Below are 250,356 nucleotides of genomic sequence, written 5' to 3' on the forward strand. Positions count from 1 at the left end.
ATCTCCAGGGGAACTGATTTAGGTCATCTAGAAGTCGGCTGTAATTCTGCAACATCTCCAGGCACCCGCTGGAGGTTGGCGACCCAACCCTTATGAGTCTTTTGGTTTTGTTCCTAATCCTGAAGGCAGTGCCTGTGACTTGTTTTCGGTAACTGGCAATGCTCTGTTAACTGTCCTGCCAGCCAGATCAGTCCAAGGACCCAGATATTGTTGTTGTTTCACTTCTATTCCACCTTGTCTTAAACTAGCCAACCATAAACACCGTTTGAACACAATGGGATGATGCTTTTAGGACTGGGACCCTTCCCACACCCAGAGTTTGGCCCGGCCCGGCACAGTTCCAGTCATGGGTCCAGTTCCCACTTCTACATGATGTCAGCACCCAACTGATGGCCTGCATCATACCAGGCCTGGGACCACCCTTGACCAACGCTGATGTCATCTGGAAGTGGAAATTAACCCCACAACCAGACGAACGCCGTGCTGGGCTCAATTCCGGGTGTAGAAAAGGTCTGGGCTGCATTTCTTTTTCAAAGCCACCTGAGCTAGTGGTTTTGGGCACATCTTTGGATCAAGTAAATGCATGCAGATAGATTCAGGTGGGCATGCAGTTGGCTCTTTTTTTTCAGCTCTGAGCCTACTGAAACGTCCTCAGTTCAAGTGAACGTACAAAGCAAGCTGGCCAACACAAAGTCATGCCATTGGTCCATTTAGCTCCACAATGACAGGCTCTCCAGTGCTGGGGCAAAGAAAGGACTTTGGTAACATCTGCTAACCGAAATCCCTTAACTGGTGATCCTGGTGAATGGACTTGGGACCTCCTGCACGCAAAGTGGGTACCGTACCACTGAACCCTGGCCTCTCCTGAAGGACATAAAGACAAAGATTTCCATCTACTCTTTCCATTTCATTTGGAATTGTATGCATTTCTGTCTTGTTCCCCTCTTCACAGGGCAGTGCCCTTTACAGGGATTTATAATAGTCGTGTTTTGACACAAAGATTAGTTTTAACAATTAGGGACTTGGCAGAGCAAAGAGGCTGTTATTCTAGTGTCACTCAAGGATCTCCCTCATCATTTTAATGGATTATTGTTTTAGCAAAAGACAGCAGTGGAAAAAAAACGAGAGACAGTTTATTGCAGCCACTGTGTAACCATAAGCACTTGGTCCCATTGTTGTAATCCTTTTAATGATTAAATGCAGAGCTGCAAAAGGGGTCAGTAATGCCTGATGGCCATTTTAGCCGCTTTGCATCCTGTCCCACGGTTTCCGTACTCCAAATGCTAGGATGGGGTTGGAGGGGGGACACGAATAAAAGAACACAATGCAACATGTTCCACTCCCACACATGCCCATATCTGCTGCCCTGTGCTGCCTTCAAAAGCCTCCTTGACTACCCAATTCACATTTCTGGAAACTGAAGGCAGGAAGGATTGAAATTCAGATTGTAAGAGGGTGGGCAGAAGGGATTGTATCAGTGCTTCGAACTTGTGGCCCTTTCTTGCATGCCCAGGGAAATGCTGATTGCCATTTGGGGATCAGAAGGCGAATTTCTTCCAGGCCAGGCTGGCCAGGGATTCTGGTTTTTTGGAGGGGAGGGCATCTGAGCATGAAACTGGGGTCGTTGTGGTGGGCAGGTAGTTGTGAACTTCTTGCATTCTGCAATGGGTTGGACTAGATGACCCTGGAGGCCCCTTCCAACACTGATGCTATGATTCTTTCCCATCACCCAAATGATAATGAGCAATAAAGTTTATATTAATATTGGTGTACCTAGCATTACGTCTGATGGCACGCTTGGCCAGGCCAGCCAAACCAACACTCATGTTGGATCCAGCCCATGTAGCAAATGAGTTACATGAGCTCTAGAGCATCCAAAGAAGGTGACTGAAGGGAGGAATGGGAAGCCACGGAGTTCCCCACCTTCCTTCAAATTCTCTTATGGACAGGAGGGGGGAATCTTCCAACACCCGTATCAGTTCAGGAATGGTCAGCCCACAACTTCAGAGATTATCGCCAGGTCACATTTACACCCAAATTTGGGATTTTATGCTGATCTAAACCCAAGAGAGAGAAAGAGAGCAGTTTCCATGGTGTGTTTCATTTTTGTTTTTCATTCCAGTGGAAACAGCTTTCCTCTTTAAACAAACATCTCTCTCTCTCTCCCTAACCCACAGTACAGAAATCCGGCATATCTTAGTGCTGGGTTCACAAGAGGGAGATAGGAGTGGAAAACCACAGGCAAACAAGACGGTCATTTTGGGTTTGGGGTTGAGGCTACAAGTTGGATGGGCCTCCTGAACTTTGCAACCGAGTATCTGTGGGCAAGGCAGGACCGAGAGAGAGCAGGAAAATGGCTTTCATGCGATGGGCCGCCGCTTGGCTGCCTGTGTCTGCTGCGAGGGCTTGGCACTGCACAAAGGAGGAGCACGAAGGCAGCTTTTAAAAAATATATCATCCGGTGTACGTTGGCAGCTGGACCTTCCAAGCCATCCAAGTCGATGCTGGTGGAACAGGATTTCAAGGGGCGGCAGCAAAGCAATGAGTGATCTAAAAAGTACATCCCGACTTCATGTGGTCCTAGAACAGCACACTGGCCTCCTTCTGCACGCACAGGCCTCCTCTCTGTAAGAACTCCTGGGGTGCGCCTCTTGAGCTGGTTCATGTAGCCACTCACTGTGGGCCAGATCTCTTGAGTTAACTCTGTTTATGGGTACCAGGGCTGGTGTTAGGAGTTAGCATGGTTGGGCAGTTTCTGGGGTTCATGGGAAACTTAGCATTAGGATTGCCAGGTCACTTCTGGCAACTGATGGGGGACAAGAAGGTAGGGTCAGGGACCACAGTGAGCTGCAATGCCATAGAGCAGGGGTGGACAAACGGTGGCCCTCCGGGGTCCATGAACTACAATTCCCACAAGCTCCCTTCAGAGGCTCCTGGGAATTGTCCATGGACGGCTGGAGGGCCACTAATTATTTGCCCACCTCTGCCGTAGAGCAACCTTTCTGAACTTTTTTACCGTTGAGAAATTCCTGAAACATTCTTCAGGCTTTGAGAAACCCCAGAAGTGGTGCGATTGTGCTGAATATGGTTGGGAAAGTAAATGTGCACATGCCCACCTAGGGCTCCTCCCCTTCCAACCCCATCCAGGCCCATCATTGGCTGTTTTGGGAATGGGGAGGGGGTTTGACATGGTCATATATGGTCATATCACCCAATAGACTAACGCGTTTAAAATATATATTTTAAAATCTATTAACTCCCACCCATTTGGGAAACCCTTCCAGGTCCATCAAGAAACCCCAGGGTTTCACAAACCTCTGGTTGAGAAAGTCTGCCATACAGTCTACCCTCCAAATGTATATCTGCCTGTCAAATGATGCATGCCCATCATTCAGCGTAATTTGTAAACCCATCTATTTTTAGAAAGGTACCATGGGATAGAATCCCACCAAGCTGAAGAGCATGAAAGCAAAATCATCAGTATATCAGTATATGTCAAAAAACCATGCATCTGTAATATTTCAGGTTTCCAAATTCTAGGCGAATCAAATCCCAGACTGGGCTGATCATAGGGTTGCCAACTTCCAGATGGAGTCTGGAGTGCTCATGGAATTACAATTGACCTCTAGACTACAGATATCACTTTCCCAGGAGGAAATGGTAACTTCAGGAGCCAGGCTATATGTAGCATCACCTCCCCACTGATCTCCCTCTGCCCCACAATCTCCACATAGGGTTGCGAGTTCTCCCCCGGCCATCAGTGGGGCATGGAGCATAGGGTTGGAAAGTTCTTGGAGGTTTGGGGATGAAATCAGGTGAGGACCAAGGAGAAGGTACTAATTTATCTTCAGGGCTGAGCTGTGAAAAACAGGCCATGATCCTGTATTATTGTTGCAGTGCTAACTGGCCAGCCCCTGTGATGTTGCTAACAAACCTTCCCTCTATTCCCTGAGCAATTTGGCACTTTAAGGGGAAAGTTGCATTTTTAACAGTGGTGCCTTGGCTCAGGGTTGGAGCCCCTGCATTGCATGCAGGAAGTCCCAGGTTTAACTCTTGGCATCTGGATTTTCCTTTGTCTGGGGCTTTGGGCAGCCACTGCCAACCGGGGGTGCAACTGCTAAGCTAGAGGAGGGAGCTCTGTGCGTTGTGTGTGTGATGAATCACGCAATGCTTATAAAAAGTGGGTGGCACTAAGAGGTAAGCAAGACTCACAACAAATCTTTGTCCCGTTCATTAAAATGCCAGCTTGTTGTTCCACTTATAAAGATGGAGGACGCGGGTCTCATCCCATGGCTGAGATATGAAGGTGTGTGAGTCTCCTTTTGTGAAATATTGTTTTCTCCCCCTCGGTGGCTTGCCCAAAGGTATTTTGTTCCACTTATGCTTTCAAACTGTTTGTTTTGTAAGCACCCACATGACATTGTTCCCTAATCATTCACTTTCCAGGTTTTCCCTTGCTTTGTTCTGATGTTTTCCACGCCTGGTTTGATACAATCTCTTAGGAAAGAATGTAGTCCACATGCGATTGCATGCTGGTGGAGGGGGGTCCCACCCACCCACCTACATCAGCACAATCTTTTTTCCCTATCAGCCTTTCAGGGTTACAATTTTCTCTGCAATGTGCTTGTTGACTTTTCTAGGGCTTTTTAAATGATTGCTCCTGTGCTATAGTACAACAGTACTGTGAAGATCTATTGTAATGATCTACCAGTTCCTCCGAATGCAATCTTCCTCTTTTAATTAAAAAGTAATCTTTTCCTTGTTGAGATGCTAGGAGGAAAGTGCAATCAATTATTGTCCAGAACCTCTGGAAAGAAATGGGAGAGAAGAAGGTGCGAGGTGGCTGGAGGGGGTGGGTGGGAATTCATTACACAACCAGATACACTGCAGAGCGGAGGCAGCTTTTGTGAGACTGTTTTCTCTGTGCCATTTCCTGGGTACAGGAAATGGCAACAGTGTGAAATATATGAATTTATTGCACCCGGGGTTAAAGTTACAAAATCTTGCTGGATCCGCTCTTTTCGCATTGGGCGGGCCAAGATGGCAGAAACGCAGACAGAGCAGGTGTACCAGAAGCAGCCCACCATCTTCCAGAACAAGGAGCGGGACCTCTTGGGTGAGACTGGTCAGGAGAAGCTGTCCTGCTACTACAAGAACTTCGGCCTAGGCTTCAAGACCCCCAAGGAGGCTATTGAAGGTACTTACATTGACAATAAATGCCCCTTTACTGGTAAAGTGTCTCTTCGGGGCTGTATTTTGTCAGGGGTGGTCACCAAGATGGAGATGCAGCTCACCATCATCATCTGGAGGGACTACCTGCACTACATCTGCACGTACAACAACATGCCACAAGAACATGTCAGTGCATCTGCCCCCCTGCTTGAGGGACGTTCAGATCGGGGATATCATGACCCTGGGTGAGTGCCGTCTGCCCAGTAAGATGGTCCATTTCAATGTCCTCAAGGTAACCAAGGCTGCTGGTACCAAGAAGCAGTTCCAGAGGTTCTGAAATCTTGTCTGTTGGGATGTGCAAATAAACTTTTTGTAAAGTGCCCCCCCCCCCCAAAAGAAGCACCACAAAATCTTGCTGGATCCAAATGTTGCTGGATCAGCATCATTCAGAGAAAACATTTTAAGGGTTTGTTGGCACCAGAGAGCCAGCTGCTATCCTGCAATTCATTTATGAAGGATACTAATGGCCATCCACACTCCATGCAGTAAAACACAGAACTGCCCTTCTCTTTCACTTTCTGAGGGTTATATAAATGCTAGGGCTTGTTGGTTGGGTAGTACCTTTATTGGCTAAATGTAAATATATATATCATTTCCCTTGGAAGCACATAGTGCTTTTTTCATAGTGTCCTTGATTTCCTATGGTCCCCAGTTCAGAGAAAATGCTATCCAAACAAATTACAAAGATGATCTGACTCCCATAGTAAAAAGAGAAAGAAATTTTACTTACAAAAACACACAAACAGAAGCACATTTTACATGACATATTCATGTATGTACATTTAACTTTGAAGAGGCTGACTTTATACAGTTTCAAGCCCAAGAAAGAGAAGGTCCTATAGAAGGGCCAAAGAGGCTCAGCATTATCCAATGAGAGGCTGGGGTCAGCTGCCAAGTGTACCTGAGTGAGAGAATTCTCTTAGTCCTTGTCCTTCCAGATCCTCTTGCATGCAGACTTGCAGTATCCAGCAGCCTTGGGGTGGCATGAGTTTTGCCACACAACTTGGCAATGGTCCTTTTGTTTGGATTTGGAAACAATAAGCACGCCAGTGGATAGAAAACATTGCTATCTTTTATTGAGCAGAATTAGCAGGTAGTTGTAATTCACACAATAATACAGATCTTACAATATAGCATTCATAAATACCAAGCAAGAATATCTCTCAACAGCTACCAGGAGCCCCAGGACAATAGCAGAGATAGGGATCCCAGCCAAAAGGTGAGCAGTGCCAGGCCCAGGCTGCACTGAAGCTCCTTATGCTAAGCCAGTACTTTACTTTTTATGCCTGAGCTTAAATGGTAAACAAGGTTGGTGGATTACACCTGACTCTCAACTCCTCATTCCAGGGATGCATAGTACCTGGGCCATGTTTCATTGATAGAAATAAGAGCAGGTAAATCCTATCCAGCTCAGGACCAATCCTTCCCAGTTATAAGGAATTTGGGAAAACATGTTTTTGAGAGCGATGCTACTTATTGTTGTGATTCAGCAAAAGGAACAAAACAGCATCCATTTCTAAAGGCAAGGAAAGGAATACATATATAGGACGTGAGGAAAGACAAGGCCAGTCACTAAACTCCTTGTTGCAATATCTTGCACATCATTGTCCATACAGCATGAGACTAGATGACTGTTTCAGCTCTGTAGGTTTGTTGTCCTACTGCATGCCAGACTGAGTGGAATTCCAACAAACAGCAAAGCTGGGTAGCAGATGGAAGACTCAACCTGGCAGGGTTTTTTTCTCAGTCCTGTCTGTGTTTACTTGACCTAAAAGTGGAAACTCAGCTCATATTTTGGACTCAAGACATACCTTTGACTCTGGGCATTCAGACTTCCAACTCAGAGATTCTAGAATTAGAGCTAGTCTAAATTATTACGGTGCCAAGAATCGACATACGGTGCCAAGAATCTACCTTTCTTCTAATTTTACATGGGCACAATTCTCATGCACAAGCCTGGGGAACTGAAGCTATGTAAAAAGTGTGCTCTTCCATAATTCCGAATCTGATTTATTTCAGTAGGTAGCATGTGCCATCTGGGCGTAACCACAATGTCAACATGTCCGTTTTAATCATGGTTTCCCTCAAAGAATCCTGGGAATTGTACACTTATAAGGGCATGTCAAAGAAGACAGTCTCTCATAACTGTTTGATTATTCTATTTATTTATTTATTTAGATTTTTATACCACCTTTCCTTATGGCTCCGGGTGGTTTACATAGAACATTTTGGAACATTTACAAAGAACGGTATCTATATCAATAGAACAATATAGCAATATAGCAACAATAACATACCAACTAGAACAGTATTTCAACAACAATAACTTTGACACTCCCTTGGTAGGTTCGACCTCTCAGTCGGGGGGTGGGACCTGTAGATGTTATGGGTCAGTCGGCCTGAAGCAAATGCCTGGTGGAAGAGCTCCCTTTTGCAGGCCCTGTGGAATTGTGGAAGTTCCGGCAGGGCCCTGATTTCTGCAGGGAGCTTGTTCCACCAGTTGGGGGCCAGGACTGAAAAGGCCCTCTTCTTATTATAATCGCCTTCCATTTCTTCTCCCCACAACAGACAACCTGTGAGGCTAAGTGCCCTGATATTACTGCTCGGTCAGAACAGTTCTATCAGGACTGTGACTGGCCCAAGATTCCCCAGCTGGCTGCATGTGGGGGAGTTGGGAATCCAACCCAGCTTGCCAGATTAGAAGTCAGCACTCCGAACCACTGCTCCAAGCCGGCTCGCAATCCCTCTATACCAGCCTTTTTCAACCCTTTGACTGTGGGGAAGTCCCTGAAATATTTTTCAGGCTTCAAGGAACCAGGCCGGATGTAAGTTGGCCATGCCTCCCTGCCATGCCTGAGGACTGGTGGGAGGGGCAGTTTGAGGCAGGAGAAGGTGTCCAGGCTCCATTCCCCCTCCCAGGCATCGTAACTACATGAGAATGCCATACTCGGGTCAATGGAAGTGGCCACTTCCTGCTTTCGTGGCAATGCTGGAAATAGCTTGTGGCTGAGTCCATTAAGGCAGGGGTAGTCAACCTGTGGTCCTCCAGATGTTCATGGACTACAATTCCCATGAGCCCCTGCCAGCATTTGCTGGCAGGGGCTCATGGGAATTGTAGTCCATGAACATCTGGAGGACCACAGGTTGACTACCCCTGCATTAAGGCACGATAGAAGGGAAAGGCTGAGGAGCCCCAGAGACCAGAGGGGTTTGCAAAAAGATGGTTAGACATACAGAATGCTTCTGATGCTTCTGCAGGGAGTTCTCTGGCTTTGGCTTCATAGAAATACCTCTTGGGACAAAGGGACATTGCTCTGGACAATGTCCACTTCCTGCCTTGGCAACTGCAGCTATTCCTCCCCAACAGAAACGTCTGTTGCCCTTATCTGATTGTTCCACAATGGCTGCTCCTCTCCCGCTGAGTCCATTTTGAGTCCAGTTAGAGATTCTGTTGGTGTAAGTGATCAGCTGCTTGAGAGAAGGCAGCAGACACCAGCATTCATGAAGGGGAGGGGAGAGACTGCAGTGAACTGAGAAATGGCAAATCAGCATGCCTGGGGCCTAGAAATCCTCACGAGTTATTGTCTGCAAGTGTCCTGGGGGAGGGGGTCGTTGTGAAATATTTTGGTGCCTCAGGTGGAATATACAAATGGTGCCACCACTCCTGCTATCATACAGAAGCCCCACTGCCATGTCCAGCCCAGTGGTTCTCAACCTTCCTAATGCCGCAACCCTTTAATACACTTCCTTGTGTTTTGGTGACCCCAACCATAAAATGATGCAAGGGTTCCTTCACAGAAATTAAACTGAAACTGACCAATGGTGTGAAGATACATTGTTCATGATTGTATATAAATTGTGTTTTTCCCAGGGTTTCTCAGTTCAGTTCTGCCTCTTGTCCTGCCGAGCTGTGCTGGCACCTGGAGCGCCTGGTGGGAGACTGTGCTGGAGGCACTGCTGGAGCAGCTGGCGGCCGAGCGTGGGCGCCTGCAGGAGGAGCGGCAACAGTGGCAGCGCCCCCCACCCAGCCAAGCTGCTCGCCCTGCCATGATCCCTATGAAAGGGCCGTTCGAATCCTAAAGGGGTCCCGACCCCCAGGTTAAGAACCACTGGTCTAGCTTGTTTTCCTTTGGGGGCCCAAGCAAGGTGAATCACAAGAAGAATAACATATAATAAAAATTCCTTAAAATATTTTAAAATCCCCTTGAAAGAAGAAATGGTATTAGTCCACCAGTTCAAAGGGACGATGGGCAGGAACAGACTTCAGCTTTCTTCACAAGGCTTGTAAATATGGTCTCTCTATTGGGGGGGGGGGGAGAATTCCCTAGGGGTACTGGGGCTCTCCTGGAATTACAGCTCATCTCCTGGTTACAAAGATCAATCCCCCCATAACAAATGGATACTCTAGAGGGTGGAATTCTATGGTCTTGTGTCCCACTGAGGTCTCTGTCCTCTCCAGGCTATACCCCCAAATCTCCAGAAATTTTCCAGCCTGGAGCAGGCAATTTTACCCCCTGCCTGCCACCATAGAATTCCTTAAATTGGGTGACACAGCTGAGAAAGTCCTTGTCACCCTGACCTTAGTGAGAAGCAGACCATGAATGAAGCAGAGGAAAACATGGAATCTAATGCTCCCACTAGAAGGCCTCCCCTATTGATCTCAAGGCTTGACAAAATCATCTTTCTGAAATGCAACTGAAAATGTATAATAAATAACCACTGGGACAACTAAATCCTAAGTAACAAAAGATGAGACAATTGCCTATAGTTGTTTGCAAAAGAGTAGCCAATAATCCTCATTCAAACTCTTGAGAGTCTGTCTGTGTCCACAGCTCCAAGGTTAGGAACACAGAGTTATCCCAGGACGTGTGTCCTGCCTTGGGCGTTCTGTGTCCAACTGGAGCACACTAACTTTTCGGTAAAGGAGCTAATTAAATGCTTGCTTCTATGAACACAGTAAACCAGACATCAGAATGCGGGTGCTATTTCATTGTGTTCCATGTGTTTATCTAATAAATAAGTAAATAATAATAATAATAATAATAATAATAAATGTTTTCAGTGTATTGCATTTCAATCTTTATTGTTTCCTGTGCGTTGCCTTAGGTGCTCTTTTAAATAGAAAGATGGAAAAATTATTTATATTCCCATGGGGAGGGGACTGGGCTGGAGCCCTTCCGGAATGACAGCTGATCTCCAGCTCCCCCGGGGTTCAGCGGCACCTCGCATTTCCCACGAACTCTCAGTGGTTGGAGAGGCTGGGCAAAGTAATTCAGCCCCTAAACCGAGCAGTGTCGATCTGCTGGATGACTTAAAACGTGCTACAAAGTGATCTGAAAACGTGCTGGGGAGTGATCTTCGTTTCACGACTCCGCCTTAACGTCGAGTTAGTCGGCTCTGCAAAACCAGCCTCCCCTCCAGCGTCGCCAGGACTACAATCCCCATCAGGCCGAGGGCCAGGAGACCGCCCGCAGCCGCGGAGAGGCGTTGCCAGCTAATTGAATCCTGCCAATCCCGGAGGAGCAAGGGTGTTCGGAGGGAGGCCGGCCTTCTGGTTGGTTGCTGCGGCGAACGGGGGCGTCTCCCTGGGGCGCGAGGGCTGGGAGCTGGCCGGGAGGCGCGGGCGGTTTGGTCAGAGCAGTTTCGGGAGTTGGGTGGAGCGGGTCCGGATCGGGGCCCCGTAGGCTCAGCGGGGCAGGATCCATGGATGGAGGTGCGTACGTCGATCCGGATTAACAGCGAAATAAATTGCTATTCTCGATTGGAGGGGGCAAAGGGAAGGAGTAGATGAATTACCAAACGGGACCGGGAAGAGTCTTGTCTTGAGGGTCAGCTGGGTGAGAGCCAGCCTGGTGTAGTGGTTAAGAGCGGCCGGCTCTAATCTGGAGAACCGGGTTTGAGTCCCCTCTCCTCCTCCGCGTACGGCCGGCTGGGTGACCTTGGGCTGGTCACAGTTCTCTCCGAGCTCTCTCAGCCTCACCTATCTCACAGGGTGTCTGTTGTGGGGAGAGGGAAGGGAAAAGTACTTGTAGGCCTTTTTGAAATTCCTGAGACCTGCTGGGTGATCTTGGGCCTGTCACAGTTCTAGCAGAGCTCTCTCAGCCCCACCTACCTCACAGGATGTCTGTTGTGGGGAGAGGGAAGGGAAAGGTACTTGTAAGCTGCTTAGAGATGCCTGAGACCTGCTGAGTGATCTTGGGCCAGTCACAGTTCTAGCAGAGCTCTCTCAGCCCCACCTACCTCACAGGGTGTCTATTGTGGGGAGAGGGAAGGGAAAGGTACTTGTAAGCCACTTTGAGACTCCTTTGGGTAATGAAAAGCGGGGTATAAAACAGCAGTTCTTCTTCGATCCAAATTATATGTAAGGAGCTCTTTGTTTGAGTTCAGAACTGTGGTGCCAAAGGGTATTGTGGTGGGAGCAGTTCCAGATTTGCCCCCGTTTGCAACCTGATGTGAAGCGGTGTATGATGAATCGATGTTTTTATGCCATCTTCTCTATTAGATCACTGGCTTCCAGACTTGTGTTTCAGAGCTGGTGAGTCTGTGTGGGGTGTGTCTGTGTGTGCTTCTCAAATGTGGATTAAAGGGGATTTAGCAGAAAAAATTCTCCCAAGTAAGGAAGAAAGTTCACCACAGAATTCTCCTGCCCAGCCAGACTCTCTGCTTGCCAAAAGTTGGATAATATCTGCCTCCCAGTGCATTTTACACACGTTCTTTCTACATTTCTTGGGGACATCTGAAGTGTTGAATGCTGTGGTGGCTGTCGAACTAGGATGTGACTGGACTCACAGTGACTGATACTGATAGCAGGGAGTTGGGGAAAGAGAGAACACCGGCATTGGGTCTTCCGGAGGCATAGCCCTGTGGTCTTGGTGTCTCTGGAAATCACGGTTTGCTGATTTTCTTGTGCTCAACTTGGGTTTAAAGCAGGGGTAGTCAAACTGCGGCCCTCCAGATGTCCGTGGGCTACAATTCCCAGGAGCCCCTGCCAGCGAATGCTGGCAGGGGCTCCTGGGAATTGTAGTCCACGGACATCTGGAGGGCCGCAGTTTGACTACCCCTGCTTTAAAGACTCCAGGTTCCTGCCAGTCTGGGGTGGCTTTCTAGTGGTGCCTTGGCCCGGAAGAGAAGTGAAGAGCAAACTATTATATTGTGTTTTTGTATGAACCCTTTTTCTAGGGACATGGGGCAGCATAAGTGGGGGGTTGTCCCATTCTATCCTAATGTGAGGATGTGGTTGGGCTCTGTAGGAAGATCAAATGGGATCTTGCTGCGAGGGAGGCTCAGTGAAAGCCAACTAACAGTTGTGGTTGAACTGGCATTTAAAGCTTGCCTCTCTGATCTGAATCAAACATTCCGTCCATCACCACGCACTAGCCCTCGGATAGGTGTTTAATTCTTTCCCATATGAATTGGGATGCGTGTATGTGGGTCGGCAGTACCGTCTGTCAGCATCCTGGTGCTGATCTCTTCCAGCTGAGACTGTAGCCTGGTGCTATTACTCAGGACCTCGCTTCCTGAACCTAGTCAGGTTTCATTTTTGATTCGGTGTTTTTGGTTGCCCCATGTGGGGCAGGGGACGTATCTCCCTGGCATGCCTTTCTGATGCGTTGCAGTCTGCGCACGTCTGAGGCGGTTGGATGTTTCCTTCCTGTTGTTTTGAGAAACGGCATCGAACGCTCGCTGTCTGACGAAACATTTAAAAACATGTCTGGATGTGGAATCCTGCTAGGGCCAGGATTGCGTGTGTTTGGGTTGCTTCGGCATAGCAGATTGGAGTTTCCTGGAAGTGGGCTTGGGAGCCGTATCATGCAACGAACTTGGCCCAGACTCTCGCTGGCGTTTGGAAAGGCTCCGTGTTCCAGCTCCAGAGTTAACAGCCAGGGAAGCAGCTGCGGGGATCTCGTTCACTTTTCAGCACGTCTTTAATGAGCCCCGGGAGAAGATCTCCTGATTTCCCCCCTGACCTGCCTGCACTCTGTTCTTTTTCAGAATTTCTCTGGTGAGCCTGCTGTCCTGCCGCTGAACTAGCCGCTCGCTTGGAGCTTGCGCACATCTGCAAGCGTCTTTCCGAGCAGAACGGGGAAAGCCAGAAGGATGTCTGACGAGAGGCTATTGAGCATGGATGAGGGAGCGCTGCGGAAGCTGGTGAGTTTCTCCTGAGATACCGTCCTGTGGAATTACGAGGGTGTTCAATGCAGAGAAATGTGCCACTCCTGGCTATTGCTGACTCTGCCTGGCTCGGGATCCCTGCTGCCCAGGCTGCCTTGGCTGGTTCTTTTATATCTCAGCTCTTTGCTGCTGGAAGTTTTGAAAGCAAGAACCCCTAAAAGTTGCGTTGGATAAGGGATAGGGTGCGTTGCCTCTGGCTTGGAATAGGAAAAGCTCCCAAGCCTTAAGGGGCCTGCAGAGCCCCTTCCCTACATGTTCAGCTTGGATTTGCTTCTGTTTCTGCCTTCCAGTATTCAGGCCAGTGATTAGAAAGACACTAGAAAGATTGACAAGCACATAGAGGTTGTTTTTTTCTTTTTTAAAGCTTTCTTAAAATGTATATTTTCCAGCAAAGTTATTCATTTACATTAAACCTATTAGATACCATTTAAACATCTCAGAAGGGACACACAATTCTTCTTCCCGCTCCAGCTATTTGCCGGTATGTTCCGCTTGTCTATAATGTCCATCTGTCTGCGAAGGCAGGCTCTTGCTTCATGGGCCCCTGGAAAACGTCCCTTAGGTTGGCTTTAACTCCATTGGGTCATCTGCTGGCCAAGAAGAGCATCACTGAGCCTCCTCCTCCTCCCTGGTAGATGCAGAAGTGCAAAGGTGCTCTGCTTGCTTGCAGCAGTTAGAACTGCTGAACGGAGTGTCATTCCACAGGCAGCCACAGAAGTGGGTCTACTAAGGGCGACACCACACTGCAAGTGCATAGCAGCCCCCCTCCTGTAACATCCTAGGAACTTCAGTTTCTAAAAAAGAAATCTCAAGTAGAAATCCTTAGCTGTCCTTGCAAAACAGATCATCCTAAGGAGAGGGGATGGCCGCTGAGCCAGTATTTAGAATCATTCCACATATTATGCAGAATCAGGGGGTACAGTAAGGTGGTAAAATCTGGGTCCACCCTGTTTCATCCCAGCTGCAGTGGGTCATTTTTAAAAATGAATTTGTCTACAGATTTTTCTCCCGGCTCACCCTCCATGTGGCTCATGGCAATGTACGAGATTCTCCTTGCCCCGTTTTGTCCTCACAGCAACCCTGTGAGGTGGGTTATGCTGACAGTAATGATCAGTCCAAGTGGTGACAAAAAAACAACAAACATAACCCAACCAGTAGTTAGGGCCGAAAAATGTTAGGTGTCCACAAGATATAAATATTAACATTTATTGTGCACAACTCATAAAGACAAAAAGTTAAAAACATAGACACAGTCCACAGGGTAATAATTGAAATCACAGAATGTGTACCGTACACTGTTAGGGTGCATATTTTGTGATTTCAATCATTTGCCTATGGGCTGTGTCTATGTTGTTGACTTTATAAGTGGTGCACAATAAATGTTAATATAATTTGAATATTTATATTTAGTGGACACTTAACCTTTTGAGTACCTGAGTACGAACTGGAGCTCTGATCTCTCAGTTGCCAGGCTAATGTTTTAGCTACTATACAACCTGGCTTATCTGTGTGATGTGGGGGGAGACCCTCCATGTATTTAGAAAATAAGCACCTCAGGGGAGAAAAGAGATTTTGCATAGCTCCTTGCCTGATGTACTGCTTTATTGCACACAGGGGCATTTCTTATTCTACCATCTATCATAATATGTACAGTGGCTTCATACAACATAGGAGATTTTGGGTTAAGTCTGAGAGCATGCATCTGTGCCTTGCGTCCTGCTGTGAAAGTTTGTCTTATATTTTGGTGACTCGGTTTGGTTTTGCAGACAAGCCAGGGGTACATTACTCCCCTGCTGTTTCCAAACAAAGACACCAATTTTTAAGCAAGACTTGGAATCAGGTCCCTGCTTTGGGTGAATGTGGGTGTCTTGCAGTGGGCATTGCAGACGTTCTCGTGGCATTTTCCTGCTGCAACCTCTGTGTCTGTTTGCTTCCTCTCTAGGGCTGTTTAGGGCTGAGTCAGAATCTATTCTTCGTGCTGAGTGGAAGCCTTGGTTATGTGCATCAGCAGTCCCTGCATATGGAGAGGCCTCTCTGTATTCTGTGCATGCATCAAATTTTAAAATAAGCATTAATGTACACAAACAGAATGAATTATGCTAGCTGAGCCTGTTGGGCCTAAACCTGCACTATTCTACCTCCACGTATCTGGTTTTCTACTACCCTCCTCTTTTTCTTGACTTTTCACTATCAGAATTTAGATTGCAGGCACCAGAATCACAGAATCATAGAGTTGGAAGGGGCCATACAGGCCATCTAGTCCAACCCCCTGCTCAACGCAGGATCAGCCCTAAGTATCCTAAAGCATCCAAGAAAAGTGTTTATCCAACCTTTGCTTGAACACTGCCAGTGAGGGGGAGCTCACCACCTCCTTAGGCAGCCTATTCCATTGCTGAACTACCCTGCTTGAGCTACAGTGTCTGCTTGCGCTACAGTGTAAAATGCTGTGTTCACATATATTTATGCTGTAAAAATGGTAATAAACAGCATGTTCGAAAATGTATTTGGAATAATTTCTGCAAAGCATTTCGGAGGAACGGGGGCAGAGAAGAACTTTGAGATGCCTTTAAACTTTTCTTTGGGAGGAACAGAAGCCCAGCACAGGACAGAATTTCAGAGCACCAAGTTCCATGAACTTGGGCTTCCCACTTTTGTCCTGACCATAATTTTGGTGAGTTATTTGTCTCTTGTGGTGTTGGCCAGGGACTTCTAGAACGGACTTAGGTTGTGTGCATCTGACTGTTGTGGAAGAGTAGTACCTGCCTATTGCCAGGCCATGAGCAAGTAGTGCTGTAGAAACAGGATTGGGGCCTCAATTTCAGGACCTTGCAGATTGTATAACTGCATCTTGCTGCCTCCTGGACTTTTTAGGAGCACGGCTGCATTTACCCTCAGTCTGTAGGAAAACAGCTTGCTCTTTCCTGTTAATCTTGTGGATTTACTTTGTGTTTCTTGGAAGTCTCTGCACTAACAAGTCCACTAAAACTTGGCCGGTTGCAGTCTTCAAATCTTGGGAGAGTCTGCTGTTTTCCATTTGGTTGCATTCCTCAGTGTCCGCGGAGCCGATGAAACACTGGTACTTTGAAAATGAGCTGAAAGGAAGACCGGCTCACCTGCTTCTGGGCACCAGAGCTCTTGGCCGTTGAGAATGAGCCGGGGCATTGCACAAGAACTCTTTGTGTGGCTTCCCAGATTTCTTTTTTTGTGTGTGACGGCTTGGAGAAGTGAAGAATGCCAAAATCCGTTTGTGGTTGCCTTGCCCTGCCTGAAAGAGAAGTGCATCATTCAAACCTGGGGACGATGGCTAAAACAGCTGGTGCCCCTCCAGCGGAGCTCCAGACCTTCCTGTCCTCCCTTGATGAAAATGCACAGAGATTGAAAAAGGCTGAGGATGAGCATGCTGAAGGGTAGAGTAACTGCATGGCCACTAATTGTGTGGCACGCGGGAAAGGTCAATTGCAGAGTTAGTCCAGTGGGGAGATGTGAAGTCCCTGGTGCAAATTTGCTGTGACACTTCCACACAGTCACTTGTTTTGATCTATAGCAACAGAATTACAAAAGAGTCCAGCCCCCACCCCAAAACTAACTTTAAGAAAGGCGTAAGGAATAAATTTTGTTCGTCTTCTGATTTCAATCTTATCAGAGTCCAGGAGCACCTTTAAGACCAACAAAGATTTATTCAGGGCATGAGCTTTCGAGTGCAAGCACTCTTCCTCAGACTATGAACTCCTTACATCAGGGTAGTCAACCTGTGGTCCTCTAGATGTCCATGGACTACAATTCCTATGAGCCCCTGCCAGTATTTTCTGGCAGGGGTTTATGGGAATTGTAGTCCATGAACATCTGGAGGACCACAGATTGACTACCTCTGCTTACATGACAGGGAATATATAGCAAAAATCAATTATGTTACATCAGTAGACTGTGTCACGCAACCAAATACAGCCAATGATAATTCTTTGTCAAAACAGCCAATGAATCCCCTGGAATTCAGTTGTAGTTTACAAAAACACAAGGAGAAACTAAACTGCTTGTGTCAGTGATCAAAAGCTATCACACCATATGCTGTTTGCCCCATCGATCTTGTTATTTCAATCTTGTTATTGTCAGGAACTCACTAAATAGCCTTAGGCCAAACATTTCTCTCTCATCCTCCACCTACAATACAGACAGAAGAATGTTGGCTCTCTTGATTGCTATAACAAAGTGCTTTGAGCTCTCTCTGTCTTATTAGCTGGGTCTTATTAGGCACCTTATTGCTGGGCTCAGTTGTACACTAGCAGGATATCCCCAAGGCAAGTGCTTCCTTGGTGTATGCTGTAAATCAGGGGTAGTCAACCTGCGGTCCTCCAGATGTCCATTGACTACAATTCCCATGAGCCCCTGCCAGCGTTTGCTGGCAGGGGCTCATGGGAATTGTAGTCCATGGACATCTGGAGGACCACAGGTTGACTACCCCTACTGTATATGACCCTCTGGGTATTTCCCCATTCTTTAAAAGAAGCCCACAGAAGTTAGTAGCCTGGAAAAGAATCTCAGTAGACCAGAAACATATTCTCACTCCCCGCAGGTGCCTCTATCTAACTCTCCACACAACTGGCTGTAAGGCAGTGTAATGTCTGAGTGTGCATTTTGAAATTTTGCTGTGTCATGAATTCACACCATGACCCTAGGTGTTCTCTCTCGGCCTTTAGCATCCTGTCTTGAATACTGGCCTGCCTTATAGGGCTGTTTGAAAGGATTACTAAAAGCTGAATTTACACTTTGGAATCGTGGAGTTGGAAGGGATCTCCCGGGTCATCTAGTCCAACCCCCCTGCACTATGCGGGACACTCACAACCCTGTTGCTCATCCATTGTCACCTGCCACCCCCTTGAACCATCACAGAATTGCCCTGCACAATGCAGGAACTCATAACTACCTGCACACCCCAATTTCATGCCTCAGTGATCCCCCACCAAAAATCACTAGAATCCAGCCTGGCCTGGAGGGAATTCACCTACTATTCCACAGTGGCGATCAGCATGCAAGGAAGGGCCACAAGAGACAAACCTTGTGAGGCCATGAAGACTTTTACGCCGATTGGCTTTGGAAGAGGCTATTTGAAAGGTTTTTTAAATGTTTAGAATGCCATCCTAAGTGCTACGTGCCTGTGTCAGCAGCAGTCTTCTACCCTCTCCTCCATCCCATCCCCCCTCCCTTGCCGAGATCCTTGGTTGCCTGAGGCAGGTGGTGGATGAAATTTACATAGTACCTGTAATCTTCAAAGTGTTCCTCTTATCTGTAGTTCCTCTGTTTGTTTGCTCCAGACTCCCTGCATTTTGTCCTTCCAATGCTTAAAGCAGGAGTAGTCAACCTGTGGTCCTCCAGATGTCCATGGACTCCAATTCCCATGAGACCCTGCCAGCAAATGCTGGCAGGGGCTCATGGGAATTGGAGTCCATGGACAACTGAAGGACCACAGGTTGCCTACCCCTGCTGTAGAGGACTGAGTCCCTATTAGGTAGACCGGTGACAGATACGTGGCAGAATGCTTAGTTCGTGTTTATCCTTCCAGCCTGGTTCCAGGGCACCTTTAAAAGCTTGTCCCACTAGGCTTCATGTCCCAGGGATTCGCTTGACTCCAGCAGAGTGCCCCCTGTGATCCTGCCCTGTGCTAATTCGGCTGTCTGTTCCCATCAGTCATTGTGTAAACGATATACTGTCTGTTGTCTGCGTGGACGGCATAGCTAGTTGTGCAAAGCAAGCCATGCGACCGTGAAACAACCAGACAGTGTTGTGTAATCCAAGTGGTGTTTTGAATGCAGGTGACATGAAGATTTGCTAGATCCGTGTGATCCACGCTGTTTCCAGACTGCCATGGGGGTTGGGGGTTCCATGGAAGAACCAGGCAGCCTAATTGGGGGGGGGCACAGATCTGACAGGCTCTTTCTTTTGATGATTCTTGTGGTGAAGGAGGGTAGGGGTAGCCCTTCAGTTCCTGACTCTTGGGCAGCTGTTCAGTTTTGTCCTGCTAAGGCACGCCAGTCTTTCTTTTGTCATCTTAGTAACATTGTTTGAAAAAGAATCAGTATTTCCTATTATTCAGGTGTGTGTGGAACTGAGGTTGAGGGCCAGTGATTCCTTTGGTTCTCTAAACTGAATCCAGGGCTCTCAGAGCCCACGTTCTATTGACTGTTTTCTCTAACTCTGCAAACCCTGAGATCCACCAACCCGTTTGCAGCCTCTAGTACATGTGGATGTTAAACCTGGGCTCACACCGTTTCCAATTTTTTGCTTTTTCCTTGGGGGGGTCGAGCCAACCAGCAGACTGCATGCAGAGGGCTGTGTTCATTGTGGCCCCTTGCAAGTCGCACAGGCTCAACAGACAGGTGCTGCTCTTGCCATGGTGCTGCACCTGCTTGGCTGCGCAATGCCGTTGTGCAGGGTGGGGGTGGATGTGGTTGGTGCAAGCTGGACAGAGGCCAACCCAGTTGCCACCTGCTACAGCGCCTTTCCTGGGAAACACACACACACACACACATGTGTGTGTGCGCACGCTATCAATCAGCATATTTGCAAAAGAAGACAATGGGCCCTAAAACTGGCTGGCTGCAGTGGAAATTTCCTCCCTCCGGCCTTGAAGCTGGCAGCTTAGTTAGCCACAAGACTGCTTAGTGCTTATCAGGTGCTCCTCTCTCTCCCCACGTCTCTGCTCTGCTTCATGGGATCATCTGAGGGCACAGGATGCCCCAGCCGTGCTGTAGCCGAGCAGATCTGGGTCTGGACAGTGCCTGGACGGAAGACTGCTTGGGGATCTCTCAGGTATGCAAACAGAGCCCCATGGCGGAAGAAAGGACGGCTAGAAGTCAATAACAGTCCGTTGCCTGTAACACTGCTGTCGTTCAGCGCACAGAGTCGGAGCTCTCTGGGACAGTGTTTGTGGTTTCAGCCTCAGGAGCTGGTGCCTTACAGCGGCTAAGAGACCAGGGCTGCAATCCTGCATGCAGTTCCTCATGAACGAGTCACGTCGAATATAGTGGGAAGTGTTTTGGAATAATTGTGCATAGGGTTGGCGGGGCATCGGAGCTGGAATGTAGTGTGCCGTTAGTCAGAATGGCTCATAAGAACAGCCATGCCATTCCAGACCAGTCGTCCATCTAGTCCAGAGATGGCCAAACTGTGGCCCTCCAGATGTCAATGGACTACAGTTCCCATGAGCCCCTGACACCATGCTGGAGGGGCTCATGGGAATTATAGTCCATGGACATCTGGAGAGCCACAATTTGGCCACCCCTGTCCAACAGATGCCACAGGAAAGCCTGTATTTATATCCTTTTGAGTACCATGCTGTTCTGCACCCTGGACAGTTCTGGCTCGCTCCAGTAAGACCTGGCAAGTGGGGAGGGCTGTTTTTAGCCTGTGAACTGGCAACTCCACGCTGTGCTTTGGGCAGGGTTAGTCAACCTGTGGTCCTCCAGATGTCCACGGACTACAATTCCCATGAGCCCCTGCCAGCAAACACTGGCAGGGGCTCATGGGGATTGTAGTCCGTGGACATCTGGAGGACCACAGGTTGACTACCCCTGCTCTAGGGGAGTATGCCCGAAAGTTCTCTTTGGGAAGCCTTTGGTTTTCTCCAGCTGAGTAGGCCAAGGGGGAAATGGGATGTGTGTATTCAGCTGGATGCCTTATGGCTGATTAATAGGAAGCTATAGCATCGTTCTTGACAAAACCTCCCCCGCTGTCCCAGACAAGCGTTGCTGGGTGTGAATTTTCTAGCAGGCTCCAACCTAAGAGAGGGTGAGGACAGCCCACCGTTAATGGCTCCCAGCTGGCTTTGCAGGGTTAAACAGTGAGCAGCAGAGGGGTTACGCTAGTGTGCCCTGGAAGGCTGAGTCGGCTAGGAAAGAATGTGCAGTCCTCTGTGACCTGAGAAGTCGGCTCCTGGAAGGAGTGGCTTGGAGTCTGCGTGTGTGTCTGAGGTCTGAGGTCTGGCTGGAACAGTTGCGTTTCTCCCTCTCCTACGGTTCCCCTCCTGCTTCAATAAAATGCCCCAAACACCTGTGGCTTTTGAGTCCCATCCTTGAGAGTTTTCAGCGGTTCCAAATAAGAGAATCGGTAATGGTGGGGTTCGCCTGCCATTCCACTGTTTCCCCCTCCGCTTCCAGATGGATGTTGGGTGACAGGGCCTGTTCTCTTGGGGCGACGGTGAGGCCTCCAAACACTTCCCAGAATTCCCTGCAGCACTCCGCGTTTCAGTGACAGAAGAGCCAAAATGGAAAGCCTCTCCCTGAATCTTGAGAAGTGGGGAACTGCTAAGTTATAGGGAGTCTTTTGTGGTTGCAGAAGTGGCCAAACCATAGCTCTCCAGATGTCCACGGAACCATCAGAGTTTGCAGTGGCAATGAAAAAAAAAATTCTAGAATTGTTTTGGCTTTGGTTAATTGTTTCTGCTTTCACTTGAGCCTCGATCATCCATCATAAGTCTGCATCTAGCCTGGACGGTGCAGCGTCTGCAAATGCTGAGATTCTACATGGGGAGGCTGCTGTGTCTGCCGAACTCTCACGCACTAAAATGACTGAGGGCAAGTTCCCATCTCTTATGATCTGCCTCACAGGGTTGTTGTGAGAGATAAAAAATGAAAATTAAAAGACTCACCTGGTGGTCTCTGGGGAGAAAGGACTGCCTTCGTGTGACCAGAAAGAAAAGTCTTATAAAGGCTTGGTCATGTGTATTGTGGTCAGACGAGCCAGTAAAAGACAAACAAATGCTTGTTAGCTAACCAGCTTGTAGTTTTATAGCATTTTCGAGTGTTTAAAGCACTTCTCAGACATTACTTTGCCGGAATCTCCACAAACAGGTCCATGCCCAGACTTTGGTTTCAGGTGACTATTACTATCCTCATATTTAAGATGGGGGTATATATTTTTATTTATCTTATTTTATTTATTTAAATTTACATGCCGCCCCTCCTGGCAAGCTGGCCTGGGACAGTGGACAGCATAATAAGAATGACATAGGATTGACACTTCAACACAGTTATAATATTAATTAAAATTAAAACCAATTTAAACCGTTTTTAAAGATTCCGTTGGCAGAAATAGTATGTGTTTAGGGTGACTTGCTTTTAGCAGCATCTAAATGCACACCAAAGCAGCATCTAAATGCACACCATGGCTCAATGTGTTTCGGCTCTTAGCTGCTCTGCTTAACCGGCTATTTTGCGAAGAGCACACCCTTGGGCTCCGCTGAGCATCTCCCCCCTGTTTTCCTTCCCCTGTCCCAGAATCAGAAAGGGTGCTTCTCCTGCCCACTTGGCACCAAGGCTAGTCGTGAAGGCGGGATGCTGGATGCTCCCTTTGCTCTTTGCAGACTTGCATAGCCTGGACGTTTGGCAGCAGTGACTCTCGCCCTGCTCCAACTAAGAGGGGATTAGCCCAAATAAGGAGAAATGTTTATCTTCTTAGCTCCCCCCTTTCCCTTCAGCCAGGTTTCCCTTTGCTTAACTTCCTTTTCTTACCATCCTCTGCCTGTATTCCTCTGTCTCATTAACACACCCACCCCTTGCAGCAACAAGACTTTTCTCCTTTCCTCTGACTTCTCTCTTTTGCCAGTGCATTCCTGAGGGCTGGGTATGGAGGGAGTTTAATGGGGGGGGGAGAGGAATGCAGAGGCTTCCCCCTTAGGATCCAGCAGAAGGATGGGCTTAGCTGTTTTCCGGCTCCATCTATGTCCCTTGAGGTTCACCTGGCTAGATGGGGGAGGACGGGGGGGGGGGGACCACACTGGCTCCCACACAGTTTTGGTTTTCTTTCTGCTGGCACCGGCCGGGTGCTGCTGGACTCATGCCACCTTTCCTGGGATTGGCTGGTTTGAATTCCTCTGCCTGCAGTTCACCTTTGAATAGCGTCTGGCTGGTTATTGCGGTTGATTCAGACCCTGGACTGTCAGCGGGGAAGGAGGGGTGATGTGGGGCCTTCTCCGAAAGCAGCTCTCTGCAGAGGGTGTGGAGGCAATGGTGGTGGGGTGGTGATTTATGGGAAATGGAGGAGAATCAAAAGGGACCATCCCTGTCAAACTGTCTTGCTGAATCACGTTTGGAAGAACTTCTTCACACGCACAAGTGAGACCTACTACCGTAATATGCGGCTGCGTGTGTGGCTTTAAAATGGGATTAGACCAGGGGTAGTCAAACTGCGGCCCTCCAGATGTCCATGGACTACAATTCCCAGGAGCCCCTGCCAGCATTCGCTGGCAGGGGCTCCTGGGAATTGTAGTCCATGGACATCTGGAGGGCCGCAGTTTGACTACCCCTGGATTAGACAAACAGATGAGGCAAAATATACCTGCTGGTGGCTTCTTAGCCCTGGGAGTAAAATGTAACTTCCCCATCCAGGGCAACAACAGCAGAGGAAAGCCATGAATATCATGCTCTGTTTAGGAGCTTGGCAGAGGTGTTGGCTGGACTACATGGGCTACTCATTGAGGGCAACTTTGGAAATCTGAGATTAGGGAAGTGGGTGTGACCACAAAATGGCTGTGCTGGTGTACAGTATTCAATCACAACATTTTGGGAGGTTTGCAGGTTAAGCATCTACTTCTGATGAAGGCAGCTGTTTCTGGATGGGCTCCTCCCTGCAGGACCCAAAGCAGATGCCTCCTGGGCTCTTCTGAAGCTCCTCCGCTTTTTTCCACTGAAGTAGAAGAAAGCCAAGGTTCCCCCTTTTGCTTTGGGGAAGAAGCAAGTAGGCAGGCTAGAAAGCCACAGGTAGATGTGATGGTGCCCACATCATCTGATGCTCCTTGAGTGGACATCTGGAGGACCACAGGTTGACTTCCCCTGCATTAGAGCATTGGCATAAATGCTCCCCCCCAAAGCCCACATGAATGAGCCCCAGCCAAGGTTTAGCAGGTAGTTGGGGGAGATGAGCAAGTGGGACATTTCTCCTTTCCTTTTTTCATTGTGTGTGGTAGTGTGGTTCTGCTCTCCCCCCCCCCAGTCATTTGTTGGCACCTCCCCAAAATCCAGGAGATGTTGTTTGGCTGCAAGCTTTGCCGTGTTCCTTGGGGCAGCCCTTCCCAAACCCAGGGAGGGTGTGTAGGGAGGAAAGGCCGATACTTTTGAGTTTCTCCCAAATGAAACTGTGAAGAAGCTGAGAAAACTGGCTTGCAGAACTTGCCTTCTTCCTGGGTGGTGGTTGGAGAAAGCATGACTGTGGGAAAAGTGTGGGAATAGGGGCAAGCAAAGGCCGCCTCGAGCTGTTTTGCAGCCCTAAGCAAAAATTAATTCTGGCCCCCCATCTTGTATAAAGCCACAGGGGTGTGCACGCTTGCATGATGTCCTCAACAGAGGCTGTTCTGGTTGCTGTTTACTCTCACCTCTCCATTGCATGCAAGTGAGTGGAGAGAAGGGAAGGAATTTTTGATCCATTCATTTGTCTGGAAGGAATGGAGTTACTCATGTGTGACAGCCCCAATGCTCTTGAAATCTGTGTCAGGGAGAGAAGAGTTATTTAGTCTATAACCTGAAATCTCTGGGATTTTGGTACCCTAAGCTTGGGTTTGACAAATCCCAGATGCTGAGTAGCCATGGTGCCTAGAAATTTCATTGTGGCACCTAGTATTTCCGCAGTGAATTTATTGCAGTGCCTCTTGGTGATCCTCCGTAGACATACCATGCTTTTACCACCAGAATATGTTTTGTTGTATGATGTAGCAACTGCGTGTGCAGGAAATTCTTGTCATGATTTGTTTATATTCTAACTTTGGTGGCGGCACATGAATTAATTTCTGAACCAGTTTGTTTCTGTAATGGCTCCAGTAGTCAGTTAAATGGGGCTTTGAAAATCAGTCAAGAAATGATGAGAAACTGGGGTTTAGGTTAGGGTCAGGGGCTAGCTTTTTGCCGTCGAGATGACAACTAGAGCCTCTTGCATATACAGTTATGTACCACAACACCTTTATCAGAAGTTAGTGTGAAGCGGTTAGGATGAGGTTTTGTGGTGGCAATAATTACCACCACGTGATCATCACACTACGAAACTCTGAAGGCAGAGAAATGAGTCTGGCTTCTCAACTTTTGGGCTGGCTCTGAAAACCAGAGAAAATTGGTCAAGGCCTGCTCTAATTAACTGCATTAAGCTGGGCTGGTCCTGGGCGTTTGAATCTGTGCACAAGTTGGCCCAGAGAAGATCTGAAGGCGGCAATATCACAGGACGAAAGTAGCCTACCCTTTGCCTTGCCATGGGGGAATCTTTCTGTGACCTCTCCTCTTTAGGCTGGATTAAGGGTAGGGAAAGGGAGTTCAGTGCCTGGGCTGGGCTGAGATAGATGTGTGCGTGACACCATCCTGAACAGGGGTAATCAAACTGCGGCTCTCCAGATGTCCATGGACTACAATTCCCAGAAGCCCCTGCCAGCATTTGCTGGCAGGGGCTCCTGGGAATTGTAGTCCATGGACATCTGGAGGGCTGCAGTTTGACTACCCCTGATCCAGAAGAAAATAAAGTGGGACCCAAACTGAATTGCTGTTTTCTTTGTGTGGGATGCTGCAAGGATAAAATGGGAATCATGTCCCTTTTATCCTCAAGCCGGAGCTCCTTGAATGAAAGGGTGGAATGTAGACAGGATCATCCCTAAACGGGTGGTGTTGGGCCATTCATTCTCAGAGTGCCCTTTGCCCAAAGATGTTAGCTGAGTAGGCACATGGAGGTCCCTCTTATCACGCAGGATGCTTCAGTTGAGCCTTAAAGGCATAGCCCCTTCTCCCAGTTTTCCGAGTTTGTTTCTCAGCCTGGCCAGGGGGGGTCTTGCGAAATGCCCTGGTGATCTGCCGCTTGCCCTGCCCCCATCCGCCTGAGCCTGCCCTGTCCCTTTCCCCCAGGCCGGGCAGACTCTTGCAACCGTTAATTTCCTGCCCGGTGGGCGAGCGTGAGCAGGGTTTTGGCACATCCTGTTCTCCCCGGGGTGTGGGGCAGCCTGGGACATCCAGTTCTGTCTGCGCTGCTGTTGGGAACGTCTTGTGGCTTCCAGCACATCTGGCTCCCCTCCGCCGCCGGCCGCAGAGCCCGGCTGGCCTGTTTGTTTTCGCAGCCCCAGGTCCCTCGCTCGTTCTCACTCCTCGGGGTTGCTGACGTGGGCTAAGCGGGATGAACTCTCCCTCTTCCTTTCCGCTCTCCTCCACCCCCCCCTCCAAGTGGCGATTGCTCCCCTGCAGAGAGGCGTCTTTCCAGGCATTTCATATCCTGTCAGTCTGCATTAGACCCTGGAAGCTGAGACAGTCTGGACCGTCTGTTTTCCTTCCCAAGCCTTCTTTCTGCCGGTTCCTTAGCACAGTTAAGCCTTCTGGCCAGATGCCCGTTTTTCCCTACATGAACCGGGTTCTTTTGGTGCTAGGGAAGAGGATGGGGAGGGAGGGGGCGGTGCGTTTGTAGCGTTTCATCCCTACATAGTACCTGGAGGGGATTTGGGCTGCAGGTGGTAGCACCCTGCTGAGCAGCGTTGAGAAGGGCTAGTCTCTATTGGTTGCATTTTTAATTTTGTCTTTCTCCCCATTCAGACATTCAGGGGGGATCAGCAGCGTTGAAAACTGCGTATTGACAGATCACTCACGTTTAAAGCAATAAAACATAGTGAACCACCAAATCTAACCACATAGGCCAGGGGTAGTCAAATTGCGGCCCTCCAGATGTCCATGGACTACAATTCCCAGGAGCCCCCTGCCAGCATTCGCTGGCACGGGCTTCTGGGAATTGTGGTCCATGGACATCTGGAGGGCCGCAGTTTGACTACCCCTGACATAGACACTAGGAGGTCAGACCTTTGAGAAACAGCTCACCTATAACCATTCTGGGAAGTCAGTACAGTGGAGGGCTCCCTTAATGGCCTCTGGCAGATCACTTTACCACACAGCTGTGGACAAGCACCTGCTGGGAGCCCATGCCTGTGGGCCTTACTGTGGTTTACTCACTCCCCTAGACCGAGCAGCAGTTGTATTCAGGCGAGTGCCTGAGCAGCAAGCAACGTGCTGAGAGTTCTTCTCGGCGAGGAAAGAGGTGTGTGTGTCAATCTCTGGCATTTTTAAAAAGGCCGTATGAAGCCAGGTTGCATATTCCAACCTTATTTGTTGCTCTCCTGGCACCTGCACCTGCCGTTGAATCCTCTGGGATGTAGTATTCTAGATTCTGGTGTAGATCTTGGGTTTTGCTTTCCCTATGTGTTCTAGGCCATGGGAATCAGTGCCTGTGAAGAATGGGGCAGGTGACCAGAGCAGGCGATGAAAACATAACGAACCCTGCTCATCCAAAGTATCTACTTCAGTGGTCCCAACATTTGATGGAATTCTGACATACCCTGGAAGGCTCAGCCACAAAATGGCTGCCATAAAATGGCTGCCGCGAGAGGCAGGGCCAGTGTCATGCCATCTCCCGTTTTCCCTGGGAGCTCAGTTCTACAATGTAATTCCCTCCTCATCCCCCCCTTTGATCCTATTTTCTGTCTCCAGGCATCCCTTTGAAGCTTCCAGCCAGCTAGTGTTATGCTTATCTATAACCTTTGAGAGTGTGAAGGCTCACATCTCCCAGCAACCTCGGCAGCTGTGTGAGAACCTGGGAACTAGACAACTAGTAGTCTCTGGGTTTTCATGCCTTTAGAGATCAAAGGGGCAACTTGTAAGAACCAGTTGTCCTGTGTTTAGTTAGGGGTGGGACCCATGTCTATATAACCCCGTTACCTCATTGTTCCTTGTCTTTGCTAATTCCTCTGTTCTGTGTACCTCCTGAAGATGCTTGCTCTGCTGTCATTCCCAATAAAGACTGTACTGCTTTCGGTCTAAATGGAGTCAACGTGGTTCTGTCTTAAAAAGGGAATTTTCTGCAGGCTGCTTCCCTAGGATTCTGACAGCCAGCCACAACATATCTGCTGCAGCTCACCTGAAGTCGCTTGTGCTGCACTCGCAGCTGCTGCCAGAGCAACTAAAAAAAAATTTGTACAGCTACTCAAGTCTTCAATGGCCAAAGCTCCACCTCATCCTGCCAGCATTTTAAATACTTGGTGGGCACCAGGGACAGTGTGATTGGGGACCCCTGGTCTACCTGATGTCAAGAACCACTGATTTTGTCACTAATTATTTTATTTCTTGCAGGATGCCTTTTATCTGTTTTATGCCATATGCTCTTTGATCATGTCTTTTACCTGTAGTCTTTTGTTATGCTGGGTTAGGTGTTAGAGTTCTTCAAGCTAGTGAATAGTTTAAGGGAGTTTGTGAAATGTGTTGTTCACCTTTCCTTTCCATTGTTTGCCTTTCATTTCTGCCACCAGGCCTTTTTTCCATTTTCCTGGAGGAATGTTATACTTCTTTCCCCAGGCTTGGACCTTTTCACGCTCAAACTTATACCAAGGGGAGTTGGCAGGCAGGCAGGGTTCTAAGTGATCCTGTCGCCATCTTTCCTCAGTTTTTGGCAAAGTTTTGTAGGATCTGCTTGTAATTTCCAACAAAGTGATCTTTGCACCAGGTGGAGGTCTCCTATTGTGGCAACTGGCTAGAAACCTCACACCTAATTTACTATTTTCATAATGAAGTCCAAGTGTTTTCATTTTAAAAGTAACCACAGAAAATTCAAATCAAGCAGCCACAAGCTTCACTTTAAGCCTCTTTCTCAACTTTTTTAACATTGAGAAACCCCTGAAACATTCTTCAGCCTGTCAGAAATCCCAGAAGTGCTGTGATCATGAAGAATATGGCTGGGAAGCACCGCTGTGTACATGCCCTTCCGGGGCCCCTCCCCTTCCCACTACCGCTAGGTCCATCAGTGGCCATTTTGGGAGGGGGGACAGATTAATGTGACCATATATGGTCATATCTCCCGTAAATGTTTAGCAAATTTCATAGAATCATAGAATTGGAAGGGATCTCCAGGGTCACCTGGTCCACAGTGCAGGAATTCACAACTACCTGCCCACCCACTGTGACCCCAATGTCATGCCCAAGTGATCCCTCCTCCAAAAATCTCCAGAATCCAGCTGGGCCTGGAGGAAATTCACCTACCATCCCACAATGGTGATCAGCAATTCCCCGGCTATGTAAGGAAGGACCACAAGAGACAAACAGTGGCACATCCCTTCCAGCTCACTCACTCACAATTAAAAATAACAATAATAATTAACTCCTATCAATTGTGGAAACCCTTCCAGGGACATCAAGGAATCCCAGGGTTTCACAAAACCCTGGTTGAGAAAGCCTACTCTAGAAACTACGTTCTGTTCTGTCACACAAAGTTGTTCTTCTGGCACTCCTCCCTTCCCCTTCCCCTACTTAAAAGTACAGCTTTAAAGTCCCCATGGATTTCCAGACTATGGTTCCTCTGTTGTTGAAAAGGAAAAGGAATAAAAAAGGGCTCTTGGTCACCTCCCCCTTGCAAGATATTGTCAGGCATAAGGGACGTGTCTTCTGGTGGCATATCCAGGATGTTGGGAGAGGCATGCTTTTGCCTCTGCTGATGTGGCTTCTCGCCATGTAGTCTCTAAACCCAGCTGCTCTCGCGGATGCAACCCGCAGCGTGCCTGGAAAACCCTTCCTGCCAAAGGGGGCAGGAAATACAGCTGACCACACTGAATGTTGGGAAGTGTGACCCCCCCTCCCACACCCTCATCCAGGAAGTGGTGCCCCGCCCAGCTGCTGTGAAGAATTCTTGCTCACAGTTTGCTTATTACAGGTGACTTTGCAGCTGCCTGTTGGTAGAGAAAGGTTCCATTTTTGCTAGCCTTTGTGGAAGGTTTGCAAGACTGTGTTGTTTCCCTGTGGCCTCAAGGGTTGAGGGCATTGCAGTTTGGCTGCAGTGCATTGTGGCTGCATTGTCACTGTAGTTGGTTTTTAACGCTAGCTGTTTGCAATTTTAATGATTTTTTTTGTTGGTTGTTGTCTAGCCAGAATTGTTTGGAATGGTGGTGATTAAAAGTGTTACCAATGAATGAACAAACCAGACCTCTGCAAAGCTGTCTCACTGCAGGGAAAGGGCTCATGCTTTGGTTTGGGTGGGCAGTGTCCTGTTTCTGGCTCTCAGGATCCACTGGGCCATCTGTGCTGCTCCAACACCTGGGCTTCATTGCAGCTGTTTAAGAGGCCGATCTGCACAGGAAGCCCCTCCCATTGGCATCCTGCCTCAGCCATGTCCCAGCTAGGTGGCCTCAGGAAAGATATTATAGCCTCTCTGCTTCAATATCCAGCCCTCCACCCCCATCGTTTGTAAGGCTGACTTCCTTTCTTGCAGAAATTGCTGATGCAATATATGTGAATCTCTGAAATGCTGCTGAAGACATTATTATATCAGTACGCTGTAGTGCAGGGGTAGTCAAACTGCGGCCCTCCAGATGTCCATGGACTACAATTCCCAGGAGCCCTTGCCAGCATTCGCCGGCGAATGCTGGCAAGGGCTCCTGGGAATTGTAGTCCATGGACATCTGGAGGGCCGCAGTTTGACTACCCCTGCTGTAGTGGCTGGGGGACCCAACTTCAAATCCCTACTCTTGCGTGGACACCTGCTGGGTAACTTTGGGTCAGTTACTCAGACTAGCGCAGGGATGGCCAAACTGTGGCTCTTCAGATGTCCATGAACTACAGTTATCAGGGTTAGCAGGGTCTTGTGGTCATTGTAGTCCATGGACATCTGGAGTGTCACACTTTGGCCACCCCTGGCCTAACCTGCCTCACAAAGGAAGGGTAAAACGAGAAGATGAGGCTAGAATCTGATTTGATGTTTCACCAGTGAGAAAAGCAGGGTCTGTATGTGCCATCAAGGTGCAGCAGACATACTGTGACCCTAGCAAGGGGCGTTCAAGGCAAGTGAGAAGCAGAGGCGGTTTGCCATTGGCCTACCCATGCAGAGCCTTCCTTAGTGGTCTCCCATGCAAATACTGACCCTGCCGAGGTTCCAAGATCTGATGGGATTGGGCTATGCTGTGCTACTTTCCCTCGCAAAGACTGGGCACAGAGTTATGAATCAATAATGGGGAGTAATATGCTCCTGCCGCTGGATGCATGGCTTGAGGAGATTTGCAGAGCAATCTAAGGAGAATTGCATGTTTCTAAATCAATGGATTTGGAAGGGCATAATTCTGCTTGGGACTGCACTATTTCCAAGTGAGTCAGGCCACAACCTGCAGAGCAAGCACAACATCCATGCATTACTCCTGGGCAAGTCACCATCCCAGAACTAAAGTGCCTGCCACAAATCCTATCTTCTCCTATGCTGCACTTTTCCGGCCCCAGTACTTCCCACTCTAGAATGGAAATTGCTGGCCTGGGACAAACGGTAGCCCCATTCCTGGTTCCTCAAAGTTGGTGGACTCAGATTTTCTTTAATGAAGGGGTGTTGTGATGGAACAGGTCCCGGCAGCTGTGCCACCTCTGGGAAAAGAGGAATGTGTGCCACACCCTGGCATGGGCTTTTGATTCTATTCTGGCAATTGTTGCCTGCTGCCAGGACTTGCTCCCATAGTGCTGTGTGGCCTCTTGAGCTTTAAATAAACATAAAAAAAATCAAAACCCTGGCCATGGGCAGTGATAAATAATGCATCTAGAGAAGCTGACCTCCTGTGACGTCTGCACATTATGCATATTGGGTAGATTTACATGCGGCCCGTTATACATCATTAATTCTGCAATAAACTGAGCTCTGTCTAATGTAGCATTGCTGACAGTTGTTGGCTGCACAAGAGCTGTGCCTCTTTCAAGCACATGTATGAGGAAGATTTATAATGGAGTTGTAATGCTGAAGATGAGTGGTAGTATCGGAAAATGGCCTGCCTCTGGATTTTTATGGTTGCTTTCCTCAGGGACACTGTAACATGCACAAAAAATTGCATCTCAAAATGCACAAATTGCTCTTAAGTTCATGTCATTTGGTGTGCTTGGTATTATGTACGCACATTTTACTTTAAAGCTAGCCAATTCACATCTGTAACCGCTCCGCAGAGTGGTATAAATAAAACAGTAAGGGGTGGAGGGATGGGAGCTGTCTGGGATGGGGGGGCAACGATTGGCCCCTGGCCCCGGTCTGACAAGCGGAGGGCCCAATCAGGAGGCGCTTACAGGGTGGCCTTGCCAGTGCCTTCCCCAGTCATTACTGTTTTACCCCCCAGCAGCAAGTTGGGTACTTATTTCACCGACTTCGGAAAGATGGAAAGCTGAGTCAACCTTGAGCCGGCTGCTGGGATTGAACTCCCAGCCTCATGGACATAGCTTCAGGTAGCAGGTAGCAAATCTGTGGGTCTCCTCTTCGGGCATCTGAAGAACGTCCAAGACACAGATGAGCCTAGAAAGCCACCAGGGTTTGGTATAGGGCTGGTGGCTGCATCAATAAATGCCTGGGCATTGTGGCCAGTCATGATTTCTGGAGCCCTGGCTACATGGAACCTCTTTGTATGAAGGCTGCTCTCCTATCAGTTGGCGCCTGTTTGCTTTTCCTCCATGAATTTGTCCAGTCCTTGAGTGATGCCATCTAAACTGGCCACATCTTTTTGCAGTGGAACCCATGCGTTAAATATAAGGCGGTGCTTATTCTTCCCAGCTTACAATCAGGAGGGGACAGGAGAGTGCCTCTCTTCCTCTCTGCTCCCTAAGAGTGGTGTGTGGCTCTCGATTCCCATTGTTCACCCCAGTTGATACCATAAACACCAGGGCCCTCCCTGCTGCCAGGCGTGTGTCATGGAGTTTGCTGTATTGGCAGTTGGGGGGGGGGTGTTCCAGGGCGTGCTCGGGCATGGTGGCAGTCGCGTGTGTGAGTCATTGGGCAGTCTGCCACCATGAGAGGGGGTGAGTGGGTCAGGGGACAGTGGAACACTCTGTGTGCCAGGACACTACATCCATTGTGTAGCCAACTTGGAATTTTGGGGTGGTCAGAAGAGGTGGGCTGGAGTGCAACTCCCTGGGGTGGAGTCGACGTCGGTAACGCGTGTTATCTGGCTCATCACGGCTCCCCTCTGCTTCGTCTTCCTCACAGCTGGAGGCCACACTGGATCTGGCAGAACGGCGGCAGATTCGCTCCGCCATCCGGGAGTTACGGCGGCAGGAGCTGGAGCGCGATGAAGAGGCGCTGGCATCCAAGCGTTTCCGGACAGAGCGGCAGGAGAACAAGGAGAACTGGCTGAGGTAAACACGTGAGTGCTCTAGTGCAGGGGTAGTCAACCTGTGGTCCTCCAGATGTTCATGGACCACAATTCCCATGAGCCCCTGCCAGCAAATGCTGGCAGGGGCTCATGGGAATTGTAGTCCACGAACATTTGGAGGACCACAGGTTGACTATCCCTGCTTTAGTGAATGTCTGGGGTTGAGGGTAAGGCTGGGAAGATTATGCTCTTGGCTGGTTTGGTAATTCCTCCTCCCTCAGCTTCTTTGGTTATAAAAGTTTCTGCGGAAAAGAAATGAAGTAGGATTTTGAGGGTGAGTTGCTGGCTGGGTGTTTTTCTGACCTGGAACACCAAGCCAGCATGTGACCTTTCTAGCCAAATTCAGGACCCTTCTCCACCCCACCCACCCCACCCCACCCCACCCCACCCCACTCCTGCGCATTGGCTCAGTAGTAAGGCCAGGAGAGCTTGTTGAGTAGTGAACGGCTTGTTTGGCTTACTGAGCTTAACAGAGGAACACAGGATGCTGCTTCTGGGGCATCACCTTGGATTTTGTATCTGCAGACAATTTTGTCCCCAGGGCCTCAACCGGCCAGAGTTCCTCCCCGCCCCAGTTTGCGAGCTTGCTTGCCCCTTCTTTACGCACTGCAGATGGTCTGGAGGCAGTTGGCCAACTCTGCATGTTTCTTGTCTCCTGGCCCTTGTTTCCCACAGGTCCCGGCAACTGGAGGAGGAGCAGCGGCGGCAGAAATCTCTGGATGTCCTCTCTGGGAAACTGGAGGCCATCCAAGATGTGGAGGAGCTGACAGCTTTGGTGAGTGGCCGATAGCGTTGGGGTTTGGGGTAGAGCATGTCTTGCACCAGTTGCTTGAAGCCTGCTGAAGCCAGCACAGCAGAGCGGCCAAGAGGCAGAGCTGTGGGGAGGTCCCTTATATGAATTTTCCCTGTTATGAAATTACCGGGTCAGCTTAAGGATGCTCTTGGCCTCGGGTCTGTTGCCTTAATCTATAATACTTGGAATTTAGGTAGCATGCTGGAAGCATCCCAAGTAGTTTGTGTACAGATCACCAATAACGCTTTTGATCTGCTCTGCAGGCTTGGTTTAGAGGTTGCAAAAAGCTCATGTTCATGAGCACTCTGTGAGTATTCGGGAACTGTGAAAAATGCTGAATGCTAATCCTTTCAACTCCCTTTCATTGAACATGGTGGGCTTTTTCTCTCCTTTCCACAGAGCATAATTTTCCATAGTCTTTCAGATTGGAACTTGTGTTTGGGGTTCTGTACAGCAGGGGTAGTCAACCTGTGGTCCTCCAGATATCCATGGACTACAATTCCCATGAACCCCTGCCAGTGTTTGCCAGCATTTGCTGGCAGGGGCTCATGGGAATTGTAGTCCATGGACATGTGGAGGGCCACAGGCTGACTGCCCCTGCTGTACACTATGTAAGGAGGCGTTCCTTCCTCTCTATCCCATTGTTGAGCTGTCCCTTGCCTGCTTTGCACCTCCATTTGCTTTGCAAGGAAAACCACAGGAGCCATTTCTGGAGGCAAACTGAGTGGACAAATGAATACAAAATTGTCCTTTCTATGGCTGTGTGTGTAAAGCGTTCAGAAGCTCTTTCGAGGGGCCGTTTTGTGAATTTTTGCAATAAGGCCCCACCCCACCCACTGAAGGGCAGTCTGTTCTTAGGATTTTAATTGATATTTTGCTTTTAGCATGCTCCAAACTAAAAGTAAAGCTGACAACTACCTACACAAACTGAAAAAAAGTTATTTAATTAAGAGAGTACGAATGTCACCATGAAACCTGGCAATCCAGACAAACAGAGAAATGTTTAATAAAATTAGCTCACCGGAGGGGGGGGGGGATGATCCCTGTGTTTTTCATTGAGTAAGAGTTACCTTATCCATCCTCAGTACAAAGATACAATTTAGCTGTAAGCTGGTATTGTTACCCCTTGTAGCAAATCAAGGGACCAAGGCTGAGGGAGGTTCCTTGTCTAAGACTGCCTTGTGAGTTCCGTGTCCGAAGGAAGATTTGAACCAAGGACACCTTGAATGTTACTAATTTTGACTTTTGGGTTTGTTGTTTGCGTGTTGCATCCTTGAAACAATTAAAATGCAAAAATGCTTTATACATATTGTGAATATGTACTCTAATCTCTGGGCTATGCTTGAGTCTGAATCTGAGTGTGGACTCTTGTTTTTTGAAGTCCTTTTTGTAAGAATGCATTTTTTTTCCAATAAAGCCAAACACCTCAGCTAAGCCAGGGTAGCAATGCAAAACCAGCATTGAGCTCCCTCAACAGAGACCTGCATTGGCATTTGGCCACAGAGGCTCCTGATCTTTTCTCTTTCAGCTGCGAGGAGCGAGTGAATACGAGGAGCGCAAACTGATCCGTGCTGCTATCCGCAAACTGCGTGCTGAAGAAATTGAAGGTAAAGCTCCAAGGGAAGGCCTTCACACTCAGGGGCAGGGGGTGTCCTTGAGGGTGTTTTCTTGGAATCAACACACACACACACACACACACACACACACACACACACACAGAAGCAGAGAATTCGTTAGATCCATCTTGGCTCTGGTGCTTGTGAGCTTGGGCCATCCCCCTGATGTCCAGTCTTTTTCCTCTCCCCAGCTGCAGCCTTAGCTGGGAAGGTTTTCTATAGCCGGAAGGAGAAGAAAGAGTCGCTGGAATCCAAGGAGCGGGAGGGAAACTCGGCAGATGGTGGCATCTCTGAGGTAAGCAGGAGAGACTGAGTCTCATCTCCCTAAGTGTGGGTGACAGAACAAGATGAACCGTAGTTTGGCTCTCACCAGCGTTGCTTCATCAGCTTGGGGTGTAAGCGGCTCTCTTCAAGATACCCCCGTTTAGTTGGGGGCTTCTAGAAGGCTCCTGATGTGCTGGTAAGCCCAGGGGGCAATCCCTGGGAACGATGCTGCCAGTTTATGTCTTGATCAAATCAGTGTTTGTCTTCCAAAGTGCTTTGCCAGGCCCCGGGGCCCCTCATTATGTCAGGCTGGGTGTTGTTTCTGTGATTTCTGCTCTTGGGCATGGCCAAGGAAGAGAAAAGGGCTCCTCTTCTGTAGTCGAGCACTTGCAAGACACCCTTCCCTCAGCTCCAGTGATATAATCCCTCTGGAATCCCATGCAAGTGATGCTGGCACTGACTGTGGTTAGTTAGGCCAGGATGCAAAGAGTGCCAACTTGGTGTAGTGGTTAGGAGTGCGGACTTCTAATCTGGCGGGCCGGGTTTGATTCCTTGCTCCTCCTCCACATGCAGCCAGCTGGGTGACCTTGGGCTCGCCACAGCACTGATAAAGCTGTTCCGACCAAGCAGTAATATCAGGGCTCTCTCAGCCTCACCTCCTTCACAGTATGTCTGTTGTGGGGAGAGGAAAGGGAAGGCGATTGTAAGCCGCTTTGAGACTCCTTCAGGTAGAGAAAAGCGGCATATTGGAACCAACTCTTCTTCTGCTGCTGCTTTGACACTTGGCTTCCCCTCTGCACAAAAGACACCCTCAGCTTCGAGAGTAAAAGCACTGCTCAGAGCTTCCACTAGGTCGCAGTCTCCACCAAGGAAGAGCGAGCCAGTCCCTTCTGCAGCCTGCCCTTGCTTCTCAGGCAGCTCTCGCAACACATCCCCTTGGAAATGTGGCCTGTCATTTTCAAAATTCCCGCCTTCACTTGAACGGCCGCACCTGTGTCCCCACAGAAGGGGCTCCTAGCACAGTGGCTCAGCAGCAGAGCCTTCACTTTGCCTTCGTAGGGCCCCAGATTCAACCCCCTGCAGGGGGTCACAGATTTCAGGTCACGGATGTTAGGGGTGGTCTTCCTTCTCCCTGAATTCCTGAGCAATGGCTACCAGTCTGTAGAGACAGTGCTAAACTAGGTGGACCGGCAGTCTAGTTTAGCATAATGCAGCTTTATATTTTCAAATGCGTGCTTTTGAATTTCATTTTAGGCAAAACATTCATGGCATTCCCAGTTCCAAACAGCCCAGCTTGGCAATTTTTTAAAAAACAAAGGCTAAAGTTGTGGTTTAAAGCGCCGTTCTCCGCCCGAGAGAGGCACACCTGGCCTCGACCAGCACAGAGGGAATCATCCGGATTGCGCTGCGGTCCAAAAGGGTGTGGCTGAGGCCTAGGCAGGCTCCCCCAGTGAAAGCATGGCACAGGTATCTTTTCCCTGTGCATCTCCATCACACACACACACACACACACACACACAATCACAACACACTTAGAAGCAGCTGGTCCTTGGGAAGAAGAAAGGGACCCATGCTTGTGGTTGCCTAGCAACTTAGTCAACCTGGAAGCGGTTTGGGGGTTGCATCTTGTTGCCTAGCAACTGCTCCCACATCGCATAGAGACCTACAAAGGGTCTTTCGGTGTATTTACTGGGTGTGAAGTTATGAGACAGACCCTCCTTTCAAGGGGCTCTGAGTGGTCCTGATGGCAGAGAGCGGGACGGGAGGAGTGTGGCCGGATGGATTTGGCAGTGTGAGGAGAAAGCCTTTCCGATGTGCGATGCTGCCCTCAGCTGGCCGCCTTGAGACGGGCCTTTGTCTCCGTTGATACAGGATGCGACACCCTTGTCAAATGGAATTTTGTGTGTGTGTGTGTGGTAATGTGAGATGCCCCTTGGTGCCGGCTGACAGAACTTGCTGCGTTTTTGAAGGGTTCTTTCAATTAGGGCTCATCTAACATCTTTCATAATCCCCAAAGAATAAAAATCCTGCCCTTTTACATACGTCTTTGAAAAACTTCTTCATCTCCACTCTCAGGTAGGGAAAGGAGAGTCGTATGCCCTCCGCGATCCGGGCGGATCAGCTTTTTGTGCGTCGGCTCCTCACAAAGCCCGGCACTTTGGGCTTGGAAAAGTTGCTTGCCCCAATCTCGAGGCTGACTGGCTGACTCCTCGGCTGCCTTTTTCCCCGCCAGGTGCAGGAGTTAGCAGAGCGGGAGCTGATCAAGGCCCAGATCCGAGAGCTGAGGAGCGAGCAGCACCGAGAGGCGAAGCCAACGGACGTTCCTGGTGAGTCCATGCAAATGCTCATTTCCGTAGATTTTTGCTCCCACGCCCCTGCCTTGTTCCGGTTGGGAAGTGGCACCTGAGGGGAGGGGGCGGGAGACACCTCAGCGGCATTGGGGGAGGGCTGACCAACTGTTGGTGTGTGTATGCGCGCACAAAGGGGTGTTCAAGGTACATGGCTTTATTGTGAAGAGACTGGGTTTTCTGCATAGGAGGCCGCTGACAAGACAGATGGTCTGAAGAAGGATTTGGGATCTTTCTCTAGAATTGTAATGATGTGATCCCTACTTAGCATTTTAGTCAATGCTTATATTATTTCAGTCATCTTTGTGCCAACACTGAAAACTAGGGTGGCACCGTTACTCCGTGCCGCATATTACGGAGCTGAGTGACTCGGCCCGCTGGCAGAAGCCAATTTGGCACCAAGCGTTTTCCCAACTCTGCCACTTTGCAGGCTTAGTCGCGACCTGTCCTGTTCTTCTCGTGCAGAGATCTCCTCTGGGACCCTTCTGCTCCTGGACCCCGTTCCCAACCAGCCTTCTCCGCCGCCATCGTCCTTCTCCTTCTCGGAGTCAGAGTCAGGCCCCGAGTTGAGCGCTGAGGGCCCTGAGCCCAATTCCCATGACGGCAGTCCTGACACCGGATCCCAACCCCCTTCCAAGGAGGAGAGCCCTCTTGGTACCTCGGAAGGAGAGGACAGAGAAGCGCCCAAGTCACCGGCTGGAGAATCCACCCGTGATACCATGCAAGAACAGTCAGATATGTCGAGCACTGGAAAAGACGCCCACCTGCCCAAAGAGACCCTCCTGAGTAACGAGAACGCAAGCACTGAGGTACAGGGCACCGTTCTCCCCACAGGTCCAAGGAAGGAAGCCCGTGTTGCGTCCTCTTCAGCAGAGCCACAACGGATGGGATGCCTCGGGCGAGATGGGGTGGGGGTGCGGGGGAGGAAAGCTCTCAATGGGAGCCTTAAGGCAGTCTCTGTTTTCAGTGGCCAACCTTGTTTGCGTCCTTTTGGTATGGAATAATGTTAATTTTACTGTTTCATCTTAAACCGAGTTAAGCCCTTGTTAGGCCGAAGAGTGTAGCTCTGCTTGGCATGGCACTGTGAACTGAGTTGCATTAAGAACGAACGCTGGTCAGGGTGGCATGGAAGGACAGTAGCTGAGAAAGAGCTTATGAATACTGTTAGCATCCCGGTTTATCTCTTTATTTCTTAACATGCTATGCTATTTTATTTATTTATATCTTTTGCCTTCCAAAGAGCAACTTATATAAGCCATCCTGCCCTGGAATGTTCAGGGACCAAGTCCCTTTTGATCTCACTTACGTAAGCTGCTTCTTAACAGTGAGGGGCTTTTTAGGGACCTGAGACAAAGAGGTGAGGTTTTTATAAAGATGGAGAGAGGTGTCTTTACCAGTAGCCTCACCAAGTCGAATATAAATGGAAAAAGCAAGTCAGTTTTTATCCAGGTATTTTAACCACTGATAGTCAGTGTAATTGTTATGCTATTGGTCTTGGAAATGAGTCTGAAGAATGGCTTGGTTGGGCATAAATCAATAGCATATTGACATTTTCTCTGCAGTTCTGTTATTTTGATTCAATGTATTGTACAACAATTGTATTTATAAAATTTCGCCAAGGGAATCACTGAGAAAGACGGTGTGTCAAAAAGCATTTGGCCTTTTATGATTTACGACAGGAATATTCTGCAGATTACAGATGTGTTTTTTAATTTAGTAAAGGGTATTTAGATTGATTTAGAGTAGTGACTTCTATTCAGAGTGGTGGATTTTATTTATATCTTTGCTCCTCAATCTTTTTCTGGCATGGTTTGGTTTGTGTGTTGGTAGCAGGATTACTCCTCCACACCCTTTGTATATATTGTGAAGTTTTTTTTTTTAAATTAGCTTGTGTACATTGATTGGTTAAATGTTCATCTTTTATTTTAAAAAATAGCAAAGCTTCTCTGTAATCGAAGAAGAGGGAGGATGGGGTTGGTAATTGCACGGGTATTAACCACTCAGTACCTTCCACAGCTTGAATTTTTGCTGGTTGAAACTAAACCATGCTGCAGGCTTGCTGAGCAATTTCCCCAAGAGTATTCATTGGATGTAGTAAAGATGCTTTCAAAGTGGCCTCACTGCATTGAAAGTATCACCTCTGTCCTCAGGGATGCAGGTGGCTGGCATTTTCAAAACCTTTAGGGTGGGGGCCATAAATGACATTGTGTGATGCACGATGTCAGACCTGTCTGAAAACCTGGCTTACATCGTATGTTGGGAGAAAATCCGGCTGTTCCTGCATCTTAAGTGATTATCCCACATCCAAGTTTGTGGTCAGGCATAAACCTACATGTCGTGCAATGCCATCCCTGGCCCTTTCTCCCACCAGTCAGGTAAGAATGGCAGGAGGGTTGGCTTAACAGCAGGAGCCCCCCTGCCGTATAAGTGGGTATTTGGCAACCCTTGTCATTATCATAACCATGTCATAGCGCTGACTGTGGTTCAGAAGCGAGTCTCCCTATGCAGACAGTGAAAATGATGTGATGCAGTCTTAGAAGAGAAACTTAAGTTATTCTTGCCATCTTCTGGCTGGGTGAGGGACTCCATTCCCATTGTGCTCCCTCTCTTCTTTTCATAGGACGTTCTCCAGGCCCCGGAGCAGGAGGCGAGCGCAGCCCACAAAGTGGCGGATGGTAAGCATGAACGCCAAGCCGGCTTCTTCCCCTGAAAACAATCTTAGTGGTCTTTTCCAGAAAAGCCAGTAATGCTAGGAAAAGCAGAAGGCAGCAGGAAAAGTGGAAGACCTATCATGAGAAGGACGGGCTCAGGAAAGGAAGCCAGGACCCTCAGTTTGTAAGACCTGAGCCAGGCTGATAACAACAGTTCATTTTGAGGGTCATTCATTCACAGGGTCATCAGAAGTCAGGAGCAACTTGAAGGCAGTTACACAAACCCATTAAGGGCGAGGTGGAGTGCGTGTGGCCAATATTTCTGCTTTAGTTTTGAGGCTATGTGAGGCAACCAGGCCTTTTTGGGGTGCTGCCTTGGGATGCTGGAAGAAGAAGAAGAGCTGTTTTTTATACCTCGCTTTTCACTTCCTGAAGGAGTCCCAAAGCAACTTGTAAACACTGTTCCTTTCCTCTCCCCACAAAAGATACGCTGTGAGGTCGGCGGGGCTGAGAGAGCGCTAACAGAACTGCTCTGAAAGAGCAGGACACCCAGTTGGCCACATGTGGAAGAGCGGGGAATCACACGCAGTTCTCCAGATTAGTGGCTGCCGCTCTTTAATCACTACACCCCGCTGGCTCTCAACAGCACATCTTTTTTGCTTTGTCTTTTCAAGATGCCGAAGCTAGCAAAGCTTTCTCAGAGGAAGGAAGAGGCAGTGGGAGTGGCAGGGAAAGGGCGACTGCATTCTCTTTGGCACCTTCTAAGGTTTTGATTTCCCCTTTCCCTGCCACCTCCCAGAGGGCCTTTTAAAAATTGTGCATCCAGACAATTTAAGATGTGCTGTTTCCAAAGAACATTTGTGCAGTTCAAAAACTCTTCTGCGTTTGCCGTGTCCAATTACCAGTCCTGAGGATTTTTCTCCCACTCTCTGTTGGCTTCTAAAGGTCATGGACTATAGCTTGAGCAGCAAAGCACATATGCACGCAAACAAGGAAAATGCAGATAATGCTTAGGCAGCGTGTGCTGTGTGTGTGTATTATGATTGCATGCTATCGTGCTGTTCCAAGTTTTCCTTTTAAAACAAAGCCCTGCGGTGCTTAATGGAGGAGGCATGCTAGGGCTGCGGTATCCCTGGGAATTTATGTCTGGTGCTTCTGGGAGTGTCTGACTGATTTTAGGAGTCATCACCCCAAGAAGCTCCTGTTGGGTGTGGTTTCATAGTGACAAGGAACACTCTGCACCAGTGGTTTTCAGCCTTGGGGTCCCGATCCCATTTGGGGTCCCCTGGCCCCTTCCCGTGGGGCTGCCATGTTGGTGATTGCTGCAGTGGTGGAAGCCCACAGTGGTAGCAGGCGGCAGCGAGCAGAGGTGTGCGGAGGCATGTGGTGGCGGTGGCCGGCGGGTGGAGGCGGCAGAGCCATGGCACTGGCTGCCTCCAAATTGTTGTGTGCCTGCGTGCACACACACAGACGCTTGCGCCCGCTGCCCCCGCAGCAGTTGGGGTCGCGGCGTGAGGGCGGTTGACAACCGCTGCTCTGCACTGTGCTCCAACCCGTGCTTCTTTCAAATATACCTTCTGGAGCTGAGCTCCACTGTTCAGATTGGTTTTCAAGTTATGTTCTACAAAGCCCTGCTTCACAGGAAGCCCTCCTTTCTCCAGAGGAAAAATTGGGTCTATAAAGGCTAAAAGCCTGGATTCCCTGACCAGGCTAAAGTGGGGGTCTGTGGACCCCCGGGGATCCGCAGGAAGTCCACAGGGGGTCCAGGGCCTTTCTTCTTCTGCCTAAACGGACTCTGCCATAAGCTAGGGAACTGTCTGCCTCTGCCTGAAGGGCTCAGTGGGTAGGCTCTGGGTGTAAAAATCAAAAGCGTGGTTTGGGCGATCTGGCCTGTCTTCTCAGCTCCTGCCCTTCTTTCTGGCCTACATGAGGTGGAGCCACCCTAGTAGTAGTAAAGGCGGGAAGGGAACGAAAGGTGAAGGGTATGGGTGGTAATGCCACTTCTGGTGACGTGTCACTTCCGGGAGCGTGGCAGGGAGGTATGGCCAGCTGACATCACTTCCGGGGGTCCTCTAAGCCTGAAAATATATTTCAGGGGCTCCTCCACAGTCAAAAGGTTGAAAAAGGCTGGTCTAAGCTATACAAATCGAGCAGACGTGCATGCACCTTGCAGCTTCTTGTCTAGCACATCATTAATTCTGGTTCTGTTGACCCTCCAGCCCTCTTTCCCCTCCCTTTCCATGCAGTCTTAATCTGCCGTCCCTCTCATAGAATCATAGAATAATAGAGTTGGAAGGGACCTCCTGGGTTATCTAGTCCAACCCCCTGCACTATGCAGGACACTTACAACTCTATCGCTCATCCACTGTAACCTGCCACCCCGTTAAGCCTTCACAGAATCAACCTCTCCGTCAGCCTCTGGGTTCTGAGATTTCATCAGGCACCCCACAACTGATACAGGCTGGAAGCACACTCTTAAAAAAAAAAAAAAAAGTGAAATGGAAGCTGAGATTTCCAGGAACCCAGGCATCCAGGACCCAATCTGGTGTTTTTGCTGTGCTCCCACAGAGATGTCGCCTTCTGCTTCCCATCGAGGCAATCAGTTTTTACAGGGAGCCATTGCTGTGCAAAATTCACTTCCCCGCTGTTCTTCTGTGTTCCCCGTGGAATCTGGATCTCTTAGTTCTTAGTCTGACTCTCTTACTGATGCACTACACTAGTGGGTAACGTGAAAGCAACAGGCAGAATAGAAGGAGAGGCTGTGCTGGTAGGCTGAATCTGCAGCTGGTTTGTTGTGTTTGTGTGTGTGTGTGTGTGGGGGGGAGGGTCTGTCCCATAGCAGAAGCTCTGTCCCAGGCATGCAATGTCAGGGCTGCAGGGTCTGAAGGGAACCACTCACGAGCTGAACTTTCCCCCCCCCTCCCCGCCAGAAGTTGTTGCAGGAGTGATTGTCACTGGGGCCACCAATGCTCCCCTGCCTCTCCCAGGCTTGAGCTCAGCTGCATGTGTTTTTCTAAGTCCTCGAAGGATGGCACTTCCAGGAAAAACCAGTGCCTCTGCTGGTGTGGGGAGAAAGGTCAGAGGAGCACAGAGGCAGTCCTGAGCACAGAGGGCGGGATCGAGGGCTCTGCTGTGGTGAGGCGGAAGTGCTCGAGGGTCTTGCATTTGGTGCTGAGCGGGGCTGCTCCTACCCCCCACCCCACCCCCTGTACTGTGGGGCTGGCCTCTTTCCTGCATTCCCCCTTCCCTCTGCACCAGTGGGTGTGGGTGTGGGGGCCGTGCCATATGTAAGACTTTCTGGGAGGCTGCTGCTTGCAGGGCCATGAAAGGGAATCTCTGCTACTCAGAGTTGGACCTTTTACATTCTTTAGCCCAATAAGGTCAGGAACAGTTTCTCGCTCCTTCCTTGGCCGGCCCCTTCCCTCCCCTCTCCTTTGCACTCCTGATGGGATGCTCGGCTGGCAGCTCAGCGTTGCTCTCCCCTGCCCGGCTGAGATGTCTCCTGGGCACCACTTGGAAACTCTGTCCCTTCTCTATCCCCCCCCCCCTTTGCTATTACATTTCCCATTTCCCTGAGTGACACTTTCCCCATTCCTGGGAAGCAGCTATATGGGATTTGGCAGTGAAAGTCACAGGAAATGTGTCATTTATCATTGTACGCCTCACATGTCTCAGCTAGAGTGGCTCTAGTAATTAGGTGATTTCTCCCCACCCACTGCGGTCCCAAATAGTGACTTTGGGGCATTAGGAGATTTTGCAGGGGAGCATTCTTAGATGCCAGTGCCTTCCAGGCAGCTGGGGAATTCTTGATCTTTTGCACTGCACCTTTAACAGCTGTCAAGGGAGCAAGGATGGTCCCATATCCCTGGCACCATTCCAGTCTGGCTGTGGGATGAACAGCTGGGAGACTCCTTTGCAGGTGGAAGAGTGTTCATCAGGGAGGGGGCTTGGCTTGGAATTTCCTCTCCCTCCCCAGCCAAATCTCAATGCCTTTCCAGGGGCCTCTGGGTCAATTAAAGTTGGCCTGATATTTTTCTCCTCCAGGTTGCATTTGCTTGTGGCTTGATTTACTTGCCAGAGATATTTTGTTTTTGTTTTGTGATGCAATGGCAAGGTGCCATCTGAGTTGTGAGTTGCATATGTTTGCATGGGAGGCCTGTTGCCCTTGTGCCTTTGGAGTTGGAGCCGATGTTGCGCTAGATCTGCTTTTCTCAACATTTTTAACCATTGAGAACTCCTTGAAACATTCTTCAGGATTCCAGAAACTCCAGACATGGCCCAATTGTGCAGAACATGGTTGGGAAGCAACCATCATTGGCCATTTTGGGAGGGGGTGGGTGGGTTGGCATGTCCATATATGGTCATAAAAGGTACAAACATGAGGGTAGCCACTAGCACAGAAGGCTTTAAAGAAAACGGTATGAATTCACAAAGGCTAGGAGTACTGTGGCTATTGGCCTGGATAAGTAAATGAACCTCCATGTACAGAGGCAGTATATCTTTCATCAAGAGTTGTTAGGTACAAACACCTTCATGATCATGGGGCTGGCCAGTTCATAGCTCCTCACTTCTCTCCTGCAAGACAATGGGGCAGGAAGACAATTTGCTGTTGCAAAGTAGGGGGCAGGCAGGAAGAGCAATACCTCTTCTTGTGCCATTTACTTTCCCTGTGGAACTGCCTCCAGCCGAGGCTTCTAAATGCAGGCTTATTGCCCTTCCAACATTCTTCTGTTTCCTGGCAATTTAGCCTGGGCTCTTCCTCTCCTTTCTGGAGCCATGTGCCTGCAAGGGGTTCCTGGCTTTGACCAGGGGCAGACCCTCTCTCCACCTTCCCTCTTGGAAACAATGGCAAAGCCAACCAATGGCCTTGGAAGGAGATGGGAGGAATGACCTAGTGGGGAAGGGAATCTTTTTCTGGCTGGGCACACAGTGGACTCTCTGAGGGCTTGGCTGTGGTGACCAACAGGGGAAGGAAGGAGGTATTGGGATGGCAAGGCTCAAGAATAGGCAGGGGACCCTGGAATGCCATGGCACAGCCACTGAAAATGCAAGCTGGGAAGTCCAAGTTTCAGGTGTTTCTTTGGTCACGAACTCTCAGTTCTGTCTCTCAGTGAGGGGCTCTTAACATTGGCCCACCTCATAGGACTGTGAATAATTTTTTTTGGTCTGTTTTATGAGAGTTTTGGCCTGTTTCCTCTGAGAGGGGCCCGCAGGGCCTGCTCTCTTCTTTTAACTTTGCAAGAAACCTTTGAGGTGGGTTGAGCTAAGAGAAAGCGTGGCTGCCCAAAGTCACCTAGTGAGCTCCGTTGTTGACCCGGGACTTGAACCTGTCCATCCTCAGTCCATAGCCTGACATTCTAACCACCGTACCACACTGATGCTAAGGTCATAGGAGTCAGCCCGGTGTTGTGGTTGACAGAAGCGGTTACTAAGCTGGCAAGAGATTCCCCGCTCCTCCCCATGCAGCCAGCTGGGTGACCTTGGGCTCATCACAGTCCTGTTAGAGCTGTGCTTGAAGAGTAGTTCTGTTGGAGCTCTCTTGGCTTCACCTGCCTTACGGGCTGTCTGTTGTGGAGAGAGGAAGGCGATTGGAAGCCGCTTTGAGATGCCTTCGGGCAGTGAAAAGCAAGGTATAAAAACCAACTCTTCTTCTGTGTGTGCAAAATGCTATGAATGATCCCAAAGTGCCCTGTGGATGTGGTGTATCATTCCTGGAATTACAAGGATGGAGGCCTTAGGCTTTGGAGGGTCTTGCAGTAGTTGGGTGAGGGGCTGTGGAGAATCCCAGAATGTCCTGCCAGCCGCTGCAGCTGTGGCTGTGTCAGGACTGAATGCAAGGCTGTGCAAGGCAGGCCTCAGAGGCTGGGGAGAATGCAGTAGGAGAAGCTGCTGGAGGGTGTGTGGTGGGGGGCTGTGTCCTCATCTCCTTGCAGCAGCCAGAGGCTTTTAAAGTGCAGACATGCCAGTGAGAGCCTGGCAGAGAGGCTGAAGCAGGAAGGCCTGGGTTCAAAGCCTCCGCTGCTGCAAACACAAGATCCCTGCCACAATAAGCATGTCATTCTTTAAGGCACCGGAGGGACTCCTCTCTCTTTTTTTACTGCCATAGGTTAATGTGCATCCCCCTCTTGTCTCTGCCAAGCTGCTGTCCCAGGAACTTAGCCTTAGTCTCCGGTCTGCAATGCAGGGAGGAGTATAGCACGGTCTGCTTTGCATGGCTCTCTTGGGAAGGCTTGATCCAGGGGCTAGCGACAGTTCCTGTGCACAGGCTAAGGAGGACTGCTTCTGCCAGGACTTTCGTGGAATGGGCTACTTGAGGAAGGTGTCCAATTTTGCAGAGTTTTGCATTATTTTTTGGGGGGGAGGGGGATGATATTTGCAAATGGGGATCAGTTTTTCCAACGGGGTTAGCAGCTTTTCCTCTTTTACATTTGTATTTTTATTCAAAATAAGCTTTTAGCTGTTTTTAACGGTGTAAGCTGCTATTAAGGCCTACAGGCTGGGAGAAAAGCCGAATCTAAATATATTTCAAATGAGTATGAATGTGAAGTGTGCTGCTCCAAACCACTGTACCAATGCTGCCTGTTAGTATCTTTGCTAAGGACCAAGGCATTGTGGGGTGTTCTGACCCATGGAGTAAGGATTGGGGGCTCACCCCTGGGCCAGATGGTTTGAAGGGGCTAGGAGTTTGGGAATCCCTGTATCTGACGTGGCTTCATTTTCGCTTTCCCTTTGTCCTTGGCATTCTCCACCCACCCATCCTTTCCTGACTCCTTGCCTGACAGCTCCATCGCATGACAGCCCTGACCTCGGCTGCAGCACCGCACAGACCACCCCGCAGCCAATCCCAGGTAACGTCCTGGCCTCTTTGGAATGCTCCATCCATGCTCTTGTCCTGTCCCGTTTCTTGCTTTGTTCCCTCGCCAGGCAAGAACGCATATGGTGCCAGGAGTGGTACTATGTAAGCGTCATGACCATAGATAGGTTTTGCCCAGGGCCTCTAGCCCAGGCCTGAGCTTGTCCGTCTGGCTGAACTGAGTCAGGGACATGGGTGTGCCACTTGGGGGGGATGTGATAGACAGAATACGAGCCCCAGGAAGGGAGAGGATTTGGGGTGTGCTGTTGCAGCACGTGCCCACCACTATCTAACATACGCCGGGCTATGTCTGCTTTTGTGCAAGAGGGAAGACAGCGGGTTCCCCTAGTGACGGTGGGTGGCCATGGGAGGGGAGGTCTTAGAGTCCATTTAGAGGCCTGGGAAATTGTTAATGGGGTGAGGCCTTCCTTTCCAGATGTGGGTGTTCTTTTTCTTCCTGGGGCAATTCAGCAGAGGAGGGAAGAGTTCTCCCTCCAATGGGAGTTATCAGAGTAGGGCTTTTTAAAAGGGGGGGTTTGTTTTGATTGAGGGGAGGCCGCTGGATCTCTGTAATGGCAGGGGAAGCATAAGCATTTTCTTCTTCTGCGGGGCCCACACTTTCTAGCAAGACGCTTGGCAGCGTTCCCGGCTTGTGATATAACTGGTCTCCGTTCGCAAGCCAACAAACACATCTCTCCCCCCCCCCCCCATTCCTGTACAGATCCCCGACGGGAGCAGCAGCCCTTCCAGCGGTCTGGCTCCGTGTGGGAACGTGCTCGCAAGTTCAGCTCTGAGCCCCCCAGTAAAGCAGGCTCTTCTCCAGCCCCCCAGAAGAGCTCTCGAGTCCTGCAGCAGCAGATCCTGCACCCGCAGCGTGTGTCAGACTTACCTGGGGGAGTCCGAAGCGGCGGCACTGGCAGCGCAGTCCGGGATGGCACCTGGCAACCGAGGGAGTCCGGTACTGGACCAGAGCCGGCGGCCAAGCCCACCTTCTCTCCAGCAAAATCTGGGACAGCCAGGCCTTCTGCTCAGGTTCCAGCCAGCCCTAAAGAAGTGGACGGCCTCAAGGGGAGGAGCTACAGCAACCAATGGCAGGGCAGCAAGCTGACACCTGCCCGGCAGGCTGTTGAAAATGCCAGGGGGAGGTCTGCCGGCTCAGAGGAGCCCCGTGCCCAGCCGAGCACCTCCTCCTCTTCCTGCAACTCCCTGCCTTCCCGAGCGCACAACCCCGGCGAGGAGGACGCAATGAAAACCCTTCTGACCATCGAGATCAAGGACGGCCGCAACCAGCCCCTCCAAAGCCATGTGGTGGGCACGCCGGGTAACCAGCGAGCGGGTGAGTGGGGGACGTGCTAGTGGGCAACCTGCTTGGGATGAACTTGCCTTGGCAGCGGGAACCCTCGGCATGGTGTGAAGGGATGGCGGATGCTTGGAAGCCCCCTCTTCTGTCTCTCTCATGGGTCCTTGGGCTTCTTCTCTGGTTCAAGGAGACAAATAGTGGTTGCTTTTTTTTCGTTTGGACTTTGGGGAAGGAGGAGGGAGAATTCCAAGATGAGGGGCCAAGAAACCCCTATAGCTAAACGAGAAGCTAAAAGGATTTTGATAGCATGGATGTTGTTTCCTGGGGGAAGGGGAAATGGGAAATGGGTGGCTTATTGAGGATTTCATCCTTTTCGGTGGGTCTAGGGCTGTATGCCTGTGAGGCAGTTTCCCCACATCCCTTCATCTCTAGACCTCATGCAGCTAGGGCAGTTCTGCTTGCAACTGAGCAGGAAAATAGCATGCCAACGGCAGCCAATCAGAATCCCATCAACACTTGAGGAACCGCGTGAATTTGGAGACATTTTGAGGGTAATTTAAATGAATTTTATTGAAGGAGAGGAAAACATCTGGGTTGGGAGAGAGCATTATGGATCTCTCTACCTGTTGGGCAGCATCCTGCCGCTGCCCTCCTAAGGCTGTGTGTACAAGCCAGCACAACTGGGCTTTGTTTTGGGCAGACTCTGCTGTGCTTGCATGGCGTGCCTTTGGACTATGGTCCTTCCCTAGCTGCCCCTGCCCTTCCATCAACAAAGGCGTTTGTCCCTCTCCCCTAAAAGTGACTTTGGGGAGGGGAGTCGTTTTGCTTTCTCCGGCAGCTGTGGGGAGGAAAGCGTTTCCAGGGAGGTTGGAGGGGTCCAGGGGGGTGTCAGGATTGGCATTGGCAGCCAGTGACTGCCTACGGTTCCAGAATTTGGTAGCTCCCCTATTTCTGGGAGGATAAACTGCTATCACGGCTGTATGGGCTGTGATTTATCCTCTTAAGGACGGAGCGGAAAGTTCTGTTAGTGTGTGCCACTGGGACGAACCAGTTTTCTTTGGGGCAGGGCAGATTCCCCTGGGGATGGGTGGTTCTTAGAAACCCCCTCTTAGACAGCTGTGGGAGGGGGTCTTCCACCATCCCAGGTGATATTGGTTGGACCACAGCCGGTAGGTGTGATGCAGAGGGTTTGGTGCATGTGTTTCGGGAGGAGGGGGTCGTCTTGGATGCCGTGCTTGCTGTGCTCGGCTGCTTGTGCGGGCTGATGCTAAGGCTTGTGCTAGGAGGAGGGGGCTGAGTCGGTGGGTTGTGGTGTTGGAGTGCTCTGCCAGGAGGGCTCCAGACCTTTAAGGTTTTAAAGCCTGACTAACTTTTTAGTCCACCGTGGTTCAGACTGGGGGATGTATTGCCTGGCGGTCTGCGAAGAGCAGAAATGCTGTCCAGGTGACCAGGCTTTTGGAAGGGCCCTGAGTCTGTTCAACAGAGCGAGAGGGAAAGAGAGAATGCGAAGGCAGCTGTGTTTTTGTGGACCAGAGTTAGCTGTATGTAGGGTTGCCAACAAGCCTGGAGAAAAATGTTGCTTCCCTTTAATAGAGATTTAATGTTTGACAATTGGCAGCTGAAGGTTATCGTGGTGTTGAGGTAAATGACATCCCAGTTCGCCTCTATTCAAGGAATGGGATATTTTCCTTGAGGCCATCTGCAGCCCTGTACCTACAGATGAACAATCCCGTTTGTACAAAAATGTTCCCATTTGCATCTTTTATAGATCCAGTAGGGTGCCGTCCTGAGATGGCTTGACTTGTTGCATGTAGTTCTTTTATTTTTGAGTAATGATTTGTTTTATTTTAATATAGAACAGGTTTTATTTTAATACAGAACAGCTAGAAAAAGATTGCAAGATGTCTGTACTTTGTTGTTTTTCTCATAACGTTTTTCTAAGCTGTTCTGTCCTATAGTTAAAAAAAAATAATCATTAAGCATGTAGTTCTCTGAAGCTTGCTGATGTTTACCCTTAAAAAAAACCCGTCTCTGCTGCTCCTCTTACTATCTTTGCCAGTCATTCTTGTATCATATGGTTTAAAATGTTATTCCAGGCATTTATTCTTTCTGTGGTCTAACGGTGTTTTTCAGCCATGTCTTCTGTTTTTCAAAGTGGCCTTGCCTTTGAACTGAAAGGCGGGATATAAATTCACAAGCAGGGAATCCTTGCCTGACACCTCTTCGTAAGTCTCCCGGCCACCTGCTCCCACACTCACCCCTTTCCCCCTTCCTGCAGAGATAACCGTGGGGTTGAGAGGCGCCCCCATCCGCATCGGCAGCACCAGCCACGTCGGCGGCACCAGCCATGCCAGCAGCCACCAAAAGGTGAGTGCCCTCCTTCCCCTTTCTTCCCATTTCCTCCTCCAGAACCACCTGCTTGAGAAGGGAAACTGGGAGAGATCCAGCTTCCAGAGCTGGATTTGGGGGTGGGGGTGGAGGACAAGCGCTCTCTGGGCTGGAGAACTGAGTGCCGGTGAAGAATTCCCCCCCTGTTCCTGATCCTGCCAGAAAGGGACTGAAAACTTGGCTCATTTGTCACTCCCTAAAGCTGGATCCTTGAATTCTTCCCCCCCCCCCTTCCAAGCTGATGGAAGGAGAAGGGGGGGGGGTTGTAGGGTTGTCAGGGAGCACCACAAAACAAAACAAACAGATGTAATAAGTTCCTCATGATGCAGGCACAGCTCCGGTCAACCAAAAAGGAATGGGATATCTGTGATTTTCGTCAGCACATCTCAGTGGATAAACCCTCAGATCTCTGTGTCTTAGGAATTCTGCCCTGTTCCCTTTCAGCTCCAGGTGCAAGGAAGTGTTAGAGATGACCCCAGCCTCTTCCCCTAACTCGGGTAATCAAACTGCGACCCTCCAGATGTCCATGGACATTTGCTGGCAGGAGCTCATGGGACGTAGTCCATGGACATCTGGAGGGCTGCAGTTTGACTACCCCTGCCCTAACTGGTCCCCATCTTTCTGTCTGGGGACAGAAAGCATCTGGGACAGGCTGCTTTAGAGCCAAGTGCCCAATATTATGGAATATGAGGGAGGGTGGTAGACATAGACAGCAGGGGACCCCACCAGGCCCAGGATAATTCTCTGTAAACACTTTGCAGATGTATGCAGCCAGCAGGATTCCTGGCCCAGAGAGCCTCAGAATTACTGTACATACAGGCTGTGTTCTTATCATAACAGTTTCCTTGTGCAAAACTTCACCCTGTTCCATAGGAATGAATGTCAGCTGCTTCCTTATTGGGGGGGGGGATGTTTCTGGAAGAGAGGGAAACTCCTTGGCATGCCTTTAGCTCTAGAAGTCCCCCCCCCACACCATTTGCAACATGACATGCTGCAGCTGTTGACAAACCAAAAATGGACCAGCAAGCAGGTTCTCCGCCATGCTATACCACTTGCATCCAGACTGTTGTGATGTTGTCGGCAACAGCCCCCAGAAAGATTACTGATAATGAAGCAGGAACAATAAGGAGTGAAAGGCCAGCAAAAAATGCACTAGTTTCTACAGGCTGAGATAACGCAGTTTCTACTAGGCAAAGACTCCTAGGAAAAGGATACAAGACTCTCCTTGTGTCCCCCCCCCTCCCGCATGGATGGGTCCCCAGGTGCGTGAACCCCCATGTGACAGAGGGAAGGTTGCTGCGCAGGCCCCAAACCGATGGCTCCCTGCCTCTCCAGGATTGCATCCTTTGGGCTCGTCCTGCAGTCAGAAGCTGGTGGAGGGCTTGCCCATCCATTTAAGGAGATGCCTGCCTGCCAGGCATGCAGCATCCTCCAGGGATTGCAAATGTGGAACACCCCCCCCCACCCCGGCCCCCCCTGCTGCTTGGTGAGTCGGGCACCACCAGGCCTGCCTTGTGCCTCCTGTGGCTCTCTCTGTCCCCCTCGAAGGCATTTCTCCGTGCTTCTCCTTCCAACGCTTTCCCCCAGCTGGCCGACCGACAGCTTGAGGTGATGCTGAGATGTTTGAGACAAAACAGCTCATCACAGTTTATCTTAAGGGGCCTCTGTGAAACTTCTGCCGGTCCGTCCTGTCCTCGGGCATTGAGGCTGGTGTGGAATGGAGACACATCGCAGCCCTTGGCAGGAGGCCAGGGACCCGGGGTGGGGAGAGGATTCCCGGTACGTTTGGCCAGAGGATGTTCATGGCAAGGGCTCCTTAATGAGGGGAGGTACTGCCGGGGTGTGTGTCTGCCCATTGTGTTACATGGCATTGCCCTGCCGCTTTCCCCCTGCCCTTCCTGGTTCTGCTTGCCAAGCCCCTACCCAGTGCAGAGAAAACAGCAAAACTACTGCCCGGGCTAATTAGGCTAATGCCTTGTCCAGTATCCCTGCCGTGGGCGGTGCCAGCCTGTCGATTCTCATTAAGGCATTAGCCAGGGCTCAGAAGGTCAGGTGGGCTGCAGGAGGATCGCCGCTGCCCAGCGGGGAAGCATCAGAGTGCACCAATTGGGTCTCGGGACAACACCACTGACCCGGTCAGGTGAGGGCACGGCAGGAGAGCCAGCGCTTGGGAGGGTGCTATGGCAGCGATGCTCGGGGTCCAGGTAGGGTGGAGAGAGTGGAGATCTGGCTGTAGCCGGAGGAGCAGAGGGTGCTCAAGGGCCAGGGGGAGTTGGGCAACAAAGCCAAGAGGGGACAGCAGTGGAGGGACGTGCAGCCTGGCCGTGGAACTTGATCTCTCTGAGCTGTGCATTATTCAGGAAGCTGCAGGGAAAGCTGCTTTCTCAGCGGGAGCCTGGTCTGGGAAGAGCTCCTCAGGTGAGTGGAGGGGAGGGAGGGGGTGCCAGGCACTGTCTGCTTCCCACCTCTTCTTTTAGGGCTGGGGGAAAAATCTCTGGAGGCCAGAGCAGAATACTGGGGCTGTAGATTCCCCGCTCCTCCACATGCAGCCAGCTGGATGACCTTGGGCTCGCCACAGCACTGAGAAAGCTGTTCTGACAGAGAAGTGATATCAGGGCTCTCTCAGCCTCACCTCCCTCACAGGGTGTCTGTTGTGGGGAGAGAAAAGGGAAGGCGAATGTAAGCTGTTTTGGGTTTCCTTCAAGTAGAGCAACTCTTCTTCTTCTGTTTATTTCTCCCACTTCCGTCGTGAAGCAGTTGACAAAGTACACAAATGCAAGGAGAGGAAAGGGAAGGCAATTGTAATCCGCTTTGAGACTCTTTCGGGTACAGCTGTCCTGACCGAGCAGTGATATCAGGGCTCTCTCAGCCTCACCTCCCTCACAGGGTGTCTGTTGTGGGGAGAGGAAAGGAAAGGCAATCGTAAGCCGCTTAGAGACTCCTTCGGGTAGAGAAAAGCGGCTTATAAGAACCAACCCTTCTTCTTCATCAACCACTTGTGCAAAGTGATCCGGGCAGTATCTTTGTGCGGAGGAGGAGGAGGAGGGTGCAAGATGGAGTCTCTCTTATCCTCTGTAGCCCTTAAGAAATTTAAGGGTTCCCTTGCAAAATGATAACTTTCCCCTAAGAATGAAGTGAAGAGGAACTAAAGAGCCTGTTGATGTGGGTGAAGGAGGAGAGTGCAAAAGTTGACTTGAAACTCAACATCAAGAAAATTAAGATCATGGCATCCGGCCCTCTCAATTCCTGGCAAATAGATGGGGAAGAAATGGAGATAGTGAGAGATTTTATTTTCCTGGGCTCCAAGATCACTGCAGATGGGGACTGCAGCAAAGAAATTAAAAGACGCTTGCTCCTGGGGAGGAAAGCAGTGGCAAATCTAGACATCATCCTAAAAAGCAGAGACATCACCCTGCCAACAAAAGTGCGTTTAGTCAAGGCTATGGTATTCCCAGTTGCGATATATGGCTGTGAAAATTGGACCATAAGGAAGGCCGAGCGTGAAAGAATTGAGGCTTTTGAACTCTGGTGCTAGAGAAGACTCTTGCGAGTCCCTTGGACTGCAACACGAACAAACCAGTCAGTCCTAGAGGAGATCAGCCCTGACTGCTCCTTAGAAGGCCAGATCCTGAAGATGAAACTCAAATACTTTGGCCACCTCATGAGAAGGGAGGACTCCCTGGAGAAGAGCCTAATGCTGGGAACGATCGAGGGCAAAAGAAGAAGGGGACGACAGAGAATGAGGTGGCTGGATGGAGTCACTGAAGCAGTTGGTGTGAGCTTAAATGGACTCCGGGGAATGGTAGAGGTCAGGAAGCCCTGGAGGATCCATGGGGTCGCGATGGGTCGGACACGACTTCGCACCTAACAACAACAACAAGAATGAATGGTTATCCTGTAGCAACTCATGTGTTGAACAAAATCTGCATTTTAGCGGTTAACATTTGTGCTGCTCCTCCCCACCTCTTCCTTTGGGGCCTTTGGGTCTCCCCCATCCTATTTTGGTGCATATGGTTTTTCCTACCTAAATGCAGAACTTTACATTTGTCCCGATTGAATTCGTCCCTATAGAACATCAAGCATGGGAGTGGGGTGTGAGTCGTTATTACACGAAACAGACCACAGGGTGGGGGTTGGGGGACACCTCTGATGGGTTGATGGTATAGAAAGAGCTGACAGGGTGTTTCCAGGCATGAGTCGTTCTGAGGTGGCTGGCCGGGACTTCTTTGGTGGCCTCCCATCCACGGGCTAAGCAGGGCTTGACCTCCTTTGGCTTCCAGGTTCTGGCTGCCTGGGCTAGCCTGCGCTCTCCAGGCCAGCAGGTTTACTTGCTCCTTTCTCTGAGAACTGCTGGTGGAGCCCCCAGGAAGGGCTGGCAGCCAGGGCTAGGGTGTGCCTGCACAACTAGGGAACCCCCTGAGCCAAAGCGGTCTAACTTGCCAGGCCCTTGATAAGACCATCTGTCGCTTCTGCGGCCCAGCACAGGCAGCCGGTAGAGGACCCTTCATCATCGACTAAGGTTTATTCCTTGTCGCTGGGCTGTATTTTTTCAATTTTTTCCAGCTTCTGGGTCAGGGATTATGCAGGCTTGCTTCATAAAAAGCCTATGCGTGTTCAGCTGCTCGGGAGCACTGGAACAGCTGACGGTCCCCAGGGGGCACCCTCACCCCGGTCCCGGCCCTTTCGTTGCACCGGGCCAGCGTCTCCCCCGCCCCTAGTGCCTGACACCTGGCCCAGCTCTATCATTCTGTCTTTATTTGTCACTCAGAAGCCGCCTGTGCTGCTTGCAGCCCTCGTCCCCCGCTCGTGTCCCTTCTGTGATAAGAATAGCTGGTTGGCAACGCAGAGACCCACCCACCCCCCTCCGCTTGTGTGGCCAAGTGGCGGTCTTGCCCCTGCTATAAAAGACTTTCTGACTCCCTCTAGGCAGGGTCTCCGGAGGCGTCTCTCACGGTCTCAGGGTTTGCGTCCCGCTAGCAGACGATCTCCGGCAAGCCCTGCTTCTCCCTCCCCCCGGCCCCCCGTGGCTTTGTCATCATGCCTGGGGTACCCGTCCCCAGACTGGACCACAAGCAGGCGTCAGCGCTGGAGGAGCCTTTGCAGCGGGCCCTGCAGGAGGTCCGGGAGGAGCTGCAGACCTGGCGCCAGGCCCTAGAGCAACGTGTGGAGGAGGCCCTGTGCCTGGTGCGCCCCTTGGCTGATGCTCTCAATGACCTCCGGGAAGAAACGGCTGCTCTGTGGGCCGAGCAGGCAAAGCTGAACCAAAATGTGGAGCTGCTCAGCCTCTACCTGGGTGAGGAGAAGGACCCCAGCACACTGCTGCTGGAGTCTGAGGATCCATGCGCTGACTTCGTGGGCACCGAGGAGCCCGGGCAACCAGTGGCCCATCCGCCCACCTTCTCGAGCACCCGGAGGCATTCGGAGGTGCACCTGTCCCGGAGCGGCAGCCTTGTGAGTCCCCCAGTTCCAGGGTGTCCGCAGGGAAGGGTGATGGGTTCCGGCAGGTGGGACTGGCCCTGCGGCTGGCCTCCCCTGTGGCCAACTCTGAGATAGCAGAAGGTTGGCATCGCCTCTTCCTCCTGCCTGATTAGCCAGGGCTACCTGGGCAGAGCTCCTGTTTTCGGCACTCGGTGAGAAGGGACCAGGGCCCTTGCCGCTTGAGGCGACTGAAGGCCTTCCTGGCTTCGGAGATCTTACCAGAATTCTGCGCCCAGAAAAGCTGGATTCTGCAATAGGGCCATAGCATCTCACTGATGTTATTTATTTGATTATTTTTCAGATTTTATTCCTCGAGGGGTCAGGGCGACTCACAGTGCAGTCAGTACAATGAGAAGATTAAAGCATTTTAATACTAGAACCCAGAAATCTAGATTGTATTAAAGCCCCAGAACTCACCACATTCTCCCTAACGGGAAGGAGGGGCTATGATGCTGTTGTCTGTGTAGGGAGGCCAGTGGATGATGGTATTCTGTGGGCCTCAGCCATAGGCCTGGCGGTACAGCTCTGTCTCGCAGACCCAGTGGAACTGTTTCAAGTCCGGCAGGGCCCTGGTCTCACCCTGGAGAGTTTTCCACCAGCCGGTACCCGGGCAGAGAACGCCTGGCTCTGGTTGAGACCAGTTTGAGTTCTCCAATTGAGAGGCCAGTTTGACAGTTCTGATGGAATGAAGACAAACACCCTGTCCTGAGGAGTCTGCAATCTGAATTTTGACCTAGGGTAGGCGGGGAAGAAGCTGCCCAAATGACCAAGGAGGAGAAGCCCACCTTCTTGTGAGTGTGCAAGGCCCTATAGCTAGGGAGCCTCTTAGCTCCTCTGTAGTGTTAGAGACTCTAGCCTTTCAAGAGGGCTAGAAACTTAGCTGGGAGATCTTCTGGGTGCTGAACTATGCACCTGGTCTTAACATCCCAGGCTGCAGTTTTCTGGCTTGACTTCTTCCTCCTTTACCCACAGCTGTTTTGCACGCATGCATCTCTCACACCTTTTCTTCGAAGCAACAGGGGTGAATTGATGTTACATAATTAATATTCCTCTGAGCACGTGCAGCATGCCCTCCCTTTCACACTCAGCTCCTGCAGCCTCTCCCCCACATACCTTGGGCTTAAGGAGCTATATAGGACCGTTGGCAGAATCACCGTGCATTCTGGATCCCCGTTTCTGTCTTTTCATCCTCTTGGCTCCACCACTAGAAGAGCAGTCCAAGCCCTCTGGGGTGGGCTTTAGAACTTGCATCTCATGGGATGTTTCTCTATTGGCGCGAAACTCGATGCTGTCCTGACCGTCCCTGCTTGCTTTGACTGCTGGCGACACCACTGGTAGGATTGCTCCAGGTTGGCGAAGGGAGGAGGGCAGTTCTCCCTGCCTTGGGAGCTGCTGGCAAGAGGCCTGACAGAGAGGAGCATGCCCCTGGCTTGGCCAGCCCTCCCAGGAGATTAGGTGCTGTTCTGCTTGGGGCTGAACAACCGCCTGCTAAAGTGACAATGTGCACGGCCCAGTGGGGGGCTTGTGGCACCTCACCTGCACCAGCCCCACCCGTTCCTTCTCCACCGCCTCCTGCTCCTGCATTGTCCTCATACCACTGGGAGGGGGGTGAGGGGGGCTGCCAGGACAGCTGCCTGGGGTCTTCTTACGCTGGCTCCCAAGTCCACCCCCACAACCCCCCGTGAGAGTCGCCCTCCCTGCCTGAATTTTTAGGAAGCTTCCCTTTCTGAGCAGCTGAGCTCAGCGATACATCCAAGAATGTGTGCCTGCTGAGAGCGAGGGTCATCTCGGTCTCTTGTTGTTGTTGTTTTCTCCTGGGATTTGCCAGGAAGCTTACGGCCTCTTACAATGAGGCTGGCCTAGACTAAGCAGGGGTGTTCTCTGTCTAGTACGAGGGAGGAGTGAGCCAAACGGCATGTAGCACACTGCCCATTCTAATTTTGTTTTTTTACTGTAGATGGCTAGAGCTAGCTGTCCAGTAGGAGGCCCAGATTTGAAGGCTGGGGCTGTCCTCAACTGATGCAAAGGGTGTGTGTGTGTGTGTGTGTGTGTGTGTTTTGGGGGGGTGCAACTTGATTTGTTTGCAGCAAACAGCACATGTGCCTGGTAGGGGGAGCTGCACTCTTGTACTACCCGCCTCTTTCCTTTTTGACCTCAATAACTTTATTAGTGCGGTCATTGACCAGTAAGATCTCTTTAACTTCCTTTTCCTGCAACTGAGGCCTAGTTACATGTTTGTTGTTGGCTGAGGTGGGAATAGGGATGCCAGGTCCTCTGCTATAAGCAGGTCCTCATCATTTTCCATTGTCTGCCTGTGTCTTAAGCACTGGCAGGAGGAAGTGTGGTGTGCATACCAGTGTGTTGCCACTTTTGCTAAAAATGAAGAATGGCATCATGGACGCTCTATAATTTAGAGAAATGCTATGGTTTTACCATAGAGTTTTTATGAATCCTAGAGCATCTAATGACATCACTTCCATTTTTTACAGGAAGTGACATTAGTTGGTGGGGGAGTGAGGCTGGGGTGCCCCAGAAGACGTTGGTTCCTTTTGGGCAGGGGCTGTTCTCTCAGGGATCGCCCTGCACAGCCAGCAGGCTCTGAATTGTGGTGGTGGACAGGCATCTTAACGCTGTGCTTTCCTAATGCCTGTCACCTGAGGCACCCTTCTATTTTAAACCTGAGAAGAAGTACTGTAGGATATGTAAAGTAAAGGTAAAGGTATCCCCTGTGCAAGCACCGAGTCATGTCTGACCCTTGGGGTGACGCCCTCTAGCGTTTTCATGGCAGACTCAATACGGGGTGGTTTGCCAGTGCCTTCCCCAGTCATTACCGTTTACCCCCCAGCAAGCTGGGTACTCATTTTACCGACCTCGGAAGGATGGAAGGCTGAGTCAACCTTGAGCCGGCTGCTGGGATTGAACTCCCAGCCTTATGGGCAAAGCTTTCAGACAGCTGCCTTACCACTCTGCGCCACAAGAGGCTCATTTTGAGCCTCTTGTGGCGCAGGATATGTAAGAATCAGAATAGCCAGTCCTTCAGAATCAGAATCACCAGCCCTCCCCAAGTGTGTCTGCAGAAGTCCTTGATCTGGGCAGGCACCTCTGAGTGGGCTGTTCTGCTGCCTCTCTGCCCCTGCAGTCACCGCATGGCCCACCCAACCTTGGTGCAGAAGCACCTGCCCGAGAGCGAACAGGGGCGCCACCTTGATGTGCTTGATGTGGGAGAAAAGGGCTGCTGAAAGCCCCCCAACCTCCCGCTTGCCAGCCCGCAAACGCCGCTGACTCTGTTGTGTATTTTTGACCTGGCTGGCCTCTCAAGCTGCATTATGTGGGGATCGTGTTGACAGAAAACTGGCATCAGGCAGCCCCAGCCCCTGGGATAGCAATGCCAGGTCTGCCTTGATCCCCGATCAGCAAGCTGCTTTCGAATAAGCTCTTTAATCTCTCCTAGAAATCCCCTGACACCGTTTTATCAGGAGGCTCCATGCCGCTGCAGGCATCCCTCACTAAGTCCCTACACAGAGGCTGAGTGGGAATTTTGCTGAAAGCCTGGAGCAGGTGATATTAAATGTGTAATTCAGTTTCCTGAAAATCTTGTCCCCCTTTTTTTTAAAAAGTAAGTTTCTAGTCCTCATGACCTCTGAGGTAAGGAGGCCGGAGAAGGGACAGGATTGCTCTGTATTTGAAAAGTTGTCACTGGGGGGAGGAGAGGGAGCGGTTCCTGTTGGTAGCAGAGGGGAGGACCCACAGTAATTATGTGTAGAATGATACCAGCTAGATATTGGGGGGGGGGGTCACGGTCAACAGCAGTGCAATTGACTGCTAAGAAGGGCTTCCCCTTCACTAGCAGTCCCCAAGCAGCGGCTGGACAGGTACTTCTCCTGGAAGCTTTAGGCTGATCCTGCATTCAGGGGATTGGACTAGATGGCTTATATCAGGGGTAGTCAACCTGTGGTCCTCCAGATGTCCATGGACTACAATTCCCAGGAGCCCCTGCCAGCGAATGCTGGCAGGGGCTCATGGGAATTGTAGTCCATGGACATCTGGAGGACCACAGGTTGACTACCCCTGGCTTATATGACCCCTTCCATCTCTATGACGCCAGGTAGGCTTATATGTGTGCAATGCCATGCCAAATAAGATGACTTGTGCACATTTCTTTGCTATGTGTAAAGGGTATGGATTACAAAGCAGAGTATTCTTGTTTTACCTTGGTGCAGAATTTTGCTTCTTTAAAGGCAGAAGATGCTCGGCCCTGCATATGGGTAGACCGGCTCATCTGCCATGCTGTAGTACCCTATGGATTTTGGCAAGAGTCCAGAATCACCTTCAAGACTAACAACATTTGTGGCAGGGTGCAAATTTTCATGTGTGAGTCACTTCACATTACTTCATCTGAAGAAGTGAGCAGTGTCTCACGAAAGCTCATCCCCTGCCACAAATTTTGTTAGTCTTGAAGCTGCTCTTGGGCTGTTTTCTACTGCTGTAGACAGACTAACACAGCTACTAATTTTGATTTATCTCTATGGATATCAGTTTTTTTTTTTTAAAGCAAAGCAAGTTTCTAGCTCTCATGTTTATAGCCACACTTCGTAAACGCTCCGTTGTTTGGACCTCTCTGCCTTGCATTATTCTTCTCCAGGGACATCCGTCACTTGACCTCAGGCATCCAAAGGATGGGTCACTAAGCATCCTTGCTGGGTCAGATCCACCTAGTTTGGCATTCTTGGCAAGGGGCTGATGGACAAAGTACAGGTCACATTTTCAAACAGATAGGATTTAGGTTTGGGGAACGGTGTTTTAAAGGTCTGCAGGGGAACTCCTGCTTTCACTCCCTAGTGGTATTCCTGTGAAGGAAAACAGCACAGGGAGAAAGCAGGAGCCCTTCCTCCCTCCCCCCTCCCCTGCGCCACAGTCCTGAACCAGCCTGGCCTTTCTGGACCTTTTTAGTGCTGTCCTTTGCAGGGGCTGTGTGGCCACAAGGAAAGCAGGCTCCCTGGACCCCACTTGTCAGAAACTGGATGTGTAGTTTGGCCCTTAGCCAGCAGCAGTGGGGCCTTTTCACTGTGTTTTGCTCTGCCAGCAGGCTGAAGCCCATATTCTGTCTAAGTCCATTTTTACTCTGCTGTGGGGCTCACCAACCACTGATGTCTTGGGGGCATTAGGGAAGGTGAGGGCGGCAGATCAGCAGCACCACATAGGGAAACGTGCTGCCTTTCAGCCTTGCTGCAAGATCTGCTGTCCTCACTGTGCCCTGTGATCGGCCGGCCCTACAGCTTGCCTTGCCTTAGCTATCAGAGGAACGCAGCGCTCGTGGCTGTGGGGTCCCCAGGGCATCCAGGACCTGGCTTAGCATAAGCATTTGCCCTCTTGTTTCAGATGGATGCGGAGCTGCCGGAGCAGCCCCAGGCAACGGAGCCAGAGTGGTCCAACGGCACGGTCAAGGAGAAGGCCCAGCCTCAGGAGGTCCAGCAGCGAGGCCGACTGAGTGCAGAAGACTTGAGCAAAATTGAGGAGGAGGACGTGCTGGATAAGATGGTAGGTGGCAGATGGGGCATCCGGTGGCTTCCTGATCTCATGCCTTCCTTGCGCACAGGCAGAATCTGGAAGAGGGTTCTGCCGGTGGCTTCCTGGCTGCGTGTGTTTGTATTTTCTTACTCCACGCTTGTTCATGTCTCTAATCAGTATGCCTGCAGGGGATGAATCTTATTTGGACTGCTCTTGGGGGATAATTTGCACTGGGCACTGGGGATGGGATGCCTGGGGGCTGGGGCGGGGGGGAGGAAGTAAAGGACGTGTCCTTGCGTGAGATGACCTCTTACCCTCCAGACCTGTCCCTGCAGCTTGACCGGACCACAGACTTCGAGGAGCGGCGGCTAATCCGAGCAGCCATGCGGGAACTGCGCCAGCGGAAGCGAGGTACTCTCCCGGGGCTGGCAGGCAGCTGGGTGGGTGGGTGGACGGGCAACTTCAGAATTGGGTACTTGGAAGAAAAAATCTTAAATTCCAAGACGAGAGAATTCACATTCTAGAGCAGCGGCAGCCAAACTGCGCCTCTTGGTAATTGTAGTCCACGGGCATCTGGAGAGCTGCAGCCTGGCTGCCCCTGTGGACGAGGCAAGACGACCGAGTCTCAGCGAAGAGCGGCAAGCAGCGAGAAACGAGGCTGTGGATGCCGGTTTAAAGGGTTTACGATTAGGTTGTCGGCAGCGTTCAGAGAGACGCCATTCCCTCAAATACCAAGGACAGGCTGCAAAGAAAGGGGCACGTGGGGCAGTTGGTGATGCCCCCTGCCTGGTCAGCAGATGCTAGCAAGGATGTTCAGCCTGGAGAACAGGAGGGTGAGAGGGGACAAGACTGCTGTCCTTAAGTATTTGAAAGGTTGTCACTTGGAGGAGGACAGGATGCTGTTGGCAACAGAGGAGAGGACCTGCGGTAACTGGTTTAAACTACACAGAGGACAATTTTGGTGAGATAGCAGGAATTTCCCCCCCCCCCCCATAGAGTAGCTCAACAGTGGAATCAGCTGCCTAAGGAAGTGGTGAGCTCCCCCTCACAGTCTTCATGCAGATGCCTGAGGTTGATCCTGGAGGGGGTTGGACTAGATGTCCTGTGGGGGTCCCTTCCAACTCTATGATTCTAAGTGGCCAATTCTGAGGAAAGTGTTGCCTGCTGTTTGCTGCTCCCCATGCTGCTTCAGAGCAAACCAGGTTGGATGGCAGTGCTAACCTCTGGCCACGTTTTTTTGTATGTTTTAACCTGGGCCCGTTTCAGGCAGGTCTGTTTTTTTCAAATTGGCCTCTGTTGTGTTTTGTAGAGCTGGGCATTTTCCTTTCACTTCTCACATCAAGGAAAGAGAAGCCAAGACCCTCCCATGTTGTACGCACAGATATTTTGTTCTCTGTCTGTGGAAGCCCCATTGAGATCTGTTTCTGTGTCTTTCAAAGAAATCACATATTATAAGGCTAGGAGACAGAGGGTGCGGGAATGTGGTTTGCAGTGTAAGGCTACTCTTTGGATTGGGGCCACCTCTTTTTTCATCCTTTCTCCCTCCCTGGAAGGCAAGACGGGGTTGGGACAGCTGCAGAAAGCCAGGTGGGGGAAAGGTGACCTTGCGGTGCAGCTGGCTGTGCCTTATTTGGGCCTTGTGCCCAGGCACACTGTTATTTGGGAAAGGCTAATCCCAGCAGAGCTGGGGAGGGAAACAATCGAGTAGCAAGCTCTTCTTGCCCTTCTCCTGGGCAGTGGACATTCTGCACTAAGCCAGTCAAGGTGTTGTAATGTGAAGGTATGGGCAGATGCGTCTCCCCCACCCCCTTAGTTGTGTCATGCTCACACTACTTGATCTCAGTATCAAGAAACATGTGTTCTATATATGTTTTATACTTGCACAGTAATTCTCTTGAATAGTGTTGTTGCTATCATTAATATTAATTTATATGCCACCCTCCCGTGCAGGCTCAGGATGGCACACATCAATGGCAATAACATTCATATCAGTAATTAATATTAAAACATTAAAAACCATAAAAATTGCATCTCCCATTTAAGCTTCATTCAAACATGTCCTCTGACTGACATAGAAATGTAATTGATGTTTTCAGTGGAGGTTTTCTATTGGAGGGAAGTATTATATCACTGACCAAAGCCTGGCAGAAGAGCTCCATCTTGCAGGCCCTGCGGGACTGTGCCTGTTCCGACAGGGCCTGGATCTCTTCCAGGAGCTCATTCCACCGAGGAGGGGCCAGGACCGAAAATGTTCTGGCCTTGATTGAGGCCAACCTGTGTGTTCTTTGTTTTAATTAATTAATTGACTGATTAGACTTTCTCAGCAGGCTGAGGGCTGATCACAATATATTTTAAATCACATGAACGTGCTATCTTCTTCATTCCTTGATGAACATAGTCAGTTTTCTAAGATACTCCAACAGTTGGTCTTGACTTTGCAGGCAGATACCTGCATAATGCAGTTAAGGAAACAGAGCAGTGGTCAAGGAATTGGGAGCTGTGGGTTCAGACCACCGAATTTTTACTCTAGGCCAGGGGTAGTCAAACTGCGGCCCTCCAGATGTCTATGGACTACAATTCCCAGGAGCCCCCTGCCAGCATTCGCTGGCAGGGGGCTCCTGGGAATTGTAGTCCATGGACATCTGGAGGGCCACAGTTTGACTACCCCTGCCCTAGGCAGTGACTTAGGCAGGTGCCAATCAAGACGAGGCTGCAGTTGGATTCTGCCCCTCCCATGCCCAGTACACACCACAGAAATTCCACTTGCTGCTCAGTGGCATCCAAAATCTTAGAGCTTTTTGGCTGGCACGTGAGGTTTCACCCTCCAGCCTTCCCTTGGACAGCTTTTGATCTGCAGCCGAGATGGAGAGATGTTGCGTAACCTCCATGCCACAAGAAGCTTTGACGGCCCGTTTCCAAAGATTGAAGGGATAGGGTATTTTTTTCCCGGCTGATTGACCGTCCTCTTCCCACATTGCCCTGCCGTTCAGCTCAGCCCAGCTTGGGTAAGGGGACTTGCATCCCTGAGAAGGGTGCCAGGGGTGCCAGGCAACGCCTGGCCCCGGTGCCTGACCCCAGTGGCACGTGCGTTTTGCAGAGCAGCGAGAGAAGGAGCGGGATCGGCGGCTGCAGGAATCCAAGACCAAGGGGGCCAGTCACACCACAGAGACCACCAGCCGGCAGAGTGCCACGTCGGCCGACGGCTCAGCCGTCAGCACGGTCACCAAGACCCAGCGCCTCGTTCAGTCTAGTAAGGAGCCAGGCTGTGGGGGAACCCGGGCTGCCGCTTGGTGGGCAGCACTGCTCTCAGCCTGTCCTATAGCCTGCTTCAGCTTGGCTTCCTGGCCGCATGTGTGCCAGGTCACTTCTGGTTTTACAGCCCCCTGTGCCCTCGCTCCACTGCTCCTCTGCCCTTGGAGAGCTGCTCTTTTCTGGAAGGCCTTCCCCCTCTTCTCCCTTGCCCGCCCTTCCTCCACACTGGGCGAGGTGCCATCCCTCCCCTGCCAGCCAGTCTTCTTTCCACTTCAGGAGCTCCTTTCCTGCAGGAGGGGAGTTCTTCTGGCTTCCTCTGCACTCCCTGGGGCAGTTGTTTCCTGCCCCGTGTTCTTGCTGTGCTGCCCAGCCTCTCTTCTTTGCTCCTATGCACCGGCACATCGACACAATGCTCAGCCCGATGGGCTTTCTGCTTCTCTTTCTCTGCCATTTCGGTAATCGTGTCCTGACAGCCATGGTGGTTGAACAGCTCCTTGGGTTGCACAGGTGGCTTTTTTCATCTCCCAGTTCTCCTCCTCTTGGCTGCTTTGCCATACCTGCCAGCTCTTTATTGCGGCTGCCACCTTCCAGCTTTCACCAGATCTTCACTTTGGGGCTTCCCAGCTGCTGCCTTGAGGGTGATTGGCAAGGCACCTAACGTTCAGGGCTCCACTGGAGCCATTAGGCCTGCGAGAGATGCCTATGTTCTGTGGCATAAATCTGAAAGAATTGGTGATGTTTATGCCATTGGAAGAGGTGGACAGGGGGTTAATATTCAGCCTCTGCTCCTTTCTTGCTTCTTTCTTTAAGGGGGAGGACTGGGAGGTGGATTTGGGGTTTTTTTTTGGGGGGGGAGGTGTCTTAATGAGGGCCGGAATTCAGCACCAGCCCCTAGCTCAATCTAGGATGATCACAACTGACAGTGAAGCAGATGCTTATGAGCATGTGCAGAGGGCATTTTCTTTCTTCTGTGAATAGCCACAAGTTAGCCCACAGGTATCTGGGATTTTTTGCAGATACCCAGCTTGCTGGGGGGTAAACGGTACTGACTGGGGAAGGGAATGGCAAACCATCCCGTATTGAGTCTGCCATGAAAACGCTAGAGGGCGTCACCCCAAGACATGGCCCGGTGCTTGCACAGGGGATATCTTTACCTTTAGCCCACAGGTATCTGGGATTTTTGCAGGAAATGCTTTCTAGTTGTAGCGTCAGGGTCCAGACAGACTGGGTAACCCCCCACCTCCATTTCACCAATAATTTTGCCTCCTGATATTAATTATTGGGGTGTTTGGGGGGCATTTGTGATGCTTCCTGTATCTCCCTTCTCTTTCTCTCCCAGACGATGGCAGCAAAAGTTCTCGCATGACAACGATGGAGTCGAGCTTCATGAAGAGATCCGAAAGTAAGCGGCTGTCCTGCCTTTGCTGGGGTTCCTGACTTCCTTAGACTAGGCAGGTGTAGGTCTGGATACCTGAAAGGGGGGAGAGATGTCCCTCCCAGACATCAGGTGGCTAAATGGGGCTGATTGCATGCATGGTGGGGGAGTAAACGTCACAAACCGTGCATGTGGGCGACTTGATTGTTTGCATGGCTCCATGACATGCCATTATGCTTCTTAGTCGCCATCTGGGTTCCTTTGCATTCTGTGCCCAAAAGCTGGTTGAGCAACAGAGTCTAAATGCCACCTGCATGTTTTGCATTGATGTCTCTGTATGCAAAAGGCGAGCACAAGCCTTCTTTCCTTTAAAGCAAAGAATGTTCAGAGGCCAGGTGGGCCATCCTGATTGCCTTTTCCCAGGTCCAGGTCCAGGCCCTTGGCCTGGTGCTGTTGGGGTCCCTGGGAGCACCTGTGTGTGGTCACCTTCCCTGTTTCTGTTCTCTTCCTGCTGCCCTCTGCTGGCCAGGCCTGATGGGCAAGGCTAGCTGGTTCTTTTTGGGTGTGTGAATCCTCCCATCTTCTCTCCCCTTTCTTGCAGATGGCAATACTTTTGTCCAGACCAAATCGTCCTTCAGTGCATCCTCGTCCAAGAAAGTGGGCAGGTGAGAGTGATTGCCTTCTTTTTACTGCAGGACTCTCGCATGCAGCTTAAAAGGCTTAGGCGGAAGAACTTTGGGGTGGATCCCGATTCCGCTCGGACCTCCCACTGCACTACCTCAGCAGCCTGTTTCAGGATAATACTGTTTCCACTGGTCACTGTGCGGCACACTTTGCAACACCTCTATTAGGGAGACCACAATTATTGGCATGTATCCCAACGATTCACAGGTTTAGCAGAATGGGACTTGGCCATTCCTCCCTCCTTCTCCTGCCCACTGAGCTTGCCCTCCCCTGTTTTGTTTCTGATGGTCAACAGGCCCTCCGCACAGCAGGTAACACGGGCAGATCTGCAACAGGAGGCTGAAATCGCCTCCCTCCCTTTCCCAAGCGACAGTGCCAATCGGTTGGCGGAACTGCGTGATTGGAGTCACTCCATTGCCTTCCTGTTACAGGGGGGATTGGGAGTGGGTGACTTGCACAAGCCATCTGCTTAATTCGGGGCAGAGGCCAAGTTTTGAACCTGAAATCTTCTGGACCACTGCTTGTTTCTTGAACATGGTGCTATGGTAGTCCTAGACTGCTCCTCTTCCTCCTCCTCCTCCTCCACTAGATGCTGTATTTAAGATATTTCTGTCTGACGGGGACAGAAGAGAGTTGAGAGAGAGATTTTGTCTCTGTGAGTGTTTTAATGTGCTTTGCTATGGAGTTTGATGGTTGAGTTGCAAGTGTGAGTCTGTGCTCAGGGTCGGAACACGCGTTGTGCTTACACTGAGCCCTTCCAGCCCAGGTAGCTTAGAACAATACTGCTCTTTGCTTGAATCCCATTAAATAGAGTCCCCAATGTCAGGACGAGCTATTCCTTGGGCGTCTCCTTGGAGCCCCGGCTGCCTTTTCCCCCCTGGGCCAAGAGGATGTTTCTACCTTCGTGTTGTCCAATTTTGCTTTGTTCCCCCTCCTCTTTTTGCCAGCATCTTTGAGCGAGAGGACGAGAGCCCCAGCCGTGCAGGCAGCTTGGCCGCTCTGGAGCGGCGCCAGGCGGAGAAGAAGAAGGAGTTGATGAAGGCTCAGAGCTTGCCCAAGACTTCAGCTTCACAGGCACGGAAGGCCATGATCGAGAAGCTGGAGAAGGAGAGCGGAAGGTAAGGATCTAGAGCATTTGCTGGCAGGGGCTCATGGGAATTGTCGTCCATGGACATCTGGAGGACCCCAGGTTGACTAGCCCTGATCTAGAGCATGAATTTGGAGCAGGGCCCAGTGTACCTGAGGGACCACCTGTCTGCCTATACCCTTCAAAGAGTACTACATTCTGCCACCTCCAACTGGCTGGTGATTCCTGGCCCCAAAGAAGCACGTTTGACCTCAACCAGGGCCAGATCACTCTCTGTCCTGGCCCCTTCCTGGTTGAATGAGTTACCAGATGAAGTCCAGGTCCTGTCGGAGGTAGTGCAGTTCCGCAGGGCCTGCAAAATGGAGCTCTTCTGCCAGGCGTTTAGTTGAGGTCAGTTGAAACAGCAACATCTACCGGACCCCCAGAACGCCTCCTCCCATACATATATGACTAACCTGTGGGTTGCAGGACACAGTTTGAGTCCAGTGGCACCTTTAAGACAGTTTTGTTCAAGTTATGAGCTTTTGTGTGCACGCAACACTTTCTGAGATACAATGTGGGTTACAGTTGACATGGTTACGGTTGATATGTTACTGTTTCAATTCTTAGTGGTTATTGTTATTACTGAATGTCACTGTTATTGCTGTTGCTGTTATCTGATGCTATTCACTGAACCAGATTGTACTTGTCTCGTGACTTTCATGTTCTCTGTAAACCGCCCTGAGCTGTGGAAGGCTGTCTGTCATCCACCCATCCATCCACCCACCCACCCATCCACCCACCCACCCATCCATCCATCCATCCATCCATCCATCCATCCGTCCATCCGTCCATCCGTCCATCCACACACCACCCCAGCTCTGCTTCCCAACTATATTCTGTATGATGGTGCCACTTCTGGGGTTTCTCAAAGTCTGAAGAATGTTTCAGGGGTTCCTCAATGGCAACAAAGTTCACAAAGGCTGGCTTAGTGGGTTGTTTTTCTAGGAGCTGGGTAAACTTGCCTTTGGGCCCGCCTTTGGGCCGAGGAGCACTAGTCCCGTCTGGCTTATGACCTAACATGATGATGGTCCGGTTGATGCCACTGCACGTTCTCCCTCCAGCCCGGCCAACCCAGCAGTCTCCCAGGTGGCTGTGCAGCGCTCCGCTAGCTTTGGGGTCCCTAATGCCAACAGCATCAAGCAAATGCTTCTGGACTGGTGCCGTGCCAAGACCCGGGGCTACGAGGTGAGTGTGATCCTGACAGCGGGCCCTCTTGCTCTTCTCTCTCCAGGCCCTCCTGCATCTCGAATAACCTCCCCCTTTTTCTATCCCCCTCTGCTTCGGCAGAACGTTGACATCCAGAACTTTTCCTCGAGCTGGAGCGACGGCATGGCCTTCTGCGCGCTTGTCCACAATTTCTTCCCCGAGGCCTTCGACTACACGCAGCTCTCGCCACAGGACCGGCGGCGCAACTTTGAGATGGCCTTCTCAGCGGCAGAGTACGTATTCTCTGGGGCTCCCTGGGAGGCAGGACACAGTTCCTTCTGCTGGCCTGGGGGCTTTCGGGGCCGGGGCCGCTGAGCCAGGCTGTGGCCAGGACCTCCCTGGGCCCCTTTGCCTCATTCCCCACTCAGCCCCAGGACTCTCCACAAGCCCCATCAGCCCCACTAGGAAGGGGAGGAGGGCAGCCTTTTCCTACCAGGAAGCAGTATGGGGCAGGGCCGGGTGAAAGCTCAGCCCTTGCAACTCAACACTGAAGAGAAGCCTCCTAAAGAGCACGAGCGTCAGACGTTTCCCTAGGTTTTACCTTAATTTCCCAGTTTTCACGTGCAAACCAGGATGGTGTCAATTCTTAGCGCAGGCATCTGCCCTCCATGGTCTGCTTTAAGGGGGCTGGGAGCGGCCAGGGAGAGGGGGTCCGGATAACCATCGGCTGTTTCCTCGGTGGACGTATTTTCCTGGCATTCGTGGCCCTGGAAGTGTTCTTGCGCATAAAGGGATATGACGTGTGTGGGAATATTTGTGCAGCTATGGAATACAAGATCTCTCTTTTTTTTTTTCTGGCGGGGACAGCCCAAAGTGGCCTTGGAGCGTTTTGCCTCTGTGGGGTGTTTTGAAAGTGTTGGATGTGAAGGGGTGGGGAGGGTAGTGGGGGGAGGATGCTGGAGCACTGGTCAAGAGCTGCACCATGGGGCTTGGGGTGCTGTTGCAGAGGGGGTCTGGGGGGGGGGTATTTCCTCCAGAGCCTGGCTTTGTTTTAGCTTGAAGTTTTGGGGTGCTGCACCGGGAGCAGGTCCAGCAGAGGCACCTGGAAAAGAAGTCTACTGCTTTCTCCTCTCTCCTCTGATGCTTCTTACCTTTGTCTGTGGGGCGACTGTCCTCCTTTCCCTGCGGTGAAACTGAGCGGTGTTGGGCAGACCCTCGTTGGCCTGGAAGGCAGAGCGTTCAGAGAACTTCTGTCCCTGCAGCCCTTCCTGAGCCCCAGAAGTCTCCTTCCCTGGGATCCCGCACAGAGGAGTTGCCATGCTGGTTGGGGCAGGACAGAATGCGGAAGGAGGGACAGGGGGTGTAACAAGCACAGATCTGCAGTTTTCTCCCTTTGTCCTCTCCCATCCCGCTTTCAGACCCACCCAGCTGCTCCCCCATGGAGATCCCAAAGAAGGACCTTTGCAGGGGTCAGCTGCAGGAGCCAAAGAACAAGAGTACTCTGTGTGCCTTTGGGGCACAGCTAGCTTGAATGCCCATGACTAAGATTCTAAAGGAGTTGTGGATTTATCCCCACCTGCACTCATAAAAATAATGCACGAGTCCAATCCCATGACCAGAGCATTAGGGGGGGGGGGGTGCTCAGATGGACCTTTCTGGCTGTAGTGCTCATGTGCTGTACATGAGTCAAAGAAGGGTGAAAAGGGGCACCACCGTGATGTCTTCCTTGTGCAGCCTCTGCCGTGTAGGGAGATGGCCCAAGCTGCTTCACAGGTGCCTTTGGTGCAGGGTAAGTGCAGAATGGATTGTGCTCCAAAGGCATTTTGCTCTGCTTTTCGGCTCCCCCTAGATCGGGCAATGCCCTGCAGATGGGCAATTTGGAGGTAGCTTTCCCCTTCATTATGGGGGGGGGGAAGCAGGATCCCTTAAAATGCCTTCCTCTGAGTGCCAGAGTCCCACTCCGCAAAGGGGTTGCCCATCACTGCTCCAGGGAGCCCCAGGTAGTGGTGGGGGTGGTGGGATGTTTCTTTCCTCTGTGCCTGCAGAGCTTCTTGAGCACCAACTGACAAAAGGCCCAGGCAGAGCTGGGAGGGAGGGCGGAGCTGTTTCTCTAGCCTGCAGGGCTGTGTGCGCTGCTGGTGATTCCTGGCTTCCTCTTAGCCTGCCTCTTCCTTCCCCCCCCATGCCGGGGAGCCTGGTGCGTGGACCATGAGAGCAGTTGAACCCCTCTCCCCTCCGTCCATGTCCTGGACACCAGGTGCCCTCTTTTGCTGCTTTCTTCTCCCTCCCGTGTCTTCCCTGGACTTCAGGCACCTTGGCCCAATTCCAAAGGGGGAAGGCCGGCTTTTGGCCACTCTCTATATGCCGCCATATAGAAAGCCTCTCCAGGTTGGAATTGGTGTGAGAGCACCGCACCCCTGTCCCGCCCTGTCTCTTTCTGTCTGTCTGGTCTGTCCTTGCGGTTAGATTTTCCCCGCACCGGCTTCCGCCCTTCACGTCCCTCTCCTGCCCCCCCCCCCCGGCCTGGCACCACTTCCGTAGTCCAGCCCTGCCGGTCACACGGTATGAGGAATGAGTCCCGTTGGCTCCTACCCTCTTTGTTTGCATTGCATGATGGAGAGTTGTGCCTGGCACCTCAGAGCATGCACTGCTGCGGGTCTTGACACTGGGAATGTTGATTGGATTTATGTATCTCTTGTGTTTTTCTTTCTCTCGTTCTCTTTCTGTTTCTCTCTGTCTCCCTCCCTCCCCCCCCCCATCCCATGTGGGCTGTGATCACTGGCTTCCCTCCTCCCTCACGCCCTCCCCCCCCCCCCAGGAAGCACGCGGAATGCCCACAGTTGCTGGATGTGGAAGACATGGTCCGGATGCGGGAACCGGATTGGAAGTGTGTTTATACGTACATCCAGGAATTCTATCGCTGCCTGGTCCAGAAGGGGCTGGTAAAAACCAAAAAGTCCTAGTCTCCCCACCTGCGGAGCTATGGTGAGAATCCTTTTCTTTTTCTCCCTCCCGGCTTTCCCCGGTCCAAGCACACATCCTCATGCAAGCAGCTGGGCACTCAGATTGAGCGCTAGCTTGGTGTAGCGCAGGGGTAGTCGAGCACCTGGGAGGCAGACTGTGGTGCAGAGCAATGCAAGAGCCGGAGCTGTGGAGGAATTCACTGCCGAGCAACCTTGCTTCACTGCCCTGCCCTTTCTTGCCACACGTATGCATGGAGAGGCAAGAGGCATAGCGCCCTTGCGCTCCGTGCATGAGTACAAGTGGCACGTTCTTCCAAGAACTGGGGCTCCCCAATCCACTAGGCCAGGGGTAGTCAAACTGCGGCCCTCCAGATGTCCATGGACTACAATTCCCTTGAGCCCCTGCCAGCAGGGGGCTCATGGGAATTGTAGTCCATGGACATTTGGAGGACCACAGTTTGACTACCCCTACACTAGGCCATTTCAGTCCATGAGCAGAAGACCCCTGCTTGAAGGCATTTTTTTTTCTTATAGAGTTGGAAGGGACCTCCGGAGTAATCTAGTCCAACCCCCTGCACAGTGCAGGAATCCACAACTACCTGCCTACCTTTCTGGCTGTAGCGGTCATGTTTCATGTCCAAGTGATCCCTCCTCCACCAAAAATCTCCAGAATCCAGCCTGGCCTGGAGGGAATTTGCCTACCATCCCACAGTGGTGACCAGCAATTCCCTGGGCATGCAAGGAAGGGATGCAAGGAAGGACCCCAAGAGACACCCCATAGTGATTGACTTCTCAAGGTCTGAAACGTGTTACTGGCTGAGCAGGCCCTCATGTTGAGGCACCAGCTGTTTCTGCCTCAGAGCGGCCAGCATTGGCGTCTGTGCTTTCCAGAAGCAGCCTGTGTTCCCAGAAACCTCTGCTTCAGCTGGCTGAGGTGCAGAGAAAGAAGCAGGCCAGGTGATGGAGTGTTTGGGGTGGGATTCCCCCCCCCCCCCGCCCTTCTTCATTTTGGCTCTGACTATATAAGTCTTGGAGGAACCGAGAGCTTGGAAAATGTGACTCAGTCCCTGCTTGTTAATGTCTCGAGAGCATCTCTGCTTCCTAGGGGCCTCGTTCTCCTGGGACGCTGGGTACACAGCAGACCGAAGAGGCTAAACAATGGCTTTATAAGGGCAGCGTGGCTTGCTCTTGGGGGCCTGCCCAGGTTTTTCCATCACCCAAGCTGCACTGGGCCTCCCAAATGACCTTTCTGCCCTACTTCGTATGGGCTTGACCTGAAACTAAGCATTGGAGAGGGCTACGAAATGGTGTTTGGTTGAGCTGAAAGGGTGGGGCGCGTAGGAAGAGTCAGTGGGAGAGTCTTTAGGGGAAGCGAAGGCTGGTGTCGGTGGGCTCTGCTGTACCGTTATCCCGTCTCCAGGCATGGAAAGTCTGTTTAAGTATCCTGGATAGCTGCAGAAAGATGCATCCTTCCCTTTGGGCTGAGTGCCCCATGACTGGGCAAACGTGCCCCTTTCGGATGCTCTCCGCCCACTCCTGAATTGCTGCAAAGTGATGGAGAAGGTTTGCCCACCCATAGCGTGGGGGTCAGTGCCCCATCCTTATGTAGATCACGGTCTTTTCTTAGGGACAGGGGTACGAAGATGGTTTCATACTTGCTCTGCTGTGGTTATCTCAAAAATCGGGAGGATAGGAACAGGGGAGGGGGGTTTCTTTTGAAGACTCTTGGGATTGATTTTAGATTTCAGGGTATAGGCATTGGCTACCCCAACAGATTCCTTTCTAAGGACAAACTCTTCAATTTGTTTTTAATCTTCCTATTGGTTTCAACAAAAAATTGAGTTGTTGCCTTCCCTTCACAGCAGCCTGGGGTGGGAGTCAGAGTGGGCAATTTTGCAGCTGCTGTTAGTATCTCATGGATCCAGGATGTAATACCGGATCGAGGGGGAGAGATGAGAGTGATTGAGAAGTCTGCCCACCAGGCACCCCAGCCACCTCTTTTGGCAAAACGCTTACATTTCAATAATAGCAAGAGTACATGCTTTAAATTATACGTGTAATACTTTTAAGAATGAGATCTTTTTTAATACTGCGTACTGAGTGAACAAATTCTTTAATTCACGTGTCTTCACACCAGGCCTGCAAAGTAGGGTGGGCAGAACTGTTTCTCCTGCATGGCTGCCCAGTGAATGCTCTGGCTGAACATGGGCCAGAGTTCACCCAGACCTAACTTCCTATTCACCCCGCGTTCCTTTGTTTCTTTGCCATCAGGACACAGCCATGGCTGGGCACAATCAGGGAAAGTGTGCTCCCTGCTGCTCAGCTGTTCTGGGCTGTCTTCTGCAGTCCTGTTGGATGGGTAACAGAAAACAGGGGTTTAAAGAGACTCCAAATCCCTTTAAACCGCTGCTTTCTGCTCCATCCACGAACTACCATGAACCACACAAACCGCTCAAAAAGTTTGTGACAGTAGACCCATCACGATCATCTGTCCCTGAACTACGAAAAGGAAAAAATTGTGATTAATTTTGCTTCATGGTTTGGTTTGTGCCCATCATTTACCGCTGACTTGTGGTGACCCTATAGATAGATTTTTCAAGGCAAGAGATGTTCAGGGGTGGTTTGCCATGACTTGCTTCTGCACAATGACCCTGGTGGTCTCCTTGGTGGTCTCTCGTTCAAGCATGGACTACAGCTGATCCTGCTAAGTATTTGCAAGCAGATGAGATCAGTCTTCCTTAGTGGTACAAAAAGCAGCCATACATAATGCAGCATCAGACAATGGGAGGGGCAGGATGTCCCATTGACTGAGGTTGAACATCCAAAGGCAATTCCTGCCCTGGGGAATCTTGTGGGGGCCCTGGGAAATCTTCCTCAGAGCCAAGCAAGAGCACAGCAGAACCACCGGGTGGATCGTGCCCCATAGGTTGGACCAGTGGCCATTAGTGGCATCCTGCCTGCCTGCCTGCCTGCCTGCCTCTCTCTCCAGGCCTTAACCATGCTCTCCCTCTGCAGGATGCTTGTGGACTGCATGCCCTTGGTGGACGTAGAAGACATGATGATCATGGGGAAGCGTCCAGACGCAAAATGCGTGTTCACGTACGTGCAGTCCCTCTACAACCACCTGCGGCGCCATGAGCTCCGGATGCGGCAGCAACATTTCTAGCCCACCCCCTCCTACCCACCTCACCTGTCACACACTCTTCTTCCAGGAGCCCCCCTGCCCCCAAAGCCTGGCACCCCAGGGAGGGGGGCTGTGGGGAACAGAGGAAGGCTTGGCCTTCCCTGATGTGCTCCTGCAGTCTGCTCCCTCCCTCCTCGCGTACACCCTGCCTTCAGAGTCCCGGGGGCCAGCGGCAGCCTTCCCGCCCCCTCAGGGGCAGGCTGGGCTGTGGGCAGGTCAAGCTAGCTCGAGGGGGCTGGCCCAGGCCCGAGCTGTTCAGAGGAGAACACAATGGGCATGGCCTCCCCTCGTTCACACGTGCTTTTGATATTTGTATTTTTATTTACAGTAAGTTATTCCTTTTTGAGAGTCTCTTATTTTCCCCTGCCTGCACAATGCCCCCACTCCCTTTGGCATGGCAGAGTTGCTCTACCACGAGAGAACAGACTGCATACAGATAAGCTGCTGACCCCAAGAGTCCAGTGTGGCTGTTTTTGTGCTCAGCTGCATGTGCAGTGCTTAGTCTGCAGCAAGACAGCATGGCCCAAGTCCTGTTTCCACCCCCACCCCAGGCATGATCCTTTGGCTGTGATGGCCACGGCACAGGACAGGAAGGCGAGCTCTGGAGCCGTTGGGGGTCCCCACCTCTCTCCGACTTGTACAGAAGGGCCTCGGCACCAGATCTCCAAAACAAAAGCCGAATTGTACAAAGATGTCATAGGCATCAGGGCTGAGGCCCTGTCCCTCCTAGATTGTAGCTACTCTCCTCCCCCTTCCCCAGCAGGAGCACTGAGTTAAGAACAAAGTGCCAGTTGTCGTTAGGATTTATCTTGTGAATTGCTTTTGAGTGTTCAAAGTATGTTGCAAACAATGTGTCCCTTGAGAGACCAGAGGCTTTAATGTGATGTGCGGCTAAGGGACTAACATGTGTGGGGTCATGCTGGTAAGTGCCACTGAATTCAGGGGAACACCCTTCCTAAGAAGGCTGGGAGCTCAAGTCACGTCTGGTAGCACCATAGAAACCCAACAAGATTTTTGGGCTTTCGGCTTTTGAGAGCCGGAGCCCCCTTGGTCAGAGAACTCCTTTGACTCTCAAAAGCCAACGTCCGGAAAGTCTCGTTGACCATGACGGTGCTGCCGGCTTGATCTTCCACTGCAGGCCAGCATGGCTGTCCTCCAAACCTAGAAAGTTTGGTTAGGCTGTAGTCGTTTTGTAGGGCCCCTTCATCTTTCAGAAAATCAAGAAGGGAAAGAACTGGCCATCTTTCCTTCTCCCATGAAATAAGGACACTTTCCCTGCCAACTGCTCCGGTGGGCACATTCTCATCTGCAGGCCATCTACTGTCTGATGTTCCCCTTCGGTAGTTCAGCTGGATCAGACCATTGGTCCATTTAGTCCAGCAGACCATGTCCAGAGCCCCAGCAGTTCACAGACAATAGCCCTGCTATGGAGGTGCTAAGAACTGCCAGAGACATTCTGCCTCTGTGCTCCATTTAGCTATTGTTCCTGTTAAGTCACAGCCACTGCACACTGATTCCTGTGGGGTTTTCGAGGCGAGAGACCTTCAGAGGCAGTTTACCATTGCCTTCCCCTGCGTAGCAACCCCAGACGTCCTTGGTGGTCATCCAGCCAAGGACTAACCAGGACCGATCCTGCTTAGCTTCTGAGATCAGGCTAGCCTGGACCACCCATGGTGTCCACCAGTAGCCCTATCCTTCATAAAGCTGTTCCGCCCGCCTTTAATTGTTGTTCACGGATTTGAGTATGCACCTGTGCTGAGCTCAGCAGTCCCTGCAGCGGGCATGAGCTTGACCCCCAGGGCTGAGCTATGTGCTTGGTGTGTCGCTTTGAAGGAAAACCTGCTTTGCCTGCACCCCTTGAGCACTTTTGTCTTCCTCTGGACGCGCCAACTCTTGCAGCCCCCCGACCAGATGCCAAGCCCCCTCCCCCTCCCCAAGGGGCCAGTCGCTCAAGACTGATGGACAGCCAGCTGGGCGTCGGGAATGGCTGAGCTACCAGGACCACAAAAAAACGGGACAGGCTCCTCTCCGGCGCCTCTGCCAGCCCCCAGTTGCAGTGCTCAGACACACGGCGGATTGTAACCTTCACACCACCAGCACAAGAATGTCTGTTTCAGCACCAATGGAACAATAAAAATTTGGATAGACAGCTTCCCAGTTGTGGGTCTTTTCTTTTCCACCGTCTCCAGCACCCTTCCCTTTTTGAGGCTCTCTTTCTGTGTGTCTCCCTGTGTGTGTTTTACTGGATTTTGTTGCTTCAGGCCAAGAGTTCCTGCTTGGATAATTTCCCAGTGAACATGACCCCTCCCCACACACACACAAAGTAAGAGAAGACCATGACACGAAGCTTAAGAGCATGTCTGCAGCCGTTATATATAGTGAAATGCTTCCTTACGTAGTTATATTCCAGCCCCTCCGTATGACGTCGCCAACATCCAGCCATCTGAGCAGTAACCAGCCGGCGACGTCCATTTTAAAGCGCTAGTTGGGGAATCGCATAAAGAGGATTCCCCAACCTATTTAGTGTGAGCTGCAAGAGAGCAACCAGCAGAGGGAAGGTATAGAGGCTCAAATGCAATAAAGGCGTGTGCCTTGGCCTGCCCTCATACCTGCTTCCCTCTCCCTTGTTCCCGGGGACAGGAATCTCTTTTTTAAAAGGTCTAACTTCCTGGAGCAATGAATAGGTAGACAAGTGTGCAGGCAATGCCAGAAATAAATCCCCCCCCACCAAAAGGTTGTTACACAAAGCATGCCTCTCTAAAATTTTTCCCACCCCACAAATCAGGAACAATATTAATTTTTTTAAGTATCAAGATTTGTGATTCCATAAGGGGTGGCATTTAAAAAGTACTATGATTAGATGCATACATGTTTAAACAGAGAACTATGAATTTAAAAAAAATTAGCGGGCATTATGGGACCCTCAAAACAAGGAGAAAGGGGATTGGCTGCTTGGCTTGATTGACCGGCAGAAGAGAGTCACACGTGAAATGTGTTGCTCTGTTCCACCATTTCCAGTGGCACTTGTGAAGGGTGAGAAGCGTGAAAAGGCGGCAGACCAGAGCGAGACAGCAAAAAGGTGAGTGGCTGGGAGGTGTGATGATATTTAGCGTTACGCCATTTAGCTGGCATAGCAATATTTTTACTGATGTGCGGAAATGCCCTAAGTCTCTGGGCTCTTCTGCCTCAACAGTAGTTTGATCTGTACATGTGTAGGAAAGATTTAACTGTGCAACTTCCCTGCTCTCCTCCCCCATAATTTGATCTGCTAGGTCCGTAAATTACCCTTTATTGCCCATCCCTCTTCTAAAGCTTCCAGAATAGAATGGGCCCTTTAAATCTCTAGCTCTATGGGAACCCTTTAAAACTCCCCTCTTGTTCTGCTGGGAGAGGGGTGGGGTAAATCCTTTGCAGTCAGATTTTCCAAATATGAGAGGGGAGGTCCAGTGGAGTCACGGTCAGCATGAGATTTGAATGCCACTTTTGGATGCCTGCAGGACACTCCTGATGCTGTGGTGCATGCAAGCTGTCTCTTAACAGCTTTAAAGACTCTATGATTCATACCTCTTCCTAGCCAGGTGACTGGAAGCTGCTTTGAGACTCCTTTGGGTAGAGAAAAGCGACATATAAGAACCAACTCTTCTTCTTTGCTGCAATGGGAGGCATTCAGAGGATATGTGCAGTTACTCTGCAGAGGTTGAGGGGGATAGCAGAAGGAAGTGGTTCCCTATCAGATGCCTGAGTTCCTTAGAGCCTCATAATCAGTGGTTGGAATCAAACCTGGAAGGAGCAGGAAGTGTCCGCCAATCCCCAAAGGTGAATGTGGCATCCCACTACCCCCACCATATCATCCAAGCTAGCAGCTGGTTTTGGCCAAAGCAATAGCACCAAATCACACCCACACACCATTGCAGAGGATGTTGGAGGCTTTACTGTTTTTAGTCACACTTGATGAGTTTTTTCGGACGGGCGTGGCGCAGTGCACGTTTCCCAGCATGCCATGCTCCAGAGCCTGACGGGACGCTGCTATCCACCCTCAGCACCAAGAACTTTCAGCAGAGGGCTTCATCCTGTCCCACAACAGCTGGGGCATAGCCGCAGGAATTTTACATCAAAAGAAACCACCCCTCAAACACAGCTGCTCCTTCTCAGCACCAGGAAGGAAAGTTGGTCTATATATGGCAAGGACGGTGGACGGAAGCCAAGGTGACAGGACTGTTGTCTTGCGAAGGTGGGCAGAGAGCCGGGCTCAGCATCCTTTGCGAGGAAAGAAACACGCTGGGTACGACTTGGCCTGCCTCCAAGGCCACCGTGGAAAGACTCACCCCCACGCTAGAACAGAAGCCCTGATTTTCCAGATAGAGCTGTCACACCTTCCCTAGACAACAGGCAGGCAGCCAGGGCTGTGTGTACTCCGTGCCCACGCAGCAAAAAGCCACAATCTGCAACAGCAAAAAAGGCAGATTGTGTGACCAGTGTGAATTATGCAAGTGTGCACACACACACTCATTTTGTGCACAACCATCTGCCATCCTTACTGCTTGCAGGAAAGAGCCAAGCGCTAATGCCCCTGCTCTAAATGTTGGGGAACCCATTGAGGAAGGTTTGGAGAGTGCAGACGGTACCCACAAGTTGCTTTGCGACCAACTAGAGCAAGACACTTGGATCCCGCAGCCAATCTCACTGCCTTCGGCTCTTTGGAGTCAGCGGATACACGTTCCTGCATAGACCACAACAGCTTCCTGGTGTGCGCACAGTGGTTCGTCTACACAAGCAGTTCTGGAGTGACGGTGTTCTTCCAGGTGCTGGCCTCCGCTTCTGAGGTTTGCATAAGCAGCAGGTCTAGAGGTCTTCCGCGCCCCCCTTTCTCCTTGCCGCAGGGTCCTGAGCCACCTCGGAGGTGGGCGGGGGCTGGGCAGGGGCCAGCTGGAACTCCTCAGGTACTGGCGAGTCAGGTGACTTTTTCCGGTAGAACCCCAAGTCCTGCACAAGCTGGTTGATCTCTTCCCGGGTCATGTCACTCAGTGGAATTCTCTACAAAACAAACCCAGGTCAAAGGAGTAATCTCAGAGCCATAATCTCAGGCCCATGGCATTACCAGAACTGCCTTTCATTGGTTTGCACAGCATAGCAGCTTATCAAATTCTGCCTCCCCACCCCTGTCTCTTAGCCAGTGACAAAGACTGTACCCACCTTTGCAATGAACACATTTAGAATATCTCTCCTTTGCATAATTCTGGTTTTTGTTTTTACCACCCTCCTGCTTAATCCAGGCTTCTTGACGACCCTGAAAGGGTTTCCCGAATGGGTGGGAGTTAATTTTTTATACATGCTTTTAAAAATTTGTTAAACATTTATTGGGTGATAGGACCATATATGGTCATGTTGCTCCCCACCCAAAATGGCCAATGATGGGCCTGGAGGGGGTGGGAAAGAGAGGAGCCCCAGGTAGGCATGTCTACAGTTCTGCTTCCCCACCCTACTCTGCATGATTGCGCCACTTCTAGGGCTTCTCAAAGCCTGGAGAATGTTTCAGGGTAAAAATGAGACTTGAACAGGGCACTGATGGCCTCAAGTCAAAGCATTCTTTTAAATCTGAAAAGCACTACATGCAACATTTAAATAAGGGACAAGCGCTATGCTTTCAGTAGGCTGGGCCCCCACACATGCACCATCCGTTTGCAAATTGGGTTCCCCCACCAAAAAAGCACGCAAGCAAGCCAGCTGACACTGGAATACAAGAAAGGAGCTGACATTTGCAACCAGTGTGAGACCACTGCAGCAGACAGCCAGGCTCTGCGTTCTTAAGAGCAACCAATCCCGTCCCCCACTTACCATCCGTCTTTGTTCCCAGTCAACCTGGCCTTCCTTCAGCCACCTCTTCACCCCCAAAGCTCCATCTGGCGCATCCCAGAGGCCACCCAGGATCCCAGACCTCCACCCAGCAGTTTGTCCTCACCTCCAGCTCTTCGTACTTGAAATTCAGCAGCACGAGTTCAGGGTCCGCTCCGGGGAGGTGCTTCATCACAAGGTTGTGGCTAGGAGAGGCTTGTTAAGGAGCCTGCCTGGCAGGACAGTAGCCCACAGAGAGCACAAGCGGGCCCATCCGAGTCTATCTGCACAGGCCTTAATTAACCGAAATTTGCCCAAGGATAAGCCGGGCATGTTCCGCCTGGAGAAATGTCTACATATTCTGTGGCACTCCACCCTTCCCCAGACAAAATAGGTATGCAGCAGAATCGGAGGTGGTTTGCTACTGGCTGGCCCTGTGTCATGACCCCTCGTGTTTCTTGGGGGGGGGGGGGACTGCAGCCAAATCCTTGGAGGTCTCACATCCAGCATCAGCCAGGGCTGACCCTGCTTAACTCCTGACAGGATTGGGCTTGCCTCAGTTACACAGGTCAGGGTGATATATGTAGTGGTGGCAGATGAGGATCTGGAAGACCCGGGTTTGAATCCTCATTCTGCAAGGGAAGCTCCCTGGGTGACCCTGGGCCAGCCACGCTCTCTGTCTCACCTCCCTCAGGGCTGCTATGAAGGAAAAAATGGAGGAAGAACAAGACTATATATCTTGTTCAGGGAGCCAAGCAGGGATGTAAATCTGCATAAATGCATGTACAAAGCATATGTGTTTGGGACACAGGCCAAATATCCTTGGTTTGTATCACTGATTATTTTTATGGTTCAGGGTGGGAGATGCCAACCCGGTACCTCTCCTTCCTTGTCCTTCTCTGTGACTGCACCCTAATCTGTCCCATTTGATCACATAGCAAAGCCAAGCCGTTTGCGGACATGGAGAGAAATTATATCAGTTGGTACTGACCCAAGCGGCTTTTCTGTAACCTGAGTGAGGAATGCAGCTCTCCACCCCTTACCAGAATGGAGTGTGGGAAGGATACTAGAGAGGGAGATCCTCCGTGACGAAGGCCTTCACCTAGGAGAGAGAGAGGGAGGGAGGGAGGAGCAAACATCACAGCCTGGAGGTGTGCATCTCCACGGTGGTCATCCTTTCTTGTTGGTATTTGGACAATCCCTATATATATGCCCTTCATGGAGCTTTAAAAGTGAAGACTGTTTTGTGCCCCTAATGGACTTACCATTTCAGCTTCAACAGCCTGGGAAACAGGAAGCAGAACCAGCACAAGGGCAGAGGGGGAGAGGGCCAAGAAACCAGCAGTGGGTCAGAGGAACAAGCAAGAGACTTTGGGGCAAGGAAGGGAGGGAAGAAGCAGCAGCTTTTCACTACTCAAAGGAGTCTCAAAGCAGCTTACGAACACCTTTCCTTTCCCCACAGCAGGCACCATGTGAGGTAGGTGGGGGCTGAGAGAGCTCTAAGAGAACTGCTCTGCAAGAACAGCTCTGAGAACTGTGACTGGCCCAAGGTTACCCAGCTGGATGCATGTGGAGGAGTGGGGAATCAAGCCTGGTTCTCCAGATTAGAGGCTGCCGCTCTTTAACCACTACCCCACACTGGCTCTCAAGTTAAAAAAACAAAGGGATGGTATGGGGGGGGGGGAGGCCAGGTGAGTAGTTGTAAAACTCTGCACCTGCACGAAGGCGGGATACAATGGCTGCATTGTAACAGGAGGGTGATTGCCACATCCAGTCAATGAGGAAGGTGAACCATTTTTGCAGCTGTCCAAGAGGCTCCCCAAGATGACTGGAGAGTGGAAAGGAAGGGCAACAGAGAAGAAAGCAAAGGGAGGGAACGACTAGAATGCCAACCAATTCTTTGGTCAAAGTAGACTCTAGGAAAGGACTTATGTTGCATTGAGAAAAGTGCCTGGAAGGAGACAGAGCTAAAATGGAGATGGGGAGGACTCGAATAGAGACACAGCTTCGTGCTAGATGAACCGGATGAACCGGGCCACGCTGGCAGCGGAGAATAAGAAAGGATTTGAGAATGCGGCTGGGGAAAAAAGACTCCTGTGCCCCAGGCTGGGCTGGGAGTTGCTTCCATTTGGCCCATTAAGCATGGAGTACATGCAGCGGTATTAATAACCCCTGGCTATAATCGTAATTATTTTAACGAGGATCACATCGCACATGCTGCTCATTCCCTCGCTTGCTCTTGGCCAGCCAAATATGGAGCAGCTGGAGGAATGAGAAAGGGCCTGCACAGGTAAGCAGCCATCCAATGGCTCACAGCACTTCCCTCGGCCCGACAGGGTTGATGCAAGGATATAATGGGGGAAGGCAAGCGGAATATGCCAATCTAATGTCTCTGCAGGAAGGGTGAGATGACCATTGTACTGAATTTAAAAAGAGTCACCAGTGCTTAACAACATCCCAGTAAGGTAGGCCTCCACAGTGAGGAGGGTGGGGGAGCTAACTTGCCTAAGGCCAGCAAATGCTGAATTCACGCGCTGAGGAAAGGTCTGATCCCAGGACCTTCCTGCTTCTACGTCTTTGCCTGGCCCCCAGGTTGGATCAGCTCTCCAGCCAAACCCCCAAGAAGCTGAAGCAACACTTACCTCTTTCAAGCGGTTCAATTGTCATCCTCCACAAGACTGCAAAAGAGCAGAGGACAACATCAAAGTGAGGCAGACGGATACCTCCTAACACAAAGAGACCCGCCAGGAGCGAGGCAGTTCATGCACAGACTGGCCTCCCCTTCACCTTTCTGGACTTTATTTCCCAGGGTGCACTGAGGCGTGACCCCTTGGAGATTGCCCCATATGTGCCGGGTGCGAGGAAGAAGAGGCAAGATGCCTCTCCCTCCTCCCAGCCTCCTGGAACAAGCTCCAGGGAACGGAATGAAGTCCAAGTTCACAATTTTGTTTTCATGTCGACCTTCAGACAATTTGTTTTTAAACGACACCTTGGTGTTCCACTTCCTCTCTGTTCAGCTTTATTACCAAAACAAAAGGGAATTTTCCAGTTCGTTTCCCATTCGTTTATGGCTGTCTAAAATGTCTAAACATGAAAATCTGCTTTCTGTATTTTAGGGCGATTTAACAAGATACGTTCAGAGGACCACCTCGTCCAAACGTCTGTTTTCAACTACCGCTTGGCCGTTGCTTCCAGATACAGAAATGATGTCCTCCCAATGTCATTCTGTTCCCTCAGCATGTATAATTCAGAGGCATACTGCTTCTGTGTATGGAGGTTCCATTTCATCTTTACGGCTAATAATAGATTGGCTTATGGTTGTTCTCCATGAAATTGCTTAATATTTTTTTAAAAGCCGTCTAAGCAAGGGATGGCCAACACATCTTGTATAGTGCAGTCCATAAATTCTGCAGTGTATGCAGAATTTCCAGTTGTCTGTCCTGGTTCTACAACCAATAAATCCCAAAGCAAGATGCTAAGCACCAGATCTAGGAGTGTGGAAGAAAAGGCTCCCTTTCCCCACTGCCCATAATTTTGCACATTGTGTCTAGAACTCCCATTTGGTTCTACGCTAAATCCTTCAGTCGCTCCAGAGCGTCCTCGCGGTCCAGCCTCTCCAAATCCTACCTCTGTTAGCATACCATCAATACTGCCTGGGGAAGCATCTGGCAGGCCATGCCGGAGACAGACTACAGCCTACTTAAGAGCTCTCCAGGGGAGATCAGAGCGGACCATTCAATAAACAACACTTGATTTAATATTATTAATGAAACTTCCTGGCAGCGGCTGGGTCCAGGCTTGGCTTTGGGATTTCCTAGTAAAAACATTAAGCTGTCTCAAGCCCTCATTACTTCTTCTCCACAGGAACCTGAGTTGTCAGTCCATCCGTGTCCTGCCCCCCCCCTTGAAATCTGGGCCTCGTTGTGTTGAGTCCCACTTCGCCAACCATGCCTCTCCAGAAGACCTAAAGCCAGCTTCCCACTGCTGCAGTTGGCCAGATCTCCTGGCCTTCAATGTTTTCAGCCCTTGGCATTGCAGGGAGAGTTTGCCCATTAACCAGCTCTTTCTCTCTCTGCCGATCCCCGTCTTTATTACTTCCTTCAGTTCAGGACTTCCACCAGTGGGTTTCTAACTCAATGGAATCTACCATGCAAAGTCAATGGATTTATGGCACCAATGGAATCTACCATGCAAAGCCAATGGATTTATGGCACCAGTGTTTCCCCATCTGTGGCTCCCTATGATTGACACCTGACTTTCAGTTCCCAAGCTACACCCTTGTGCCCCCCCCCCCTTGTCCACTCTGATTCTCTATGCCCGTTTTCAGGGTCCTATTTCCTAACCAATTCCAATCCAATTTGCACACCCACTTTGGCTCCTCAGAACACTCTCGGGACTTTTATACGAATTCTTGAAAGTGCCATAGAGTCGCAAGTTATGACTACTCCACAGGGCAGAGGTGGCCAGACTGTGGTTTCTCAGATGTCCATGGACTACAATTCCCATGAGCTTATGCTGGCAGGGGCTCGTGGGAAATGTAGTCTATGGACATCTGGGCAGCCACCATTTGGCCGCCTGTGTCATAGTGTTTTTGAGCAAGAGATGATCAAGGCTGGGTAGCCATTGCCTGCCTCTGTGCAGTGACCAAGGATTTCCTTGGTAGTCTCCTGTCCAAGGACTAACAGGGCTGGACCCCGTTTGATGATGATGATGATGAAGATGTCAGCCATTCAGCCGAGTCCAACTCTTGACAGTCCTTGATGCTGTTAGGTGTGAAGTCGCATCCGACCCATCGCGACCCCATGGACAATGATCCCCCAGGCCTTCCTGTCCTCCACCAATAGCTCAACAATCACCACGATTTCCAATCCGGCACTGTTTCTTTTAGTTGTGTTATGTTCTGGCCGGTTTCCATTTTTGACCGTGTTCTTTGTCGGCCTGGGGTCCTTTTCCCACTGACCAATCCTGGCATAATTGCTTTCTCCAAAGAAAGCAAAGGGCCAAAGTAAGAGAGCCGGAGTTTCATGATCTTGCCTTCCGGTGATAGATTGGGCTTAATGCGCTGGTATTTTTCTTTCTCTCTCTCTCCCCTGCCCCCCCCCCCCGCCCGCGCAGCAGCTGGAAGGGCCGCCGATCTTTTCGGGAACTCCGTGGGCGGCAAGAGGCAGGGCCGCCTGGGCCACTCCCGCCCGGCTCTGCACCCTCTCGGGGCCGCTCCCACCCCCAAAAAAGCGCCCCGAGCGGAGCACGGCCTGGCTAGCCAAGCAGCGCCACTGCCCACATCGGAGCTTCAGGGTGGCCGGGAAAGGCGCCGGGCCCCTCTCCTCCCCGCGGCTGACGCTCCCGGCCCGACCTTACCTCCACTTTGCCCCGCGCCAGACCCTCCGGACGGCTCCGGCGGATTCCCCCGCTCCGCGCCGGCCCCGCCAGGAGGAGCCAGAGCAGCGGCGCGCTCAAGAGCCACAGGCACCGCCGCCCCATCGCCGCCCCCGACCCTTCCTCCCTCTCTCCCTCCGGCCGCGACGGCTGCTGCTGCTGCTGCTGCGGCGCTTCTGGCGGGATCCGCTGCCACGTCAGGTCGGGCGGGGCGCGGCGAAGGAGGGCCGCGGCAGGGAGGGGCCTGGGACGCCACAGGCTGCCGGGAGACGGGCATCCCCTCGGGGCTCCGGCCGGCGCAGAGGCGGCCAAGGGGAAGGGCGGGCGCGGGGCTGGAGCCGCCCGGCTGGCCTCTTCGGTCCGCGGGGAAGGGGCAGGCCCCACGCTGCACTCAGAGGCTTTGAGCAAGGAGGTCTTGCGCTGGTCTCTCTTGCCCAGATAGCGCCCAGAGCCCTTTCGCTCCTGGGTATGTGTGTGCGCGTTTGTGTTTGTTTGTTTGTTGATTTATTACTTGTAGACCGCCGTTCCCGATTGAGCTCACGGCGGTTTACACAATAAAAGAATAAAAACACAATAAAATCCATAGAAGGTACAGGTCTCCCCTGTGCAAGCACCGAGTCATGTCCGACCCTTGGGGTGATGCCCTCTGGCTTTTCATGGCAGACTCAATACGGGGTGGTTTGCCAGTGCCTTCCCCAGTCATTACCGTTTTACCCCCCAGCAAGCTGGGTACTCATTTTACCGACCTCGGAAGGATGGAAGGCTGTCAACCTTGAGCCGGCTGCTGGGATCAAACTCCCAGCCTCATGGGCAGAGCTTCAGACGGCATGTCGGCTGCCTTACCACCCTGCACCACAAGAGGCTCATATAAAATCAGTAGACACCCGTAATTGCAATTACTAAAGGTATTTTCTTCTGGGGGATTTCCCCCCACATCTCCCCTTAGATTTCACATACAGTGAGCTGAGCATTCTGGAGGGACCCCTGCCAGAGGAGAGAACAGGAGTGTGGGTCATATTCATTCCCATGCGTGGATTACTGGGTGAAGCTGCAGCACGCCCACCCGCCCACCCTTTAGCTCTCTTTTGGGGCCCTGAACAGTACAGTAAGTTCAGAACTAGGACTGAAGCAGCTGCTATTGTAAGGTCTTCATCTGAAAGGATAATAAGATGTTTGTTTGCAGAGTGACCTGGTTTTATGGTCTCTGTTTTATGGCTTGGATGTTTGAGCAGGTTTTAAATGATCGATCTTGATGTATTTCGGATCTTGTGCACGCATATCATGCATGTTATCCAGTGCATGGAGACACGTCATTCAACTACTGTTTGCCTGGGTTAATAAAGATTGTTGTTGAGAACACCAGGAGAGGCCTGCTGGATGAGATCAGGAAACTGGGACTGATGTTCTAAAAATTAAGCTCCGCCTTCACGGGAACATGAGATCATCTGGAAATTTCCATTAAAAAACAAACAAGCCCCACTAGCGATGCCTCTGAGACATATCCTGCATGATGGACTATGTTGCAATCGCTGCTTGTTTGCACATGGGGCTAATTCCTGCTTTAGCTCAGAATTGGCCCTGGTCTGGGGCACCTCCAGGGCTGGCTAGACTGAGAGTGTGCTGAACAGTGCGCCAGCGCCCCCCCCCGTGCAGGCTGCTTTGGGCGCGAACGGCAGCTTCCCAACCGAAGCTCCCAACCCTACAGTTGGTTTCGCTGTAGCGCCCTTGGCAGGCCCGGCATCCTTTTCTGCTTCGGAGCCAAAACTCATCAAGATTCCCAACAAGAGATCCACCAAGAGCCAGCATGAGAAACTCAAAATAGACATATATAACTTCAGTACTGATGAGTGACAAGCCCATAAAGTTTCTGGAGTCCACACCTTGGTTGTTATGAGTTATGGCTGTTATGTTAGGAGGCATCACTCAGGAAATCACACACAAGAGCACCTTGCATGATGGCTTTAGCACCCTGGCAGAAATCTGGGCGTGGTTTGTCTGTGGATGATGGGCACAGATTTGCCTCTCTCCTTTTCTGCAGAACATCTCGAAGAAGCCTTTTTGCCCCAGAGAAAACCTTGGCCTGCCAGTCCCTTTGCAGACTGGCAGTTCCAGAATCGCCCTGACACCCTCCTTTGACTTAACTATCTCCGTTCCTTGTTTTAGCGGCAGGGGTGGTCAAACTGTGGCTCTCTAGATATCCATGGACTACAATTCCGGGGCTCATGGGAACTGTAGTCCATGGACATCTGGAGAGTCACAGTTTGGCCAACCCTGAAAGCCCCATTTGTGCAGTCTGCACTGAGCCACACTTGGGTCTGGAGTTATAGGCTGTGGACCCCCACCATGTGGCATGTTACACACACAGACCACCCCCATCATCCCTGATGCATCCTGCTTTCTGGCAGACCCCCAGTCCTACCCACCCCCTCTTATGCACAAGGATTCTCTGACCCCGTCCATTTCTTGTCTCTAATGCCTATTGTCATGCGTAATTTATCTGTCTCTAAACAAGGTGTGCCTGTGTGTTGTTTTGAGATTTCACTGGGAAGGGTGGGAGAAGCACCCCTAGAGCCTCAGAGATCTGTATTGGGAGGCACACCCCTGTCCCGTGTCAGCTCTTCTCCAGGGCAGCCCAGAGAGCAGTGGAGCCTGTACAACTCCTGAGGTTTTTTCCTTCTGATGCTCTCCTCTGGGCTCTTCACCTGGTGCCCCCAGGCACAGCTGTCAGCACTAACAGGGCACACCTGTGCACCTCAGGACAGCTGGGCTGCCTGTCCCTGGGCACCCGCCTCCCTAACTGCAAGGGCTGTCAGTGGGAGGGAAGTGCAAACAGCCAGAAGGGCCTGTTGTTCTGGCTGTCCTCAGGCTGTCCTCCGCTTATTCCTCCAGGACTCCCTTTTGCACAACACCAACTTGAAAAACAGATTTAGGGTCTGCTGGGATTATCATGACATGGGCCAGTGTCTGCTCCCAGGAGGTGCATCCATTTTGGAGTCAAAGGTCACCCACCGAGGTGGAACCAGGTATTTCTGCACCCCAGGTATTCCTTCCTTGGAATGTGGCATCGCACAATCTGAAAAAACAAAAGGGGGAGGGGGTTATTATATGTGAAAGATAATTGAAATCAGTAGCAGTACTGAGCTGGAAGTATTCCTGAGGTTTTTGTGGAGTGGTTCATAGTGTCTGGAGAGAATCCTGTCCACGGCAGCAGCATCCTGCCATCAGATGAATGTACCTTGGGGCAACACAGAAGTGGTGTCCGGAAGCAGAGCGGGGTAGCTCAAAGTGACTGACTGTTTATTGGAAACCTATTGGGCATCTTCCTTTGCTTAAGGTGCAGTCCTCACCAGGGCCTGAGCAAGTGGGTAACTGGCATTTCATTTACTATCAGCAAGCCAGAATTTGATGGGTCTGATCAGCAGCTGTGTCCTGTTATGGTCAAAGGACAGCTGTGATTGGATCTCCCAATGGGATTAAAAAAAAAACCTTAAAAAAACCCAACAACCAAGAGAGAAGGGATTTGGTTATCGCCATGATGTGTGGTGAAGAAAGGGCATTTCCTTGTATTGTGTATTTTCTGCTTTCCGAGAGAGCTCTGCTTGAATTTTTTTGATTGCATGCAATTGTTATACAACTGAGGAAGTCCAACGATGAAACTAGATATCACCTAGGATACTAGTCTTTGGTTGTTTTGGTGATGGTGATTACAGATTCAGAAGACAAGAACTTTTCTTCTTGCTTAATGTTGACCTCCAGTTGGAATATGCCAAGCCTTCTGTAACCTATAGGATTTACTGAGCCGCACAGTTTTTTTTAAATTTGCTTGGACTGATGGGCTGTGCTCCAGGCCTGTATCAAAGGCCTTTCATGTCTCCCTTCCCCTTTTCTAACAGGAGATGCCAGGGACTGAAGTGTTGACCTTCTGCATGCAAGACAGATGCTCTACCATTGAACCACAGCCCCTTCCCCAAATGTTCTCTGTTTGCAGATAACCTCAGAAAGGAAAGAAAACCATGATGAGGTGCTTTGTCATCTTTCCCCACCAAAGCTGATTGCAGCTAGGGGGTGGGGGGAGGAAGCATTCAAAAAGGCCAGCAAGAACATGGTCAAAATCAAGAGGGTTCAGAGGAGAGCGACAAGGATGATCCAAGGCCTGGGGACCAAGCCCTGTGAGGAATGGCTGAGGGACCTGGGAATATTCAGCATGGAGAAGAGGAGGTTGAGAGGGGCCATGATTAATGTTTAAGACTTTGAAAAAAGGTAAAGGTATCCCCTGTGCAAGCACCGAGTCATGTCTGACCCTTGGGGTGACGCCCTCCAGCGTTTTCATGGCAGACTCAGTACGGGGTGATTTGCCAGTGCCTTCCCCAGTCGTTACCGTTTACCCCCCAGCAAGCTGGGTACTAATTTTACTGACCTTGGAAGGATGGAAGGCTGAGTCGACCTTGAGCCGGCTGCTGGGATCAAACTCCCAGTCTCATGGGCAGAGCTTTCAGACTGCATGTCTGCTGCCTTACCACTCTGCACCACAAGAGGCTCATGAAGACTTTGAAAGGTTAGTTTCAAATGGGTAGCCGTGTTGGTCTGAAGTAGCACCTTTAAGACCAACAAAGATTTATTCAAGGTATGAGCTTTCGAGTGCAAGCACTCTTCCTCAGACTATGAACTGACCATCATGACAGTGGGAATATATAAGCAAAAGTTAATCCTGTTACATTAGTAAACTTTGTCACAGCATCCAAATACAACCATATGTATTGTCACTTGGAGGAAGGCAGGGAGTGGTTCCTGTTGACAGCAGAGAATAGGATCCGCAGTAATGGGTTTCAATTATGTGTAAAATGGTACTGGCTAGATATCAGGAAAAACATTTTCACCGTCCGAGTCATTCAGCAGTGGAATCAGCTGCCTAAGGAAGTGGAGAGCTCCCCCTCACTGGTGGTCTTTAAGCAGTGGCAGGACAGATACTTATCATGGATGCTTTAGAATCATAGAATCATAGGGTTGGAAGGGACCTCCTGGGTCATCTAGTCCAACCCCTTGCACTATGCAGGACACCCACAACCCTATCACTCATCCAGTGTTACCTGCCACCCCCTTGAGCCTTCACAGAATCAGCCTTTAGGATGATCCTGTATTGAGCAGGGAGTTGGACAAGATGGCCTGTATGGCCCCTTCCAACTATTTTAAGATTCTAGCTCAGGAAAACAGTACAAGGGAAAGATTTTACCTGTCACTGTGGCTCCGGTCCAAACCAAGTCCCTTCCAGCCACTTTTAGGGTCAAAGACATCAGGGGGTACAATTTTGAATGCCCCACTAACTATAGGGCAGAGACAATAGTTGCATGTTCCATCAGGCTCCTCCCCTTATCTGTGCTGCACCAGTGTCACATTGGTCTCCAGGTTTTCCCCTTGGCTTGCCAGCCCCTGATCCTTTCCTAGCCCTAACCCTAAACCCAACCCTAAACCCTAACCCTAATCTCCTCCCCCCCTCAATTCCATCCTCTTCTGATTCCTCCCCAAGTTCCACGTCTCCTGGTTTCCTCGGTGGGCCTTCTCAAGTGGTCTGTAGCTCCGGAAGCCCAAAACCGGACAGTTGGCTATTGTGTTGCTCTGCCAAGTATAATGGCATGGATGCCCTTCCTGTAGGAAGAACGCTAAACTTCTAATAATAACGTAGATAATAATAAACACTTAAGGACTCCCGGCTCTGCAACAGCGAACGGATGAGTCACAGCAATTGTGGGCAAATGTAAAAGCAGAAGGGGAGTCGTGACTCGTGAGTCAGATGGAGTTGCGGGGCCCGCGGATCACGCTGTGTCAAGCGGTGCTCTGCGAGGGTGTCTCTGCAGGGGGCGCTCTCCCCTCTGAGTCACCGTTCATTCCTGCACAGTGCAAAAGGACTCTGCTGATCTACAGGGAGGAGGATGCGTGGGTGGGCTTTCTCTTCCCCTTGGGTCTCAGTGAGCTGAACTGTGGGAAGTCTCTCTCTATAGGAGAGTACACCATAATGGCCGCTTTATATAGGTGGCAGGATCGAATGGCAAAGCTTTTCCTGACCTTGTATTACTTCAAGCCACAGGCGAGAGGTAGAAGAAGAAGAGAAGCTGGTTCTTATATGCCGCTTTTCTGTACCCAAAGGAGTCTCAAAGTGGCTTACGTTCACCTTACCTTTCCTCTCCCCACAACAGACACCCTGGGAGGCGGGTGAGGCTGAGAGAGCCCCGAGATTATTGAAGAAGAGTTGGTTCATATATGCTGCTTTTCTCTACCCAAAGGAGTCTCAAAACGGCTTACAGTCGCCTTCCCTTTCCTCTCCCCACAACAGACACCCAGTGAGGCTGAGAGAGCCCTGAGATTACTGCTTGGTCCAAAATGCTTTATCAGCTTTATCAGCGCCCTGGCGAGCCCAAGGTCACCCAGCTGGCTGCAGAATTGAACCCGGCGCACCAGATTAGAAGTCCACACTCTTCATCACTACACCAAACTGGCTCTGTTATGGTGTTCTACTTCAGTTCCTGCTCTGTTAGGAGGAGGGGAGCACTGTATGTATGTATGTGCAATAAAGAAGCCATCTATTACATGCACTGATTTGATGACCCACAGGTGGGAACCTTTTGACAGCAACCTCAGCCCCAGAAGGTTCATGCATGCTGGGTTTATGCACTCTGAACGTAGGAAACTGCTGGACTCCATTCAATCTGGTCATGTTGGATTGGCAGCAGGTTGCCAGGTAGAAAAGGGTCATCTGCTGCAACACCGGCTTATTCCTTCCAGCTGGAGATGCCAGAGGTTCATCAGGGACATTCTGCCTGCAAAGCAGGCACTGAACCATGGTCCTTTCTCAGGAAAGAGTTATCACATCCTCCAGTGTCAGAATGTTTAATTCCCTGTGGGAACTAGAACACAGTGGCCTACCTCACAGGGGTGTCGTGAAGATAACATGAGTGACAGGAGAATGTCATCGCTTTCGGTCTCCGCTAAGGACAGACGCAGGGTAAGTCGTGTGTAATAAATCTAACCTTTAATGGCAGAAAAGATTGCATCACCTCTCCTATAGCAAGTAGCTTTTACAAAGGGCTCTTAGATCTCCCACAAACAGAATTACTATTAACAGCCCACTTCCTGAACGGAGTGTTCTCAGTTCTGTTCCACAACTCTAACCATGAAAACAGATTATTGTTCTATGACCATGTGTGTAAAGAAGTGCTGGGTTTTTTCACCCTGTTTTTGACTACCCAAAGGAGTCTCAAAGCGGCTTCCATTTGCCTTCCCTTCCTCTCCCAAGAGCAGACACCCTGTGAGGTAGGTGGGGCTTAGAGAGCTCTGAGAGAACTGTGCATGGCCCATGGTCACCCAGCTGGGTGCATGTGGAGAAGGAGTGGGGGAATCAAACCTGGCTCACCAGATTAGCAGCTGCCGCTCTTAACCACTACACCAAGCTGGGAGGAGCATCCTCTTACTACCTCTCCATGGCCCCGAATGTTCTAAATAGCTTTAATAATTTAAAAAAAGAATGAATATCCTTAATACATTTTAAAAATATGCCTTTTAATTTGCAAAAATTATTTACACAGGGAAGAATTTTAAAGACAGGATCCTTAACCTGCAGCCTGGACTGCAGCAATCCATGCTACCCGCTCAGGACTCTGCTGCATGCACCCTGCAGGCCAGACACGAATGCCGGCGCATCCTGCCTGTTAGCTGCCATGCAGCTGCAATGCCACAATGCTCCACCAGAGGGTGGAAATTGCCTCCAACGCCTCACCTTTTAGCAGAGTCTGGCAAACTGGAGATGGGTGCATGCTCCTTTGGGGGGCGGGCTTGGTCTTGCAAAAAAATGTCCAAAAGTTTAATACAGTCTGCTCAGGAACAGGGCAGGTGTGGGTTAATGTGAGAAAGAGCCTGGTGCAGTGGCTCAGTAAGGAAAGCTCCTTGCCAGGTCTCTGAACTAAGACAGCCAGGTTCCTCCTGGCCACCAGCAGGGATGGGGGAAAGGTTGTGAGATCCACGGAGGGAAACTCCTGGAGACATGCAGGTGGAGCCCATGGAGGTCAGGGGCTGGATGTTTAAACAAGGGGGAAAGGAGCTGTCTCAGGTCTTCATAGCCCTGCTGAGTGGTACTAAGTACGGAGCTTCTGTCAGGTGGCCAGTATATACAAATGCAGAATCATCATACTATTATTCATAAGTAACATCCTCAAAATAATCCCGGACCACTCACTCACTCATACATGGGTGAAAGCATAGCTAGAATGCAAAACTATATAGGTTTTATACCAAGCTGTCATGGCTCCCCTTCAAAGGGATTCTGGGAAACGTTGTTTGGGGAGGCTAAGTTTTTGTCTCTGGAAACGCCCCCCACAGAACTACAGTTCCCAGGGTTCCCTGGGATAAAAGAAAAACTCTGAAGCAGATTTAAATGAATGACACAGATATGTCATAAGCCTCTTTTGCATCCAAGGCGTGCTGGTAGTTTATCCTTTTTTTTGGCACCATATGGTTGCCTTCAATTCTCTCTTGTTTGGCACAGTCCAGACAGCCCCACTCCGGCCTACATTCACTCGCCTGTCAAAAAGTCCCTGATGCTGTATCTTTTGCAGCATTTGAAATGGCTGGTGACAGCAGGAAGAAGCTTTTCATGGCTTGGAGTGAATGATTATTTATTGCCTGTTAATTCGTGCAGAGTGAATTCAGCAGCAGGGTCTGGTTAAAGAGGAAAAAGAAGAAGAGTTGGTCCTTATATGCTGCTTTTCTCTACCAGGAGGAGTCTCAAAGTGGCTTCCAATCCCCTTCCCTTCCCTCTCCCCACAACAGACACCCTGTGAGGGAGGTGAGGCTGAGAGTGCCCTGATATTACTGAAGAAGAAGAAGAGTTGGTTCTTATATGCCACTTTATCTGAAGGAGTCTCAAAATGGCTTCCAACCTCCTTCCCTTTCCTCTCCCCACAACAGACACCCTTTGAGGGAGGGGAGGCTGAGAGAGCCCTGATATCACTGCTCGGTCAGAACAGCTTTATCAGTGCCGTGGCAAGCCCAAGGTCACCCAGCTGGCTGCATGTGGGGGAGTGCAGAATCAAACCCGGCTCACCAGATTAGAAGTTCGCACTCCTAACCACTACATCAAGCTGGCTCTCACCAAGGGGCAACTCTGGGCTGGGAGACAGGGGGAGAGAGATGTCTGGACTACAGACAATGGCATTTAGATAGGCACCAAGTGCTTGTGGAGCACAGTGGCTAAAACTCTGAGCTGTTGATAACAGAGAAGGGGGGAGATAGTTTTATGTACCCGAGAGAGCTCTGAGAGAACTCTGACTGGCTCAAGGTCACCCAGCTGGCTGCAGGTGAAAGAGCAGGGGAATCATACCCAGTTCACTGGATGAGAGGCCGCCGCTCTTTAACTGCTACGCCACGCTGGTTCAAAGCACAAATGGACATGAACGGCAAGGCTCAGCCACATTCTCTCAGCTCCCCACCCCCAGCAATATCAGCCCTCCTTGCAGGGCTGCTCGAAGGAATGCAGCTAAAACAGTGCAAGAAGGATTTGGTAAGAATTTGTGTGCTTGTTGTGTGGAACTGGCTGCCAGAAACGTCACAGCCCCCGTGGAGGAGATTTACTGGGACCCAGGCTGTAGGGCGACAGGACAGCCCCTCCATGGCTCTTAGGCTGCTTCCACTGACTTCAAGGCTGGAGCAGGGGGCTGCTCTGCAGATTGGGCTCTGCAGCTCATTTCTCTCTGTCTCCCTGCCTGCTACTTTGCTTCACCCCTGGCGTTGTATTTCCCAAGACAGGCAGGCATTATAACCGGCCAGACAGGTGCAGGTAAGCTCCGGTTTCAGCAACAATATTTAGGACACTTCCGGAACTGATACCAGGCAGTTGTCTTGCGTGTGCGCGCCGGGAAGGCGCAATATGTGTGCACTCCCGCTTGCTTTGCACAGCGCAGACCTCTCCACCCCAGCCTACGTCGGCCCGCCTGTCAAGCAGCCCCTGCACGAAGTCTCAGGCCAAGATTTCTCGGTGTGGAGATAAATGTTATCGCCTGCAAACTGCTGCCGCATGAGTGCGGCGCAGAAACAGGTAAGCTGTCTATTGAACAGGACCCGGCAGACGCTCTTTGGGCCTGAGGGTGGATGTGTACTTTATGAAAACAGCTGCAGAAGGAATTGGAATTGGGTTTCACCACTGTTGTCCTTTTGCATTCTAATTCCAATGTAAGACTTTAGGCAGCTTTGAGGATTCTGCTTACGAAGAAAGTTTATTGCTTCTTTGGACTGAAAGTTTTCCAAAGCAGAATGTTGGACTGCATGGTCCTTGGGCCGATGTCGCCAAGGCACTCCAGATAGATGTATTCTTACTTCATCCTCATTCTTGAATCTTTTCACCCCTGGAGTCTCTCGCAAAGCTCATGCGAGAAAAGAATATCTGCTTACACGGTCATAACATTACAGAAGTTGTGTGGCACGGCGATGGTGAAGAAAACTTACAGGTAGAAAAATACCTGTGGTTTGCAATGGAGGTGAGCCGTAGGTGGATTGGAAGGACCGGTAATGCAGCTTGGAAATCTAATGCTTGGGGACAGAGAAAAGAAAGGGAGTAAGGACTCTTACCGGCCTGTTTTGCGCACACTCCAGTGAAGCCAGGAAACTGGGTGTACTAGGACAGCGCAGGCAAATGAGCCTGACCTGGGAAGGGCGCTGGTAGCACAGACCAGGGGAGAAGGGATGTGGGAAGAACTGGGAACTGCCATGCTCAGGAGATGAAGCAACAGGCAGCACCCTCCCTCTTTCCTCAACAGTGACCTAATTTGAAGTAGGAATAAGAAAAGGAAGAGAGAGAGAGAGAGAATGAGAATGAGTATCATGGGAATCAGCAAAGTTGTGGGGTGCAGGTTTTCAGATTGGGGTTTCTTGCAGGCTGCTCCCCCACTCCTTGGGACACTTTGGTGTTCTTTGGGAGCCAAAGTGGGAATGCCTTCCTTTCCCTTCTTCATGGGCAGTCAGCGCTGCATGCAAAGGGATTGTCCTTTTTATCCAAGGGACAGCAACTTTGTTTGTTTAGAAGGCAGGAAAACAGAGCAAGGCTTCGTCACCGTCTCCCGGCAAGTTTCAGCACCAGCATTTTTAAACAGCTCTCCTGGAAATTTTACAAAAGACAGTCACTGCAGGCTTTGCCCTCATTTTCCCCTGTGCACCTCCCAAGTCTATTTTTAACACAGACAAATGTATTGTGCCCATAACAGCCCTGCAGTGTAGGTCATTGCCATTTTACACTTTGGGAGGGCTCCTGCCCTTTCAACAAGGGACACCCAGATTCCATCCCTCCGCCACATAAGCCAGCTGGGTGACCTGGGGACACTCTGACTCACCCTAACCTACCTCACAGGGTTGTCGTGAAGATAAAATGGAGAAGAGGAACATTGGAGGCTATTTTGTGTTCACGCTGGGGGGGGGGATTGGTTTTGTTTTAATATTTGAAGAAAGAAACAGGAGAACTTGGCAAGGACGTCTCCTGCTTCAGGTTTCGCACCTGCCCGCATCTCTCTTACAGGGATCCACCTCTTAAAGGGATAGCAGTCCGGCCCTCCTTTGGTGGCTTCTCACCTGGACTAGGTACACACTGCACTGTGGATTTCTTTTAAAAAGAAAGGAAAGAAAACCTCGCATGCAATATGGGAAACTGACAACGCGGAAAGCTCAACTGCAGAGGCTGCATGCAAAAGAGGGGCGTGGGGGGCGTTTTGCCTCATTTATTCATCTTTTGCATAATTAATTCGGGCTCTGCTCCTTGTGTAGCCCCGCCCCCCACCTCTGCCAATCCTATTCTCCTCCTGGCCCTGCAATTTCCCAGCCGGGACTGGCCGCACGGCGCCCAGCGACTCTGGGGCTGGACCTCGGCCTGTCGGGGAACTTCTCAGGCCCGCCTCCCGAGGCTCTCGTTGCACGTGCGGCTCCTCGGCCATGTGGCTCCGCGGGCTCCTGCGCCTTTAAATCCTCCGGCAGGTTGCAGGGCTCCTGACGTCACTGCTCCCCGGGGCTGCAGGAGGGAGCGGAGCATCGCCGGCCAGGGAAGCCAGGCAGGATGGAGCCCGCGCCGCCGCCAAGCAGCAGCCGCAGCCGGCAGGGGCTGTCCAGGGCCAGAGCGGCCTCGCAGACCGGGGTTGGGGAGCCGGGCAGCCGCCGCAAGGTAACCCGCTGGCTGGGTCAGCCGCCCGCCCTGCAGGTGGGCACTGGGTCCAGGCAAGGGCAGGCGGCGGCGCCCGGTGCCCCTCTGAAGGAGAAGGGGACGACCTCGCCCTGGCCTGACTCCGCTCTCTAGTCTCCTGGGGGAGGCAGGGGCGTGTGTCTCTTCCCCCCCAGGGTCAGCGAGGGTGCTTCCAGAACCCCCCACCCCAGGAGAGGCTGCCCCTCTCTGCCACCCATCCCAGGCCACTGGGGGAGGGCTCTGGCCAGGTGGACCTGAGCACTTGCAGGCATCCTGCTCCTTTATCTGTGCTGCCTGGTGGGAGTGTGGGTGTCAGTGGCTGTGTAACGCAGAGGGGAGGTGTTGCTCAGGAACCTCAGCACCCTCCCACCCTTCCCTGAGCTTGGAGGGGCGATCCCCCCCCCCCTGCCAAGCTGCCAAGGGGGAGGTTTCCGGGATTCCCGCAGGTGTAGCCGGCTGAAATCTTTTTCGTCACACTCCAGGGAGGCTGGGGCCAGGGTTCGAACCCCTTTTTCTGGATGGGTCTCCAAAACACCTGCTTCTTCCGGTCTGGATGCTGGGGGCTGGGAGCCGGATCTGGTGTTCCTTGGGAGAAGTGCTCAGTCCTTTCTGATGGAGCAGGGTTGTAATGAGGGACCCCCCCCCCCAAATCCAGGGATTAAAGTATCAGTGCTGTCTCTCTGCTTGCTGTGGGTAGTAATGATGGTTTTATGCAGCAATTAATAATTTAAATATTTACACCTTGCTCTTTTCCCGGAGGGGGACTCAAAATTGCTTGTAACATTATTCTCCCCTCTTCCGTTTTGTTTGCTTATTTCATTTGTACCCTGCCCAAAGAGGATCCCCAAGAGACGTCTCATTTCCCTCTCCTCCATTTTATCACAACGGCCCTGCGAGGCAGGATAGACAGAAAGTGTGCACCTGATCCGAGGCCTCCCAGCAAACTTTCAAGGGGATTCAGACCTAGGACTCCTCCCCCCGATTCCAGTCTGGTTCTCTAACCACTGCACCACACTGCCTCTCAAAGTCCAAAAGGGGTGTCTGTGGGAGAGTGCAAGGTAGGGGTCACAGGAAAGCTGGGCCCCCAGCTTCAGTGACATGCACACCCAGTGTGACCCAGCTGGCGTGAGGTCTAATGAATTAGTGAGTTATGAGGAAGGCTTTTAAGGAAGACGGAGAGATAAGTGATTTCATGTTGACATTCTGGGAGGGAGTCTCTCTGGCTTCTCCCCGGAAGTCGCCAGACAAGCAGCTTGGCCTTGCATGCCCTGATTCCTCTCTGTTCTGCCCCTGCGATGGGGTGCCGTCTTCTTCCCTGTGGTCCTTGCATTGCCCTTCTCCCTCCGTGCCCTTCTCCCTACCCTGGGTAGCGCCAGTTGGGCTGCCAGCAAAGGCTGTGGACTATTTCTCAAGTTGCAGCTGGCGCTGTTGAGCCAACACTTCCCCCCTGCCTGCTGGTGGCAAAGGCAGTCCGTTGCAGGCTCCGTGCCACTGTCCCGCCCCTTAGGAAGGATGTGGAGCAGCAATAAGGCCAAGGTGAACGGCTACCTGGCCGGAAGGCAGGCAAAGGTGGGGCCAGGCAACGGAGAGGAGAAAGGAGGTCCCCTCCTGCGAAGGGAGGGCCAAGGGACGTCCTCTGGTCTGTTGTTGTCAGCATGCTGGAGGTTCCCCTTCTGTACGAGGAAGAGGGGAAATGAAGGGCACAGAGAAGAGAAATGGGGACTGGAGAGGGACCGCGGGGCCTGCTGACCCCTCCTTGCACCAATAAGGAAAGCGAGGCATGAGGCTGATTTTGCTTGCAAGGCTGATATTTTGCCTTATTGACAAGACATCTCCTGAAGACAGGGGTAGTCAAACTGCGGCCCTCCAGATGTCCATGGACTACAATTCCCAGAAGCCCCTGCCAGCATTCGCTGGCAGGGGCTTCTGGGAATTGTAGTCCATGGACATCTGGAGGGCCGCAGTTTGACTACCCCCTGGATTAAAGAGTCTGCAGGGAGGGCAACCTTTGGGATGCATTCAAAGGATTGATACCTGGGCAGGGGCTAATTTGTTCTTCTAGGGTGAACAGCCACAGGGTTAAAAATGCTTTCATGGGGGAAGGAGAAGAATAAGCCAGCCCAGAGCAGTGTGGCACACAGTTTGGTACAATCCTGTATCCCTGTCTCACCTTGGGGACTCGCGCTGCAGGAGGAGGCTGGGGAGGTTGCTGCGATTTGCGGTTGCTGTGCAGGACTTGAGCCCAGAACCTGAGTTCAGTGGGAGCTTTGGGGACAAGGCAGGGATCTGCTTCAGAGTACAGGCAGAGAAGCATTCCCTTTGTCCTGGGCAGACACAACTAACCATCAAGTGAGGACGTCCAGCAGTTCAGAAACTGCCTTTTCTAAGAAGGCTGTGTTTTATTACATTTGTTACATTTCTGTCCTGCCCTGTCCTTCCTTGAAGGGGCTCAGAGTATGTTGTTCTGCCCTCCTCTCTTCTCCCATCACAACAACCCTGTGAGGTAGACTGGGTTAGCCAGTAAGCATTGTGGCAGTATGGGGACTTGAATTTGGATCTCTCTTCTTTAACCCTGATATCTGAAGCCTCCATATCTTCCTATTAAAAAGTCACCGGCTGCTTCTGAGATTTTATTTTTGCTGCGAATGTTTTTTTACTGAGCTATTTATAAGGCCTTCTCCATGGACATGGCACTTGGAGAGTATCACAATAAACAGAGAAGTCCCTGTCCCCTGTAACATACAGTCTGGATCAGGGGTAGTCAACCTGTGGTCCTCCAGATGTCCATGGACTACAATTCTCATGAGCCCCTGCCAGCGTTTGCTGGCAGGGGCTCATGGGAATTGTAGTCCATGGACATCTGGAGGACCACAGGTTGACTACCCCTGGTCTGGATCACAACTAGTGAGGAAGGGGTTGCAAGACTCCAAAACAGGGGGACCAAGCTGTGGCTCTCCAGATTTTCAAGGAGTACAGTTCCCATGATCCTCTGCCACCATGGTCAGTTGGCAGGGGCTCATGGGAACTGTGGTCCATGAACATCTAGAGAGCCAGAGTCTGCCACCCGTACTCCAAAGGGAAGGCAGGGGAGAGGTTTGCCATTCGGCCCGGTACAATGTCCTTGTCTGCTCCTGTGTCCTCAATAGCAGCAGTTTTATAGGCAGATTGTTTATCAGTAGGTTGATCATGTTTATTCCCATGCAGTGTCACCTGCTGGTATCTGCAGATCACGCTGCTGTTAAAGGCACAGGAGCATTGCAGACTGCTTTTTGGCAAGCCCGTGCCCTGTCCCCACTCTGCCTTGCATCCCCTTCCCCACCAGTCTTGACTTGGAAAGGTGCTTGGGGCAGAATAGTTTTGAAATCAGCAGGTGAAACTGGTCACACAATCCACTTTCGGAGGGCTGATTTTAAAAAGAAGAAGAAGAAGAGTTGATTCTTATATGCCGCTTTCCCCTACCCAAAGGAGGCTCAAAGCGGCTTACAGACACCTTCCCATTCCTCCCCCCACAACAGACACCCTGTGGGGTGGGTGAGGCTGAGAGAGCCCTGATATCACTGCCCGGTCAGAACAGTTTTATCAGTGCCGTGGCGAGCCCAAGGTCACCCAGCTGGCTGCATGTGGGGGAGCGCAGAATCGAACCTGGCTGGCCAGATTAGAAGTCCGCACTCCTAACCCCTACACCAAACTGGCCAAAGGAGCAGGAGCTAGAAAGAAACTCTGGGAAGAAAGCCTGAGAAGAGCTGAATGCAAGGAAAGGCACTTAGGGGTGCTTGGGTTTTGTTTCCCTTGGGGGTGATGCAAGTGGGGAGATGGCATTATGTCGGAGATATAAGGAAGGACAAACAGCCAGGCCTTTTAAAAGAGAACTTCACATAATAGAAGAGTTGGGGTTTGTGCCCCCCTTTTTACTACCCGAAGGAATCTCAAAGTGGTTTACAATCTCCTTTCCTTCCTCTCCGCATGACAGGAATCTTGCAAAGTAGGTGAGGCTGAGAGAGCTCTGAGAGAACTGTGACTGGCCCAAGGTCACCCAGCTGGACTGCATGTGGAGGAACAGGGAATCCAGCCCAGCCCTCCAATTAGATTCTGCTGCTCTTAACCACTCTACAACTCTTTAAGTTTAGCATGGAAAGCTGCTGATTGGCCATCCCTGAACCACCCCGCTACAAACAGAACCATTTGTCATATTTTTACCCCTTAGGAATTTGGGGCAGTTTATCAGTTTCTTCAGCAGAATGAGAATCAGACCATTCAACCATGAGGCACAATCTTCCGGCAATGTCTTCTGCTTACATATTGTTGAAATGAAGTCAGCTGAACGACACAGAGATCTTTCCACTGTGCCCCCCCCCTTTACTCAGTGGAAGGCTTTTCCACAAAGTTATTGTGAGCCAAATTTTCTTACCGTTGCGTGTGATCCGTTTGTCCTGGTAGGGACCTGTTTACCAGTGAAGGATCTAGGCTTTTCCTTAGGGCGTGTAGCATATTGTGTTATGTTGAGATAATTCAATGTTAGTTAACGGTTAATATCTTTGGACTTTCCCCTCCTTGGTTCTGAGCAACCCGGGCAACTAACTCTGTAGTAAGAAGATAATATTTTTTTTAATGTACTGATTTAAAAAAAAAGAACACGTAGGAGTGGAGCCAGGGGGTGGCATTTATTCTACAAAAGAGGCTGTGATATGAGTTTAACCATCTGTTGTACGGTTGACGGGCATATTCTGAACAGGGTGTATTTTTCAATAGAAGTACAGCATAATGATGGGCATGAGCCGGGGGGATGCAATTCGGTTAGAGGTTCATGTTGTGCCTGCACAACTGCACAAACTAGTTAGGTTTGAGGTTCATGGTGTGATAGAATCCACTCCCCCAAGCATGTTAGAGATGCCGACCTCACAGGGGGTCTCCAGCTGGCTCTCCTCTGCCTGCTAGTGTGGTATAGCAGTTAAGAGCAGCGGAGAGCTGGGTGTGATCCCCCGCTCCTTCACATGCAGCCTGCTGGGTAACCCATAAAGGGGGCACAGTGTCGTATTTGTTACAATACTGGACTGGGATTTGGGTAACCCAAGTTGAAATCCCCACTCTGTCATGGAATCTGGGGCCAGTCACAGTTCTTTTATGACTGTTCTTGAAGAACAGTTCTGTTGGAGCTCTCTCAGCCCCACTTAGCTCACAGGATGTCTGTTGCAGGGAGAAGAAGGGAAATGTGTTTGTACACCACTTTGGGACTCTTTCAGGTAGTGAAAAGCAGGGCATAAAGAACCCAGATCATCTTCTTCTCTCTCCAAGTTTGGTGAGGAGTGGATTTACAGGATCCAAATTACAGCCCCTAAAAGAAGGTGACCATCTGTCATTTCCCCAGAAAGCACTTTCCTGCCCTGGATGCTCATCTATTTGCCCTCCAAGTTCCACCTGCATTGGTCAGCATTTACTTAGAGCTGAGACTGGAAATCTACCCATTCGCAAATCGCCAGAATCTCCCTGAACGTCTTGGAAATTTGTAGCAGTTGGCCTGCTGTGAGCTTCACATTGCGACTCATGAACTGCCCAAAATTTATAATGAACTTTTGTGCCTATTCTAATGCTGCACGAACAGGCTACAAAAGAATCATTCCATGTAACAACCCTGCGAGGTAGGCAGCTGCTGGTCCTGTTTTAACAAATAGGGATCTGAAGCTGGAGGGGAGAAAGTGAGCCAAGGTTACCCCCTGAGTTTACTTAGAGCCCCTCGCCTGTTTTGTGCATATGCCCAAAAGCTCTTAACTAGACTGAAGCTACCCGTATCTGAAGGCACCTTTTACATGCCCCCTGAGGGTGGTCCATGAGACCCTGTCATTTTAGGGGAGGGGGAGGGTCTTTCAATAGTTATGCCAAATATTGGGAAACCTGCACACTCTTCTTTCCCCTTCTGGCCCTGGAACTGGGTACTGCAGAGAGAACTCATTGGCTCCAAAGTTCCATGGCTGTTGGGCAGGGAAAAGAAAGGCAGCACCCAGACCCCAGGGGAAGCTGGGCATGGAGGCATGGGAAGGCCTCATCTCTGGCAAAGAAAGCCCGAGAAAGGAAGTAGTAAGGATGGCATCAGCTACCACACTTGGAGGGGCTGCGAAACCACAAGAACAGACGTTTAGAATTCAAGATGCAATTCCTTCCCTATGAAAGCGGGAGCTTTTGAATCGGTTACCTGGACCATCCAAAGGTACACCTACGTGGGGAGGAGTTAAACCCACCTAGAGCCTTCCTGTGGTTCTCAACCTTCCTAATGCTGCAACCCTTTAATACAGTTCCTCATGTTGTGGGGACGCCCAGCCATAAAATTATGCAGGTCTTCTTTCACAGAAATTAAACTGACCAATGGTGTTGAAAATCCATTGTTCATGATTGTATATAAATTGGTTTCCCCCCCCGGGGTTTCTCAGTTCAGTTCTGCCTCTTGTCCCATCATGCCGATCTCGCTCTTTTCCGCTCCTTCAGACAGACGAACACTCAAACTCAATCGACCACGCAAGGCTGTTGTGTAGATGGTGTCTCCTGGCTAAGCTGTTTGCCCTGCCGCGATCCCCATGAAAGGGTTGTTCGACCCCCAAAGGGGTCCTGACCCCCAGGTTGAGAACCACTGCTTTAGGTCATGGGAAATTGCCAATAGACAATTGGATCTGTCAGTGCCAACCCCAGAGGTCTTAGACCTGGGCCTCAGTGGATTTAGGAGGATATAATTCTGCTTAGAACGGCAGCAAGTCCCAGCAAATTCCCCTTTTCATTGAATGCTGACAGGGAACAGACAAAATGGGAGGAATTCATGCGGAAATAACCCAGAGTACTCCTTGCCATTGTGATGGCTAACAACTTGCAGAGCTTCTGAAAAATGTCTTCTTGTATATTCTGAACTGGACACAATCTGGACACACATTTTGGGCACCATTAGTGATGGTGCAGTAGAACACACATGTGAGTTCAGACACATAATCTGCCAGAAAGTCCTCTTGTGAAATCCCATTTCAGTGAGTGAGAGCTGTGAAAGAGCATGATAGCCAATTTCAGCGGGACATGCGCAGGAGAACTTCCAAGTGACATGTGCCGGTTAGTGAGGGAGGAGTACCAAAGGCCTCACTTCAAAAAGGACATGGACAACATTGAGAGGAGAGTGAAGAGAATCATCTGGGGACCAAGCCCTGTGAGGAAAGGCTGAGGGATCTGGGAATGTTCAGCGTGGAGAAGTGGAGAGGGGACATGATTGCTGCCTTTAAGTATGTGAATGGTTGTCACTTAGAGGAGGGCAGGGAAAAGTTCCTGTTGGCAACATAGGAGAGGACCTGAAGTAATGGGTTTAAACTGGTGGTCCCCAACCACCGGGCTGCGGCCTGCTGCCGGGGCGCAAAGGCCCTGGCACCGGGCCGCGGCTCCCTCTCCCCGCCCCCCCCTGCAGTAAGAAACTTCCCAGGCCGCAAACTTGCATCCCGGAAAGCTTCTTACTGTGGGACGGGGGAAGAGGGAAGCAGGGCCGCGCACACGCAATGCGCACGCATGGCCAGGCCACACAGATGCACTATACGCAGCCGGAAAAGCGCATGTGCTGCACTTCCGCGCATGCACGTTTTCGGCCCGAAGGAGGCTCAAAGCGGCTTACAGTCACCTTCCCTTTCCTCTCCTCACAACAGACACCCTGTGGGGTGGGTAAGGCTGAGAGAGTGTTGATATCACTGCTCGGTCAGAACAGCTTTATCAGTGCCGTGGCAAGCCCAGGGTCACCCAGCTGGTTGCATGTGGGGGAGCGCAGAATCGAACCTGGCATGCCAGATTAGAAGTCCACACTCCTCACCGCTACACCAAACCGGCTCTCTTTCTTGGGTGATAAGAAATGCTACAAAGTGCCACTGTTCCTCCAGTACTGCATAAAAGGGGCAGGAAGAGAGGAGGTGGGCTTTGGGCTAAACCTGTAGCAGGCTCGAGGAAGAAGATGAGGGACTGTGACTTCTTCCAGGGAGAGGAGATGGCAGAGGGCGTACCTAGAAAGGGTTCCAAGTGGGCCCTTGTTCAGGATAGATAGCTCTTGTTTGATAGGGGGCTTGTCTCCTGTGGGGAGCGGAGACCTTTAGTGCAACCAACGGCCATAGAGGTCTTTTTCAATAAAAGGATGCCAGACAATACTTTGTGGCTTGCTTGTTCTAACAAGCTGTCTCTATTTTCCTTTTCCAAGATGGAGCCGAGTCACCACGGCAACCTGGACCAAGGCCCGTCCTCCCCTGTTGGGACTCAGCCTGTGTCACCCCGGGGCAGCATCGTGGGATTGGTATCACCTGGGTTGTTCCCCAACCAGCTCAGCTTGGATGGAAGTGTTCGGTACCAGCCTGAAGGATCCAGCAGCTCCGTCAGTACTGTGTACAGTGGGGGGAATGTTTCTCGTGGGTCTAGGCCTGACACCCTCTTTGACTCTTCCCACGTCCGGTCGCAGCCTGAAGGGACACGCCTCTTGGGGCTTGATGAGAGAGCCGGCAGTAGACATATCCAGCCTCTCTCCCTGGACATGAGCAGAGCTCAGCCGGAGGGCTCCGGTGGGTCCCAGATGTTCAACACTCCAAGTTTACGATCTCCAGTAGAACTGCGTCCGCTTTCTCCGGCCTCGGGCAGCTCCTCTTCCCTTTCTCCAACCTCAGTCAGCAGCTCTTCCATGAAACTTAACCAGTCTCCCAGTCGTGGCATTATGCCCGGGCTCTGCGCCTTGGACCCTATGACCTCTAGCATCTTGGCTACCATGGAACTGAAGGACACCCTCCCAAAGGCCGAATCCAGCGACCATATTTGCCTGAACCGGACGGGCTCGTCCCACAGACCTATGTCTCTCCCCAAAGCTGTCTCTAGTGAGTACATTTCAAGCGGAAGGGTTGCCCCTTCAAAATCGTCTATGCTGGCCAAGGCTGAGTCAGAGGAATTCATCTCCTACGGGAGGATGGGGCACTCCTCCAAATCCCTGGATGTGAGCAGCAGCAATGTTAATGCCAAAGAAAGTCTTCTGGGAAGATGGAACAAGCCCAAGCCCAAGCCAGTCAATGAGTTTCGGTGAGGCAGAGCTTGATAGGCTGCTTGGAAGGGGGAGGAGGATGCCTCGTGGAGGAAATGGGTCTGCTCAGGAAAGGGACTGAGGGTCTCTCTAGATATTGGGCCACTTTTATACCAATTCAAGAAGAAAAAAAGTGGGTTCTTACATGCCGCTATTCTCTGCCAGACCCAAAGCGGCTTAAATTCGCCTTCCCTTTCCTCTCCCCATAACAGACACCCTGTGAGGGAGGGGAGGCTGAGAGAGCCCTGATATTACTGAAGAAGAAGAGTTGGTTCTTATATGCCACTTTTCTCTACCCGAAGGAGTCTCAAAGGGGCTTCCAAGGGCCTTCCCTTTCCTCTCCCTGTGAGGTAGGTGAGGCTGAGAGAGCCCTGATATTACTGCTCAGTCAGAACAGTTTTATCAGTGCCGTGGCGAGCCCAAGGTCACCCAGCTGGCTGCATGTGGAGGAGTGGGGAATCAAACCCGGCTTGCCAGATTAGAAGCCCGCACTCCTAACCACTACAACAAGCCGGCTCTTTCCCCCCCTCGCAAATTCAGTGAGGGGTGCTTTAGTGAGGGTGTGGAGAAATCTCTGAGAGAATCCTGTCCTAACTACCTCATAAGACTGAAGTTTAGGGACCTTCCCCGAAGAGAGCAAGTTTCTATTAAGCTTGCCTATATGTTAGGTAAGCCACCTGGCCTGTGCATGCAGCAGAATGAGATGGTAGAATTCTGAGCTGGCAAAACAGACTCTACCACTTCAGAGTACAGAAGGGGTGGGTATGTTGCACTTTAAATATTTTTTTCCCCATGGAAAAATTACCTGTAAAATAAAACAGGAGCCCAGGGCATCTAGGAAAGACGCTATTGTATGCCCTCATAAACCATACTAGTTTTCTGTTTATTAAAGTAGGGGAACTGGGAAAAAACGAGTCCCCCTCACTTGCAGTTTGTAGTGGTGCCGTCCGTTTAACACCTCAGCTACCTGCCACCTCGTTCTGCTTCAGAGATACACCCTGTTCCACCTGGCACTGTGGTTTAAGTTACATTTGGGTGACTTGAAAAACATTCTTTCAATGCAGTTATGGGGGTGGGTGGCATGGGAAGCAATGTCTGTGTCTGCAAGTGCCAGTTTTGCATTGGGAGGTGGAGTCAGTTCTTCAGAGCTAACGAATCTGGAGTGAAAAAGCAGAACCTCAAATTGAGTGTCCTAATAAATCACGGAAGGATGTTTTTCACAGTTGGCGGAGGGGCAGAAAGGCAGAAAGGAGTCCCTCTGTTTGCTGAACTTTTGAAGAGCGGAGTCCAGGACTCCTGGGCCAAGGCAGGCCTCGTGATATTAGTGCTTTAAAAAAAAATGTCCTGTTGAGTCACAACCCCCTCGTGGCAACCACTTCCACAGGGTGTTCCAAGAAAGAGGTGAGCAGAGGTGGTTGTCCATTGCTTTTCTCTATGTAGCAGCCCCGGTCTTTCTTTGTGGTCTCTCTCCCTTCCAAGTATTGCCCTTGATCAGTTCAGCTTAGCTCCCCAGCCCTGGTGCACTTGAGCCAAAGAGTGCTTAGATAAGGCTGTTTCAATAATAATAAGGCTAATAAAGAAGTTCCTGACAGTTCGAGCGGTTTCTCAGTGGAACAGGCTTCCTCGGGAGGTGATGAGTTCTCCATCTTTGGAGATTTTTAAACAGAGGCTGGATAGCCATCTGACGGAGAGGCTGATTCTGTGAAGGTTCAAGGGGGTGGCGGATTACAGTGGATGAGCGATAGGGTTGTGAGTGTCCTGCATAGTGCAGGGGGTTAGACTAGATGACCCTGGAGGTCCCTTCCAACTCTACGATTCTATGATTCTAGGCTCCATCCCCAAATTTCCAGGAGTTTCCCAAGCTGGATTTGGCAGCTCTCCGCCTCTTCCCTCCTGATGGCCAGGGGGGACCTAGCAGCCCTCCTCTTAACTCAGGTAGCCATTGGAGCTGCAGTTCGTAGGAGAAAATGTGTGTCTGTATAGAAGCACAAGCTTCTGAACCCTGCCTGCTTGTATAATTTATACGATTGCACTGATATCAAAAGTTAAAAAAAATTACACATGGCACTTGCCAGACCATTAGCCGCCAGGGTAGGCTCTCTCGGGGGCCATTCTTGTAGCCTGAGAGTGGGGAAGGATGGGTTTTAATGGGGATTTTATGATTGTTGGGCTTTTATGAGGATTATTGTTACCAGCCATGAGCCACTATGTGGCAGGATATAAATGTAATTATAAATAACTAAATAAAATAAGCCATGGTGCTTCAGGGAACCCAGAACTGGTGTTTCTGAAGAACAATCACTTGAAAGCCAAAATGGGGAAGCCAGTGATGTAATTCCCTCTAGTAGTGCCCTGGGCTGGGGCACTTGGCAGCCAGACTCAGGTTCCCTCCATGCAGCCTGGCAAAGGGACCATTCTGGCTGTGCGCAAGAGGGCCATCACGAGAAATAGGGGCTTGGCATTGGCACTTCTGATCCCTGCTAAGGAATTGTCCCTGTCAAGGAAAGAAGCTTGCCGTAGTTTTGGGGTGGCAGCTGTGGTTCATGGGAAATTTATTACTCGGACTGCAGGAGCCTCAGGGCTGCTGGACTGGGTGGTGCGCGATGCTCTCTGGGCAACAGACTCCCTTGTGTTGAGGATGCTGCTCAAGGCAACTGGCTGTTTCTTCATCCCTGTAGCATGCCTTTCGCTGGCTCCAGAGGTTAGAAGCCAGCTTGGCTCCCTTTCCAGTACGCTATTTAATTGCGCTAATGCCCCAGGACTGATTGCCACACGGTGCCCGTGAGCACAGGCCGCCAAGGACACATTGGCAGTTGGGCATGCTACTGTCGATCACTTTAACACTTTGCATTTATAGGACGCTGTTCAAGGATTGGAAACACTTGGTATTTATAGGGCGCTGTTCAAGGGTTGGGAACCCTTTGCTTATATTGTTGCTACACTCCTGGAAACACATTAGATGATTTGCCAGTGACCAGCCAAGTCCCTCTTGAGCTTTGTCCTCTAGTCCCTTGTTGCCAGCCTCCCTCTGGGGCCTGGAGATCTCCTGCTATTCCAACTGACCTCTGCAGCAGAGAGATATTCCCCTGCAGAAAGTGACTGCTTCGGAGGGTGGATACGATGCCATAATGCCCTGTTGAGCTCTCGTCTCTCCCCAAACTCTACCCTCTCCAGGTTTCTCCTCCAAAATCTCCAGCTTTCCCTTCCCAGAGCTGGCAAACATTGTATAAGTTCCCGGGTTACCAGTTCTGGGCTGGGAATTTTGGCGTGTGTGTGTGTCAAGCCCAGGGAGGACAGAGTTAGGAGCAGGGAGGGAATCTCATCTCAGCAAGACATAATGCAATAGACTCCACCTTCCTAAACAGCCATTTTCTGCAGGGGATATTATCTTGGCCTTCCAGAAATAAATTGTCATATTGGGGGTAGGGGGTGGGGTGTCTCCCAGTGCTACCTGGAGCTTGGCAATCCTAGTAAGTGACTATAGTTTCTCTACAAAATCCTACATTGGTGGACTACAATTCCCATGAGCCCCTGCCAGCAAACGCTGGGACCATATGGCAGAAGCTAGCAGAAGGGAGACCCCGCTGTGCACTAGCCTGTAGGTCTGTGTTGGGGGGGGGTCACCTGCACTGGATCCAGTTTCTCATTGTCCCTTTCCTGCTGTTCCCTCTCCTAGCATCACTGTGGTAACCTGGAACGTTGGCACAGCCATGCCCCCCAGCGACGTGACCTCCCTCCTGCACCTCAACACAGGGGATTCCAACGACACCGACATGATCGCCATTGGGTAAGGAAAACGGCTGGGTGGGCTGGGGCTGTTCCTCTGGAGGGAGGGACGGGGGACCCCTGTCCAGGGCAATGTTGACAGTTCTGTGGATAGGAAATGTGCTCAAAACGGATGAGAGGCTTGGAGATAAGGTCACCTCTCCCCATAGTCTTTTAAGGTCAAATAGCAAACTCAGCCCCCATTTGGATAAAGGCCACAGGGGAATAGCAGAGTGATTTCTTCCCCCGTGCAGACAGTTTTGCAGATTGAAACCAGGGTATCTGCGTGTTTATCCGTCTCTTGCTCTCTAGTGGTTTAAAGACGGATAAACTTTTCCCTACTTCTAAAGGGCTGTTCCCAGTGGGGGTGGGGTTTAGGTTAGCAAAGCCATGCTGCTGCAATTTGACTGTAAAAGGATGGTTTTCTCCTTCGTGCCTGTATGGCCTTAAGAGTGTCCTTCCCAGACTGCGGGCAGGTCAAACCAGCATACCTGCATGGGAGAGGAACTGAGTTGTGCCTTGGAACAGAGAATCCTAGAGTAGGAAGATCCCATGCAGGCCATCTAGTCCGCCCCCTGCTCAGTGTAGGATCAGCCTAAAGCATCTTTCCAGCTGCTGCTTGAAGGCCACTGCATTAGATGCTTCCATGATTTTGTGGCTGTACAAGCAGCTAGGTCCCATGCAGTACCAATCCTTTCTCTGTGCATTTTATTATTTACTTTATTTATCTCTACGGTTGCCATGTCCCCTTATGGGCAGCAGTGGGGGATGGGGTTAGGGTTGCCAGATCCATGTTGGGAGTCCCTGGAGATTTGGGGAGGGAGTGTAGGGAGGACAGGGACTGCTGTGGGGCCAATTGCCACGGAGTTCACATTCCAAAGCATTCCTTTTCTCCAGCAGAACTGATCTCTATAGCCTGCAGATGAGGCGTAATTATGGAGGATCCCCAGGTCCCCCCGCATATGACGCAGTGGGATTTGTGTTGGGCTGCCACTAAGAAAGTAAAGTTCCGATGGAGCCTGCTTTTATCTTCAAGTAAAGAAATATGAGTCCTTTTTGAGGATATGAAAACAGCATTCTACTCTAACGGGCTGGGCTAGGATGGACAGAGACGCACAAGGCATGTCCTACCCTCATGGTTCCAGGATACAGAAAGACAGAAGGTGTTAGTCCACGGCTTCTCAAGAGATTCCATGAGAACCTCCCAGGGGTCCACAGCCTTTCCCAGAAATTCGGGGGATGTGGTTAGGCAGGAGCGCTGAACAGGGTAGAGGCAGGCTGCCAGCTCTGAGTGAAAGATGCCTGGAGATTTGGGGAGGGGACAGACCTCAGTGGGATCTCAGCCAGTAGATGATCCCTTAAGGCACTGTTTATGTAGGTGTCCCATCTCCCCCGGCCTGCTGATTCACTTCTTTGCTAGACATTTTCTTTTCTTTTGAAAGCATACCATGGGAGCCTCTTCATCCCCAAAGATCAATTGCTGCTTTTTGCCCAAATGGTGCCATGGGAGCATAAATGCTCTGGCTTCTTGTTTTGCTGGAACAAATCCCTTCCTTCAGTTTCACTTGATGGTGCTGCAAATTCCAGTCAGTTCAGCTTACAAGCCTTCCTGGGTGTCGGGGGGAAAGACAGCTCCCTCCACAGGGTATTTTGTGGAGACAGGAAGATGCAAACAGGTTGAGGTAATGGAAACAACTGCATTATGGAAGAGAAGGCAGGAGACTGGCAAACAAAGTGCGTACGGGGGGAGACAGTCTGGAGAGAGAGAATCTTCTTTGTGAATTTTAATATTGAATATCCTCTAAATAGTCTCCAGATGCTTGACTGCTTGTGGCATATTCACAGAACGTTTACCACAAAACGCCAGTCTCCCTGCAAATCTAAGACTTAAAACCAATGGGATTTAGAAATTTAAAAAACGTTAAGTGAAAAAAAATGGCATTATTTTAAAGCAGAGAAACTCAGAGCCTAAGCAGGTTAGATATATCACTGCTCTATGCTCAGGTTCCTGAAAGGTACTGCCAAATTCAGTGGATAGCCATGTGGGTTTGAAGCAGCACAACAAAATTTGAGTCCAATGGCACCTTTAAGACCAACAAATATTATTTAAGGAAGTGTGTGTGCACATGAAAGCTCATACCTTAAATAAATCTTTGTTGGTCCTAAAGGTGCCATTGGACTCAAATTTAGTTGTGCCAAATGCAGCATGGCACACAGAAGGACTGTTGCCAAGGTAGGGTCGTCAGGTCTTTCCTGGTGACCAGCAGGAGATTGGAAGAGACTTTCCAGAAGAAAGAGAGAGGCTCAGGCCACATCACCAGCATTGCACCAGAAATGCTGTTGTCATGCCAGCGTTTTCTAGCTGATGCTCTGATACTTGGGCAAAAACTCTTATGGTAAAACCGTCCTCTACCATAGTCTTTTCGCACAAATACTATAATGTTGCCCAAAAGCTACTGCCATGATGACATCATTTCCTGTGCAATGCCAGTAACATGACTATTTTCCATAGCTAAGTCCCCCTGTCAGCCAGCTGATTGGCGGCTGGGGGGTAGAGCCTGTCAGCGGAGGACCCCTGCCTTCACTGCAGGGGGTCAGGCAACCTTATGCCAAGGACCTCAGAGTGCTGATGAAGGAAGAGAAGAGTCTCTTTCAGTCCCTTGTGTAGAGGATGCTTTATCTGCATTTCTTCACACTATGGATTTGAAACACACAAATTATACGTACAAATTTCAAAACACAATTGTGTCTCCCTCTGGGTTACATGGCAGTGGGGTGAGCTGACTGTCACTGTCTCAGTCATGGGAAATCCCTCTGGGGTTACTGCTTTCGCAGGTCCATGACACTTTTCTTTTTCTGTCCAAGGTCCCATCTATCCACGTTGTTCTTTTGTTCTTGTTCTTCTTCCCCCTCAGATCTTTTTCTTCACCTTCTCCTTATGCCACCAGCTGCCTTTTTGCTCAGTTGCTCTGGCTCTGACACGATATTTATGCCCTTCTGCTCACTTGCTTCCCATAGCTGAATGCCTTCACGCTACACTAGATGCAGGAGGAGGAAAAGGCACCTCTAAGTGCTGTGCAGAAGGGGAAATTTCAGAAGACTGCCTTTTCATTGCTATGGGACAAACTGCCCCCCTCCCCCCAATCCCTGCACTCTGCACCTGAATGACAGGTATAGGAGCAGGCTTAGTCAGCTGTTTCTGGTCACCCTCACTGACCTAAAGGTCCCTGGAGGCTCTCGGCTTTGCCAGCTTTTTAAATTGACTCTGCTGCTGTGTGTTGAACTGCAGCGGAACCTGAAGAAATTTACAACGGGGTATTTAGGGTCAGGTGACTGGGGCTTATGTCCTGGGCACCATATTTGATGGGGACACACTAGGCTCTATCAAGTCCTCATGGGTGATGGGAGCTGTACACCCTGCCCAGCCCATGCCCAATGGCACCCTTCCCGGCTTGGCAGCATGTATGCTGGCCACAAATGGTGTGGCCCCCTGATGCCAGGGACCTGAAGATGGGTGTTGGCAACTGCTTGAGTTGGATGGAGTGATGCCTGATAGCTGCCTGACATGAACCCTCCATGGCCTTACCTCTGGCACAAGTGTCCATGTGGGTTGCTCCTCCCCATTGGCCGCCAGTCACCTGCCCCACCTTCCTGATGGAGAAGCAAGCCAAGGGACTCATGGCAAGAGGCAGCTGGCCTCTCTGCTATTGGGCTTCTCTGCTGCTGCCCCTCAGTGGGGTAGTGGGATGTCGGGCACAGGGTGGGGGCTCGTTCACCGGCGGGAGTTTCTCTGTGGAGGCCCCATCCCCAGCTTCTGCAGCACCAAGCCCTGCCCACCACTTTCCCCAGGTGCAAAATGGATTTTTGCAGAAGGGGTTTGTATCCATTCTAAAACCTGCCAGATTCTGGTGTTCTCCACATGGGACAAAAATGCCAAAGGTACCCCCAAGATTCCTTGTCTCATGTTAGGTCTTCAGTGAAATCTCAGATATATTTCAATCAAATAGCTCATTAATGAACATCAGTTTGCTTTGTGCACAGACATTCCCCTAGGGTACCCTTTGTATTTTGTCTTCTGTCTGTGCAGCCCCCTTTCTTCCTTTTCTTGTCTTTTGTTTTCCACCTGGGGACAGGCTTCTGTCATTTCTCTGTTGCTGCTCCAGCTATGAATACAGTGCAGCAGGGAAAGGGCTTCCACAGAGTAGGTTTCTCCAGTAGTTTTAAGGAGGGGTCATGGCTCAGTAGTAGAGTACCTGCTTGACATGCCGGAGGTCCCAGGTTCAATCCTTGGCATCCCTAGTTAAGTGGATCAGGCAGTGGGTGAAGGGAAAGACTTCTGCCTGGGACCCTGGAGAGCTATTGAGAGTCAGAGGACATTGGTGTGATTCCTTATAAAATGGCTTCATGTTCCTTTTTAATTCAGTAGCATTATATCAGTATACCACTGCGTCAGGTTCTCTGGATCCCTAGATTTCATTTTTTTTAAAATCCCTACCCCACTTCATTTTCTTTCCAGCCATATATCTCTGCAAGGAAACGAGTTAGAGACTTATGGGGTTTTTAAAAACGAAAGCTAGGCATTCCAAGAACCCGGTATGTATCTGGGGGGAGAAACTTCCAGGCAGGCTAGCATGATGGCTTTGTTACGGACTAAATACCAGGGGAAACATTTCTGAATTAGCAGCACTCTGAAGCCCCGACTCCTGTTCTTGCCCACAGCATCCATCACAGGGGTGTGTAATCCAGTGGCTCCTATTTCCTGCTTCTCTGATAGCTGTTCCTGGCAAATTGCTCTCCCAGGATAGTCTTTTAGGGAGGCCTTTTGAAAGAAAAGCATTCAGGTGATTTACTTGCATTGCCATCCGGCACTCAACACCCCCCCCTGCCCTCTTTTCAGAGGGAGGAACGGCTGCATCTTCATATCTGTAATGTACATGCATGAAAATCCAGCTCGTAACCACTGGCGCCCCGGGCAGGAAAGCTTCTCACCCAAGGGATCTTGTGTTGAGCCATTTTAAATGTATCAAGGGGCCACTACCTCTCTAATATACCTGCAGCCAGCAGAAGGGAAACCTTCTGCTTTTAAGCTGGGGTTGGGCAAACCGTTGTGGAATAATCAAGTGCAAGAGAATGGGAGAAGGGCATCCTCAAGCAGCGGAGTGAGCATCAGGGTGCCACAAGGATACTTGCCTTCCCTTTTGGTCTGCATGGGGCGTGTGGGAGCGGACAGTGAGCTTTCCGGATCCTGAGCGGCTGGTGATTCTGAGCTTGTTTGCAGGCTGCAGGAGGTCAACTCCATGATCAACAAGAGACTGAAGGATGCCCTCTTCACCGACCAGTGGAGCGAACTGTTCATGGAAGTGCTGAGCCCGTTTAATTTTGTCCTGGTAAGCACGGAGCGGGATCTGGCAGACAATGGTGGAAAACGACAATAGTGCTTTAAGAAATATAGAGAAATAATCATGTTTAGGACGGTCAGCATTCAAAGCCCTTCCTGAACACCATTGCTGGCGTCCTTAACAAGACCCTGGAAGGAGAGGTGTAGTAGAGTGGTTGTCCCAAAATGGCCATTTGGGGGCTGAGAGGTAGTGACTTGCCCAAGGCCGCCTGGGAGAGGCCCCTAGTCCATCTCTCAGCCATAACCTCCTTAGCCAGGGGCCTTTCCCATTCTCTCCACAGCTATGCTAGAGGCCATTCTAAAAAGGGAAACCATCAGTTGACCAGTTTGAGCTGGCTCTTTTCATGTAGCCATGAAAACATTGGCTGTAGACCAGGGGTAGTCAACCTGTGGCCCTCCAGATGTCCATGGACTACAATTCCCATGAGCCCCTGCCAACATTTTCTGGCAGAGTCTCATGGGGATTGTAGTCCATGGACATCTGGAGGGCCACAGGTTGACTACCCCTGGTGTAGACCACTGGTCCATCTAGTTCAGCATCCTGTTTCACACCGCAGGTAACTAGTTGCCCCGGAGGGCGAACAGGGCATAAAGGTGATGTCCTAGGGTTTTGGACACCCTAGATTCTCAAATACTTTGGCCACCTCATGAGAAGGAAGGACTCCCTGGAGAAGAGCCTAATGCTGGGAGTGATCGAGGGCAAAAGAAGAAGGGGACGACAGAGAATGAGGTGGCTGGATGGAGTCCCTGAAGCAGTCAGTGTGAGCTTAAATGGACTCCGGGGAATGGGAGAGGACAGGAAGGCCTGGAAGATCATTGTCCATGCGGTCGTGATGGGTCGGACACGACTTCGCAACTAACAACAAAAACAAGATTCTCAGGGGTGTACATATACTCCTGTGCATTCAGCAGCTCTGGCCTAGAGGCACTGATGGTCCTATGGGTTTCTGGGATGCAGGAGTTGACTAAGGAGGTGCCATTGGGAATTGTGACATGTGGGACCTTCATTTTGGCTTCTCTCTCCCCTTATGGATTTGAGGAAAGATTCAAGGGAGTTGAGACCGTAGCTGACGGTAGCCCTGGAGAAATGAGAAGTGTTTGAGATGTTTGTGCACTGGAATTTGGCAGGTGACTTGGGTGAACCCAGCCCAGCTCTTACTGATAACATCACAGCTGTCGCCATAGCTACGCCATGGCGAGTGAATGTCAGGGCATTCAAGGGCATTGGGGAAGGATAGGAATGGCTGTAGGTTCTCAAGACCGATGTAGGATAACCTCTCCATGGGGTTTTGGGGAGTGGAGAAATAACTGGGTGTGTTTGGTTGGGCAGCCAAATTCCAGTGTATACCCATCGAAGCCTTCCAGAGCTTGCACCTTCTACTTTGGCATAATCTGGGATTCACCCATCCTTGAGTGATGTTTATTAATGCCTGGAGTTGTTGCAGTGGGAAATATGCGTATTTACGCACACACAAGCTCACACACAATAGAATCATAGCATCAGAGTGGGGAGGGACCTCCAGGGTCATGTAGTCCAACCCTCTGCAGAATGCAGGAAATTCACAACTCCCTGCCCACTCACAGAGACCCCAATTCCATGCCCAGGTGATGCCGTCCCCCCAAAACCAGAATCCCTGGCCACTCTGGCCTGGAAGAAATTTGCCTCCTGATCCCCAAGTGGTGATCGGCATTTCAGTGGGCATGCAGGAAAGGGCACAAGAGCCAAGCAGTGACACAATCCCTTCTGCCCGCCCACCCACCCCCTTGCACACAATTATAAAATTATTTCAATCAAATGATGCATAACAATAATAAAATAATGTACAGTTTACTCCAGACCACCTAGGCAGAAGCACCTGTCGGCAGTGAGGCCACTCACCTGGCTGAGGGGGCTCCCCCACCCTTTCCCCCACTGCGATTGGCTACTGCATGCCATTTTGCAAGACCCCTCTTCAGGGCCCAGAGCAAAAGTTGTGGCCCTGGGTCCTTGCTTACCTCCTCCATGGGAACACTCACAACCTCATGCAAGGTCAACATGGTGTAGTGGTTAAGAGCGGTAGCTTCTAATCGGGCAAGGCAGGCTTGATTCTCCACTCCTCCACCTGCAGCCAGCTGAGTGACCTTGGGCTAGTCACAGTCCTGATAGATCTGTTCTCACAGAGAATTCCTGTCAGAGCTCTCTCAGCCCCATCTACCTCACAGGGTGTCTGTGGTGGGGAGAGGAAGGAAAGGCGATGCTAAGCCACTTTGAGACTCCTTCAGGCAGTGAAGAGCGGGGTATAAAAACCAACTCTTCTCCCACCAGGGTGAAATCCTGCCTGAGTGTTCCAGCAGTAGAAAGTAGAGAGAAACTGCCTTTCCCTCATCCCAGGGACAGTGTGAGGGGGAAGACACTTCTCACATAGAATTTTCAGAGGGGTCACCAAACTACAGTCCCCCTTGATTCCGGGGGAAGCAGAAGCCAGAATACTCAGAGCTGTTATAATAAGTTTGCTGCGTAGATCAAGCCAGTAGTTTGCCTCAGGCCAGGCATCTGCCTCACGTGAGGGCTGAACAGACCATTAGCAGACTCTGAAGATCAGAGCAGCACGGGTGGAGGGGGGGCGGGAGGGCGGAGAAGGAAGTGATAGAGATCTGAGCCAGAGCTTTAAGTCCTCATGACTTGAAATCCTCAAAAAGAGAGCCAGCTTGGTGTAGTGGTTAAGAGCAGCGACCTCTAATCTGGCGAGCCGGGTTTGATTCCCCTTTCCTTCACATGCAACCGGCTGGGTGACCTTGAGCTAGTCACAGTCCTGATAGAGCAGTTCTGACCGAGCAATGATATCAGGGCTCTCTTAGCCTCAGCTCCCTCACAGGGTGTCTTTTGTGGGGAGAGGAAAGGGAAGGCGAATGTAAGCCTCGCTGAAACTCCTGGGAGAGAAAAGTGACATATGAGAAATGACTCTTCTTCTTCAATCTACATCTTCTGACTTCTCGCTGTTCCAGGTGAGCACGGTGCGGATGCAAGGGGTCATCCTGATGGTCTTCGCCAAGTACTACCACCTGCCCTTTCTACAGGACATCCAGACGGACTGCACCAGGACAGGACTGGGTGGATACTGGGTGAGTGTGGCAGAGGGGCCAACACAGCTGTTGTCTGATCTCTGCCGTTCTTCTTTCCGGTTAGCCTGAGGGCACAGAAGAAATCAGAATGTGCAGACAACAGGACAAAGCGCTTTCCAAAACGGAGCAATGAAAAACCACCTCTGCTTCTCACTTGCCTTGAAAGCCCTTTGCTGGGGTTGCCTGAAACTGACTGTGACTCAATGGCACTTCACACACACACACATGCACGCATGCACGGACACATACACATGAATAAATTGCAGCTTTAAGTGGTGCCCCCATCCCACCAATAAACAGGACCCTAGCCACCCACCACCTCCTGCTAATTTTCACCACTGAATGGGGCAAGAAGTGTGATTCGTTCCTTCCTCCCCCGCTCTTGTCCTTGCACATTTGTTAATGCAGCCTCTTCCTTTCTTTCCGCGCAGGGCAACAAGGGTGGGGTGAGCGTGCGCCTCTCCATCTTTGGGCACATGATCTGCTTCCTGAACTGCCACCTGCCGGCGCACATGGAGAAAGCGGAGCAGCGCAAGGAGGACTTCACTACCATCCTCAACTTGCAACAGTTCGAAGGGCCGTCGGCTAGCGGGATCCTCGACCATGAGTAAGCGCCCCCTTGCATCCCCCCGAACTTGACATTGGTGGGAAACGATCAGTTGGGTGAATCCCTTCCTTCCCCTCCAAAATGCTCCAGGGCTGAAGGTTCACTGAACGTGAGTCAGTCTTTTGGGTGAACCTTCACATGAAGTCCTTCGAGTGTGCCTGGTGCTGAGGACAACAAGGGATGGCACATGCTGAGGCCCACATGTCATCAGTAAGCTCCCTGCATTCTGCAGGGGGTTGGACTAGATGACTGTGAAGGTCCCTTCCAAATCTATGATTCTGTGATTCTATTCCTGTCTCAATGGCAGTCTCCAAGGCTACGTTTCATTTTTAAAAAATGCTAAGGGAAAGAAGTGCAGGCTGTCAACTTTTGCACCAAAACAATGCTTCATTCTGGCCTTATTATTGGTGACCCTCCTGGAGGGGGGGTGGAAACGAGCACCTTGTGTGCCTAAGCATGTGGTCTGACCCTGAGCTTTGGGTCTTTCTTCATGTTTACTGGAGATCTGCATCCGTTCTGCAAAAATTAATTTGTTTCTGGGCCTAAAAGTGACAGTGGAGCAACAGAAGCTGTATATTCACTTTTTTTTCTTTTTTGCTTTGATGAGAATGTTTTTCCAGTCATCCCGCATGGATTTCATAACAAGCAAGCTGTCAGTCGCCCGGCAGCAGAATCCCTGAGCGAATTAGATTTCGCCACATCTTTTCTTTTTGTTTTTGCTCCTGCAAAAACCTTTGCTTTCAGACATTTAAAATACAGGCGTGTGGGGAAGGGCAATCTGCCCGCCTCCCCGCCTGCCGTACGTCTGCTTTGTCATCTGCTCCGCGCATGTGCCTTTTTGCACACATGCAGTGGCCCTTGAGGTCTGAGTCTCTTTTGCAGCTAGCGATACCCGCAGCTGCCGTGCCAGGCACCTGATCCACTCAGCGGCAGGCTGGGCGAGCACCAGGAGAGCTAGCAGCGCTGTGTTGACCTACATTGCCTCTGCGGGGATGGATCACTATTTCGAGCAGGGGTAGTCAAACTGCGGCCCTCCAGATGTCCATGGACTACAATTCCCACAAGCCCCTGCCATCATTCGCTGGCAGGGGGCTCCTGGGAATTGTAGTCCATGGACATCTGGAGGGCCGCAGTTTGACTACCCCTGAGTTCGAGTGCAGCGTTCCCCCAACCCATGCACAAAACCAGAGTTCATAAACCAGAGGTGTGGATGTTTCCTCAAGCTTCTCCTCGTGCCATCTGGCTCTTCTGCCTTTAGAGCTGTTGGCACCAGCAGGAGCATGCCCACCCCATAGGGTTGCTAACGTCCAGGTGGGCCCTGGAGATCTCTAGCATCACGACAGTTGTCCAGACGACAGGGATCAGCTCCCCTAGAGAAAATCAGAGAGATGAAAAATCAAGCTGATGGTGGCAATGGTGCAACATCTTCTTTATTGGTGGAATTCCATGCACAAAGCTGGAATGAGCCCCGGTAAAAAAACTGTTTCTTTTCGACATGAAGGATATTGAAATTAGGATATTGAAAACAATCAGTATATGCACTATGTTGAGTACATTGTAGATATACTGTGAGAAGTAAAATAAGACAGCTTGTAAGGTAAGCATGGCTGTGGTTTGACGAATTTACGTTCTTTATTACACAGGATTTATAACAAACTATGGGCCAAGCCCATTGCATTCAGGAATACAACGAGCGCTAGATTGGGGTGGTGGTGGAACACTGCGGATGGCCTCTCCCTCCCACCAGGAACTGTTAAGGCTGCAGGCAGCTGTTAGGGAACTCACCTGCAGGGGCAGCTCTCACACGGCTGGAATCTGCAGCCTCTGAGCCTTGGAGGGAAGTGAGAGGAGGGGTGGTCAGGGGTGCGGGGTGGAAGGCGATTGGCTGGCTGCTGGATGGACAGGCAAGCCAGTTGGAGGAGGAGGCACTCAGAGACAGCCGCCCTGAGTGGGTGTTAAGCACTGAGTGACACTTAAGCCATGAGACACACTCCTCCTCCAAGACCTTACCAGAAATATTAAGTGGAACAGCTAAGTAACTTTCTTATACATTTACGCTTCAGAGCTACTGACATAGGTAGATGTCAAAAGTGAGCAGTTTTTTTTAACCGGGGCTTGTTTTGACTTTGTGCTTGCTATTCCACCATTGAAGAAGAACACATTGCATCACTGGCATCGTCAGCTTGACTTTCCTTCTCTCTGGCTATTCAATGGCTGACGGGTCTGTCTTTTGGCCCCTTGGAGAAAGTGGTTGCTTTGGAGGGTGGATTCTATGGTGCACTGTACCATGTTAAGGTAGCTAGCTTCTGCAGGCTCCAATCCCCAAATCTCTAGAAATGCTTCTTCCTTGTCTTCCAGATTAGGAAAAATGGCTTATCTACACACTTGCTGCATTGATGGACCTCTTTAGGAATAGAAGCCATACTCTGAATTTTCAGGGTCAGTGCCTAGGCAGAGATTATGGGATAAGCTTAAGACATCGTCTATGGACAAGGATCTCTTATTTTGGATTCAACAATTATATGATTGGCCGACAGCTCCAGTAAGCTGAACTCCCACAATTTCACAGGGCCTGATGAATGGAGCTCCTCCACTAGGCATTTGCCTGAGACCAACCAAACCCAAATAACATCCACAGGTCCCCCTCAGACATCTCCTCCATGGCCTGAACCAGTCTGACCTCTCTGGGGGCCTTAGCCAAGTTATCATTCCTGTTATATTGTTGTTGTTTAAGATCACTGAAATTGTGTTATTCAGAACTACTGTTAGTTGTATTTGACTATGTTATATGTTAGGCCATTCCATGTATCCCCCCATGATGTTATCTTTAAACCGGCCTGAGCCACATAAAAATCTAATAAAATAGTCCATCTGTGGAACAGACTAGCACTATTGTATTGAACAAAGGAATGAAGCAAGAATGTATCCTCGTTCTTCTGTTATTTAATTTGTACATCAATGATCATCAGTTCCAGAGATGAATTCTATCTAGCTCATGTTAAGTTGCCATAACCTTTGTATGTGGATGATACAGCTCTTTTCTCAAGATCCGTGGTTGGCCTACATAAATTTATAGCCCTCTTTTCAGAGCATTGCTCCAAAGAGGGCCTAATTATTAATGTTTCTAAGTCAAAGGCCCTTTTTAGTACAAAATGACGGATAAGGCAATATAATTGGGCAGTAGCGAACCAGTCTGAATGAAATCATAGAATAGTAGAGTCGGAAGGGACCATACAGGCCATCGATGGGGCAAGTAGAACCATTTAAGTATTTAGGGATAATATTTCAAGCAAATCTTTCTTGGAAGGTGCATTTGAACTCTTTTCTAAAAACAGCTATGAGTACTGAGAAAGCTATTTTGAGATTTTATCATTCCTTTGTGGGGAACATCATGTTCCTGCAGAAGTTAAAGCATTTAATGCAAACTTTTCTGGGCAGTAGTTTGTATGCAGTAGTGGTTTAAAATTAGAGGGTAACAGATAATATTGATGGATTAAGATATTTACCTTGGCAACAGGAATAGCGTTGAGAAAAGAGATTGGGGAGATATCTTTTGAAGCAAAGGCTCGGTGGTGGGAGTTTACTCTGGAAATTAGGATATTGAAATCAAATTTAGAATCTGGTCTTCTTGGATTATGCTGGGTCATCATACAAATGATTGGGACAAATGCTTAGAATTTAAATCATTATATTCGGGCATTGGTGCCAGCTTGATGCAGTGGTTAGGAGTGCAGTCTTCTAATCTGGCGAGCTGGGTTTGATTCCCCGCTCCTCCACTACATGCAGCCCGCTGGGTGACCTTGGGCTCGCCACAGTACTGATAAAGCTATTCTGACCAAGCAGTAATATCAGGGCTCTCTCAGACTCACCCAGCTCACAGGGTGTCTGTTGTGGGGAGAGGAAAGGGAATGTGAATGTAAGCCGCTTTGAGACTCCTTCTGGTAGAGAAAAGCAGCATATAAGAATCCACCTCTTCTTCCCCCTCATTATCAATGATATGATAGACTCTATGAACACTTGTGAATTGAGTCCGTCAGTTAAAAGGCATTTGAGGGATCTTGATTATAAGAGTGCACAGAGTATGTTAGTCCTTTTCAGGTGGTAGTCTTCACCCGACAAGAATGCCAAACTACCTGTTTGCATTTTCAAAAGTGCTGAAGGGCTGTTATGCTTGTGTGCTTGAGCACCTTGAGCTCAGCAGGGTTTTTAGGAAGATTTAATGGTATTCTAGACTCTGCAGATGTGGCACCAAGCTATCAATCAAATTATTTTGAATGCCCTGAGTTTTCAGATTTGAGAGCCAAATTAATTAGCTGTTTTAGCAAAGAATTATCACATGGCATCATGTGGGATTAATTGTGGGATATTATGGCACAGTTTTCTAATTTGCCAGAATTTCTTTTGCCTTATATCTCCACAGTTATGATGGTTTTTCATTTAGTCTGAGGAAGCGTGCCTGCCCTCGAAAGCTCACACCTTGAATAAATCTTTGTTGGTCTTAAAGGTGCCTCTGGACTCTATTTTAATTTTTCTTTTGTTTAAGCTGGACCCCACTGTTTCAGAAGCTAAGTCTTCCCGGTTGCTAAGAAATAAAAATAAGCAAGCAACTCAGTTTTCGGCAGCTGTAATATAATCATGTCGTAACTTCCTTTCAGCGTGTGATGGCTTGCTGTTTTATTTTTTTTACTTTCGTGACAAAACCAGTAATCAAGAAAACCAATTTTCAGAGTTTTGAAGTCTTTTTGTATTTTAACAGCTGTAGCTCATTGTATTGTTGATGTATAGAAGTATGGCCACTTAGAAAGTCTCTTGTTGGTCATTGAGTAGATGGACTTCTCTCTCTGTGCTGAAAGAGATATTAGAAGGCAGAAAAAATGGGGGAGAAAGGAGGGCAGGAGCTGTAGGAAGTAGAGAAGAAGTTGAATTTTATGTTGCTTCATTGGCTTCATCGAAATTCAAGTCCCTAGCCTTTCCAGTTACAGGTGAAATGCTTGAACAGCGTCTTCCACTCGAATGATCATACAAGGGATAGATATGGGAATGTTGGAGTTGGCTCTCAGGTTGTTTCCACAAGAGCAACTTAATGCGGAATATGCATTTCTCACTTTGCTTAGTTTTAAAAGAGATTCCAGATAATGATGTTGCATTCTCATGTTTAATGCCCAGCCCAATATGGACAGCAAAAGTGCTGTTGAGGTTTTTCATTAAATTCCGGTACTTTGTCTTATAGTCATTTCATCTTAGTTACCTTCAACGTAGCTTGTTGCTGCTTAAGTAGTTCCTTCCTGTTCGCTTGCAGTGACCATGACATTCCTGAATAAATCTATGTTCCTCCTCTGGAAGGGGAACTTTAATTACACATTTCCCTTTCACGCAAAAGTGATTGCTCATGCCTTTTCTAAATTGCAATCAAGTGATTGCTATTTTATAATCACAAAAAAAAATTAACAAGCAGTCACTAGGGTTGCAAATGTACATTCTGTCTCTCTCTCTCTCTCTCTCTCTCTCTCTCTCTCAGGCGCACACACACACACACACACACACACACACACACACACACACAAGATTTCAAGAATTTATAAGTGTTAACTCAGGAATGGAATGGCCAAAATGAGTGTACAGCAGAGAATCAGAAGAAGATTTAAAACAGACAAGATTGAAAGAGTTGCAGGGAGATCATATGTTGACCAGGATTTACTTATGAGTAAACATGTTCTAGGCTCTTAAAGACAGAGCCTGCCAGATCTGACCAGTGTCCGTCTAGTCCAGCTACCTGTTTTACACAGTGTCCAACTCTGGTGGGCCAGCAACAGGGCACAGAAGCCAAGGCCTTCCCCTAACGTTAGAGTGTCAGTCTAGATCTGGGAACCCCAAGTTCAAATCCCCACTCTGCCATTGAAGCTGGCTGGGTGGCCTTGGGCCTGATACACATCCTCAGCCTAGTCTACCTCATAGGGTTGTTGGGATAATAAAATGGGGGGAGGGAGAATGTTGTGAGCTGCTTTGGGTCCTCATTGGGGAGAAAAGGGTGGTATCAGTGGAGGAAATAATATTGCCTCCTGGCACTGATATTCAGAGATTTACTTCCTCTGCCTATGTAGCCTCCAGGATCTTTAGCCATTGATGAACCTACCATCCATCCATCAATTTAATCACTGATTGAGCAAAGGACTGTTTCCTTTTGTCAGCCCATATCTCAGTACCCGAGACAGAAAAGCAGCATTTTCAGGCCCAAAGAAGATCCTCTTGTGTGATATAATCCACTCCCGCAGTGTTTCTTGCTCTGCCATATTTTGTGTTATCTCACCTATAATCCAAGTTAGTTAGTTAGTTAGTTAGTTAGTTAGTTAGTTAGTTAGTTAGTTAGTTAGTTCCTTCCTTCCTTCCTTCCTTCCTTCCTTCCTTCCTTCCTTCCTTCCTTCCTTCCTTCCTTCCTTCCTTCCTTCCTTCCTTCCTTCCTTGATGGATTTCTTTCTTGATGGATTTCATTTGAGATCCCTTTACTGCCCTTCCCAGCACAACCTGCCTGGGGCGGTTTCCATAAAACAATGACAGAATTCATTCATAAACACAATTAAACTTCAACATTAAGATATCATCATTACAACCATTAAAAATGTTAAAATCAATCAGGCCAGCTGCTTAGCCCAACCATGCTCGCCTATTCAGGGCCGCATCATTCTCCTTCCCCAACAAATAATCTGTTAGAAGCCACCTGGGAACGTAGAGGGCTGACAAGTACTTGGGCACCAGGCTCTAAAACCAATTCAATCCAACAAATGAACAGTAAGCTTTTATGGACGGATGTTTCCCACTGATTTGCCATAGAGCATTTCTGGCTATGGGCCTGTTTATTCCCATCAGCTGATCCTTCTGGCCAGTTTGGACTGGTTGACAGCCTTAGCAATAAGGCCTTCTTGGATCAGGCCAGCATCTTGCTTCCAACTGCTGTCGGTTGCATATTCCCAGGGCATGCTGGCCACCAACTTCTCTCCGTGTTTGTCTCAGAAATATGCTGCATCTGAACACAGAGGATGCGTTCAGCTAACTTGTCCACAAGCAGCACCTGAAGTCCATAGCAGTTCTTGCCTGTCCCTCCCCCCCAGCGCCTGGTATGTTATGGTGGACTGCTGCCGAACATGGAGGCTCCAGATAACTTTCATGGCCTTGATGACTCCATCTCTCCACTCCCCCCCCCCCCCGCCGTCTAAAAGGCTGTAAAAATTGAACAACTAAGCCTCACCTTATCTTCTCTTTCTCCCAAATAGTATTGTCTTCTGGTTTGGGGACCTAAACTTCCGCATTGAGATCTTGGACATCCGCTATGTGAAATATGCCATCGACAACAGCATCCTTCACCAGCTCTGGGAGAAAGACCAGGTGAGGGTTTCGTGTGTCTGTGTGTGTGTGTGTGTGTGTGTGTTTGTGAGAGAGAAGTAGAGCAGCGGCAGGTGTGTTACTTGTGGAAGAGAGTGATGGGCAGCAGGCTGTCCCGCCCCTGACAGATAAAACAGCCACTCTGCTATTTTTGCACCTGCTGCTCCAGCATCCGGCCTCCCCTTCCGGAAAGGGGCTGAAGTCTGCCTGGGAGAGACAGTGCAGTCAGAAGAGGGCTCTTTCCCCTGCAAAGGAGCTGACAACTTCATGTGTCGCTCTGTCTGGTAGTGTGCTTTAGCTCTACCTCTGGGCGAGGATGGAATCTCGAGGCCTGTCTCTGTTGATGAACAGGCCCAGTAACTACAAGCTTGAGGGAGAATTCAGCACATAACCTGCATGTAAACAGATCCTTTTCACTGTTTTATTAAACCTCTTGCTTCAGGGATATCTGTACTCTTCATGCATCACGCAACATTTGCCTCACAGCAGGGATTCAAAGCCTTCACACCTGCTGCCGTAAGAGCAGGAAGGGAAAGCTTATTTTTCAAAATCAGTTAGACCCCCTGGGTCTCATCAGAGAGGCAGTGCGGGCCCTTTCAGTTTCCAGAAAAGGCCTGGTGCAGAAGCCTGCCTAGCCAGCATTTCAAAATGCCTTGAAATAATTGCATTCTGCTGCAGCCAGATTTTGTCCAGTCCGTGAGGAGGGGAAGATTCTTCGGGGAATAACCAGAGGGCTGGTTTTAGTCTATAAATGGATGGAAGACAAGGCATTAAATTCTGCGGTTTGGCGTCTTATCCATCAAACCTCTTATTTCTGAAGCTTTCAGTACATCAAGAGCGGATGCCGGCAACAAGTAAGGAATCCATACAATTAGGCTGCCATCCTCTCTTATCACCCACAGAAGCTCTGCACCTTTAAAGGCACATGCAAAAGGGGGGGGGGAAAGGTGGTACATCTCCCCCTTAGTGAGATGTGAGAACAGCCAAGGTCCTCAACTGGGGAGTGACTGGTTGAGAGCTTATGTCCACCTTGTTGGAGATAGTGGAAGGAGTGAGGCAAAGGACCCACAGGTGGCTGAACTGAGGTCTCCTGAAAAAACTTTGAATCCAGTGGCACCTTTAAGATGAACAGTCTTTATTCAAGGGGTAAGCTTTCACGTGCATAACTATCACGATGCTATATCCATCTCCCCTCCTAAGCATGGGCATCCCCACAGCTTCTTCTTCCCTGAAGTGGGGTACGGCAGGGCAGAGTTACACTGTCTGTCCTAGACAAGAAAAATGCATTCCAATCTCCCATTCCAAATTACATTACATTCTAGTATTCATTATGTTACATTATAATCTACTATTCAATTCTCTTATTCCATATAAGAAATAAAATGAAGACAACACACTTGGGAGGGATTGTAAGGGGTACAGATGCAAGGGCTGAATGAGGTTAGCATATATAGTGAGATAAAAAGGTAAAGGTATCCCCTGTGCAAGCACCGGGTCATGTCTGACCCTTGGGGTGATGCCCTCTAGCGTTTTCATGGCAGACTCAAAATGGGGTGGTTTGCCAGTGCCTTCCCCAGTCATTACTGTTTACCCCCCAGCAAGCTGGGTACTCATTTTACCGACCTCGGAAGGATGGAAGGCTGAGTCAACCTTGAGCCGGCTGCTGGGATTGAACTCCCAGCCTCATGGGCAAAGCTTTTAGACGGCTGCCTTACCACTCTGCGCCACAAGAGGCTCATATATATAGTGAGATAGGAAACCAATATCTCTGCTAAGTCCTGGGGGTTCAGTTGTTTTGTGTGTCATAATAACTTGCAGTTCAGCCATTTCCCACCCCAGTCTTCTTGAAGTTCCTTTGTAATAAAGCAGTTGCTTTGAGATCACCCACTGAATGTCCTTGAAAGCTGGAGTGTTCTCCTACAGGTTTCTCAGCCTTGTGATTCATGATGTCTGTCAGATATGTGTCTGTTTATCCTTTGGCAAAGGGTTTCATCTGTTTGCCTGATGAAGAGAACTGAAGAGCATTGTTGGCATTCACTGGCATATATAGTGTTAGAAGATGAGCATGGGAATAAGCCTGAGATGTGTAGCTGATGTTGCTAGGTCCAGTGACTGTGTTGTCTGGGTATATACGGCTGCCAAGTTCACATCTGGGTTCATTGCAAGCTCTGGTATCAGTGTCCATGTTCAACCTAGATTAACGTATTGTGGGTAAGAAGGAGTAGTTTGAGACTGAGGGGCTGTTGTTTGAGATGGGGAGCACTGCTATTGTTAAAACATCTTCGTTATGCTGTGTACTAATTAATTGTTCGCCCTCTGCCTGTATATCTGGAGTGGTCAACTCCCATTCCATTGTATCTGAGGATGTGTGTGTGCACTCGAAAGTGCGCACCTTGAATAAAACTTGGTTGGCTTTCAAGGTGCCCCTGGACTCAAATTTTGTTCTGCTGCTTCAAAGCAACAAGGCTCCCTACCTGAATCTACCTTCATGAGGTCTGCTGACTTCATGATGGAGGGCTGTGAGGTGGAGCTACCTAGGAGTAGTCTCTGTGGAGCTGGCTGTGGCCAGAGGCACCTGGGCTAATGTAACACCTGTGCCCTGCTGCTGGTCTGTGTGCAGGTGCGGTTTTAAATTTGCTTATACCTATGCAGCCTTTCCTGCAAGGACATGAAAAATACTACAGCTACAGGCTGACTGGGATAAGCAGTCGGCTTTCGGTCTGCGTCTGAAAAGAGGAAGCAAGATCCTTAATCTAAGAATTAGTGGGGTATGTCCTCATTTCCTCCCTAGCCGATCCTTCAGTTTGCAAGGTTTCACTCCAGCAACGTTGCTCAAAGTTGTTTGAAAATCTAACAGAAGTGTAGAAAACAATTCTCAGGTCTGCTCCTGCGAGCGATACAGGTCATTCCGAAAAATTGACCTAGAGTGTTGCTTGATGCTGTCACCTTGGCTCCAAACCAGTTTTCTGTGGAGTAAAGGACAGTTTTACACAGCTGCCTGCTTTGGTGGGCATGGGGAGGCCTGAATGTGATCCCCCTCTTAAGGAAGGCAATAGCTAACTCCTGCTTTAAATCCAATGGGGCTGACACTAGTAAGCCATGCGGTAGTTAAGTTACTCCTATGTCCTGCTCTTAGGAGAGAGGTGGAGGCTGGCATTATGGAAACTGAAGCTGTATTCCAAGTCCTACCCTACTCAAGTGCCCAGTCCTACCCTACTCAAGTGGACATGTCCATGTCCAGCAAAGCCTTACTAGCCCCATTATTTATAAGATTCATCATCTCATTGTTCTTGATAGTTCTGGCACTGACTGGGAGAGGATTGATTTCCTGGGTTAGCGACGTGGGAGCAGGGAACGTGAACATGTTTCTTGTGGAAGAACACAAGAGCTGCCCAGCTGGGTCAGATCAGCTCTCTCTCTCCAGCAGCATCCTTCTGCCACGGATGTAGCATGGGGGGGTGGTGGTGATGATGGTGGTAGGGGTTTCCCCAGGACGTATTCCATTTAGGCATGGACTAGAACCAAAACCAGTTTAGTTTCAGCAGCATTGATGGCGTGTGCCTTCCACCCACGTCCTGGGACACAGAAAGCTGATGCCTTCGATAGTTGGCTTCTGGCTAGTGTTTGAGACTCTGGGGTATGCAGCCTTTGTACGTGGAGATGTAGTTTAGCTGTAATGGCTGCTGTATGTACGACAGACAGACGTTCATGAATATGGTTTCTCTAGTATACATAGCAAGCCATCGTGTAGAGACTATAGCTCTTCTATGCTCTGTACAGCACACAACACATTGGAAACATTCAGCGTTAAATCAGGCAGGGCCTACCCCAAGGACCACGTGTCTGCAGCCTCTTCATTATCCTACAACCACGAGAAGAGGCCTTGGTCTCCACTGACCATGATATATCTGCCACTGCTTCCCTGCCCCAGCCGCTGAAACTTGAGATGGTTGAGAGTCAAATTGTCCCCCTAAGTAGGCCTTCATGCTGCCTCCCTCTTTTCCCCATGCAGCTGAACATTGCAAAGAGCACGTGGCCCATCCTGAAAGGCTTCCAAGAAGGATCCTTGAACTTTCCCCCGACTTTTAAGTTTGATGTGGGCACCAACATGTACGACACCAGGTATGAGGTGTAAGACGGGGTGGCAGGGGAAGGCCGTTCAAAGGGAGCTGTTCTTCTAGAGCACCCTGGGGCTGTTCATATGCCTGTGGGCATGAAATGAAGGCATCTGTCAGTAGATGTTGAAATCAAACCAATGCTTTCTTCTGTGCACACCACAGAGGCATGCTGACTGCAAGGGCCATCTCTCTTCCCACATCTCAAGTTGCCAAAAATCTGGGCAGAGACAGGAGTGGAGTTGGTGGGGCAGTTCCAGATGTCCCTCTGATGTGCCCCCTAAGGTTGCCAACAGGCCTGGAGAAAAATAATGCCCTGTTCCTTCATGGGATGTTAACCTAGTGATGTTATCCCTTAAATAATTATTTTTGGGGGGTGGGGGGGTCTTTTTTTGCTTATGGGATATCTTATGCTGTCTGAATTATTTCTAAGATTTTATTCTCCGTCTTGAGTCTTAGCAAGAAAGATGGACGGTGCAGGAAGGGAATACCTTTACCTCCATGCTCCACAAGACGTTTTTCTCAAGCCCTGTTGGCAACGTTAGATGCCCCTGACCCCAGGAATGCCCATCGTGCTCTGCACAGCTGCCAGAAGTGGTACCTCCTTTTGTGTGTGCAGAATTCCGATTTAGTGCTGTGATACAAATGTCAGCGTGAGTGGAGCTGGCCTGTGGCAGTTGTTCTCAAACTGTGTGCCACAAGAGCAATTAAATAAGTAATTAAGTAAGGAAAGGCTCCTGGGAATCCAAAGTGCCCACCTACATGGGAGTCTGCCTGCTGTATCTCTGTATGATTCTGTGCTCTGGCCTTGTCTCCTTCCAGTCAGCCTCTGCTTGGGGGTAGTCTCTGCATAAGATGTGATGGAACAATCCAATCACTCTTGATACAGGGATGGGACAGAATTACCCTCAATCAGACAAGGTGCCCTGTTCCATTTATGCATTAGTCAACGCTATGGACTTGTTGGCTTCCACTTTGGAGGCACATCCAAGGTAGTGACACAGGTGTGGCTCACCTGACAGTGGCTAATTATCTCTGTTTAATACTCTGATTCAGTGGTGCTCATGTCATGGTTCACGGAGAGCTACATTCATAATTACCACCCACCAGAAGAGCCACATTTACTTCCACTCAGGTAGGGTTGCAGCTTACCTTTTCCTCCAGTGACAGCTGGTTCACGCCGGGGACCAGTTGCCAACCAAAACATGGAGCAAGAGCCACAGATGGCATGTCGAGCCTTCCCATATGGTTCCTAAGCCACTAGGCATCAGTGCTCTAATTAAACATTATTGGGGGATAACCATGAAGCGTGCTCCCCATTTTTATTCAAGAAAAAAAAATGTGTTCCCGAGCTCTCAGGAATTTGGGGAACCCTCTCTTGTGGTGTCCTTGCCTTAACAGCTAATCAGCCGTCTTGTGAGGATCTCAGTCTGTTGACAATTGACCTCTTCCCTGGGGTGTCTTACAGTGCCAAGAAGCGGAAGCCAGCTTGGACGGACCGCATCCTGTGGAAGATCAAAGGGTCCAACAACCTAAACCATTCTGGGAGGTCCAGCTGCAGTAACCTCTCCGTGACCCAGCTGTGCTACTGCAGCCACATGGAGTACACAGTGAGCGACCACAAGCCCGTGGTCTCCATCTTCGCTGTGCAAGTGAGTCCAGAGCTCATGCTGATGTTCCTCTTTTGGAGAGACCTATGGACTGTCAGTTTGGAGAGGGTCCATAGTTCCAGTTTGGAGAGGGTCCATAGCCCCCTGGTAGACAAGGCTGGATTTATGCACAGACTGCCTAAGCCAGTGGTTCTCACACTTCCTAATGCCGCAACCCTTTAAATACAGTTCCTCATGTTGCGGTGACCCCCAACCATAAAATTAAGCAAGTGTTCTTTCACAGAAATTAAACCCAAGCTGACCAATGGTGTGAAGATCCATTGTTCACGATTGTATATAAATTGGTTTTTTTCCCCTGGGGTTTCTCAGTTCAGTCCTGCCTCTTGTCCCACCATGCCCATCTTGCTCTTTTCCGCTGCTCCAGACAGATGAATGCTCTATCTCGATCTACCCAGCAAGGCTGTTACATGGATGCCCCCCCCCCGGCCAAGCTGCTTGCCCTGCTGCGACCCCTGTGAAAGGGCCGTTCAACACCCAAAGGGGTCCCGACCCCCAGGTTGAGAACCACTGGCCTAAGCTATAGGATAGGACCTCGGATAATGCAGGGCTCTAAATATACCCCATCATCCATTGTTGGTCATGCTATGGAACCTTTTAAACTTGACTTCGGGTTCTTGAAATGGCTTACAGGATTGGAAAATGCAGTTTGAACATCTTCTTCCTCTCCCTGTCCCTCCCCTCATTGCTAACCCCAGTGCCCTCACAATGGGGCCTGGTTCTGCCGTGGTACAACCTGTGTTGACATTTTCTAACCTGCCTGCCCCCATCCAGTCCAAGAAGCCCAACGGACTTGGCCTCATTCACAAAAAGTTGCCTGAGAGGGCAAAGACTGCAGCCTCTCATCCTTATCCTATCCTTCCTTTGCACCTCTCTTGGGCAGTTTGCTTCCAGGGCTGACGTGCCCTTAGTGGAGCTTCAGGTCTCAGACGAGTGGACGAGGCTGGACCAAGCTGTCGTCTGGTACAAGACTTCTTCATCTTACCACCGCAGCTCCTGGGACTGGATTGCTCTGTATCGGGTAAGAAATCTGGCCAGGGTTGCCAGCTTTGGCTGGTGAAATTCCTGGAAACGGGCTGGTGGTGTCTGGGGAAGGTGAAGGGGAGGGAATTCAGGAGCGTGAAGCTATTGGGGTCTGCCCTCCAAAGCTGCTTTTTCCTCCTTGCTTTGATCTCTCTAGTCTGTGATCCAGTACGGTGCAGTGGGTAGAATGGCAGATGGAGCAACTGGTGTCTGAACCCTCACTTCTCCTATGGACTTTGGGAATTTTGGCCAGTTCTTTATAGAATCATAGAATCATAGAGTTGAAAGGGACCTCCTGGGGCATCTAATCCAACCCCCTGCACAACGCATGACACTCACAACCCTATCTCAAGGCTACTAACAATATTAACAGAATTAATCGAGGATAAAGAAAAGTAAGCAAGGATAAAGAAAAGTATTGTTGGTTTATTGTAGCATCCAACCAGAACGGATTCCAGATATCTCCCATTTCCAAAGGGAATTTTCCTCAGTGGTTGTTCCTCTATTCCATCTCCAGATGTTAAGAATATACCCTGGCCTTTGGCGCTGTACTGTAGGGATGCAGTTGGATTACTAGCATTCCCTTAACATTTTTAGATTGAATAGAGGAACAGCCTCTTGTGGTGCAGAGTGGTAAGGCAGCAGACATGCAGTCTGAAAGCTCTGCCCATGAGGCTGGGAGTTCGATCCCAGCAGCTGGCTCAAGGTTGACTCAGCCTTCCATCCTTCCGAGGTCGGTAAAATGAGTACCCAGCTTGCTAGGGGGTAAATGGTAATGACTGGGGAAGGCACTGGCAAACCACCCCGTATTGAGTCTGCCATGAAAACGCTAGAGGGCGTCACCTCAAGGGTCAGGCATGACTTGGTGCTTGCACAGGGGATACCTTTACCTTTAGAGGAACAGCCACTGGCTGCTTTGGAGGGCTATGGCATTGTACACTGCTGAGGTCTTTCTTTCCCCATCCGCCAATGTCCCCAAGCTCTACCCTCAAATCTCCAGGGATTTCCCAACCCAGAGCTGGCAAGCCTTGTGTGGAGACTGCCTGAATAAAAGAGCACCAGGAGAGGAGAGGCTCTTTCCTTTTCTGGCCAGTGGACTGAAAATGAAACAGCCCCAAGAGGCTGCAAATGGACAGATTTAAATGGTCACCCCCCCCCTTCTTTCCAGTGGGTTGGCAACTCCGCTCGAGCAAGCTGGCCCCCATTCCCTCTCCATCTTGCCTGAATCTTAGGCGCTGCTTCCTGCTTTTTAAGCATTTACAACGTATGAATAATTTAGTTTGCAAACTCCAGAGCTGTGCTAAAATGGCCTCCTTTTGGAAATAAATATGTCATTGTATTAATGCAGTTCTTTTATCCAAGAAGCCTTTTGCATTTAGAACGTTTGCCATTTTCCTGGCCTTCTTTCGGGGGGGCGGGGGGGGGAAGCAGAATTTAGACATTTTATGAGGTTTTAAAATGTTTCTTTATATTTAATTCATATTCCAGTTGTGCAGTCTAAGGTTTATATTCCAAATATGTGGTAACTGTATAGATGCTACAGGAGAACACCCATTTGGGAGATGCAGGTTTGAATCCCCACTGCTGTGGAAGCTCTCTTGGACCAGTCATTCACTCTCTGTCTGGCCTACCTCACAGGGTTGTTGTTCCAAGGATACAGTGTGTGTGTGGGGGGGTTAGATGGATGTTTCAAGCTTTGGACCCCCATTAAGGGTGAAAAAGCAGGATATAAATAAAGTCAATAAATAATTCACTTTGCATATGTGTGTATTATATAGATATATATGATTTATAGCTATAAATCCAATCTACCCCCATCATTCAGCCATCCCACGCTGAGCTCTGCTTGCAGAGCAGCTGAGCTGTGCTCCTACTTTGAGTCCTGTCCCTTAATCAAGAGATTCCGACTTCCAGATGTTGCCCAGGTGAGCACAAGCCTATTTGGAGCCCAGGAATTGGCAACCCTCAGCTCTAAAGGCGATAGCCCCAAGAAGCAGGCCAGTTCGTGTCACCCCTGGGGAAGTGAGTCTTTGCTGATTGATCCTTTTTTGTTTGATCTCTCTTCCCTGCAGGTGGGCTTTCGACACTACAAGGACTACGTTGCCTACCAATGGGCAAAGCAGGAGGACACAGAGAACAACATTTACCAGGTATGGGGACGCCAGAGCCACAAGAACGCCAACTATTGAAGCACCCCCTTTGTGAGGGAGGTGAGGGGTGAGGCTAGGAAGTTATGTCTAGGCCAAGGGTAGATTGGGCCTTCCTGGGCCCAGTTCTTGGGAACGTGGACAAGACTGCCACTTCACCCTGTTTTCACTCCTTTTCTCAGATGGAATTTGCTTTAATCTCAGCAGCCTCCTTGACGCGAGCTTTATACAAGCTTAGCACAGGGCGGGGTATCATTTCACTGCTTAGCCACGTCAATTCTTCTTGCTGTTGGCTGGGTTCATGCCGTTCCTCTGCACCCATTGTCTGCTCTGTCTCTTCCTTTCGAAACTTTAGTTAACATTTCCAGAGGAGTCTTTACCGAAAGGAAAAGGCGAATACATCTTGGGCTACTATAGCCACAACTACAGCAGTATGGTGGGCGTGACGGAGCCCTTCCAGGTGAGCATCGAGAAATTGGATGGCCGACCAGGGCGGTTTATGCACAGTAGTGAACTCTTAAGAAAATCCAGGTTTTGCAAGTAAAACACAGGCATTAAAATGTGCTTCCTTTCCATTGGCTTAGTTCCAAATAGTCACCTTTTGTAAATATTTGGCGAAAGGTTGGAAGGCCTAAAAGATAACCAGCCACAGGAAAGAGGGAACAAGATGCTAGCCCTCAAGACTATGATTGGATTGGAGGCATTTAAGTTCCCTGATATGGCAATGGCTACTCTGAGGGTATTCTGCCCCTGTGCATGGAGGTTCCATTTAGACATGGCAGCTCCAGAAGGATTGAGAAGGAAGAGATAGGAGGTAGTTTAAGACTCAGTCGCAGAAACCGCGAGAACTCATGAGAGAACTATGAGGAGGAGCAATGGAATTGGCCAGTTTCCTAGGTTGTAGCTGAATCCATTAGCACAGGAAAGGCCACAGACCCCTCTGGAACTCCTACGGACCCCTGGTTGGGAATCCCTGCTGTAGAGTCTGCTTAAAGGGGTTGGGGAGCGATGGGGTGGCATTCCCCTCCACACAAGTAAAAGTGACTATCCCTTCCTTTCCTTTGGATAGCTGCCATTAACTTCTAAAGCACTACACACGTGTGGAGAGAGATTGCGACATTGCCACTGACCTGTGGATGGTGGTGGTGGTGGGGGAAGTCATGCACCATTTAGGGCAGCGGTAGTCAAACTGCGGCCCTCCAGATGTCCATGGACTACAATTCCCAGAAGCCCCTGCCAGCATTTGCTGGCAGGGGCTTCTGGGAATTGTAGTCCATGGACATCTGGAGGGCCGCAGTTTGACTACCCCTGATTTAGGGCCACTGAGGTCTCTGCAATATGCAGGCTTTCCTAAACTGCCACTTAGTCCTAGACAAGTATTGCGCTGTGGGAAATAACTGAAATTACAGCAGAGCTTCCGATACTCATTTGACCGTTTCCTCCCCCCGGTCTGTCTCCCGGCGTTTAGATTTCACTGCCCACCTTGGAGCGTGTCAGCAGCACCACCGACAGCTCGAGCGGGACCTCCGACGAGGAGGACAACAGCACCATGGGGCTTCTCGGCCCCAAGTCCCGCAGCCCCAGTCCCGGGAAGATGAAGCGCCACCGTAGCCGCAGCCCCAGCCTGGCCAAGTTCCAGGGCCTGATTCTGAGATCTTCGAGCCGAGACCAGGGCACCAGCCGCAGCCCGTCCCCCCAGGGCCGCCGCACCAGCAGCGTCCTGAAGGCGGACATTCCCAGCATCCACTTGTCCAAGGACAGCTCCCGCCAACGGTCCAAGTCGCGGGAGATGGTGCCAAACGCAGACAGCGGGCCAAGCCCCAGGCTTCAGGCTGCCTGGCGCTTCGACGACAACCCCCTGGCGCGGGCCGACCCCCGCAATCTGGGCCTGCTGCCCGCCGTGCGCTTGGAGACTATTGATCAAGTCATGGCCCACCGCCGGGACAGCACTGACCAGGGGCTGCCTTCCCGTAGAATGAGCCCCACTAGCCCTACGGCGGGGCTCTCTGCTCTCTTTGGTACCTCCCCGAACGAGGGGGGATCCCAGGATCCACAAGATCCCAACAACCACAGCCGGGACACGGGGCTCTGAGAGGAAAGGACCAGGCCAGCCATCGTGAGCCCACCGTCACACCATCCTGCGTAGCGAGCTTGCAGTATCCCTTCCTCGTGTCCTCGCCTGCCAGTGTTCTGCTGTGTACGATCTCTGTCTGCCCCTGGTGTGATGCAAAGCTCTCCCAACTCCGAGAGGGGCTGCCACTCACGAGGCCCTGCCTCCCCTGACTCTGCCCGCTTGGCAGCCCACCCTGCCTCTCCTCAGGGGCTGTGCATCGTGAACAAAAGGCCGCTTCCTTTGGGTTCCTCACCTCCTCTTAGTCATGCAGCCTTAAAAGCCCACAAGACAATTCCCTTTGGCGAGTCTCTCCCCCCCTCCCGCCCCAGTGAAGGCCTAGTTTAGCTCTGAGCCATAGCCTGTCTTTCTCGGAGGATTATTTCAGCTCCCAAACCACAGCACTGTGTGGGTGAGGGCAACAGCTTTTCCTCTAAGCCCTCCGAGCAAGCGACAGTCAGTTTGGCTGGAGAGGAGACGGCTCTCCCCAAACAGGCAGTCGTTGCAGAGAGGGGGCTGAACGGAGCCTGGGTGCTTGACAAAGGGGGTGCTGCTTTTAACTGGGTGCCAGGGACTGGGGGGCGGGGGGGGGTGCTTGGTGTTCAAGGCTGGTTCCACACAGGGCTATGGCTCAGTCCGGCCAGCAGCAGAATCGAACCGGCCTGGTGGAGCACGGCTAAGAACTGAGAGCCGGCAGAAACAGGAGAGGCCTAGTTTTATGAGTAGGAAGCAGGCCGGTTTACCGTTGTCAAGGCAACCGTTGTCTGGTTATACAGCCAGTGAGGGCTGCAGTGGTTGTGGTGGGCTTCCCTTCATACTGCAGAGTTTGGCACAGAATACCAGGCAGGTAATTTTTTTGACGAGGAGATGCAAAGTAGAGTTGACTGTATGGGGAGCAGGTTCTTGATGCCCTCTGTTCTGGAACGGGGATGGCTTTGAGGGCCCAGAAGCCTAAAATAACTGAGGTCAGTTTGGTTTCCTGGGGTATTGCTAGGCCAATGATGCTGTGGACCAAGGACCAAGAAAGCAGCCCAGGGAACTTGGGGGAAGGAAGGGGGGGCTGGTCTCCCCGTAGGCAGATCTATGACCTTCGCTGGGACGAGTTCAGAGTTGATGCAATCTGTCCTACCTCTTTCCCCCTCCTTTCCAATAAACCATCTATGAAATGTGAGCGTGCAGGTGGCGTCTGCTTGCTGAGCACTGGAGGTGTGGCTGGAACGTGCATGCGCATATGCAAATGTAAAAGGTCAGAGCGTGTGGGCATGATGTACATGCAGCTGAGAACAGGCCACCTGCTACCCATCTCGTGAAAATGCTTTATTGCCATGTTATTTACACAGCGCTAGTACCGCCAGCTACATTCTCCTCCTAATAAATTACAGGAAAGGTGCGGAGTTCCTGCCCCTGCCTTCCGCACCAGGGGAGTGTCAGGTGAGTTTCCCAGGTGATGAGTAACCCTAACTACAGCATGCAGCGAGAACTTCACCCCCCCCCTGGGAAAATCGTTGGTGTGCCAAGAGCGAGGGGTAGGGCCGCTCCACTCCCTAGGAAGCAGGGTCACAAGGTGCTATCAGGAGGTCTCAGGTTGCCTGGCTCCCCATCATCATATCAGGCCCCTGGTTCAAGTCAAACTGGATGAGTTGATGTTTGAGAGACACCACAACATTCCAAGGCATGCAAGCGCGCCTGGCATTGTTGAAGATGAGCCAAACCCGAAGGAAGGCTGTTCTGTGTTAGGACACAACAGCTTGTCCCGTTCTCTGCACTGTTAGCTGTCTCAAAGTCAAGGCCTGGGACTGGGAGCAGAGGGACAGCACCTATTCCATGTCCAAGGAGGTCCTGCCAGTGCTTTGCCCCAAACTGGGATCCTTTGGCTACTGTTACTCCAGGCAGTCCAAAAGTCACCTGGGGCCCTGAAGCAGCGCTGGTTCCACCAGGGAAGCTCATTCAGTCTCTGGCCTGGCCTGGCCATGACTCCTTCACTGGGAAGTCCTGTCTCCACCTCAGGAAGGCACGGTGGGGGGTGTTGCCTGGGCCAGCTGCATGCACTTTGCGTAGAGCTGCACAGGCCTGCCCGGTGGTGTCCATTCATGCCGTTTCCTTTTGAAGGAGGCTCCCCCTTGCTTCCGTGTCAGTCTGTTAGTGAGGTGGCGGGCAGGGGCCAAGATAGCTCTGCCTACATCAATGCAACTGCAGGAGAAAATGCAGCAGGTTATTCGTGCTCAGGGTAGCCCGGAAGCTAAGCAGGGTCAGCCATGGTCAGCACTTGGATGGGAGACCCCCAAGAAAGACCAGGGCTACCATGCAAAGGAGGGCAATGGCAAATGGCCTCTGAGGGTCTCCTGCCTTGGAAAGCCCCTGAGAAGTCACGGGAGCACCCCTGCTCTTTGGGGCTCTCTGGCAGTTGTGGGAAGGGGCCCTGCAGCACGTGGGGCACTGTCTGTTAAGACTGGCAGAACCTCTTGGGTTGGCCAACTGGAGCCAGTGCTGCTTGCCAACTGCACCACACCATGCCGCTCCCCCACTTGTGTCCATGGCACTTACTTGGGATGCTCTTCCTCCCCCTCCATGCAGCCTGGCGGGACTTGCAACAGGAAACAGGAGGAGGAGACGTAGTCGGACAGCACCTCCTCCTCCACCTCGTTGGGACCCTTCGTCTTGCGCAGGAACCGGGCCAGCCTAGCAAGGAGAGCGCGTCTCAAAACCAAAGGCAGGATCCAGCCCTCGTCAGCATCGCCCCCGTAACCTTCCTTTCCTGCTATGAATGCTCTCCCCCACCCAGTGACGATGCCGGGGTGTGTGCGTGACCAGACTTACCTGCGGGTGCAGTTGCAGTGGAAGATGGTGCGGGAGTCCAGGTTGTGCAGTTGGTACTTGACCTCGTCAGGTGCAATCCTATACGGGCACTGGTCTAGGCGTCTGTAGCAGTTGCAGCTCTGTGACGGAGCTAGTGAGGCAAAAGGGAGGGCAGTTAAGTGCCAAGGAAGGAGGGGCATCAAAGCGACCAGAGACCATCAAATACCAGCAGAGGGTGCCCTTGCCTTGGGGGAATCAGGCCCAGGCTCCCCTAATTCAGCATTCCAAACCCACCAAAATGCCCCTGGAAGCTCATGAGCAGGGCAAGCAATGTACAGCTCTATGCTATATGTAGCCGCTAGTACACAGAGGTATGCTGCCTCTGTACACAGAAGTTCCATTTTATTATTGTGGCACCTAGCCACCAAGAGACTTCTCCATGAATCTGTAGGGGCAGGAACTTCATCATGAAATAAACACTCCCGGCTCTTCAACTCCACTTCCTTCCGTCAATCTTGAATCTGCTGCCAATCAGATTCCCATTTGCCTTGAGACAATGCCTTCAGGAACAGCAAATACATTAATTTTTTTGGCAGTTTTGGCTGTTCCAGGCAGTGCATCCCTGGTCTGGTAGTCTCAGTCCCTGATGTCTTGCCAGTAACTCTGGCTGGCATCTTCAGAGGTAGGACACAGCAAGATGGGAAATACTGTGCAAAGGCGTGGAGTATTAGATTGGCACAGAGATTCCCATCTTGCCGTGTTCTACCTCTGAAGATGTGAGCCACAGTTACTGGTGTAACCTCAGAGACTAACACTTCCAGACCACAGCCACAAACCCTGGGAAACCCACAACAGCCAACTGAATCTGGCCATGATAGCCTTCAGCAACACACACTTGTTTAATTTGAGGAGAAAGGGAGAAAGGTTTCACACTGCCTATGCTTGTCTCCACTTTCAATATAATAAAGCTAAAGCGGTTTGTAGTTCTACATGGCTGCCTTCCGGAATGAATACATATAGCCCCCACTCGTCAGGTGGTCAGTCGCTTACCTGGGCTGCTTGGCACCACCAGGTGCTTGCTGGTGATCAGGAGTGGCTTCCCTGTCTGTAGCACCTCACTGGGCTGCTTGGCGTCTTTGGGATGTGCTTGTTGCATGTCTGGATGCTCCGTCAAGGAAGCCGACCCAGTCTTCAACAGTCCAGCTTCTGTTGTGGCCCCCAAAGTTGGCAACAAAGACATAGCTCCCCAGGGGATGGGGGTAGTCCCTGGGCTTGTGGGTGCTTGGGACGATATGGGCAGGCCCGGCTTGGAGATGGGGATCTGCGAGGTGACCAAATCTTGTTCCGGATGCAGCCTCTGCCGCTTGGCAGCCTCTTGACCAGGGCGCTTCCGGCGGTTCTTCCGGTCCTTGACCTTACGCCTTCCAGGACGAGGGGGAGGAGAGGATGTAGTGTGGTCCGATTTCTCATTGAGCGGCAGGTCATGTCCGTATCGGCTTTGTTCCACCAGGCGAGCCAAAGGCACTGGGGCGAATCTCTTACACCTGGCAGGGTAGGGAGGCATAAGATTAAGAGCTCCACATTCCTGTTAGCTCCCCACCACTCCCTTTCTCTCCAGACAATGGCTAAGGAAGTTAGATGGTCACCCTACAATAGCCTTTCTCAACTTTTTTACTGTTTCTTACTTTTGCTTTTTTACTTTTACTGAACAGTCTCCAGGCTTTGAGAAACCCCTGAAGTGGCGCCATTTTGCAGAATATGATTGAGAAGCATGGCTGTGGACACGCCCAACCAGGGCCCCTCCCCACCGCCTCCAAGCCCATCATTGGGCCTTTTGGGAGGGGTGGGTAGGTCAACATGGCCATATATGGTGATATCACCTGATAAATAATTACCACATTTGTGAGGGTCTCACAAAACCCTGGTGGAGAAAGCCTGCCCTGCAACATACGTTTCTATAAAGGTAAGAAGGACATGGAATCGAGGGCGGAGAACCACTTCCTGGAAAGTTGCTGCTGCCAGCAGGGACTGGCACTGCCTGTTGGGTCGAGCCAGCCCTGGCCCATCCCCATCCAGAGGGAAGCCCCTGATCCGGACACTCACCCGCTCCACCACTGCCACTCAACGCACTCTTCAACCTCCTCCAGGACAAAGCAAGGGACTTCCAGCAGGTTGAAGAAGCTGACGCCGATGAAATTGGAGATGGTGTCGTTGAGAGTCATAAGGCAATGCCTGAACCTGTCGGGAGCGACGGAGGAAGGAGCACAACTCAGGGGTGTGTGTGGCAGGACTGCCTAAAGGCTGGGCACAGAATCTGGGTTCCGATCCCTGCCCAGCCACAAAAGCAAACCCAGGGAGGTGGGCAACTGGCTTCCGGGGTTGATCAGGTATGACTCCTCATTGTAAACGTCTCAGAAGCAGGGAGCTCAAGCATCCCACAGCCAACTCTTGGGACCATCAGGCCCAGTACGATTACCCGTGACTGCAGCAACCCTTAGACTTCCTCCCTGGCCAAACTGCTCAAAATAGCAGATGCCGGCGATGGGATCCAGTAGCTCTGCTACTGCTTTCTACCCCACTGAGGAAGGGGGCACTGGGGACAGGAAGCCTAAAATAATCATCTCCCTACATCCGGAGCCACAAAAGAGTCACCCCCCTGCTCACTCACTGGGCATCACAGTCACAATGGGAGATGGTGTGCAGTCGGTAATTCCGCATCCCGTACTTGTACCCCAGGGCAGCGATCTGGGCTTCACACTGGTCATGTTCTCGGCAACACACATCTGGGCCCTGGAATACCCCTGCAATGAAAGGAGCCAGGATCAGACTCAAGGCTATCCAGCCTGCAAAAAGCCTGGGTTAGGTGCTGAGATCTACAGGGGTAGTCTTGGTGCTCAAGCCCTCTTCCTTGGCCCTGGATCATGTGACCCTGCAACCGACCTGTGCCTTTCAAGGCTGTACAGGAGCAACTGACAAGAATCAAGCATCCATCAATAGAGTCCACATGGTTTCGTGCATGCTCAGCGCTTTATGCGGCTGCAGCATTAGGTTAGTGCTATGGCATTATGGGTTCAAATCCTGACAGCCAAAGGGGATCACCATGCCGAAGTGAGCAAATTTTGGAGAGGGCCTGTTGCTCATCAGCAGAGCACCTGTTCTGCATGCATTGAGTCTCCGATTGAATCTCCTGTTGAAGGCGCTCCCACTTCCTTGGCAGGCACGGATCCAGTCTCTAGTGCGGTCTTTCTCGACTTTTTTACCACTGAGAAACCTTTGGTTGTCAAGAAACCTCGGAACTGGCACAATTATGGAGAACAGGGTTGGGAAGCATGGTTTGCCCCCTCCCCCTTCTCACCCCTTCCAGGCCCAGCATGGGCAGATTAAGCAATCTTCAGATTTTAAGCAATCCAGACTCTGTAGCCAGCCTCTTTCAAGAGCCAAGGCAGCCGGGCAAAAAGAGGAACCAACTTCAACTGCCCTCGTGCAACTCTTTATGAAAGCGATCACTCAATTTGTTGTATCGGCAAGGCAACTGAACTGCTTCCCTCCTCGGGTGAAAAAATACCAATGAAGAGCTGAGCAGCGGCACAAGAGCACTCTTGCCCGGGCAGGAAAGAGCAGCCTGGCATTTTGTAACTTTGCCATGCAACCCTAGGCAGGTAGCCGATCAAAGCCAAATTCACTCAATTAGTTCAGACTGGAATGATTCTACATGGGTGTGCAGGGTGACTTCCTTACACCTTTCCGGATAGGCAGAAACAGCAGAGATCGTGCCAGGGATGGGCTTTCCAAGGTGTGTGTGTGTGTGTGTGTGAGAGAGAGAGCACACACCAGCTACACTACAGCTGGAATGAATGCTGCCTGTCTCGGGACCCCAAGGCTGGGAGATACAAGACAGGGGTGGGGACAGGCTCAATCCTCGAGCATTTGTTTTGCATGCACAACAACCCAACTTCTATCCCTTGCATCAGCAGATAAAACCAGTTCCGACCTCAGGTGATGGGAAAGGTCTACTCAGACCAGCACTGACTCTCCAGAGCAGGGGTAGTCAAGCTGTGGCCCTCCAGATGTCCATGGACTACAATTCCCATGAGCCCCTGCCAGCATTTGCTCAGAATTGTAGAATGGGAATTGTAGTCCATGGACATCTGGAGGGCCGCCGTTTGACTACCCCTGCTCTGGAGAGTCAGTGCTGGTCTGAGTAGACAAAACTGAGTGATCCAGACAGAGTATGATTCAATGCAAATGCTGCCAGCTCCGTATATTATATGCATAACTGACAGGGACTCCCCAGGATCTCTTGTAATGCCCTATCACGAAATGTCCCTCCTCCCAACAAGCACACTTCACAAGACACCTGACTCCCCTGCTTGGGAATCCCAGGCACATCCTGGCAGGTGCAGGATATGGTGCATTGCTGCCCTCTTGCGGTCCTGGCTGGGGATGCATCAAGCGCACCAATACCTCAACTGCCAGCTTGGTGTTGTGGTTAGGAGCGTGGACTGTAGATTTGTGTGCTTCAGCTGCCAAAGCAGCCGTTCTAGCCCAAGGTAGCCAATGCCGCAGAGTTCATAACAAGGCAACTCCACGGCTCCAGAATTAACACAGATCTGGCTGGGTTCTAATTCTAACCCAGTATTGCTTTTTCCTAAAGTGGATCTGGATACACTGTGCTGATTTGACAGCATTCTAGCCATCCTGTCCAAACCTGCAATCCTTTGTAGGAATGACGAAACAGCAGGTTTTGCAATCAGACAGAGCGCCTAATTTGCCTTTTAGGTGGTGGTCTAACTTCAGGGTTGTTTGGTTAGCACGGGATGTGCCCTCTTCTTGCCCAAGAGCACGCTCATCAATCAAGCTAATCTGCCACTTGCTGATTCGGCAAACTCAACTGCAAAATTTCACTCTGGCACTCTGAGAGCTTCCCCCAGTCATAATGCACCGAACAAAGCCTAGGGAGCTTAATCTAAAATCCTAAGGGGTGCACAGCCTGGCAGGAAGGGACCCTCAGGCAGATGGGCTGGCTGCTGGAGGGACCCCAGGCTGGGAGAGCACACACTCCCCATCTCCTTCCTTCCTCTCCTCCTGTTCTTCTCAGGGGCTCTTGTTCTAGGCAGCCCCCAACCCCTGCCCTCATTGGCTCTGCGGTCAGACTGCGGGGAGGATGCCAAGCAGACCAGGGAGGGGAGTCCCGAGGGGAGGGCATCCCAGTCTCCACTGGGAATTAATGAACACTTCTTGCCTGCCCCTGTTATTGCACCTGTAGTAGGCAGGGACAGGGCTGTCTCCAATTCCAAAAGAGGTGGAAATGGGGGGGAAAGGAGATGGGAACCAGCCCCACTACAAGTGTCACGAAGACCCCAGGAGCCCTGACTCGGATAGTCCAGTCGAGCCTGAACTTGTGAGATCTCGGAAGCAGAAGCAAAGTAACCGGAGGCTTAGTATTTTGATGGGGGACTTCCAAGGGAAACCAGGGCCATGATGCAGGCCACGACAAACAATCGTAGGCTCTCCTGGTGACACTGACCACACGCCATGCAACAAATGAAAACTAGACGTTAAGGGTGTGAAAAATCTGGCAACCCGAGCCATTCAGTGGCTTTTCCATGGGAGCAGCCTGAAAGCTTTCAAGTTCTGCTGAACATTTCACCACGATCAATATTTGAAATGGGCGGGGAGGGAGGGGGAGCAAAGGGCCGTTTCAGGTCAGGCTACCAAAGCCTTTGATGAACGCCTTGCACAAGACTCCGGAAAGAGGAAGGCCCTCCTGAACATGGCCTGAAAAGTCGCCCAGCCTTTGTTTTTTAAGCTTGATTCAGAGTTTCTCAGAACGCCAAAGCTTGCACAGTGTTTTAAGTAAAAAAAAAAAAAAAGGCAACTGCCTGGCTTTTGCTTTGTTGAGACCAGCGTGGCTACCCAGAACTTCTGGCTTTGAATGGGAGATTTGGGATTGTGACTTTTGGATGGAAGGAGCTCGGTGCCTCCTTTTAATACCAGGGATGGCCCCGGCCCAGAGAGGAATACCAGTTATGCCTCTAAAAGCAGTAGAGCTCTTTCCGCCTACCCCTAACATAATTGGTGAACACAGTTCCTCTGAGCATGTTCAAAGTAATCTTCCCTTACTCCTGAAGTCTACCCGAGCAGGTTGCGCACGTTGCCCCTTGGAAGCTGCCTCCTCCGAGTCGCCAGGCCCCCTCCCCCTCCCGCTTTCTGTGGAAGGAGAAATGGCCCTCTGCACATGCTCAGGGGGAGGACTCTTTCTCAGATCGCCACGTGTTCCCCGCCGCTTCAAGCTCTCCCGCCTCCTCGCAGGCCGCTTACCCAGCTGGGTGAAGTTGCCCGCCGAGTTGCCAGCTCCGCACCACAGCGTGCCGGGCATGGTCCAGCCGCGTCGGACCCGCCTGCGCCCGCCGGCCTCCGCTGCCGCTCGCTCGGCCCTCCCGCCGCCGGCCGGCCCCGGCAGCCCCGCGTCCCGACACAGATCCAGCCGCTCGGCCAAGGCGGCCAGATCGCGCCGGAGCTGCGGAGCCCACCGGGCGCGCTCCAGAGCGCCGCCGCCCAGAGCCTGCAGCCGCCGGCACGAGTCCCCCTCCGAGGCGGCCAGCGAGGGCTCGGCACGCCACGCGCAATCCAGCGGGCGCCCGTGCGCGTCCCACGCGCCTTGCACCAGCACCGGAGCCGCCCCCGCTGGCCGCCGCCACACGAAGCTCCGGAAGCGGACGCGGCTCCCCGCGGCGGCCAGGTGGCACGAGGTGCTCGCCCGCGTCCAGGCGCCGCCCGCCGCAGTCCGCGGCAACAGCAGCAGCGGCGGCAGCAGCAGCAGCCAGGAGCGCCCGGACAAGCCCATCGCCGCGCGCCGAACTTCCCCGGCCGCCGCAGGACCGGATGGATGGATGGATGGATGGAGGGCCCGCCCGCCGTGCCGGCTTTTGACTAGGGGTGGGCCTGTCCGCTCTGCGCAACGGGCATTGGGCGGCCCTGGGGAACCCCCTCCCGCCGGCGGACACGCCTCTCTCGGCCGCGGCCCGCTCGGCACGTGGTTCGAGCCCCGGCGCCTCCGCCGCCCCGGGGTCGACAACCCACCCCACCCCCAGGCGGCTCCTTCCCTCCCCGGGGCCAGCTCTCGAGCATGTGCCTCGGCCCGGGAGGCCCGCAAGCCAGGCCGGACGTGCACCAAGGACGGGACTGGACAGCCGATTCACGCCCTCGAGGGTCTCTCGGAGAGGAGGCTGGACGGGGCGGGCTGATCCTCACCCTCCCCCCATTTCAGCCTTTGCAAGAAAGCTACCCCCCCCCAACACCTTCAGTAAGGGCAAATAACAATTCAGGACAGCTTGGGGGGCCCTGATGCCCAGAGCAGAGGTAGTCAACCTGTGGTCCTCCAGATGTTCATGGACTACAATTCCCATTCTACAATTCCCAGCAAACGCTGGCAGGGGCTCATGGGAATTGTAGTCCATGAACATCTGGAGGACTACAGGTTGACTACCCCTGGCCCAGAGGAAGCCCCCCCCATCCGCAGGTGCCATCTCCACCTGTGCCCCACCCGTCTCCTCTTGCGGCTCCCTCTCCCCACTCAGAAGAACATGCCATTAGTTCAGAGTGAGTCATGACTGTGGTCCGATCGTGATGCAGGGGGAGGGACCCGCCCAGCCTCAGTCTGCAGGTGACTGAACAGGTCGGAGGAGGGCCCAGCATGCAGCCTTACCCCACATCCCTGCAGAGGGTGCCGAGAACATACCCTGAGGCCTAAGAATGCCGTGGACTTGCTTTGTATGCTGTGGCTCAGGGCAGGTTTACATCCGTGGGCTTAAAATATGGAGGCGCTGGAATCTTTCAGCCCTCTATTAGTGACCAGCGCATAGCACAAGAGAGTATTGAAACTGCACTGAAAAAACCCTTTACAACCCCCCATTATGGAACAACACATGGAACAATGATTCTACCCCACGGCCGAGGGTGATTGGACACGCGGCAGTTTGAAATGACTGGATCCACGGAGGATTCTGCTGCGAGCCAACCAGGTTGGACTGCAGCTACCTGATATAAATCTATTGGCTCCCACTGTTTCCCAATTGGTGGCTCGATCCTGCCTCGAACCTCAAGATTGGTCCTCAGCAGGACTGCAGATGCAACCAGTAGAGCATCGGTTTTGCCTGCAGAAAACCCAGCTTCAGTCTCTCTGGCTAGTCTAGTTGGAAGGATGGGGCAAAGCCTGATGGGAAAAACTCAGGAGGACCTGGAGTGTCACAGTCCATCAGAGCAGGAAAGACAGACCTATAGTTAGACTTCATGTCAGCCAACTTCCGGGACAGGTGTGCCTCTTCATCCCCTGAAAAATATTTTTGGAGGGTGCATTGTGGGCACCAGGAAGCAGCTTCTCCTTGCTGTGCCCATCTGAGGGGAAACTGGCAGCCCTTCAACAGGTTCAGGTTGAGCTGGGGAGAGACGGTGAGCTGTAGGTGGTATTACAGGAAGTCTGGCTCAGCAGGGTTTCCTCTGACATAAACTTTGTGGGAATGAATGGAAGCAGAGTCTGAATGCAATGAGGAGGGTGTAGAGTGCTTGCACTCGAAAGCTCACGCCTTGAATAAATCTTTGTTGGTCTTAAAGGTGCCACTGGACTCTGATTTTGTTGTGGTACATTTGTAGTCATAGCTGTTGCTCAGTTCCAAGAACTGTGAAAATACTTAGTAACACTCTGCTTATTTTGAGATGCAGAACCCCAGTTTATAATTTAGGTGTTGGCAAAGACATTTGGATGGCAGGGGGTATCACGTTTGAGATACATAAAAGCAACACTTTGGACAACTCTGGGGCAGCATGCCAGGTAACCATCTCCCAACGGGAGAGCGGTATTGCTTGGATGAATGAAGGCTTATTTGGGGGAGCAGAAGTCTGCAAGGATCAGTCCCTCCTTCCGGCTGCAAAAACAGCTTTGCAGGAGGGGCGGGGAGCACAGGAGAAGGCAGTTTCTCTCTGGGGAACAGTGCGGGAGAAAATTACATCCTGTTGGCCCCAGTGAAGTGACATCGGTTCAAATCTCTCTCCTTCCATTACTTTTTGTATGGACTTTTTTCACATCTGATCTGGGATCCCCAATGGGGCGTGTTCTGGGAGGAGGTGGGAATCAGAAAATGGTAGGGGGGGGTAGGAAGGGGATGCTTTGAAGACAGTTTGTGGGGCACCATCAGGCCTCAGAAGAGAGGACCTAAGTCTTCCTCTCTTTTTGTTCTTAAGCCAGCCGTGTTAATCTCCACCTCCTCTGCCGATCTGCAGGGAAAGTTGCTCTGTGCTCAATAGTCTGGTGATGTGGCGGCTTTTGGAGATAAGCAATTGATAAGTTATCTGTCTAGGAGCGATTTCTGTGGGTTGGAAGTCACCGCTAACCCCGGGTAATTTGCTAGTTGTCCAGCAGCGCGGAGAGAGTTTGTTTAGCTTGTTACTGGAAATCCCTCCTTGTGCCTTATATTCTGCCACCTGGTTGTCCTCTCCTGCTGTGACTTCTCCTGCCAACGCACCTGTCCCTGTGTTCTCCCCCTTTCCTTCTTCCTGAAGTAAGCAGAATTCAACTAGGCTCTATCAGTGGAGCTGCAGGAAAGGGAAAGGGGGAAATCTCAGGATGAAACCTAGATGCAAAAGCCTGTTAGACCTTATTTTGGATATTGTGTCCTGTTCTGGGTGCTGTGGTTCAAGAAGGATACTGACAAATTGGAACATGTCCAGACAAGGGGGACTAAGATGGCTGAGGGGCTGGAATCCACACCTTATGAGAGGAATGGTCAAACTGCGGCCCTCCAGATGTCCATGGACTACAATTCCCATGAGCCTTCCCATGAGGCTCATGGGAATTGTAGTACATGGACATCTGGAGGGCCGCAGTTTGACTACCCCTGCCTTATGAGGAGAGGCTGAGAGACTTGGGTATGTGTAGTTTGGAAAGGAAGAAGGCAAGGAGTGAACTGTGTTTAGTTACTTAAAAGGCAGACATGTTGAAGACGGGGCCAGCTTGTTTCCTGCAGCTTTAGAGACAAGGGTTAGGAGAAATGGATTCAAATCATGGGAAAGGAGGGTCCATTTAAATATTAGAAAGCATTTTCTGATGGTGAGGGCCGTTTGCAGGTTTGCTGCCTTGGAGGGTGGCACAGTCTCCTGCATTGGAAGTTTTTAGGAGGAGATTGGATGATCACCTGTCAGGAGTGTGTGTGTTTTAAAAATCCCTGAGTCGATGGGGGCCTGGACTGGATGCCCCCCTTGTGGTCTCTTCTAATTCTGTGTGATTCAACTTTCACAGTGGGGCCAGCAGAGCTGGCAGAGCAATACCTGTGCAGTTTCTCATTGACTGCAGGTGTTTTGAGCACAGCAGCCTCTGACCCAGAGAAGAGAGAACTCTGAAGTGCCATCAAGAGCACTCTTAAAAATCCACAGGTATTCTTAATTAATCTGGAGTAGAGTTGTCAAATTGCAAGCTTGCAGTGGATGGTGAAATGCCTGGCCATTGTTCTGCAGGATGATGCGGTGGGAAGCCAGAATCTTCCCTCCCTCCCTGAAAGAAGCTTTCGCCTTCCCTTGCAGGCTGGCTGTCCTCGCAGATAAGACCACGGCAAGGAAAGAAGGCAGTGTGATTTGTGGGCACCGGATTTGCATGCCATGGAATGTGGGTGGGGATAGATTTGTAACAAAACCCCATCTGGCAGTCCCATGAGCCATTCCAGTGGGCTTAATCGCTCTTGAAGCTGGTCCCATGTGGTGCCTTTCTCTGGCTTGCCAAAAGCCCGATCACGCCAGGGTGGTGCCACGGAGGCCTGGCCTATGGAGCTGCACTCTGAAAGGGATGGGGTGACCCTCTCCTTCTGTCCCCCTCCCCGCTCACTGTCTGTTCCCTGCTCCTGGTCAATCACGGCTCCTATTTCCGCCTTCTGGGGGTCCCTTGTGACTGTGTTCAATTAGTCTGGGTTGTCAATTTGCTGTTCTTCAGAGTTCAGCTCCATCCGTGTAAGTCTCCGTACAAGGGGGGACTGCCTCCGTCCTGACTCTCAACTGCATGTGTAAATTGCACACAGATGCATCCCGAGGTGTACCACCGGCCATTTTGCAGGCTGGGAAAGCTCATTTTGATCCTCCGTTGCAGGACATTTGGTTTTTTTTATAGTGTATCTTTCACCTAAAGAACAAAGCTCTCCTTCTCTCTTTTACAACAATGAAGGACCGGCTTGTGTAAATAAATACGGTGGGCAGAAGGCAGAGTAGTGCCTTCAGCACTAACCAGCAGGAGGTGTTACAAGCAGGGTCCTGTTTTGTTCTGGACTGTGCATGTAGCACAATTTGACAGGGCTAAACCTCCCTCCTCAAAGCCACGGAAGTGCTCCTGCATGCACACTCCCTCACTCCTTCACACAGGGTGTGATAAAAATGTGGAATTTGCTGCCAGGAGATGTAGTGATGGCCGTGGGAATACACAGCTTGAAAAGGGGGTGAGGAGATCAATGTAGGATAAGTCTGTCAATGGCTACTGGCCATGGCAACTGAGGGGAACCTCCATATTCAGAGGCACTAAGCCTCTGAGCCAGAAGGCAACCTCATGATGCTGGACTAGATGGATCATGGGTCCGATCCAGCAGAGCTCTTCTTATGTTCTCATTCATCCTCAGGCGTCTATTGATAGATCTGGCTAAAAACAGGTGTCTGTTATGGGGAGAGGAAGGGAATACAGGCCATCTCCTCCTTCCCCCTCCCGCCCCAGGTCAATGCAGGATCAGCCTAAACCATCTCTCCCTTTGCACAGCACTCCAAGTCTTCCATGAATTCTATTTTCTCACATCAGAATAGGTGCTTTTTACGAAACCGAGTTTTATTTCTTCCTTGTGAAATGGGCTTCTTCCCTGATCTCCCGTCTGTTGGGACACCCTCCGAACCACTGGCCTTTGATCAAAGACCTTCTGGTTTCAGCCTCTGCCTGCTGGGTAGGGGGGAGGGAGAGGGACGGAGGGAGGGAGGAGAGCTGTGTGATTATCTTGTGTCCATCACAAGCAGACCTGTGACATCTGAGTTGTGGAAACTCGTGTCCTCATCCTGCATTTCTGGAGGTGGGCTGCTGTTACTCAAGCGGGGTCATGGCTGAGTGATAGAGCATCTGCTTTGCATGGAGAAGGTCCCAGGTTCTGTCCTCGGTGTCTCCTTGCATTGATGTCAGAGTCAGGGATTTGTTTACACATTCCAGCACTGAGACCACAGATACGTGGTTTGAACCTGAAAGGTGCCAACCTCCAGGTGGCACCTGGAGTCCTCCCACTAGTACAGTTGATCTCCAGATGATCAAGATCAATTTCCCTGGAGAAAAGGGCTGCTTTGGAAGGTGGACTCTCCCCTCCCCCAACCCCCCCCCCTCCCCAGGCTCCACCCCCAACATCTCCAGGGATTTCCCAACCCGGAGCAGACGACCCTATCGAACCCCGAAGGAGCCAACAGCATCCCAAGTAGACACCGGATCACTGTAGTTGCAAGGGGGCTGGAGAACGGTGAAAGGGAGGGCCCATTTCTGCCAGTGCGTGCTTGAGTACAAAGTGAGAATTGCTATTGGGAGCGTGGAACCAGGGCATGGCTGAATTATGAGTCACATGGAACAAGACAACATGGCTTTGAGTATATGTTCCTAGCCCTGACTCGGACAGCCTGAACTAGCCTGATCTCCTCAGATCTCAGAAGTGAAGCATTTGGATGGGGGTCCACCTTTAAACAACTATGAACCACACAAGAGCATTCGAGCAAATTGTGACTTCTGCTAATTTGAAGAATTAGCTTTTGTACTCCGTTTTTTACTGTCCCTTCATCTCCCCACAACAGACGCCCTGTCAAGTAGGTGGGGCTGGGAGAGCTCTGAGAGAACTTTGACTAGGCCAAGGTCACCCAGCTGGCTGCCTGTGGAGGAGGAGTGGGGAATCAAACCCAGATCTCCAGATTAGAGGCTGCTGCTCTTAACCACTACACCATGCCAACTCTCAGTTACAGGGAGGGACGTGAGCCTGTTGTGTGTGTCATTTGGAGTTTCTGCTTCACTGGGACAAATACACAGTGTTCAGAAAGGCTAGAATCGCTTGTCTGGTTTGAAAAGCATCTGGATGGTGACCAAGTGGAGCAGCAAATATTAGAAAGCTGATTTGAACAGTCATGTTGATCCATTGCTAGAAAACGGTGGCTGATTCAGGACGTTCTTTACTACTATCGGTAATGTGACACTAGGCAGTTTTTTAAAGTCCTGGACCTGTTTTTGTCTGTAAGGGGGTAGCCGGTTTCCTAGGAGTGGCTCTTTAAATCTATTCCCAGAAATTGCAGCAACTGAACTGTTTGCTCAAGCGATGGCCAGGGGAATGGGGCATGCCGAAATTCCATGGCCACAGAACTGGCAAGATCAGGCTGCCTGTCGACAGAATTCCAGTGCAATAAGCATCCCCCCGCCCCCAACCCGCATATTTGGTCTTTAGGAAGTTCAGCAGAATAGAAAGGAGAGATTATTCTGGTTGTTTAATAGGGGGGTTGTTGTTTTCTGCAGTGCAGTCCTAAGCAAAGCAACACTCCTCTGAATCCTTCGACTTCACCTGATGTGGAAACCGCTTAGGACAGTGGTTCTCAACCTGGGGGTCAGGACCCCTTTGGGGGTCACATGACCCTTTCACAGGGGTCACGGCAGGGCAAGCTGCTTGGCAGGGGGGAGGGCGCTGCCACTGTTGCCGCTCTTCCTGAAGGCGCTCGCCAATTTATATACAATTTATAAGCAATTTATATACAATCATAAACACGCTGTTGGTCAGTTTCGGTTTAATTTCTGTGAAAGAGCACTTGCATAATTTTAGGGTTGGGGGTCACCACAACATGAGGAACTGTAATAAAGGTTCGTGGCATTAGGAAGGTTGAGAACCACTGGCTTAGGAGTTTCACTTTTAGTGAACTATGTCTCCAGCAATGATTAAGCTCCATGTTCCTGGTTTTTTAAAACAAATTTCAGTTGTATAATTCTAAATAAGCATTGAGTATCACAAAGATTACTTGGAATTGGTGGTTATATAATTCTGCCACAAACCTGAAGATTAGTTTGCTCTTTTTCTCAATTGAATTTTATTCAGAAAAGAGAGAAACACTACATGTTACAGAACTACTATTTTTCTTGAAAAGCATAAAGCTTATGACAATACTTATCTTGTTCTTTTACGCCACCCTAATGTCATTCACCACATACTGCAATTTTTCCAGAGCTTATATTTCCCCCAGTGGTCATGTATACAGTATGAACATTGATTATTACTTTTCATCTCAATATTTATCTGTCGATGTAATCTAATATTGGATTCCATCTTCTTCTGAACCCTGGAAGATCTCTGGCAAGAGTGCTTTTGAAATGCCTGGAAGATACTCAAGAGCAGGGGTAGTCAAACTGTGGCCCTCCAGATGTCCATGGACTACAATTCCCAGGAGCCCCTGCCTTGAGCCACAGTTTGACGACCCCTGCTCTACGGGGTCACCATAAATCAGCGGTAAATAGAGATGGGCATAAACCAAACCATGAAGCAAAATTAATCGCAAATTTTGCCCTGTTCGTAGTTCAGGGACAGATGTTGGTGATGGGTCTACTGTCACAAACGTTTTGAGCGGTTTGTGCGCTTCTCCAGCCTTGCAGGAGAAACAGTTCTGCCCACCCTACTTTGCAGGCCTGGCATTTGCTGGCAGGGGCTCATGGGGATTGTAGTCCATGGGCATCTGGAGGGCCACAGTTTGACTACCCCTGCTCAAGAGCATCACGTTCCTTTCCGAGGGCCAGCAGAATCACCTTTCTTAGCCACCTGTGCTCTTGGGACTCCCTGCCCAGCACCTGGCCTGGGTAATGCTGTATCATTTAGAGTGGAGACCAGCAGGCCTGGCGGGTTGGATCTCTTCTAAACCGCTTTATAAAAAGAGCAACAGGGCTTTCTTGCAGAGGGTCCCATGGGCATGGTGTCTCAGTGTGGGCTTCTTTCTAGTTTTTTTAAACACCAATAATTGACTTATCAATACTGTTATATTGGCGCAGTTGATTCTTGATTTTAAACACACCCACACCCACCCACAGCGTTGTGGACAGCCGCAGCAGGAGCCGGGGAACGGAAAACCATGCCGATATGGGAAGGACGGGGAAAATCCATAGTTTGCTGTCCATGGTGCAACTCTCCACGGCTTTGTTATGATCGTTCCCAAAACAACACAGCAAGGCAAGTTCGGGAAAGTCTGCAGAACTGTATCGTCCAAACCAGGCCCAATAATGTACGGGTAAGTGACCTAATTTACAGTCACCGGCTTATTTACCGATGGGGACTGAGGCCGAGAGGGAGAGAGCAAGACCTAGTTCAAGGGCATCCGGGGAGTTCATGACCCAGAGGCTAAGCTTGATAACTATGGAGCCATCAGCAGCTTGTCTTCCGTGCAGAGTGGTCTGTATAAGCCTTGACCTCTCATGGCAGGACCCCTGCTGCCTGGGACCTATCCCAGTGGATGAGGGACGTCCAGACGCCCTGCAGCCTGTTCCATTGTGAAGGGATTGAGGGCGGTCAAGGTTTGCTTGCAGAGCCTCTTATCTGCTAATTGCGCTTATCCGAGCAGTGATGAAAGGCTTCCCTTCGAGGCGAGGGGAAACATCGAGAGTCGGTGGCAGAGTTGAGTCCAGAGTCCGGGACTAGGACTGTGACATGGCTACTGTGCTGTGACCCTGGCCATCGCCTGAGGTATCACAAAGGTCCCCCTGTTGTCGTGGCATTGGCTGCTAAGGGGGAGGGGCTTGTTCCGCGACTCCATGTTTGCAAACAAGGTGAGATCTGCTGCCCCATGGGAGTTGCATTATGATCAGGAATGGCTTAGAATCCTCTAGAAAAAGGTTATCACGCTTCTCCTTTCCCACGGGCTGGGCTTTTGTGCAGAGAACAGTTCCCTGTGATGATCTACTTGTGTAAGATACATTTTTGCCTTGCATATATATAGGAGGTCCCCCAGCATTTTTCTTAAAGGTAGCAGCTCTGCTCTATAACTCAAGGAAGGACTTGCAGGCATGGAGTGTGCTGAAACAGTACTGGCCCATAGGGGGGCAGAGGTGACTTATACCAGGTCTGCACCATCTTGAATTTGGGGACTGGCCGCTGTGTGAGACAAGATGTTGGACTAAATCAGGTTTTCTCAACCAGGGTTTCATGAAACCCTGGGGTTTCTTGACGGCCCTGGAAGGGTTTCCTGAATGGGTGAGAGTTAATTATTTTTACTATGTTTTTAAAATGTGTTAATCATTTATCGTATGATATGACCATATATGGTCATGTCTACCCACCCACCCCCTCCCAAAATGGCCAGGGATGGGCCTGGAGGGAGTGGGGAGGGGAGGGACCCTGGGTGGGCCTGTCCACAGCTCTGTTTTCCAACCATATTCTGCACAATCGGGCCACTTTTTGGGTTTCTTGACACATGAAAAATGTTCCAGGGGTTACTCAATGGTAAAATAGTTGAGAAAGGCTGGAGTAGATGGACCCAATGGACAATGCAGCTGTTTGAATTGGGACATTTCTTCTTTGGTCACTGTGAAGAAATACAGTTTTTTCTTTGGAGGTTTGAGTTGAGCAAAATCTTCACTCTTGAATTTTAAACTTTTTTCTGTCTGGGCAGAGAACGGGGTGGGTGGGGGAGGTTAGTTTAAATCCATTCCAGACTTAACTCCAGCCATCTACATGCAAATGCTCATAGTCTAGGTAATAAGATGATCCAGCTCCCTCCCCCCTCCAGTAAGGAACAGAGATTTGGAGGAATTAAATACTAGAGAGCCTTCAGGAAGGAATTCCTGGAGATCTCCATGAGCCTGTTTGACCCAGCCTGACCTGATCAGTAGATGAGAAATAGAGTGGTGATAAAATTCAGGCGAGTAAAGAAGAAGGTAAGGTCTCTTTTGTGCTGAGTCCATCAGGCATAAGAACTCTTAACTGAGGTCTGGAAGAGGCAGACATTAACCCTGCGCTGGCCTGAAGAGCTGGCGAAAGCAGCAAGGTGACGGAAACCCTGTATGGATCTCTAACATCCTATGCTAAGGAGCCTGCCCTGTATTTGAACATCTGATAGGGCTACGGTTGGAAGATCCAGGTTTGGAAACTAGAGTTCGGAGAATGGAATTTGGGGAGTCCTCAGTGGGATACAATGCCATGCAGTCTACTCTTCAAAACATCAGTTTTCTTCAGGGGAACTGATCTCTGTAGATAAGATGTAAATCCAGGGGATCCTGATGGCTGGCATCCTTAGATAGGGCATGTATAGAGAGAGGGACAAATGAATTGTATTTTACCTATTACTTTTGAATCCTTTGGTCAGTCTGATGCCGTGCTAAAATATGCTTCTGAACATTTTCTCTTTAATAAATACTTTATAACTTTGGATGCTGGTGATGGTTCTTTGTGAAACCCACCCACCCCTTTTCATTTTCCTGACTTTGTTCCCAGGTTTTTGACATCACCCTGGCTCATAGAACTTCAGCCTAATGATGCTCTTCAGGGCAGAGCAAAGAAAGGACAGCGGAAGAGAATCGCCTGTTAACGTCCAAATTCTAGCCTGCTGGCAGAGGCCAAAAACAGCCAGGCCAGGGTAACGCTGGCAACCTGTTTCTGGAGGGTCACTTGCAATTAATCGGTTGTGTTAATAAAGGTGCCATTTGGGGTTGGACACAGCTTGGTAAAATCTTTGAGGCCAGGATTGAAGCACTCCTCAATCTATTTCGCAATGCACAACATGCTGAATTGAGACCATGGGAAGGCTCCTCTATGGTTTGCAAATCCTCTGGGTGAAACTCTTCTCATCAATACTGCAGGGTGACCAGAACCGGGCTGTTGCCAAAAGTCTCTTTTCCGTGCAGTTCTGAACGGGACTGGCCATGAAATCCTACACATCAGTGTCCCCCAAACAAAAACTGCTGTTGAGGCATGAAAGTCAGGCCACTGCCTAAGTGCTCGGTTCTGGGAAGGCCAAGGCAACAGCTGTTCCTCCGTGCCAACCTTGCATCAGGGACTCTCGGCTGCGGCAGCTGCATGAAGTTTGGGTTTTCCTGGCAGATAACGGAAGGGCACAGAGACTAATGGCCTTCAACCTTCTCCTAGGCCTACCAGCTGGCCTTCTGCCTGCTTGTTACAAAAAAGAAGAAGAAGAAGAAAAGAAAAAATAATAGCTCTCCACTACATGGATTGTTAAGAGCCTCTTGTGGCGCAGAGTGGTAAGGCAGCCGTCTGAAAGCTTTGCCCATGAGGCTGGGAGTTCAATCCCAGCAGCCGGCTCAAGGTTGACTCAGCCTTCCATCCTTCCGAGGTCGGTAAAATGAGTACCCAGCTTGCTGGGGGGTAAAACGGTAATGACTGGGGAAGGCACTGGCAAACCACCCCGTATTGAGTCTGCCATGAAAATGCTAGAGGGCGTCACCCCAAGGGTCAGACATGACTCGGTGCTTGCACAGGGGATACCTTTACCTTTACCTTACATGGATTGTATGAGCTCTCCCTCCCCTGTGCATCTTCTTGAACCAAAGCAGTTTCCATTTGCACCTCTTGGGCCTATTCTGCACACAATAGATAATGCACTTTCAATGCACTTTAGAAGTAGATTTTTCTGCTCTGCACAGGAAACTCCAGCTGCCAAAGCACACTAAAAGTGCATTATCGTATGACATGACCATTATTGTATGATATGTGTGGAATGGGCCTAGCTCAGTGGTTACCAAACTTTTTGGTACGGTAAAATCAGAGTCTAGTGGCACCTTTAAGACCAACAAAGATTTATTCAACACATGAGCTTTCAAGTGCAAGCCCTGTTCCTCAGACTAAGAACTGACCATCATAACAGGAATATATAAGCAAAAGTTAATCCTGTTACACTCAAAAGCTCACGCCTTGAATAAATATTTGTTGGACTTAAAGGTGCTACTGGGCTCTGATTTTATTGTGCTACTTCAGACCAACACGGCCACTCATTTGAATCTATCTTTTGGATACGGTTACCCACAAGTCCTAAAGTACTTGGTATGGTGACTCTCCAGGGATTTCTCAAGATTTTTTATTTTTTTGCAACCTAGACTAACTGTGACCTGGGAACCCATCTAGTTCTGCATTCTGTTTTCTCCCGTGGTTAACCAGATGTTTTGAGAAACCAGCAGCCATCACACAAAGGGCACAGCTGTCCCCACTGTGAACCAGAAGCAAGTAGCATTACGACACACACAGCCTTTGCGTGTGCGTACATAACCACTTCCTCCTAATCCCCTTGGATTCTAGGAACCATCACTTGATCAACATGTATATGCAGTTAAGAGAAAAAAGCGCCAGCTCATATAAGAGTGGAAGATACTGTTTCTTGGGTCAGAACGTCATTTCCTGAATCTACAATGGAAAGGTCGGGGGTGATCATTAGGGAGGCCTGGCCTGTGACACACGCTCTGAGGCTTCATGACCCACTGTTGTGTTCCAACAGTTTCTAAACACAATGTCATTGTTGGACACGGCTCTGGGGCCTTTAAATATTGAGTCATCTGTGCACATAGAAACAAATAGCATTGCATCAGCAGAATGGTGTGGTGCTAAAGCTGCAAGGATTCCTAGTAAAGCAAAACCATGCAGTTGGGCTGAGATGGTAGAGGAGATGGGAAAGGAAAAAGAACAAGGCAAGCAAATGTGCCTGATGAAGGCAGCAGGAGAAGGCAGCAGGAGCTCTGTCCCTAATATAAATCACCTCCGGAGCTCATCCATTGCACAGCAGCTTTGCTCCCAATGCTAGCAACAGGCTCACCTTTTCCTGTTTCTCCACCCCTGTGCTGCTTTTAAGGCACAAGAGCCCTGCCAGAAGAAAAGCTGGCCCTTCTGGAAAGTGAGGCATGGCACACGTCTCTTTCCTCCCCAATTACATTAAGGAAGAAAACAATTGTGCCATGAGCAGAGGTACCAAACCCTTTGATTTTTTTTTGGGGGGGGGGAGAGGTACAAAAGGCATTCTGCCAGCTTAGTTTATGGAGCTCTGTGCAGTGTCACAGAGCTCGGAGAAACGGCTTAGCAAAAAGATTTCAGATGGAATTCCTGGAGAGATCAGAACCGGCCTTTGTGACCTGGTGAGGAATGAAGGGTGCTGCACACAGTGGAAGAAACTGGTTGGGGTGTTCCCTAGATGAGTTTTATGCCGGTTTTGGCCCTGCCTCCAAAATGCCACATCCAGAAATTCTGCTTTGTTATGACGATGCGCATTCAGCAAATGTCTGTTGAATGTGCCCAATAGAAGTGCCGATCGACTCTGGAGTGTGACCAAGGGTCTCGGTGTGATTCTCTCCCACCCTGGGCAGCTTCTGAAAACATTTTGTGTTGGATGGAGTATTAAGCCAAATGGAGACTGTTCTGGGACAAGCACGGTCTTTCTCACTGCCCCAGGAGGGAATGCCCTCTCTGAATCTGTTGGAGGACCTTCCTCTCACCTGCTTAACTTGATCCTTTTAACTAGTGGTGTTGGGGACTGAAAAGTCCATTAGCAAAGAGTCGTCCATGAGCAGTATTTTTTATCCAAACTTCCGGGTGTAGCTGTCTCTGTCCTGAGCCAGTGCTCACAACAGGGACCTGCAATTTTGTTCTCTAACTGAACATCTAAATGACATCAGCATTCAGAAGAAAAGATTCACAAGGAGCCAGCAGAAGAAAACCCATAAGGATAACTGAAACAATTGGTAATGTGACAAGGTGATTAACAAGCCTTTTAAGTTTCGAAACCTTTATTAGTAAGTGGCACACACAAGGTCTCACAATGAGTTTATTAGTGTGGTTTTCTTGATGCCATTGTGCTTTTCACAGAAGCAGGGCAGAAATAGTTTGAATACATAAAATTGGTGCCCATGATGCATGTGGTTCATGTAGACCACTATTGCTTTGCTGGGGGCGAAGGCAGCTGTGGCACAGGGCAAAGAGGCATGAAGAATGGCAGGTGACTGGAGTCCTGGAACATGCGCAAGCCCTGTTGATATTCTCTTGCACAGTTCCCATTCCACAGAAAGAAGGTGCCGTTCCACCAGAAGCAGCTGGTTCAGTCTGCAGTATTGCAACCACTAGAGGAGGATGGATGCGGGGGGGGGGGGGACAACGACACACAATTATGTGTGTATGTGTGTGTGTGTGTGTAAAGTGCCATCAAGTTGCAGTTGAATTGCAGTGACCCCAATAAGGGCCACTGCCTTCCTTTGCAGAGTCTTCCTTTGTGGTCTCCCTTCCCAGTCCTGACTCTGCTTAGCTTCCAACCTATGATGACCCCAGCAAGAGGTTCTCAAAGAAGTGAGAAGCAGAGATAGTTTTCCACTGCCTTCCTTTGCAGAGTCTTCCTTGGTGGTCTCCCTTATAAGTACCAACCCTGCTTAGCTTCTGAGATCTGGTGAGATCAGGCTATTCCATGCCATCTTCCCTCCTGGGAACAAATAAATTCAGGGGCTGTGCAGAAATCATCGAAAAGACTAGAGCCTGCCTTGCAGATCTTAGAATCTAAGAAAAGCAAAACCTTTAGGCAAGGGGAAATAATACCGAAGGATTGGGAAATCCCCCCTTCTAGTAAGGTACAGGAGCACTTTCAGGGTCCGAGGCTCACAAACCCGCCCACCTAAGAGGACGGCCTGGGTCCCCATCTGACCTGACCTGCCACAGAGTAGAATGGGAAGGGGATACCCCCTGGCCCCTTGTGAACTAGCTGGTGCATTCTGGAAATACACACTTGCTATTTTGAGAAGGTGGATTCGGTGTCCTGCAGCAGAAGGTGAGACAGATTGGGTCTGGAAGGGGTGGGGCGTTTGGCACGTGAGACACCAAAGGAGGTGGACTCTGCCTTCCAGCGTCATAGGAGCAGTGCCCTCCTGGCCAATTGTTACTGACCCATTGAAGGCTGAGTGCAAGCATTCTGGAACTGGCAGGCTCATGTCTTTTATGGAGTTATGTCTTTAGCTCCTTTGGACAACTTGACTGGAGGAATTAGCAGGTGATGGGACTTGTTGGAGGCTAGCTAGGAGGCCTGGCTTAGGGGGCCCAGACTAGGCTGATCTCAGTATATTTTGGAAGCTAAGCAGGGTCAGCCCAGGTTAGTCCGGGGATGGGCGTCTGCCGAGGAAGTCCAGGATCACTGTGCAATGGCAGGCCCCTCTGTTTGTCTCTTTCCCTGACAACCCTATGGAGTAGCCCTAGGTTGGATACCCTTTTGGTGACAGCACTTTATACACAGAGCAGTGGTTCCCAACCTTCCTAATGCCATGACCCTTTAATACAGTTCCTCTTGTTGTGGGGACCCCCAGCCATAACATTATGTTCTTTCACAGAAATTAAACCAAAACTGACCAATGGCGTGAAGATCCATTGTTCATGATTGTATATAAATTGGTTCCCCCCCCCCGGGGTTTCTCAGTTCAGTTCTGCCTCTTGTCCCACCATGCCGATCTCGCTCTTTTCTGCTGCTCCAGACAGACGAACGCTCTCTCTCGATCTACCCTGGCCAAGCTGCTCGCCCTGCTGCAACCTGTGAAAGGGCCGTTTGACCCCCAAAGGGGTCCCGCCCCCCAGGTTGAGAGCCATTGACACAGAGGGATGGGTGGCAGCCTGAGAGACCGTCATCTCTGTGTGGCACCAAAACAATGGAACTCTCTCCCTGGGTCATTCATCTGCTTCCCTCCCCCTTGCCGTTGTGTTCTGCCCATGGAAAAGCAGCCTTAACATTAGATTACAGATTTAGACTCCAAGGCCGCAGCAAGATGCTTGCAAGGATTCCAAACTGCAGCTGTAGGAAGGCCACTGATAACCCAGCGGCACATAAAATAACCAGACTATTTAAGCAGAAAGAGCCTGTAACCCTCAAAGCTGGAAACTCACAGTTCTGGTTAGTGCCAGAATTGGCACCCTGTGAATGACTGGGTGGGAATTCCCAAAATGAGGTGTCACAACCAGGCTCTGTCTTTAGTTGAGGGCTAAGAAGAAGAGTTGGTTTATATACCCTGCTTCTCACTACCCAAAGGAGGCTCAAAGTGGCTTACAAACACCTTTCCCTTCCTCTCCCCACAACGGACACCCTGTGAGGTAGGTGGGGTTGTGAGAGCTCTGACAGAACTGCTCTGTGAGGACAACTCTAACAGGCCTGTGACTAGCCCAGCTGGCTGCATGTGGAGGAGGAGTGGGGAATCAAACCCAGCTCGCCAGATTAGAAACCGCTGCTCTTCACCACTGTACCACGCTGGGTATGGACTCTTTGCTTCTGAAAACAAATTGGGGTTGCCAACTGGCCTGGAGAAAAGTGTCCTGTTTCTTGGGATTGAATTGTGAAAATGGAGAGTAGAATCATTTTATGGCATGGAAGTAAATAATGTCAACTGGCCAGTTAAGCTGCTAGCAAAGGGACAGGGCATTTCCCTCCAGGCCAGTTGAGAATCTTAGCTTGGAAAGCATCCAGCAGTGCTAACCCTCTGCCCATCCTCCTCTCTTCCCATCTATAAAGCAGGCAAAAGAAAAGAGAGGGTAACTGAAGTTAACTGGAGGTAACTGAAGCGGCAGACTGGAAGGAGAAGCTGTTGTTGGTGCTCCCTTCTTACCTTTGAGGAGACAAGTAGACTCTCTGCAAGAGGCAGCGGGCAAGCTCAGGCCAGCCCTTCCAGGGTTTTCTATATGAACACAAGAGCCCTTGCCAGTAGCCAAAGAGGGCAGCCTGTTCATTTGTGGCAGCCCCAACATCTCGAGGTGCCTTCAGGATCCCATGATTTAGTGGCCATTGCCTTTTACAGATGTTCCCCTAGCCCCACTCCATCACTTTTCCCTGGCCCATGAGAACTGCCCCTGGCCTCGACCAGGACCAGGGCCTTTTCAGCCCTGGCCTCTGCCTGGTGGAATGAGCTCCCGGAAGAGCTAATAGTCCTGACGGAACTTACACAGTTCTGTGGGGCCATAAGACAGAGTTCTTCCACAGCGGGTTGGTTGAGGGCAGCACAAGGGACAATCTTGGGCCCCTCTTCTAAGTATCAACTTCTGGCCCCAACCTCGAGATACTCACCTATGGTAGGGGTACTGCGATGGGTGGGTGTGAGATTGGTTTTAATTGTTTTAGATTGTTCTGTTTTAAACTTGTTGACCGCTGCGCAATGGTTGGTCCAGGAGCAGCAGTGTAAAAATATGATAAATAAATAAATATGTCAAATATGGAAACGGATATGAAGGCTGTGGGAGACTTCACCAGCTTACTAGTTGGGTGGTCAGCCTGCACTATGAGACACAAGAAAAATGTGGTAACTTTATTTCCAGACATGGCCAGTGCAACCTGATGGATGGCCGAAAGATATTCCTGCCCACCAGAGCTTCAGGAAGCCAGCTGGATTAATTAACTTCCTGGGGTGAAATTCTGCTTCTTTAGCGTTTGTACTGAAATACCCCTTTTTCTTGGCTTGGACTGTGTCCCCCAACTGTTCCTTTATAATCCTGGGTTGCCTTCAGTTGCATCTTTACTGCCAGCTGTGGGAGGGAATATAAGTCAGCCTATAAGATCCCCCCCTTTCACTGGGACATATTAATTGCAATGCCTCCTGCTGGGTCCCAATTAGCTGTCTTTGATTGACTCCCTCGGGAGAAAGGGCTCCTGGTGACAGGCAAGGCAATTTAAGGGAACAGTTTGATGCAAAGAAAAAAAGAAAAGGAATTTGTCAGGCCAGTGAATGAAGGCCACTGTCTGGCCTTGATAAACAAGGATTCAGGGGCATCATGATTGGGGTGTGTGGAGCAACAAAAAGGAGGGGAGCTACAATCTGCTGGGAAGGTTACCAATGAGTTTCATGGAAATGAAAGGGGGGCTGCCGCAGTATTTGAAAAAAGGAATGAGCTTGGCCTACTTTGAGTGATAATCCTTTGCTGCCACCATGTGGCTCAATGGTGAAATGTATCACTCTGAGGCTGACTCTACCTTCCTGGGGGGATAACAAACCTGTAAGACTTAACTGCAAGATTTGAGCTGCAAAGGACCATCCAGCACACAGAAATGTGGTATTGGAGGAGAGCCCTGTGTGCATCGTGGACTATCAAAAAGACAAGTAAGTGGGTTCTAGATGGAATCAGGCCTGAACTCTCCCTAAAAGCTAAAATGGCTAAACTGAGGCTATGGTACTTGGTGGCATTATAAGACAAGATTCCCTGAAAAAGACAACAATGCCAGGAAAAGCTGAAGTCAGTAGGAAAAGAGAAAGAGCAAACTTGAGATGGATCAACTCAGTCAAGGTCACCACAGTACTCAGTTTGCAAGACCCAATCAACAAAATGTTTTGGAGGCCATTAAATCAAAGGTCAGAAGCCTACCTTTAACCTTGATCCAGAAACTACAGCTGGTCCAGAATGCAGCCACCAGGGTCATCAAAGGAACACCATGGAGGTCCCACATCCATCCACCCTTCAACAACTGCACTAGTGGCCAGTTGAATCTCAGATTAGATTTAAAGTTTTGGTAATCACCTTTAAGGTCATACAGGGTCTGGACCCAGTGTACCTGAGCAATCACCTTGCTATCTATACCACACAAAGAGCTCTTCACTCTACCTCCAAGTGGCTGGTGATCCATGGCCACAACACAACTAAGAAGAAGAAGAAGAAGAAGAAGAAGAAGAAGAAGAAGAAGAAGAAGAAGAAGAAGAAGAAGAAGAAGAAGAAGAAGAAGAAGAAGAAGTCTTACCTTTCCTCTCCCCTCAACAGACACCCTGTGAGGTGGGTGAGGCTGAGAGAGATATCCTCTGTGCAAGTACCGAGTCATGTCTGACCCTTGGGGTGACGCCCTCTAGCATTTTCATGTCAGATTCAATACGGAGTGGTTTGCCATTCCCTTCCCCAGTCATTACCGTTTACCCCCCAGCAAGCTGGGTACTCATTTTACCAACCTCGGAAGGATGGAAGGCTGAGTCATTTCTGCCGCTTACCACTCTGCGCCACAAGAGGCTCTTTCACATTATTCAGTATGCATCACAGAAAAATGAAGTGCGCACTGATTGTACATGTGTTCACTGGAGTGGGTACAGGTCCACTGTGAGCCTGAGGATGGACCACGGAAAAGTGCATCCTTTGGCAGGTCTTCTTGAAAGACACCAGCTGACCATTCTGAGCTCTCCCAAGCCTCAGCCCCCAGCAGCCCCTCCGGTTCCCCAGCCACCCTGGAGTATCTCTCCTCTCCCCCCCCCCCATTTTTTGAATGGTTTACTGCTTGCCTGGAACACCAATGGGACGGGTGAACACGGACTCAAAGCCTAACTGCTAACTAGTCATGCGCTGTGGAGGTTTACAGCGGGGTGTCATCGGCTTGCAAGTGATGGAGGGAGTTCTGGGCTGGATGAATGGATCTGTCCAGAAGCAGCATCTGTTCATTTCAATGCACACATTGGGTCTGCTGCTCTCGACTGAAGCTGCATTCTGGAAAATGAAAATGCTCTAAGAGACTGAAAGTGAAACGGTAAGTGCAGCCCCAAACTGTGCTGTAGATTTCTCTCTCTCTTAGTGGTTTCCCTGAAGCCAGCTGGAATCAGCTCTCCAGCCTGCATCTCTGCCATGGAGCTGTACATGACAGGCACAAGGAAGTTGGATGTATTCATCTCTGAAAACATCCAGCCCAATGAGGATTTCCTGGTCGAAGCGTGTAAGACCATTGACATACTCCACAAGTTCCTGCAGAGGAAGAAAGCAGCTGAGCCCCACCTGGGGGTGCTGAAGGTGATTAAGGTGAGTGTGGAAGGCCGGGCACTACAAAAGGTGTGGGTGTGTTCCTTCCATCTCCAGATGAGACAAGGAAAAATGTGGTGTGGCAATTAGTGCGAGTAACTATAAACATCGAAGAATTCATAACCTTATATCACTTTCTTCACTGAAAGTGTTTAATTAAACAGGAGCAGTGGGGGGTTTGGGTGGGTGGGAGACAGAAGGGGAGGGGGCCCTTCAGCAGCAGGGAGGCCTTCTATCCTGGCCCCTGCTTTATTCTCTGCTCTCATGGGAGCAGGGGGTGGGTGTGTGGGTGACTGGGGGTGGAGAGAGAAGGTAAGGATCCTTCATCAGTGGAGAGGCTTCCCAGCTGGCCCTCACATCCATCCCCACTGTATCGAGAACAGCACGGCATGTGAGTCAGTAGGGGGTAGGGAAGCCCCTTCCTTCCTTCCTTCCTTCCTTCCTTCCTTCCTTCCTTCCTTCCTTCCTTCCTTCCTTCCTTCCTTCCTTCCTTCCTTCCTTCCTTCCTTGAATTCTCTCTCTTTTCCTTCCACCCTTATGTCTTTCTTTTTTTTTTGTCTTTCTTCTTCCTTCCTCTCTTTCTTTTTGTCTTTCTTTTTGTCTTCCTTCCTTCCAGGAGCCAACCTGGTGCAGTGGTTAGGAGCATGGACTTCTGACCTGGTGAGCTGGGCTTGATTCCCTGCTCCTGCTCCACATGCAGCCAGCTGGGTGACCTTGGGCTCGCCACAGCACTGATAAAGCTGTTCTGACCGAGCAGTAATCTCAGGGCTCCCTCAGCCCTACCTCGCTCACAGGGTGTCTGTTTTGGGGAGAGGAAAGGGAAGGCGACTGTAAGCCGCTTTGAGACTCCTTCTGGTAGAGAAAAGAGGCATATAAGAACCAATTCTTTTTTTTTTCTCCCTCCCAGCCTTTCTCCTCTCTGTAATCCATGCAGACTTCACCTGGGGGTTGATAAAACAAAAGGAAATACAATGGGCAAAAAATACAAAGTGAAAGCAAATAACCCAACGTATAGGCACAAAGGTCACAGTAAATTTCTATTATTGTGTTTCCTTTTGTTTAATCATTATTTGGGTTATGGCAGCATGCAAAGGGTGTGGGTATAAGCCGGATCTAGATGATTTCAAACATCCTCATGAATTCATATGATTTTTACACTGAAATGAAATAAAACCATCTTCATTCTGTAGACCGTGTCTTAGACTGTAGGCAGCACCACAAAAATCATGCGTTCACAGAATCATGGTGTCACAATGGGGCAAAAATGTGGTTAAAATACACAGCTACTCATGGATCCTCGTGAATGAAGGTGATTTTATTCTGTTTGAAAGTAAAAATCATATGAATTGATGAGGATCCGACCCTTGGACCCACGTTTTGGGGCTGCTGTGGTGCCCCAACATGTTGGATCCATTTTTTGTGTGTGTCCAGTCTTAGTCCTGTCCCCCACGCGCGATTTGATACTACTTTTGTTAGGTTTCATTTTTAAAAAGTGAAGGATCCGTGAGGATCTGTGTACATCTGACTTTTATGTTCTTCTGAATGGAACCATCATTTCAGGAAGGAAGGAAGGAAGGAAGGAAGGAAGGAAGGAAGGAAGGAAGGAAGGAGGGAGGGAGGGAGGGAGGGAGGGAGGGAGGGAGGGAGGGAGGGGAAGGAAGGAAGGAAGGACAGATGAAGTAGGATTAACAAAGGAAGACAGAAAGAGGGGGAGGGAGAAAGGAAGGAGGAAGAAAAGAAGACTCTCCCATGCCCTGCATTTGTTAGGGCATGTGGAGGGGGCTGTTCTATAATTCTGGATGTTATAATAATCTCCAGGACTAAACAAGGATATTGGTTTTTTATCTCACTACATGTGCTAGCTTGCATTCTTAACAATCCCTCAGAAAGGCCAAATGTCATCTATATTTTAATTTTTTTAAATAATTCATTTGAATAAGTAGATTGTAATGTAATTACTCACCAGCTCCATAGCACCCAAGGTAGCCTTGGGGTGCTCCTCTGCAGCCCTCCCAAGTGTGCGGGGGGGGGGATACATAGAAGGGCCAGGAAAGGCCCTATGGGTCCCATGGTGATCATGGGGCACTGTTCAACTTGCTATAACAAGTGTTTAAACTTCTTCTACAGATTCGTCTATTTATAGTTTCTTATTTTTTTGAAATAATTATTTTGTTTGCTTTAACAATGTGAGTTTTTGGATTTAAATCTAAAGTCATTCTAGTTCTTACCATTTAAATGGGATATCTTTTTTCTTCAGATAGGAAACCAAAAACATGTACTCCTTCCTATTCTTCAGAATTCTCACTGGGGTTTCTTTTAACACTGCTACTTCCATTCTATTTATAGAATGTAATTTAAGAATAGCATCTCTGTGATGTTTCCTAATAAAGAAGGTCAAAGTATCTCTAGATAATCCTTTGTCATATGCAACCTTAGAGTTGACCCTAAATACCTGATCTACTAAAACCTCCATGGCGTCCAATTCAGAAATTTAGCCAGGGCTCCAACCATTTTATCTCTTATATTTTCTCCGTCTTCATTGAGTCCTCTGAACCCCAGTATCGTCTCTTTTTGATGAAGTTCAAACACTGTTGAAATATCAATTACTTTTTCTCAATCATTTCCAGCCTTTTCCCGCCTATCCGCCTCACCATTGAGTCTTTCTCCAATTGATTTTATTTCTGTTGTGATTTCACCCTCTTTGTTTTCCAACTTGTTCAAGTGATAGATGTCTTTTTTCACATCTTTAATTCCTGTATCTGCTTTGCTAAATCTTTGCTCCACCTTCACCAGCTTCTCCAAAATTTTGAAATTGTCTGTAGCATCCTTTTGGAAGGATGTAAGTAGGCTAATTATTTGATCCATTTTAGAGTCATTTTCTGTGTTTTGGTTGTTTGTTTTTTGCCTCTGGCATGCTGGCTTGCCATTTTCACATCCTCACTCATTATCAAGTATTCTGATCTTCTTATCTCACCTTCCCACACTCTTCTGTGTATAGCCACATTTCACTTCCACAGTTTCTTTCTACTAGAATATTCTTCTAAGCAAAGATGAAGTCTAATATATGTGCACTTCACTTCTTTAAACATCTTGTTTTCCCATTCACTGTTTATTGCAAACGTTTAAGAAGACTCTGTAGTTGCACCTGTCCTTCTTTCTCATGCGTCAAGACTATTACTTTCTTTTTCATAGACTAGTCCTTTTCAACAACGATTTGAATGTAACTCCTTAGATGAATATAAGTCCTTCAAACCATATATCAGTTTTAATCTTCTGATGTAAACACAAGCCCACATGCCTGTCACTATAGCAGCTCCCAGCAGGGTGTTAAACAAACAGTAGTCAAATAGGAGATTCTATAGAAATTCTAGCCTCAAAATCTTTTCCAAGAAGTTGGTTAGTCAGATTTAAAGTCTTTAAAGACAACTGGTTTCAGCTTCGACTTGAGTGTCACTCCATCTTCTCACAGACTTCAATCCTGGGAGGGCTGATATATGACAACTCTAAATAGTTTTCAGCAGCTTTTAGCCAACTGTTTGAGTTCCAGAGAGGCTAATTAACACTACTGTGCCAGGATACGAAATTTGTTGGGCTCCTTTTAGTGTCAAAAGGAGAGAGAAAGTGAGAGCTCTGAAGCAAACCCTTCAGCAACAAATCTGCCCTTACCCAAACTGGGGACCTTTTCGCACAGGGATCTTTGTTGCAAATTGTTTGCGGAATGAAAAATCGCCATTTAAAATAGTGGAATTCGTCGTTTTGCACACCTGGCTTTGTAGTGGAATCAGTTGCGTTTTTTAGCGTTTCCCACAGGCTTCCGGTCTCGGCAGAAATCGCTAGAAAGGAAGCGCTATTGCCAAGCTCGTCCCACCCCTGGCCGTCAAGCAGCCAATGGGCAGCCGTTAGCATGCTCCCAAACAGCCGCTTTCCCTTTAAGAAAGGTTTTTTAAAAAAAAAACAGACCCATAGCAACGAATCTGTGTAGATTCGTTGCTACGGAGAGACCCATCCAGCTGCCTAATGTGAGCTGTCGTTTGATTGTATGATCGTTTGCACGCTGCCTCGAGTGATAAAAAAAAATTCCCCCCCCCTTCTCACGGGCTCGATTTTCGGCTGAATTTATGTGTAAAAAATAAAGGGACTTTATTTCAGCAAACGGGCTTTTAAGTGGTTTGTGCTTAGTGACTAAAGGTGAAGGAATGAAGCCAGGGAAGCCTCTAAACAGAAAGAGGCTCGCCGGTGCGTTTATCCCCGCTCGCTCCGAGAAAAAAAAATGGCGATCGCTTCGCCGGAAGCTCAGAGAAGAGAGCCAGGGGGAGGGACTTTGAAGAACCAGCAACAATGGTAACGCACAGGTCTTTAGCGCTAGTGTTGCAGATTGGTTGCAGGAGTGTATCGCTATCCGGAGGGTGAATCCACTTTTCTGGATTCCCCTGAAAGCGCTAAAACGAAGCGCTTATTGCTGATCGGTTTCAGGAGTGTTGCAGATTGTCTACGACGTCGTGGGTAATGCCAAATTAGTAGCGTTTTCAATTAGCAACCATTGTGCTATTTTTAAGCCGTGGGAAATGGCCCTGGAAGTCCCCCATTTTGATGGTATATTGATATGTTTTTCTGTTGTCTGAGAACAGAGGAGACAACCAAATGCTCTGCTTCAAAGAAGATGATGCCCTAAGATGCTTCCACATTTGAGTGGAGAAGAAGGGGGCATAAGGGCAAGGTCTCAACTAACTGCTGTCAGCAATTGATTGTATATTTGCTCATTAAAGTAAAGGTAAAGGTATCCCCTGTGCAAGCACCGAGTCATGTCTGACCCTTGGGGTGACGCCCTCTAGCGTTTTCATGGCAGACTCAATACGGGGTGGTTTGCCAGTGCCTTCCCCAGTCATGACCGTTTACCCCCCAGCAAGCTGGGTACTCATTTTACCGACCTCGGAAGGATGGAAGGCTGAGTCAACCTTGAGCCGGCTGCTGGGATTGAACTCCCAGCCTTATGGGCAAAGCTTTCAGACGGCTGCCTTACCACTCTGCGCCACAAGAGGCCATTGAATTTGCTCATTATTCTCCTATTATTCACCTTTATTTGAACCCAAAATATTTCCCATGCAACTCAATCTCAAGTGAATACAAACAATTCCAAATTTCTGGTTTTTCCTATATTCCATTATGCGGTATATTATTTTACTCTCATACTTTGCCTATAAGTATGAACTAATTACTTCCATTCCATGACACTGTAGCTGAGCAAGCATGCATGCACTGGAAAGCTCATAACTTGAATAAAACTTTGTTGGCCTTAAAGGTGCCACTGGGCTTAAAATGTGTCGTTCTGGGTTGTGTTTCCTTTGGCTTCCACATGGGTTATGTGCTTGGGAAATCCATGAGATCCACCCATGTTCATTAAGTGCCAAGCAGAATAATCTCTTTTTCATTGTGTTTCTGGTTGACTTTCTCTGCAGTTGCGCTCTGATTCCTGACTTTGTTGCCTTGTTTTGTGCAGCTTTACTCATTTCTGCACAGACATTACCTTCCACATGCCATTAAAGGTTTTTGGATTTTGTTTTATGCTGCATCTCTGTTTTTATATCATTTTTATTAAAGATTTTCATTAATAAAAGACAGCAGAGTGAAACAGTCTTAGAAGTAAACAAAAAGACAAACAAACAAAACCCCCAAACAAAATACAAAACAAAAAAAAGTAACAGTACAGTTTTCTGCAAGAGCATTATAACGTCATTATTTTCTATTTTCTCCTTTATCTTCTAGTAATGCAATCCTTTAATACATTTAGATTCTCTTAATATGCATTTATTTTCTCTTACTAATCTTATTAAACTTAGTTTTCAAAGCCTTCAGTTGGTAAGTCATTTTGTTTTGTGCTACATCTTTGATTCTGGAGGCATTTTAATTACTCAATGCCAACTTTTGTTATTGTTGCATTACGTTGTAAAGTTATACTGCTTAGGGCTTTTATTGGCTGTGATGTGCAATTTGTTGGAATTATATTACTACATGTGGCAAAATGTAACTCTCCTTTGCAGGGAGGCTCGTTGGGGAAAGGCACGGCTCTAAAAGGGAACTCAGACGCCGACCTGGTGGTGTTTCTCGACAACTTCAAGGACTACAAAGATCTGGCTGAAAGACGGCCAGAGATCATCCAGGAGATGCGGAAGAGGCTCAAAGAATTCCAGGAAAATTGTGGAGAGCATATAGCAATAACTTTTGAGCCCCTCCAAAATCCGAACCCGCGAGCACTCAACTTCCGGCTCCACTCTCCTGATCTCAGGGATTCGATTGATTTTGATGTGTTGCCAGCCTTTGATGCTCTTGGTGAGGATGTCTCCTCAAGGGATGAAGACTTCTTAACTGAAATGGCGAGGGACAGTATGACATATTCCCACCCGCCCTCCCATTCTCCTAAAATTTGCAGATCAGCTTTGAACCCTATTGATTTGGAGAAAAAATATTTTAAATCCACATGGGTTGGGGCCCAAAGAGATGAGAAGGGTCACCCTCTGTTTGTTTGGCCTGCCTCCTTTCAGGTTCCTCCCTGCCCTAGTCCACATGCTTATTACTGTGGCGTTTAAAATGCAAGTTCACCTTTCCAGTTACTATGGTGTGGACTCATCTCCCGGGGTCTGATCAGTGAGAACATGGGGTGATGTGGGCATAAGGGGGCATTTCTGAGCTGCCTTTTTCATTCCGTGCCTTCTTGCATTCTGTGGCAGGGCAGTACAAAAAGGGCTCCAAGCCTGATCCTCAGGTGTACATTAACTTGATCAAGAGCAGCAGCAGCAGCCGGCACCAAGGTGGTGAGTTCTCCCCCTGCTTCACTGAGCTACAGAGGGACTTCATCATTGACCGGCCACCTAAACTGAAGAGCCTCATCCGCCTGCTGAAGCACTGGTACAAAGAGGTAAAGCCGCTTGTCAAGACTTCCCAGGCCCTGCAAGGCAGCAGATCCATTACCCTCATATCAGAGGGACCGAGGGAGAGGTTTATATTCACCGTAAATTGCTGAGCACCCACCCCTGTCTCAAATACACATTCTGGCCATCGTAAGCAGTTCCCATTGCAAAAAAAGACTTTTGCCAAGTAGCTCTAAGGCACTTTATGTGCCATCTATAGCATGCAACTGTACCAAACAACCCTCACATCCCCCATCTCATTTCTGCTGTTCTGTGGGAATGGAATGGTCAACTGAATCTTCTAAGTAGAGAACAGATAAAAACGAAACCTTTTCCCCACCCTCCTAGTACATCCATCGGTACAACCCACAGCTCCAACAGTGGGAGTCCCTGCCCCCGAAGTATGCCCTGGAGCTGCTGGCTGTCTATGCCTGGGAAAAAGGGAGTCGAGAGCCAGATTTTAACATGGCAGAAGGATTTCGGACGGTGTTGCTGCTCCTCCAGCAATACAAGGAGCTTTGCATATTTTGGACCACATTCTATGACTTTGAGAACGAGACTTTGAAATCGTACCTGCATAGGCAGCTCCAGAAGCCCAGGTGAGTCTTTCATTTTGCAGGTGAAAGTGTGAATCTTGTGTGCCTGCAGTTTCCCCTTTCCTCCTAGCAAGGCTCTCTGCCTGTCGCATTGCAGAAAGCTGCCCTTTGCCTGCAGTACATTGCATAAACTTCCTCTGCAACCATGGCCTGCAAAGGTAAAAGATATACTAGTGGTGACAGTGGGGGGGAAGTGCCTTCAAGATGCAGCTGACTGGGTGACATTGGGCTCACCACAGCAGTGAGAAAGCTGTTCTGGGCCTCCCCCTAGCCCTGTGCCTCATGGGGGCTGTTGCTGTTACTGAATTACAGACCCATCATCCTGGACCCAGCCGACCCAACTGGGATCGTGGGCGAGGGGAGCCGCTGGGATCTGCTCGCACAGGAAGCTGAACGCTGCTCTCAGCAGAAGTGCTGCCGTCCTCACTGGGCAGTGCCGGTGAGTGGCTTTTGGAACAGATGGCTTGTGTGGTGCTGCAGTTCCCTTTCCTCATGCGTAGGCTTCCAAGTACTAGCAGCTGGGGTGAATTCACACCCTCCTCATGGAGTCTCCTCTCTCTGGTCTCTTGCTTTTCCATAAGTTACTGCTCCCTTTGAAGGAGTCACCTGTCCCCAAAGCTCTCCCGAATGAGAAACAGCATCTCCATGTTCTGGAAAAGAAAGCGTGGGGCGGGGGCCTAAAGCTTCCACATTAAGCCAGTGCATGTCGAATTGCTCTTCCTGAACAAGTGTGGAGCTGGAAATTTGTGGTCACACCTTGGAGAGTAGAACTGGACTTCTCTTGAAGATCCAGTCTTGTCATTCGGTCTCATTCCTGTAAAGTGGCAGCAGTGGCCAGCAGCACTTCCGGTCCATTTAGGCTCCCCTGCCAGCTGCACCCCTTCCTGCAGGAGTCTCTAACCTGACTGCAGGTAATTTCAGACTCCTCTGCTGTAATGCACCTGCTGGGGGCTGCCTTTGAATGATCTGAGAGACCTCTTTGTCCCTGGTGAGGCTTCCTGACTGTAACCTGGGCCTTGCTGCCCATATCTCACCACACTGATTTGTACTGGCTGCCAGTTTGATCCTGGATATCAATCAATGCCCTAATTTGGGTCTATAAACCCTTAAGTGGTTTAGGGCCAGCACTGTTGCGGATTCCAATTGTTTAGCCTGGCCAGGGGTAAGCAAGAGTGTGGTGAAATGCCCTCCCTTCTTGCTATTTCAGTCAGAAAGAGTTTTTTTCCCTTTGTGCTATGGAGAAGGGAGGGACAGTTAATGTTAATTGGTCTGTCTAGGAAACAGGTTACCAGGGCTGAGGGAGGAGAACCTCCCGGACTGCCTAGCAAAAAGGGGCTTGCTGTGGGGAGAGGATAGGAAGGTATATATTTGATGCTGTTGAAGGAGGGGGTCTTTTGCCTGCTGACCATCAAGGAAGGAGCTTGCTTTTGCGAGAAGAGGTGAGCAGCCATTGTGGACCATGTGGCTGCAAGGTGAGCTAAGAAGTTTGAGAACTCCTTAAGCCAAGGCACCTGCCCTGTATATAACACCAAAATAATATGTTTCATCCACTTTCTTTAGCCTCTCTTTTGCTTAGCTCTATGCTGAGCTAAATATCTGATTTTGAACATTGTTCTTTCAATCAGGTGGTGGAGCTGTGGGAGACATAGAGGTGAGTTCTCAGGACTGGAAGGGGTGCCTAGGAGTCCTGGTTCTCCTAGCTCATGACCCTGCACGTCAGCCAGGTGGTGGCAGTGGTGTTACCCAAAGAGAAGCCCTTTTGCCACCCTTCTGGAGTTAAAAAAAACACAGGCAGATCAGTCTCTGAAATCCAAACTGAAAGACAGATAGACCAGATAGTGTTCCAGAAAAATTAATTATAATCTTTACCTCTATTTTTCCTTTTTATTGGAAAGTACGTTACTGTATTAGGTTCAAGCCCAAATGGTATCTCAATAGCTTTTGCCATTTTCAAGGATCAAGCCTATCAAGCTTTCCCTAAAAAGCTATTTTCCTGATACCCTCCCACAAAATATTGTTTAAAGTATAATAGTCACATTCAAGATTGCTATAACATTAGTTAAAGGATCCCTGGTACTTTTAGGAGCTGGTGGTCAAATTACACTAAATACAACATTGATTTAGCGTGTTGAATTTGTGACAGACAATTTAAAAATGACTCTTTAGGAACCAGCGACTGAATTGTACTGAAAACAATATTGATTTAGATTCTTGAATGTGAATATAATACCTTTCAGTCTGTCTTTCTGTTTGGCCCTGCTGAGTTGTTTCAATTTAGAATGCAAACCAGTACCCCTCAAATTCCTTTTTTAGACATAAGGGTGCATATTGTTCAGCTAGCTGTGTCTTCATTCCACAAGGACACGGATAGGAATACACTATTGCACTTACATTCTTTTTATCCGTGGCACCTAAAAACTAGTTTACCTACTGGACAATTTTTGCGCACCAAAAGAAACAACTCAGATGCTATCAAATATAAACGGGCATGCGTCACTTTAAGTAATGATTTAACTGCTCGGGGCTACCCATTGTGGACTATTAATTCCGCAAAAAACTATGCTGATAGAACAGACCGAGAGGATCTTTTACAATATAAAATCAGGCAGAAATCCAACAGGTTAAATTCATCTTTTGAGTTCTCAGATTATTCTCGTGAATTGCAGATAATTATATATAGACATTGGCATATGGTTTACCATATTGAGGGCTGTAAGGAAAGATCACTTATTGCGTGGCGTCGAGGCAGAAATATTCAGGATATCATCAGGCCCATAAAACACCCTATTAACAATTTACCATTGGGCAATCATTGTTGTGGCAAATGCATGGTAGGTAAATAAATGCTGGAAATTAAGGAGTATCAGCATACCAATGGCTTTAAGGTACATATTAAACAATTTATTAATTGCGAATCCAGTAACATAGTATACATGATTATATGCAAATGTAAATTTTGTTATGTGGGAATGTCCACTAGACCAATGGTCCCCAACCCCCAGTCCGGGGACTGGTCCCGGTTCGTAGATCAGTTGGTACCGGGCCGCGGCTCCTCCTCGTCCTCCTCCCTGGCTGCTGCCTCGGGGGCTGCCCTGCCAGTCTGCCGCCGGCTCACCTTTGGTGCTCTCCAGCGGCTGCCATGGCTGGGGCTCCCCCTCGGCGTGACACTGCATAGCTGCTGCTGGTAGCAGCCCCCAGCAGGCAGCGGGAAGTCAGGGGTGCCAGCGGGAAAGCAAGTGCAACAGGGGCTCAGGAGGTGGTGATGTCCCTTGGCAAAAGACTACCCCCCCAGGTCTCAGTGAAATTGTCAAGCGTTGACCGGTCCCCGGTGATAAAAAGGTTGGGGACCACTGCACTAGACCTCTTAACATTCGAATATCAGAACACAGGAGCCGATTGAGAAACAAGATCAAAGATGCTCCCCTCGTCTCACATTAGTCGGAACATAATAATAGCTTAGAAGAATTTACATTCTTAGGACTGGAACAACTTCAACCTTCACTATATGCTAAGGACAACATTCTTATCCGCCTTCAACAATGGGGAGGTTTTTTCATTCATCATCTGAATACTGTGATGCCGGGGGGTCTTAATGTCAACCTTGATTACAATTGTTTTTTGTAAAAATCAGATCCATTTGCTGTAATGGATCTGGCCCCTTTAACTAATTGACTACACCTGTAACTGCCAGCTTCTCTATAAATGTTAATTGAAGGTAGCCTTCATGGGCACCTTATGAAATCCCCAGACTGTGATGAGCATTTGCCAATGTGATACATATTACTATAACATAACTACATTGGAAAGTATGTCTTATTGTAGCTTTGTGAAATTATGAATTATGGTTTGTTGAAAGTGTATATGGGTATATTTTCAACCTGTTTACTTACCCTGCAGAGCAACCACTGATGAAGATACACAGAAAGCGGGTTATTTACCTAGGATCCTGTTTCGGTTGACTCTTTATCATTATTTGGACTTTTACTAATAATACAGAGAGGACTATTACATTATCTTGCTTTGTGATTCCTTTTCTTTCCATCTGGGAAACTAAAGCCAGAGGTAGTCCTGAGGCGGCGGCAGCAGCTGTACCCTTCCCTCAGTCCGGTGTCGGCATCGTTGCCTCCGAAGGAGCTCTACAGCACGGATGCCCAGCAGCTGGATACGTTTATTGTCAACGACCTCCAGCCTGACCAGAAGTTCTTGAGAGATTCGTCCTGGGCCATTGACCTCATCTGTCCGTTTCTGAAGGAGAATTGCTTCAAAGATGCGCCTCCGCCCCAGCCCCAGGTTGCGAAGGTGGTCAAGGTGGGTGCTGTTGCCTCCTTGGAGTTGATGGGCCATGTTAACCCCGGGCGGGGGCGGGGTAAATAAATTTGGACCAGTCAGAGGGCTTGGGATGGGAATGGAAGGGGGAATTGTGCATCCTCTAGGGCAGGGGTAGTCAACCTGTGGTTCTCCAGATGTCCATGGACTACAATTCCCATGAGCCCCTGCCAGCATTTGCTGGCAGGGGCTCATGGGAATTGTAGTCCATGGGCATCTGGAGGACTACAGGTTGACTACCCCTGCTCTAGGGATCTTGGACGACCAACCAGGGTAAATAGCAATGCCTAGCCATAATAGTGGCACTTCAGAGCTGCTATTTTGGGGGAAGAGGTGGAGAGACTTGAAGGCACCATGTGTGTGTGTGTGTGCGAATGTATGTTTCCCATTTCATGGTCTGTTCCACTTGGATAACGCCTTTCCACTATGTGACAGGCTGGTCAATTGGGACGGTTACCCAAGGTGGCCGAGGAAGAAGAGTACAATGCAGCTATTCTGGTGATGCTTCCATCCTCTCCAATGCAGGAGCCTTCTGCACCCAAACCCCTGTGCCAATTTTTGGGTGGTTCCCCACCGTATCCATCCAGCCTCTCTCCCTGACCAGTAGCAACAGAGTGATCAGCTGGCTAGCAATACCCCTCAGTCCTTCCTTGCAGGGCAGTTGGTTTTTTCATTAAAGGAATTAGGCCTGTTGGGTGGCCCGTGGGCCAATCACACTCAGCCAAGCCTACCTCATCGAGTTGTTGCGAGGACAAGCTGCAGGAGAGTATAGCAATATAAGCTGCTTTGGGACACACATTGGGACATAAAATGCAATTAATTGAATACTGCAGGCATGAGGAAAGCCTTCCCCCTTCAGGTTGGCATCACAAATATCTTCTGTCCCATAGAGATTGCTCAGAATGCCCCCTTGGTTCTTAGGGTGTGTGCATATGCGCATGTGTGTGTGCAGGAAAAGGTTGCTTGTTGCAAGGATCTCTCTGCTTACGTGCAAGAAGAAGGAAGCACAGCTCATTTCTGTCCTTTGCACAGAGACTCTTATACAAACACACCCAAGGCTTTTTGGGTAATGAACCATTAATGACACATCGCAGCACAACCCCACTCCATCCACAGCCCATGGCTGATCCCAGTGGAAGGGAAGGATAGCCAATCACTGACAGAGAGGTGTCCCCAGGGACACAGTTAGGCACCCTGGTGGTCCCTGCCCCTGAGATGCAACCCTTCCTGCTCATGCTGTGTAGACTTAATGATTCACCATTCTCCTTCACAGGGAGGCTCGTCAGGGAAAGGCACCGCTCTGAAAGGAGGCTCCAGTGCCAGTCTTGTGGTGTTTTTCACCACCTTCAAGAAATACAGGGATCAAGAACTTCACCGGAAGGAGATCATCCAGGAGATTCAAAGGAGGCTTGAAGAATTCAAGAACAAAGAACAAAAGAACATAGATGTATGGTTTGAGCCAACCAAGCAGTTGAACCCACTTATACTCAGCTTCAAGCTCCAGTCTTATGATCTCAAAGAGTCTATTGAGTTCACTGTGCTGCCGGCCTTTGATGCTCTTGGTACGTACCTTTGCAGGGGGGGGGGGGGATGGAGGCTTCTTTTCAGCTGGAACAGAGGGTGGCGACAGCTTCTGGGCTCGGTCTCCCCCGACAGGAGTTTGATTACTACAAGTACAACGATATAGGCTAGATATCAGGAAAAAAATTTTCACAGTCAGAGTAGTTCAGCAGTGGAATAGGCTGCCTAAGGAGGTGGTGAGCTCCCCCTCACTGGCAGTCTTCAAGCAAAGGTTGGATACACACTTTTCTTGGATGCTTTAGGATGCTTAGGGCTGGTCCTGCGTTGAGCAGGGGGTTGGACTAGATGGCCTGAATGGCCCCTTCCAACTCTATGATTCTGTGATTCTATGATTCTATGATTACTCTCATTTAGCCTTCTATCTTCTTTTTACACTGGAGTGCTACAGTATCAAGGGCAACCTAAGCAATAACCCTCTGAAAGGTGTGGGAAGATCAATAACTATCTTCTTTAGAAGCATTTTAGTTAAGTTTTGGCTTGGATGCACAGCTGAATTTATGCACAAGTGAAATAAACTACAGAGGAGGGCCTCATATTACGAGGGGCTTCTAAATACAAAAAAAATATCACCTTCTAATACTACTACTCACTTGCCATTCTGGGCAGCTTTATAGGGTTCTGATCATTTTCATATAGCTCAAAGCTTCAGTGCAACTTAACCAAGACCTGCTTGTTCTGTAAAGTTCTGCAATGAAGCCGAACAGTACGCATAAGATAGAATCAAGCAGGTATCTGTGCTCATCGGAAGCAGCAGAACAAATATAGAGTCTAGGGGCACCTTTCAGACCAACCACATTTTATTCAATGAATGAGCTTTTGTGTGCATGCACCCTTCCTCAGATATAATATCCTGAAAGGGATGTAATCAGTTCAGTATGCATAAAAGACTTTTCTTAACTGCTTCTTTCTGTGCCTTCTTGGTCCGACTTTTTTTTTTTTGGTGATAGGCCAGTTGACAGGCACCAAGCCTTCCCCACAAGTATACATTGACCTGATCCGCAGCAGCAGCCGTGGTGGTGAGTTCTTTCCCTGCTTCACTGAGCTACAGAGGGACTTCATCAGAGACCGGCCAGCTAAACTGAAGGACCTCATCCGCCTGCTGATGCACTGGTACAATGAGGTACAGCCGCTTGTCAAGATTGCTCTGCTCTGAAGTGTAAAGAGGCCTTAATGCGGTGGTTCTCAACCTTCCTAATCCCGCGGCCCTTTAATACAGTCCCTCCTGTTGGGGTGACCCCCCAACCATAAGATTATGCAAGGGTTCTTTCACAGAAATTAAACCGAAACTGACCAATGGCGTGAAGATCCATTGTTCATGATGGTATAGAAATTGGTTTTTTCCCGGGGTTTCCTAGTTCAGTTCTGCCCCTTGTTCTGCCAAGCTGCACTGCTACCTGGAGAGCCTGGTGGGAGACTGCGCTGCACTGGAGGCACTGCTGCAGCGGCTGGCAGCCAAGCACGGGCGCCTGCAGGAGGAGCAGCAACAGTGGCAGCGCCCTCCCCCAGCCAAGCTGCTTGCCCTGTCGCGACCACTGTGAAAGGGCTGTTTGAGAACCACTGCCTTGGTGTGTTGAATTTTCCTCACAGTTTTCCTCATAATGTTTTCCTCACGGTTTTCCTCATAATGTTTTCCTCACAGTTTTCCTCATAATGTGCTGCAGTTTTGGGTCTCAGCACTTTTACTCTCACTCAAACTGAAAGTGACTAAACAAAGGTCACCTGGTCACCTTCCATGGCAGAGTGGAGATTTGAACCTGGTTTTCTAAGATCCTAGTTCTTTTGGCGGGGCAGAATGGCAGGATCTACCTGGCTGCCAGCCATCTGCCATGATTGTTTGGCATTGTCATTTGTCAGTGAGGGGTCACCTGCCCATGCCATCAGTGCCCCTTGTCATTCTGTGTGCTGTCATCATCTGTAACTGGGAAGGGCTCCTATAACCTGTCAATGGGGAGTGGGCCTGGGAAAGTCTAACTGATTGGACCTATTTTTATTGCTTTGCATTGCTGGCTTATTTTTGTAGTCTAATTGCAAAATTCTTTGTTGGGAGGATGGAACTGTGGGAGAGGGGAGCTTGGACGTTATCAGTGTGTCTGACCTTGAGGCAATATCGTAAGGGAGATGTTGTGTGCACCTTGGCACAGGACTAGTTCCCCTGGGAACAGGCCTGTTGTCAGTTGGGGTGGGGTTTCTGGGGCTATGTTGATCAGTGTGTTGCCTATCAAGTCAATTTCAGCAAGAATCATCATGAGCTTTCTATCCCTACATCAGTGGATGGCTAATGCCAAGTGGATGGCTAATGCCAAGTGGATGGCTAATGCCAGTGGATGGCTAATGCCAAGTTTGTTCATTGAGAAATTTGATAGGGAACTGACAAGTCTGACACTCAAAGCACTACAGCAGATACATTTATTTAGCACTAGTCCCAACGCTTTAATACAAACAAGAGCTATCTGTTTACTGCTGTTTCCTGTTTGTTGTCATTTATTTATTTATTAAATTTGTATACCACCCTCCCTGGAGGCTATCAAGTTGCAGCTGAATTAAGGTGACCCCCTGCGGTTTTCAAGGCAAAGGATGCTCAGAGGTGGTTTGGAGATATTTTACTGTTTATTTTGGGTGCCTTTAAAATAATCCCATTGTTTTTGGAAAGTGTCCGTTTTTATCCGGCCCTCCCCCCAAAAAACCATACCGTCCATTTTATTTCTGCTGCCTCTGTTCTCTTCATGGGGATGGAATGGCGAATCGAGTCTTCTGAGTATACACAACACAGAAACAAAACCTTTCAAGTTTTGACACCCCAATTTTTTCCCCTCCTAGTATGTCCATCCATGGAAAAAGCTGCTCCCAGAGGGGGAGTCCCTGCCCCCAAAGTATGCCCTGGAGTTGCTGGCTGTCTATGCCTGGGAACAAGGAAATAGGAAAACAGATTTTGACATTGCAGAAGGATTTCGGACAGTCCTTTGGCTCCTCCAGCAATATGAGCGGCTCTGCATATTTTGGACCACATTCTATGACTTGCAGAATGAGACCCTCAAACGATACCTGATGAGCCAGCTCCGGAAGACCAGGTCAGTTTCCCATGTTCTTTCATGCAATTAACAGCTGACTGTAAGGACACCCTTGTGCACCTGCCACGCCCTTTTTCATTGACCAAAGATCACTGCTTCAGTTCTGCCAAGGATACTCATTGCTAAAGACCTGGTGGGTTCTGTATTCGTTTGCTCTGTAATTGCTTATCCTGCCTTCATTTAAAGAGAAGTGTTATTTATGCCTTTCAAAACAACACTGCCAATTGTTTTCATTCCATGATATTGCATCTGAAGAAGTGTGTGCACACAAAAACTCATACCTTGAATATAACTTGGCTGGCCTTAAAGGACTCTCAATTTTTTTCTACCCTCTACTTTGTTATTAGTCTTCTAGGCTTGTGTTCAGTGCTTTAACCACTGTACCTCTCTGGCTATTTCTGTTGATGGATTTCAGACCTGTCGTCCTGGACCCAGCCGATCCAACCAGACTCCTAGGGCAAGAGAGCCGCTGGGATCTACTTGCCCAAGAAGCTGAGTATTGTCTTTATCAGAAATGCTGCACAAACAACTATGGGCCCTCATACGCCCATTGGGCTGTGCAGGTGAGACAAATTAATGAAATGCTCCCTCTGATGCCCGTAAGATCCCAAAAGTCTGGGGCCATCATGGGGTAGTCTGTTTGTCCATCTGTCACAGTTCCCTGTCTTCATTTCAGGTCCAAGTATCATGGGAAGAAAAAGCACTGGTAAGTCTTCCATGCTGCTCTCAAATGCTGTTAGTTCCCATAGATGGAAGTAGCAGAAGAAGGAGTCAGAGATCAAAGTGGAACTCCACTCGAAGCATACACATTCACAATTGCTTTGTTTATATTGCATAACTCCAGTACCTTCCAAGCGGCCAGTTTCTCTGTGTACTCGGAAGGTTCTCTTGACAAAATGGGAAGAGGGGGGTGGAGGGAGCAAGACAGTTCCTGAAACATTCTTCAGGCTTCAAGAAAACCTAGAAGTGGGTGCAATCGTGCAGAATATGGTTGGGAAGCAGAGCTGTGGACACGCCCACCAGGGGCCCTTCCTTAGAAAACATCACCGTCCCCTACTTTGTTATCAGTCTCTCAGGCTTTAACCACTGCACCTCACAGGCTGCTTCTGTTGATGGATTTCAGACCATTGATCCTCGACCCAACCAGACTCCTGGGGCACAGAAGCCGCTGGAATCTACTTGCTCAAGTAGCTCTGTATCGTCTTCGTCAGAAACGCTGAACAAACAACGTACCTGTCAGAGCACTGAGAAGGTGACCCATCCCCACCGGGAGAAGCTCAGTTCAGAACAGCAGGTATTCAGTAGTATCTACTGGCCTAAGGAGAACCTCTTTGATTCCATCATGCCCTCTTGCTTTTACTTATCTGTTATTATTTGCCCCCCCGGGGGTTCAGCCTTCTTCTAAGCCCATCCTAAAAGGGGGAATAATAATCTGAATCCCTAGAGAGCCAGTTTGGTGTAGTGGTTAGGAGTGCGGACTTCTAATCTGGCATGCCAGGTTCGATTCTGCGCTCCCCCACATGCAACCAGCTGGGTGACCTTGGGCTCGCCACGGCACTGATAAAACTGTTCTAACCGGGCAGTGATATCAGGGCTCTCTCAGCCTCACCCACCCCACAGGGTGTCCGTTGTGCGGAGAGGAATGGGAAGGCGACTGTAAGCCGCTTTGAGCCTCCTTCGGGTAGAGAAAAGCGGCATATAAGAATCAACTCTTCTTCTTCTAGAAGAAAACAAAGGGATGAAATAAGAGCTCCCATATTAAGCACACAAATGCAGAATTTCTCTGCTTACCCTGTGTGTTTCAAGTGTATATGTTTGTTAATAGCTATAATGAAGGTTAACACTGAATTCCAGAAACTTCTAAGGGATCAGTTCCCTCGGGGTGCTCAGGAGGAGCACTTTCCAAATGGCAAATGTTGCTAGTGATGGGAGTGGTCCCTACATCCTTGTTGGAGTCATAAATCCATCATCTTTGTGTGCTCTTATTTCACTGGCAGGTGCAGGAAGAGCAGTCCAGCTGCACAATACTGTGAAGACACCCCTTGCAGTCTCACCTAATTGGATGCTGTATGGATGTATTTGGGACAAGGCATTTTGTACTGCCATTTTGCAGAAAACAGAAAAACGGCACTTCATCACTGATGCGCGGTTCCCCCCCCCCCCCACTTTTAAGAATGAATCGTCCAGATATTTTATGTCTTCATCCTCTTCGAACCTCAGTCCTGCGGAAATCCACAGTGGGGGCACTCCCGAAGCACTTGTTTGCCCCAACCTAACTTCTTGTTTTGCAATAATCACTCGGGGAGAGCAAAGAAGAAAGAGGTGCCAGAGCATATCTGCCACAGCCAATAGGGGATCACCTTTCCCGGGAGGAAATTTAAGCAGATTTTGAGTTTTTAGTAGCTGCCATCAAAATATGAAGCTTGGAAGAAAGATAATTTTAAATATTTTTTTAAAGTTTTGTCTCAATTGAATTATATCTAATGACCATACTGTTTTGATCTCTTATGATTCTGTTTGTATAACTTGTCCTGAACGACTGTAATAATAAAACTTTGGCGTTATATAGCTGTGAACACTTCACCCTCTTGCTCAGCACTTTAAAACTGGGGAGTTGAACCTAGGTCTCACGGATCCTCCCCTAAAATCTAACCATTACAGCAGTGGTCCCCAACCTGCGGGCCGACCCCAACCCCAACCCCAACCCCAACCCCAACCCCAACCCCAACCCCAACCCAAGCCCTAGCCCTAGCCTTAACAACCTAACAAACCTAACCCTAACCCTAACAGCGCTAACCCTAACAGCCCTAACCCTAACAAAACTAACCCTAACCCTAACAGCCCTAACCCTAACAACCCAAACCCTAACCCTAACACTAACCTTAACCCTAACCCTAACCCTAACCCTAAACCTAACCCAAACCCTAATCCTAACTCTAATGCTAACCCTAACCCAAACCCTAACCCTAACAACCCTAACAACCCAAACCCTAACCCTACCCCTAAAAACCCTAACCCTAACAACCCTAACCCTAACCCAAACCCACACCCTAACTCTAACCCTAAACCTAACAACCCTAACAACCCTAACCCAAACCCTAGCCCTAACCCTGAACCTAACCCTAACCCTAACAACCCTAACCCTGACCCAAACCATAACCCTAACAGCCCTAGCCCTAACCCTAACAGCCCTAACCATAAAAATCCTAACCATAACAGCCCTAACCCTAACCCTTACAACCCAAACCAAAACCCTAACCCTAACCCTGACCTGAACCATAACCCTAACAGCCCTAACCCTAACCCAAACTCAAACCCTAAGCCTAACCCAAACCCAAACCCTAACCCTAACCCAAACCCTAACCCTAACCCAAACCCAAACCCAAAACCTAACCCAAACCAAAACCCTAACCCTAACCCTAACCCTGACTTGAACCATAACCCTAACAGCCCTAACCCTAACCCAAACTCAAACCCTAAGCCTAACCCAAACCCTAACCCTAACCCTAACCCAAACCCAAACCCAAAACCTAACCCAAACCCAAACCCTAACTCTAGCCCTAGCCCTAACAAAACTAACCCTAACCCTAACAGCCCTAACCCTAACAACCCAAACCCTAACCCTAACAGCGCTAACCCTAACAGCCCTAACCCTAACAGCCCTAACCCTAACCCAAACTCAAACCCTAAGCCTAACCCAAACCCTAACCCAAACCCAAACCCTAACCCAAATCCTAACCCAAACCCAAATCCAAACCCAAATCCAAACCCTAAGCCTAAGCCTAACCCAAACCCTAACCCTAATCCTCACTCTAATGCTAACCCTAACCCAAACCCAAACCCTAACCGTAACAACCCTAACAACCCTAACCCTAACCCTAACCCTAACAGCCCTAACCCTAACAACCCTAACCCTAACCCTAACAGCCCTAACCCTAAGCACCCTAACCCTAAGCGCCCTAACCCTAAGCGCCCTAACCCTAACCCTAACCCTAACCCTAACCCTAACCCTAACCCTAACCCTAACCCTAACCCTAACCCTAACCCTAACAACCCTAACCATAACCCAAACACAAAACCTAACCCTAACAACCCTAACCCTAACCCTAACAGCCCTAACCCTAACAACCCTAACCCTAACCCTAGCCCTAACCCTAACCCTAACCCTAACCCAAACCCTGGGTTAGGTATAGTTAGGGTTAGGGTTAGGGTTAGGGTGCTTAGGGTTAGGGCGCTTAGGGTTAGGGTTAGGGTTAGGGCTGTTAGGGTTAAGGTTAGGGCTGTTAGGGTTAGGGTTAGGGTTGTTAGAGTTAGAGCTGGTAGCGTTTTGGGTTAGAGTTTTTAGGGTTAGGGCTGTTAGGGTTAGGGTTTGGGTTAGGGTTAGGGTTTGGGTTGTTAGGGTTGTTAGGTTTAGGGTTAGAGTTAGGGTGTGGATTTGGGTTACGGTTAGGGTTAGGGTTTTGGTTTGGGTTGTTAGGGTTATGGTTAGGGTTAGGGATAGGGTTTGGGTTTGGGTTGTTAGGGTTAGGGTTAGGGTTTGGGTTGTTAGGGTTATGGTTAGGGTTAGGGATAGGGTTTGGGTTTTTAGGGTTAGGGTTAGGGTTAGGGTTTGGTTAGGGTTAGGGTTAAGGTTTGGGTAAGGGTTAGAGTTAGGGTTTGGGTTTGGGTTAGGGTTCGGGTTCGGGTTCGGGTTCGGTTAGGGTTAGGGTTAGGGTTAGGGTTAGGGTTTGGGTTAGGGTTAGGGTTTGGGGTGTTAGGGTTAGGGCTGTTAGGGTTAGGGGTGTTAGCTTTAGGGCTATTAGGGTTAGGGTTAGGGCTGTTAGGGTTAGCGTTGTTCGGGTTAGGGTTTGGGTTAGGTTTAGGGTTAGGATTGTTCGGGTTTGGGTTGTTAGGGTTAGGGTTTGGGTTTGGGTTAGGGTTAGGGTTAGGGCTGTTAGGGTTAGGGTTAGTAGTAGGGTTGTTAGGGTTAGGGTTAGGTTAGGGTTTAGGTTAGGGTTAGGGTTCGGGTTAGGGTTCGGGTTAGGGTTCGGGTTCGGGTTCGGGTTAGGGTTTGGATTAAGGTTAGGGTTAGGGGATACTGATGGTCCCATCCCCCATCCTAATTCCAGGTCCCGGGTCCTGCGGGGGGCATAGATGTTAGCCTTGGCCTCAACCATAAACCTGGTGGAAGAGCTCCGTCTTGCAGGCCCTGCAGAACGATGGAAGATCTCGCAGGGCCCGCAGCTCTCCCGGGAGCTCATTCCACCAGGCAGGGGCCAGGACCTGAAAAGGCCCTGACCCTGGTCAAGGCCAAGCGTGCCTCCCTAGGGCCAGGAACGACCAACAGATTTTCTCCCGCAGAACGTAAGGTTCTGCAGGGGGCATAGGGCGATAGGCAGTCCCTCAGGTATGTGGGTCCCAACTCGCGTAAAGCCTTTGCTTTGTATGTTGCAATTGTAAATTGAATTTGTTTGGCATTCTCTCATGATTGTAATATTAATTTTGAGGTTTGAATCTCATTTTCAATAAAAGTGGCTTTTTTGTTAAGACTGTTTCTTGCATCTTTGTCTTTTGCTGCATCTCCATAATTATTGGGTTTATGGTTGTAAATAGTTGAGAGCAGACTGGAGCCAGGGCGCACTTATATATTACACCAAACCATCCCCTAAGCTAAGAACTCCTTCAGTGTCTGTAACACTGAAATGACTATTTTTAACCATAACATAGAACTGACATGACCTTCACTGTATGATTCCAGTGAGTCATGTGGTGTGGAAGTTGACACTAGAGTGTTATTGGCTTGCAAATGATGCTCAGTTCTATTTTTCCTGCTCAGCTGAGATAGGGGAATTCCTGAACTGGTCTGAATGGAGTTCTGGGCTGGATGACAACATCTTCCTGGAAGCAGCAGCTGTTGACTTTAAGGCACACACAGAGTTTGGCTCGGAATCAAGTCTGCTGCTGAGTAAAGCTGCATTCTGGAAAATGAAACTGCTCTAAGGGCTGGGAAGTGAAAGTGAAGAGCAGACCAAAACTGCAGGAGATTTTTTTTTTCTCTGTCAGTGGATCCCAGAACCGAGCCAGAATTGCCTCTCTGGCCTGCATCTCTGCCATGGAGTTGTACAAGACAGAAACAAGAAAGTTGGATACGTTTATTTCTGAAAATCTCCAGCCCAATGAGGACTTCCTGGTCCAAGTGCGCAGGGCCATCCACATCATCTGCGGGTTCCTGCAGACGAATTGCTTCAAAGATGCAGCCCCGCCCCGGCCTCGGGTGCTGAAGGTGATTAAGGTCAGTGTTGGCGATAAGTCACTACAAAGGTGTGTATGTGTGTGTGTGCATGTGTGTGTGGAGGTAGAACTGGAAGAAGTACAAGTTCTGCCTGTTAATATGTAAACTGTGTTGCCAGTGTCTGGGTGGTGCTTATAGTTCTTCAGGAATTACAGCTGATCTTGGTGCTCTCAGGTTTCATTTTTTAAAGAGGAAGCATCTAGCCTTTTCCCTTGTAGAGATATATGATAATAAAATGAAAGCATATCTTAGCACCGAAAATGACTAGAAACTTTTTTTAAAAAGCCGCGACTTCAGAGAACCTCCTCTATTCATTGCTGCCATGGTATATGGATATAATGAAATTCTAGTCTGGATTTTTAAAAATCCCACCAAAGCCTTGCTGGTGCTGGGGCCTGGGGCAGGGAAGCTGCAGGGAAACCTGCCACGTGGAAGCCCTGCTGCTGCAGTGCCGTATCTGCAGCTGTGCTGCCAATGGAGAAACCACAAAAGCCCTTCCCTGGGTGGAAAACATGTTGGCTGTGTTGCAGAAGTGAAAGGAAATTTGTGTTGGAATAGACAATGTGTACAAAGACAAGAAGAGAAGACCCTGAAGGGGGCAGCAAGAAGACTGTTAGATTGGTCAGAGAGTTCAGGACCTTTCTCTCCTATTAAGTTTGCTTTCTTGTCTGTCCCTAGATTGCTACTCTTAGGGCAATTTCCTCCTTCTTCTTGGAAGTTCTCCCTCACTTCTAATTAGGTAGCCAGATAGAGAAGACACCTGTCCCTGTCTCTCCTTTGCACTATCACAGTATGTTGTTCCATAAATAAATCCTTTCACCTCCAGTTTCCCAGTTATCCAAGAGCTTTAGCTTTTCGAACATTCTCCCTACACATATTGGTTATTTGTTCATATCCCTCCCTGGTTATAAGATCCTCCTTCTATTTCCTAATTTAGTCTTTTTTATTACTGAATTCTTTTGAAAGCTGTTTATGGAGCCACCTTGGTTTCTTTAGGTTCCTCCCAGTTTTCCTTTTCAAGGGAATTGTCTGTGATTGCGCCTTCAATATTTCAGTTTTGAGAAACTCCCAATCTTCTTGGACTTCCATCTTTTTTTATGACCGCAACTTTAAATTTGCTAAAATTTGTCCTATTAAAGTCCAGCCTGTATGTGTGACTGTGTACAGCTTTTCTCTTCCCCAAGATCACAAGGTCCAAAATCACATGGTCACTACCATTAAGCATGCCCACAACTTTTACCTTGTCAGCCTGGTTCCAGCTTGCTTCAGGTCCCAGTGCAAAAAGCTGGGTTTTACTTATAAAGTTTAGAACAGTCTGGGACTGGCACCAACGGCTGGCATTAAGAGCTTCCTGAGATTTAGCAGCGGTTATTCAAGATGGGGCCATTTCTATTTCTGCTCCATGTCATTGAAACACCCTCCCTTGGGAGATCCACGTGATATCCTCATTAAATGCCAAGCGGAATCATTGTGCTTCTGGTTCCCTTTCTCTACGGTTGCTCCCCGATTCCGGAATTAGTTGCCTTGGTCTCCGCTGTGGCTTTGATTGATTTATTTAATTTATATACCACCCTCCCCGAAGGCTCAGGGGCAGTTTACATGAAAAAGGAATGATACAGATATCTCAGTTTGTAATGTGGCGATAACAGTAACAACAATGTAGTGATAACAGTAAACAGCATGTAGAACAGTAGATTACTAAGGAACATTAATCAACTCATACTGAGGCCCAGTAGGCTGGGCGGATTTGTAGTCATGATCAATGGAGGGAGGCTTAGGAGGCCAGTGGGAAGCAGTGGTTCAGATTGATCTCAATCAAATGCCTGGCGGAGGAGCTCTCTTTTGCAGGCCCTGCGGAACTGTTCAAGTTAAGGGCCCTGATCTCCCGATCTCCGCTGGGAGCTCGTTCCACCAGGTGCAGGCCAGGATGGAGAAAGCTCTGGCCCTGGTTGAGGCTGAATGTGGGGCCTCCAAGGTGTTGCTGTGAGGACCTAAGCAGCTGTGTTCTGGACCAGTTGTAGTTTTCGGACCAAGGTTCAGGGAAGGCCAGCATAGAGCGAGTTGTAGAAGTCCAGACTAGAGGTGACCGTCGCGTGGATCACTGTGGCTGGGTGTTCCGGGGCAAAGTAGGGCGGTTTGGCGAAGGTGGTAGAGTGCCAGCCGTGCTACTATTATGATCTGAGCCTCCATTGAGAGGGAAGCATCAAGAATCACACCCAGGTTCCTGGTAGAGTGGACCACTGATAGCTGTACTCCATCCAGGGTGGGTAGGCATGCTTCCTCACTTGGACCTTTCCTGCCTAGCCACAGGACCTCCATCTTCAGACAACTCTTCTTGAGCCGCCTTGTCACTGCTTGGGGGCATTTTAATTACAAATGCCAACTTTTGTTTGTGTTGCTTTAGGCTGTAATGTTATGCTGCTTATGGCCTTTATTGGCCATGACGTGCAAGTTGTTGGAATTTAATTTACTACATGTGGCAAAATGTAACTCTCCTTTGCAGGGAGGCTCGTTGGGGAAAGGCACGGCTCTAAAAGGGAACTCAGACGCCGACCTGGTGGCGTTTCTCGACATCTTCAAGGACTACACAGACCAGGAAAAAAAGCGGGTGGAGATCATCCAGGAGATTACGAAGAGGCTCAAAGAATTCCAGGAAAAGAATGGGGAGTGTTTAGAAGTAATGCTTGAGTCACCCAAGTGGCCCAATCCACGTGTTCTCAGCTTCAAACTCCGCTCGTCCGATCTCAAAGATTCGATTCAGTTTGATGTGTTGCCTGCCTTTGATGCTCTTGGTGAGGATGTCTTCTCTACGGTCTTTCCCAAAGAGATGAGAAGGGTCACCTTCTGTTTGTTGGACCTGCCTGCATTCGGGTTCTTCTCTCCCCTAGGCCAGGTGCTTCTTTAAGTGATATTTAAAATTCAGGATCACCTTTCCGGTTCCCGTGGCATGGACTTGTCTCCCAGCATCTGATAAGTGATAACCCAGCGTGGTGTGCCTAAAAGGTATTTCTGAGCTGCCTTTTTGATTCTGCGTCTTCTTGCATTCTGTGGCAGGGCAGTACAAAAAGGGCTCCAAGCCTGATCCTCAGGTGTACATTAACTTGATCAAGAGCAGCAGCAGCAGCCGGCACCAAGGTGGAGTTCTCCCCCTGCTTCACTGAGCTACAGAGGGACTTCATCATTGACCGGCCACCTAAACTGAAGAGCCTCATCCGCCTGCTGAAGCACTGGTACATAAAGGTATATTGTTGTTGTTGTTAGTTGCGAAGTCATGTCCGACCCATCGCGACCCCATGGACAATGATCCTCCAGGCCTGCCTGTCCTCTACCATTCCCCGGAGTCCATTTAAGTTCACACCGACTGCTTCAGGGACTCCATCCAGCCACCTCATTCTCTGTCGTCCCCTTCTTCTTTTGCTCTCCATTGCTCCCAGCATTAGGCTCTTCTCCAGGGAGTCCTTCCTTCTCATGAGGTGGCCAAAGTATTTGAGTTTCATCTTCAGGATCTGGCCTTCTAAAGAGCAGGCAAGGCTGATCTCCTCTAGGACTGACTGATTTGTTTGCTTTGCAGTGTGAGGGACATAAAGGTATAGCAGCTTGTAAAGACTTCCCGGGCCCTGCAAGGCAGCAGATTCACTACCCCCATATCAGAGGGACAGAGAGAGAGGTTTATATTCACCCTAAATCGCTGTGGCTGCTTTTGTTCCCCCACCCCTGTCTCAAATACAAGCTCCGGTGGCATCTCTTGTCAAAACAAAACCTTACCTGGCCATCTTAAGCAGTTACCTTTGCAAAATTTTTATTTACCAAGTACCCCTAAGACATAGCAATACCTTTTAACAGCACCACCACCCCCCATCCCCAAACCCCCGTACTGTCCATTTCATCTCTAATGTTTTTGTTCTCACAGTGGAGATGGAACGGCTAATTGAGTCTTCTGAGTACTGAACAGATAGAAACAAAACCTTTCAAGTTTTGACCCCCCCCCCAACTTTTTCCCTCCCAGCATGTCCGTCCATACAGAGTGCAGCTCCAACAGGGGGAGTCCCTGCCCCCGAAGTATGCCCTGGAGCTGCTGGCTGTCTATGCCTGGGAAAAAGGGAGTCGAGAGCCAGATTTTAACATGGCAGAAGGATTTCGGACGGTGTTGCTGCTCCTCCAGCAATACAGGGAGCTCCGCGTATTTTGGACCACGTTCTATGACTTTGAGAACGAGACTCTGAAATCGTACCTGCATAGGCAGCTCCAGAAGCCCAGGTGAGTCTCTCATACGGTCCAGCCTTTTGTAGATGAAACTGAGTCTTCTTGTGTGCCTGCAGTTCCCCCTTTCCTCCTAGCAAGGCTGTCTGCCTGAGGCTCCTCACTGTCACGTTGCAGAAGGCTGCCCTTTGCCCGCAGTACATTGCATGAACTTCCTCTGCAGCCCTCTGTCCCGCAAAGGCCGGGATTGTACTTTTGGCAAAAGATATACGGCTGGTGGTGATGGAGGGAAGTGACTTCCGGCTGCAGCTGACTTAAGATATGGTTTCAAGGCAAGAGACGTTAAGTTATTCTGTGTATACGTCCTAGATTTTCTTGGTGCCTGTGCCAGCCCTATTCCCATCCCAATAGAGTAGGCACTGGAGGCGGTGGAGTATGATGTCACATCCGATGGGCGTGTCTGGGTGATGTCACTTCCTGGGACATGGCAGGGAAATGGGGCCTGCTGGCATCACTTCTGGAGTTTCTCAAAGCCTGAAGAATGTTTCAAGGGTTTCTCAAGGGTATAAAAAAGGTGAGAAAGGCTGCATTAGAAGAACAATAATTATTCTATCACCCATACTTATGGAGTAACAGAAGTTGCTCCACTAGTTATAGAGAGTCAGAGTGGAGGAATGGGGAAGAGCAGTAGCCTCTAATTTGGAGAACTGGACCTAAATCCCTCCTCCTCCTCCACATGCAGCCAGCTGGGTGACCTTGAGCCCGTGACAGTTCTCTCAAAAAACTCTGTCCCATCAACCTCACAGGGTATCTGTTGTGGGTAGAGGAAGTTTAGGGAATTGTAAGCCACTTTGAGACTCCTTTGGGAAGTAAAAAGTAGGGCATGAAACCCAACATTCATGGTTAAGCAGGGCTGTAAATGTAGGTTGCCTGTTCTTCTGGGCCTCCCCCTAGCCCTGTGCCTCATGGGGGCTGTTGCTGTTACTGAATTACAGACCCGTCATCCTGGACCCAGCCGACCCAACTGGGATCGTGGGCGAGGGGAGCCGCTGGGATCTGCTCGCACAGGAAGCTGAACGCTGCTCTCAGCAGAAGTGCTGCCGTCCTCACTGGGCAGTGCCGGTGAGTGGCTTTTGGGACAGATGGCTTGTGTGGTGCTGCAGTTCCCTTTCCTCATGGGTAGGCTTCCAGGTACTAGCAGCTGGGGTGAATTCACACCCTCCTGATGGAGTCTCCTCTCTCTGGTCTCTTGCTTTTCCATAAGTTACTGCTCCCTTTGAAGGAGTCACCTGTCCCCAAAGCTCTCCCGAATGAGAAACAGCATCTCCATGTTCTGGAAAAGAAAGTGGGTGGGGGGGGGCAGATAAAACTTCCACATTAATTCTGCGGCATGCAGAATTGCTCTGCCTGTACAAGTGTGGAATTGGAAGTTAGTGGGAAGTAGTTAAGTTAGTTGAGAAGTAGAACTGGACATCCCTTAAAGATCCAATCTTCCCACTGGGTCTCATTCCTGGTCAGTAGGTGGCAGCATTGGCCAGGAATGCTTCCTGTCTGTTTAGGCTCCCCTACCAGCTGCATCCCTTCCTGGAGGAGTCTCTGACCTGACTGTGGGTATATTAGGACTCCCCTGACCCTGGTGTTCCCTCTAGTCCTCCCCTCTGCTTGCAGTTTAGGCCAGGGCCCCCAGGCTTTTCTCAGCTTGCAGGCATGCCTCAGAGTTGGTGGGAAGTGGCATAGAGGCGCATGGGTGGAGCCTAGCGGCCAGTGTGCCCCAGGGTTTGTAAGAGGGGGAATGCAATGGTTAGGGTGTTGGTGGGCCCGGTGCTCCCACTCAGAGAAGTCATGGACTGACTTCCCTAAGTTCTGTAGGCAGGAGCCATTGCCTCAGGAGGGCAAAGTCGAAGAGCCCCCATGCACCCCTAGCAGCTCACTCACCTCAGGAGAAGTGTCTGAGTGGCCAGAGACTGTGAAGAAGCTGCAGAATTGTGGGAAGACCGTTAGGGGCAGGAGTTCTAATCTGATTGGGCAGTCAGTGGGTGGACAACCAATCAGAGGCCTACAGGCACCAAGGATGGACCTGATTGGCCCATAACCCTTAGCACCAAACTCCTACCAGGACCCCTTACATGGTGGAGACCAGGGCTGACCCTTCTCTTTCCCAGGCCTCAGCCACTGGCTGGGCAACCACCCTTCCCTCTCGACCATGATCCCAGATCCTCATCCCTCCCGCCCAGCTCGCTCAGCGGCTTGCTCACCTCCGAGCTTCAGCACAGTAGCGCAGGCTGGCACCTTCCACGTGGAAGAAGCTGGAGGGGGATGTGGCCAGAGGCAGGACAGCCTACCTGATTGGCTGTTTGTTGGACGGATGGCCAATCAGGTATGTGATGAATACCATCTCCTCCCACCATCCCTGAGCAGCTTTATTTATGGTACAGATTTCATACGTGGTGTACAATTTCTGATTGGTGAACACCGAGGAAGGAAGGCCATTGGGCTGCAATTACTTTGTGCATGTGTCTGTGTTACTGTGGAATTGGCCTGTCGGTAAATTTGTACTATCAGTCCTTTCCTTAACTTTCTCCAGCCATTCTTGTACTCTTCCCCCTGTTCTCTTTTGTCTAGAAAATGTTCCAAGGCAGGCAAGGTATGAAGTAGAGGCAAAAGGCTTGGAACAAATCTTGTTTTGCAGATCCTTATTCAGTACTTTATACTTTACCTACCTAACCTGAAGGATTGATGGTCTGGACCAGGGGTAGTCAAACTGCGGCCCTCCAGATGTCCATGGACTACAATTCCCAAGAGCCCCTGGGAATTGTAGTCCACAGACATCTGGAGGGCCCAGTTTGACTACCCCTGGTCTGGACAGTCCTCTTAGAGACTGGAAGCAAAAGTGATATTGAACATTGAATTCCAGGCTTCCCAAAAGATCAGTTCCCTCTGTGTACTCAGGAGGAGCCCCTTCCAAATGGCAGATGGGGCTAGTAATGGAGAAGGTCCCCACATCCTTGTTGGAGTCATGAATCCGTTGTCTTCATCATGAATTCATCATCTTTGTGTGTTCTTATTTCATTGGCAGGTGGCGGTGAAGGTGGAAGGGGAAGAAGAGCCGTCCTACTGCACCATTTTGTGAGGACAGCTCTTGCACTCTTGACTATAATCAGATGCTGTCTGGATATATTTGGGATGGGCAATACAGTGTTGTCATATCGTAGAAAACAGAAAAACAACATTTCAGGGCCTGAGTCACTGATCAATCACTGATCAATGCACTGTTTTATCCCGTCTGAGAATGTATCGTCCAGTGATTTCATGCCTTGATTCTAATCTTCCTCCGTGATCCTGTGGAAATCTACAGTGGGGGCACTCCCTAAGCATTTGTTTGCCCAAACCTAACTCCTAGTTCTGCAATAATCACTCCGGGTGCACCAGCAAGAAAGGGATTCCAGAGCATATCTGGCATAGCCACTTGCTGATCACTTTAAATCTGAAATTTAAGCAGATTTTGAGTTGTTAATTTCTGTAAACTCCTCACTCTCTTGCTCAGCACTTTAAAACTGGGGAGTTGAATGTGAATCTCACAGATCCTCGCCTACAATCTAACCATTACAGCACACTGACTTTCACACTAGGTTTTCTGTGGGGTTCACACACTTCTCTGCTTCCTCCTGGGGGAAGCTCCTCTGCTCCTGGGGGTCTGACCCTGCTTTGCCTCCAAGATCTGATGAGACTAGGCCATCCTGGGCCATCCAAAAGATATATTAGAAGAACACTAATTATTCTGTGGGGGAAGCTGCTCCGTTAGTTATGCCAAGATGCTGATCCGATGGTGGTTATATAGGATATTTGTATAAGTGCACATATAATAGTTAGGGCTGCTTTAGGATGCTTAGGGCTGATCCTGCGTTGAGCAGGGGGTTGGACTAGATGGCCTGTATGGCCCCTTCCAATTCTATGATTCTGTGATTCTATAATGTCATTTGCTTGGTTTCTTTTAAAATATTTATCTTGCTTTAGGTTTTTATACCCTTTCTAGTAGCTGTTTTCAGTATCTGCACTTATATCTCTGTCATAGAACGATATACCTTCAGGAATTCTTTCTAGGTATTTTTAATGGAGAAGATTTTGACCTTCCTGATCAATGAATATCAGCAGGTAGTCCTCCATTTGCTCTTTCAGTACTGAAATCTGCTAGAGATTGAGCCAGACAAGACTGATTGAAGTTTTTTTTATATAGTCCTATTTTAATTGGCAGCACCTAAGGTACATGTGCACCATCTGAACACCCCCCCCCCCCCCATGCTGCTTTAATGTATCTGGTAGGTCATCTTAAAGTTTCGGAGTATAAACTTTTTACCATTATGTAGAAGTTTTATTTACCATCCAGTCCACTTACCATTAATCACAGTCTGGTTTTTAGGAACCTGTAATTAGTTGGTTTTTTTTAAGAGCCTCTTGTGGCGCAGAGTGGTAAGGCAGCGATATACTGTTTGAAGCTGTCTGCCCATGAGGCTGGGAGTTCGATCCCAGCAGCCGGCTCAAGGTTGACCCATCCTTCCGAGGTCGGTAAAATGAGTACCTAGCTTGCTGCTGGGTGGGGGGAAGGGTAATGACTGGGGAAGGCACTGGCAAACCACCCTGTATTGAGTCTGCCATGAAAAACGCTAGAGGGCGTCACCCCAAGGGTCAGACATGACTTGGTGCTTGCACAGGGGATACCTTTACCTTTAATTAGTTTTTTTATCTATCAACCACCCACTGTCTGCAAAAGTTGGTATTATTTATGGATATATTTATTTTAACCTTTACACAATTTTTTTTACCTAGGTCCTTTCTATGATAGTTGCATTTGTACCTTTCAGTGATCTGCAAGATAATTTGCAGTGGAAACAATTCTGCAGGGAAAGTCCTAAAAAGAATTCCTCTAAGGGGTATTGTTTTATACTCCTTTGTGAAACTGGCATTCTATTGACACCACATGATTTATTTTACAACCTCTATGGAAAAACACTGGGGTTTTTTTTTTGCATTTTGGACACCACTTAAAGTTGGGATACCTTTGATCTTCACACTTGGGTATCAAGATCTTGTATTTGGTTTTTTTATGTATTTGTATTTGAGGTATTGAATAAAGGACCACATTGTCAGAATTATTGTTCCTTAACCTTTATGCTTCACTGTCACTTAAGGCTAAGCTACAGAACACTGGATCTTTAGAATGCCTTGCAATTCTGTTCTTCATACAATCCAGCCCATTTGACTCATTCATCTGATATCTGGCAAGAAGATTACGTATGGTGAGGGGTGTGGTCTGTCTGCTGTGTGACTCCTTTAGGTTCAGAATCTTTGCAGTCTTTTAAAGGTAACATTCCCATTGAACAGCAGATGGAACAACCAGGTCTTAGGCTGCTTGTGGTCATGTGATGAGTTTTGTGGTTGAGCAGGCTGGTAAAGGGAGGTTACCTGCTCCTGAAGGCGTCCCTCTAACCCAGCCTTTCTCACCTTTGAGAAACCCTTGAAACATTCTTCAGGCTTCAAGAAACCCCAGAAGTGACACGATTGTGCAGAGTATGACTGGGAAGTAGAGCTGTGGACATGCCTACCTGGGGCTCCTCCCCTCCTCTTCCCACCCATTCCAGGCCCATTTTGGGAAGGGGTGGGTGGGTCAGCATGACCATATATGGTCATATCACAATAAATGTTTAACAATTATATTGATTTCAATTATATTGAATTATATTCAATTATATTGAAATCAGTTACTGGACATGCCTAATTACTGCACCTGAGGGTTTTCAACGCCCATTCCTTAGTCAAGCATTTTCCAGCCCATAAACATTGGTCTGTTTGACCAATACAGTGATTGCTGGGTTATATGGCCGCCATGACAGTGGTCATCCCCATGCCTGACTTTTTATGCGGCCCCTACAGAATTGGTTCATTCACCAGTTTAAACCCTTCCGTCACTGTGCTTGGAAGCAACACCACCGCAGTATTTTATATGAACAAACAAGGGGGCATGGGTTCCCTACATCTCTGTACGGGGGCCACTTCCATATGGAAGTTTGCAATACAGCACAACATCGTTCTCACTGCCATTCACATCAAAGGTGTACACGATTCAGACTAGAAAGGAAGATTGCAGAATGCCAGTTATTACGATACTCAAAATAGTAGAATGCCCAGGACTCATCAAGGACATTGGTTTCTTATTTCAATACATATTCTAGGCTCATTCATCCACATTCCTTACAATTCCTTCTTCTTTTTTATTTTATGTGAGTTGGCACAATGAGATCAATACGTGATGCAAGTAATGCTATTTAGAATCTGACTCTGCTCTCCCGACAGGGCTTGCCCCTGGTGGGGATGCTTCCACGCTTGGGTGGAGACGAATGGGGCAAGAAGCTATTTGGACTTATGATGCTGTTTACTAGTTTACTACTATTTTACTCTCTCCTTATATCTGTCCTCTATGATCCCATTGGCGGAGGAAGTGTACGTGCACACGAAGACTCCCGCCTTGAATAAATCTTTCTTGGTCTTAAAGGTCCCTTTGTTGCATTCCTTATTCAGTCCCTTATAAGAGACCACTCTAAACTGAAGGAGACTATTGGTGTTTGGAGCCCCTTTAGCGACGGGGAGCAAAACCGAGGGGGCGGGGGTTGAAGCAGAAAACCGGCAGTGAGTTCGGCAGAGATCCTCCCTCCCCCCGGTGCCTAGGCGCATCTCTGTTGAAAAGAGCACTTCCAAAGCTGCATTTGTGCGAATCCGAATCCAGAGGCGCACTTTTACAGGGAAATCGCCGAATAGCATTTCAGCCGGAAAACGAAACTCCTCCGTGGTGTAGGAAACGAAAGTCAGGAACGGACCCGTGTCAGCGGTGGCAGCGGCGGCAGCGGCAGCACCGTCCTCATTCCGGAATCCGCGACGTTGCCTGCGATGGACCTCTACAACACGGACGCCGGGCGGCTGGACAAGTTCATCTTCGACCATCTCCAGCCCGATCGGGTGTTCTTAATCGACGTGGGCAAGGCCATCAACCTCATCTGCAACTTCCTGAAGGAGAATTGCTTCAAAGATGCGGCCCCACCTCCGCCGCGGGTGCTGAAGGTGGTCAAGGTGGGTGATGCTGGCGCCTGGGCTTTGGCGGGGAGGGAGCTGTTGAGGGCCGGGGTCCCCCCCCCGCGGCGGGGGCAAGGCACATGAATCTGAACCAGTCAGGCCCATGCACAGGAGATTTACGGGGTGGGGTGGGGTCATACCTTCCAGAACTTCCGTGAAACTTCTTAGTTCTTTCTCATGTTCTCTTGAATATTTCATATTTGTCTATTATTTTTCTATCTTGTACTATTGTTAATAGATTTTCACTGATTCAATGAGTGGCTTTTAATATTATTTTATTTAATATTTATAAGGCGTTTAAAGCCACCACCACCACCCGTGCAGGGCCAGCCAAACAATTTGTTGTTGCTGGGATTAGTGGGGGTGGGAGGAGAAATTTTGTGTCCAGTAGCAGGTCTTAGAAGTGCTGTCAGGGAAAACAGCCATCCCTATCCCTAGCCATAATAATGGTACTTGAGAGCTGCTATTTCGGAGGGAGGGGTGGAGAGACTTGAAGGTGTGTGCACCCCCACCCCCCCATTTCATGGTCTGTTCCACTTGGATAATGCCTTTCCAGAGTGTGACAGGCCTGGTCAATTGGGAAGGCTCCCCAAGGTGGCCTAGGAAAAGAATACAATGCAACTCCTCTGGTGATGCTTCCAGCCTTCTTCTCCCAAGCGCCAATACTCATTTTGAGGTTGCTCTTCACCCTCTTCATCCAGCCTCCTACCTGACTAGTAGTGATAGGGTGATCAGCTGGTCAGCAGCATCCCTCAATTCCTCCTTGCACATCTGCTGGCCTTGTAATGGAAAGGAATCAGGCTTACAGAATACAAAGCTGTTGGGTGACCATGGGCCAATCACACACTCTCAGCCTAGCCCACCTCACAGGGTAGTTGTGAGGATAAACTGCTGGTAAAGAGAGCAATATAGAAGAAAAGGAGTCCATTTTCATACCCTGGTTTTCACTGCCTGAAGGAAGCGTCTTACAATTGCCTTCCTTTCCCCACATCAGACACCCTGTGAGATATGTGAGACTGAGAGAGCTCTGACAGGGCTAGTTGGTCAGAAGAACAGCAGTATCAGGGCTGTGATGAGCCCACAGTCACGCAGCTGGCTGCATGTGAAGGAGCAGGGAATCAAACCCAGCTTGTCATATTAGAAGCCGCAGCAATTAATCACTATGCCACATTGGCATAAGCCACTTTGGACCCATATTGGGGAGAAAGGTGGGGCATAAAATGCAATTAATTGAATATTGCAGGCATGAGGAAAGCCCTCCCCCTCCAGGTTGGCATCACAAATACTTATTGTCTCAGAGATTGCTCAGAATGCCCCTTTTGTTCTTAGGGCGTGTGCATGTGTGCACATGTGTGTGTGCAGGAAAGGGTGGCTTGTTGCAAGGATCTCTGTGCTTGTGTGCAAGAAGAAGGAAGCACAGCTCATTTCTGTCCTTTGCACAGAGACTCTTATACAAACACACCCAAGGTTCTCTGGGTAATGAACCATTAATGACACATCGCAGCACAATCCCACTCCATCCACAGTTCATTGCTGGAATGGGAAGGATAGCCAGTCACTGACAAGAGGTGTCCCCAGTTAGGCACCCTGGTGGTCCCTGCCACTGAGATGCAACCCTTCCTGCTCATGCTATGTAGACTCATGGTATGTCATTCTCCTTCACAGGGAGGCTCGTCAGGGAAAGGCACCGCTCTGAAAGGAGGCTCAGATGCCGATCTTGTGGTGTTTCTCAGCATCTTCAAGGAGTACAGGGACCAGGAACTTCACCGAAAGGAGATCATCCAGGAGATTCAGAGGAGGCTTGAAGAATTCAAGAACAAAAACCACCAGAACATAAATGTACTTTTTGAGGACAACAAGTGGCCAAGCCCACGTGTGCTCAGCTTCACGCTCTACTCTCGCGATTTTGAAAATTCCATTGAGTTCGATGTGCTGCCGGCCTTTGATGCTCTTGGTGTGTAACTTTGCAGCAGGGGTGGAGGATTCTTAACAGCTAGAATGGAGGGTAGTGGCAGCTTCTGAGCTCCCCCAACAGGAGTTTTAGTGCTCACGGCATTGCTCTTCCTGATTGCTCTCATTTATCCTTCAACCTGCTTTTTTACACTAGAGTAGCGATCCCCAACCTGTGGGCCGCAGACCACGTGTGGGCCGCCGACTAATTGGAGGTGGGCCGCGAAGCACGCCTTCTCCCCCCCCCCGGCCCTTTACTTCATCCCCCCTCCCCCCTGGCCCTTTACAACACACTTTGGGTGTCACTGTCTCCCATCACTCCCACATGGGACTATCTCGTTGGGGACCACTGCACTAGAGTGCTACTATAGCATCAAGTGTAATCGCTGAACAGTCTAATCAATAACCCACTGAAAGGCCTGCAGTACAGGAGGGTCTCCAAGTCTCCAGAGAGTGGCAGGCTCAAAATCTAAGGAATAAATATCTCCTTTAGCAGCATTCTAGATACATTTTGCTTCATTCTGTACCTTCTTGGTCTGATCTTGTTTTTGGTGATAGGCCAGGTAAAATGCATCAAGCCTTCCCCACAAGTGTACATTGACCTGATCAGCAGCAGCAGCAGCCGTGGTGGTGAGTTCTCCCCCTGCTTCACTGAGCTACAGAGGGACTTCATCATTGACCGGCCGACTAAACTGAAGAGTCTCATCCGCCTGCTGAAGCACTGGTACAAAGAGGTACAGCCGCTTGTCAAGATTGCACGGGCTTTGGTGCATAGCACGGTGCTCTGCTCTGAAATGTAAAGAGCCCTTAGTGTGTTGAACTTTGCCCATAGATTAGTGTGCTGCAGCTCTGGGTTTCAGCCATGTCACTCTCATTCAGATAAGAAGATGGCTCACTCAAAACAAAGGTCCATCTAGTCTAGTGTCTGCTTACAACAACTTTTCTCAACATTTTTACCATGAAGAAACCCCTGAACTGTTCTTCAGGCTTCAAGAACCCCCAGAAGTGGTGCGATCATGCTGAGTCTGCACTTACTTTCTTTATTCCATTGTCAATCCTGTTGAATTCAGATCGCTTTGAACTCGATTCTTCCTTCCCCCCCCATTGAAACAGGAAAGTCTTCTGCACGTGGGGAGGCTCAGAAGGGGGGGGGAGGCAAGCCTCTTTCTTTTTTTTCTTGAAGGGGGGGGGAGGAGCCAGGCAGGGAGCCTCTTTCTTTTCTTGGAGGGGAGGGGGAGAGGATCGAAAAAGGCAGAGGAGGGAGGAAAAATCCAGGACCGACAGAAGTTGAGAGAAATTAGGGGCTTCTCCTTTAAGGCAAGCGTGTCACATGACCAGGTGTGTCCTATCAGAGGTTCTCTACCACGGAGCTTTCTTTTCCAAATGGATATTGAGGATTTTCAGCACTCTGAGATATGGCACAATAAAGGTAGAGTCACTCCGAATCAATCCTTCTTGCTGCAGAAGGAAAATTAAAATTCCCCAAAATCCAAACGGAAATCGCATTCTGTGTAGAGGGCAGGGACTGAATCGATCTGGGGCTGGAATAAAAGCTCCATGCAGTTTACACCCAGGGCTATTTCTGCATAGCTTCCAAGACTGGGTTAGCCTGCCCCATCCAACTTGTTAACCGGTTACTATTACTAATCCATGAGTGGACCTGTCCAGATCCTAAGACACCTAAGTTTGTATTTTTGGACACATGAGTACATCATGCCTATTGGATTGTCTCTTACTTTTTTTTTTTTTGTATACTAGCATTGTGTGTTCTACTTCATATTCTTCCAGTAATGGGGCTGATTTTAAACATGTTTTTCTTGGGTCTGTGCCATCTGGACCTGGGGGACTGGTCCACTAACTGTCAATCCTTTGTCTTCTAAATTAAGTTTTCTACAGAAGCCCATGTATGTCTGTTCAGGAACAAGTTCTACTGTGTTCATTGGAACTTATTCCAAGGGGAAATGTGCATAGGATTGCAGCATTCATACCTGCCAAGGAATTGCAATTCAGGCATAGCGTGCATCTAGCATCTTCCTCAGGAAGCGCCAATATAAAGAATCCTCTATCTCCCTATCCTCCTTTTGCAATCCTTTCATTCTGCTGTTAATAGTCCTGTTTGGAGATATTTTACTACCTATTTTGGGTTGCTTTTAAATATGTTGTGGAATCTCTAGAGTGTGAAATATTGGTTCATTCCATTGTAATGAGTATACCCTGCAGATTCAATAACACTTCTTGCCTGGATCATTTCTCAGGACTGCCTCTATACATCTGGTTGATTCCACGACCAGCTGTTCCAAGGGACAATATTGTATTTGGAAAAATTTGTCTAATTCTCACACGCACAACCCTATATGCATGAACTCAGTCAATGGGGGAGGTAGGGTTGTGCAATGAGTAGAGTACTAAGCTGAGGTTGGGGAAACTTGGGTTCTAGTGCCCACTGACTCAAGATGTTCACTCGACTTTAGTAATAGTTGTTCTGTCTCCATATAAGCTGCCTTGTGAGCAAGAGGATGACAATGTACACAACCCCAAGCTCCTTGGAGGAAGGGCAGGAAGGGCAGAATCTACATCTAAATCATTAATAATTTAAGTCGTTTCTACACCATTGAAATAATTGTGTCCTCTGGTTGATCCCCCAATTATTTATGGCTACCGAAGGATCGCTTTCTCAAATAATGTAATAATCACTTTCTCAAATAATTTCTGTTTTCTGATTGGCTATTTTGGCTAAGAATTATCATTGGCTGTATTTGGATGTGTGACACAGTTTACTAATGTAACAGAATTAATGTTTTCTATATATTCCCACGGTCATGTAAGGAGTTCTTACTCTGATGAAGAGTGCTTGCACTTGAAAGCTCACGCCCTGAATAAATCTTTGTTGGTCTTAAAGGTGCTACTGGACTCTGATTTTAATGTGCTACTTCAGACCAACACGACTACCCATTTGAATCACTTCCCGAGTGTAACAGCAAAAGCACCCCCCTCTGTCCCCCCCCCCGTGTGCAGCTCCTAATGCATTGTTCAGATTACATAACAGAAATCAATAGAACCTTTCACATTCTAACACCCCAATTTCCCCCCCCCTCCTCTCTTTCATAGTATGTGTGTGTACGGTACAAGTCACTCCCTCCGAAGTATGCCCTGGAGCTGCTGGCTGTCTATGCCTGGGAGCAAGGAAGTAGGGAGACAGATTTTAACATGGCAGAAGGATTTCGGACAGTCCTTTGGCTCATCCAGCAATACAAGCGGCTCTGCATATTTTGGACCACGTTCTATGACTTGCAGAATGAGACCCTCAAACAATACCTGAGGGGCCAGCTCCGGAAGACCAGGTCAGTTTCCCATGTTCTTTCATGATGTTTGCAGCTGAGTGTAAGGACACCCTTGTGTACCTGCCATGCCCTTTTTCAGTTTCCAAAGATCACTTCCAGGCTTTCTCTGGAGGTTCTTTTTTTTAATAATTTTATTATTTATTATTATATGAAGCATTTACAGAAAAATTAAGAAAAAAGCGACCAGCTGATATGGTTTGCCATCCTCTTTTAACATACATATTCAGATCCCCTCACATTCCTAATCTAGAAGTTTTTACCATTTTTCTTAGCAAAGTGATTGTTAATACATATGAGAATATGATCTATTATAGGAATATATTCTGTTATTATCTTAAATGATATAAGGTCAGTCCCCTTCATAAATTGGCCCTGACCTAAGAGGTACTGCTGCCGTCTTGTTGATACCTATGAACTATAGTTTGTCATCCTCTTTTAGCATACATATTGGCATACATATTCAGTTCCCATCACATATTGATCCTGATCTAGAAGTTATTACCATCTTTTTGAGGAGAGTAATTGTTGATACATATGAGAGTATAATCTATTATAAGGATATATTCTATTATTGCCTTAGATGATATAAAGTCAGTTCCCTTCATATATTGGTCCTGTCCTAAGAGTTACTGCTGCTGTCTTCCCCACAGGAAATCAGGAGAATACTCCACTGTTGTACTCATCCTTCAGGTGGTCGCATAAAATGAAATTGTGTTTTTTTCCATAGTAGGGTGTTTCTGATTGTCCTTCTGTCAGGGCCAAAGAAGTCTCTTACTTGATTCTTGCTTGCAGTCGCCTTTGAGTCGCTCTGTATACTTTATCTATCTGGATCTCTTCCTCTGGTCGCTCAGAAATATAGCTTCCTGGGTGCTGTCGCTTTTGAATAGACTCTTTTTATTTTGCTGAACCAAATCACTTCCTGCTCTAAATAGACTTCCAGGTTTTCGGTGCTTTCCTTCCTTAAATCTGTTTTCCCAAGTTCTTCAAAGGTACTTTGAGTTTTTATATCTCTAGCTCTCTTTCCCTCCTGTTGATTAACTTCCAGACATTGAAGTTTCGTTTGATTTATTGTTGGCTGAGCTGCGTCATCAGCTGGTCTCTCCAGACCATGGGCTCCGTCCAAAAGCTCCCCCTTAATCCCACGGATTTCCTTTTCCAGCTTATTGACTGCTTTCAGTATCTTTGAGTTTCCTTCGCATAACAAATGGAAAAGCTGTGCCTTAGTTAATTCTTCCATAGTTCTAGGCAGTCACAAACTATAAACAGAAAGTCTCGCGAGGTCTCGCGGGAGCACGAGCGATCCCAAATTATCAGTTTGTCGATCTCCGTATCAAGTCAAATTCCCCCACTGAACTTTCACCAACAAATCTTCAAAGCTCTCTCTTTGTTTGGTTAGTGGGTATAATTAGCTGGGAGTCTCTCACTCGACGAAAGAGGGAATTCACTTGTAAATTGGTTGAGGGGGGGGGAAGAGCTTGTGGGAGAAGAAAGAGAAAAGCCAGAAAGCTTTCAATCCTTACTGTTGTAGACTTCAGCTTCTGTCAACGCTCCTGTCAATCTGGTAAAAGATGGTCTGGGAAGAATGTAAGGTCAGCTGGTCGTTTCAAGCTTGTAAAGTTGTTTGTGACAAGGGCGCCATCGTGACCTTGAGCACACGCCGCTGTTGATCTGGGGAGCTCGGTCCCCCTACCTCCCCACAGATCTGTAGGACCCTCAGGATGCCGTTCCCGGTTCCTGGGGCGACTGGCGAGCAGATTTGCGTATCTGCTCAGGTCTGCCAGGTGCAGATGCTCCTGACCCTCGGCATGGCTTAAGAGCCGGGCAGAAGCCCAGCTAGTACGGCGCCATCTTTAGTCGTTCTCTCTCTCTGGAGGTTCTTGATGGCCCCGAGAGGGTTTCCCAAATGGGTGGTTAGTTATTTTTAAACATTAACATTTATCATGAGATATGACCATATATAGACATGTTGAACCACCCTTCCCTCCCAAAATGGCCAATGATGGATCTGGAGGGTTGGGAAGGAGAAGGGCCCTGGGGGGGGGGGCATGCACACAGCCATGCTGCCAACTATATTCTGCACGATTGCACCATTACTGGGGTTTCTCAAAGCCTGAAGAGTGTTTCAGTGGATCCTCAATGGTAAAGAAGTTGAGAAAGTTGCTGTATTCATTTCCTTTGGAAATTGTGCAGATCTGTATTTCAAATGGGGCAATATAGCAGGTCTCAAATGCAATCACCAGGTCATTATCAATGGGTAGGCTTGGCAGGTGCAGCCTACCAAACTATTTTCCATCTATCAGAGGAATGTGAGCATCATGCTTTCCACGGAGATGTGATGGGTCTTTCTCCTCTTCTCAGCTGTGATTGAGTGAATTGAAAACTTAACACAGCCCGTGGTGCCATGGGCGCCGCAGACTAAATAAAGCCGTAAGGGCTTAGGGGGAGGAGTTAGGGCGGTCAATGTAAGGGATGAGGAAGGGTGCCGATTGGCCCCTTCCTCCGGCCAATTCCCGCCCTGCCGACAAGGGAGCAACTGCGAGCCGCGCAGAGTGCCTCGCCTCTCGCCGTGTGAGGCCGCCAGCCAAGGGAGCCCCCACCAGCCGTGCTGCGTGCGACTGCCGGGGGCTCCCTTGCCTAGCGCCCGCTGTATTTTTATTACAGCGGGCTTGATTACTAGTATATTTATATTTAAGGGGATTGCCCAGTCTATCTGCATATCCATTGTACCTACTTGGCTACATATTTTATATTAACAAAGCCCCTTTTAAAAATGGGTGTGGAACAGTATGGAGCAGCACACTCTGCAGGAGACCTGGTGGCCACCCAAAGGGGTACGTGGGACCATTGAGGGTGAAGGTGGGAGGACTCCTGCAGAGCAGGGCAGGTGAGCTCTGTGGCCACGTCAGTATGCTCTGCAGGATCCCTCCCAGTGTCTGTCTCACCAGCACTGGCTTGGCATAGGCAGCACAGACTTTTGGTGCTTGGATCATGGCCAGATGTCCTCCATAGTCCTGGAGGAAGATGGGAGCACAGGATGGTGAGGCAGAGCACTGTGGCAGAGCATGGCTAGGCAGCCTCTCCTGCCCTTCCAGCTGCCAGGAGCTCAGGCAAGGTGGTGTGGTGGGGCATACCCAGCTGGGTTCCCTTGCCCTGCCTGTAGCCATTGTCCTCCCCAGCTTTGTAGTTCACCTCACTTCCTGGAGGCTGCTCATCCTCCTTTGAAATACTGGGAAGCAGTATGCAGGAGGAGGAGGACCAGGGCAGGGAAGACCCTCTGATTGGCCCTCAGTGGGGGAGTGCCCACCCGGAGAGGCCCAATCGGAGGGCTGGCAGGTCGTTGGAACTACCATTCACATTTTATATGGTATGATGATGGTGATGGTGATGTTTCATAAATAATAATGTGTGTCATAAATAATAATGCTATATAATTACTTATTCCACCTTCATTTGAAGAATTTTACTTATTCCTAGAAAAACATCACTACCTCTACTTGGTTGTCAGACCAAGGCTTGTGTTCAGTGCTTTAACCATTGCAGCTCATTGGTTGTTTCTGGATTTCAGACCTGTGATCCTGGACCCAGCTGACCCAACTGGACTCCTGGGGCAAGGCAGCCGCTGGGATCTACTTGCCCGAGAAGCTGCAGAATGTCTCAGTCAGAAATGCTGCACAAACAACTATTCAGTCCACCACTGGGATGTGCCGGTGAGACACAATGAACAGAATACTCCCCTTGAGGCCCAGGTGGATCAGGGAGATCTGTCCGTCCGTCCATCCATCTGTCTGTTGATCTATCGATCAGTGTGTACTCAGAGGGGTACACATCATTTTGTACAAGTCTCATATAGTATAGTTAAAATGGTTCATTAACATTTAAATTTAGTTTGAATGACAATTTAGATTAATATTAGTAGCAACAGTCCCGGTTTTAGAGTGGCCTATAACAAAGCTGAAGGTGGCCTATAATATTAACAAAATACTTTAAAAGCACTAAAAACATAAAATGAAAATTGAAATATTCCATAATGTCCAGTAACTAAGAAGATTTTGTTCATTGATTTGTTATTGAGATTTATAAGCCAACTCTCTTGAGCCCGTCATCTCAGGATTATAGATAAAAACCATTATAGAATAAAAAAAACAATTAAATAGTTAAATACAATAAAACTACTAAAGTTTTATTGGTAGCTCTATTCAGATACCCATCAAGAGTGCCAAGAAGGTGACCCATCCCAGCAGGGGGCAGATGATCAGTTCAGTACAAAATATCAGGTTTTCAGGAGTATCTACTTGCCTGAGGAGAACCTCTTTAACTTCTGTCATTTCCTCTTGCTTTTATTTATCAGTTACTATTCAACTTCAGGGTTCAGCCATCGTCCAAACCAGGGGTAGTCAAACTGCGGCCCTCCAGATGTCCATGGACTACAGTTCCCATGAGCCCCTGCCAGTGTTTGCTGGCAGGGGCTCATGGGAACTGTAGTCCATGGACATCTGGAGGGCCGCAGTATGACTACCCCTGGTCCAAGCCCTCCTTAAAAGGAAAACAATCACCTGAATCCCTTAGAGTAGCAGTCCGCAACCTTTTTCCGGGCCAAGGGGTCGGGGGAGAGGGCGACCCGGGGCACGTGCAAATGCACCCAGAGGGGGGCACAAACGTGCATGCGCGGCAGCTATATGCATGCGCGCATTTGCGAAACTGCCGCGCAAGTGTGCGTTTGTGCCGCCGGCCACGCTTCCCTCTCCTCCCCTTCCTGCAACAAGAAGCGGCTGATTTGCTTGCTGCCTGGTGACCTCGCTGCGAGGGGGGGGGCGGGGAGAGGGAGCCACAGCCTGCTGCCGAGGCTCTTACGGCCCGGCACTGCGCTGTGGACTGGGGGTTGGGGACCACTGCCCTAGAGGAACACAAAGGAAAAAAAAAATAAAAGCTCTCATGTTAAGTACACAAATACAGAACATCTTTGCTTACATTGTGTGTTTCAAGTATATATGTTAATAGCTGTAGAGTTTAACACTGAATTCCAGAAACTTCCAAGGGATCAGTTCCCTCTGTACTCAGGGGGAACCGTTTCCTTATGGCAGGTGGGGTTCGTGATGGAGAAGGTCCCGACATCCTTGTTGGGATAATGAATACATCATTTTTTGTGTGTTCTTATTTCACTGTCAGGTGGAGGTGAAGATGGAGGAAGAGCAGTCCTACTGCACCATACTCTGAGGACACCCCTTGCAGTCTCATCTAATCGGATGCTGTATCGGTGTATTTGGGATGGGGCATTCTGTACTGCCATTTTGCAGAAAAAAGAGAAACGCCATTTCAAGGACTGGGTTTCACATCGCTGACTGGCTAACTGTAGCCTGTGGAAATACATCAATGTATTCAATGTTTCTTATTTCTTAAGAATGAATCAAGATATTTCATGCCTTGATTCTAATACTCTTGCAGCCTTGATCTTGCAATCACTAATCCACAGTAGGAGCACTAAAGGTTTGTTTGCCCAAACCTAACTTCTTGTTCTGCAAGAATCATTCTGGGTGCACTAACTAGAAAGGGATTCCAGACCATACCTGGCATAGCCACTTGCTGATCACTTTTTCCAGGGTGAAATTTAAGCAGATTTTGAGTTTTTAATTTCTGCAAACTCCTCACCTTCTTGCTCAGCATTTTAAAACTGGGGAGTTGAACCTGGGACTCAAGGATCCTCACCTACAATCTAACCATTACAGCACACTGACTTTCACATTAGATTTTCTGTGGTGTTCACACACTTGCTTCCTCCTGAGGGAATTGCCTCTGTTCCTGTGGCAACTTCCATGGAACTAAACCTACTTCAATCCTGTCTGTTCACTACTCACATGATGTTTATTAGAAAGGCAGTGAAAAGTGCAAGGAAGGGATTTCTGCATTCTCAGAGGACATTCTAGGATTTGCAAAGAATTATTTGCAAATAGGATCCAAACTGACTATCCCAATCTCATCAGATCTCAGAAACTAAGCAGGGTTGGGCCTCATTAGTATTTGGATGTGAGGCCACAAAGGAAGCCCAGGGTTGCGCTGCAGAGGCAGACCACCTCTGAAAGTCTCTTGCCTTGGAAACCCATAAGCTGGCTGAGACTTGGCAGTACATTTCACCACCACGTACACCCGAAAGGCTCTCTTTCTTGGAGCAATGAGGATTCAGGATGCACTTTGCCTTTCAGGACCTGTGAAATGCTGAAATTCATTGAAGGAAAAAATGACCACAGAAGAATCACAGAATCATAGTGTTGGAAGGGACCTCCAAGGTCCTCTAGTCCAACCCCCTGCAGAATGTAGGAAATTCACGATATGACTATCTTGATTCCTGAACAGCTGATCGTGTTCAGAAGGTAGGAGGGGTGAGTTAAGGTTGAAGGGAGGCTTATGCTATGGAGATTTCTTGATTGGTGCTCTTCTGTGCAAACACTACACACGTGTAGTGCAAACACTACGCATCATATATAATCACTGATCTGTCTTGCTTGTTCTTTTCTCTCCAATGGCACATGAGTCTATCTGTGCCTTCCCTGCATGGTCTGACACTATATGCATTTCTGAATTGGAGGACAGTTCATAAGCACTCCTTGTCAATTATCAACCCAGTGACTTGAAGTTTTTTTCCCCCTGCTTAGTAAAAACAGAATTATCACTAAAGAAATGGGGATTTTCAAAGACACTATATTTAATCTATTTTGGGTTCCTTTCTGGTTTTGCTCATGTTGATCTTGCTGGGGAAAATATTATGTCCTCTCAGTTCTGTGATTTAATACGGTCCCTTGATTGGTTCTCTAAATCTTAAAAGATGATCCAGACTAGTTCAGATCTTTACAAATGTTTATGATTTTGTGCTGCTGAGCATAGCGTATTTCTTTAGCTTGTTAAAAAGTAATCAAAAAATAAAAGAATATTGTACAATATGAAGTCTCGCTCTTTGTCGACCCATGTAATCTAATAAAGATAGTGTTTCAACTGTTGTGCCCATGAGGCTAGACAACTGTAGAGTGTGCTGTGGGGGGGCTGCCCTTGAAGACAGCTCAGAAACTTCAGTTAATAAAGTGTGGCTGCCCAGTGGCTGAAGGAAGCTAGTAAATTCTTCCCTACTGAGAACATGAAACAGCCACAGCGGCTGCCAATTTCAAGGTGCTGGTTTGCACCTTTGGCTTGCTGGACTATGTCTCCTAGTATGAGTCCTCAAGTGCTACAGGGAGTTAGGATGGTTTCTTTCCAGACTTCCTTGGGCTTTTTCAGTACGGGCCCTGTCCTTGGGTTGCCAAGAGAAATGTGGAAGCTGAACTATTTAAAACTGGTTCTCAGCGTGGGTGACTGACCATTCTTGTCTGCATAAGCATTGAACCTGCTTGGCTACATATATTAGTACTAGTGGCGAAGCCTGTTTAAAAAATGGGTGTAAAGCAGTGTGGGGCAGCGAGGATGATGCATTCTGCAGGAGCCCCGGTGGCCACCCAGAGTGGTAGGTGGGACCGTGGAGGGTGAAGGGAGGAGAGCTCCTGGGGCCAGGTCAGTGCACTCTACAAGATCCCTCCCGGCGCTTCCCTCACTGGCTGTGGCTGCACCGTTCCATCGTTATATTATTTTATTATATTGTTATACTGTTACATTATTCTGTTATATGGCTACAACCACTGTTATTAATTACTGTATGTTTTAACGAAGACTGTTTCATGTATCGTTGACTAGTTTTAATGTAAACCGCCCTGAGCCTTCGGGGAGGGCGGTATATAAATCTAAATAAATAAATAAATAAATAAATAATAAATGGTCAGCATAGCCTTTTGGTGCTTGGATCATTGCCAGATGTCCTCCAAAGCCCTGGAGGAAAATGGAAACCCCCTAGCAGCCAGGAGCGCAGGCATGGTGGTGTGGTGATGCACACCCAGCCGGGTTCCCTTGGCCTGTCAGTGATCAGTGTCTTCCCCAGCTCCTGAGTGCCGGTCTGTGCTACAGCCCTCTGCAATCACACACCTCATGCTGAGCCATGCAACCACAACCCAAACACCACACCCAAGCATCCTCATGTCCTTCCAGAACCAACAACTCCTGTCTTACTTTGACCACCCCACACTCTAGCACCCCTTCTATTCCAGGACACAACGGGCTTTGCCCCTAGTGTGGTAATATTAAAATAATTGTTTCTACACACACTTCAAACCTGCCTCTGGAAATGTGGCCAGAGGGCTGCCCAGCCTCTTCATTGAGTCACAATGAAGCCAAGACACCCGCCCCAACCTCACAATGCTCCTTGTCCCTGAGGTCATAACACCGCCACCTATGAAAGACCACCGTTTCTGGTCTCCCTTCAGAGAAAGCAATCCCTCCCCAGCAAAGTGATTTCCTCCCCAGCCCTGGGGTGGGGCGATTTTCATGTTGTTCTCCCTTTACAGGAGCCAAGGGAATTACTCTCTCTCAAAGAGAGGCAACCTGCCAAAGGCAGAAGACAGCGTATGGTGAGTTTTGCCTTCTAGCAGTGCCTTCACCCCACTGCTGTTTCTCAGGTGTCCCTCCCCTATGGGCACCACGGCAGTACCCTCTAAGAGAGGCAACCTACCGAAGACAAGAAGACAATTGGGCTGTTCTGTCCCCCCTCCCCCCAGTCAGGAGGCAGTTAAAAGAAGACACTAGCCACTGGCAAGAAAACAAGAAGAGGACAGGATGCCAACATGTTCCTGGTTGTCAGTGCAGTGTAAGAGATGCCTGATGGGGTAAGGTCAGGCCTCTGCCCACCATCTTAACCAGACGGTGGAGGCTGCTTCTAGCCAGCTTCCTGATTTGGAGTCCAAAAGGTATTTCTTCCCTGGGAAGTTGCCTAAAGGGTCTGGAGTCCCAGGTTTTTTGCCTTCTCTGCACTGCCTGCACCTTTTCATGTATTCTCCCCTGTGGGAGACATGGCAGTACCCCCTTTTTTAAGTGAGGCAACCTGCCGAAGACAAGAAGACGATAAGGCTGCTCTGGCTGCCCTCTCAAATTGGGATGCAGCTGAAGGAAGGAAGATTGGCAGGAAGACAAGAAGAGGACGGGTTGCCAACAAGTTCCTGGTTGTCCATATAGTTTCAGAGAGGCCTGATGGGGTAAGTTGAGTCCTGTGCCCACCATTTTAGGCAGACTGTGCAGGCTGCTTCCAGCTGTCTTCCTGAGTTGGTGCTGAGAAGGAATCTTTCCCTGAGACAACACCCTAAAGGGCCTGGTGGACCCAGATTCTTTGCCTTCTCTGGCCTGCCATCATCCAACCTCTAGTTTCTTGTATGTTCTCCCCTACGGGACCCATAGTCAAGAACTCAACCTGCAGGCAGCTGAAGAAGATGCTGGCCATTGGTAAGAATTGTAGAAGAGGACAGGTCACCAACAATTCCTGGTTGACTGTGCAGTGTTAGAGAGGCCTGATGGGGTAAGGTCCGGCCTTTGCCCCCCATTTTAAGCTGTGCAGGCTGCTTCCAGCTGTCTTCCTGAGTTGGTGCTGAGAAGGTATTTCTTCCCTGGGAAGCTGCCTATAGGGCCTGGGTCCCAGGCTATTTGCCTTCTCTGCACTGCCTTCACCCCACCTGCTGCCTTTCATGTGTCCTCCACTATGGGAGGCATGGCAGTACCCTTTCTCTAAGAGAGACAACCTGCTGAAGACAAGAAGACAATCAGGCTGCACTCACAGCCCTTCCCAATTGGAAGGCAGCTGAAGGAAGGAAGATGGCAGCCCTTGGAAAGAAGGGAAGAAGAGGACGGGTTGCCAACAAGTTCCTGGTTGTCCCTGCAGTTTCAGAGAGGCCTGAAGGGGGTAAGTTGAGGCCTCTACCCACCATTTTAAGCAGTCCGTGCAGGCTGCTTCCAGCCAGCTCTCTTAGTTGGAGCTGAGAAGGAATTCTTCTCTGGGACACCAACCTAAAGGGCCTGGTGGACCCAGGTTTTTAACCTTCTCTGCACTGCCTTAATCCAACCTTTACTTTGTTATATGTCCTCCCCTATGCGAACCACAGAGAAGAAGACAATCTGGAGGCAGCTGCAGAAGATGCTGGCCATTGGTAAGAGGAATAGATTCCTGACTGTCCCTGCAGTTGTAAAGAGGCCTGATGGGGTAAGATCAGGCCTGTGTCCACCATTTTAAGTTAGAACGTGCAGGCTGTTTCTAGCTGTCTTCCTAAGTTGGTGCTGAGAAAGGTATTTCTTCCCTGGGAAGCTGCCTAAAGGGTCTGGGGTCTCAGGTTTGTTCCCTTCTCTGCACTGCCTTCATCCAAACTGCTGCTTTTCACATCTCTTCCCTTGTGGGAGACATGGCAGTACCCTTTTTTTAAGTGAGGCAACCTGCCGAAGACAAGAAGATGATCAGGCACCTCTGGCTGCCCTCCCAAATTGGGATGCAGCTGAAGGAAGGGAGATGCCAGAGATTGGCAGGAAGACAAGAAGAGGATGGGTTGCCAAAAAGTTCGTCGTTGTCCCTGTGGTGTTAGGCCTGATGGGGTAAGTTGAGTCCTGTGCCCACCATTTTAAGCAGACCATGCAGGCTGCTCCCAGCCAGCTCCCTTAGTTGGAGCTGAGAAGGAATCTTTCTCTGGGACAACACCCTAAAGGGCCTGGTGGACCCAGGTTCTTTGCCTTCTCTGGCCTGCCATCATCCAACCTCTAGTTCCTTGTATGTCCTCCCCTACGGGACCCATAGTCAAGAACTCAACCTGCAGGCAGCTAGGCAGCTGAAGAAGATACTGGCCATTGGTAAGAATTGTAGAAGAGGACAGGTCACCAACAATTCCTGGTTGACTGTGCAGTGTTAGAGAGGCCTGATGGGGTAAGGTCCGGCCTTTGCCCCCCATTTTAAGCAGACCATGCAGGCTGCTTCCAGCTGTCTTCCTGAGTTGGTGCTGAGAAGGTATTTCTTCCCTGGGAAGCTGCCTATAGGGCCTGGGTCCCAGGTTATTCGCCTTCTCTGCACTGCCTTCACCCCATCTGCTGCCTTTAAGGTGTCCTCCACTATGGGAGGCATGGCAGTACCCTTTCTCTAAGACAACCTGCTGAAGACAAGAAGACAATCAAGCGGCACTCGCTGCCCTTCCCAATTGGAAGGCAGCTGAAGGAAGGAAGATGGCAGCCCTTGGAAAGAAGGGAAGAAGAGGACGGGTTGCCAACAAGTTCCTGGTTGTCCCTGCAGTTTCAGAGAGGCCTGAAGGGGGTGAGTTGAGGCATCTGCCCACCATTTTAAGCAGACCCTGCACGCTGCTTCCAGCTGGCTCCCTGAGTTGGAGCTGAGAAGGTATTTCTTCCCTGGGACACCATCCTCAAGGGCCAGGTGGACCCAGCTTTTTGCCTTCTCTGCCCTGCCTTCATCCTCTAGTTTCTTATATAACCTCCCCTCCAGAATCCATAGGAAGAAGACAGTCTGGAGGCCGCTGAAGAAGATGCTGGCCATTGGTAAGAAGAGTAGAAGAGGATGAGCCACCAACAATCCCTGGTTGTCCCTGTGGTGTTAGGGAGGCCTGATGGGGTAAGGTCAGGCCTGTGCCCAAGATTTTAACCAGACCGTGCAGGCTGCTTCCAGCTGGTTGCCTGAATTGGAGCCGAGAAGGAATTTTTCCCTGGGACTCCACCCTAATGGGTCTGGTGGACCCAGGTTTTTCGCCTTCTCTGCACTGCCTTCATTGGTCAGCTGCCCCATCTTAGATGGCAGCTCACACAATGAGTCAAAATGTGGGCCATTAAATCTAATTTGAACAAAATCTAATAAACTTCCATAATTTAACGTATCACATTGGTCCTGTGTCTTTTTCTACCAGCTAGAATTCCCTCCTGCAATGTGCTGAGGATTCTGTCCTTTGTTGGGTCAAAGACCCCTTACAATGGAGCTTAGGGAGGCCTGGTGAGGGGGGGGGGGTCTGCCCTAGCCATCCTTTCAGCCAGGCTGTGCCAGTTTATTGAGCTGCACAGAGTCCAGGTACAGGATGAGGTATGTGATGGTTTACATTCACAACTAGGGGCCAATCCTGTTGCATTCAGGAATACAATGGGTGCTAGATTGGGGTGTGTGTATGGAAGAACTCTGCGATTGGCCTCTCTCCCCCCCGGGACCTGGAAAGGCTGCAGGCTGGGAGCCCCCAGGAAGGGAACTCACTGGCAGGGGCAGCTCTTACACAGCAGGGATCTGCAGCCCCTGAGGGAAGTGGAAGGAGGAGGGGTGGTCAGGGGTGGGGGTGGAAGGCTGGCTGCTGGACAGACAGGCAAGCCAGTTGGAGGAGGAGGCACTCAGGGGAGGGGAAACCACCCTGAGTGGGTGTTAAGCCCTGAGTGGCACTTAAGCCATGAGACACGCTCCTCCTCCAAGCCCTTACTAATAATATATTGTGTAGAACAGATGGTAGCAGCATTTCTATAATGCTATAGGTGCAATGCTTACCACCTTCTGTGACCTAACAATATGTGAGGATGTTTGGGCTACCCTATTACCCTAGGCTCAGTCTGCCCCCTTCATGGGTCCCACAGGGTGTGGGTCCTACAGGGTGTGGAGATCCAAAGGAATGACACCAGAGCCAGGCATTTGTAAAAAGGAAATTAAGATATATTCTAAGGCTATGTTATCAACATGCAGGAAGTCAGAATAACACAGTGTGACAGAGTACAAAGGTGAGTCCAAATTTAAGTAGAGCCCTACTTTGCCCTATAGCTGGAAAGTGGGTATAGATAAAGTCCTGTTCTCTCTAGAAATACTTTGTACACAAATTCAGAGTCCATTCCAGCGGTCTTTGCAGTTGGACAGGGATCTCACAGTTAGGTTCCTGAACAAAGCAACATCCCACAGTTATAGTTAATCATACTCAGATGTGACAGAGCTGGGACAATGGAGATGACCAAATGAAGAAGAAGAGTTGGTTCTTATATGCCGCTTTTCTCTACCCAAAGGAGTCTCAAAGCAGCTTCCAATCACCTCCCCTTCCCTCTCCCCACGACAGACTAAATAGGCCTCATTACAAGTTGAATGTGGTTTAATAACTACCCAATCAGGAGGACCGGAGTGGAGCAAGTCCTTTCCACTCAAAGCCCCCTTTGTTTGCTACCAGTTCTTAGAAGCCTGTGTCTTCTGCCATGATTGATGGTGGGGTTTGGTCACTTTGCTCATCTTGGCAGTTTGTATCCATTTTTCACTTTCTCTTAGTTTCTAGAATGTGGAGGCCTCGCACAGCTGCAAGGTCATTCTCCTGTCTAGCTTCTATCAACACCCCATATTGGCTGTTTTCCCAGAACCTGAACCTGGCAATGTCTTGTTATGTCTCCCTTTGATACCTATGTTGCCAAGTGCTCCTGGCAGGGGTGATGGTGGTCTTATAATGTATTGCTTGGCCTGAGTGACTCAGCTTGGTCTAAGACAGGGGTAGTCAAACTGCGGCCCTCCAGATGTCCATGGACTACAATTCCCAGGAGCCCCCTGCCAGCGAATGCTGGCAGGGGGCTCCTGGGAATTGTAGTCCATGGACATCTGGAGGGCCGCAGTTTGACTACCCCTGGTCTAAGAGTTCTGTATGATACAGCTTGCAATAAAGAACTTTCAAAACAAGAGGGTTTCTTATTTACAAGTCTGGGATTCTGACAGCCAGACCTTTCAGAACACTCCCTCTGTTACGGGGAGAGGAAGGTGATTATAAACTGCTTTGAAACACCTGAGGCCTGATGGATGACTGTGGACTATTCCCAATTCTCACAGAGCTCTCTCAGCCCCACCTCCCTCACAGGGGGTCTGTGATATATAATACAGAACTTCAGAACCTTCCAAGTAGCCAGTTTCTGTGTATTCGGGAGGATCACTTGACAAAATGGGATGAGGGAAGTGGAGAGAGCAAGGCAGTTCTAGAATTGTGGGATTCAGAGATATTATGGAATATTGGATTAATAGACTTCTTCCAAACCATTATCAAATGCCGAAACACAAGAAAATCTCCCATGCCTCTTGAATGCTCTAGTGGGTTTGTTTGAAATCTGTGAGTGGGTTTACTGATATCATGTGGTGGGACCTAGGCTGAAAGCATTCATGCATTCATGCATTCATTCATTGTTGCCTTACTTCCTAAAGAGCTCAAGGTGCCTTACAATATTATTAACAAACTAGAATTAAAGCCCGTTGTAGCTGTAAATACAATGAGTGCTAGCATGGGGGAGGGTGGAGTTATAGAAAGAGATTCAAAAACAGAGAGGAAAGAGGGTGATAGAAATATAGAGAGACTAGCCATAACGCTTGCTGTATGCAGGGATTCAACGGGCACTACAGGCCTCCCCACTCTGTTCCTACTCACTGGCGGCCGTAGACGTGTCGCTGGGTTCTGCCCTATGGGCGGCAGTGAGCCCCACCGCAGGCAGGCCCCGGACATTGCCCATCTTTGCCAAAGCCATGGGCCCTTGCTGGCAACTTGGCAGCATAGCCCTCTGCAGTGGCAAGCCCCAGCGGGGGCGGCAGGCAGTTCCCACATGTTGCCCCTGTGGGGCCACCTCTTCCAGCGGCCCTGCTTCGGCATGGCAGCCACCACGCGGAGGGCCAGGCAGGCGAGTGGAGGTCTTTCAGGCTCTTCGGCCAGTACCTGTGGATGCCAGGGCGGGCGAGCTACACACGGCTTGCTGCTAGGGGCCAGACCTTTAGTGACCAGCGCAATCCTGCAAAGCTGGGTGCCCGTATTGGCCTGCATTTCAGGTCCCCAGGCAAAAATGGCTGCTTTGGTCGGGTGACTGTGTAGTATTGCATCCAACTGAGGTTTAGGGATGCCAACCTCCAGGTGGGGTCTGAGAGTTCCCCCGTAGTACGGCTAATCTCCAGGCAGTTAGGCAGAAGGGAAAACTCTCCCCGCCCACCCACCTTACCTGTGCCCCATCAAAAGGAATGCACGTGGCTATAGACACCTCTTGGCTAGCACAGTCTGTTGCTTGGCTGGTGATGTCTGCCCTTCACCCAGCAGGCCTCAGGTGTTGCGAAGCTGTGTACAATCACCTTCCCTTCCTCTACCCATAACAGACACCCTGTGAGGGAGGTATGGCTGAGAGGTTGTGGCAGGGAGGGTTGCGGGCCCTTTAGAGTCTCCTGCCATTCCTAACCTGGAGGTGTCCCCCTTGGGGGTGATGCCAAAGAAGGTGCCTGGTGAATTCCACCCTGATGGCAAAATGTGATATCAGATCCGCCTTTCATCTGTTACCTGTCCACCCGGAAGATTTTTGCCTTTTGGGTTCAAGTTCGATGGCAGGTGGTACTTTGACTTTTGGGAGTCAGCATCCAGGAGTATGCCCTTCTTCCAAGGAAGTCAGGGGTTTACCCCTTCCCTACTATATGCTCACAACAGCCCTGTGAGGTAGGCTAGGGTGAGAGAGGCCCAAGAGTGACTGGAATCCATGAAGTTTTGCTTCCGCATCTCCCCCGCGCCCGACTCTCTAATTACCACCGCGCCACCTGGGCTCACCACCAACAAAACAATCTCACACGGACTGTGTTTATGACCTTCGCGGGCAGGGAAAAAGATGCAGACGGCCAGACGGGTCGCTGGCTGCTCATCGCACCGGCTCCCGGCTCAGTTTCGTTCCCCCCCCCCCTTGTTCCGCGGAGGAAAAGGAAAGTGAAACCGGGAGGGTTCCGACACAGACTTGCGGTTTTGTTTCTTCAAAGGCCCCGCCTCGTTGCTGGGGACCGAGAAGGGCTTAAGAAGAGCTTCGGAGTCCGCAGCGTCGCAGCCAGACAGCTGGTCCGTGGACGACTCAGTGCCCGCCTGCCGCCTTTCCCTCTCGCTTCTCCGCGCACCCAAGATGGTAAGGAGGCAGCCAAAGCGTGCTTGGGGGGGGGGGGGTCCTGGCGGCTTCCAAGCCGGCTTCCAAGCCGGCCGGAGGGGCAACCGTCGCTTGACGCGGTGATTGACAAGGAGGATTTAGGCTGCTTTGGGCTGATCCTGCGTTGAGCAGGGGGTTGGACTAGATGGCCTGTATGGCCCCTTCCAACTCTATGATTCTATAAAAAGGGTGGGAGAGGGGCTGGGGGGCGGCATCGCAGTTTTATTAAAATCCACGAGTTTGGAGGCTCAGCGCAAAGTGGAGGGGGCGATGCGGGAACAAGAACATGTTCCCTGCGCCGAAAGGTTTTTTTCTGGTAGTGCAGCACAAGGAAGGCAGGCAAGGCTTCGACTTAGCGTGTTCAAGAACTAAACACAAGGTTTTAAAACAGGGGTAGTCAAACTGCGGCCCTCCAGATGTCCGTGGACTACAATTCCCAGGAGCCCCTGCCAGCGAATGCTGGCAGGGGCTCCGGGGAATTGTAGTCCACGGACATCTGGAGGCCTGCAGTTTGACTACCCCTGTTTTAAAAATACTATATTGTGTTTATTGAGGGGCACGTATGTAAGTGATATACTAGCAGTGAAAAAACAAGAACATTGCATAATATTCCTAACACAATATGCTCATAAGAATGGCAAAGTTCTAAGACAGAGTTTCTAAGTCCATAATGTAGGTTGCAGGTACACGAAGGTTACCGATGAAGGTTTCCCCAAAATCTGAACAAAACGATATTACAATTGAAGTCCTTTAGGTGGGGCTCTGTACACATAAACCAACCAAAAGAAAATGGCAATTTATTAATAAGCCAATTGGGTTACTATTGTCAAGGTAGATGAGCCAGTTCTAGGACAGGAGATGGAATGCTGACTTATCTAACCCAAGGCCCGTTCTCAAAACAAATTAACTGGGAGCATCTGAAGCTGGTTACCTTATCAGTGTACAGGACAGTGTAGCCTTCTCAAGGGCACAGTTGCAGCTAATTGACAATACAAACTTGCACTAAAGGAAGTAAAGTCTTTCTCATGCGGCCCACTAAAGAATTCACAGGGCCAAAGCATGAACCAAAGTTTCACAAACATGACTGGGAGCCATTATTTCACTACACAGCTGGCTTTAAGTTGAAGACTGCTTTGTAAAAAGATTGATAAGAAACTTGGGCGATGGAACAGCTGGATTCCAGAAGCATTTTAGAGACCAACAAGATTTTTGGGGTATAAGCTTTCAAGAGTCAGAGCTCTCTTCATCAGATCTCCTTGTGCCAGATGTTTCTGACAAAGGGTTTTGGCTCTCAAAAACACACCAAGAATGCTTGTCTAGAAGGTGACAGGAACCCAAATATAGCTGTTCTATTGCAGACCAACACAGCTATCCTCTGAAAAATTGCCTTGGGGGATGGAGCAGCAACATCTGATTTTAGGAAGGTGTAGGTTGGGGCATGTCTGGGCTTGTTCTTGTGCCTACACATCTGAAGTCTTCATGCCATTTTGCCTGGTAGAACCAATCAGAACATAGCCAAGCTAGAATCCTCTAGAACAGGGGTAGTCAACCTGTGGTCCTCCAGATGTCCATGGACTACAGTTCCCATGAGCCCCTGCCAGCAATGCTGGCAGGGGCTCATGGGAATTGTAGTCCATGGACATATAGAGGACCACAGGTTGACTACCCCTGCTCTAGAATATTACCCCACTGCTCTGATTCTCCCCCTCCCAGTCTATGGCTCACCAGGTCTCAAACTTGATGATAAGAGGCCTGTGGGCTGCAAGATGGAAAATAGAAATGATATTAACCCTTGAGAGGAGAAATTAGTGCTTTGCCTGACACGGGGCATTTCTGAAAGCTTTTATGTACTTGTCAGGTCTGCTGCAATCCTGCTATTCTCAAAAATTAAAATATGTTTCAGTGTCATAAGGATTTATTCAGAATATCTGCAACATGGACTATTTCTGTTTTAACACTTGAGAGAATCCTAAGCATAGATAAGTGTTGGGTAAGAGCTTTTCTGGCATCCCAAATTACAATTCTTAAGATTAATGGTATAACCCAATATCAGTATAGATATCCTATAACTGGCCATATTGAACTGTTGCTGCTGCTGTGCTCACATACCCTTCCCAGACTTAACTGCTCTGAATCAAGTTGATTCTGTACTCTAGAGCAGGGGTAGTCAACCTGTGGTCCTCCAGATGTTCATGGACTACAATTCCCATGAGCCCCTGCCAGCGTTTGCTGGCAGGGGCTCATGGGACTTGTGGTCCATGAACATCTGGAGGACTACAGGTTGACTACCCCTGCCCTAGAGCAGCCATGGTGGTGCACCTGAAATACTTTTCAGGCTTTGAGGGACCACAAAAGTGATGTCAGCTGGCCATGCCCTCGCCATGCTCCCCATATGCAAATTAAAAAATGCCAATAAATATAAAAACCAGCCCCCATTTCCTTACCCCACCACACTTTGCCTGCAATGCCCCATACGCAAATAAGAAATGCTAATAAACATAAAAACGAGCCCCCATCTCCTTATCCCACCACACTTTGCCTGCTACGACCCATATGCAAATAAAAATTAAAATATGCAAATCAATATATGCTTCAACCCAATCAAGACAGCCCTGGTGCCTAGCAGAAGACCCACAGGGCCAATTTGATGCCAGCAGTGCTGCTGCAGAGATGGCTGCTGGCTCCATGCGGCCGCCATCTTGGAATCCCCCATGCTGTGGTAAATCTGAGGGGTTCTTGAAGTACACTGCTGTATCCTGATACCCTGGTTGAAAAACCCTGCCTTAGAGAGTTCAAAGGGGCTGTGTCCTTCTTAGGCTCCCTTGCCAACTTTTCTATCTTTTGCTCTTTCCTTTCCTCAGGCCTTGAGCTTGAACGTGAAACTGCTGACGGGAGAGGTGTACTCCCTGAACATGGCTGCCAACAGAACCATCTGGGATCTCAAAATCCAAATTGCCCAGAAATCAGGAGTGCCACCATATCAGCAGAAGCTGGCCTGCCAGAACAACAGTCACCTTAACCTGCGTGATGGGGTCCAGCTCTCTGCGTTCGAGCTGCAGTCTGGAGACACCATCATGATGGTGGTCAAAAATGAAGAGTCCATAACCATCTTCCTGAAGAATGACAAGGGCAGGACCAGCACATACGAGGTCTTGCCTTCAGACAAGGTGGACGTCTTCAAACAGCGGGTCCAGCAACGAGAGAGCATCCAGTCACAACAGTTCTGGCTGACTTACGACGGGAGGTCTTTGGAGAATGGCCATAAACTATCAGATTACAACATCGCCCCGCACAGCACCATCTACTTAAACCTGCGCCTGCGTGGTGGCTGGACTGGCCGAGCAGGCCTCTTGAGCTCAGATTTTTAAAAATCAGTGCTATTTTGGGGGGGGAAGAGGGACACCCTAGTCATTTATTCCAATAGTAATGCATACAAATTCATGCACATGCAGCCTGTTGTTGCATGCAAATTTCTGTGACCTGGGAGTAGCGATTTCAACCGTTGCATGAGAAGAAGGTTGGAGGTTCTCTGGCCTGCTCTTGCAGGGAGGCATCTTAGAAACTGTTTCTTCCTTCTAAGGCTGAAATAAACTTCTTGCCAGTATTATCTCTCTTGGGAGCCTGACTTGGGGGATAGGTGGTACCACTTCAGCAACTTACTTTCTGTTAACTCTGCACCGACTGACAGTAGCTGGCTTTCACTCCAGTCTCTTCTCCAAGGCTTGGCTGCCTGGCCATCCGATGCTGATCAGTGACGGCCCCAACCAGAACCGCCCAGGACACCAGGTCATCTTGGCAGATAAAGGACACGTCTGGCACAGGACACTGTCTGTTACTGCACATTTGAGGTCTCCCAAGTGGGAAGACCCACCCCACAGTGTGCAAGCCACTTAAAAAAGAGTTTGTGTCAGTTCTGAATTTTTCTCTTGCAGCCAAACAAAATAGTTCAAACATCATCCAATTCCCTGTTTGGTCCTGTTTAAATGCTTCTGTATTGTAACCCTGTTGATGTTGTTTTCTCCATTCCTGTATTCCATCGAAGCAACTTTTAGCTGCTGTCATATTAATAAAAATTTTAAAAAATCACAAAAAGACTGTCTGGTATTCTTCCTGTTTACGCAGATTTCTGAGACTTCTATTTTGCTGCCTCGTCATTCAGCCCCATTGTATCATTATCTGGGTCATCGGATTGTTGCACAGCTTGCAAGCTTATGACTTCAGGCTGGGTTCTGAGATCTCGGTCTGAACTCACATTTTTGCTCATCTGCTGGCATTCCCCCACTTAGCACTGCCCAGAGCCTGGGCCTTTCCCACTGTGGCTCCTGCACTGCATTCCCGTATATCTACATAAACAGAGGGAGCTTTCCGGGCTTGTCCTTGCTCTTATCTACATGAGGGTTTGTCAGGAGACAAGTGTCATTTAACCTATTAGGGTATAGAATTTTCTGTTTCAAAGCCCATCCTGTCTGTCACATTTAAATATAACCCAAAACAGTGGGAATAGGTCCCATTCTGCACATATAGGATAATGCACTTTCAATGTGTTTTGGCAGCTGGGTTGTTCTGTGCAGAACAGGAAAATCTACTATAGTGCATTGAAAGTGCATTATCTATTGTGTGCAGAATAGGCCCTAGAAGACATGCAAATGGGGCTGAGGAAACTGCTTTGGTTCAAGACGATGCACAGGAGAGGGAGAGCTCATACAATCCATGTAGTGGAGAGCTATTCTTTTTTCTTCTTTTTGTAACAAGCAGGCAGAAGGCCAGCTGATAGGCCTAGGAGAAGGTTGAAGGCCATTAGAAAGAAGCAGAACAGATTTATTTACTTGTATGGCTTGGTGAACAGCCTCAGACTGCGCATAAAAATGTAAGGGAGATGGTCAAAACCCAAGGGCCACCTGAAGGTCCCCCAGAGGAGCTGGAAGAGCCCTCCCATTGATGCCCCCCAGGCATCATAGTGGTCCATCTATACCTTGTAGTTAACATAGATTCAAATGGGTAGCCGTGTTGGTCTGAAGTAGCACAATAAAATCAGAGTCCAGTAGCACCTTTAAGACCAACAAAGATTTATTCAAGGTGTGAGCTTTCGAGTAGTTAACACCACTGATGGGCCTCTGCCCCATTTGTTTATCCAATTCCCTTGTATATGTGGTCGATCCTACAGGTGACAGCACATGGTCCATGGTATACCCGGCTCTAACCATCACAGCTACTGCGATAGCCAATCCGTTTGAATTAATCAAGGGGTATGAGCCAATGGCTAGCCACCTTGGCTAGCCCCATTGTTCTCATTGTGTATATATGTTGGGATCTGGGGGGGGGTACCATCTCCTTGGGAGGGTAGCTTGGAAATCAAATAAATAAATGGCTAGATTTTAAGTGGGTAGCCAAGTGGCCTGAAGTAGCAGAACTAAGTCCAGCGGCACCTTTAAGATTGACAGAATTCTATTCAAGATATTTTATTATTTGATTTTTGCCACACCATTCCCAGAAAGGGCTGAGGGTGGTTTCACAGTAAGCAGTGGGGTACCACAGGGCTCAGTTCTAGGTCTGGTACTTTTTGTTCATTAACTATTTGGAATTGGGAGTAAGCAGCAAAGAGGCTAAGCTTTGACGCATAAGCACACTGGAACAGAATTTCCTCAGCCAAAGACATAGGTAGAGAGAGGATGGGAGGTGAGCAATCAGCCCTTCCTCTCCCTGTATGTTTGTCTGAGGAAATTCTGTTCCACTGTATCTGAAGAAGTGTGCTTACACACAAGAGCATATCTTTTGAATAACACTTTGTTGGTTTTAAAGGTGCCCCTGGACTCACAATTTGTTCCAAAAGGTTAATGAGACAAGTTTTTCCCTTACAGAATCTGTGCTTATTCTTTCCCAATAACTTTTATTCATCCATATGCCTACGAATTCTTCCTTTGAGTCTCATGTGGGTGCTGTGCTATTTTTGGAAAGCACCTGGGCCTCAACCAGTCTGGCTTAGGCAAGAAAGTCCTTCCTGACTATAATGGGGGATGGAACCTGATCCCGGGAATGAGTCAACCCCACCCACCCAGTGGTTTTAAGGAAGAATTTGATGGGCTACCTCTGCATGCCCATCAGTTCCCCTCCTCTGATTCTGCCAGTTCTTGATACCCTGGAGAAGGCCCTGGTGGTGACCCAAGAGAACTGGTGAGTTCAGAGAGTGAGACAGAAATTCTTACGTGTAGCATTGCCGAATCTCAGGTGGTCATTTTTTGGAGATCGAGCCTGGACAAGGTGGGATTTCAAGATGGGGGGTACAATGCAGTACAGCAGTGGTCCCCAACCTTTTTATCACCGGGGACCGGTCAATGCTTGACAATTTTACTGAGGCCCGGAGGGAGGGGGGTATTTTGCCGAGGGATGTTGCTGCTGCCACCTGAGCCCCTGCTATACTTGCTTTCCCGCCGGTGCGCCTGACTGCGCAGAAGCTGCGCAGTGCCGCATCGAGGGGAAGCCCCAGCCATGGTGGCCCCTTGAGAGCACCAAAGGTGAGCCGGCAGCAGAGTGGCAGGGCAGCCCCCGAGGAAGCAGCTGGGGAGGAGGATGAGGAGGAGCCGTGGCCCAGTACCAACTGATCTACGGACTGGTCCCGGTCCCCAGACCGGGGGTTGGGGATCACTGCAGTACAGTCTAACCTACAAACCAGCCGTTTTCTCCAGAGGAACTGAGCTCAACAGTCTGTAAAACAGGTGTGATTCCAGGGGATCTCCAGGTCCCACCTGGCAGTCAACAACCCTACTTTTCTGATCACCTGCAAGGGACAGAATTGAGGAATGTCTGGGAGACTGATTGAATTTATGTGTGTGTGTGTGTGTGTTGGGAGACACACTGGCAAACTCTGACCACAGGGGGCACCCCTGTCACAGGGATGGGCAGCTATTGTCAGGCTGGAAAGAGAATCTCCAGCCACACAGCTTTCAAGCAAACCTGGCTTGCTCATTGCAAGAGGGAAAGCGTTGGAGGCACTTCTGCAGCTCCCCTGAAGAAGGCTTCTCTGGGATGAGCAGGACAGGGAAATAAAGCATGGGCATTCTCTCGCTAGAACCCAAAGGGCCCAGTGAGCAGGGCAGGCCGTAGCTGCAGGACAGGAGGAAGAAGAAGATCCTCCTGGCCGTGCCCATCGATTTAAGGAGAGGCCATCCCCAAGAGGGGTGTGCGTCTCTGCCTGGACTTCCCCTGCCCATCCCCTAAGCTGGGGAAGGACCCATAATGGGCTGCTGGGATTTCTTCTGGGAATTCTGGAACTATGAGACCTCCAAGGTGATTGTCGTGAAGAATCGGCAATTGGGAGTGATCTACAGGCTGGTCCAGCTACTTATCCTGGTCTACTTTATTTGGTAAGTGTTCCCATGAAATGCTCAGTGGGTGGAGGTGAGATGTGGGTCTGGAACCATTCTGGGTGGGCGGCTATGGTGCATACCTCCATTTTTAGCATTACCTATCGGAGGAAGACAGGCGGCATGGACATACTTGGGTGTATATGTGTGTGTGCATTACGGGTGGCACAGTCAGTGTATACAGTGCTGTTCACACTCACCTAAGCAAAAGACAGAAGTCCCTGCCCTTAAGGGATATACCATTTAAATGATGTCTTTTTCATTTATGCAGACTTGTTTTTTTTATATAAATAAGAAAGTTGCAGTATGCCGTGGCCTCTGATGATGTACCTTCTCTCACCACCCATTTGTCACCATTGAAGACAAATACCAGCTGAAAGCACGTAACACATCTGCTTTGTAAAATGCTAAAACATTTACCTTTTCAAATCCCTGCAGTTAAACTGAGTCAAGTTGCAAGGTCTGGTTCTTGAGCCTATCTCAGGGCACTCCCAAGGACAAAAGTACAGCTGCTGTTTGTCAGTTTGATATCTTTTAGTGTGCTTCATACCTGGGGAGATGAGGCCACTCCCTGAAGGTCCCAGGTTCGATCCCTGGCCTCTCCAGGTAAAGCATCTCAGAAAGCTAACTTTGAGAAATACCTGCTTGAGATGTTGGAGCACTGCCGGCAGTCAGAGTCAGTGGTGTAGACCAGTGGCCTGACCCTGCATTAGGCAGCTTCCTGTCCTCCCATCCTCATTACCCTGACATCCCAAATGGCTTCATTTGATCCAGAGTCTTGCTTAACAGCTTCTCTTCCATCCCAGATCTTAACCTCTGAAAGTGTGAAATAGGACATTAATATAATTTGCATTCTGTTCCATTTGGACAGTCTCCCAAGCACTGCTTTCCCAGACTCTGCCACTGTGGTGCTAGCAGAAGAGGCAAAAATATTAAACAGACATTTTCTATGCTACTGGCTGATCTTGGCCAGATGGAGCAAATTCCCTGCACGCATGGTCCAATAACTCTCCCGGTAGACAAATCCAAGTATTAGTTCCATGCTTGATTTCAGCAGGTGGTTTCATATTGTCAAGCCCCAGAATGTGTTTCAGAAGGTGGTTTTGGGCTCTCTTACAATCCTCCCAGTTTGTCCATTGGTGGGGACCCCCTCCCCCAATACTTTGAAACTGGGAGGCCAACTGGGTCAGAGTGCAACCAGATACAGAGAGCCTTTTCCATTGGCTGTCTGCAACCAATCACATCCAGTCTCCCCACAAATCTGGCATGAAGGGGGAAGATACTTGGCACCTCATTAAAAACACACCAAACCCTCTCATCCATCACAGGTACGTGTTCATCATCCAGAAGGGCTACCAGGAGAGCGAGTCGGGCCCTGAGAGCTCTGTCATCACCAAGGTGAAGGGAGTCACCCGCTCACAACAGAAGGTTTGGGATGTGGAGGAGTATGTGAAGCCGCCAGAGGTGAGGAGGATATGAGAGCGCCCCCTGCAGGCGGGGAACTAAGATGCACCCCAAAGCCAAAGGACAGTGGTTGGATCCAGAGATAGACCAGAGCTAACCTGACAGATTCTGGGCAAAGTTAGGAAAGAATCTGGCCTGAGCCTCTGCAGAGCCATTGATGGGTTGGAGCATCTTGTAGACATAGAGTATGAATCTATGCATGTGTGCTTGGAAGTCCCATTATGTGTACTGGATTTACTTTCATGGAAGAGGGCATAGGATTAAAGTCTCAAACTCTGTAGCCTCCACATGTTTACATTTTACATGCATTTTGCTACGTGGGATTCACCTTTCCATTTTCACTGCACATGTCTATCTTCTTGCTTGTCTTCCTGGCCCACCTACACACTCTCTATTTATTTTACTTCCCTTCCTTATTTATTATTTACTTAGTCCATGTTTTATTGCACCCTTCCTCCAAAGAACTCAGGGTGGCATGCACCGTTCCGTCCTGTGCCCTCTGTCTTCGCCAGAACCCTGTGAGGTAGGCTAGGCTGAGAGGGAGTGACTTGCTCAAGATCTCTCAGTTAAGTTTCATGGCAAATGGAGATTTGAATCTGGGTCTTTTCTGAATGAGTGCAGCACTCTAACCAATATACTGCTGACTTAAATTTTTTTAAAGGTAAAATAAAATACCAGATGCAGTCCTGATGTGATCCAGGGTGACCCAGTTTGGGGTCCTGATCCATCCAGTGAAGACCAGTGCTCTGGCAGATATACAGCACTGCTATTGCAAGAAATTTATCTTGGTCTGTATATCTTGAACTGGTGTCATGTTAGGTTTTTGTTTTCTCCCTCTCCCTTCCTTGGTCCCTAAAGAAGAAGAAGAGTTGGTTCTTATATGCCGCTTTTCTCTACTCGAAGGAGTCTCAAAGCAGCTTCCAATCGCGTTCCCTTTCCTCTCCCCACAACAGACACCCTGTGGGGTGGGTGAGGCTGAGAGAGCCCTGATATCACTGCTCGGTCAGAACAGCTTTATCAGTGCTGTGGCAAGCCCAAGGTCTGCAGGTGGAGGAGGAGCAGGGAGTCCAACCCGACTAACCAGATTAGAATTCTGCCCTCCTAACCACTACACCAAGCTGACTCTTCTTAAGAGAGAAGAAGGGGTGGAAGCAGGGTCCACCCCAATAGGGGAAGGAGGGAGGCAGAGCATTTTGATAAGAATTACTTGTGGCATTCAGTAGTGACCAAGCTTCATCATAAACAGTGGCCCATTTGCTAAGACTGGGATGTGGTGTTCTTCAACAGGCTGAGGCTGTGTTAATAGAATCATCAGTGATATAATATCCATTAACCTGGAGACCCTTTCTCTCTCTCTCTTGCATGCGCACACACAAACACACACACACACACACAGAAGTTGGTTGGTTGGGTGTCTTCTCTTCTTACCCACTATCTCCTTGGGAAGGCATCATGGCTCAGTAGTAGAGTAATTGCTTGGCATGCAGAAGGTCCCACGTCCAATTTCCAGCAACTCCAGCCTAAAGGATCAGATGATAAGTCATGTGGAAGACCTCTGCCTAAGACTCCAAAGAGCTGATGTCAGAGTAGGTAATACTGACCTTGATGGTTAAGGGTCTGATCCTGTATAAGGCAGCTTCATGTATGTTCATGTATATTCTCCACAGGGAGGGAGCGTATTCAGTATCATCACCCGTGTCCAAGTCACCCCTTCACAGACCCAGAAGACCTGCCCTGAGGTAGGAGAGCTGAAGCCAGAAGTTGCCCACACCTCATCCCATTTCCTGCCCCCATCTAGCTTTCCATTTCCTGGTTCCTCTGATGGGAAGTTAATACTTCCTTAGAAATGCACTAACCGTCCTACAGGTCTATGGACAAAATTATCATGTTTTTCTGCACAGTATTCATTTATTAATCTCGCTTCCTCGTTCATTGTCTGAAATTTCCCCTGGCATTTCCTCTCCCCCACTTTTTAATTTGGATGCTGTGCATACTGCTGGATGCCTGAAAGTTTGAGGTCGCAAGCATAGGTACAAAAAATAAACAAATATATCATTAATAATAATAATTTAAGGATACACTGCACTAAAGTTCATTCAAAACAAAACAGACCATTAAATAAAATGAACATTTTTGTAACCCACCCTTTCTGTAATTCTGATTTTAGCCATTAAAAGCATATGCATACATTGCATCAGCCCCCCCCCCCCCCATTTCATGGAACTTGGGAGGGGGGCAGATCTTCCATCTGTTTCAACAGTGAGGCCAGCATTTCTTGATGTTCTCTCTCGCCTCAACCATAAACCTGGTAGGACAGCTCTGTCTTACGGGACCTGCGGAACTGGTTAAAGTCACACAGGGCCTGATCTCTGTTGGCAGAGCGTTCCACCAGTCAAGGCAGAAAAGCTCCTAGAAGTCACATTAGGGCTGCCAGGTCCCTCCTGCAAGCCAGCAGGGGATGGGGATGGGCTTACCAGGGACAAGGAGTTTAATCCTATGATGTACCAATGTGCTCATGTGACCTCCAACATGACCCAGATATGATGTAGGCATGCTGCTAAAATGTTAGATGTTCCTCCTTTTGGGGCAGGGATCATTAGCAGAGAGGTGGGGCATGCCACCGGGGGACCCCCTTGCCCCCTTCGTGGGTCTGGTCACTCTAGGTACCACTGTGGCATATAAGACAGGGGTTTGGTGGCATTCTGGTCCAGGGTATAACTGTATTTGATACAATTTAGATGGGGAGAACGAACAAGTGGTTTCTTTTAGTTACTATAGAGCTAATTCAAAAGCTGTACTCTGTGAAGGGTACAATGTACCCTGAAGTTTTGCCTGCACAGATCCCATTGTAATGAATGGGGACTAATGGAACCTACTCTTTTTTTTTTTAAAGTAGACAAGGAAAAATCTGACTTAAAAATTATTAATGAAACCAAACCAGGTTTTCTAACCAAGGTAGATGGAGGCCCATAATCCTCGATGGGGTGCTTTTGCCTGTCCCTGACATGGAACAGTTCTTTGCCCACTTCTTACTATCCTCTCTCACCTGCCCCCCACAGAGTGCGAAAGTGCGTAGTGCCATGTGCCACACTGATAGTGACTGTGTGATGGGTGAGATGGACATGCTGGGGAACGGTGAGTAGCTGCACAGCCACATCAAGATGAGCCGTAACGTAGCAGATAAAAGGCAGAACAGGGGAATTTATTTATGTATTGATTGAGGAACTCGGGGCTGATCACAAACTTGTGTAATACAAAAAAAAAAAATCCCTGTATAAAAACTCAGGTTGCATAACAAAACCAATTCTATATTGCATCAAAATCTTACACATTAAAATTGTATTAAATATTAAAATTGGCCATGGTGGTTTTTCTTATGGGCATGGGAAGGAGGGAGAATCCATCAGAGAATTCAGTGCAGGTTCTTCAGCCTGACAGGGTCGGACCTAGAGGCCATGGTATTAGGTATTCCCTCTGGCCTCAAATCCTTGGTTCAACCGTGGTGCCTCTCTTAGAGATTCACTAGGTGGATGTGGTGTTGTGACAGTCCCTTCAGACACATCCCTTGTTTGCATAAGAGCACAATAATACCTTCTGGGATAAGAGAAGGCTGTGGGGTAGCCAGTGTCCATCTGTGCATTGTATGTTGTACCCTGTGGATCCTTCCTTATAGGAGAGAAGACAGGTCGCTGTGTCCCTGCCAACAAGACCTGTGAGATCATGGCCTGGTGTCCAGTGGAAAATGGAGCAGCTGCCAGGTAATGAGGGGGCACAGCCGGGAATTCTGGGTGGTCCAGAAGTTGCTTTCCCACTCATCCTTGATTCTCTCTGCCAATGAGAAGTGCACCGACAAGTTTCCTCCACTGGAGGCAGGAGAGACTTCTAAAGAACATTGAGATGAGAGAAACTATAGAGCAGTGGTTCTCAACCTTCCTAATGCCGCAGTTCCTCATGTTGTGGTGACCCCCGAACATAAAATTATGCAGGTGTTCTTTCACAGAAATTAAACTGAAACTGACTATTGGTGTGAAGATCCATTGTTCATCATTGCATATACATTGTTTTTTTCCTGGGGTTTCTCAGTTCAGTTCTGCCTCTTATCCCACCATGCTGATCTTGATCTTTTCTGCTGCTCCAGACAGACGAATGCTTGATCTCGATCTACCCTGCAAGGCTGCTGTGTGGAGGGCCAACTGCTCACCCTGCCGTGACCCCTGTGAAAGGGTCGTTCGACCCCCAAAGGGGTACCGACCCTCAGGTTAAGAACCACTGGTATAGAATTAGCTCACTGTTACCTCCCCCGCAGGCAGGCGTTCACTTCAAAAACCTGCTTGACTGTGGAAAACAGCTGGATGAAATCAATGATTGTGTGTGTGTGTGTGTGGTTTTGTGTGACATTCACGCACAACAGTGCTTCTAGCACACCGCCCTTGAGTCTCGGGCCCAAAGTACATGTAGCATTGGCAGTCTTCAAATGTGGGTCTGACCCAGTTGTCTGATTTAGAGAGACAAAGGAGCACTTAGGTAACAGTTGTTGGCTCCTTCTCCCCCACCCCATCCCTTACTCCTACTGTATAGTTAAGAACACCAGTGGTACCTCCTGGCCAGGCTGCCCTTCATTGGTCTCTGATACCAGAAATGAACACAGACAGGTGAAAAACATTTGGATGGAGAGGCTGGTGGGGATGAGCTTTTAGTTTCAAGGATAAAGTGAGCATGTCCCCTTCAATCTGTGCTTCTTAATCTGTTGTTTTGGTTTGCTAGTGAGGAGCTCGGGAAGATGGCACCAGAGTTCACCATCCTCATCAAGAATAACATCCATTTCCCTCGCTTCCGGTTTTCCAAGTAAGGACTTCCAAGGATCTAGTGCTGCTTTCCGGGGGAGAGGTCTAGGGATAGGGTGGGATGCCTGGTCAACATAATTTTTCATCCCGATCTAAAGGGAGCTACTCAGAAAACTAGAGGTGGGTGGTGACTTGGACAAATGACTAAAGATTAGGTATGAAGTGGCAAACTGGCTTGCTTTAATCCTCTTCTTTTTAAGTAATCAAATGTTTGCGTGAATGGGCCATTCAGAGCAGTATTGGGCTTTCTGATCCTCACTCTGTTTCTTCCAAGAGGGAACATCAAGGAAAACAAAGATGGCTACCTGAGGAATTGCACCTTCAATGAGACCACGGACCTCTACTGCCCCATCTTCAAACTGGGCTTCATTGTGGAGCAAGCAGGCGAGAACTTCACTGAGCTGGCTGAAACGGTATCCATTGCATAGCCGAATTGCCCCTCTTTCTGTCCAGGCCTTTTGACTGGATTCTTGTGGGAGAGCTGAGGGCCCTGATGGAGCTATCACAGTTCCACAAAGCCTGTCATGAAACCCTGGTTGAGATAGCTTGCACTAACACCTCTACAGAACTCACTTTTTAGAATTTTTAATTGGCTGGTCTTAACATGTTTCTCAGACAATACCCTTGTATCAATAAGTTAATTTCACTTAAACCATTTGAGAAGTGTTGGTTTTTATACCCAGCTTTGCTCTACCTGAAGGAGTCTCAAAGTGGCTTACAATTGCCTTCCCTTCCTCTCCCCACAACAGACACCCTGTGAGGTAGGTGGGGCTGAGAGAGTTCTGAGAGAAACTGCTCTGCGAGAAGAGCTCTAATAAGACTGCGACTTGCCCAATGTCACCCAAGCTGGTTGCATATGGAATAGTGTGGAATCAAACCTGGCTTGCCAGATTACAAACCACCGCTCCAAGCCACTATACCAAGCTGGCTCCTTTGCTTATTTGTTCCAACCTCTGACCTCTCTTGCTGTCCAGTGCATGTCAGTGCTCATTCTTTTGATTTATGATGGGGCTCACGGCTAGCCTTTCTGCATCAGCTCCTCACTTTCCCCCTTACACTGAGAATTACTCTTGAAGAAAGACTCATGGTGTAATTCACAGCAAGCCCTGGCAATTCCCCACCTCCTCATAAGGCTTCCCAGTAAGATTTTCCCTTCACACATCTATCTGCAGAAGCCAACAAAAGCTCACTCCAGCTCATACTGAAATAAATGTACTTCGATGTGTCACCAGGCTTTCGTTTGATTTAGAATACTGTGCACAGTTCTGGTCCACATGCCTCAAAAAAGATATGAGAGCATTGGCAAAGGTGCATAAAAGGGCTACTAAAAAGATTCTAAGGGGGTGGAACACCTTCCCTATGAAGAAGAAATTATGCCTGGAGAAATTATGATTGAGGGGTGACATGAGAAAGGTTTACAAACTCATGCATGGGATAGAGAAGGTAGGAACAATAGCACTTCTCCTTTTTCATCACAATACATGAACTTGGCGTTCAATGCAACGAATGAACAGAAGGCCTAGAACAGACAAAAGAAAGTGCTTCACCCAAAGAGTAATGAATATGAGGAATTCACAGCTGCAGGCAGTAGAGGTGGCTACAAACACAGAGCGCCTCAAATAGGGATTGGATAAACATATGGGACAGATGCCCATCAGTGGCCTTTAGCCACACAGTATATAGAGAGCCAGCTTGGCGTGGTTTAGAGTGGCAGCTTCTAATTTGGTGAGCCGGGTTTTATTCCCTGCTTCTCCCCCACATGCAGACAGATGGGTGACCTTGGGCTAGTCACAGCCCTGAGAAAGCTGTTCTGACCCAGCAGGAATATCAGGGCTCTCTCAGCCTCCCCTCCCTCACAAGGTGTCTGTTGTGGGGAGAGGAAAGGGAAGGCAATTGGAAGCCGCTTTGAGACTCCTGGGAGAGAAAAGCGGCATATAAGAACCAACTCTTCTTCTTCTTGGGTCTGTATTCTTGGTGCTGGGGGGGGGGGGCAACAGCAGAAAAGCTTCTAGAGCAGGGGTAGTCAACCTGTGGTCCTCCAGATGATCATGGACTACAATTCTCATGAGCCCCTGCCAGCGTTTGCTGGCAGGGGCTCATGGGAATTGTAGTCCATGAACATCTGGAGGACCACAGGTTGACTACCCCTGTTCTAGAGTTCTGGCTCTGCTGGTGGACCTCTTGATGGCACCTGGGTTTCAGCCACTGCATGACCCAGAGGGTCATCCGAAGCTTTGCAGACTGGTGTGAGGCTGTCCCACCCTCCCCATGTGCACTTTGGAGTAGCCCATGCCTGTTGCCACCTGTCCCTATTCCAATCCCAGCCAGGGATGTAGCTTCCAAGCTATGGCCTCTGCCAGCCAAGGAGGTTGCATTTGCCAATTCCGGGTAGCTGGCTGGCCTTTAATTGCCTTTCTTTTCACATCAATCAGCCCTAATAGCTCCTCCGGGATGGAGTAAATTATCAGTTGCTTCAGTAAAGCCAGTCTCTCAGCCATCTCGGCAGCTCCAAGCTTTGTAATTGACAAAAGAAGTGGTCCAGGGGTTTTGGATTTGCTCTTATGGCCCAGGCAGCTGGGCTGGAGGCTAATATTTAACCCAGGGAGATTCAGATACTTTCCTCCTACATGAACATGAGAAGTCTATGCAAGAGCGGGGAGCGGGGGTCAACAACACAATGTATGTGCTGGAAACTCACCTTCATAACAATTGGGTTGTTTTCAGATTTGCAGGTAGGGACAGGATTATAAGGAGAGAGCTGTTCTGCTTAAAGTAGTGGGGATCCCAAAGCAGCATTAAGTAGAGTAAGCTCCCAAGCCCCAAATATAACCGGTTCAGGCATGCTAGCTGATTCCTCTAGCCTGCCTCACCAGCAACTAATGCAAGCACCAGTTTTCTATCACAGCCTGGTGTTGAGGTTCCTGGCCCAGACACCTTGCAGCCCCTGTTCATTTCCATTTCCACGAGGCATGTACAGGAGGAGAGCAAGCGTGCAATAGTGGTTAAAGAGCAATGGTCTGTAATCTGGAGGACTAGGCTTGATTCCCCGCTCCCCCACATGCAACCAGTCGGAGGACTCTGTAGTAGTCACAGTTCTCCAAGAGCTGTTCTTGCAGAGCAGTTCTCTCAGAGTGCTGTAGTGTAGACTAAGGTGACCAGATTTTAACATTGGTAAAGCGGGACACCATTGACCAAGGCGGTTCTTGATTAAAAATTTGGTCTATATGGAACAACAAAATTTTTCATAGAATGAAAAAATGGTATTGTAATACATATTTTTTAAAATTTTAACATAAGTATAATTTGCCAGGTGCCCTCAGATGTCCCTCCAAAAGTGGGACAATCTGGCCACCTTGCTGTAGACCCACCTACCTCACAGGGTGTCTGTTGTGGGGAGAGGAAAGGGAAGGCGAATATAAGCTGCTTTGAGATTTCTTCGGGTAGAGAAAAGCGGCATATAAAAAACGACCCTTCTTCTTCTTCTTATACTCATGCTCATTTCTGTTCCTTTCTGAAATGTTAATAAGGAAATGAAAGTTCCAGCACACTCTGCTCACCATCTTTTCCTCAGTTAGGGTGCTGAAAACACATTATCCCACATGGCCCTGGGATTTGGAAGGCTTCGCCACTGCTAATTCTGCACCCATTCCCTTTTCGCAGGGAGGGGTGATCGGAGTGATCATCAACTGGAACTGTAACCTGGACCTGCCGGACTCAGCGTGCAACCCCCGCTACTCCTTCCGCAGGCTTGATCCCAAGTGGGCTCAGGCATCCTCGGGCTACAATTACAGGTGACAGCACACTCTCCGTTTTGATGCCCCGAGGAAAAAGAATGTTGCAGCTTCTCCCTCAGGGTTTTATTATGTCTGGGGCATGCATCTGATTCTATGTTTCTGAGTGAGACTCTGTTCTGTGTATACCTCTTGATGAAGACTTGGGCAAAGATGCAGATGCAGCCCCCTCTAGAGCAAAGGAATTCTGCTGCCTCTTCGTAGTGAGGGAGGTTCCAGGTAGCTGTACATCGATCAAAGATACATAATGCCTTTGATTTAAGCTCCATCAGAGTGCAACAAACCAGCATGCAGGACTTGGAGGTCTCCAGAATGGCTGGATGTTCTAAAAGGGGCAGGGAGAGATTTTGAGTCATGGTCTTGAGGAGGGTCTTTGTTTGCATCCTTAGCACAGTGTTCTGTAGACTCCCTGGTGGACTGGGTATCAGGTTGTGCCTTTGACCCTTCTATAAGGTAAAGGTAAAGGTGTCCCCTGTGCAAGCACCGAGTCATGTCTGACCCTTGGGGTGACGCCCTCTAGCGTTTTCATGGCAGACTCAATACGGGGTGGTTTGCCAGTGCCTTCCCCAGTCATGACCGTTTACCCCCCAGCAGCAAGCTGGGTACTCATTTTACCGACCTCGGAAGGATGAAAGGCTGAGTCAATCTTGAGCCAGCTGCTGGGATCGAACTCCCAACCTCATGGGCAGACAGCTTCGGACAGCATGTCGCTGCCTTACCACTCTGTGCCACAAGAGGCTCTTGACCCTTCTATAAAGACATCTAAAACCTCCCGAAGATGCAGGTCCCTTCGCAGGCTGGGGGCAGGAGGAAAACATTAGTGCTTATGATTAACCATATTCCACAAAAGTTTCCCTTCCCGGTTAGCAGTTCTCTTTGGCCTGCCATTTCTTAAAGGCTAAGGTGCATAACTGGGGGGGGGGGGAGGACAATCTTTCCTAAGTCAGCTGCCTGCTGTCTGTGGACGTGACCAGAGGACTGTGCAGGGGAGAAGGTTTGGTGCCGGTGATACTGAGACAATTTCACTCCACCCCCTAACTCCACTTTCTGGCATCCAGGTTTGCCAAGTACTATCATTGCAGTGGGAAGAGCACTCGCACCTTGATCAAGGCCTACGGGATCCGCATTGATGTGATTGTGCATGGCCAGGTGAGCGAGACGTGGGTCCTTCCTATCCCCGCCCCCAACCCCACCCCCAAGGGACTTGCTACTTCCCCAAATCCGTAATGGTATGAGATTGGGCTCCAAGGGCCCTCCGTTTGCAGACGGCTTACGCTGTGCCAGTGCTAATGGAGGTCTTTTGCTCTCTTCAACAGGCATGCCCCCAAAGCAAACGAAACCAATAGGCAAAAGGTTGTGTCTTCTTGAGATTTATTAAATCCTAAATGATTTTGGAACCAAATGGTTCGGCGATACGAAACTTCAAGCAAATGGGGACTTTGGGGGGGGGGAGAGGGAGGGGTGATATTGTAATCAAATATATTCTTTCCTTGTTCTTTTCTATATCTATATAAAATAAATATATATATATATATCATTTTGGATTTAATAAATCTCAAGAAGACACAACCTTTTGCTTATTGGTTTCGCTTGCTTTGGGTGTATTTCTACAAGAAACCAATGGTGTTTCTTCATATGCTCTTCAACAGGCAGGCAAGTTCAGCCTTATTCCCACCATCATTAACTTGGCCACGGCCCTGACATCCGTGGGAGTGGTGAGTATTCGTGCCCCTGCGGTTGCTTTGCTCCGGGATGGAAGCGTTTCCTTTCAGGACCTGATTGCTCCGTCTCTTGCCTCCTGTCCAGGGTTCCTTCCTCTGCGACTGGATTTTATTGACCTTCATGAACAAGAACGAAGTGTACAGTGCTCGAAAGTTTGACCAGGTACAGGACTGCGGTTTGCAAGCCAGGAAATCTGGCTTGAGAGGTTTTAGCTTTTTCACCCGGGGGCCTAAATGAACACTCCTCCTCACACTAAATTAATACAGATCTTAATCCGTGCTGGAGTTCTTCTGCACATACCCCAAGAGCTGTGCAAGAGCATCACTGTGCCCCTGGTCTCCAGTGGCTTTCCAACAGGGAACCCCTCTACGTGGCAGATGAGCTTAGAGTTCATGCACAGCCAGGGCTTTGTAGGTTGCTGTTGCTCTGCTTGAGCCTGCCTGCAAGTAGGGCCACCAAAAGAGGAGGGGACCAGCGAACCATGGTCACTTCGGGGTCACAGAGCTGAGCCAGGCGTAAAACTGGTTTTCGTATGATGTTCAGTCTGGGTGGTGCCTGTGCCTCTGTGTATGTGTGGGGGAACAGAACCAATTTTCGTGTGACGCCATTCCAAGGCTTCTCAAGGATACCAGAATAGCTTGAAGATTTTCTGCTTTAGAACTGATCACAGGAGTGCAGCAATAAGACCAACTGAAGGTGGGGTAGTGGTTCTATTTTTTTCATGCTTAATGCGCCCTCTCTTCCCACCTCATTGAGAAGAATGCTCCAGTACAGCCCAATCTCTACGCGTTACATTTCTGTTTTCGGGAAGGTTTGTTTTTTATGATCCTACAGCAGTTCTTGCCCTTGGAAGTCCATTCTACCCACCTCTACAGTGCTGAGAGCTCACTATGGACTGAGTGCCAACCCCACCCTAAGCCTTGCAGGGTGGAAGGAGCAGGCCAAATTTTAGCTCTCCAAGTCTTTCTTGCTTGAGAGCCAGCTTGGTGTGATGGTTAAGAGCAGTGACCTCTACTTAAGAGAAATGGGTTTGAATCCCCACTCCTCCACATGCAGCCAGCTGGGTGACCTTGCACTAGTCACAGTCCTGTTAGAGCAGTTCTCACAGAGCAGTTCTGGCAGAGCTCTCCCAGCACCACCTACCTCACAAGGTGTCTGCTGTGGGAAGAGGAAGGGCTGCTCTGAGACTCCATCGGGTAGTGAAACGTGGGTTATAAAAATTAGCTCTTTTTGTTGTGGCTAGCCATTCAGTTGTGTCCGACTCTTAAGCAAACAGAACGGAGCAGCGTTACAAAATGGCATTTGTCACGCTAAAGGATAATTTCCCCTCCATCTGCTCCACAACTGGGAATTTCAACTGCCAATCCATCTGCAAAATCCAGCCACTAACTGCCCCTCCTTTCTCCCACCTCTGCCCAGATGTCCAAGAGTCCAAAGATGACCCCGACCACAGAATTCAGCACGAGCGCTTCCTGCACCCCGGACTCCTCACTGGCAGACTCCAAGGCTCCCATCCACCTCTGAGTCCCGCCGCTTTCCAGGTTTCCAGTCTTGTTCAGGCACGCGATGGACTCATCTTTCCCCGTGACTGCTCCTGCTGTAATAAATTCATTAGCCCTCCCTGATGCCACACGCCTCTGTCATCTTCGCCATAAGGGCCTAAAACAGCAACTCTTGTCTGATTTGGTTTTTGCAGCACATAAGTAGCTTAGCCATGAGAGTTTAAAGAATCGGGCTCTAGATCTGGGCCCATTCCACACATGTTAGATAATGCACTTTCAACGCACTTTAGAAGTGGATTATCCTGTTCCGCACAGGAAAATCCAGCTGCAAAAGCACATAGAAAGTGCATTATCCAATGTGTGCGGAATAGGCCCTGGTTTCCAGCTAGGCAGACTTTACATCTTCTCATCCTGGCTGTATCCTGCCCTTCTTTAACAACACGGATACTGAGAGACAAAGGAGGCACATTTCCACCTAGGCAGGCTGCAGCAGGCAGCTCAGCCAGGTAAAGTCATCTGGGTCTGATAAGCACACAGGCTGGCTTGCTGAGAGAGGCTGCCTAGTGTGTCTCAGCATGAGTCCCAGCAGTCTCTTTGCAGGGAGGGTGACTGACCTGATGCAGTTAGTTGTCCTGTAAAGTAGAGACACAGCAGTGCATCAGCCTGGCCTGGCCTCTTTCACAGGATGTTGTTCATTTTTGAGGTGAGCCAATGGCCCTAGACTGAATTCAGGAAAAAAAACTGTGTCTCAGGTGCCAGATATTGAGGGGATTGTTACAATTTGGGACCATCACTTGGCAGGCATCTCTGTTTCTGCTGCTCCTCAGTGGCAACTGCTGCCAAGGGAAGGGGAATTGTAGTGAATACACCTGGCAAGAGGTTGAGTGTAATATATAGGGTGGCCTTCAGATCTTCCTAGGATAAAGGTCCAGGCAGGATGACAGGTGGAGAAGCAGGCAGGACTCGGATACCTTTCATAGAATCATAGAGTTGGAAGGGGCCATACAGGCCATCTAGTCCAACCCCCTGCTCAACGCAGGATCAGCCCTGAGCATCCTAAAGCATCCAAGAAAAGTGTGTATCCAACCTTTGCTTGAAGACTGCCAGTGAGGGGGAGCTCACCACCTCCTTAGGCAGCCTATTCCACTGCTGAACTTTCGCTGCGTTTCATTGAACTTCAGCTGGTGTAAAATCTCCTTCTTGCCAAATATCCATTCTTCCTGACGCTTCATGGGCCAGAGGTTTCCTGCCCATTGTTAAGCTATGGAGAGCATTTGCTAGTCACTCTCCCCCTCCCCTCATTTCAGAACCATCCCCCTCCCCTCGGAATACCACATTCCTCACTCCACTTGGCCATGCTTGCTTTGCATGTCCCATGGACGGTTGCACAGCCCTGATGCTGCTAAGTGCTCCTTGAGCGGGCTAAGTCAATTAGAAAAGCATTTGGAGGTAATTGAGGAAGGCGAGCAGGCTGATGGATGTCCCTAATCTCATTGCCCAGCTCTTCCCCCTCCAGAGCAAATCCCAGCACATTTCCAGTTCCCAATACTCACCAGTGGAGTTTGCTTCAGGCAAAATTCCCCCACAGGTATATCACCAACTAGGAGAGATCTACTTTCGAATAGGGAGGTACGATTTTGTCTTAGATAAGCCTGAAAATACTCGAATTAATGCTAACTAGGGTATTTTTATGGGCTTATACAAGCGGATTCGCACGCCCCATTATTTTAAATAGAATTGATTCCGGCTTGATTTGGCTGATTCATGAGTCAACTGATTGAGAAGGCCTTTCTCTCCAGCAGACGCCTCTGAATCTGCAAAGAGCAGGCTCTCTGCAGCCTCGGCGGGGTCTGCTGGAGACCCCAACAAACTGTTTGTTCAGCTCTGTACTCCTGGAGAGAGGCATTTAAACAGACCTAGGTCCTTTTAAATGCCTTCCCCCAGCATGCCTCACCCTACAACACAGAGTCCAACTGTACTGGGGGGATGCATTTCAATAGACGTAACAGCCCCAAATAGCTGATCTGTGGAGAGAGACCGGGCTGTTGTCAAATAGATTTGACTGTACTCCAATCATCCAAACCCGAATTCCTGCATTGGTAATGGGATTTGTTGATTCGGGTATACCCGAATCGATTCAGTCGTAATTGAAACAGTACTGAATTATTTCTTTGGTGCACATCCCTGCTTCAGAACCTGACAGATGAAGGGAGGGGAGCAATGACACCAGAGGTTGTCTCCCAAACACAACCAAACTCCAAGGTCTTGGGGAGAGAGGGGACTATTAGGTCATAGAGTTGCCTACTGGGTCACAGAGGGATTCGCAAGCCACTGGGTTGAGAAAGATAGTGAGACGAGGGGCCTTCTCTTGGCTAAAAAGATGAATGCAAAGTGTAACAAGGAGCCCTTGACATTTCTCACCATCCCGTTCCTGCTCTTAATAATCTGCTCACCAGACAGGCTTTTGGCCACCAGGTGAAAAGGAAGCCCAAATCCTGAATCTGTATCAGAGGGAATTCTGGGAAGATATAACTTGATGCAGAGAGGTGAGCTGTGACTACCGAAATTTCCCTTTCTGCACCATCCTGAAAGGCAAAACAGGTTCCGGCCTTAGAAAATGAAATGAAATGAATAATGGTGATGCCCCCGCCACCATCTTGGGTTGACGCACTGCCTTCCTGTACGCCTAATCTCAGCATTAAACCCTCATCTTATTTTCTGGAAAATCACCTACCTTCTGAAGAGGAGGAAGATGATTTCTCGGTCCATGTAGAGTACGTCATACAGCCTTGCTGGCATCTCCCAGCGCACTCTCAGGAAAAAAAATTAAATAAAAGCCGGGAGGACAAAAGAAGCCAAGCTTCACTGGATCGTGTTGCTTCCACAATCCAATTACCTTCAGATTGCTCTGCTCCCTTGGGAAAGGTTTGGTTTCCCACTCTTTATCACGGTGAATGCTGGTCAGCTCATCTTCACCACCGTCCTAATGGGGTCCAAAGTGATGAGAGATCAGATTTCCTCCTGGACAGACTGCTCAGTTTGCTGCTATAGTCAGGCAGCTGCGGCCACAAAATGGGGCACAAGCTGGAAAAGGAATATCTTGGGGGAATGCTGGGGAAAAGCTATCAGTTGGTTAAAAATCATCAACATCTAGGAAGGGCCCTCTCTAGACCAGCCTTTTCCAACCTTTTGACGGTTGAAATAAATTTTCAAGCTTCGAGGACCCCCAGAAGGCATCAGCTGGCCACACCTCCCTGTCACGCCCCCAGGAAGTGACATGTCACTGGAAGTGACATCACTACCCACACCCTTCGCCCTCCTTTCACTCCCCCTCACCTTTACTACTATTATGGTGACTCTGCCTCACGTCGGCTTGATATTCTAGGGCAGGGGTAGTCACAACCTGTGGTCCTCCAGATGTCCATGGACTGCAATTCCCATGTGTTAGCTATGGCCCTCATATTGTCACCTACTGGCTATTCTGCGTGGGACCAATCAGGGGGCCATCACCCCTGTAGGATGGTGGAAGGGCTCCTCAAGAAGGCAGGGACAAGGGGCTTTTAAGGAATTTTTTAGGAGGTCCTGCAAGGCCATATTATTTGCAAGGGGTTTTAATGCGGTACAAGCTGAAGGTATTTTTTCTGTGTTTGCGTTATTCAGGGTTCTATTTGGCTGGTTTTAAAACTACAATGCTTTAATTAATTAATTAATTAATTGAATTTATATGACCGCTCCTCCCTACAAGCCGGCTCGGGGTGGTTAACAAGATAATTGAATACAGAGTAGCATTAAGAAACAATTCACCGTAATTAATGAAGATCACTTAAAAACAGTTGGAAATGCTTCATTCAGTCCCGTTACTGTGTTAGCATCGAGGGTGGTGCCTGCTATTGTTCCGTGTTTATCCCAGGGGAGGCCTCTGTCTTGCAGGCCCTTCAAAACCCAGCAAGCTCTTGAAGGGCTTGCAGCTCTTCTGGGAGCTCATTCCACCAGGTGGGGGGGGGGCAGGATTTGGAAGGCTCTGGCCAAGGCAAGACATACATCTCAGGGGCCAGAGACATACAGCCTGTCCCTATTGGCTGAGCGTAATTCCCTTTGGGGGGACAGTCAGTGAGGTGATCCCTCAGATACAAGGGGGCCCAGGCCACGGGTGGCCTTAAAAGCAGAACCTTGAACCTGATCTGGAATTTTAATCACCATTTGTAAGCTGCCTTGTGCAACGATGAAATGCAACATAAAAGGGGGTGGGGCACGGGGAGAACTTAAAGGCAAGCTCTGTCAACACACCCGCGAGTTTCCAGCCTTTCCCGACTCAGGAAAGTGCAAAACTGGATCCACTCGCCAACGGGCTCCGCTAGCCCCACACTGTACCCTGCTTGATGGACCCACCCAAACAACAGAGCAAGAGATTTGTCAAGCTCCTGTCTGGTAGCTGCTGTGGTGTGTGGAAGCCACAAATCATGCAGGTCTGCTCTAATGCACGAGTGAGACTGCTTCTTTCTGCTGCTCCTTTCCCTTCTCCTTTCTCTTGAGTAATTGGTGTAATCCACTTAATATCAAGACACAATGCGGCCGGAGGGTCAACGGTAGTGCTGGAGGAGGCAAATGGGGAGGGGGGGGGCTTTGCTTCCCCTCCCCTCCCCTCTCCGACCCTATCTGCCCAGACTTCGCAAGGAT

The 250,356-nt window shown here is 49.5% G+C and overlaps 9 protein-coding genes, 2 long non-coding RNA genes and 1 pseudogene across 18 annotated transcripts; 9 read left to right on the forward strand and 3 right to left on the reverse strand.

Annotated features, from left to right (window-relative positions):
• Positions 1 to 4,882: 4,882 nt before the first annotated feature.
• On the forward strand, positions 4,883 to 5,509 carry LOC143822947 (small ribosomal subunit protein uS17 pseudogene; annotated as a pseudogene).
• Positions 5,510 to 10,423: 4,914 nt separating this feature from the next.
• Positions 10,424 to 78,631, forward strand: SMTN (smoothelin). Of its 4 annotated transcripts, XM_077309286.1 has the most exons (22): positions 10,823 to 10,945; positions 13,225 to 13,380; positions 33,385 to 33,533; positions 34,226 to 34,325; positions 35,872 to 35,950; positions 36,151 to 36,254; positions 38,457 to 38,550; positions 39,037 to 39,380; positions 41,192 to 41,246; positions 48,005 to 48,070; positions 48,797 to 49,411; positions 51,654 to 51,742; positions 62,621 to 62,779; positions 63,085 to 63,160; positions 65,847 to 65,999; positions 67,341 to 67,403; positions 67,978 to 68,041; positions 69,008 to 69,178; positions 70,251 to 70,374; positions 70,477 to 70,628; positions 73,154 to 73,320; positions 76,314 to 78,631. In XM_077309286.1, exons 2-21 carry the CDS (start codon positions 13,330 to 13,332, stop codon positions 73,296 to 73,298), a joined length of 2,853 nt encoding a protein of 950 aa, XP_077165401.1. In that variant the 5' UTR covers positions 10,823 to 10,945; positions 13,225 to 13,329; the 3' UTR covers positions 73,299 to 73,320; positions 76,314 to 78,631. The 4 variants fall into 4 exon arrangements, with proteins under 4 accessions (XP_077165399.1, XP_077165401.1, XP_077165398.1 ...); XM_077309284.1 differs by lacking the exons at positions 10,823 to 10,945; positions 73,154 to 73,320 and adding an exon at positions 10,424 to 10,786; XM_077309283.1 differs by lacking the exon at positions 73,154 to 73,320.
• Positions 78,632 to 80,390: 1,759 nt separating this feature from the next.
• Positions 80,391 to 87,926, reverse strand: SELENOM (selenoprotein M). Its single transcript, XM_077308284.1, has 5 exons — positions 87,673 to 87,926; positions 84,957 to 84,992; positions 83,382 to 83,416; positions 82,442 to 82,520; positions 80,391 to 81,516 (listed from the first exon to the last, which is right to left on the reverse strand). The coding sequence occupies exons 1-5, from the start codon at positions 87,793 to 87,795 to the stop codon at positions 81,325 to 81,327; spliced, it is 465 nt and encodes a 154-aa protein (XP_077164399.1). The 5' UTR covers positions 87,796 to 87,926; the 3' UTR covers positions 80,391 to 81,324.
• Positions 87,927 to 96,336: 8,410 nt separating this feature from the next.
• Positions 96,337 to 101,569, reverse strand: LOC143822759 (uncharacterized). The gene is made up of 2 exons (XR_013226253.1): positions 101,444 to 101,569; positions 96,337 to 98,827 (listed from the first exon to the last, which is right to left on the reverse strand). It is a non-coding gene; the product is annotated as an uncharacterized LOC143822759 (long non-coding RNA).
• On the forward strand, positions 97,686 to 141,438 carry INPP5J (inositol polyphosphate-5-phosphatase J). Of its 4 annotated transcripts, none has more exons than XM_077308308.1 (13): positions 97,686 to 97,771; positions 108,096 to 108,955; positions 112,633 to 112,743; positions 118,000 to 118,108; positions 121,105 to 121,221; positions 121,653 to 121,828; positions 129,097 to 129,208; positions 133,218 to 133,327; positions 134,789 to 134,972; positions 135,871 to 136,008; positions 138,083 to 138,160; positions 138,513 to 138,617; positions 139,626 to 141,438. In XM_077308308.1, the coding sequence occupies exons 1-13, from the start codon at positions 97,724 to 97,726 to the stop codon at positions 140,247 to 140,249; spliced, it is 2,772 nt and encodes a 923-aa protein (XP_077164423.1). In that variant the 5' UTR covers positions 97,686 to 97,723; the 3' UTR covers positions 140,250 to 141,438. The 4 variants fall into 4 exon arrangements, with proteins under 4 accessions (XP_077164423.1, XP_077164422.1, XP_077164425.1 ...); XM_077308307.1 differs by lacking the exon at positions 97,686 to 97,771 and adding an exon at positions 99,657 to 99,877; XM_077308310.1 differs by lacking the exon at positions 97,686 to 97,771 and adding an exon at positions 105,882 to 106,097.
• Positions 141,439 to 141,571: 133 nt separating this feature from the next.
• On the reverse strand, positions 141,572 to 149,961 carry PLA2G3 (phospholipase A2 group III). Its single transcript, XM_077308388.1, has 7 exons — positions 149,385 to 149,961; positions 145,732 to 145,864; positions 145,167 to 145,301; positions 144,114 to 144,607; positions 143,085 to 143,214; positions 142,812 to 142,946; positions 141,572 to 142,457 (listed from the first exon to the last, which is right to left on the reverse strand). Exons 1-7 carry the CDS (start codon positions 149,908 to 149,910, stop codon positions 142,271 to 142,273), a joined length of 1,740 nt encoding a protein of 579 aa, XP_077164503.1. The 5' UTR covers positions 149,911 to 149,961; the 3' UTR covers positions 141,572 to 142,270.
• An 8,745-nt stretch (positions 149,962 to 158,706) lies between these two features.
• LOC143822892 (uncharacterized) lies at positions 158,707 to 160,778 on the forward strand. Its single transcript, XR_013226292.1, has 2 exons — positions 158,707 to 159,033; positions 160,559 to 160,778. It is a non-coding gene; the product is annotated as an uncharacterized LOC143822892 (long non-coding RNA).
• An 8,885-nt stretch (positions 160,779 to 169,663) lies between these two features.
• Positions 169,664 to 189,956, forward strand: LOC143823042 (2'-5'-oligoadenylate synthase 3-like). The gene is made up of 15 exons (XM_077308840.1): positions 169,664 to 169,834; positions 175,873 to 176,161; positions 176,560 to 176,594; positions 176,676 to 176,747; positions 177,088 to 177,338; positions 177,648 to 177,774; positions 181,084 to 181,141; positions 181,396 to 181,643; positions 182,935 to 183,223; positions 184,190 to 184,362; positions 186,060 to 186,310; positions 186,726 to 186,873; positions 186,987 to 187,016; positions 187,434 to 187,604; positions 188,308 to 189,956. Exons 1-15 carry the CDS (start codon positions 169,664 to 169,666, stop codon positions 188,341 to 188,343), a joined length of 2,349 nt encoding a protein of 782 aa, XP_077164955.1. The 3' UTR covers positions 188,344 to 189,956.
• A 2,339-nt stretch (positions 189,957 to 192,295) lies between these two features.
• LOC143822302 (2'-5'-oligoadenylate synthase 1-like) lies at positions 192,296 to 201,928 on the forward strand. Its single transcript, XM_077307274.1, is given in 7 exon segments — positions 192,296 to 192,581; positions 195,085 to 195,373; positions 195,636 to 195,694; positions 195,696 to 195,821; positions 196,588 to 196,838; positions 197,777 to 197,903; positions 199,858 to 201,928. Coding segments are annotated over 7 exon segments (1,086 nt in total). The 5' UTR covers positions 192,296 to 192,401; the 3' UTR covers positions 199,912 to 201,928.
• Positions 201,929 to 203,374: 1,446 nt separating this feature from the next.
• Positions 203,375 to 216,992, forward strand: LOC143822303 (2'-5'-oligoadenylate synthase 1-like). The gene is made up of 6 exons (XM_077307275.1): positions 203,375 to 203,900; positions 205,569 to 205,857; positions 206,412 to 206,587; positions 208,962 to 209,194; positions 212,760 to 212,901; positions 214,361 to 216,992. The coding sequence occupies exons 1-6, from the start codon at positions 203,721 to 203,723 to the stop codon at positions 214,406 to 214,408; spliced, it is 1,068 nt and encodes a 355-aa protein (XP_077163390.1). The 5' UTR covers positions 203,375 to 203,720; the 3' UTR covers positions 214,409 to 216,992.
• Positions 216,993 to 217,524: 532 nt separating this feature from the next.
• ISG15 (ISG15 ubiquitin like modifier) lies at positions 217,525 to 229,087 on the forward strand. The gene is made up of 3 exons (XM_077307277.1): positions 217,525 to 217,674; positions 224,838 to 224,977; positions 227,857 to 229,087. Exons 2-3 carry the CDS (start codon positions 224,975 to 224,977, stop codon positions 228,361 to 228,363), a joined length of 510 nt encoding a protein of 169 aa, XP_077163392.1. The 5' UTR covers positions 217,525 to 217,674; positions 224,838 to 224,974; the 3' UTR covers positions 228,364 to 229,087.
• Positions 229,088 to 231,946: 2,859 nt separating this feature from the next.
• On the forward strand, positions 231,947 to 245,980 carry P2RX2 (purinergic receptor P2X 2). Of its 2 annotated transcripts, XM_077307697.1 has the most exons (12): positions 231,947 to 232,356; positions 233,685 to 233,820; positions 235,488 to 235,559; positions 236,880 to 236,955; positions 237,494 to 237,578; positions 238,585 to 238,665; positions 238,939 to 239,077; positions 242,325 to 242,455; positions 243,514 to 243,604; positions 244,105 to 244,170; positions 244,262 to 244,339; positions 245,597 to 245,972. In XM_077307697.1, the coding sequence occupies exons 1-12, from the start codon at positions 232,229 to 232,231 to the stop codon at positions 245,699 to 245,701; spliced, it is 1,188 nt and encodes a 395-aa protein (XP_077163812.1). In that variant the 5' UTR covers positions 231,947 to 232,228; the 3' UTR covers positions 245,702 to 245,972. The 2 variants fall into 2 exon arrangements, with proteins under 2 accessions (XP_077163812.1, XP_077163813.1); XM_077307698.1 differs by lacking the exon at positions 235,488 to 235,559 and having other exon boundaries at positions 245,597 to 245,980.
• Positions 245,981 to 250,356: the final 4,376 nt, after the last annotated feature.

The sequence above is a fragment of the Paroedura picta genome, chromosome 13, assembly GCF_049243985.1.
Source record: "Paroedura picta isolate Pp20150507F chromosome 13, Ppicta_v3.0, whole genome shotgun sequence".
NCBI lineage: Eukaryota > Metazoa > Chordata > Lepidosauria > Squamata > Gekkonidae > Paroedura > Paroedura picta.

Bases quoted from the DNA above. Each gene is read 5' to 3' on its own strand.
- INPP5J (XM_077308307.1), top strand. From the start codon at position 99,773: ATGGAGCCCGCGCCGCCGCCAAGCAGCAGCCGCAGCCGGCAGGGGCTG. The intron at 108,956-112,632 runs GTGAGGCAGAGC...TCCCTCTCCTAG, and splicing joins AAGCCAGTCAATGAGTTTCG to CATCACTGTGGTAACCTGGA. The intron at 136,009-138,082 runs GTAAGAAATCTG...TCTTCCCTGCAG, and splicing joins ACTGGATTGCTCTGTATCGG to GTGGGCTTTCGACACTACAA.
- P2RX2 (XM_077307697.1), top strand. From the start codon at position 232,229: ATGGGCTGCTGGGATTTCTTCTGGGAATTCTGGAACTATGAGACCTCC. The intron at 236,956-237,493 runs GTGAGTAGCTGC...CCTTCCTTATAG, and splicing joins GATGGACATGCTGGGGAACG to GAGAGAAGACAGGTCGCTGT. The intron at 244,340-245,596 runs GTACAGGACTGC...ACCTCTGCCCAG, and splicing joins GTGCTCGAAAGTTTGACCAG to ATGTCCAAGAGTCCAAAGAT.
- SMTN (XM_077309284.1), top strand. From the start codon at position 13,330: ATGTCTGACGAGAGGCTATTGAGCATGGATGAGGGAGCGCTGCGGAAG. The intron at 69,179-70,250 runs GTAAGGATCTAG...TTCTCCCTCCAG, and splicing joins CTGGAGAAGGAGAGCGGAAG to CCCGGCCAACCCAGCAGTCT. The intron at 70,629-76,313 runs GTACGTATTCTC...CTCCCTCTGCAG, and splicing joins ATGGCCTTCTCAGCGGCAGA to GATGCTTGTGGACTGCATGC.
- LOC143823042 (XM_077308840.1), top strand. From the start codon at position 169,664: ATGGAGCTGTACATGACAGGCACAAGGAAGTTGGATGTATTCATCTCT. The intron at 177,775-181,083 runs GTGAGTGGCTTT...TGAAATCCCCAG, and splicing joins GTCCTCACTGGGCAGTGCCG to ACTGTGATGAGCATTTGCCA. The intron at 187,017-187,433 runs GTAAGTCTTCCA...GATGGATTTCAG, and splicing joins CATGGGAAGAAAAAGCACTG to ACCATTGATCCTCGACCCAA.
- PLA2G3 (XM_077308388.1), bottom strand. From the start codon at position 149,910: ATGGGCTTGTCCGGGCGCTCCTGGCTGCTGCTGCTGCCGCCGCTGCTG. The intron at 145,865-149,384 runs GTAAGCGGCCTG...CTTTCATTGCAG, and splicing joins GGGCAACTTCACCCAGCTGG to GGGTATTCCAGGGCCCAGAT. The intron at 143,215-144,113 runs GTAAGCGACTGA...TTGCCTCACTAG, and splicing joins GGTGGTGCCAAGCAGCCCAG to CTCCGTCACAGAGCTGCAAC.
- LOC143822303 (XM_077307275.1), top strand. From the start codon at position 203,721: ATGGACCTCTACAACACGGACGCCGGGCGGCTGGACAAGTTCATCTTC. The intron at 203,901-205,568 runs GTGGGTGATGCT...TCTCCTTCACAG, and splicing joins GGGTGCTGAAGGTGGTCAAG to GGAGGCTCGTCAGGGAAAGG. The intron at 209,195-212,759 runs GTCAGTTTCCCA...TCTGGATTTCAG, and splicing joins GGCCAGCTCCGGAAGACCAG to ACCTGTGATCCTGGACCCAG.